This window comes from Mytilus trossulus, chromosome 1 (genome assembly GCF_036588685.1).
Source record: "Mytilus trossulus isolate FHL-02 chromosome 1, PNRI_Mtr1.1.1.hap1, whole genome shotgun sequence".
NCBI classification, from domain to species: domain Eukaryota; kingdom Metazoa; phylum Mollusca; class Bivalvia; order Mytilida; family Mytilidae; genus Mytilus; species Mytilus trossulus.
Genome location: NC_086373.1, coordinates 98,463,905 through 98,752,262, shown reverse-complemented (window position 1 = coordinate 98,752,262; position 288,358 = coordinate 98,463,905). Strand labels below are relative to the sequence as shown.

Sequence of the window (288,358 nt, the reverse complement as noted above, 5' to 3'; positions counted from 1 at the left end):
ATTAAACTATATACAGTTACAATTGTTTACTGCCTGAGCCTGACATAGTCTGAGACCAACAGATAATTATGTATTAGCACCAGCTGAGATCATAAGCATGCTCAGTTTCCTGTCTTGTTACTCCTGTTTCTTAGTCAGTCTATGTTGTTATGAAGTGTTTTGATCTCTACGTACTGTTAAATTCAACATGTAGGTACGAAATCAATACATCTTCATTTAAAAATATAATCCTTAACTCCTATTTAAGAAGTGAAGGAAAATACCAAGATAGAAGACATTTTACCAAATCCCTAGATTTCGTATTTAATGTCTTACGATAATTTACTTTCACTGCAAGACAAAAAATAGGTCTACTTGACTTTTAGCTTTGAATATAAAATTCAAAAAGTGGATATTGTAATATAACACTCCAAGTCATACAGCTCTTTTTGTATTGTGAAAGATTACTGAAACTTAAGTACTCAATCTAGAGAACAGCTGTACAGTAGTGAACATACACCAAGAACAAGCAAATATCGGAAACTTAAACATTAAATAGAGAGAACATCTTAACAGTAGTGAACAAATGTACCAAGGACAAGCACATATAATATGACACTCATTCTAGAGAACAGCTGTACAGTAAGGAACATACACCAAGGCCAAGCAAATATTTGAAACTTTACACTAGTTCTAGAGAACAGTTGTACAGTAGTGACCCAACTGACAAGCAAATATCTGAAACTTCACACTCAATCTAGAGTACAGCTGTACAGTATTGAAAACACACCTAGGCCAAGCAAATGTTTAAAACTTTACACTAGTTCTAGAGTACAGCTGTACAGTAGTGAAGACACACCAAGGCCAAGCAAATATTTGAAACTTTACACTAGTATAAGAGAACAACTGTACAGCCGCGAACACACACCAAGTGCTATGAATTTTTTCTGGAACTTAGTTCACATTTTGTCATAAAATTAGTTCCGGAACAAATATTTTCTGTGATATAAATTCCGGTGGAACATATTTTTCTGATTATCATTGTTCCATTATACAGTTACAAATAGATATAGGAAGATGTGATCTAAGTGCTAATGAGACAACTCTCCAACCAAGTCACAATTTGAAAAAGTAAACCATTATAGGTCAAAGTATGACCTTCACCACCAAACAGTAAGCTATAATTGGCCCCACAAATGACTAGTGCAAAACCATTCAAACAGGAAAACCAACACTATAATCCAGAATAAAAAAACCCAGATGCTTCGCAGGGCGCAGCTTTATACGACCGCAGAGGTTGAACCCTGAACGGTTGGGGCAACTATGGACACAACATTTAATTCTAAATTTTGATTGTGATTAAATAGTTGACACAGCATAGGTTTCTGACACAGAATGAATGAGGTCTAATGATCTTTAAATTTTTGGTTTTGCCTTTGAGCAATTCACTATGCTGTTGAATATTAATCCTTTCAAAAAAATGTTGGAAGAAATTTTCTTTTTATTTATGAAATCTGAAATGAGAAAAATTGACCCCCCCCCCTTTTCCTTTTTCCAAAACTGATCTCATTTCAAATGTCTGATGGAGTTTGCAACAATATGATGTATTTAAATGAGTAGTTCATTTAAATACATCATAAAATATTAAAATGTAGAAAAAGTGCTTGTTGTCACTGAATGGTAAAGATTGTTTTAATTTATCAGTTGGTAGTTAAAGTGAATATACATTGTATATTGTATAAAACAATGATTTAAGTGTTCAACTACTATTCTGGACAAAGAAAGATAACTCCAATTGAAAATAATTCTTGCTATTTATTGCACAATATTGTGCAATTAGATATTTCTTGCTATTGTGCAATACTGTACAAATGAAGATTTCTTGCTATTGTGCAATACTGTGCAATTAAGAATTTCTTGTTATTGCACAATACTGTGCAATTGAAGATTTCTTGCTATTGATGAATACTGTGCAATTGAAAATTTCTTGCTATTGCACAATACTTTATATAATAATTTTGGATCCTGATTTGGACCAACTTGAAAATTGGGCCCATAATAAAAAATCTAAGTACATGTTTAGATTCAGCATATTAAAGAAGCTCAAGAATTCAATTTTTGTTAAAATCAAACTTAGTTTAATTTTGGACCCTTTGGACTTTAATGTAGACCAATTTGAAAACGGGACCAACAATTAATAATCTACATACACAGTTAGATTTGGCATATCAAAGAACCCGAATTATTCAATTTTGATGAAATCAAACAAAGTTTAGTTTTGGACCATTTGGGCCCCTTTTTACTAAACCAAAACTCCCAAAATCAATCCCAACCTTCCTTTTATGGTCATAAACCTTGTGTTTAAATTTCATAGATTTCTATTTACTTATACTAAAGTTATGGTGCGAAAACCAAGAAAAATGCTTATTTGGGCCCCTAATTCCTAAACTGTTGGGAGCCTAACTCCCCAAATCAATCCCAACCTTCCTTTTGTGTTCATAAACCTTGTGTTTAAATTTCATTGATTTCTATTTACTTATACTAAATTTATTGTGCAAAAACCAAGAATAATGCTTATTTGGGCTCTTTTTTGGCCCTTATTCCTAAACTGTTGGAACCAAAACTCCAAAAATCAATTGCAACCTTTCTTTTGTGGTCATAAACCTTGTGTCAAAATTTCATAGATTTCTATCTACTTAAACTAAAGTTATAGTGCGAAAACCAAGAAAATGCTTATTTGGGCCCCTAATTCCTAAACTCTTGGGACCTCAACTTTCAAAAACAATCCCAAACTTTCTTTTGTGGTCACAAACCTTGTGTTAAAATTTCATAGATTTCTATTCACTTTTACTATTCGGACGACGACGCAACCAACGTGATACCAATATACGACCAAAAAATTCTCAATTTTTGCGGTCGTATGAAAAAAACAAGAAAAAACTAGTATCTCAATTGTTTGTAAAACAATTGAAAGGTCTTTCCTGTAAAAGTGATGTTTTCGTAATGCTCTTTGTACGACCTTTCGTTTGATATACGAAAAGCATACCTTCTGAAGCTTTTCGCTTTTTACACTTAATGACCTCATCCTCCTACATTTTTTAGATCGGAAGTATGATATATGTAACACAGGGTAGATAAGCTTTCAATTGATATGCGACAACGCAATGTTCTAAAAAGTTTGATTTTTGCACTAAATAACCCTATCCAACTAATTTTTGGAGGTCAGGAATTTGATATTTCAAATGTACACATCATGACCTTTTGTTTGATATACAACAACCCTATCTTAAAATAAAATTTATTTTTTGCACTCAATGACCCCATCCAACAAAGTTTTGGGAGACGTCAATTTGAAATTTGAAATGTACGCTTCATGTTCTTTCATTTGATATGCGACAACCTTACCATTTGAGATATTTGAATTTTTGCACTAAATGACCCCACCCGTCCCCCTGGGAGGAAAATGGGTTTAAAATTTTTATTTTTAAGTTGAGTTTATTAAGACCTTCAATTTGATATATCAGAAGACCCCATTTGGCAAAGTGCAAATAATGATGCAATATCGAACTTATGAAACTTACAAAGTCAATGCAAAACTTGAAAATTTCAAATTGAATTTTTGGTGTTTTTTTACATGGAATGTTTTTGGTATTTGGTCAAACATATAACTATGTGAACCTCTTCAATTTCTTAAACATTTTAAGTGGTAAGCTATTGTTGATTCAGAAATACCTGCCGCTGCTCGCAAAATTTCAAACTGCATTATCTCTCAAACAACAATAGATATCTCAAATCTGTTAAATGTTAAATGATCTACAGTTAAAGGACAACATTATGGAAAAAGAATTGGGACAATTTCAAAGTTCACTTAGGTCACAATTAATCATCAAATATATGATGCAATACCAAACTTGAGAACCAGAAGATGTGGAGACATGGGACAACCACCATTCAACTCAGGACCACTTGACCTTTCAAATATCACAAGGTCAAGGTCATAGTGTAATGTGAAGGTCAAGTTGAAATTTCATCATGACCTGACATTGACCTCAAATTGAAGGTCTTGAATCACTGATTATCTTTATAGTTTATAGTAGGTTGATATCTGTTACCTTTAAAAATATATACACCATATACTATACTTTTAAGAATCATCCCGTTGTAACTTTTGAACAGACGGTCGGACATTTTTGGGTTCATTATACAAAATGTAGAACTCGTCAAGGGGAACATTTTATACGCTGTATGTATGCAGCAAAGTCTTATTGTTTTCCTAATATGAAAGCTTGAAATTGCAGCGTAATTTTTGTGTGCACTCGGTGACCTTTGACCTTGGTGCATATCAAAGGTCACCTGAATTAAAGATTATTGGTGAAGGTCTCAAGTCTCTACGACTTCCAGTTCTTGAAATTAAAAAAAATCTAAAATTGATCACAATTTTTCAAGGGGAATAACTCCTTAATAACAAAATGATTCTATGTGTTCATTAACATTGCCATCTGTTCCTGTACATGTTGCCGTTTTCAAATCGATTCTATCTCGTATACTTTTTGAGGAAAATGCAAAGGAAAGAAATTGTTTCAAGGGGATATAACTCTCATAGGGGACGATGAAATTCTTTTCAGCCTGAAATGGTAATACATCATGATGAGATTTACATTTTGTCCAATTAAGGCCATGATATCTTCAAAACCAACGAGGGGGGGGGCCATGTTGAAAAAAATCAATAACAGGAGATAACTCCTAAAGGGGATGATGAAATCCTTAACAGGGTTATTTGTTAATACATCTTGGTGAGGTCTGGCGATGTTCCATATTTGGTCTTAATAACTCTAACAGAAACAAGAGGCGAGCATGTCAAAAAAATGTTGGAAGAAAAAAAGAAAAAAAAAAAAAAAAAGAAAAAAGAAAAAAAACCATTAGAAAAACAATAAGGTCTTTCCTCACGAAGGGGAAAGACCTTAATTAGTTGCCACATCAACAAATGAGAACCACTGAACAACAGGTTACTGATTTAAGACAGGTGCAAACAAATGCAGCTGGTTTAAACATATTTCATAAAATCTAAAACATTTCTGCATGGATTAAATTCAATTTCTTTCAGCTTCTTTTTAAACAAACTACAAATCTGATTTCTTAAACCAAATCATGTGTCAAGAATTGTTCCAATAGACCACTTTCGAGTTACTCCATCACCAGAAAAAGATCGTCAATAATGCGAGCCTTTGTGACGTCATTTACCAGATAGAGGGGATCGCCTGTATCCCTGCACTATTAACGTTCATCAAGCATCTTAGTGATTGTCCTTGTGCAGGATAAACTAGAAATAATATTTGTTTTGTTAGTATTTAATTACAATTCCCAAATGACAGCAGTGCTCATTGTCAATTATGAGAATTTAATTTTGCCCTATACTTTGTGCAATATAGCATTATAGTTTCTCAATCAACTTGCTCAACATTGGAATGGAAGTGACGATGGCCCTAAAAAAACAAATGTACACTGATACCAGAGTTTTTGACGGAAATGCATTGAACTCGAAAGTGTCCTATTGATTCATTGGTTCTTTAGAAGTTTTTCTTGGTACAGCACTTGGAAACTCCAAAAACTTAATATTATCTAATGAACCATGAAGTTTTGAACAAGGTCAGATGAGCCTGCCAGTTGGACATGTACACCTTACAATCATTCCACTCACCAAATATGGTTTATATTATGCTTTAAGTTTATCAAATATGGATGTGACAGCATAACTTTAACTTTGGTCACTGATCTATGAAATGAGGTAATAGTCAAGTGAACCCTTTTGGGCAAATATGAGACGTTTCAAGGAATACATATACTAAATATAGTTATCCTATAACTCAATAAGTGAGAATTTCATTTGACAAAAAAATGTAAATGAATTCAAGGACAATGGACATATGACGGACAGAAACTTTGTAACATAAACTATCTGCATACATGGTATCAGAGACATATAATACAATTGTATTATATGTCTCTGATGGTATGAAGCACCCAGGTCTTTGCCCTTCTGAAATATAAAGCTTTTAACAAACAGTTGGCGCTGTGAACACAGCTGCTGGATCGTAATCCCTATCTCAAGTTCTGCAACTATTTTTGCTGGAGAAATTCAAAATGACAAAACTTAAGACATACATACTTAAATGAATTGCTAAGATATAACCCATTTTTTTTACAGTTCATATGTGGTCTGGATATATACAGTAGACATGAATGAGAATGATTGGAAACCATATTGTAGATCAAACAGTTATTCTGGTGACTTCCTGTTTGGTTGGCCATTACTTTAGGGAAAAATTGGTACAATAGATCACATTGATTTAAATGGCATTGGCTAAAGATCATGGAAATAAAACAACTATCAGTAACTAAAATTTATTTGTGGACGGTTTAAGAATTAAAAAATCACAGATCTTTAAAAATAAATAAAATATCTGTATAATATATACAACAATATCACAATAGAAATTTGAATAACTTAACAACAAGGAATGTTTCACATAACAGAAAGATGGCAAATATTTTCATGTGTACCTCTCTGAGATGACAAAAAACACACTTAAAGCTAACCTCTACATTTTACTAAAAATTTAGGTCAAAAAGTGACCTGCATGTTATTTTGTTAATTTAATGAATATATTTGGATTGACTTGCTTGTTTGGGTTGGTGGATATGGATATTATCTGAAGCACCCACACTAGTTACAAATAATAATTTAACTCAAAGAGCATATATGTACAGAATAATCATTCCCATTTGCTTCACATGTTTTTGTTTAAGGTGGTACCCAACACTTTCACTAAAATTAATTTTGCTCATTTAATTTCCATAAAATTTTGTCAAAGTATTTACTTTGACACTTTAACAAAACTATCAAAATTTAAAAAATTTTGAACCAACCGTTTTGTCAGAAAAATTACACTGGTAATATAGCAATTTGACAAACACCAATTTTAATCATTGAAAAGCTTAATATTTCTTTTACAACACAACGTAATTAAAACGTTAAGCTGACTTTACAGAGTTATCTCCCTGTAGTGTTAGGTACCAACTTAAAATGCTTCACATAACTACTGATAAAAAATTATATAAAATTGTCAAATAAGAGAATAATTCTAGTAATTTTGTCACAATTTTAATGAAATTTTGTCCTTACATTTTTAAAGTGAATAAACTGGAGAGCAAATAATCAATTGCAAATCAGATTAAATACCTAACATTGTTTGTACCCGAAGTATTCTTCTTCCCAGAGATACATCTAAACGCCAATAAGTTTGATTCATCCTTCTACAATTTCACCAATATATGCATGACTTACATTTTCTAATTAACTTACCATACCTATCTTATGATTGAAACATAATTTTCTATTTTCAATCTGCTTAAATTAGGATTATCTAATCTTCCCTTATATCATTATTGTCTCCCTTAAATCAGGTTTAAATTCCAAGCGCAAATTTTGCACAAGAAAAAATCTCATCACATATGAATAATCAAAATTCCAGGAAATGTCCTGTAAACATACAACCATCCTTCATACATTAAGCAAAATACCTTTGTTAGTTCAAAAAATGAAATTAGAAGAAACTGATAGTAACAATGTTCCTTTGGAATGGCAAATATGAATAATAATCAGACATATTGTAAACTTCGGAACAATCAGTAGGTGACAAGTTTAACCTGACATATTCCCACTGAAAAGATTGTATCTCATGCAAATATCTTTTTTTATAAAGATTAAATTTTATATGGTTGACACGAGTCTTGGAAAGTAGAAATAATGGCCAATGATATAGACCATAAGCAAGCAATCATTTAACAAAAATTATAAATAAAATACTGTATTTTCTTTGTTATTCAACAATAATATACAATACTCAGATCACAGATTTGTTAAAAAAAACACACTATAATGACCATAATATCAAAAAGGTTCTCTCATTTCTTAAAATGATGTTCCATTTAGCATTCAAAGAAATCTGGTAAACTTATGTTTACTCAAATATAGAAAATAAGGTCCATGATCAATATCTGTATCATCAGTTAGTAACGAGAAGATAACTTGTACAAAATACTTAAAAAAAGAATATTAACTAGACAAAGATAATGCCCTCAAGTATGCATGAAAACAGTCCAACAAACATAGTTTATGAAACCAGTGATGTTGAAGTACAACTTGAAATGGTTGTTTCTGTACAGTAGGGATAAAGTTATGATTTATTCTGTAATGTAACACAATCAATTGTTGTAGTTGTTGCTCATTTTAACTTCATAACAAGTTTGAAAAGTTAACAGGAAGTAAAAAATGTAAATGTTAATAAAAACAAAAATGTACATGGTAATTGCCACACCCATAGGTTAATGTGGGACTGAAAAATTCATCAAATGCATTTTTATTCCAACTGAGTAATGACAAAAAAGTAAACAATTAGCTTAGGTTCAAAATCCTGTCTTTTATAAGAAATACAAATCCCCACAAAAAACTTATGATTAAAATTGATTGTAAGTTATCTGAAATATGTATGACTTACATGTATTTTTACTCTTTTTAAGTTTTTTTGTGAAAAGAGCTGCTGCATAGTAAAAACAAGAATGTGTCCATAGTACACGGATGCCCCACTCGCACTATCATTTTCTATGTTCAGTGGACCATGAAATTGGGAACAAAACTTTAATTTGGAATCAAAATTAGAAAAATCATATCATAGGGAACATGTGTACTAAGTTTCAAGTTGATGTAACTTTAACTTCATCTAAAACTACCTTGACCAAAAACTTTAACCTGAACGTCACACTATCTTTTTCTTTGTTCAGTGGACCATGAAATTGGGGTCAATACTTTAATTTGACATTAAAATTAGAAAGATCATATCATAGGGAACATGTGTACTAAGTTTCAAATTTATTGGACTTCAACTTCATCAAAAACTACCTCGACCAAAAACTTTAACCTGAAGCGGGACGAACGAACGGACGAACAGATGAACAGACGAATGAACATAGGCACAGACCAGAAAACATAATGCCCCTCTACTATCGTAGGTGGGGCATAAAAAAACTCATGACAATATGCACATAGATATTTTAAGTAATTTGGCAAACTGGTGAAAGGCAAGAGAAGAAGAGCCCTGTACAAATGATCAGTGAAAGTGAGTATTAGTTGTAAAGCTTGTTCAACACTAATATCAGTATCATTGGAAAGTACAGTACATTTTATAAAATAACAAACAATATGCAAGAAGTCATAGTTATAAAAACATTTTCCTTCTTAATTTGAAAAAGAAAAAATCATGCAAGTACAGAAAATTAGGCAATTGAAATGTTAATTTACATATGTACTGTGTCAGATAGAATTGACATTATGCAAGTGCAAGTATACAGGAACATGAATAAGATTTTGATTGATTGATTTTTTAGATATTCATTTAAGTTGATATCAATCTGGCCAAGCTCATATCTTAAGAACTTATCCAGCTAAAATTGGAAAAACTTAAAAATCATTTTCCATTTTTTATGAAGAAAATGCTGAATTTCTTATTTTCAATTTAAGGCCACACCAATTTGATTCCTTGTTCGACGGACCCGCCCGCACCTATTTTTTTCAAAACAGATTTTTTTTATTTTTATTATATTCCCGCTTCCCGCATCCGGAAATGAAATCATGTCCATTTCCCGCATCGTTATTTTGTAAATATAATGTAAAGATCTCAACATTTGTTTTTTAAAATCACAGTCTAGCCTTTATATAACGATTTTAAACCTATCAGCACCCCACAACACTGTAAATATCTGCGAGAATATTTGTTTCAGAATGGAGCCAATTTATTCCAAGCGAGAGTGCTCCGATATAAATAGAAATACCAGTACAGGACAGAACGTTGGTTTCTTTCCCCTAACTTATATTCCCTATAAAAAAAATGTTCGTTGTTAAAATAAAGTACAAAGAACTTCTGAAGGATTTGCCTTCAACTGCAATTATAATGTATGGTGACGGTCATACCCGCTGCAGTTTTGTGCACCTGTCCTGGTTGATTCAGAGACCTGTCGTTCAGCAGTTATCGTTTGTTGATGTGGTTCATTGGTAAATTTTTCCCGTTTGGAAATATAATTTAGATCGTTGGTTTTCCTGTTCGAATTGTGTACAATACTAAGTTGTGGTCCCTTATAGCTTGCTGGTTGGATTTGATCAAAGCACTGTGTAAAAGGCCGTACTTTGACCTATTATATGTTATTATCAGGTTGGGACTAACCCTCCCTCAGACAAGGGCCTTGAAGGGGTCATTTTACCATGTTTACTGTTCAGTCTGTTGTAGAAAAGAAAATAGAAATACTAAGGATTTTTACAGTGCTACTATACAAAACCTTTGACAACTTAGGATTTTTTACTCAAAAAGAGGAGAAAAACATTATATTTTAAACAACTTTTCTGAAAGAGGGATGGGTCCACTTATTTTGAATAATATTAAACTGTTAAAGTAAATGTGTTAACATGGTTAAACTCCAGGAATATAACAAAATTCTTGGACATGTTTTGACCATTTAATACCAAATATTATAGTTCTTTGGGAAAATATAAGCCCTTTTGTACTTAAAGTGTTATTACAAAAAAAATATATTATGACTTTAATATTCTGACCCATCATAAAAGGGATATTCATAACATTAAGGGGTTGTTTTGAACCTGATTATAACTTGGATGGAGAATTGTCTCATTGTCAGTCACACATACATAGACCAGATTTAATTATTCAATTATTTCTTGTCGAACAGGGAAAAACACTTCATAAATTAAAGAAATGTCAAGGAACAAGCGATAAATCAAGTTTTAATATAGTCAAAACCTACTATTTTATGTTTACAAAAAAAAATTATAATCGCTCGCCTTTACTTTTTAAGCTTCGCCTCAAAAATTTGCAAATTAAATATTTTTTTATTAAAATTTTCAAATCGCTCGCTCGCCCCAATTATTTGAGTCCAAAAATCCGTAGAACAAGAAATTAAATTGGTGTGGCCTAAGAACAGACTGATTTCTTAAAAACACCATTTATTATTATTTTTATGGAATTTCATTATCATTATCATCTAAAATATGTAATTAAATCAGTATCTTCTTTCCCTGTCTCTGAACTGTAAACGTATTGATGTGTCACCATAAGAACTTGTATTGTTGATATGGTAATCTAGTCTGTTGTTTCTAGGTCTTTCATCAAAACTGAAAAATACAATGCAAACTTCAGAAAATGAACATCTTACAAACTATACATTGTTAAATCTTGGTTTTTTTAAAATACATTTGTATATTCTGAATAATTTCCTTTTTTATCAGAGGTGATCACAAAGCCAAGGTGATGTTGTTGTTGTTTTTTTTATTTCATTAGAATCTTAAATTTTCTATGATTTATACTTTATTTATTGTGATAATTCAAAGAAGATTCAGTTATTTCCCTTTGATATAATTTTCAGTTTTGAAATAGTAAAATCTTTTTTTTTTAACTTAAATAAAGCAACTAAAAAATTGAATGCACCAATTGATCTATACACATTAACAGCATTTAAATTATCTAAAAAAAATATGAAATAAATAATAAAGACAATTATTTGCAATAAGGATTCTAGATAACTATGTGACTATCTGTGCAAGTAAGATTTCTGAAAACATGATGAAGACAGATTTGAAACATGCAGTGAACAAATTTAACCACAAAACATTGAGAGTGCTCTCATGCAATCTCTACAGTTTTCTGTAGACCTTGAAAGACCAATACGGTAAGTATACAATAGTTATAAATTAAACTATGAAAGGGAGATAACAATTTTTATAAAAAAATAATTAAAGCGTGAAGAGTTCTATTCAATCTGCCTTAATTTTATAATCATTTCTTTTAGAGTAAAAACATTAAAATTTTTGGTCATTAACCTTTTTAAAACTGAATTATCAAAAAATTCATTGAATGATGAAGCCAGTTCAAATTATGTAAAAAAATATTTAAAAATCAAACTTAGATTAATCCAGATGAATAGCAAATATAAAATTCTAATTCTAAAATTATAAAATAGTTTTTTTTTTACCCAACTGCAAACAATTTTTTTTGAATTCTTTTATTTTTCCCCCTAAATTTAAAACTAAGGCATTAATTGGTTGATTCCATTTATAGTTCTACAGAGGGAGGGAGAAGTGCTTTGAGTGACAGTCTTACCGATTCTTATTTCATCACCTGTACCTGAAGTAAATATAATTAAAATGAGGAAAACAGAAAAAAGGAATTATCTTGATACAAACTCAGGACTTTGCCACTTACACCAAAAAATGGCAAAAATGTGTTGTGTTCCTATTGTGAGAGCAAATATCAAATAAATGTGACAATTATTTACTTTAATATATGTATCATGTCTTGTTTTGTGTGGATTTCACATACTATGATATTTATTCAACATACATAAAAGTGGGTATAGGTTGATAAGACAGCAATCCAATGACAAAAATAACAAAAAACACAACTTAAGGGTAACTTAGTTTTTAACCAAATAAAATTGTATTTACTATGTAACATTTACAACATGTCAAACTGTAAGGGACACTACACAATAAAAGTGTGTATAAAAATTCAACAGAAACAATCAATGATCTACCATTACCACAACATTCTAAAAATTAACCAGAACTTGGATATTTCATTCTTGAAAGAGACCTAATTGCCTTTAAAGCAGTTATTTCTTTATTTAAAAATATTAATTTGTTAAATGGTAAGAGAAAGTATTCAAGGAAGAAAAAACAAAATGCTTAGATCTGAATAACAGTAAGCGCAGCAAGCTCTTACAAAACTGTGTGAAGAAAATCACGGAAAATAACTTAGAAAATGTTTAAAGTGAAATTTTTCAAAGATTTTTCCATTTCAGATAAAGGAGATACCAAAAGTGTAAGTAAAAAAAAGTAAAAAAACAATATTGACAATAGAAAAAGACACGTAATTACGAAAAAACAATCAGACTGAAAAACATAGTTCCCATAAGTGGGGCGTAAGAAGGTTGTTAAATGTTTAACTGAACTCTGCTTGAAATATATACCAGAAAAGTCACTATACTTTTCAATGGCAACAACATTTCTGAAAGGAGCACCATAGCAAGGACTATTGAAACATGCAAGCTTTTATACCTCATGGAAAATAGAGAAATAAAAAAGGTTAAAAACACCTCTGTTTGATGTCACCATTACCAAAACATACACCATAGGAGGATGTGGTTTTTCTTGGAGGTGAGAAAAATTCCCATTTTGAAAGATAGAAAAAGTCATATGGCTACCAATGCCACAGACAAGCAAGTAGATATGTAGATGAAAACCTTCACCCTGTATTTACCTCTTGATAGCTATATCTTAATGATGAAGACCTGTGACTGTTCACATAATGTTTACTATAGAAAATATAATATATGTATAATGTTGAGCCCAAATTGTTGACAAACAGTTATGTTAAACACCACACACCATTCAGTTATACTTTTTATTTAGATAAGTTAATTTAAATAAATGTAATTAATATTGAATATTTGTTTGGTCAGCCTGTTTCCCAGTTCATAAATTGGTACATTAAATAATTAACATATATAGATTATATATATATATTCTTTTATGACAATGTATATAAAATCAGCTGACTCACATCATCTGTCCTGTCGATAGTTAGGAAAAGAACATTTAGGCCTATCCTTATCATTACTACATGTTCATATTAGAATAAACCATGCCTTTTTGATAGAGTTAGAAAATCAAATACTTCTTGGGCTTTTCAAAATCTATTAAATCAAGCTTTGCTACAAGTATAAGCACACATTTTCAATCATCAAATTTTAGTGCTGAAGTTGTTAATTATTTTTTTTTTTTTTTACTACTTTGACAACATCTTCATTAAGAGAAAATTGTAAACGTCTTGCGTTTAAAATATTAGCCCCTTATCCTTATTAAAACAAACCACTTTGTGTGAAAGTTTGTAATATGTATTTATACATACTCTGATGGTGGATCTGTATTAGCTCTTTCTCTGTCTCTGATGTTATATCTTCCTGGTTTAGGTACTATACTACTACTAGGCTTAGCACTTATCAGTCCTGTCATTTTGTAATAATCTAAAAATGTCCTTGCTAAATTTCTACCTAATTTCATATCTAAGAGAAAACGTTAAAGAAAATATGACCAAAACTATTAAACATCTTTTGAATGAGTTAAACCATTTCAGTTGATATTTTATAGTGTGTCTTTCTACATTATGATGTTACACTATTGTTTCATGTGAGTTTTAAAGTTGGTACCTATTAAACGTTTAAACCTGTTGCATTTTTTTTGCACTTGTCTTAACTAAGTCAGTTTAAATATCGATTAGACTGTTGGTTTTACAATAGTATTTTTGGGGCTCTTTATAGCTTGCTGTTGGTGTGAGCTAAGGCTCCGTGTTTAAGACGTACTTTGACCTCTAATGGTTTCCTTTTACAAGTTGTGACTTCGATGGAGAATTGTCTCATTGGCACTCTTACTTCTACTCCGTAAAACATTTTTGTATCTGTAAACATCAGTTGAAGTTTTTATTGTTTTTATATCTTTCTTCAATTTCCAACTGCGAAATTCAAGGGCCTGTAATTCTGTGGTCGTTTGATGCTGTATATCATATTTGTAAATTATTAATTGGGAAAAGTCTTTTGAAAAATCTAAATCCAGTATTAACGTTAGTAGTAGATTGTTTTACACTTGCTGAAAAGACTAATTAAAGGGAATTAACTATCATGAGGACTTGTTATGTGTTAAACATTACTAGAACACACCCGCGAAATCGCGGGCATTTACAGCTTGTGAACTGTTGTAGGATGATTTTTTGTAAAAGATATTATGTATGGAGAATTACATAAAAGGTATCTCCCTTTTTCCAAAGTCCGATATTTGTTTCCTCTCTGTTAAATTCAATTATATTAGTGTTTCTGGCCTACGACCACAATTCTTCTTCTTTGCAACAATGCTTCTTTTGGTAAAAGTCAAATCAAATTAAAAATTTGCACCGTTTCAAACATGAAATAAATGTAACTGCTTATATATATACCCTTATTAGTCTAAAAAATATGCTTCTATGACAATCCATCAATACTTTTTTTTGGAGAGCCTTATTAACATGTCAACTGTAGGATTTGAATCATGTATAAATGACTAATACCGATTTAGGCTAAATTGAGGGGTTGTCGATCGGAGGGGTCCTGATCCCGAAATCCCGGGCTTAAAACCATGAAATCCCGAGATACAGAATTTAAAGAAAATTAATATCCCGAAATCGAAAAATATATTTCCGGATCTCGTAATGATCAATCCCCAAATCCCGAGCTAAAAAACACCTTTATAATCCCGACGCCTCGAAAAAGGTCCTGCCTCCCTCTAATCTCTACCTTACTTTTATTTTTGCCAAATCACTATTTTCCCTTTTAACAATAAATTGTTATGCCCCAATTATGGGCATTATGTTTTCTAGTCTGTGCATCCGTGCGTTCGTTTTCGTTTGTTCGGTCGTCTGTCCGTCTGTCTCGTCTGTCTGTCCCACTTCATGTAAAAGTGTTTGGTCGAGGTAGTTTTAGATGATTGAAGTTGAGCATGTTTTATTTATTTTAATATATACGCAAGTGGTATGACCCCTTAAATAGTAAACACTGATTTCAAAGAAAACAGTAAACAGATGATCAGGGACTTTCAATACTAACATATCTAAATTCCCTGACAGAATACAGAGAGTCTCTCTATATATGTAAATATTAAAGTAGTATAATCGTAGTTAACATGTAGATAAACGCGAAAAATATTTGTCCTCTCTAAGGAAGTATTTTTGCGACCTAAACACCATGATATGGAGAACGCTCTACAATTGGTTGTGACTTGTGTCACATGTTTTACTTTTTTTTAATATAAATGCAACTGGTATGACACATTAAATAGTAAACATTTAAAAAAAAAAGTAGACAGAAAACAGAGAGTCTCTATATATTAAAGTGGTATATTCGTAGTTTACATGAAGGTAAACACGAAAAATAATTGTCCTCTCTAAGGAGGTATAATAGTTGTGGTTCTTGCGATCTAAACACCATGATATGGAGAATGCTCTGATTGGCTTATCTATTTTTCATTTTTGTTATCTATCATACGATTGGTTGTATTTGTACATGTTTCAAACAGGAAGTCTTATCTATGACTAAAAGTCAGTCTGATGACGGATTCATATCCGGACTCCTTTTTTGTCGTTTTTCTCCCAAAATAACTCAATCTGAATAATCATAAGAATAGATGACATATGCGACTATGCATGTTACCTATAGGACACAGAGGCATGATGATTGATTTATTGTGGAAGGAAGAGAAGCGACACCAAAAATGAGGTCTTCTCGTTTAATAGTATAGAAAATGATCTTTCACTTGTTGTCATTAGAATATAACTGTCAAGTTTACTGTTTCTTGAAAGAATTAACAATTTTTAAACGATATAGATATAATTTTATCATAAAAGGATACATCCTTCTTCTGTATATGGCATTGCAGTACTTGATGAACTAGTTTGGTAACTAAAGAACGATACTTCTAACGTGTAACAATGGGAATTGTCATCTAGACAGCCTCCTAAAGTTCTGAAGAAAATAACATCAACAATAAACCATAACAAATATATCAATTAGATAGAAATACTTTTGTTTATATAAGATCAAAGTTTTTAAATAATCTGAAATCTATCCAATAAATGTTTGTTAATTAATGAGCATATCCTTAATTTTTTTTTACTTTGAATGCAACTGTGGGATACTAATCTTTATTCATTTATTTGTTTGGGAGAAAGCAAATTTAAATACAGTATGAAATACAAATTATTAGTTACTTTGAGAGAATTAAATGATGAATTCACCAAATTAAGCACCCTAGAAATGATGAAACTACAAAAACAGGTTGGAATATAAAATGCAGAAGTAGATGAGGAATGATACAAACCTTCTACCTGTACCAGCCTTTACAGCATCCCTATTGAAGTTTGTATTATTAAGTGAGAAATCCTCAGCATTAGCACATAATAACTTAGGGAAGACTGATTGTCTCTCATAGCGTTCCATATCTTCATATGTGTTACCATACATAAATCCGTTCATCAGCGTAGAATGTGCATGGAGATCAATGTAAAAGTCAAGGACATTTTTCTGAAAATATTTTAACCATTAAATTATGTATATTCAGGACAATTCATCAAATATGACATACAAGAAAATTCAAAAAAAAAAAGGTCATGCTTATTAAATTGAGTTGATATTCATCCTTTAAAAAAAAGCAAAAGATTGAGATAACTTATGAAAATGCTTTTTGTGATATAGAAAAAGCAGTAATAGAACAAGACTACTAAAGAATATCTAAATAATCAAGTTTCTTCAGGAAAGAATGACAAAGCTTCAAAAATATCAAATGTATTTAGTTGGCAAGAGGTCATATTTGTTATTACTATTTTTTAATTCATTCAAATGCATGAAATTATTTCAATGTGACAGTCTTTAAATAGAAAACTAAAAATTGAGTATATAATTACATCACTACGATCTAATTCCATCAGATTATTTTTTGTAGCATACAAAGTAGGATGTGCCCATGGTGATGGCTCTAACCAATGTCTGTTTAGATCAAAACCCATCAACGAACATCTGCAATTATAGAAATTAGAGTTAGTAAATCAAATATGCCATCACATTAATGTGACACACAAGACATTTGAATAAAATATATAATTCTAAAGACACAATATCTAGGTTACTTTTTTTTTTTTTTTTTTATACAAATGTTGAGATTTTTCAATGGCATATTATACTTCTTCTTAACCTTGAAACCATGTCAATGATACATTCATGTATGATATAAAAAACAAGAATGTGTCCAAAGTACACGGATGACCCACTGGCACTATCATTTTCCATGTTCCAAGCACCGTGAAATTGGGGTCAAAAGTCTAATTTGGCTTTAAAATTAAAAAAAACATATCATAAGCATCAAGTGTACTAAGTTTCAAGTTGATTGGACTTCAGCTTCATCAAAAACTACCTTGACCAAAAACTTTAACCTGAAAATCCCACTTACATTTTATATGTTCAGTTGACTGTGGAATTGGGGTCAAAAGTCTAATTTGGCTTTAAAATTAGAAAGATCATATCATAAGCAACAAGTGTACTAAGTTTCAAGTTGATTGGACTTCGTCTTCATCAAAAACTACCTTGACCAAAAACTTTAACCTGCGGACGAACGAACGAACAGAGCCACAGACCAGAAAACATAATGCCCCTCTACTATCGTAGGTGGGGCATAAAAAAAGAACTAGATCTACTGCTTTAGTCCAACTAGAACAAATGATGTCCCGGCCAGTAATACTTTTAGTACATTGTATATTAAAGTTAGCAAATTTGCTTAAATCTACTTGAACATCAGATATGGATTAATATTGTGTTATCTTTAGATGGTGTTTTACAACTGTGTAAAGTTTAATTAAAAAATGTCCATCCACCCATTAATGGGGAGTGTTGTTAACTAAAACAAAATTTGTAAGGGTTCCGCGGAACCCAGTGTCTCGCCTACTTTTGCTGAAATTCACAGGCTTAACAAAATGAGGAAAAAAATCAATAAAAATATCCCTCTTGATACTATCTTTTGATTGTAAGAAGCTTCTGTCCAAGTTTAGTAAAAATCCAGGATAGTTTATGAATCTAATAAATGTTTAAAAACTTTAACTGCAGACTGTATGTAATGTTAACTGGAAGAAAACTTAGTCCATTTATAAGTAAAATCTATACACAGGTACAAAATATTATCAAAATTTCCTTCTAAATACTAGCTTATGATCTTAAACAAGCCTGTGTCTAAGTTTAGTACAAATTAAAAGTAGCAAAAGAAAGTATTTTTTTTTTTTTTAAATTTAACCACAGAGTGAACATGTTATTTCCTGGCAGAAAAGTCCATTTAAAAGTAAAATACGGAAAAAATGGATTTACTTTTTTACAAAATTTCCTTATGCATATTATCTTTTGATCATAAACTAGTTTGGTACAAACCCAGGATAGTTTAAGAAAGTTATCAAAATTTTAAAAACTTGAACCACAGAGTGAATGTAATGTTTCCCCACAGAAAAACTAAGTCCATTTATAAGTAAAATACGGAAAAAATGGAATTTTATTTTTACGAAATTAACATTTGGATACTATCTTATGATGATAAACAAGCTTCTGTCCACGTTTGGAAGTAATCCAGTATAGTTTGAGAAAGTTATTAAAATTTCAAAAACTTTAACCACAGAGTGAATATAATGTTTCCCTGCAGAAAAACTAAGTCCAATTTTAAGTAAAATACAGAAAAAATGGAATTTTATTTTTACAAAATTTACTGCTGGATACTATCTTATGATCATAAACAAGCTTACGTCCATGGTTGGAAGTAATCCAGTATAGTTTAAGAAAGTTATTAAAATTTCAAAAACTTTAACCACAGAGTGAATATTTGTGGACGCCGCCAACGACGAAGCCTACGACGGAATGTAGGATCGCTTAGTCTCGCTTTTTCGACAAAAGTCGAAGGCTCGACAACAAGGTCAATAAGACAGATTGATGGGTTAACAGGCGATTCCTATATACCTTTAAATATATAAAATAAACTTCTTTGGAGGGGGTATAAAAGTTAAAAGCTCGGTTTTGACTATGGAAAATAATGCCTCTTTACTTCCTATGTACGGTACCATAATAATAAGTTATCATATGCTATACTGAGTTGAAGCTAGATATTGATATTTATAATATAAAGTATTGGAAAATAAAATTAGGTTTAATTGAACCATTAGATTCCATATGGAACATTTATTCAATTTGTAAATACATTACAATGGCTTTGCGAACATACTGTTTCTTACCTATAGTTTCCTAAATAAACACCATCTGGATTTAACATTGGGACTATTTTAAATACTATGTGTTCCCTGAGTACTTTTGCTATAGGATGATTGCTGATTAAAAAGTCTATCACTCCTGAAAAAATAAAATGAACATTTTCCTTAATATTATTTATATACTGCTAATATTAGTTTACAAATGTGAATACATGTATATAATTCTTATATCATTTGCATATCTATAAATACTTGAATTCGATTGGTCCAATCAGAATTTTTCTCTTGGTTTACACTTCGATAAACCATATTTCCGAAACTACTTTCTTAATCTATTCATGCGTGATACGCATTCTTGAATAATAATAATTAAAAATATGCAATAAAGCTTTGAAAATGTATAAAAATAAAATTTAAATAAAATTCCAGGAAATTTCACATATGATTTGGCGAATTTACGTCATGGCAAAACATGACGTTATACGATTGAAAACTTTCAGACGGAAGATTATTTCGTTACTTGTACACTTCAAATTCGGATAGTATCTAATTAAAACGAAGTTTTTGAGGTAGGTGCTATCTCATTTTAGATTCTGTTGCATTTATCGGACATTTAAGTTTTTAGAAAGATAAGATGGCGGCGTACTCCTTAGTTACGACATGCCATTGTGTTTCTGATGATACATATAGAAGCCATCAAAGTAATAATGTAAATTAATAATTGCGAATGTTTTGCTGAAGAATTATAAGGATTAAACACATTTTTTCTATAGGTTATTGATGTGTAAACTGGGTCTCTAATTCACAAACTTGACATAAAAGTCCTTCGGATTTTTATTCAGTTTGTGAGTTAATCGCCCTGGTTTACACATCAATAACCTCTAGAAAAAATGTGTTTAATCCTATAATAGACACAACTATATAAAAACATAGACTAAAACAAAACCTTCATTGACAACATATAAAATGCAGGACAGACAAATCCTTGATTCTGCAGTATTTCTACTGCAACAAAAAAAACTTTAAACATATCACATAAACTTTATTATACCATTAGCTAAAGTCTTGTGTTAAGTAATAAGGATAATATTTTTCATGTTTCAATGACTTATCTCTCACAAGTCTCATCCATAAAAACTATATCAAAATATAGTTTAGTAATGTTTATCCTTGCTATTGTTTTAACTGAACCAACAATACAGAATATGATAGTTTGTTAAATGTACATACCCTGACATACATAAGAAGCAGGCGTTTCTCCAGGGTGAACTCTGGCCGTTAAATACACAACTCTCTTTGTTTCTTCAGGATCTAAATTATCTGGATTTGTGATTGTGATCATATCTAATCTTCTCTGTTGCTGTAATACAAAATGATTAATCATCTTGTATTTAAAATCCCAAACCTTTGTGCTCTTTTTTCTATAAATTTGACTCTTTGGGAAACCTCAGAATTTCATATATGTGCATCTGACACTCATGAATATACTGTAATTGACCCCTGTTTACTTTTACTACTCAGTTAACGGATATTGTTGCTCCATTTTTTAGAAGTACCAGTAATAAATCTATTGACTGTCAACGTACGAGCCGAAAATTTGTATGTAAAACTACTGATAAGCCATGGTTCAATTGTGAGTGTAGAAGTCTTCGTCGTGTTTATTTAAGTGCGTTAAATATATTTAATAAGAACAAAATAGCAGAAAATCATCAGAGACTTATCTCTACGAAGAGACAATACAAAGTGTTCGAAAATAAGTTAAAACGGCAGTATAAACATCAAGAAGGTGACATGCTTGAGCATCTACATAAAAGCGACCCTAAAAAGTTTTATAGAATGTTCCAAAAGAAGCGCGCTAAGAATACAGAAGTGCCCCTTTCGTCATTTTTTGAACATTTTAAAGAGTTATCATCAAGTAACACTCCAATAGTCAATGACACTACATACGAAGAACTTGACCGTGTTATCACGCAGGACGAAATTTTGAAATGTATTTCCAAATTGAAACGTGGGAAAAGTCATGGAATTGACGGAATTCTGAACGAAATGTTAATTGAATATAAGGATGTGCTGATTCCGTTCTTAGAGGAAATGTTCAACAGGGTATTGTCTTCTGGTTACTTTCCGACAACATGGACAGTTGCGATACTTGTTCCAGTTTTTAAAAAAGGCGATCCGTCTGATCCTGTAAACTATCGCGGCATAAGTTTGGTTAGTAATTTGGCCAAATTGTTCACGTCCATTATGAATATGAGATTATTACTTTGGTCCGATACCTATGACATTACAACTGATGCACAGTTTGGATTTCGTCCGGGCAGCAGTACAGTTGATGCAATGTTTAGTTTAGTAACTGTCATTCAAAAAACACTCTCCAGTAAGAATCGTTTGTATTGCTGTTTTGTAGACTACAAACAGGCGTTTGATACAATATGTAGACTGAATTTATGGTTGAAATTGTCAAAAATTGGTATAACAGGGAAACTTTTATCATTACTAAAATCAATGTATTCAAATGTAAAATCATGTGTACGAATTGATGGTTTTTATTCAGAGCAGTTCACGAGTACAGTTGGCTTAATGCAAGGGGAAGTACTCTCTCCAATCCTTTTTTCATTGTACGTGAACGATTTTGAAATGGAATTTTTAAATAACGGTAATGTACCGTATGAAGTACAAGAATTGTCTCTATTTTTGCTTATGTATGCCGATGATATGATACTATTTTCTGATTCTGTAAAAGGTTTACAAGATATGTTGGACACACTTTTATTGTACACTCAAAAATGGGGTTTAACTGTGAACAATGGTAAAACAAAAATTATGGTATTTAGAAATGGTGGTAATGTGAGGGTTGAAGAAAAGTGGTATTTTGATGGTAGTGTTATTGACATTGTTGATGAATTTTGTTATTTAGGTATTCTGTTGAATTATAACGGAAAATTTTTGAAAACTCAAAAACAATTAGCTGAGCAAGGCAGGAAAGCTGTATTTGCCTTGAAATCAAAAGTGTCATCCTTATATTTGAATGTTTTCACGTACCTTAATTTGTTTGATACATATATAAGTAGTATTTTATGCTATGGCAGTGAGATATGGGGCTTTCATAAAGCTCCGAATATTGAAAAAGTTCAGTTAGATTTTTGCAAAAATATTTTAGGTGTCAAACAATGTACAACGAATGTAATGGTGTATTATGAACTTGGTAGATATCCTTTGATATATTATAGATTGTATAATATTATAAGATACTGGTTTAAACTTTTATCAACTAATAATTGTATTCTTGAAAATTGTTACAAAGAGCAGGTACGGAATCAATGTAATAACAGAAATAGTTGGATTTATCAACTGAAGTATTTATTGTTTAATTTGGGTCTGAATGACTTCTGGTATAACCAAGATAATTTAGTTGTAAATGACACTCTTAAGTATTTTGTCAAAACTAGAATATTTGATCAAGCTTATCAATATTTGAATCAATTGTTGGATGGCTCGCCAAAGTGTTTTTTATATAAATACTGTGTAAATAATGTTCGTTTACAATTTTACCTTACTAAACATGTGAATTTTAGAGTGTATCTAACTAGAATAAGATTGTCTTCACATAACTTATTTGTTGAAACAGGACGATATCACGGGGTTAATAGATCAGAAAGAAAATGCACTCTCTGTACTTTAAATACGATAGAAGACGAGTTTCATTTTATTTTACAGTGTGATTGTTATAATGAAATTAGGAGGCAGTATATTAAGCCATATTATTATAAGCGTCCATCTTCATTTAAACTTATACAGTTGTTGGGCACAGAAAATGTAAAAGACATATGTAACCTTTGTAAATATCTTTTCCATGCATTTAAACGTAGAACAGACATGTTATAAGTTACCAATACTAAATATAGATTATTACTCTTCTCGGATGTATTCATTTATCAGTTATGTATGTTTTGTGTATTTATTTATGATATATTGTATTTGCATATATATTATATTTGTACTGATGAGCATCATTTGCTCAAAGTAATAAAATAATTGAATTGAATTGAACATTGGCAAGTTTGAAATAGTTCTGGCAGCATGATTTATCAAAGTGTAAACCAAGGAAAGAAGGAGCACCCATAGTCAAGTATTTTACATAAGGATGATCATACTATATTTTTAAAATTTTAATGACATATTCCTTTCATGAATGCTTTCTATTTTAACTTTTATTTAAGAATTGAATAATTCTTTTTGTAAATTCATTGGTGTGTAAAAGCGTTGACCAAAGCTTATTTTGCTTCTGTGCATCATTCTTAAAATGTACATATGTCAAGGCTTTCACATCCCTATGAAATTACTAAAAGAAGCTTTCAATACTTAAAATTACATTTTTTCTCTATGATCATGAAAACACAATTACTATCAAGTTTTTCTTTTATTTACCTGTGCACTTTATTCTGGAAATGTGTCATCATGTATGTTACAATGAAGAATGACACAACACTACTTTTAGTCAATCAAAATAACGTATTATAATGAAACATACATCTTATGTAATTATTCCTTGATGTTAGTGTTATGAGGACTTGAAAATTTGGTGAATCTTTTGATTTGGTTCATCAGAAAAGAAGGTATTTTTTTGCTTGAGGCCTTCATTCATTTTACATGCATAAGCAAAGTATATCTGTTCATGTGAATAACCAGGTGCTCAGCAGAGTGCAGCTTTATAGGACTGCAATGGTCAAACAATATTCAAGCTTGATACTGTCTGAATTTGGATTTTCATCGAATTTTTGACATAATAAAGGTTTTTGTCACAAAATAAATGTGGTCAAAGATCTAACAAATCTATTGCACAATACTGTGCAATTGAAGATTTCTTCTTGAAACATTTCAAAATTCAAAATTTGAAAAATTTTGAAAAAAAGGAATCTCTTAAAAAAATTGATTTCGTGCACTCTTATCCTTATCCATACAAACAATGAAAATTATACAAACCACTGTTAGGCATAATAATTCTCTAGAGAAAAAATCCATATTCTTTTTTTCTAAATTGTCCAGATAATTTTGTAGTCGAGTATAAGAGTATGGATAGCAATAGGCAAACTGGTAAATATCATCTTCTTTGTCAAAACAAAATGAAAATGACATGACATAATTCTTTCTGTGGTCTGGACATCTGTAGTAATAGACATGCTTGGCAGGTATCCTCACCCTGAAAATAGACAACATATACATGTACAGCAAATCATTTGTAGTGTGCAGATTTTTTTCTTTTTCATATAATTTCTACCAACGCAAATAAAATAATCAAGAGAGAAACATATTAACATGTCTCTCGGCAGTACTCTACTGAGAGTGGTTCCTTCTCAATTAAAGTTTCAACAGTTAAAGATGAATCAACTCTTTTGAAGTTTGCAATATGGAGGGTTGTTTATAAAGTTTGAGTGACACATGATGCATTTTTCATTAAATGTCTCATTTCAAATTAAAAAAAAATCTTGTATAGAGATGATGTTTTTCTCATTCATTTTTCATATTGATGGACCAAGAAGAAGCTAATTTTTTACTAAAATATTAGTGTTCTAGCTACAAAGTTTGAACAAGGAGCAGCCCCTGCCTTTTTTATTGATGCAAGTGCCCTTTTAAGTGAGGTCTGTGCCATTTTAGTGATATTTCTTGGTCACCCTGTTGTTTTTATTACATATTTGCTCTTTTCAGCATTTTTCTTCCTTTGAAATAACGACAAATTCTCCATTCTTCCATGAACAGGAAGTTCAGCTAGCTGTGTAAATTGTCAAATTAAGTGACCCATTAAATGCATTGCTTCACTTGCCAGCTTTGGTGTCAAACACACTATTACCTTATCTCTAGGTCATAATTAATTTGTGTATTCTATAAAATGTTTGACAAAAAAATTGAGTTACTTCCCCTTTTTTATCACTTTTCCCAATGTACTCCTTTTAATTTATGTTCTTTTTTGTAAAATGATTAAATTTACATCAAATTTAAAACAAATGACTTTTTTTTAAAACCCTTTACAAACTGCTTGTGGTTAATATAGTGTATAAATATTCTCAGTTGATTCGTCTGTTCTTCCAAATTATGATAACTTTAGTGTTGTATTTACATAGTAGTCATTACTTTTTCTATGTTTTTATCTGAACTCACCATTTTGGTCTACTGGTAGACTTGACTAGAGGTGACATACCTTCTCTGTATAAAGATTTTGTTTTGCTGAAGTTAACAATATTAAATATTGCTCTCTGAAAATAAAAAAAACTTTTTTTAATTGGAATTGGGTTATCTCCCTTATCACAATTTTTATTTAATATTAGCTCTAATTCATCCTTTTTATTAAATTTTTGTTATGAAACTTTCATTTGAATTGACTCATTGATTCATGCTTTCTCTTCCTCAAAAATAAAATTTCATATTTACAAAAAATAATGATGTATATATGAAATATGTATCCAATGAATATCAATTATACACTAAATCCAATAACAAGACCATTAGTGGAGCATTAATGTCCCCTTTGTATCTTTTAACTCATTTTTTAAGTGTGTGTCAAACTGAAAAAGCATATTCATGATAAATGCATACAAAAGTCTTAAAGGGTTTAAAGTTTACCTGGTCTGCTTTGACATTCTCCACTGTGAAATTAAACCAGACTCTAAACCTTGGGTTACAAGTATCTGGTCTAATAAACAAATCATACTCATACTCAGTGATGTAATCTACTCTTCCTAAGTTACCTGCAAATTTAAAAGCAAGTTGAACTGTGAGTTAATTTTGTTTCCCTGCAAGGTTTTTTTATTTGGAAAACTAAATTTGATGAGCCATGAATATGAAAATGCACAACTCAGTATAACATGCCAAATTAAAGCTTGATACCAAATGTCCGAGAGGTGCACCTAAAATACGGCTTGAAAAAAAAAGTTATCAGAAAAGGTAATAAACATCCCCATGACAGATTGAGGTATTTTCATAGATTGAAGGTATGTGTTGTCATGATGTAGTGGCAGTTTTTGCATCTTTCCCACAAATACTTGCAGGAAAGGAACACTATTCAATATCTAGCAACTGTTAATTTCAGTAAAAAGGTGAAAAATTCAATTATGTGCAGCTCAAATTAAAATTATAATCAAAAACATATGAACAGTGGGGAGTATCTAAAAATAAATGACAGTTTATGTATATGCATGCTTCTAGTAAATTAACATATTTAAACTTGAAAAGCACAGCTGTTGAACATTGGTCAGCATTTAACCATTAACATTGTCATTGGCCATTAATATTACAGCTCATATATACATGTAGTGAAAGCATCAGATCACCAGTGAAGGTGATACAAAGCTGAAAAAAAAATTCTGTATATTTAATTGTTATCTAAACAACAGCCCAACATTGTTAGATCTGTAACTTTACAGAATCAAGTTTTTGTTCTTCTCTGGCTGGGATTTGAATATATATAATATACATTGTATATTGTTAAATGTATGCACTACTTAAACAAATTCAAGACATTATCTAACATTAATTATTCAGCAAACCACAAAACACCCTCTTCAGATCTGAACAGCAATCTTACCACATTCAAAACAGGCATCAAATATCATATGCCCTTTCTTTGGCCGACCATTATAACCAGGTGGGACAACGGCAAACTTGTTAACATTTCCAACTACTGGTTCTTCTGTACTGTCAGATTCACTTCCTGCAACAAAAAAGTTCTGATTGAAATAATCATCCCCTGTACTAAAAAAATTATTCATATCCGAGTTTAAAACTAAAATAACATATTGTTTTTTCTGTTTATGATTTCTTTTTATCTCCTTTAGTTTTTGACCAAAACACAAAAAGGTTAAAAAAAAATGTCATTAAGGGCAAACACTGCAATTCACAATATTTCATCAAATAAGTAGATCTTGAATTGCTGATCAAATTTGCTTTAAAAAGTATATCTTTCTTTCATAGTTTGCACGATAATGTAGAAATACATTATATGCCGAAAACTGGTAAGTATGCTTATTAAAGTTCACCATCTCCATTATCGAGGTTGACTGACGATTATGGCCATTTTGACTTATTTACATGTATGAATCCAGTCTTTCTGATCATCATCTAAAGTGTCTATTCTACTCTTCAAAAATAAGCAAAATCACTAAAACTTGGTAAAAATCATCATAAAAGAATAATAACTCCAAAATGACAATTTCTGCATTTCGATTACATGTAAATGATGCATCTTGTCTTGCTTTTAATTTTGGCTTTTCTAATGTCTCCATCTATCTTTGATAGTCATTAAGATATCAGACAAAAAAATTAAGATGGTAATGAATAATAAAACATCTTATCACTATTTAGTATAATCTGGAAAACAGTAATTCAGACTTCTTCCTGTAAAGTCAACATTTTAAAATTTTAAGATTATGATCCACTTTTTGGAAACACAAATTATTCATAAAAAAATGCTTTCTTAGAAGTCTTTACTAAACATTTAACATGACTCTTTAAAAGTTTTTGTGCACAATACATAGTCAAAAACAGATCCTACAATAGTCATGATAGTTGATAACATCAATGATTGTTAACAATTAGGTCCAGGTCAGATAAATCCTGATAACATTCTTTATATAGCACAATTAATTATTTTATGAGGAAAAATTATTATTTACAACTTGCTTTTGAACTAGTGTTCCGTTGTGTTGTTTTTCTTGTTGTAGTGATTGATTGATAGATTGGTGTTCTACCACTTAACAATATTGTACTGTTTCGTGGCGGCCAGTTTTTATTGTTGAAGGAAGCCAAATTGTCTGGAGAGAACCACCAACCTTTGGTAGGAAATTGACAATTCCAAACCATTGAGGTTGGTGTCGAGTGCTCCTGTCCTGAATTGATTCAAACTCACAACCTCAGAGTTGACAGGCTAGTGATACAATAGTTTGACTACTTATACCTCTCTGAGACAAGTCACCCTTGTTCTAGTGTCTGTTGAAATTAGTGCAACTGAATGTAATGTATTTAGTCTGTGTACTACTTGGCAAAACATTATAATTGTTGGCCATTGGAGATTGTTTAACGTCTTTAACATACAATATGTAGATGTTACTATCATGGGATATTTTGTGAATGAACAACTAGTTTTGGAGGAAATGGTGTATATATTCTATTGGCCTGTAGCAGTTCAGACATGGCCACTTTGCCCTAGATTTAAATTTTACAAACCAAATACTGATTTCCAAATCACTAATTTTTATAAAATAAAAAGACTTGTTTCTATGCTAGCTTCTTCATTTTAAAGTCACTTTGGACTTATGCAAAAACAGTGATTTAATTTCTCAAACTCAGTCAGCCACCCTATTAAATACAGCTAAAACCCTCCCCCTTTTCAACAATTTAACGGATTTATCTTATATCTGCAAGTTTTATTAAACGGTAATATGCAATGTCATGTGCAAACATGTCACTATCGCTTTATTGAATTGAAAATTGAAACATAGTATAAAAACTAAAAGTTTCAAATGAGTTAAAACTGCTTCTAAGCAACTGTAAACAAACCAGAATCGCACTTCTTGTCGGCCATACTTATTACCCACAGTTCACAGGTGCGCTACAGCGTGACGAGGTCAAAAGTCATTCGTCGTCATAAAAATTTTTTTGGCAATGCATGTTCCTCGAGAAATTGTGAGTGGATTTTGGTTTGTAAAAAGAATTCATCGACTAATCTTACAATTCACGAAGCAAAATGACGGAAAAGCTTCCCTAATAACCTTTTAATTAATATTTTGTAAACCTTCCCGCCACACATGTGTCTACAGTGGAGAATGTTTGCTCATTATCAATAATCTTACGCAAGTCAAAATAATCCATGAATCTCAGTAGTTTCACTTCTTTCCTCAATTATAAAAATCAATAGAATTGTTGAAATAGTTAATGTTAATTAATCCTACGGCTACACTTAAAGACTTATTGAATATGTTGATGGGGTTCTGACGTATTTCATACATTACTGATGCTGAGTGTATCCTTGCATTTGTTTTCATTCCGCTGATGGTTGAAGGTTAGGTTCCGTAGTGGTCTGCATTTTTCTTAGTTCATGGTTTAATTTGTTACATAAGTGGTCTCTTAAAATTGACTAGTAATTTTTATTAAGTGAATACACTAAATTAGTCCGATTTTCAAATATTCAGTTTACAAGCACCTCATTTGGATTTTATTTTGAACACTGAATTTATCTCTGTTCATTCGAATTCGTCTGCAGTTGAAAGTATTGAGCATTGGAATTAAGAAATAGTTTTATTTGACAGGTAAGCAAAGCAACAAAAATATGCTTCTCATTAAGTTACTTTATACTTGCTTTACTTAATATTGATAGTCGTGATGATGACTAAAATATACACATCATTGAATCTGCATTGCATGTCAAAATTTTATCAATTCCTTGGTTCCATGCACTCAGTTCGGCAATTTCGCAGGTGAGTACAGACAATACAAGTAGGCCTAGGTTCAAATATAGTCGGAGTGTTTGTCAGAAATGGTCATTCAAAGTTTTATTTAGAGTCGATATTCAGATAAACTAGCTAAAACACATGCAAGCTCGTGAGCATTTAAAATCGACTTGAAGTAAAGCAAACCGGCTCGTGTTGTGTTTGTTTTGGTTATATTGAATATATTCCCATATTCGCCGGGGACACAATTTCGCCGTTTTATGATTTTGAGGTGTAAAAACTTCAAAGGATGGCTGAAACGGAAGACTTATACCGGTAAATGATATTATATAACAAATATGATTATTTTTTAAAACTGAGACAAAATTACTGAAAAGGACCTAAAACGGACAACGATTTTCGGCCAATTTCCTGAAGAAAAAACACGAATTCAAAGAAGTATTTCTAAGTAATTCTTTGACTGAATGCCCTCAATTTCAGTTCTTAACACCTTTGAAATGTCAGCTATTCATCTATAATGAAATTGGTTTGGTCAATGTTGTTCAAAGCTGCGGTTATTTGGTTTTAAATAGATGTGTAAAAACGGCGAATATGTGTCCCCCATTGACAAAAAACAGGAAATTATAAACATCCTTTAATCAATCTTTTTAGATGATTATATTCAAACAAACACGTTTTCAAGCTTAAGAATATTTTGCATTTGAAGTTATCTTCATATAGAAATATCAGTATACACCAAAAACATTTAGATCTGAACATAAACTGTAGAAAACATGAAAAGATGTGGCGAAAATGAGAAACCCACTTAGCAGTGATATACAACCTTAAATTTTATTTATTTTAGTCCGATTGATAAATTATGACATTATGCAATTCCGTTTATCATGGCAAGTTGTATGTAGTAAGTTCTTGGTTGTGAGCAAAATTGGTATAATCTCCCAGATCCAGGTTCTTTCAAGCCAAAAAGGCCATATATCATCAGTATGCACGCACTCCTCAAAAGGATGCCTCAGTAAATATGTTCCCGAATATCACGGTCAGAAATGCAGTTCTATTTATAGTAATTTCATAAGTTGGGGTTGTATCCTATGTGCTTCTGGTCATATTATGAGTTACCCGAATATAATCAAGAAAACAGTCAGTTTGCCACTCCTATGACCGGCCTATCATAGGTCCATAATGAACGTAATAATCAGTTCTTGAATTTTGTGGATTTCGGGAGAAATATACATGTGGATTAGTTTCACATTCGTATATTTCCGATTTCAAATGCTTGTAGTAAAAGTTGGTTGTTCAAAAACGTCATTTACACCGATTCATTTATAGAGCTTTGTATAATGTTGTGTCGTTCTCTGAATATGGAGAAGACGTTCTAAGTTGCAAAACTTGTGTCTAATCCTATTGTCAATGTTTTTGGACTTAGTATCTGCATACCATGTCGACTAATATTAAAAAAAAACTTATTGTATTAAGTTACATATATATCATTGTATTATATAAAGTCTGGTCTTGAATAAGAGAATGGCTATTTTATTTTCATATTCTGTGATGTCACTAGTCAAACCGCGAAGTATATAAAAAAATAAAATTGCAAGTATTATTTTTCATTTTCCAAGGGATTTGCCTTCTGTAATTCCTGTAATTTTATGTAATTAAAGAAAAACCCGCTCATTAAACGTATTTTACACGTGTAGTTACGTATGTAAAGTTAGAATTTATATTTCCGAGCGCGCACCGCGTGTTTTCACAATCGCCGTCGATGCATTTCAGATATCTCGTTCCGTTAGCGCTTTTACAAAGAGCCGGAAACTAGAAATGTATCTATGGGACACTGTTACAGAAGCACAGGAACTCGAAGAAACTCGAGACACCGCAACCATTGACTTTTTAAAGGTAGAATATTCTTTCCGAAATGGAAACATCTGCACTTTAGAAACGTCCTGAGGATACGTCTTGCTGTTGTCTCAATCTCATTTTAAAAAACAATGTTGCGATACGCTATACTTCTTTGAGGGGGGTCGGAGGGGTCCTGATCCCGAAATCCCGGGCTTCATACATGAAACCCCGAGGTCCCGACTTTAAAGAATTAAAATCCCGACATTCGAAAAAAAGAATTCCCGGATCACGAAAGGGTCAATTTCAAAATCCAAAGCTTAAAAGCACCCGATCCCGACGTCCCGAAAAAGGTCCTGCCCACCCCGCCCCTCTTCTTAGACTTTGGAGTGGATAGTATCCGCGTAGCGAAAACTATAACAGCTGACTTTGATATTCGGGTATTAAGCTTTCTTGATATACGCGCATATAATATTTTAAAAAATCCTATGAATGATTTCTTATTGGTACGAATTGTTGAAATTATTTTTCACTACCATCCCGCGTTGGGGTATTCGTAGTAGCATTAACTGATATCAGTTACACTGGTGGCTATGCATGACCGACTTACCGATATATTTTATCATCCTGGTATTGTCACCCTAAAAGACACGACTCTTGTTTCGATCATTTAAAAAAAAGACATTCCAATCTACGTTTCAAAATGGGTCTGAACCTCGGTCGAGACAGACCAAGTTTTGAACATTACAACAAATACTTATATCAGTAAAAGCAAGGTTAATTCATACTTAGAACATTTTTTAGTCTGTAATGCAAATGTTTACAAAAGTAAAAATATACTGGACTGTCCAATCCATCATATAATGTGAGGTTTGATAACATTATTACGTGTATGATATATCCTGGTCATATTTATGATAGACATTTTGTGTCGTGAACTGACGACGTGGGACAATCAACTCTCTAGAAGTTGGCAGAATTTTACAAGTGGAGTAGTCGGAAATATATTCGAAACTAAATTCATTAGCGCTCAGTGGTTATCCGTTTGCCATACTTTTCGGTCGTGTGACTTCTTCTGGCATGCATGGTACCTCTTTTACTCGTTCTGTATATTTATTATCCGGGTTTTGGTTTTTATGACCAATGTCAATAATTATCAATTTAGATTTACGATTGGAATCCCCTTTTAAAATGACTATATATATCCGCCCGTGAGCACGCCTTTAATTCTCATCGGAGGTTAGTGGAATGTATGTCTTAATTTGCATTTCGCGGGCTTTTCAAAAATCAGCGCACTTGAACTTTTGAAATCGAAGATCTATAGTCCGTTAATTATTTTCAAAAACTTTCTCCTCTTAAACTACTGGACCAACTGGAACCAAATATGATCACAATTGTCATTGATATATCTTGTTTGAAATTCCGACATGGTAATTTTAATCAGATTGCGACATGACCGAGATGGATGAAAATAGAACATTGTGTAAAATGCAAGTTTTGTCTATTATCATGAATAATAAGGAGAACACTTAACCATCATGAAAATGCTGTCAAGGACAATTGGCAATATATGACAGACGGAAACGTCGTTACATACGGCATCTATTACGTATCCAAGGTATGGAGCATCCAGGTCTTCTTCCTTCTAATATCAATATTTATACAAAAAGGTTGCGCCGTTGCCGCCACCAGATTAGCATTCGGATGTCCCTGATTCTCGGGCTTTGCTCAATTTATGTATAAAATATTTAAATATAAAAAAAAAGCCAAAAAAGGTAAACTTTCAAAACGGTCAAATTCGTCCTTAGAGGGCAAAAACTCTAATTAGGAATCTTTTGTTAATTGTTTCATGATTCATCGGTCAATGTCAAGTTTTTGTTTATTAGTCTGTTTCTCAGATAGTGTATGCATTATGGCAACTGTACTTGGTTGACTTAAACGATTGGTAGGTGTAAATCTGCCTGGCATAAAGAACGATGTGTTCCTTAGTAAGGATTGTTTTTAGTTTTAAAAATGGGGGATAGATAAGTACAAATCTGTATAACATTTTGGTCACTACAACATGCCTATAGATATATATTAAGAAGATGGGGTAAGAGTGCCAATAAGAGACAACTCTTCATCTTCAAACGTCAAAATTTATAAAAATGAACCATTATCAGTCAAAGTACGGTCTTCAACACGGAGCATTGGCTCACACCGAACAGCAAGCTATACAGGGCCCCAAAAAAATACCATCGTAACACCATTTAAACGGCAAAACCAGCGGTCTAACGATCCTAATCTATAATATGACAAATGTTATAACATGATTAACAATTCAAACAAGAAAACTAACGACATAATTAATCATGGTACAAAAACGTGAACGAAAAACAAATATGTAACACAGCAACAAACAACGGCTACTGAATTACAGGCTCCTGACTTGGGACAGGAACGTTCATTCAAAATATGGCGGAGTTATACATGTAAGAGGCCCCCTAACCTGGGACAGTGGTGTTACAGTGATCTTTAAAAGTCAGTTGAAATAGGCCCATCTATTCTGACATGCAGATGGATACAAAAAAATGAAATACAACTCACGAAAACAAGAGTGGACGTAGCTGGGTATTTGTACATCCCAACATCAAAAGACACAGATCTGATACTCGTAGTTGTACTGGCAGCTAGTTCGAGTAAACTTCTGAAAAGATCAGAATTATTATACAAAACTGTCAAAAATATTTTAACTGCTCAGATATTTTTACATTATAAGAGTGCTAAATGATTTTATTTTATGAGAACTCTACCGGCCGGATATATCCGACTGCAATGTTGAGTTAAGTTCCCGTGTAATATTAACTTTCCACGGAAAATGTGAATTTGCATTGCCTTGAACACTTTCCAGACTGTGTTTGATTAAGAATTCGAAAATCAGGTCTTGTGAACAATTTCTTAGGAGAGTTAGAATTTCTTTGGGAATGTAAATGATATTGATGTGAACAAGTATGAACCGGTTCTGATCAAATTTCAATAAAACTTTTTTTAAACACGCTTTTGTCGTGTGCTGACATTAAATTATAAAGATGCAAATAATATAAAACCAGATTTGAATCCAGGTGTTTGAAGTTTTTTGTTGAAAGGGGTGCATGACTCAGCAAAAAGCCAACGTTAATGAGTTAAAAAATAATAACATATATGTACAGTATATATGTGCATAAGGGCAGCGGTTGCGTCTGCACATACACCGTTGTTTAGGTACATTCATGCATAATTCATAATTGTGACTTGACTATCATGTAATGCACGGTAGTCAGTTCTGAAAGTTTGCGTTTACCCAAAATTTTCAGCAAATGTTATAGGATAGACATGATACTGATTTTGGGTAGGTAAGGAGATTAATAACTTATATGTTTTCTTAACAAAATAACAATATCCGCTAGGAGTTAAAACCCGACATCAACCCAAGTCAACTTACTATCAAAATGTGAAACCTTATCATAGTAGCTTTTGCAAAAAGTAATGTTTTTCATTTCCATTTAGAAATCATAATAATGAAAACATTATATGAATCGTATGTACAAAAAATAAGAATTTGGTGCTGCAGAAAAAAAATCAAATTCGAAAAATAACGGGACGCTTAACTTTTAATAAAATTAAAGCGTTATAATTGTAATATGAGTAGACGAGATATTTAAATACATGTCAAGTTATAAATCATGTAAAACGTACACCTAAAATTAAAGTAAAAAATATCGCTCAAACCATCTATAATGAGAGGGGTGGTCTCATCGGTGTTCACTCATTTCCTGGAAAGTTATGTTATAGTACATTTACTATATTTTAAATCAGTTTGGATATCACCATACTTCAGTAAAGTATTGCCATAACACGCATCTTTGATAAAAAGGTTGAGAAACAGCCATTTGGGAAAGACCATTCCAATGGAAGTGTTAAAATATTGTTGAAACATGCCATTTGAAAATTTCGTGGTCTGTCTTTAATCTAGAAAAGTAGAATGTACTCCAAGTACAATTGGCATCTTTGAAATTGTGTACCAAAACAGACTCGCCAATCCGAATCGATTTTTTTTCTTTCAACCAAAAAAATCAAGGAACTCTGTCTCTGTTGCCGCAACGTATACATAACGCCAATGCTTAGTCCCACTTCTTCTTATAGACTCTTTCATAAATTAAATAGGGGGTCTAAAATAGGTCCCACATATCTCCATGTTTATTTGCAACATCGGAGTCAGTATCATACTCTAAAACCTGGCCAAACTGCCAGGAACCATACAGCTCCGCGCTATTAAAATTTAGCGACTGGTTTCCGTACAATGCTTCAAATGAAGCCAGTCATTTATGAATATAGTTTAAGAAGGACAAATTTTAAGATAAAGGGTAGTTTCTATTGTAATACCACAAAACTGTTCACGAAATACGACGATTTAACACCTCCATCACAGAGAACGTATATAAAATTTAATTGGTCACGAAAAATGCACTGATTACGAGTCACGGACAAGAAATCGAAGCTAAAACGAATTCCGGCAAGCAATAAACCTTGATCACGAAGAACGAAAATAACTCATTAGCCCCCTCTTTAATGTCCACTTTGTGTGAGGTTTTTGAAATCTCATATAAATGGTAAAACAGGGACTGAAGGAGAATAGACAAGCATGGCTATGACCAGTCCACTTGTCTCTTTGGCCGGATTAAGTTACACTTGAGTTTGCGTTAAATTAACGATTTCTTTTCGAGCAGCTGAAAATTAATAAAAACTACATGCCACTGCTAAATGATTGACAACGGAAGATACATTCGGGTCCGCCACCGCGGGTATCTACTTTGTTTAAGAATTGTATTTTATTGAATATTATATATTTTGTACAAACTTATTTAATTTTCTATAACTTGTCAAAATGATAGTTTATTAAGAATAAAGATGTATATCATGAAAATGAGAATTTTACCGACCACGAAAATTGAACTCAAAATATATTAATTATAATGCAATTTTGAAGAAGAAGAAAACATTTTGTTTGCCCATTACTTTTGGAACACGAAATTTATTTTCTCATTTTGCAAAATAAATGATTAAATAATTCTTTTAATGTGCACATCAAGTCTGAAAAAAGTACAACCAAAATCATATTGTATACATTCATATATACATGGATATTGTTATATTTTTTTATACGATCGATTAAGTCTGGTTCAGTGTACCTTAAGAGCTCAGAGCAAACAGAAAAATGATAGTTTAGGAACGTAGACATACATCAATTATGTGTCTCAGTAGGGCAACACTTAATATCGTAATCAAGGAACACAGAAAACTTGCAACTTTAAGACAACGAAATAAAGGGTATTTCTAAACTGTACAAACTCTAAACAGGTATCGTCATTTCTTCGGTGCATGATTGCATATTTATGCGGCATAAACCATTTCACTTGTGTCTACTAACTTCTCTCGTAGTTTCCAAATTAAATATTTCTTAACATCTGAAACTGAATCTGACAGCATATAATATTATTTAAGCCGGTATAATATATATGTCGACCAATAAGGACCACGGACATAACCAAATTGTGTCTAGGCCAGTGGGGTGAACTCATGAATTTCTTTACACTACGTGACGAGTCAGTTTCAAATGTATAAATGGCAATGGTTTCAAAGATTCTGTTTTGTGGTTATTGTAACTATTAAAGGATGCATCAAGGTCTTATAAATTCACAGGCAGCTTGGTCAGTTAAAATTGGATGAATCTAAAAACGAAAACGCGGACTAATATGTCATTTACACCACTGCTGACATGCCAACTACACGTAGTTAAAAATATGGGAACCCATCTGTCGGTTGTGTGGCTTCAAGTATAAGAATATTTTTTTATTTCCAATTAAAGGGCCCTATAAAGAGCTTTTATGACTTTACATACAAGTACATATGATTAGACATAAATTAGAGACATCTATCTATAATACTAAAATTACGAGGTCCAATTTGTCAGCCGTCATCACGTTAAAACGACGAATCAAAGAATTCAACTTTATAACTTATATAGTACAAAGGTGTAGATTAAAAATTACACCACTCCCGGCCCTTTTGTTTTCCACGTAATTAATATTGCCAATAATTAAGAAGTTCCGGATCGAGTCCGATACCGATACCAATAGTATATTCACCTGTTACCTATTATCTTATATGTACGTTCCGCATCTGACAGGCGCACCACCAAATGGTGTATTCATGATTAACATGCTATATACACGGGTCATAATCACAGGGTTGACACTACTAAATTGTCAAATTGTTACCTTATGTAGTATTTCAATCAGTAAGACTTTCTAAGATAACAATACAAATACTAAAAATCTGGACTAAAAATAAGGCGTATATGTACAGTTTTCATTTTTTTAGCGGGCATGACGTAAAACGATTCAAAGAATTCAACTTTGTCTAACTAATATACAATGTAGGACAATGCTGCATGTTGATTAGAAAATACTCCATTCCAGAACCTTTTGTTTTCCAAATAATTCATATTACCAATAATTGATAAGTATCAGCACCGACGGGTTCAAACAGAAAGATTTAAAAGCAGAGAAAACTGTGCATCTTATGTATAATCGGCAGATGACAATAATAATACTAAAATAAGGCTTGCGCATAGTTATATACTTGAATTCAGTCACGGGCCCGTGATATCACGGGTGTGTTCCAGTATAATATAAGAAAACAACATTGTTTAGTACTATTAAAAATGGTATAAAAAGCCAGGACAGAACCAGACAATACAATTTAGATCTTTAAAATAAAAGTATACTTCTGTAAGGAAATATCATAGGGGACCTAGTCTGCTTCCCCCTGTCCCTAGAATTCTTTTCATATATGTAGTTTTTCTAGCATATTGAAATATTGAAGCAAGTTATGCCAAATAGGCAGTTTCGATTCGAAAGCAAAAGTTATATAAGTTGCAATCGAAGCCTTTCTAAACCATGCATGAAACTTATGAAAATGTAATATTGCTATAAAAAAGTTTAACAGTTTGGGGGAGGGTTTGGGATCCCACTAACGTGTTAAACCCCGCCACATTATTTATGTATGTGCCTGTCCCAAGTCAGGAGCCTGTAATTCAGTGGTTGTCGTTTGTTTATGTGTTACATATTTGTTTTTCGTTCATTTTTTTACATAAATAAGGCCGTTAGTTTTCTCTTTTGAATTGTTTTACATTGTCTTATCGGGGCCTTTTATAGCTGACTATGCGGTATGGACTTTACTCATTGTTGAAGGCCGTACGGTGACCTATAGTTGTTAATGTTTGTGTCATTTTGGTCTTATGTGGATAGTTGTCTCATTGGCAATCATACCACATCTTCTTTTTTATATTTAATACTTTATTCGTTGTTAAATATTTTTATAGTTGATTTGTCCGTTACTTTAATTGCATCATCAAAACTAATTCCTTTTCTGTTTTTTGCAACTGTGTCAGCCCTAGGACTAAGACTTTTATCTATTAGTCCTAATTCGGCTCTTTGTCGGGATTTGGGTTAGTTTTGACTTCATTATTTGACTATTACCTGAGGTATTTACTAAGAATTGTGTGTAAATATACCAATAGACAAAAGAATAACATCTGTTCTTTTTTACAAAATCGAAAATTCTTTTGTGACTCGTGTCGATCTGTTATTAGGTAAACAAATTATACATTTCTCGCTCAATCCAGTAACGAACATATTTAATGTAAGAAATTGAATAAATATCGACAATTTAGCGACGAACATCGATTTTTCTACTCTTATGAGAATAAATAATGCAAGTTCTATTTTCTTTGGCTACTGAATGAACTGTAATGAAGCGGCACGTGCCATTGTAGTTACGATTGCTCTGATTGGTTGGAATATGACAGCTGGAGGTGGCGATAATTTGATGCAAATATTTACTCGGGGGTCACAATCTGTTGTTCTACCGTTACACGGAGCACAAACGTTGGAATATAACAGCTTTGTGTGTAGCGGTTTACGTTTTTCTTTTGTTTGTTTCAGTTTTCAGTTTATTTTTTACTTGTTTGTGACAGTTTTTATCTCAAATGCAGGTAAGCATCAAATGTTATTTATATTTATAGTGAGATATTTCTAGTAATTATTGATCGTATTTTTAGTTTTCTCAATTAAATTATTCGCATTGCATATTGATTTTTTCTTCCATTTTAAGATTCTGAAACTAGAAGAACCATCAACGACAAGAACAAAGACAACCAACATGATTTCCTTCAATATGATGACCCTGCAGCAGCAACAGAAAATTGTAAGTAATCTAATATACAGATATGTGTATTTTTATAAATTTACAATAAATGTACCCAATGCACTGATTTATTATCATAAGTTAATAATTATTAAATAGTTATGGAGGTTAGAGACGTATTCATATGTCCCTGGTGAGGTTACAAAATTTTAAGTTAATTAGAAGCTCACCTAGAAGGCAAGAGTTTCATATTATTTAATGTCAGATTGTTCATCAATGAGATGTATCAAATCAATTGATCCATTTAATAGAAGGACATTATTAAAGAATTTTGGTGGTCAATTATTAATATATTATTTAAATGATTTTTTATTAGCACCAATCCAGTTATTACATCTGGTCATTATTGTAAGCCAGTATAGACTAGGACACATATGTCCTATGTTAACCAGACTTAATTACTATTTTATGTGTGATCTACAAGAGAAATACATATGTTCCTACATTTTATGTCAGTTATAATTGTTAGTCTTCATCATCAACACATTGAGTAATTCAGTTTTTGTATTATGACGTTTATGACCAAGTTCATTTAGTGATGAAAATGGGGTAATTGGAATTTCTCAGTAATTAGTTCATGCATTTGGATAATTATGAGTCATGTTTGAATAATAATTTAGTTTTTGTTATGTACTAGATCATAAGAAATTAGACCCATATTAACTCTTGGGTCATGATGGTTTTTTAAGCTAAAAAAAATTAGCTTTTTTGTACTTTTTTAATCCACTCATTGGGCATCTTTTTTAAGCATGAGAATAACAAAAGTTCACTTTGAATGAATTTTCTATATTTGGATAAAATGAAGTTTATTCCTCATTGTAAGATATTTTTAAAATTGACATTGAAGTTAAGTACACGTGACATTTGTTTTTCTGCTGCTCCCTTTTTCACATGGTGATGCATATTTTTGTTATTCCTATTGGGATTAAAAATTCAGAGCTGTTTTTCTCATTAGGTTATTTAACTTTAAGGGAAAAAAAAACTTTAAACTAGTCAAAATAGGGATTAACATGGGTTAAATGTCCTTTTAATTCAGACATATGTCTGGTGTACCTTTCTGTTGTAATAGTGTCCTCTGTGTAAAAGAGGGACGAAAGATACCAAAGGGACAGTCAAACTCATAAATCTAAAACAAACTGACAACGCCATGGCTAAAAATGAAAAATACAAACAGACAAACAATAGTACACATGACACATGACACAACATAGAAAACCAAAGAATAAACAACACGAACCCCACCAAAAAATAGGGGTGATCTCAGGTGCTCCAGAAGGGTAAGCAGATGCTGCTCCACTCTGTCAAGTTGCAGTGTCCTCTGGTTTAAGTGTCTTTATATTACTTTGCTATCAAACATGAATGCACATTGTACAGAGGACACAGAATTATGTACAAATACTTTAAAACACAAGTGAAATGATTGGGAGAGGCAGGGAATAGTTACTATGAAGGTAGAAATAGATGTGTAAGTGCTTACTTTCTATACCTTCCATGGATGAGCCATCCATTACAATTTGTTTAATTGACAAAATTTTTAAAATGAATGTGATTGATGGTTATGTGCTTTAACGATATTTTACTGGTGATTTCACAATTCATGTTGAATAAAATTACATACTGATATTGCATTTATATTATAAGTTTTAAACAAGGGGCATAAGTATATATTAACGCATTGTCAGCATAGTGCACATTTATATGCATTCCTCGATAACAACGGTTATAAGTGTGAGATATTAGAAAATCAAGGGAAAGAATGTTTTTAAACATGAAATAAACATCTGCCAAATCATATCATGCTGATCGGATGCTAGAATTCTCTATCTCTATAGAAACATAATATCATTTCCACATTTCCTTGATTTTTAGGGAAGATATTTTTGAAAATAGATAGATATGAATTAATGTTATCTTGTATAAACTTAAAGGTTTTAGGTGGGGCTTTCCAATTACTGCTTTATTATATTGATCTACCAAGGTGCCAATAGATTTTTTGAAGATTTGAAAGATTAATTTTATACATCAATACAGACACATATTTGAAAACTTCAATGCAGACACATCATTTCTTCATCTCCAGAGAAAAGCCAATCGTATATTTACATATGAAATGAATTCCATCACTTGACCTTATTCACCAGTGGTGATGATAATGATATTAGACATTCTCATTCTTAAAGTCTCATTTTTTTGTAAAACAAAAAATAGCTTGAGAACATGGTAGAGCACAAGACTCATTCAAGTCACAAGTGATTTTTCCAATTCTCAACTGATAATCTGATCACTTTGGAGATATTTTGGAGAATCTATTGTTGGTTGGTCCAGTTCTTTTTTTGTTTGTTCGTATGGCTTAAGCTGTAAGGCTTTTGTTAAACTGCTTATATGTTGTACCTTAGAAGAGCCAAAGACAAGGGTTTCATATTTTTGTGCCTGTCCCAAGTCAGGAGCCTCTGGTCTTTGTTAGTTTTGTATTATTTTAATTTTAGTGTCCAATTTGGAAATGAGTATGGTGTTCATTATCACTGAACTAGTATATATTTGTTTAGGGGCCAGCTGAAGGACGCCTCCGGGTGTGGGAATTTCTCGTTTCATTGAAGACCTGTTGGTGACCTTCTGCTGTTGTTTTTTCTATGGTCGGGTTGTTGTCTCTTTGATACATTCCCCCTTTCTATTCTCAATTTAATCATTGATCTTTAATATTAGGGTTTAAGTTCCACTATTTTTATATATACTAAGTTTGTATAAAATAGGTTCAGAAATAAAACTGTTTTACCTCATACTAACTATTATTTTAAAGTAAATATAACCTTAAAAAGACACATATTTCCCCTGTTTAATTAAATGATTATTTTTGTTATTATGATGTTACATGCTAGTGCTACATTTATTTCCTAATACTCAATGGATAGAAAATCTTAGAGCATTATTATAACATCACCAGTATTTAGAATATAATCACTAAAACATGCTATATACATTCCTATTTACTCCATCGATAGTCTAACACCACCAGAATTTAGAAATATAATCACTTTTCAGTGGTTCTTTCATGTTTAACATTAACAATCTCAAGGGCAATGTCAGAACTATGTACAATGTAACAAAATGTACATGTATAAGGCCTAGGAACAAGGTGGAATAAGGTGATATAACTCATTCATTTAATATTTAGAAATAATTGGTTTGAATACTATTACTATTCCTTTATAAATCTTTTATAAATTAAGGCCTTTATCATTTAAGAAATGAAATATTTTAAATTCATTGAACACTGTTTTCCATGTGGAATCCGTCTGTCTTGGTTGTTATGAACCTAGTTTGCTCTGATAATTAGCTGTTCTAGATGCAGTAGCTTATTATATTTTTGCTCTGTGATTTGAAAAAGATACCGACATAATGAGATACACAGTTTTTGCCAAATACTGAAATAAGTATAGACAATCATTATAGACATGCCACAGATTGTTTGTAAGAACTGTTTTGACCCAATCAAACTCCTTATCTAAATATGATACTTATGTTTTGGTATAATCAGTCATCACTTGTTGACCATCTGTATATATATTTGTTACACAGTTGATAAGTGTTATCATTACTGTAGAATATAGCTGATAATCAGCTGATACCACACTGTCTGTGATAATGTACATTAATGATGAGGAGGCCTCAGTGCTGCTGGAATCTTCAATATAATTTCATCTTCCAAAAATTGACAAGAAATGTTGGTTAATTTGTAAAGCATGGTTGTGTAATTACAGAATAGTAGGGCATACTTTACTTTTTTTCCTTAGAAACATGGTATTCTGTACATTATATAAGATGTAAAAGGATAATTACGAACTGCCAGAATAATGCATTTAAATATTTACTCTCAGACACAACTTTAGGTTAATTAGTAATAGTGTAAAGAGGATTACAGGAATCTATAAAACTACAAGACATTTGAAGGTGTAAAAATAACTGTTGATTTATAGTGGAAAACTTTGGTACCATCTTATTTTTCCAAAGTTGTAATATTAAATCTCAGATTCTGTAATTACACTAATATTTCGTGTTTTAACAATAACTTAATTTAAAAGGATCTGAGGATCCAGAAATCTTCATTTTCAAGTAGGGGCCCATTGACTGCCTAGGTTTGTTTGCCCAAATGCTACCTACCCAGAAAAAAGCTGCCTACTCAAATTCTTTTATTGTCCTGATTTGAAGAAGTTTTTTTTTAATCAGATAGGCATGAAGACTAATAAACACCTGATACTTCAATTTCTTTAAAAAAAAAAAAAAAAAAAAATCCCTGCCTACCTACCCACTGTCTCAACCTTTGGGTAGGGTTTGGGCAAATTAAAATATTTTTAATTGTGGCCTTAGTTATTCCCTATATAAGCAACCAAATTTTTCCCAGAAAAAGGGGGGGGGATTCGGCCCCCTAGCCCCCCCTAAATCTGCCTCTGAGGTTGTTTATCTTGTATGATTTTTAAAAGAATTATAACTTCTTTTAAAAAAAATAACTTCAAATTATTTAAAGATGAGTTTTTGTGATACTGAAATAACCTGACAGTGCCAATGTGGCCACAGTGGTTACCTTTCAAAACTTTTTTTTTCACATCTTTGAAAGTGCATATATACACTGCATATAATTACACAAAGTCTCCTGAAGAATTGATTAATTGACTGATGGATAATTCGTATGTCTAACAGTCAGTAGTGATGTGAAGTAGCAATGAATGAATGGCAATGGCCGATGGGCATTACGGTTTTAGCACCTCTTATAATGGTGTGAAAGTGATAATGGTACAAACATGTCAGTTAAGTGCTTTATGGTGTTGTAGATAACAGGATTATCTTCCATCTTATTGCTCTCCAACAGACTTTATCTCCCATTATTTGAAGAATGCATGTATTATGTAATGACTTGTCTGTCTGTCAATACACATTCATGTTCATATAATACACAATCTGTAATTGCTATTATATCAGGTATCAAATAAATTTGCCAAAATTCTTCTAAACTTCAATTTGCTTGTTCACTTTAATATTGAAAAAAAAGCCAATGTTTACTTTTGTTTACCTTCAATAACGACAGTTTCAGAGTTAAGCATTTTAATAGTTAACATCTACAAATGCTTTAAAAAGGCAATGCATTTCAATGAATCATTGTGGGTTTCAGAGAATCTTTTAAACCTTATGGCATTGTATACCTGTCATAAATTTTATTCTAATGATATTTTGGAGTTTACAACAGCAACTTGGATTTTGACATCAACATGAAGGGGGTTAGGTTGTTATTTTCTTTGCTCTGTCTTTCTTTGCTCTTGGTATGGTACATATTGTCTGTATGATTGAATGTTTCCTTCCATTTTGTTAGAACCTAGTTCAAATCATCACATTTTTAAATCTATAAGAGTAGTGTAATAATGCAATATATTTTTCCAGATGGAACATGCTATTCCTCTAGTGCAGCCACCTCAGACTCAAAATGGCACGACATCACCAGCCTCTATTGAATCACAGGGTGATGAGAACTGTAGCAAGACCAACCTCATTGTCAATTACTTACCGCAAACCATGACTCAAGAGGAAATAAGGGCATTGTTCTCTAGTATAGGAGAGGTGGAGAGTTGTAAACTTATCCGTGACAAACCTACTGGTAAGTTAATTATAATTTATCTCTTTTATTACCTGCCGAATGTAAAGCATTTAACTTCTAACAGTCAATCAACACTATTTTTACTTCTGAGAAGCAGCTAAATTTATATTTGTTATTACACACAATTTAGTGTTTAAACTTTTCTTTCAAGTTTTCCCGACTTTTATGTTTTATTTTGAAAGCATTCTGTTTTTACTTTATTATCTGATTTGTTGTTGATAGATAATAAGTATTCATGTAAAACCTTTTTTATTTTTTAAACCACACTGGACAGCCCTAGGATTCATTGGAAAACTAAGAATTTAACAAATTGTGGCATATTTTTACAAATGTAGTTAATATTGTCATACTTTAACTTCTTCAACCTTTTTAGTAGTAATCAAAAGAACATTTACTGTCTTTAAACTGCAACATGTGTAATGAACTTTTGCTATTTTCAATTGCTAAAAAAAATTAAAATTATATTTGAATTATTATTTTTTACAGAAAGAAACCTTTTGGAATCTCCGAGTACATTTGCATGTAAGGAATGCCTTAAAACATCCTTTAAAATATCCATTTTGTTTATATGCACAATTTTGGTATACAGTACCTCCAAATTATATGTATTTTGGGATTAATTCTTCTTGAACTTCAATACCATATGTGACATGCATAATCATTAATAATTAGGAAAATGTTATTTAAGTACAAGTTTTATCATTATTTTCAAATTGAAAAAAAAAATTCAAAAACCGATTATAATGAATTCATTTTGGTTCAGATGATTCCTTACATTCCTATCAATTGTAGTCCCCATACATTTTATGTTTTACTGACTGGTCAAATTTTAAATCTTACTTTCATTTCTAAAATATTTTTTTTGTCTGCAATTGTATGCAGTATGGTGCAGCAGTTAATTTCAGCCCTTTTGACTTTATAATTTGATGTTATTTCCATAACAGTTTTAATGATTATATTAGGTTTAGGAAACTATTTGGGTACAAGGCAAATTTAAAAGGCATGCTTTAATATTAATTGATAGATTGTTTGCAACATCTATAAGTTATAACTGCACATGCTCTCTGTGACAATGTTACAACAGTGTTTAGTACTATTTAAATCAAAACAAACCAAAAAAATTATTAAATTGGTAAATTTTAGCTTTTGACATTACATTTTAATAGGTAATTTTAAAACTTTTCCCCCTGGTTTTACAGAGTGGTGATAGCATATTTCTGTACACACATGCTAAAGGTGCCTTGGTCAACACCATTAAAACTACAAAAAGAGTTTATTAGTTATAAGTCTTTAAATGCATCTAATGAAATAAGTTTAAAGAACAGTAAATGTTCATTATGAGCAACAAAAATAAAGTGACAAAAAACAAGTAATTACAAACTATGCCATAAAACAGATTGTTATTTTCTTTAATCCTTCTCCTCCTTGTTTTGTTTTACTTTTCTTATGTATACTGACTTTATTGTTCTACAATTTCAGGGGACGTTAAATCTTTGATTTCAGGTCAAAGTCTGGGATATGGATTTGTAAATTACAAGTTAGCTAGGGATGCAGAGAAGGCCATTCACACACTCAATGGTCTTAGACTTCAGAATAAAACCATTAAGGTAGGGGGACAATGGTTTCAATGATAACCTACTAACACCTTAAGCATACTCAGGTTTTTTCAAAGTTCTATCAAAGATTTACTTTTTATCTTTATTTCTTCATTTTATGCAGAGGTAGACTTAGTAAATCACTGCTTTAGATAACAGTTTTGAAAAGTTTTCATAGTACATAACTATCATTCTGTATTTGCCTGCCTTTAGAATTGGGGTTGTAGCCTGAACTCTTATAGCTTTTTGCATCTATAGTAAAACCTTGATTTGGTATTTGGAACTTCATTCAGAAACCTGACAGTAGAGAAACAAGATTGAGCAAAGCTTTATTTCATTGAATGGTGAACTTTTTTTTTTCCTTTTTTTTTTTTGAAATCCTGTAAAAACTTGATACAATTATGACTCAGAACACTTAACTCTCCTTGAATCATTGAATTGCATTATTTTGTGTTCAGTCACTAAGTTATATTACATCTCTCAATCGTTACTGAAATATGTTACAACAGTCGGAAAGCAAGCCCTTAGAAACGACCGTTGTTGCTACTTTCTTAAGACAACAATGGAACTGATATTAAAACCCGCCATTCTGAAATTGCGTTAATTTCGCGGATTTTTTTTTTGGCGCCAATTTGGAAGTTTATCCCTTTTTCAGTTTCCTACTAGCCATTAGGGTCTGTAATATATTTATTTCGATTTGTTAAGCATGGATTAAATTATCAACAGGAAAAAAATTCTCAAACATGTCAAATTGGCCGTCTTTTAACGATCCCGTAATGCCGTTGATCGTCGTTTCAAATTATTTTCTTCTTTTTTTTCTTCATAGATTTAATAACAAAGACTATATGTACTATACAAAATATTAATAACACGTATTTCAAAATAAAAAAAAAAGCATCAAGTATAACGTTCTATCACCCCTTGGGAAACCCCGTTTTAACTAAATTCCAAAATAAGGACATTTTTTGACATTGTAGTTTTTCGGTCTTACACATTGATGTCACCTTGCATCTAAACACAGTCAATGTACACATATTTAGTATGTTTGTTTGAAAAAGTAATGGCGAGATCAGCTGTGAATATTTGACTGGATTAATATATTCTCTTTAGACTAAGTCAGTGAAATGTATGACTTAACTAAAACAAGGTAAGGAAATCGTATACTGTCTTTGCACAACACTAACTGCTTTAGATGACCGACATAAAACACATTTTGTGATTTTAAGGAATCCTGCAAAAGTAAATGAAAAAGTATTGTCCTAAATTTGAACTTAGGCAGCCAACAAACCATTTGATTTTCTGGTGGGGGTAGGGTTTGGTGGCTATTGAGTATTGATTGTTGTTTTGAAGAAAAAAAGTTTTAAACCAATTTTTGGATAAAAAATAATTTGTTTTTTACCCTGAGAAAAAAAATGTTTCTTTTACCCTCAGCTGCCATTTAATGAAATGCTAAAATTGAAAAGAGAAGAATTGTTTTCAACTTGTTAGGGGAAAAAATCCATAGTTCCCCCTCCCTGAAAACAAATGGTTGCTGCCCAAACAATCTCTTTCAGAGTATCATTTTAATCAATCTTATTCAAAGCTTTATCATACTGACATGAAGTGTGACTTAATTTTGACTTGTGATCTAAAACATAACTGTCCACTTAGCCCCTAGAAACTGCTCTGAAATACTTTCATATAAATATAAAAATGCATAGTTTTTTTAATGTTATTAATTATTATTTTTTTCAAATAGAAAAAAAAAAATATTACTGAGTCTATTTTAATCTTATTCATTTTCAAGTTCATGATTAGCACCATTTATTTATTGGTTTAGTGTGTCATTTTATAATTTGAGCCCATTCATTAATTTAAAAACTATAACTTGCATGAAATCAATGAGATAACATTTATTGATATATTTAGATTGTTCATACAAAGATTGCAAATAATTTTCCTTTTATTTAAAACAATGAAGATTTTACATTCAGAATACTTTCATTATGATCTCTTTTAATTTTAAATGAAAAAAGGTAGGACCTACTTGCAAGTGTCAGAAATGAAAAGGAACTCCTGTTTTTTTTTCTTTCATTTTCATACTGTCTTGATCCATTATTCATGAATATTTAGACTACCCCTTGTATAAATTGAGTAGACATTTATTTCTGTGTTAAAATAATTTGGTTGCAGCAGTAAAAATACCTACCAAAACATGAATATTAAATTAACTCTTGGAATTTTAAATTAATATTAAATTATTAACCCTATTATGATTCTATTATGGCACATAGGGACACATCTAGGGCCTATTTCACTGGGACTGAGTTCTGAAAAGTGATAAAATGTGTTTCTCTATTTTTTGGCACATGTTTATAGTATCAAAATGTATAAAAGAGATTATTTTTAATAATATCCACTTGTAAATAACAGCATATGGTGTTTGATATAACAATAGTTTTGCATGATAGTGTCAAACAAAGGGACGTAACTCGTGAATTACCGTCGGCCCCGCTTCGTCAGAAATATCGACACTTCTAACTGGCACATTTGCGTATCTGTGCATATCAACTGGCACAAATTTGACATATTATAGTCAAAGTTATGTTACATAACATAATTTAAATTCAGCATAGCTTCCCGAGAAGTTAAGAAAGAAAATTACGATTTAATTTTTTTTTGACCACATTTTTTGGTCAACACCTACACTTTGAAGACATATTATGAAAGAAAAAAATGAGTTAAATCCATAATTGAGTTAATGAAAATATTCCTTATATACTCAAGAATGTTCACTTAAAAGCAAATTAGTTTTAATTCATTGTAACAGCAACAAATTCAAAAAAACGGGCTTCCCTTTTTTGGGTAAAAAAATGCCCATATATGGTAATCACATGACGTCCATTGTTGCTTTAAGAAATGGGGTCAAACCGGGGTCAGCTTTCCGACTGACAAGATATTTCATCACATTAATAAGAAAAATAACAAAGTAATGTATACCATATGTTACACAAGAAAGACAGCAAATCTATAGTCCTGAATTTCCCGTACATTTTTTTTTGTGTTGCAAGGGTGACAGATGTGTCAAAAACAATGGGACATAGGAGAAATCAATCACATGTTAGATTCACGATTACTTATTGTTAAATTTAATCAAATATAGCAAGTATCCATCTTTTGAATTAAACTTAACATTGAAGTTTATGTATTGATAAATATTTACAGTATGGAAAATTTTAACCCCTATGTAATTGATTAAATATATAACTTTCAGGGGAAATGGTTCTTTTATTAAAGATGTATGTTTGTCTTATACTAAAGAAAATAATGAGAATAATAAAAGAGAATGGAAAGTAATTTATATGCTATCTTTATGAGACTAAACGTAATCTTAAAGGCTATAAGAAAATGTAATCAAATAATGGAAATCTCCACCATTACAGTATCAATTGGAAGATATTATACTTAGCTCAGTCTTGTTTCTTGTTTCCATGGAGATGAATATTAATATTTTTTTGTCTGTCGTTTTGTACAATTCTCGAGAGGTTCTCTAAATTATTATTTGTGTAGCATATAGATTGATCTGTAACTAATGACAGATGTTGTTTAATATGTAATTAACTTGCTATTGTCTGACAGTTTTCCTCTACAATCAAACTTTGTCTAATATTGTCTTTACTTTTTATTGAAAAGAAATTTGGTGTGCTATTTTCTACATCTTATTACATGTATAGTTTTTATATCCAGAAATAGATTATATATGTTTTAAGATGAAAAAAAAACACCATATGGTTCCATATAACCCACAAGAAATCTTTGAACTGTCAGCAATTTTTATGAAATTTTCTATATCAAAGATCAAATATGTGAGATCAAACAAGGAGCAAAGTTATATTATTTAACTGCATGTTAATGATGTGACCGGTGTATGCATTAAATCAGTATTTACTAATGAACTACAGCCTGAATATCATATAGCTACCATTCTCTAATTAGAGGTATATAGACCAATTCCTGCATTAAATTGTGTGCAAATTGGCTTGATGCATAATGACTTGATAGCATGATGTAACATTATGGTAATATCATGGTGGAATAACAGAGTGCGCCCCATCAACAGACAAGACTCGCATCTTATTAATTTTGGTTCTGGCTTTATTTTCATTTACTATTAATTATATTTTATTTTGGTTTATGATTTTCAATTTTAGCTTATTTTATCATTGTGATATCTTATAAATGGTTTGGGCAGTTTTAAAACAGACATCCTTACATGTCTTAGAACAGCAATTATACAACAGAATTAATTTATAGAAACCTGATTTTCTCACTGATTTGCACCTTTTTTCTGTTTGTGGTACGATCTGTTGATCACATAAACCAAGACATTAATCGAAGTTATTATTTATACAAAATTTAAAAATATATAATTTGTTGTATAACATGGTGCTAGCAAGTTAATGCAAACGTGAATCTTTTCCAATAGTAAATTCTTTTATTTAAAGTGGATGATTAGTGATTAAATTCCATGACACATTTTTACCTAGAGTATCATTTCCGACTAGTGTGCGTAAAAACAAGTGCACCTTATGTACAGAATTTCTAAAATCTGAAACTGCTTACATAAAATAACTTCTCCCTCTTAATCAAGGCTTATGTAGCAGTACAGACAAAAAATTTGAATATATAAGAAGACAGCTGATTAATACGGGGAAAACATTCATTCTAGATAACTATATTTTCCTTTGGGAATATGTTCTCATCAAAATCTTTTGTATTCACAGGATTTTTATTGGAGTATCTGATGATATCTAGAAATACTAGTTTGAAAATGCAAATCATGTAAAATAACAAAATCTAAGAACTTACTTGAAAAACATGACAGAAAATGTTAAAAGTGATTTTTCATATCTAAAAAAGACACTAAGATAAAAAAATATCAGTCATTTGATTATTTCATTGGGCTGTTAAAGCTATAACTTTAGATCAACATTTTTGTTGAACAGCTGTGAGAAATATTGCTTTGTTTGCATAGAATTTAAATGTCTCAAAAGAGACTGATAGGTTCAGTTTTAAATCCTTGATAAAAATTCCATCTAACCAGCTGTCATATGGTCATTTGAAGTCAGACTGTTCTTTTGGCTTGAATATGTAACCTTTTCAGTGCAAAGCTACAAAGCTGAGGTCATTTGGAACTAAATACAATTAAAAAAATAGATTCATTGCTACCATTTGAAAGTGTTATAAATTATTAAAAAAAATGTAGGGGTGTACAGGAAAAAGGGTCCATAGAGTTTAGAGGGAGGGATGTCAATAATATTTTTTTAGGGGGCTGTCAGAGGGGGGAAAAAGAAGGCACAAGAGGTAAATAAATCTCTGTTATGTTTTACAATATATATGTTTCATAATTGACAGCGCTACTTGAATGATGCAGAAAGGTATAAAAGGCTGAAATCTTCTTCATGAATAGCACTTAATGGCTTGAAATTATGTTCTTTGTTCATACTACAATAAAGAGGGATTTTTATCTGTTTTTAAAGTTCAGATTCGATATGCAATAGCACTGGTTTTTTTTGTAACTTAAGAATGGTATATAACCTTATACTATGTAAGTTTATGAAGATACTTGTAAAATAAAACCAAGGAGACGAGTCGATGGCTTTTCCTTTAAATACTTGGAGCAAACTGTAATGATTTAACAGTAAAACTGTAAAGGATAATTGATTTTGGGTACAAGTTGAAGTCAGAATGACGTCATTGAATCATGACTTGCATTGAATAGCAATGTCTTTATTTCAATTAAAGCCTGCTAGATGAATTGCACCAATTAAACGCAATGGTTATCAGATTCAGACTGAAACAATGTCTTGAAATGTTATTAGTGGATGACGTGAAAACACTAAATGCAAAAGATTTGTGCAGAAGTTTTACAAATGACCTTTCATACCTCTTAAATCCATGACACAACCTTTTTGATTTGACCATACAGTAAGATTAAAATTCATGTTTTTTAGTGTACCTACTTTCATATTATGTTTGTTTTATTTGTTTGCTTATTTTTCTTTTTGTTTTTTGGGGAGAGGGGAGTCTAGATGCTGCAGATGTTAAGCTGTACATATTACTAATCCAGTTGCTGTCCTTTTCTGTGGACTTAAAAATTAAGGTTGTTGTTATGTGTCATATTAACAGATAACATCAAGTTTTACAAAGTGGAGATGCAAAGTTTAACTCTGGATAACAGCCCTGGGCATATAATTTTTTACAGGCATGGGCAGTCATGACAAATTGACACATTTAGCTATTACATGTATCATAAACCTTTTGAGTCATAGGCAGTACACTTTGATAGTACGTTTTTAGTGAATTCTTGTAGTTTTGTAATACAGTCTCTTGGTCTTAAGTTTGAATGGATAGGTTTTGTAAATCATTCACGAATAGGTTTTATAATTCAATCTAAAGCGTGGAAGATTTTGTAATAGCATTCCGGGGTAAAGAATATGCTGATATCGATTATACAGAAAAGGAAGAAAAAAGCAGATCTGATGATCTTAATTAACTGTGCTGTTGTCTTGGGAGACAGGATCTCATCTATTGATCCATCCTTGTCCAACAACTTAATGGAGGGCACCAGCTTCAATATTTATTGGATTTTGCCTTGTTTATCCTCTAATTGTATTTAGTTCTATGTTTGCCTTGTTTTACATCAGTATTTTCAATTCTTTTTTCTTTTTCAGTTGCTGTTTTTTCCACGTTCATGTTTTGTTTATTATTTTCAGGTTTCTGTAGCCCGACCCAGCTGTGAAAGTATTAAAGGGGCTAACCTGTATATATCAGGCCTACCCAAGTCCTTGACACAGTTGGACTTGGAGCAAATGTTCTCCGATTGTGGTGAAATCATTACATCAAGAATACTCTATGACCAAAATACAGGTACAGAAAAAATGAGGGATGCACAAAAAAAAGGGTCCCCCAAGAGTTTCGGAGGGAGGGAGATAGTCTACTAGGTTTAATTTGTATGATTTTAATTTGATTTTGATTTTTATTCATTCTTCGTCCTGTTTTTACTTAGGTTTCCCTCGCACGACCAAGTAGCGAGAGTATTAAGGGTGCTAACCTTTATATTTGCAACCTGCCAAAGAATATGACCCAGAATGAATTGGAACTGTATTTTTCCCAGTGTGGGAGAATCATAACTTCTCGAATTCTTTACGATAATACAACAGGTCAGACTCGTGTCACGTTTTGGCAATGTTGTTATTTGATGCTTGCATGTAAACGTTTATTGTGACAAATTGAGAGGGCTGTTTATTTTTCTTATTACTGTTTATTCAATTATTATGATTCTCTTTTAATGTTACTTTTAATTGTTGAATTTAAATTGTTATTTTATCTATATTTATGTTTTTTATTTCCCTTTCTTGAGAGTTTTAGTTGATTAACAATATTGTTTGGCTTACAAGTTTGCCTCATATCATCTCAACTTTTTATACTATATCCATTAGCATGCTACCGTTCCATCATATTTACATGTGATTCACTAATCAAAAATCTTTTCAGACATTTGCCACTTATAAGTTTTATTATTATCAGGTTTTGAGGATAAATGCAATTGAAATTGTTTGATGTGTATTTGAACATAAAATAATTCTGGTCAATGTTCAATCTGTTTCTTTAAATTTTTCATTATAAAGAGAAACCAAACAGTTTGAGCATTTAACAGAATATTTTTATGCTTCTGTTTTATGATGTAAAATTTAAAGAAAGAAAGAAAATTTAATTAAGAACAAAGTATAAAATCCAACTTTGAAACAGTTCTTTGCAAAATCATTCACAAACAGAAAAATCATAAAAGACAGATGAATGAATAGTCAATACATGACTGAAATGAAATATTTCTATTTGCTTCCATATGTGAATTCCTCGAAAAATTCCAATTTCCAATATTTGCTTTCTCCATCCCATTTTATCTGTCTTGTCTTGATATATGTTTTTATTCAAACACTTTGTCTTTTAGAGCATGCAATAAAATCAATGCTTTTATATTTACAACAAAGAAAGAGATTAACGGACATACGTTCAGTGCAGTTTTAATGATTTAATCATTGAAATACAGACAAGCTAAAACCACAAAAGTTTTTTTTCTCATAATTTTGTTCATATCTAAAGCAAGCTGAAAGGCCATAAAATTTATCAATATCATCATGAACCATGCACAAATTTCTTAGCTGTAACCCAGGTTTTGAATCAATACTCCCAACCCACTATAGCCGCCACACAAATCAATTTTTCATTGATTTTTGTCTTTGAGTAACTAATGATATTATTTGCTTTAAATGTAATGCACGGCAGCCTGATCAAGTTATTCAAATTCTCTTCTCTTCATTATAAACTATTGATAAGACCAAACAAGCTTTTATCTTTGTATTTCATTAAATAGATTTTCATTTAAAATTGATATTCCCTAGTAATGACGTTTGTTTTGTAATTTGCAAATAAGCTATCAATAGTTGTGTTGGATGGTTGAATACATTGAATACATCTATGTAATAGGATATCATTATCAAATTGAGATTAAATTTGTTTCACCAGTGTCATCCCATTGAAACCATCTAACTTAAAATAATACCGTAATGTAGCAGTAAATGAAAATTAATGAAAAATATGATATATTCAGTTCATAGAAATGTTATTGTGTTTGTATCAAGGTTCTGAAATGTTGATATATATATATGTTCTTGGTTAATTAAATATATCTCATGAGTAGATCAAATAAATTACAAGTAAAAATATTTTAGTTATAATTCAACCTAAGTCTTACATGTAAAGCATCTAATTATTTTCAACATTGAAGGTAAATATGTGATCACTTTTTATATAGATAGAACTAAGGTGTAGAAATACAGGTTCACATCAATCTGATTGAAATAAAGGTCCTGTGTCCATGCTTCTCTTACAAGGATCTGACAACGATATGTTCTACTTTGAATTTGAAAGACCAATCAGGATTTTCTGGTTTTTCATTCGCCCATTTACAGGACTTATTAAGGTTTACGTTGTCTGCCAACAGGAACACTTAAACCAATTCTCATGAAATTTAGTGAATTGTTTACTGTAAACCAACTTATTTTTATGCATGATTTATTTTTTGGAGTAGAAAAAAAGCACCAATACTAATCGTTGCAAATATATAAAACTTAGATTGTTCCTAATGCAACTATTTCAAGAAAATTTTAAAATCCCAAAATTAAATTACAGCAAAAAGTGATAGAAAGGGCTTCACGTGAAATAAAGCACGGTATTCCCAAAATTAGTTGGTTTACAGTTTATCAATTGAAGACAGCTCTCTTGCTTTTTTTTTTTATAAATTATAGATTCTAGTTTCCAAGTTGTTGGATTTTCCAGTTTTGGACAATAACTCAAAAATGCTTCAAGCAGTTTCCAGTAAATTTAAGTGACTGGTTTATATCTATTGAGATAAGCTCCCTTTAGTTTTTCTAAATTTTCTCATTTTGCTCTATGGCACAGCTCTGTTTCGTAAAGATACACAATTTCAAAAACTAAATTGGAAGGCTGAAATTTCATAGGTTGATGTAATGATTTTCACAACAAAAAGTAAACAGGATTGTTGTCAGATCTACATGAATGCACAATCGGTATTTTAATTACATTGTGTTGAAATTTTCTAAATGTAAAAATAAGAAAAATGTTTTATTCCCATACTTCAAAAAACAAGACAAGATTATTGTGGCTTTAGTGAAACACGTTTTAATATATGGTAAAAAGATTGCTGTTTTAAAACACATATTTGCACAAGCATGATAGTTGAATCTAATAGAAGCAATTACCTTTTCATGGCTTAATAAATAATTTGAATCGTGCATTAATGAATATTTAACATTCCAGAGTAAGCTAAAAATCTCTTTAACTTTATCTAACAAATGTATTTTATTAACAGGTTTGTCAAAAGGAGTAGGATTTATACGATTTGACCAGAGGATAGAGGCAGAGAGAGCTATCCAGAAATTAAATGGAACCATTCCTGAAGCAGCAACAGAACCCATTACTGTCAAGTTTGCCAATTCCCCAAGCTCCAATAAGAATGCTGTTTTAGCTCCACTAACATTAGCTCCATACCTTCCTCAGACTAGAAGACTTCTTGGTCCCATACACCATCCATCAAGCAGGTTTAGGTAAGGAATTATTGCATATCTACAACAAAAGACATTACGTTTAGATTTAGACAATGATTGAAGAGACGGGGATTAGGAAGGTTACTGTAGCCAATGGTCCTTACTTTTAGGCTTCAAAGCAAACTTAAAAATATTGACAATATGGAGGCCAATTTCGACATTGACTGTTTTCACATTCTCATTTCAGTTGATATGGTCCTTGATTGATTAGAAAAATGGCCTTTTTAAAAGTTTGATATCGACAATTTTCACTATTTCTGTTTATGAATTATAGCCCTTCCTTGCTCAAACAATGACACTGATAAATGTATGCTGTCATTTTGATAGCTTCCTGTTTTTTTAGAATAGCTACTGGTATCTGTTTTCTGTGTGCTTCAGCCTTAAATGAAACATTTTGTACTGCTTGACAGATGCAGCAAAAATCTCAAATAATTGTTTATGACTTATCAATTGGTTGAAACATATTTATGTCCTATAGAAACTTTTATTCCATAAAGCTCAAACTATATTATATTATTGATATAAGTAAATTTTAATAGAATTGTTCATTAAAGAAATCCGATTATCACTACTTGTTTATTTCAGGTTTTCCCCTATGGACACAGGATCTATTTTAGGAGCCAATACAATCATTCCCACTGCAGCCACAGCCACGACTGGTAACACTATAAATGGAGCAGGATGGTGTTTGTTTGTATACAACTTGGCACCAGAAACTGAAGACAGCACATTATGGCAGTTGTTTGGTCCTTTTGGAGCAGTACAGAATGTTAAAGTGATTCGCGACTTCCAAACACAGAAATGTAAAGGATTTGGATTTGTTACCATGACAAACTATGATGAAGCATTAGTAGCTATCCAGAGTTTAAATGGCTTTGCTTTGGGAAATCGTGTTCTTCAGGTGTCGTTCAAAACCAACAAATGTAAAATGTAAGGATGATGGAACAAAATAGTGCTATACTCAGTCATTCCGGACAGGATTAGATTGAGGAGTTTGATCTAGTCATATTTATATTCTCCACAAAATAGTGCATAAATATTATTAACAATCATGAGAAATTTTCAAGTTCACTTCTGAAGTTGCCAAACAATTTTTTTTGCTCCTGGTATTAAGACTAGGACTAAGTGTTGCCATTACTTTGAATCAATCGTTCCATGATATTCCTTTTTTAGTAATTTAATTATGATTTGAATGAATTAAATTCACAGTTGGAATGAAATCTAAAGAATTTTCTTTATTAGGAAATTATGATGTTAGCCAGTAATTGGTGAGTGATAGTGTAACAACTAGATCACATAGCCCTTGTATTAAAAATACTTTTTATTTTTATTTTTGACTTTTATTGATTTGAATCTCGTGAGAAGTATACTCATTTAATATTTTAATTTTACATGGATCAGTGAAATCCAGCATTGAACATTTTTATCCTGATTTTATGTTTTACCTTCAGTAAGAAGGCTTTAATTTGGAGTAGCATAGATATTTTTACTGGGAAAAACTAACAATTAAATGTGTAAATTTTTAATTCTTGAAACAAATTTTAAATTATGATATTATTGTAATGAATAGTGTTTTCTTTTTTTTAATCCAATACTATTAAGTACTGTTCTATTTTTAGTTATGTATGATCCATTCTTTAGATTTTGAAAATTAGCTAGATTTTTATTATTGAAAATTGTGAAAATAATGATACTAAAGGCAACTGTTAGTGTGATTTTATATCTTCAAAGATAATGCTACTTTTAAAACCAATTTTCAACCATTTTAGATGATTTGTTTATACATTATTCATAAGGATTTTTATCCAGGTATATTTAACTCAATGAATCTCAGAATGTTATTATTTTTCAAATGCACATGGAGAGCTCAGAGAACAAATGAATGCCTCGAGACATGATATAATCCAAGTATATTATTATTTATTTATTGACAAAACCATGGATGTTGATATTATTTAATACTTATTAAGTTATATAATTGATTATTAAGATTTCATTTTTGTTGTTATCCCATAAATTGGTGTTCTGTGGTGAAGTAATTTTTTCAGATATTATTTATTGTTTGTCCGTTGTTTTACTTTCATTAGGTATAGAATTGGGCCCTAGGTCCATTGTTTATTACAGTAATTTAGAATTATACGAATAGAAATATAAGATGAAAACTTTTATATTACATTCATAGAAACTGTTTTCAGCCATTGATGGAATGTGAAAATCAATTTAGTCAGTTATGAAAGATATAAAACAATATGTGTGTTCATTATTTTTATTTATTTATGGTACAAAAGATTAAACTAATTTTTTAAATCAAGATTATAAGAGGAGAAAACAGTTTCTATATGTAAAATGAATATATCTGTGTCAAGCCTGAAATAATTGGTGAATTTGTCTGTTGCATGAATATTTGCTTTAGTTTTCTCAATTATTGTTTTGCTCTTTGTTATAAACACTGCTGCACACGAATGCTGTCTTTAAATTTTCCACAAAAAAAGCATTTGGTTTAGTATATATGTATTTTGATTTATTTTTATTTTTCACCAAACACACATTGGTTGGAATCAGAATTAAATAAAAATCATTGTTTTTAATTGAAAATTAGTTTTGATAGATAGATTAAAGAAGAATGTTAACTTTCAATGATGTGTATTTGGTGAATGGTTTTTGTTATTTAATTCAAGCAGTCATGACTTTTGATTTTGCATTTATTTATTTTGGGAGTGATGTTTTATCATTTCAATGAATATGTTTGCCAGAATTTTCAGTTCACTAGCACCTTAAACTGGGACTCGTCTCAGAATATGTTGGCACAATATTTTTCTTTTTCTTCGTCTTAGTTCTTTTTTTCTTCATTTCTGTGAACCCTTTATTTCCAATTTACCAAAGTTTCAGGATGAGACATTGTTAGAAATCATTCAAAATCTGCTGACTTTTTTTCCATGGTTGAAATAGAGATTTGATAAAACCATGTATTGCATCAGATGCCAAATTGATCTTCCAGTGTTGAAAAGGTATAAATTTTTTGAACATTTTTAAATGTTGTGTTTAGGGTTCCATGTTTTACAATATCTGTATATGTTTGAAAGTTTTTAAAACAAGAAATACCTGACATTTTTACATGTTTGATTTCTTTAATAAAAAGATTAACTTTTTATACAATCCATCTTATTTGATGTCTTTAGGGGCACTCATTTTAAATGCTCATATTTTTGCAAATCATTAAAACATTCCTCAGGAAATCTTTCACAAAAAGTGTGTTTTTATTGTTATAACTCTTTGTGAAAGGTTCCTTTATATTGCCCCTTTTGATGTAAATATTCCTGTCACAGTCGGGGCACTTTTCACAAAGCATTTTTAATATTTATGGTATAAATTTTGAATGGATTTATGGGAACAATTTACATCTCATCAATGTTTTAATCAAACATTACAGACATTGCCTAATTTAAGCATGACAGGGACCCTGTGAGGGTTTTCCATGTTCTATGAAATATTTCAGTTTTGATTGAAGTATATTTTTGCCATTCTGGTAATTTTAGAGACTTCCACTCCTTAATTTATTCTTCATCAAGCAAAGATGAAATAAATATTTTATACTTAAGATATATATGCAATTTTTACCCATACAGTTCTGTATTTGTGAAAACTTATATGGCAATTTTACATTTTTATGTGATGTCGAATTCATATGAACTTGTTAAGAATCGCTTATTGTTAATGATAATTGTTAATGATAAAAGCAATATTTACATTTTTTACATATTCATTGACCAATGATTTTTTTAGAACGATAACTATGGGATGTTAGGTCAGAAATTGTGTGCCAAGCACTAGCGTTAATGAGTTATTTGTGGTCAGTAAGATCATCGTGGTTGGGTAAACGTTTTAAATTTGTGCCTACTGCCAAATAAATGTCTACACAGAGTGAAGAATCAATTGACAAAAGTTATGATTGTTTGAAAGCAATTAACAAAACCCACCTATTATGTATTACACATGATGTGTGCACACAACAGTAGAAAATATTCAGTTTCATTACATATTTCTTTTCAGATTGTTATTACCAATCTAATGTTAGAGTTTTTCAAACTTTTGTGAAAATTTTGATCTTTTTTTGACTTTTTTCATTACTTGTTCCATTGTTTGTTGTTTTGTTTCATGTTGTAGCTGCTCTTTTGAAGGGCTTAAACTTTTTTTTTTTGAAGTACAAATTTGCAAGGTAAGATGTTTTTCCCTTTTGATGCAGGTATTATTTCAATCTATTTTTTCTGAAAATGAGATATAATCTGATAGTTCTAACACATACATATATTTTACATACAAACAGTCACGACCAATCAGAAATAGTATAAAACAAAGCTAATTTCAAATTAATGAGTCCTAAAAGAAAAAATCAGTAAACTATATCCTGAATTCAAGTATTAGCTGTTAAAGAATCTTGCAGTGGTTATTATTTAGTATAATTTGAAAGTGATTCACATATGCCTTCAAAAGAGCACCTTCATTTTTCTTCATTTTTTCATATATCTTTAATTAGTGTTGTACATTGTGATGTGTTGTCAGGTTGTTTCTAGTCCAGACATTAATATCTTTATCCTACCTCATACCCCGTTTTATACACACCTGTCCTCTATTGGGATTATTGCAAAATAGTTGACCAGCTAAAATCAGCAAGTTATTACAATCTTTTCCATTTGAATACTGGTTACTTAAGCAGTCTTTCAGTAAATTTGTTGAAGAATATTTTGCTTGACCGTCTTTTCATTCGTCAGTGTATACCAGTCTATTTTCTAACAGTTGTAAGGAAGAGATCTATAATCAGTGATCACTTTGAAGAAAGTGTACACAATAAAAGTATCAAAGCCTGAAAAGGTTTTCCCATTTTGTACTTTTACTGGTCATGTGTATCGAAGCTGAACATACAATACAATGATACAAACTTGTCTTAAAATTGGAAGACAACTACTGCTCTATTCTCAATTTGAGGAAAAGGGGGTTCTTATACAACATATACCGGTATTCTCAGAAAATACATATCTGTGAATTATCTTCATAAATACTTATACACAATATACTCCAGATAACCATTTTACAAAACCTGAGTGTCTTTTATCTGTGATAACATGTTCCCTACCAAACCATATTTATATTTACCAAAACCAGCAAGTCCCATGACAGTTTTATTGATCTCATTTATGTCCATGCTCAAAACCATGTCTCTTTGTGTAGTGAGTTTTGGCTTTTAGAGAGATTTCAGAAGGAAGAAGTAGTGAAGTTGCAATATGAAAGAAGCATTGAGAATTTGGAGAGAGAGGGAGAAAAAACGTTGATAAATTTAATGAATTCTTTTCCTTGTAGAAAAGCCAAAACTCACTACTCCCTTTGTAAAGAATTTATGTATATGTTCAAATAAGGAATTCCTCATTACAAGGATATTTTGTCTCAATGAATACTACTCAATATGTTTCTCTAGTCAGGTTAATTTAAAGTGCAATAATATATACATTTTTATCATGATACAGACTTTGATGTTATAACAATCACTATTGTAATTTGGTTTTCTATGGTTTAAAATCGGGGGGATAGTGTGATGACTGCCTACCTTAACCCATGACATGTGACTGACAACACATACATGTATGTACAGTTTAATTTCTGTTGATTGGCTTTTTGTGTGCTTTTGACATTGCTTTGCATTCGTTTAGTCCCTGTGTTCAATTTGGAATAAACATAGTCAAAGATCAGGTGTTTATCTATAACATTTTATATATAGATAGCCTGATCAATAATGTTGGTTGCCCAGCGTCATGGCTATATTGCAGGCGCTGGCTTGTTGGTTGTAAACGTTATTATGTAGTTGGTTGTAATGCAATATTTGTACTTTTATTACATGTGATGATTATAAATAAAATTTTAAATAAATTTGTTTGATGTAACTGTTGGACTTTTTTATGTGTATTCTAAGAAATGATCCTCTGCAGATGCTGATGGAACAAAAAATCTCCAGTTTATAGTAGGTTACAAATCCCCATCAGTTTCACCTACATTATTAGATTGGTAAATTATCTGTCTGTCAGAAACAAATGATATCGGGATGGTAATTTGAGTTTATCTTGATTAATTGGAAATGAACTTTAACAGATAGAAGATATAGAGAATTGGGACCAAGCCCATTGATTTTTGGTTCAATAGGTCAAAGTTAAAGATCACTTAGTAAACTTAAATTGAAAAATGCTATAAATGCTTCTCAGATGACTGGATTTTCCTTGCTTATAGGTTGCATTTCTTTAAATACAGACAATGAATGAAATTTCCCTTAGGAACTCCCTCTACGGAGAAAACTGTGACACTTTTACAATTAAGTTTTGTACAAAATTATATCCTAGAATAGAAAGTTGATATGCACTACTTTTTTATTCAAAGGTCGATATAGGGCTGTGCCCCATATTTTCAACTTTTATATGCCACAAACTTGTTAAGAGTTTAAACTTTTTGCCTACTTCAGAATTTATTTTTCGTCACAATAGTATGTTTTTATACTGGTAACAGTCCCAAAAGAGGCATGGTTTGAGAAACAGCTGTACAAATAAAGTGCAACCTAAAGGAGGTCCCTTTCCATGAAGTCAATGATTTTAGGTCTACACTCTGTCAGTCCAGCAAATCAGTTTTTATACCATCGCAAACAAATTTCAGGATCATATAATGGTATTATGTCGTCCTCTACATCGTAACCCGAGTCACATTGGAGTCCAGACAATAACTTTAGTTTAAGTGAATGGATCTCTATGAATTTTTTTAACAAAGTTCAATACCTGAAAAGAAAGATTAGGATTGATTTAAATGATTATGGTCCAAACCGTTTAGGAATATGGGGCCCAAAACAAGCATGTTTCTAGTTTCAGGATAATAACTTGTATCTGCTTTGGCCATTCTTTTTTATAAAGCAAAGCAATACCAACTCTTTCAATTTGTCTTTTAGTTTTGAATGTTTCTTTAAGCTAGAAGATATTGATTTAATATATATTTGATATAGTTTAATCATGACAAGTAATAGATCAAGTTTGAATTATTTTCAAGCATTATGAGCTTGTCCAGAGTTATGGTCCTTGGACAGAAAAAAAATCGCTCAAATATTCAGTGTTTTATGCAGTTTTTTTGGTCATGCATGAAGATGGTGATTTAATAATTGGAATTAAATTTTATCTTGACAAGTTACAGATCTAGTTTGAATTTTGTTCTGGTTATAGTCCTTGGATTAAGAAATTCAATCAATTAAACTCCACACCCCCTCTTTTTGGTCGTGCATGAAGATATCGATTTAATCATTTAATAATTGGTATAAAGGTTTATGACAAGTAACAGATTTAGTTTGGAATTTTGTTCTTGTCAGTTGATTTTGTGCAGAGTTATGGACCTTGTTTTAAAAAAATCACTCAAATAATAATTTTTATGTAAAATTGAGAATGGAAATGGGTTATGTGACTACTTGAAATCAAAGTTTAAGTCCATATCTCAGATACAATATAAGCAATAGGTCTCCATACCTGCCAAATGTCACTATTTGCGGGGGGATTTACCCCATGAAGGCTCCCAAATGGCAATTTTGAAAAGCAATTTTGTCCACAATTTAAACAAAACAATAAATTTTACAATGACTATAGGATTGTTCTAGTATGGAGAAGCCAAAAAACAAGACTCAAATCTATTTGAAGGCCCCTTTGATGGTTTTGTAGAACTATAGGATCCATCTTGCATGTAAAAAACCCATGGGCATTTTGAAAAGTTGGCAGGTATGGGTCTCCTAAGTCCATATCTCAACAGATACTATAAGCAAGAGGTCTCCTTTATTTGGTGTATGGAATGATTGTAAGGGTTCATTCCCTCTATTCCCACTTTTTATAAATCTTGTAAGAAAAGTTAAAATTTCATGTGGGAATAGGAGGAAAACTTGTGCAAACAAAGGATTATACTGTACAAACATTTTTTAATCAACTGTTAATTGACCAGTTTTATTTATTTAATAGAACAAGTAATAATTTTGCATCTGTATGAATTCTGGTGGTTTTTTTTAAACAAAATAAATATGAAAGAAATTCAAACAAATTTTAGTAAATTAATTTTATAACACAAATTCAACTGTAGATTCCAGCAAGCATAATATAACACAGATTATACAACAGCACTAAATCAAATCACACACTGTAGCACAAACATTATACAATCACTCCATCACTCAGGGGACTCAACATGACTTAGGAACCGAAGTGAGGGGTTCCAAACCCATCAAAGACTACGAAAGTGTCTGAAATGACAACGAAGTTGTGAATGACGGTCGACAAATAGAGACATAAAGGACACACCCAGCATGAAATAATTATGTTGGAAATTTTCGTTTTTAATAGCAAAAACGTGGACAAGACTATTGTTTTCAATCCAGATACGGCCAGAATTTTTATTTAAGGCAAGAATCAGAGTCATTTTTTTTTCTTTCAGATATCTCAGACTGCCTCCTCAAAACAAATGGTTCGTACATGAGACTTGAAATATTTCTGGGGCTTATACTGACTGAGGATCATTATTCAACTTTGTTATCTATAAAATAGGCATTTGGGGTTAAACATGTTTTCGTAGGTAAATAATGATGTGTAACTTTTTTTTCATGAGAGTGTACTAGTCTATAGAGTATTTACTATTACTTTCTGTTTGGTGGAATAGTGAAACAGAAGTCAATACTTTCTTGCTCAATCCTGTGTCGCTTTGAAGGTTGGCCTTGGTCCTTGTATGTTGTTACATAGTCTGTAAAGGCTGTGTAGTTGATGTTGGTATTAATCTGATCTATGTCTGTAAGGGCACTAAATCACGCATCTTCAACCTCAGCAAAGGGTATAAGTGGAAGTACAGTGGCACGGCGTACTAGTAAGGATTCTTGTACATACTACTACACTTTTGGCTTTGAAGTAAAGCTAACAGTTTTCACCCATTATTTTGATTATTTGTCCAAGTATTTATATTTTTTAGATTATACTTTTATTCCATATCTTAAGATTATACTTAGATATAATATTATTTATATCATGATTTATTAGTATAGCCAAGGATTTGTATAGTTAGAATCCTTGGTATAGCAGACAATTTTTTAAGGTTACAAATTCAAAAATTTGAAAATAAATCTGACTCCATTCTATTTATCATAATTTTTCTTTATTTTCAAGTACAGTTTCAAAAATTTATAACAATAAAACTAACTCCAATCTAATTATCATAATTTTTCTGAATTTTAAAGTATTTCTTTGATGAAAAAGGACCATATTTCAAATAAACAAGGTATTATACCTAAATAGTGTACCAAATATATTATGCTTTAAAAAGAAAATACAGGTAAATCTTAGGTGAAATTCAAATTAACCTTGATTGTTATAAAAACAAGTTATTTATCAAAACATATATTGTTATTTGCAAGTGGGAATAGAAGGAATAGAATTTTTAAAAAGTGGGAATAGGAGGAAGACACCATTGTAAGGTGTACATGTCCAACTGGCAGGTGTCATCTTACCTTGACCTCGTGTTTATGGTTCAGTGGTTAAAGTTAAGTTTTTGTGTTTTGGTCTGTTTTTCTTATACTGTTTGCTATAGGTCTATATTCGATTTATGGAGTGGTTGTAAGGTGTATATGTCTGGCAGATATCATTTGACCTTGACCTAATTCTCATGGTTCATTAGTTATAGTTAAGTTTTTTCATGTTTTGGTCTGTTGTTTTAATACTGTATGCAATAGGTCAACTATATCTAATGTATAAAAATATTTTACAATCTACATGTCAGTTTTGTATGTTTCATTTGACTGTGATCTCAATTTTGTGGTTCATTGCCTAATGTTATTTTAGCTGACCTGGCCCGAAGGACCAAGTGAGCTTTTCTCATCACTTGGCGTCCATCGTCTGTCTTCGTTAAGTTTTACAAAAATCGTCTCCTCTGAAACTACTGGCCCAAATTTAACCAAACTTGACCACAATCATCACTAGAATGTCTAGTTTTAAAAATGTGTGCAATGACCCCGTCTTCCAACCAAGATGGCCGACATGGCTAAAAAGGGAACAAAGGGGGTAAAATGCAGTTTTTTGGCATATATCTCTGAACCTAAAACATTCAAAGCAAATCTGACTATGGATAAACCTGTCACGTTAACAGGTAGATATATATCTGCCCTGAAATTTTCAGACTAATCAGACAACCACTTGTGTAATTCTAAGGAAATGTTCATCAGATTAAGATATATCTGTCCTGAAATTTTTAGACAAATCAGACAAGCCGTTGTTGGGTTGCTGCCCCTGAATTAGCAATTTTAAGGAAATTTTGCAGTTTTTGGTTACTTTCTTGAGTATTACTATAGATAGAGATAAACTGTTTACAGCGAAAATGTTCAACAAAGTAAGATCTACAGATAATGTAACATTACCAAAATTGTCAATTGACCCCATAAGGATTAATTGCCCTTAAAAGTCAAATTTAACGGTTTGTTTTTTTGTAATCTTTTACAAAAGTCTTTTCCTGAAACAACCGATACAAACTTAACCAAACCTGGCCACAATCAGCACGAGGATATTTAGTTTGAAATATGTGTCCGATGACCCTGCCTGCTAACCAACATGGCAGACATGGCTAAAAATAGAACTTAGGAGGAAAAGCAGTTTTTTACTTGTATTTCTGAAACTTAAGCAAAAGTATAACGGTTGCATTATTTCATGCATCAAATTAACAATGTAAATAAAACTAGCAGGTGAGCGACACAGGCTCTATCCCGGGGAATAGTTTTTTCTTCTTCCACCAGTTATAATACATTATCATCAGATGCCGTGACTATTTCGAGATTTTAGTGATACCAACATACATTTTGAATTTCGAGAATACGTACAAAACAAGCTAATCGGTTTAATTCAAACTGTGCAATTCAGACAAATTCTAATCATCCCTTCAGTTCTTTTATTTTCGTACAAAAGTAACCAGTTTATTTAAGGAAAATCTTATGCCAGTGTTAGGGGCAATTGTTGCCTTTTCTTGAACGGGGAACACTAACTTAGATCCACATTTTATCGTCTGTTTATAAGAGAAATTTATATCCAATCGCAAAAAAAAACAGAAACAGACACAAGCAAGCTGCATTTCATATGATAAGTTGTATTATATGTATCTGGCTGTATTATTAAATAACTAAATGTTAGTAAAATAAAAATGTGAAATTACTTATATTAATTATCCGAGTTGGGAGTTGTCTTTGTACACAAGTACATACATCTGTATTCTCAACTGTTAATGTCCTTTAATGACGCTGAACGTTCGCCAAATTACAAAGTTCTGTGATGTAACCATGTCGAATCCATCTTCATACTTTCCCCCTTAAATTGACAAAACACACAAACAAAACACATTCAGAGATGTATTTTGTATCAATAAACAAACGTCATCATTTCTAGAAGAATTAGTAGGGTTGCTTCTTACAACTATAATGGCTTTCCCATTTGAAACAATTTTCATTTCCAGTATTCGTGCCAAAAACTCATAAAGCTGAGAACGTTTTCTTTGGATGAGATAAAAGCAAACGAGATGCATCCACTTAAAAGACGTCAAGTTTCCACAACCTTATATAACGATCTGCAATTAAATATAGTAGGCTTTTAACAGCTGCATATATAATTAAACTCTTGTGTGGTTTATATTCTGCTTGATTTTGTGTTATTAAAAATGATTTGTCTAATAAATAATAAGTATTTTTAAGGGGTCGGTCTATAGCCTCAATCTTGACAAAACATCAGCAGAGTTTAAAACATTCTCTAAATTGAACTTACATAGTGGACTGGACAGATTGGTATGCATCAACTAAGTATTGAAACAAAAGGGCTGGCTCTCAATCGAAAAGAACACACCAAATACAATGCATGTTTAGAATATTTGAATTTTGATAAATTAACATATTTTCTACTTAAAGCATGTGGTGACATTATGATGTGGTGACATTATGAGATGTCAATTCACTTGAATACGTTACTGACTGCATCATATCTATCCTATGTTACTTGGGCTTATGAAGGATATATTATACCTGTTCAATTTGCATTGAAGTCATGCGAATGAATGATATTTATAGTTTCTAGTCAAAACAGCTCTTTCGTTGATTGAATAGTAACACTTCTTTGTAAAGTTGGCTGCTTACAAAACGTTTTAAAAATTGATATTCAGAGTTTAAATGTCTGTCAGTGTTATAGAGTGTTGTTAGTTTTATATAGACAATATGTCAAGATTATGCAATAAATTGGTTTACTATTCGAAACAAATGCTTTTATTTCACTTCATATTTAATCTGTTGATGAACGGTGACAAAATTAGAACCTATAGATTCCATAGCTCCAAACCCCCTTTCTTGATCAAAGTAGACATGGATAATTATTTCAAAGTTTTATAACATTTATTACGGACTATTTTACAATTCAATATCAAAATTGATATTAAAATGTTTAATTTCGATTTAAGTGGTAGGAAATTGCAGTTGTAATTATTTTAAGCTTCCGTTGAGTCTAATGAAACCCAACAGAAATATGACCAGAAAAAAGATCTGCTCCCATGATACTTTATTAATTCCTATGTTGTACCACGCACTAATGCTTTTCGTAAAAAGCTTGCATTCTAAAGTCGATAAAATGGCGACAAAGTTAAGAAAATTGCACCAGATGAACGGACAGTGACGTTTTCAACTTCACGGTGCGAAATTTACATAATAGGAATTCAGATCTTGGGAAATAATGAATTTTATTTGCCGATCCCTATGTATATGATTGATGAATATAGATTTCTATACTGAAAAGTCATAAGTCCTGAATGTCCTTAATCATGGCTGGTGCTATACATAATTGTATTTTATTCAATAACTGTCAGATGCTGCATATTGTTCCCCCCCTTTTTTTTTTTTAACTATGTTCAAAAATAGATTTTGATTATTGGAAATCCACCAGATTCCGCCAACATGTCAGAATAAAGCGCTGAACGATTACCTATTGACACGACGCTTATCTTGACAGTTATGGACTGAAACGAAACAAATGTATATATATTGAAGAATTGCTTCTTATATACAAAAAAATTGTGTGGGGGTTGCAAAAGCGTTGTCCCAAAGCACATGTTGTATGACTCACGAATTTAAATTCCGAACCGAATATTTGTATCTATGAGGGACATTAAAAGAGACTTTCAGTTTTTTTCGCAATATGTAGTAGCGAAATCGCTGATGTAAAATTACTATGTCCTAATAGACATCGACTACTCACGGTAATTTCCTTACACATTTGTCTGATAGATAGAATCTTTCTTATTGTCAATTTTACTTTCCTTGGCTGTAATATTCCAATCCCCTCTCGTATTCATTGTAGAATGTCGGTATAACTTCTTTTACTTAATCTTATCCCAAATGTTACGTTAGAGTATTATCATTTGGAATCATATGTAAAATAAAAATTTGCTTCCTTTTTAAGGTATTTTAAATCTTAATCTTTCAAGCCTAAGAATCGTCCTTCTAATCTTTTTATCTGGATTTAAAGGTAGGCTGCGTCAGGAATATTTGGAATTCATTGATTCAAGGTTTGAAGCAACACTTAAATGTTTCTATTGGTGTTTATTTTCTACATTAAACATTTGGTTGCACAAGATCCTGTATTTTATCGTTGCCAAGTTTTTAATAATGTATCGCATCCGATATAAGAGTTATCTCTCTTCCTTTATGGGTCTGTCCTCTGCTCAGTTTTTTTTTCAGTTTTGTTTTCGATCACGACTTTACGGACGTTATGTCATTAAAAAAACCTGCAAATACAATCCGTTAAAACAATCATCATATATTTCATGATATTGATATTATAAAAACATATTAGCTGCCCGAAGATAAACGTAGCCTTAAATTGTTCGCTGCGCTCACTCGACAAAAGCCACATATTGTCGGATATTCAACTGCATATTTGACAGCATCGGTATGCGATAAACCTGATAAACAGTATACATATCAGCAAGTTAAGTACTTTATGTTAATTTCTTTCTGTAACTCTGATACTGTAGCATTATTGTTTATTATTTTTTGTTCTTCTTGTGCTTTTATTATCTAATATAATCATATTTCGAGTACTTTTCCTGTACCGACTTTTAACATGTTCGTAAATGATATAAAAAATAGGACAATTATATAATACCCATGGAGTAAACTCATGTGTGTACCTGTATATAGAAAGCCATATTTCAAATGGGATAATTTTTTTTCAAACGGTATATCATATCCTAAATATATAGTGTTTGGACATATAAAACACTTATTCCAGGAGACACGGTAGTATTTCCTGGCCCATAATGATACAAATTAACACGAAATTGTATCACAGAGTTGAAACTGATACTTTTATACAATTTTTCGAAATGGATGTGAAAGATTAATGTCATTAAATCTATCTTGAGAGTATATGGAAAGAGTTGCTTAAAAGCTTTTATAAAAACAAGACATTTTCTCTACATTTACTGCAGACAAATGCCATGTTTATTCATTGCATCGTAATGGTAAAAGTTCGGAATAAAATAAGACTGTAGTGGAAATCTATTAAATATTTGCATAAAATAATTTATTTGATGGTTTACTGTCGGTTATGACATGCTAACACAGGACTATGAAGACAGATTGGTGCCATTTGCAGCCGTTTTCCGAACAATTCCATCCATATAATTGAAAGCAATTTAATTTCTGCCGAGTTTGATGTATCGTGCTATCAAGACTTCTATGGCATTTCTGTAAAGAACTACGAATTATCTTGAAAAGCTTTGATCAACCAATATCAGTCATTAGAACAGTTTAAGGAAATATTCTCAAAAGATCTTTAAGTTAATAACGAATGATTCTTTTTGGCTTAAAAAAGTACGCCCCTGTTGTCTGTTATAAATGAGACGTATAATTGTTACATTAACACACACAAATATTTTCAACCGAATTCCACACTCGACTCTTTTTTTAATTTAATTAAAATTGATTAAGATCACAACCCTTTTACGAAATGCGGCAAAATATAAAACAAACCTCCCACTCTTGCAAGAAAAAAGCGAAAACAGCAAAAACAAAACAACAAAAAACAAAAAAAAGCTTATGAAATCGTTTTCAAGTTGAAATTAGAACACAATTTAAAGCTCAGTATCTTCACATTTAAAATTTCGATTCCATTCATCACTCTACAAAAAAGTAATAAATAAACATAAACAAAATGGTTGTTTGATCTTTTCAATCTTAAGTTAGAACGAGGTTAGGACGGATATCGTAAAATAACATATATCAAATACTGCTATTGAAACATTAGGCAACCTTAAGATTGTATTGAATTTACTTTTTGAACACGAAAACTGTTTTAACGTCGTCAAGATAAACATTTCTGGGATCAATTCTTTTAACAGGTCTTTTTTTCAAAAATTACAATGCTCCTTTTGGGAAAGCTGATTGTAGTGGTTTAAATGCGACGAACAATCAAATATCATTTTTTGCCATTCTTTTAAATGTTAAACTTTTGTAGATATTGGTTTATCTTTTTAGGAATAAATATTGGAGTCTTTCAGGACTAAACGTTCATACGTGTATCCTCTACTGAACCCTTAAACAATATTATTCGTTAATGATTTTTCTTAATTAAGCATTTTAAATAAGGCTATTCTTCTCAGAGGAATGGAGTCCTTTTATATTTAACAACTTTGAAAATTAGCCTTCTTTTATGTTCATGCATAATCAATATAATAAATCAATGTAGCAAAAATTTATTAAATCTCAGAGTAGCTTGATCGATTATAAAAAAAACAAAGATTGGGTTTGAGTTTCATCATTTGACTTCCGGACGGATATGACATGCAGAAAATATCAATAAAACTCAGAATATTGCCGCCTTAGTTAAAAAAAAAATGTCATAGAAATGAACAATCGTTACGGATACATCTCTATAGTATAAGATAATTGTGAAAAGTTACATGTACCATTAAAATGTTTAAAAATGTTAAGTCATTTTGGATTCTTTCTAAACACATACCAGTCTGACATTTATTTTTAATATTGTTAGTTTTAGTTCACAATTGGTCAATTTCGATTTCTTATATACAGGATACTCATCCCCCTCATTTTTTTTGTCCACATTTGCTGGCTTGGTCTAATTTCTTTTATCATGTTTATAGACGTGCTAACACATTTAGTAGCACATATTAATACAAACATTTGTTGCAGTATAGGAATGTACTACTAATTGTTGGATTCTTAATGTAAAACAATAATATGATCATTTGTACACCAATCACAATGTTATCGATTAAAGCCGTCGATGTTTGTCTTCGGACAATGATAAATCATCGATAAATCATCGATATCAGACATAGACTTTCATCTCTGTAAGTAAAAGACGTGAAAAAGAACGATTTCTATAATGTCAAAATTGACAAAGCCACCATTTCTAATCTGAACGTTTTAATAAGTTTTGCATTTTTGCAAGTACATTGGATTGACTCTGACATAAAAATCTACAGAATAGTTATATATACGTCACATGAAATCAAATTTATACCGATTATAAATGTCTCGGCATCGATGAAAATGATTGTTTTCATTACGCCTGGGTAACTACAATTTAGTAAATTCGTCGAGATTTTTTAATCGATAGGGAAGTGTCAGAATATGAGAAATGTTCTATCTTATTAATTCAGTACCATTCTTTGTTATATTTTAGGTTGAAATTTGTGATATTGATTTGAGGCAGTCTGCCAGAAATATTGCTGATGTAGCGTCAAAATGATGAAAAGCCAAAACGTTTGATGAGAAATTGGCATGTTGATCCGTCTTCGGAGTAGTAAAAACAAAATTCTACCACTTTCTGAAAAAAAAATATGACGGTTAATTTGCTAGAAAGCTTTGTTTTCTCTACATATTTTAAACTGTAAAGAAGTTGATACGTAGACACTTCTTTGAGCTTTAAATGGTTAATTTTGTATGCATAATTAATTATATTATTTTTTATAGATAAAAAACTACAACTAAGGCGGAAAAAAAATGGAAAAAAACTTTAATCAACAGAGTTTCAACACATATAGCATGCAAAGAAAATAACGGTTTCTTTACTTTGCATAATTTATACGTTTAATTTTAAGATGAATCATCTGAATTCAAAATAAAACAATAATGTGAGTCACATTCCTTTAGATGAAAGAGAATTAATGCAATCGATTGCATGTCAAGCACACGTCAATGAAATCTCATAATGACAAGATGAGTCACGGCTCGGCTTCACACGAAATCTTGATTCAAATGATTAGAGAACTGGATCGGAAATCATAGAAAACCAGAATGATACCACAAACATACAATGTCGACCAATAATAGGTTTTTATTCATAAAAATCTGGTGAAAGAAAATGTTTTAAAAATTAGTGGATTCATTTTATTTTATGGAAATGAGGAAATGTGTTCTGCTTGCTCAAATCCACAAACTTTTATTTTTAATAGTTTGTCAAAAAGACCAGCACTTCCAATAAAAAGTACAAAATCATGATATACGGGAAGACAAACATATGAAGTTAAGCCGCCAAACCTACTGAAATATGCAATTTGGCAACACATTTACCTTACAATGTTTTTATGTCAATACCTTCGTATGCAAATGCTATATTTCATTTGTGCATTATATCTCTAAAACATCAACAGTATTTGTCTATAATGTGAAGCTTGCGTAGATTTAAAATGATTCCAACACAAATTAATTTCGACGGAATTCTGTTATCTTTTCTTCTGTTTGAAAACAAGTAAGATGAAAAAACTCCAGATGTTTTACAACTTTGTAAACGCTTTTGTGCCTAATAGTCTTTAATGAGAAGCGCGTGCAATGATCTCGTCTGCCGAAGATGAATATCGTCTGCCTCTATCAATTCTGTACTTTGAGAGGGCATATAGCTTATAAAGTATAACATATCTGTATCGTATCGTGCTATTACAAGTTTCATGTAGATTTTGTGTTTTTAAATAAAGCATAGAATAATGTCAAACGACTACCACCCTCGACAACAAATAAGTCTCGCACACACACTTTGAAAAAATATCCTGGTGAATTTGCTTGGCCACTGACTGTGAAATTTTTCTAAGATTACATCCTTTTCTTGACATATTACTGTATATATGAAAAACAGCACGTCACATAGGTACAGAGAACATTAAACACAACGGCATATATGAGAAAGAGGACATCTTTTACAGGGTACAAGAACAGATTTAATTCAATTCATTTCAATTCAAAGTTTTATTGCCATGTAGTGCTACTATTCAATTACAGTAGGATTGGAGGAAACATTATTTCATATTGAGTTAGGTTTTTCTTCTTCTACATATGTGCTCCAATAAGTGAAAAACGAAACCGTGTGCTACAAAAAAGTTACTTATCATCAAAATAAAATACGTTTTCATACCCAGGGTAGTAGAAACAATTTTTTTTTTTAAAGTATTTAATTTTGGAATACATATAAAACAGAAATGTCTTAAATTCTTTATGACCAGTGCATACTGCACATATCAGATCTGTACTACCGGATGAATATCATAGCGCTTTGACTTATATTAAATGCATCTGTAAATTCAGTGGTGGGAAAGAAATTTTCCCTCGTTTAAATAAATCAAGTACGGATGACAATGTCGATTAATAGTATAAAAAATTACAAGATGACTTTCATTTCCTCGCAATTTCGTTACTTTTCATAATGTATTCATTCATTTCAACTGAAAGCCATCATTAATACTCGAAGCTTCAACCATATCGACCAAATCTACAACTTGATCTTTGATTAACCTTACTAGAGCCTCGTAGAATTTTTGACATTTACCCAATAAAGTCGTATTGATTCATGTTTCCATATAACGGTATTTTGTCGAATTCTTGCAGTGTTTTATTGAACCCACCCTGGACGACTGTATAGCAAATGGGACAGACTATAAATGTTAATTGGATTATTGATTACATAGTAAAATAAGGCTCATCTTCCGATGATAAAACCGATTTCCTTTGAGACTCACTTGTCTGAATATCAATTTAACGTTGTTCCTATGCACACAGAATCAACATTACGTTATATATTGTCCCAATAAAACAAATTAATGGACATTTTCCTATGCGTATTTTATATACATTTTACATTTTCTCATGTAAAAGTTGAATCGTATATAATCGTATATATATTTTTCTTGTCATCCCAAATGCATACAACCATCCAGAACCTAAGATCTTTGGTAACAGTTTCACTTATGATTTATGTAAGTTAATGTAGATGCATGGTATACACAAATGAGACGATAGCCCTAAAACAATAACAATAAAACAACACATCTGGAGGACAAAGTGTTATCATCTTATGAAAGGGAATGTCACAATGTACTCCGAGATTATTGACAGCTGTCCCAAAAATAAAGCGGAAGCATCTGACCCCCAAACTGCATATTTATCTTTAGCAAATAGACAAGTACAGTTTATAAAATGCATTATTTTCCTTTTTATCTTTTTTTGTTGATTTTTTTTTTCTGAGGTTATACATTTTTGTGTGGTTTTAAATTAGTAATTATTATGTTTAAGATGATTGTAAAATTTAAATAGAAAGAAAGATAACTCAATTCGTTTTCTAGCTGTTAGTCATTGGCTATTCAAACAATTTTCTAAAATGAAACTAGCTGTTATGCAAGAAGACACAAATAAAACATGCTTTGTACATTTTGTGACTTAAAACGAAGACAGAAGGTTGTGAAGCTATAATTCAAAGGAGATTGAAACACACCTGTTGGTTGTGAAGTTGTTTGTCAAATGTGATTAAAACATACCTGTTGGTTGTGTAGCTGTTTGTCAAAGGAACTCTAAACAAATCTGTTGTTTGTGTAGCTGTTTGTCAAAGGAGATTGAAACAAACCAGTTGTGTAGCTGTATGTCACAGGAGATCTAAAAAACCTGTTGGTTCTGCGCCTGTTTGTCATAGGAGAGCAAAACAAATCTGTTAATTGTGTAGCTGTTTGTCAAAGAAGATTGAAACAAACCAGTTGTGTAGCTGTATGCAAAAGGAGATCAAGATGTTGGTTCTGTAGCTGTTTATCAAAGGAGCGCCAAACAGATCTGTTGGTTGTGTAGCTGTTTGTCAAAGGAGACCCAAACAAATCTGTTAGTTGTGTAGCTATAGGTCAAAGGAGGTTGAAACAAACCAGTTGGTTGTGTAGCTAAAATTCAAAGGAGATTGAAACACACCTTTTGGTTGTGAAGTTGTTTGTCAAGGGAGATTAAGAGAACCTGTTGGTTCTGTGGCTGTTTGTCAAAGGAGAACCAAAAAAGTCTGTTGGTTGTGAAGTTGTTTGTTTTAAAAAGGAGATTGAAACACACCTGTTGGTTATGTAGCTGTTTGTCAAAGGAGATGCAAACTAATCTGTTGGTTATGAAGCTGTTTGTCAAAGGAGACCCAAACACATCTGTTAGTTGTGTAGCTATAAGTCAAAGGAGGTTGAAACAAACCCGTTAGGTGTGTGGCTGTTTGTCAACGGAGACACAAACACACCAGTTGGTTGTGTAGCTATAATTCAAAGGAGATTGATAGTTATCAAAGGTACCAGGATTATAATTTAGTACGCCAGACGCGCGTTTCGTTTACATAAGACTCATCAGTGACGCTCATATCAAAATATTTATAAAGCAAAACAAGTACAAAATTGAAGAGCATTGAAACACACCTGTTGGTTGTGAAGTTGTTTGTCAAATGTGATTAAAACAAACCCGTTGATTGTGTGGCTGTTTGTCAAAGGAGATCCAAACAAACCAGTTGGTTGTGTAGCTATAATTCAAAGGAGATTGAAACACACCTGTTGGTTGTGAATTTGTTTGTCAAATCTGTTGGTTGTGTAGCTGTTTGTCAAAAGAAATCCAAACAAACCTGTTGGTTGTGTAGCTGTTTGTCAAAGGAGATTGAAACACACCGGTTGGTTGTGTAGCTAGATGTCAAAGGTTATTAAGAGAACCTGTTGGTTCTGTGTCTGTTTGTCAAAGGAGATCCAAACATATCTTTTGGTTGTGTAGCTGTATGTCAAAGGAGATCAAAAGAACCTGTTGGTTCTGTGGCTATTTGTCAAAAGAGAGCCAAACAAATCTATTGGTTGTGTAGCTGTTTGTTAAAGGAGGATGAAACAAACCTGTTGGTTGTGTTGCTGTTTGTCAAAGGAGATCCAAACAAATATGTTGGTTGTGTAGCTGTTTGTCAAAGAAGACCCAAACAAATCTGTTAGTTGTGTAGCTATTAGTCAAAGGAGATTGAAACAAACCCGTTGGTTGTGTAGCTGTTTGTCAAAAGAGATTGAAACAAACCATTTGCTTGTGTAGTTTTATGTCAAAGGTGATTAAGAGAACCTTTTTGTTCTCTGTCTAATTGTCAAAAGATATCCAAACAAATCTGTTGCATGCATGTGTAGCTGTATGTCAAAGGAGATCAAAAGAACCTGTTGAACCTGTGGCTGTTAGTCAAAGAAGTTGGAAACAAATCTGTTGGTTGTGTAGCTATTAGTCAAAGGAGATTGAAACAAAACTGTTGTTTGTGTGCCTGTTAGTCAAAGGAGTTTCAAACAAACCTGTTGTTTGTGTAGCTGTTAGTCAAAGGAGATCCACACAAATCTGTTGATTGTGTAGTTGTTATCAAAGGAGTTTGAAACAAACCTGTTGGTTGCGTAGCTATTAGATAAGGGAGATTGAAACAAACCAGTTGGTTCTGTGGCTGTTTGTCAAAGGAGATCCAAATAAACCTGTTGGTTGTGTAGCTGTTAGTCAAAGGAGATTCAAACACACCTGTTGATTGTGTAGCTGTTAGTCAAAGGTAATTCAAACAAACCTGTTTGCTCCACAATTTATCTATAAATAAAGGATTCAATATAGACAGTTTTATCCGTCTCATACCATGACTTGACATTCATCCAGAAATTGACAATGAAGGAAGGTTGCACAATTTTTTTTCGACAAAAAGAGATGCCTTATTAAGCTTCCCAATTGTTAACTTTCATGCCATGCTACTCTATGCTCATTTAATCTGGGATTTGTGTTTGCCATAATGTTTTCAATTCGCCCTTATGGGATTATGCATGTCTTCTTGTTACGCTTGCTATACAAACCTTACCATAATAAAGACAGATAGTTGTCTTGCTGCTAGTCTAAAGAGGTTCCAATACACCAGATTTTTGCCTTTGTCTGTTAGTCAAAGAAGGTTAAAAAAAATCAAATGTTTTGTAGCTCTAACTCAAGGGAGGTTCAAACAAACCAAATATTTGCTCTTTTGAACAAACGTGATCCAAACAAACAAGATGGTTGTCTTTAGCTGTAATAGTAAAAATGTATTCAAATTTCCAGATGTTTGACTAGCCTATGGACAAGGGAGATTCGAAAAAACTAGATGGTTGTCTAAAACTGTAATAGTCAGATACTATTCAAATAAATCAGAGGTGTGTTTAGCTTATAGATAAGGGAGATTCGAACACACTAAATGGATGCCTATATCTGTTATAATAAAAAAAAATGAATAATAAGATGCTCGACTAGCTTATAGACAATTGAGATTCGAACAAACTAGATGGTTGTCTAAAGCTGTTATACTTTCTTATGTTGTACTGTTTTACCACTGTCCCAGGTTAGGGGGAGGATTGGGATCCCGTTAACATGTTTAACCCCGCCACATCATTTATGTATGTGCCTGTTCCAAGTCAGTCGTTCATTTTTTATATAAATAAGGCCGTTAGTTTTCTCGTTTGAATTGTTTTACATTGTCTTATCGGGGCCTTTTATAGCTTACTATGCGGTATGGGCTTTGCTCATTGTTGAAGGCCATACGGTGACATATAGTTATTAATGTTTGTGTCATTTTGGTCTTTTGTGGATAGTTGTCTCATTGGCAATCATACCGCATCTTCTTTTTTTTTATATGGTCAAGAATATTCAAAATAATCAGATTTTTGATATAGCTTATAGACAAGGGAGATTCGAACAAACAAAGTGTTGTATATAGCTGTTAGTCAAATGATATTCCAACAAACATGCCTATTATAAAACTTATTAATACGAGTTCAGATGGTTGCCTAGCTGATACTCAGTGGATAATAAATTACCATTTGGCTGAGCTATTGACCAAAGCAGTTCTATCAAACCAGATAAATGTCTACCTGTTAGTTATGAGAGATTCAAACAAACATGCTTGCTACAAACTTTATGTATACGAAAACTGATTGTTGTCTAGCTGATACTCAGTTGATATTGAATTACCAGTTGACAGAGCTATGCCAAAGCAGTTCTATCAAACCAAATAATTGTCTACCTGTTAGTTATGAGAGATTCCAACAAACATGTTTGCTACAAACTCTATTAATACGAGAACTGATAGTTGTCTAGTTGATAGTGGATATTAAAAATTACCAGATAGCCAAGCTATTGAACAAAGCAGTTATATCAAACCAGATTGATATAAACTTTACCTAAACTAGGACAGTTCTAAAATTAAGACAAGTTGAAAAATGCAAGGGAATCGACATGAAATATAAATGGTTGGCTGAGGGTGTTCCTGGTAAGTATCAATCTATACAAGCATTTCGTGTGTAGCCTTTGCAACTGCCATACAAGTGAGAGGTATAGCTAGATATAAAACCAAGTTTAAACTAACATTTTATACACAAGAAAATGACTGTACCAAATCAACAATATGACAGTTGTTATTTATTCGTTTGATGCGTATGAGCTTTGGATATTGCAATTTGATAAGGGAATTTCCATTTTGAATTTTCCACAGAGTTCGGTATCTTTGTTATTTTATTCTTTGCCGGATTTGATAACATTTACCTTTTATTATTTCACTTCTTTAAAGTTAAGAATCGAAACGGGGAATGCGTCAAAGAGATAATAAACCGATCAAAGAGCACAAAAACAAAACCAAGGTCACCACGGGATCTTCAACACAGCTAGAAAATTCCGCATCACCAGGAGGCGGGATTCAATTGGCCCCTGAACAATATTGATACTAGTTCAGCAAAAATTTTATTAATATTATTATCATTACACGATTTATCGTGTTAAATAATTTTATCTTATTGAAAATATCATTGTTATTGTTTACATATACTTTTCATCTGCTTGAGAGATAAAGAAAACACATATTTTATTAATACCTTGAGAAATGAGTCTTACTTTGCATGTTTATGATAAGATTGTGGTTGTAACAATTAAAAATTAAAGCATGACATTTATTTCGAGGCAATAAGGAAATAACCGGTTGTTTATTTAACCTTTATATCAGTCAGCGTCTTTTACATTTCTAAGTAATGATTTATTCCAAAACATCCAATATCGTAAGTGTTGCCTTCTTACATGCTTTTTTTCTATTTTAGTTTTCGTTTTCTATGTATCTCTTTGACATTCTTTACTCCAACTCATATACTGAATGCCAAAGCAAGCATTTGCATTTTGATGTGATTTTTTTGATTTAACGAATCTCTATTCATGTCAATGTCTTCTGTCCTTTAGTGGAATTTAGTCTCTTTGACATACTACTCATTTACATTTCACATTTTACTATTAAGTTTCGACCTTTGAGTCTGAATGTCCCTTCTATTGACTCAAATTCAAAATTTAATGTTTTTGAAAAAAAAATAATGTTCATGTAATCTGAGACTACTATAAAACATGTGTTATAGTAGTCTCAGATGTACTTCATTGTGAGAGAGGGATTCATTTAGGATGCTATGTAAATATTTTATTTGTTTAAATGTGTTAGTTTTATGGTGCATTTTATTCTAGTATGGGTAATACATTTCCTTTTTTTAAGAAGCAAATGATCAGATGGTAAGTTATTGGATCAATCATCATTAGATTGTCATCTGTATTTCCTAGAGTAGCTATGACCAAAACTTTATTGGCGTCATCGACTGGACAGAGATTATTTCTTTACCACATATTTATGGTCAACTACGGATGTAGTGATGAAATCAAAGGACATTAAAACCCTTTAAGAGATATGGGAATGTCAGGAAAGTCTAATACAAGCGAAATGTGTGTCATCCAAATAATAAGAATCGACAAAATCATTTGTATTCACAACATTTTATAGCGTCTAAATGCAAACTATGTTATCAATAGCATTTTATGTACTTTTAGTATACTTTGTCAAAAGAGCTTTTAATGTAATTTTTACAATGAATTATCTGTAAACTAAGTTTAACAAGTAATATTTTTAGAATTAACGATTGTTGATTCGAAATAACTTTCACTGTTGTAAAAAAGTTCGAATTAGTATCTTCATATCTTTGCTAAAGAAGGGTTATCTTTTCTATTGTTCTCGCGTCATCAGTTTACAAACTGTTTCGACTAAATTTCAGGTCATAAATAAGGCAACAGTAGTATACTGGTGTTCAAAAGCCATAAATCGATTGAGAGGAAACAAATCCATCCGAGGGAAACACATCAATTATGAGAGAATAACAAAGGAACAAAAGGATAAATGATCTATATGATCTTTAAGTTGATGTAAACATTACACTTAACTTGCGTTTATAGTTGCTACCATATAAAGTTTTATTCTACAATATACCTTTGTTTCATTCTTATAGAAAATAGCAAAAATCAAACATCAAGTAAGCTAAGACTAAAATGTATAAATATTTATTAACACAAAAACAAATTGCCAACGAGACGAAACATTATAATAGTAATAAAAATAAAAGTAATATAAATGATAATAAAAGTTATAAAAATAACAATAAACGACAAATACATATGCAAACCTTCTACATAAAATAAAATGCAATTCATGTAGTCTAAGAAAGTCTCAGCCGTTGAATATAAAGTGGTGCACCACATTTTTTGCCATCAGGTGTTGGTGATGTCGAAGACATGTTTGCTGAAGTTGCAACAAGGAGGTTTTTAATCGTTTCTTGTATTAAAACTGTCTGTTCAGTCAAACTTAAGATATTTTCGTCTTGTTTTCTCAATATGTCTTCAAGTAATCCTCTAACTTGGTGGATTCCCATCTCGATATCAACTAACTTTGTTTCCTTTGTGATACTCATTGTATGCTTTTTATGTATATACAATGACTGAAATAAAACCAAACAAATTTATTTAGGTATTTAAGAATCACAAACGTATATTTGAATTTAAAAATATTAAAATTTATATTTTATATATATTTCATGTCATTCATATTATATTTACACATTCTTGACAATATGGCTTTTTCCGATAATGCTAAAATACATATATTATTCGAGTAAAATATTGAAACATACCATAGAATAGTGTTTTATCTTGATCAAATTCAATCCATTCGCAATGTCATTTATTTTGTTAATTTAAAATAGAATTTAAAACTATTAAAGGATATTGTCTTTTCTTGAGCAGCGTTCTGCAACATTATTTTCAATCTCAATGTATAATCTTAAGTTCAAAATGATTTACTTATATTCAATTAGTTTTCAAAATTACTCTTCCGGCTAGCTAGAATATTTTTTTTTTATTGTTCTTGCAAAATGAACCTTTTGTAAAAAAACAATTATATCTTTGGACATTGTTTTAATAGAATATTCGCTTTATTTGCAAATCCAATACAAAAATAAATTCATGTATTTCCAGTGATCATTATTATTTTCCCACATGTTTTGAATACATTGTAATTGAAAAATATGATTTTTTTTAAAATACTTAGGCTTTTCTACCTCAGGCATAGATACTGTTGCTTTATTTACCTTAGCTGTATTTGGCAAAACTTTTAGGAATTTTGGTTCTCAATGCTCTTCAACGTCGTACCTTATTTGGCATTTTAAACGTTTTTGGATTCGAGCGTCACTGATGAGTCTTTTGTAGACGAAACACGCGTCTGGTGTATATACTAAATTTAGTCCTGGTATCTATGATGAGTTTATTATGGTTTGGTTGTATCAAAGGGTAATAAGAAAAAAAGTAAAATTATGAAAAAAAAAATTTCATTTTGTTTTTTTTTGTTTGTTAACCTTTTATAGATTTGTATTTATAGACTGTTCACTACATAAGAACAATACTTATGTTAAATATTTGAAGAAAGAAAAATAGTTCTTAATCTTTCAATGTATAAAGCTCATATTTAATATATTTTATTCAGTACATCAGGTTTCCTTTTATCTTATATATTCTATTCACGAATTGTAAAGTGAAAAGTAAAATCACAAAAGTAATGAACTCCGAGGGAAATTCAAAACAGAAAGTCCCTATTCAAATGGCAAAATCAAATGATAAAACATATCAAAGGAATAGACAACAAATGTCATATTCCAAGTGATAGATTGTTTTGAACATATTTTCTTCATTGCATTTTAATGGACGCCATCACGAGTTGGTTGACCGTTATGGAACAACCTTTTCACAAATGATATCGGATATGTTCCTTACTTCGTAATTACAATCCCCATCCCTTTCATGAATATGACCTACCGAATTAGACTATTTCCCGGATTTGTTATCACATAAGCAACACGACGGGTGCCACATGTGGAACAGGATCTGCTCACCCTTCCGGTTCCGGAGCACTACCTAGTTTTTTGGTGGGGTTTGTGTTGCTTATTCTATGTTTTTTCATGTGTACTATGGTTTGTCTGTTTGTCGATTTCATTTTAAGCTATTGCGTTTTCAGTTTATTTTCGATGTATGAGTTTGACTGTCCCTCTGGTTTCTTTCGTCCCTCTTTTAATGCAGTTTTGTGACATTTTAAGTTTTATTCAAATAATGACTATTTGCTGTCATTATCAAGTATATGCGTTAATAATTGTGCAAGATAATAAGAGAATGTTAAAAATGTGTCTAAACTAACAAGCGTATTTTTGCGGTCTAAAACGGTTTGCAAGTTTACCGATTGTCCTATTCCCGATTGTGACATTTTGAGTGTCAATCTGGATGCATACATAGCAGCAGATACCTCTTTAATGCAGCCGTTTTTGATTTGATGTTCTTGTGATTCCCTCAGTTTCTGTTTGTAACCTTGGTCTCTTCTTAATCAATTTAAAAAAAAATAAAACATCAGTAAACTACTAATGCCTTAATTTGACTTAAAATACAAACATGTTTTTATTCAATTTTTTTTGCTGATTTTTTTTTCATGATCGTAGCTTAAATCTGACTAGAAACGTATGGCATTGATAAAATCTAATCAGAACCATTGAAATATTCTCTAAAAAGAAAGACAATGAGCGTAATCGTTTGTTTGAACAGTTTATTCATCCATTCGAAGGAAACATTTAACTATTATATAAGACTTGTCTGTGGATATAAAAAGCAGCAAATAAAAATTACGTAATGTTCATCAGCCAAGTCTTGTTGTTTTTACTTCACTTTCATATCTCAAAATGGTATCGGCTTTTAATCATATCAGAGTTACGACAAATATGCGAAACATCCATGATTTCGATGTTAGAAATTTTTATTCAACTGTTTAAGGGGAACAGTTTGTGTCAAAAATGCAGATATAAGAGTTGAAGAGGATTTAACTTGCCAATATCCAGACATGAGATCGAGTTTCCTGAAAATTGTTTAACCATTATCGATGGAATGAATCATGATCTAGTTTCATTAGATGAAGAGTTTGGTCAAGACATGTTTTGATCGTGTATTTACTGGTCATTATATACATTAATATCAGCAATAAAGAAAACTATGACTGTAAATCTGAGAAACCAAGTTAAAATCCATTAAGGTCTTACTGTTTTTTGAATCATTTTACAAGTTTATAATAAAACTAAAACGAAGTGGTCTTGATTGGGGTGCATATGGTCAGACGCCTTGTTTCTACGGCCAAAAAATCACACTTAAAAAAGATTTATGTAATATATAACTGTAGAAGAAACTTTGCATTGCTTATTGCTGTCTTATTGCAATACTTAACAATAAATTTGGAAATTGTATTGTTATACACTGTCAATACTAGGGACTTAATAAAAGACGATAACTGTGTCCTCGGAACAACTAAATGTTATTCTGAAGCTACTTGAAAGATTGGTATGACTACCTGTCGTCGGAAAGTGAACAGTATTCTCACTTGGTTACAACGGTGTATATGGTTTTCTTGACCTCATCTTTATGCGTTTTATTCATTGCAGACAATCTCTATGAATAAAGCAGTTGATTCTCATACAATATTTGCGTTTAGATCTTTGTAGCATTGTATAACATTTCTTTAATACTTGTTTCGTTGGTTTTTTTTAGAAGATACGCGCGTCTGGCGTACAAAATTATAAGCCTAGCATTTTTATAAGTTAATTCAAAACTACTGGGTTGATGCCACTGCTGGTGAATGTTTCAGCCCAGTAGTCAGCACTTATGTGTTGCCATCAGAGATGGGTCCGATTACTTTCAATGTAATTGATTAAATTACAATTACTTTGTCATTTATACGATTAAATTAAATCAATGATTACATCATTTCTGAAATTGTCTGATTAAATTAATGATTACATTGGCAAAGTAATCATGATTACATCTGATTACAATGAATTAAAAAAAAAACATTTTGCATGATGTGAATGAATAAACGTTTAATACATTACTATAGCATTTTTTAGAAAGTATTGTGTTTGCTATATTATAAAATGATAACTTCAAACTTTATCTATTTAATAAACCTCAAAAGTTCACTTCATACATACATGAACATTGTATCACTGGTTACTACCCATTGCACTTTATCATCATTAATCTCTGAATTATTTTGACTTCAATAGAATATAGCTTTATAAAAAGCATTTGCTGTTTGTCTTCTAGATTTTAATTTATATTTGTTTCAAGGTACTGTTTATGGGAGTTAAAATATGGATGAAATTGTACCAGTTTAATCAAATTGTAAACAAAATACAAGTGCTAAAAATCATTGCATTCTACATGTCCAGTCCAAATACATACAAAAATTTGCTTATTTTAAACAAGATATTTGTCCAACTTTTAATTAATTTTGTGCTAATTGGATAAACTATCACTTGTCTGATTTATCTTTTACCATATATATTGTCCTACAGCTATACTCAGTTGGTAATTGCAATACAAACAAACCTTAATTGGTTTCCTACCTGTCAATTCAAAGATGACAAAAATCACAACATTAACAAAAGATTAAAATTAAGGGTTAAAGAAAAGTATTACTTGAATATAACAGTTATTATCAAATATATATATGTACATCTTTAAATTGTGAATATATGTACAATATCTTTTACTCAGGCCAGAAACATATAATTGTATTATACACATGTATGTCTCTTCTTAGGCTATTGATGACTTTTCAATACTGTAACAGTTTATTTTTTTACTGAAGTATACAAACTAATTGTCATGTTTTATAAAAAATAAAGTAAAACAAACTATCTTATAGATATATAAATTGAATAAGAATAACAAAAAGTTTCCTTTATTGACCATAAACAGTTTAAGATTTTTTTCATTGTAATCAGAACGTAATCACAAAGTAATCAGGATTACAGGGTATTTTGAAAAGTAATTGATTAAATTGCTGATTAATGATTACAATGATTACTTGAAGAATTGTAATCAATTACAGCTGATTAACGATTACAATTACAATTACCCCAACTCTGGTTGCCATGAATTAACATTCATATATTTTCATATTAAAAAATTCAATGTTTATAACACTTTGAATTGTTCGAGCTACTAAGGAATTCCTTCCCAAGAAATATATTGCCTAAGCTGTATTCGTCAAAACCTTCCAGAATTTTTTATATTTTTCTTTTTTTTGGCATTCTTTTCTTTCTTCATTCCATCATATCTAGTGAGTACAAAATTATAAGCCTGGTATTGATGAGTTTGTTCATTTACCGTTCTAGTGCATACTAATGTAATCTGAAGTAGCTAAACAAGTGACACTCATCCATATCTATAAATCGACATAAACATCAATAACTAATACTAGTACACAACATATCAATATGTAGTGGACGAAACGCTTTTCTGCCGCAAATAAAAAAAAGTCAGTCCTGATATCTGTTATGAGTTTATTTACAACCACTTGGTCAATGTCACTTCTGGTGGAGTTTTTATTCCCCGTTGGTATCACCAGCCCGGTAGTCAGCACTTCTGTGTTGACAATAAATATCATTGATATGGTCATAGATATCAATTAATTGTTTATAAAACTTTGAATTTTGAAATACAAAGGCTTTTCTACCTAAGGTATAGATTACCTTAGTTATATTTGGCAAAATATTTTTTAGTTCTCGATCAATGCTCTTCAGCGTTGTACTTTATTTAGTCTTATGAACTTTTTTTAATTTGATCGTCACTGATGAGTCTTTTGTAGAAGAAACGCGCGTTTGGCGCAAATATAAAATTACAATCCTGGTACTGATATCTATGATGAGTTTATTTATCAATATGTAGAGGAGTACGACCAAGTTCCTCTTGAACACGGTATTAGTATGCACATGATATTACAGACTGGTATTTAGGTTTTTTTATAGGCAAATATGTTTTATCAGTCATTCAGAATTACGTTGGAAAATTTGCCGAAAAAGCTAATTTAATTGCTGCAAATTGTTTTCACCAAAGATGAACAAATCAGTCCCATGTAATCCAACTTTGCAATTGTAAATGTATCATCAATTGCATGGTTCTTATTATGTCCGGTAAATAACCGTATACGTATAAAATGCTGTCCCTGTATAATTGGGATTTGCGTTTATAATGACACAGAGACTTGAAACTTATCACATATTGGGCAAGTCCTGTACAAAGTCAGGATTATGGCAGCTGTTATCAAATAGTCCGTTTATATGTATGTTGGCGTTTGTTTTTTGTAATAGTTTAGTAGTTTTGTAGTGTTTCCCTCGGTCAAACGGCGTACTAAATTATAATCCTGGTACTTTTGATAACTATTTGTGGTTGTGACCCTGAATTTTTTTTAGTTAAATCAAATATTGATGATCAAACAGCGGTAAACTACTGTTGCCTTTATTTATTAGCCCTAGGTTCGCTGTGTTAAGTTATGTTTTTTAAGATGTTGGTCAGTTTGAATTGAATCCGTCAGGGTTCATTGTCTGCCATCTCCATAAATCTTCACCTAAAATATCGAACATATACTGTTAAAAAGATAGATAGTTAAGAATTTCAACTTTAAATGTATAGTTTATGCAATCGTTTCAAAATTACTCTTGTCAAATGGTTTAGAATTGTATATTTAAAAAAATAAATGTTTAAAAAGTTATACCAATCTTTCAAATCTTCTAAATTCAAGTTGAACTTAACATGTGATTATACTCAACCGTTTGACTTTCAAGATTTATAAATGTCTACTAACACATTTCACTCAAACCTCTGGTGGCTTTCCACCCCAACTCTTTAGCAGCCAAATCTGGTTTGCTGTAAGTTGAAGCTACATCACCAGCACGTCTTCCTGTTATTTTATATTGAACCTGAAAGGATGTGTTGAAATTTGTTGGTTCGTTTGTCTAGTTTGTATGTTACTATTTCATGAATTATATTCAATTTTAAATATAAAATTTAGAATAATGTTATTTAAGTGAGCGGAAAATTAAGGAGTGATTTTCCTGAGATTCTTAAATATGACAAAATTCCACATACATTCTTCTGTTTTCTTTTTTTTTGAAACATACATTCTTCTGTTTTCATTATTTTCACCAGATGCTATTAAAAAGGATATCAATTCTGTTTGAGAGTTCTTGGCCTTCATATACACCAATATAACAAAACTGGTCATAAAATTTCAACTAATAGGTAAAACCATCTTTTCCTTGAATAATTTTATTACTAAGTTCATTTCCAATGGACTAGAATTTAAAAAAATAATTACAAGCAGTATGTTAAAACATGACATCGTGCAATGCTAAAACAAGTATCTCAACAGTTTGTAGGACTTTAAGTGTTTATAACTGAATTTAGATATATGCCTAAATAAGTATTAAACTTGGTCTGTAACATCTTTGGTGCAGCTGATTCAATATTGTGAGACATATATTGCCTGCTGATTCCATAGTTCCATGGTTGAGTTGATAACTTTTCAGTATTTTTTTATACCAGTCTGGTATATTTTCTCATATTTAACCCAAGAGTATTCATCCAACACTTAAGTGTTTCTTTTGTCTTTTTTGGCCATGGCGTTGTCAGTTATTTTCGACTTATGAGTTCGACTGTTCCTCTGGTATGTTTCACCCCTCTTCTTAAAATATGTTATAATATACTTCATTTCTGCAGTTCTGTTTATAAATAGACAAAAAAGATGACTTGGAACTTGCGTTGCAAACATATGGTCTCATTTAGTTTTTGTAACTAATTCGTTTTCTATGCTCGATGTTATTATTTTTTCTAAAGTGTATATTATCGAGTAAAGAGTGATCTTTGAGCTGCAGAATAGGTTGCTGAACTGTAGACGAAACGCGCGTCTAGCGTCAATACAAAATGTAATCCACTTGGGGCTACAGCTGCTTCGCATCTTTTGGACTTTTCGATAAAATTGTATACTTTTATCATCAAATTTTATCTTATCTCCCAAGTTTTCTGTATATATTAATGTTCGTTTATATATGTTAAAAGGGGGATAACTCTTAATGTTTTTTTTATGTGTATGCAGATGCTAGTCCCCAGTTTTTCCAATGTTATTTCTTTTTTAATATTATATATTATAATAGTTTTATCAGCACTGGATCTTTATTTAGTCTGTGGATAATTATATTTCACATTGAAAAACAGCACATAGATACCTAGTTACTTATCACAATACTGGATATCAAAGGAGATGCAAGGTATACATCAGTGAGATAGTTCTGTCTTGAAAACTTAGGACTTTATAAAGGTCAAATAAAGTCTTCAACAATAAAGTTATTTCAATCTCTGTCTACTTTAAGGATGAATATAAACCTGGTATATATGATGATATAAAAAAGAAGATGTGGTATGATTGCCAATGAGACAACTATCCACAAAAACCCAAAATGACACATACTTTAACAACTATAGGTCACCGTATGGCCTTCAACAATGAGCAAAGCCCATACCGCATAGTCAGCAAAGCCCATACCGCATAGTGAGTTTATTTTAAATCAATGAATCTAGGAAAACTCAGGTATTTTATTATTTTCCCATACTTTACATATTCATACTTACTGGTTTGCCTGCAGCTTCACTGAATGCTTTAATCATTTCCATCACAGAATATCCTTGTCCTGTTCCTAAGTTGTATATCTACAATGTATATCAGGAATAATAGTATATTTTACAAACATCTCTACAGAATCGAGGCATGAGGGTAAAACATTAGGTAGAAGAATACACATTTTTATTTCTTATCTGTTTTATTCAAAACCCAAAATGTACCGATAATCTTATCATATCATAGTCATATATAATAGCCACAAAACGAAAACATTAAATTTCTCATGAAATTGAAAAAGATGACGGTAATCAAAAAGTTGTATATGTCAATCGTTATTAAAACAATATCCAAGGGTGTTATCTGTAAGTAATGGAGCTTCACGTTGCAATAGTTAATTCTTATCGTCTAGTTTGGATTGGGAAGTATGGAAATGTGGTACTAAATTTCAATCTCAACCGGTAGATTCACATAATTACTGAAATTATCCATGTTTCATATAGATATTTAATTATTTACTTAAAGTTAAAATTCTGAAGGAAGACATTAAGCTTAACTATCGTTTGGTATTATCCATTTTACAAAAACAGGAAAACATTTGAGACAAATATTTTGTTCAAGTAGATATGGTATCTAGCTTAGAAACGTCTTATTATAAATTTATATAAAGCATTCGTTTTCGTGGATTTTTAAGTACTGCAATGCAATACAGTTGTTATCCATTCGTTTGATGTGTTTGAGCTTTTGATTTTGTTATTTGATTAAGGACTTTCCGTTTAAAATTTTCTTCGGAGTTTTTTTGTGATTTTACTTTTAACATGGATTTTATGAGTACCATTTAAAACCTATGCTTTTATACCTTCAAACCACATTTTTCCTCTACTTTTTTCTGTGCTGCTACATGTCCTGTCGCCACATCAGATACATGAATGTAGTCTCTCACTCCTACTTATTTGGAGTAAACAAAAATTTATGTCAAACTATTATCGAATACTGGTATATTTCATTCCCACGTTTTTTTAACATTATAAATATTCATATAGAATTGATACACATGTACATTTTGAGGGTTTTGTCTTTTAAAAATAACTGTTATATTATATAAAGAATTAACTTAAATGAGATAGTAACCCAAACAATACAAAACAAATAAAGAATATCAAATTATTGCATAGTCGTTCTGAATAAGTATATAATACTTTCTACTGGGCTTTAAACGATCACAATTGAAATTGAAGAAAAATAGTTAACAAGTTTGCTAGCATCATGAGCAAACAGTGATAGAATTACGCAACAGAAGAGTTAAAATACAATACAAGTACTGAGATTTTGAATCTGACCCCGAGGAGAACATTTCTTAACGCAGTGGTGCCTTCGAAATGCTTAAACTATTATTGTGTGGTATAAACATTTTGTTAACACACACACAGTTTGTTCCTGGAATATTCCTCATCATGCAAGCTTAAGACGGAAAGTTTGAACATCAATACGCAGGAACATCGATAAGGCATTAGGGTATATAAAAGGTCACTGTCAGGTGAGTCTTTCGTAGACAAAAAGCGCGTCTAGTTTCACATTTTTATTCTGGTATATATGATGAACTTCTCCAGAAACAAAACCAAAACGACAGAAACGCAAGTTGTCAACAGTCAAACGAAGTTTCAAAACAATTAAATAATTTGAAACAGAAAAAAATAAATGTATCATTTAAATCAAACCAATATCCAAAATCTAACTACTGTGCTTTTGTTACTAACCTGTAACGACAGTTCACCTGCAGATGTTGAAGTACTGTAAAGTGATGTCGTATAGAAAAATAAAATGACAAATATAAAAAAAGAAGATGTGGTATTATTGCCAATGAGACAACTATCCACAAAAGACCAAAATGACATTAACAATTATAGATAACCGTACGGCCTTCAACAATTAGCAAAGCCCATACCGCATAGTCAGCTATAAAAGGCCCCGATAAGACAATGTAAACAATTCAAACGAGAAAACTAACGGCCTTATTTATGTAAAAAAAAAGAACGAAATACAAATGTGTAACACATAAACAAACGACAACCACTGAATTACAGGCTCCTGACTTGGGACAGGCACATACATTAATAATGTGACGGGATTAGACATGTTAGCGGGATCTCAACCCTCCCCTAACCTGGGACAGTGGTATAACAGTACAACATAAGAACGAACCATGTAAACAAAACAGCTATGACAATTCATATACTAGTAACAAAAATGATACTAACAAACCATATAAAACAAAACAACAATAACAAACAATATAAACAAAACGGCAATGACAAACCATATAAACAAAACGGCAATAACAACCCATATAAAAAAACGTTATTGACAAACCATATACAACAAAAAAACCAATTACAAACCATGTAATATTAACGGCAATGACTAACCATATACTAGTTATCAAAAAAAAGAAACTTGGAAATGACAGTCTAAGTTGTATACTCTTTTCAATATTTCTGACCTGTTCCATCTGGCGTGTCATAATCATTCCCATAAACGTTCAGCTCTTTTCTCTTTCCTACTAGTATCTGGGCACAATACGGCATTAAATTCGGAATACATTTAGGGTCTTCTCCAATTTTTCCTGATTTGTGAGCACCAACTGGATTGAAGTAACGTAAAACGACAATGTTCCAATCCTGAAAAGATTTAAATCCATTTTTTCCTTTCTAACTTATAGTCTTTTTAGCTATCATTCGTGTGTTTCTCTGTCCTATGTATTATCCCATTTATTTGATTTGTAGTCCTGTCATGTAATGTTGTCGTTTTAATGTTATATTTAACATTGCCATAAAAGCGGGAGGTTTGGCATGCCAAAATACCAGGTTAAACCCACCATTTTTTTCTTTAAATTTCCTGTACCAAGTCTTGTTTTATTATAGTTCGTTTCTGTGTGCGTTACATTTTAATGTTGTGCTTCTTTTTTGTCGTAGTTCTCCACTTATATTTGATGTGTTTCCCTCAGTTAGTTTGTAACTCGGATTTGTTTTCTTCTCAATCGATTTATGAATTTAGAACAGCGGTATACTACTGTTGCCTAATTTCAAGAGTATACAGTCGATAAATTGTACTAGTTAAAACCCTTTTTACATTTCATACTGCATATTACTTACTGGGTCTGCTATACAAAGATCTTTTAATATTTCCTCTATGAAGAACTTGGTTCTTCCATATGGATTAGTACATCCACCTGTCGGATGGTTCTCGTCTACAGGTAAATATTTAGGGTCGCCATAAACCGTACAGGAACTTGAGAAAATTAAATTTTTGACGTTATTTTCTTTCATGACCTGAAATGTAAATTGTAAATCATCAAAATATTCGAAAAAATAAAACAGATAACGGATATATTCATGGAGTAATTCTCAACTTCGAGTTTCTATCAGCTAAATTAATAACATTTACAGTGTAATTTTTCATTAAACTGAAAACAAACTTTGCAATTGTGGCGTGGTAAAAAACTGATTCCTGGCGAGAATTATTTCTTTTTCCGACCTTGTGTGTGTATGTACGTGTGCAAAGGTTTCGACATTCTTTTAAAACGAAAGCATGTTTTAGCCGTGAATGGTCTTAACTATTTTCTTAATGTATTTTACATTTATTTTTAAGGTCAACTAGTAAAGCGTAATTTTTCGGCAATTGAAATGTAAAACTCATCAAGCAATTTATCAATTTTCAACAAATCGTTGTCTGTAAATTCGACTCAGTGATTTTGTATGTGTTCATACATACTTTATCTGAAATGTCCAATATTGAGAAGCAAAATTTGATCAGTATACGGGTTTTTGGTTTCTGGGATCTTTGATCCTATTGCACTTTTGCTTTATATCTTTTAATGAGCAAAAACATCAACAACAAACATACAATATGAGTAAATGAAATAAATAGTTCCATGTATTCGTCTGCATGTGTTTTTGTTAGCTTCAAATAAATTATCAGAAGAGATATATAGTTTTGATAATTGTACCTTTGATAACAAAACTTTCTTTTTCGTTTTGTCAGCTACTCGACGTTTGTAATTAGATTCGTATTTTTACATGTTTTGACCATTAGCTTCGCAGAAGGGACTTCAATTGTTGAAATGCGTATCTTGTACATCCAGTAAAATTGGTACCGTTTATGTTATTGCCAATGGTAAGTTATTTGCTGTCATCTTACCTCTAATAGGTTTATGGCTCCTCCTACATTAACATTATAATATAATAATGGCACTTCACAGGACTCTCCTACGTTTTTCAGTCCAGCAAAATGTATCACACTGGTAAATTCATGCTGAATATAAAAAAAAATCCGTATATTTAGTTTGGTATATTCCTTGAAGGCGGAAAAACGATTTATTTAGTTTTCATTTACATTATTTTTGGGATGTTTTGTTACTCTTCAAATACAATTTAATAGCTATGTCTTATATTGTACAGCTATGAAGTACTCAAGGTGATTACAAAGATAGTATTCATATAATTTCAAATCGTTACTTTTTGTTTGTGTGTACACTAACCACTCCAACACATATTGTGATGTACGACTTCACTTCGAGCAACCCGATTGGGTGTAGATATGAATATTATTTACCTTTTTAAACACATCTTCTAAATCAGATTTATTTGTTAAATCTAAATTGTATATAGGTATACTTGTTCCACATATCTCTTCAACTCGTTTAACACTTTCTACAATAAAGGAGATATAGCATATCAAAATTCATATAGGAGAAGAGTGTTGAAGAAATAGTTTTGTCTTTCTTCATATTGCCATGTTTATAGTGTTTGTTAAAATTACATCTGGTGGTTTATTGTACTTTTTTAAATTACTTTTCAAAAAAGGGGCATATCTTTAATATATCTAAATCAGTAATATTTATAGATATCATTTGAATACGACCAGTAAGATGTTCTAAGTTGAAAACTAGCACTTATTTTACCATTATTAGCATTAACAAAGTTGTCTACAACAACAACAGAATATCCTGCATTGATAAGTTCTATAACAGAATGGCTGCCAACAAAACCGGCTCCTCCTGTTACCAAAATACACCCTCTTGACATTTCTGTAAAACGTAAGAAGAGTATGGTTTTAATGGACCAAGTCAAACACTGATTCATCATTCATCAAACTAAATAAACTAAACAGTTCTGATAAATAAAACAAAACGTTCGAAGAACTGATATAGATAAAAGCTGTTCATCTCGACATCAAAGTGCTGAAAACAATTGGACATTAAATTTTCTTTCAGATATAAAATTAAAAAAGTCAGATAAATAAAGGCAACAATAGTATACCGTTATTTTAAAGTTATAAATCGATTGAGAGAAAAGTTTGAACAGGGAGTATACATATAAGTCAAATATAATTAGATGTATGAAGCAATGAACGTGGTTGTTAAATTTGATATATGCTTTTTTGTGCTTCTATGTTAATTATTTGTTTGTTTTTGTTCTGAATGAGATTGTGACACGGGGATAACTGATGTACCCCTGTTTTGACAGTTTTGCCTACTGTGTTTGTTTTGATCACACATCGTTGTCGATATTTGAATTTAATAGAACTGTCATACAAGTGAGAGGTTTAGCGCTATAAACCAGGTTCACACCACCAGTTTCTACATAAGAAAATGCCTGTACCAAGCCAGGAATATGACAATTGTTTCCATTCGTTTGGTGTGTTTAATCTTTTGATTTTGCCATTTGATAAGGGACTTTCCGTTTTGAATTTTCCTCGGAGTTCAGTATTTTTGTGATTTTACTTTTTATGCATTTGTTTATTTCTAATGACCTTGAATGCACAAATATTTCAAAATTTATAATATAAATGATATCAATACAACTCTATATTGGCCATTAGTTATATTTATATGTATGTATACCTTCTATTACTAAATAAGTTAAAACAAAGTTTAAATCAAACTGTAAATAGCGCTTTGAAGAAATAAAATCAAAGGCCGTAGAATCGAAAAAAAAACCGAGGAATTTAAATCAAAACTTCTGTTTTTGAAATATATCTTTCGTCAAAGGCCATCTGCTACTATAAGATTGATAATGTTCTTCAGTAAATACATTTCATCAATTAATTGATTCAGTTGTTGTAAATACTGACATATTATATTTTTCCTTCTGTATGTCCTATCGTCTGACGCACTCGGATTTTACTCAGCAACAAAAAGTTATAGCTTTTTGGTCTATTGCAATGGGCTTAATCTACTTTTCACATTGTGCTTTGGCATGTTTTATTTATTTTTGAAGATCATATTTCTTCTTGCCAAAATCTTCAATTTAAGTTTATAAATATCCCTGCTAATCTGGCCTATCCTTGATAACCAACTCTACACAATAAATAATATTCCACTATGTATATGTTGGAGTTTTAGAATTGATCGTTTTTGAAAATTTTGCTTGCTTTAAAATGACAGATTTCAAACTCAACCCATTAGATTATTTAAGTAAACGTGTCATTAGTGAATGAATGGAAACAAAATGCCACTAGACAGTTTTTGAAACAAACAGACTTTTAAGTAACCTGAAATATTTTCAATAAAGTATGGATAGTAAAATTTGGTATTTTCTCTGGGTCGTTCAAATCACTCGAAACTAGGTGAGACATGCACAGCAGTGATAGATATATGTATTATAGATATAGAAAATTGAATATTTTAATAAAAAAATAAGAATCTGTATCATAGACCTAATTAAGCGCCTGTGGATAATTGCTATGAACGCTCATGGTACATTCTATTGTGCTGCCAATCAGTGACTTTCTATAATAAATGTATACAGTCTAGAAATTCCCTGTACCAATAAATAAATATATACAACTGGTGAGGCCGTTTACATAAAATCTGTTGTACCTGTAGTTTTTATATTGTGTGAACTTCTGACCGCATACAATTTTTAGTCTACTTATGATTGTTGATAACAAATGCAACTTATAAGAACACCCTTTCACTGAAAATTGTTTAAACTTCGACGTAAAATGGAAAATAAAGGTTGTTAAGGAAATCGAAAACCCGAAATTGAAAATCAGTATTTCGTATACAATAAGAAAATTGACGATTATTCCGAAATGCTGTCATGAAACTTTTTTTTATATTTCCTAAAAGACGCTAATGGAGAATATATCTATCAACCACTTATAATTTCACAGAGTTGTATGAAATACAGAGACTTACCCTCTATTCTCCTTAAAACAAATTCGACTTGTAGTTTCTTTAATTTATAATATACTGTCTTGTCGATGAACAGATTGCATCTGTCAAGTTTTAAACCTGTTAATAATTGATTTCTTTTCAAACCTTCTGTTTCCTCATTTACACCAAGATATCACTGTAATGTGCATGTATAGTGAACATAATAATATATATTTAATAAGGGTAGGGAACCCCTTTAAAAAAAAGACAGTAACCCTAATTCAATACAGAAGGATGCTTTAGTGTTACCCTTGCTTCAGCTGTTGGGAAAAGCTGTGGCAGGTAGGTTTTTTTTCTATACGACTCTTACTTCAACATTCCTTCTACAAAGATTAAAAAAGTTTTTTGGGGGGGTTTGACGTTACCATTTATAAGTTAACATTATAAGGTAAAACCATATTTTGGGTATTAATCTAGTTTTTTTTCAATTATAACTCAATTTTATTTTTCAACGGTTTACAAAACTTTGATTTTTTCTAAAAACCAAGGATTTTCTTACCTCAGGCAAAGATAACCTTAGCCGTATTTGGCACAACTTTTTGAATTTTGGATCTTCATTGCACTTCAACGTTGCTTGATAATTATTTTGATATAAGCGTCACTAATGAGTCTTATGTAGACGAAATGCGCGTCTGGCGTACTAAATCATAATCCTGGTACCTTTGATTACTATTTACACCACTGGGTCGAAGCCACTGCTGGTGGACGATTCGTCCCTGAGAGTATCACAAGCCCAGTAGTCAACACTTGGGTGTTGAATATCAATAAGTTGGTCCTTTTTAAAAATTTCCTGTTTACAAAACTTTGAACTTTTCGAAAAACTAAGGATTTTTCTTAATTGACAACATATTTGTTACGTTTGAAGGACGTGTTTTTCAACATACTGTCTGCATTCCAATGGGAACCAATTGTGCCCCTCTTCTTGCCGACTTGTTTCTTTATTATTATCTGACTTCATATAGGAACTTCTAAAAATGTAAATAAGTAGTAAGCAATCTCCTTTAATTTTACTTTCCGCTATATAGATGATGTTCTCTCACTAAATTATTCAAAATGTGTGACAGTGTTGGACGCATCTATCTCATCAAACTAGAGATAAAGGATAAAAAGATACAGTAAAAACTGCTTCATATCTTGACTTACATCTAGAAATTGAAACCACTCCGAATTAAGAAACTGAATTGGTCTATCAATACCCTACGTCAATTTTTAAAAGACCCAAATGTTGCAAAATACTTGTCCATCCTCCATGACAAATATGTTGTTGTCCCCGAAGATAAAGTCCCAATCAACATCGTGTGTATGTGTAAATATCATTTACATAAACTGCTTGATAAATGAAATAGGTATTGACAATTCACTTGGAAACTCAACATATACCCTCACGACCCTTGCCAAAGAGGAAATCCTGGATAAGCATAGGTCTGTTCTATGTTCCTTTGGAATTTTCAACCAAAGATTAACTGGATCTTCCATCACTGTATTGAATACCTAAATTACATAAGTGTCCTTACAAACAACCGCATATTGCTGGGTCTTCCAAATGCTCCACGAAACCTTTCTCTAAATTATTAACATCTGTTTTATCAGCAATCAAAGCCCGACTCCAAAGTTATTGCGAAACTGCCTATTCTATAGGAGGAGTGAATCAAATGTAGATACTTAAAAAATCCAAAGATATTTTGGAGTACATACAATCTAAGACTCTCTCATCTTGCAATAGAATTAAAACATTTGACTTTTTTACACTTTACACATGTATTCACCATTCCAACTAAAAGAAAAATTGAAAAAGTTGGTATTACTTTGTTTCATTTAAAAAGATGGCAAACGTAGATACTTGTCTTGAGGAGGGATAAATCCTACTTTGTAAAGAATCACTCTGATTCAAACAAAATATTCTCGGAAAATGACCTTATCAAAATACTTGATTTCTTGATTGACAACATATTTATTACGTTTGTAGGACGTGTTTTTCAACAGACTGTCGGAATTCCAATGGGAACCAATTGTGTCCCTCTTCTTGCCGATTGGTTTCTAAATTATCATGAAGTTAGCAATAGTATTTAACTTTACGATCCACTACACATATTATGTTCTATCAATAAGTTATACAAATTTGGTGACTATGTTGAACGCATCTATCCCATCGAACTAGAGATAACGGATACTACAGATACAGTTAAATCTGCTTCATATCTTGATTTACATCTGGAAATTGACACTGAGGGTCGGTTGAAAACAAAACTTTACAACAAAAGAGATGAGTTAATCTTCCCAATTGTGACTTTCCAATTTCTATGTAGCAACATTCCAGCAGCGTCTGCATACGGAGTATATATCTCCTAATTGAAACAATATATCGGGGCTTGTATTTCCTATAATGATTTCCTTGACAGACGATTGCTGCTCACAAGGAATCTATTAAACCAAGAGTTCCAAATGGCGAAGTTGCAACCATCCCTTCGTACATTTTATGGACGCCATCACGAATTGGTTGACCGTTATGGAATAAACGTTTCACAGATGTTATCGGATATGTTCATAACTACAATACCCTTCCCTTTTCATGAATTTTACCTACCGAATTAGACTATTTTCCGGATTTGTAATAATATAAGCAACACGATGGGTGCCACATGTGGAGCAGGATCTGCTACCCTTCCGGAGCACCTGAGATCACATTCAGTTTTTAGTGGGGTTCGTTTTGCTTATTATTTAGTTTTCCATGTTGTGTCTTCTGTATTATTATTTATATATTTTTCTTTTAATTTTTAATCAGTTTATTTTCAATCTATAAGTTTGAATGTTCCTCTGGTATCTTTCGTCCCTCTTTTGTTTCTTCAAATATAGCAATTTTTTTGGGGGAACATTTTCATTAAAGGCCAATAACTTCCATTAGGAGTTGAATAACTGACGATTTCAATAATGTTGATTTATTTGTTCTCTCATTGCTTGATTTTTTAGCGTCATGTTTGCAGATCTTGTCTTGATAATCCTTCCATTCGACTTTAAAAGAGTTGGTTCCAGGAATATTTGAAAATTTGTATTTGGGATTATGCTATGAATATTAATTTGATGAAAATGTATGTTAAACTGTTCGAATGTTGTAGTCAAAAAAGATATTTTTATCTATTGTTACATTAAGTGATGTATTGTGAAGTCATTAATGTAAATGAACATTGCAAATGACCAATTTGCCAAAATAAATGACAGTTTTCTGAAAAGTTAACCCAATATTAGCAATATAACAGACCTTGAAAGAATTGCCTTTCAAGTGGGAGGTTTAGCTATCTATAAAACCAAGCTTAATCCATATATTCGTCTTCAGAAAAGGCCTATACGAAATCGGGAATACAACATATGTTCAACACACGTTTGGTTGGTTAATAATGTTTGATTTTGTCAGTTTTAATGGGTTCTCTTTTATTTTAGCCCACCTGGCCAAAAGACCAAGTGAGCTTTTCTGATCTCTTCGTTCTTATCTTCCGTACACTTTTCCAAAAATATTCTGTGGAAACTACTGGAGTCGGCAAATTTACACAAAAATGGCTGCAATCAATTTTGGGGTATCTACTTTACAAAACGTATCTGATGACCTTGTCTGTCAACCAAAATTGCTGGCATTGCTAAAATAGAACATCGGGATAAAATGTAAGTTTTGTCTATTACCATGAAAACTACTTTGTAAGAGAAAATCTGAAGTGAACAGATATGTTAAGAATGTTGAGATCTAACAACTATCCATGTATACCAACACACTGTTAGACTACTTCATATGGCAGTTATTGGCCTTAAATGTCCAGTTTTATCAATTATTTTCAGTTTTGTCTATTATTGTGAAAACTTTAATGAGGGGGGATAGGAGGGGTCCTGATCCCGAAATCCCGAGCTTAAAAACATAAAATCCCGAAATCCCGGACTTAAAAACACGAAATCCCGAGGTCCCGAAATTCGAATAAAGAATTCCCGGATCCCGAAAGGGTCAATCCCGAAATCCCGAGCTTAAAAACACCCAATCCCGGAGTCCCGATAAAGGTCCTATCCCCCCTCTTTAATAGATATATAGAAAGGAGAAGCGCCCTGAAAAGGTGTTTATTTAAAACCCTTAATTGTTTGAGTAAATCGTATGAAAAATTGAAAATGTATATGGGGAATGTCAAAGAGACAACAACCTGACAAAAGAGCAGAAAAAAATTGAAGGCCACCAATAGTCTTCAACACAGCAGGCTTCAGCTGGCCTCTAAACAAAAATGAAAATGGACGTCAAACTTAACTCAAAAACTAATAAATAAACTAAAAAATTAAAATTTTTACAAGACTTGCAAAGGTCAGAGGCTCCTGACTTGGAACATGTGCAAACCAGATGATCCGCAGGGCGCAGCTTTATACGACCGCAGAGGTTGAACCCTGAACGGTTGGGGCAAGTATGGACAAAACAGTCAAGCTGGATTCAGCTCTAAATTTGGATTGTGATTAAATAGTTGACACAGCATATGTTTCTGACACAGAATGAATGTGGTCTAATGAACTTAAAATTTTTTGTTTGTCTTTGAGCAATTCACTTTGCTGTTGAATATTAATCCTCTCAAAAATTGTTGAAGAAATAACACAACGACGATGCAGACGACGACGCCAACGTGATACCAATATACGACCAAAAAATTAAATTGTTTGCGGTCGTATAAAAAGCAGCAGGGTTTAATGTGTTTTGTAAGATCTCAACCAGCCCCCTTTACCTCTATTATCTATGTATTCCTAAATGTAGTAGTTTTAAATTTTAAGAGCATTTATTCATATTCTTCATTTTATAAATATATTACTAGTATATATAACAATAAGAATATGTCATATGGTATTCACCTGAAACATGTTTACATTGGATTTGATTTTTTTTCTACAAATTCATCACAGTTTCAACAGTTTTGAGGTATAAGGACAAATGGTAGAGCGAATTTTTTTGAATATTTTTTGGTCCTTTCTATATTTTCTCAAGAAGGTTTAAGTAAAAAAAAAAACCTTGCATTTTACAATTATGTTCTATTATTAGCCATGTCTGCCATGTTGTTTTGTAGGCTGGGTCATCAGACTTCACTTGAAAACTATATACCCTAATGATGATTGTGGTTAAAATTGTTTAAGAAGTTTCAGATGAGAATTTTTTTTCTAAGATAACAATACTTGAAAAAATTGATAAAAAATTACTATAAAGATCAATTACTCCTCAAGGGGTCAATTGACCATTTTTTTCATGTCGACTTTTGTAGATCTTACTTTGCTGAACATTATTGCTGTTTTAGGTTTATCTCTGTCTATAATAATATTCAAGATACCCGTAATAATCAAAAACTGCATAATTTTCTTAAAGTTACCAAATCAGGGGCATCAACCCAATTAGAGTCTGAACATTTCAGGGCAGATAGATTTTAACCTGATACACATGTTTACCTATTGTCAGATTTGCTATATATATGCTTTAGTTTCAGGGATACTTATATAAGCCAAAATCTGCCATGTTGGTTGGAAGGCAGGGGCATCTAACACATATTTTAAACAAGATACCCCAATGATGATTGTGTCCAAGTTTGTTTGAATTTATCTCAGTAGTTTCAGAGGGCCAGTTAAGCTAAAAAACATAACCCGATTCAACAATTTGTGAAAGTATTGTCTCTCGAATCTTTGTAGGCTTATAATATTTTGATAGTTCTAAATATCAAGGTTCAGTATAATGAAGGAAAAACACAGTGCTCAAACTAATGATTTGTTGCAGTCCAAGCTATCTATACTACTAAAAGAACAAGGTCAAATTCTTTAGCTGGCATGCTGTATAGGACAATGGTGTAGATTAAATATTACAACTTTTCAGGCCCTTTTATTTTCCACATAATTAACATTTCCAATAATGAACAAGTTATGTGTTGAATCTGATACCAATACCAACAGTATATGTCACATTCTAGTTTTAATTTATCTTCTTTTTTTTCTTCCCTCTGCTATCTTGAGTATCATACATCTACCTATATTGAAGGGAGAAAACCGGGACGGTTTCAAACAGACAGATTTTGAAAGCAAGAAAAACTGTGCACCTTATAATCAGCATGACTTGATCAAATGACAATATGAATAGTAAAAATTCCAGGAAATAAATAAGACGCAAGTACATTAGTTCAATCACAGACCTGAATGTTAAGGGTGTGTTCCAGTTTACATTTCAATAAACAAGAAACTAATTTATCAATGACTTTTATTAGAATCTGTAACTAAAATAATCTTTCATTGTAAGGCAGAATTTCTCTTGAACAAGCATTTTCTAGTAGAATTATTTAAGGATGTCTGCTGGTCATGTTTTTGAATTCTTGTCATATTTTCGATTTTCTCAGGTTTTATCCATCCAAATGTATTAAATTTTTTTACACGACACCCCACTTTTGTCTTCATAAATCTGTTCAATAGATCATTTAAGATTTAGGGATCCGGCGGCATGAAATCCTTGTTATTTTTTCTTGGTTTAAAGGGTAAAAAACAATTCCAATGTTAACAAATAGTAAAGTCTGAAGAAAACCCTTTTCCCGCCATTTTCTAAATGTCTCGTATTTTGAAAACTACACACGAGACTAATGATTTTATCACTTTATTTTGTTTAAATATCAAAGTTGTTTTCATTTTAAGCAACCACATGAAATCCTTGTTATTTTAAATTAGAGCAGCAGACATCCTTAAATAGTTATCTTTATAGCAATATGTAGGGTGTTTGCTGCTCAAATAAAAAAATATATTACATTTTATTAGATGATTTTAAAAAAAATATATAATAACTAGCAGTAAATGAAATGGAAAATTTATGTATGCCTTTGTAACTTTTTGTGTGTCATATAATCATTCAAATTCAAACTCCTGACAAACAAATTTTATCTTTATCTAACGGATGAAATGAACATTAAACTACATGAATTTTTGTTGATGAAATAAATCAATTTTCAAATATTTGACCAGACATGTTTTTGATAAAGAAGATTCAAAGAAATATAAAAAATTACAGGTGTTACAGAATGAAGCATTACAATATTTATCCTAGGAAAACACAAGAGGAGCTACATAAGATACAGAGTGAAGCATTACAATATTTATCCTAGGAAAACACAAGCCAGGCTCCACAATATAGAAGAAAAAAAAAAAACCTGAATAGCAAACACCCTGAATAACATGATTATGATTATTTATTATATATCATTGATTATAAACAGTAAACCATAATACATCCAATCTATGACAGGAATATAAAAAACTTCCTTTTTGAGATTACCATGAAAAATAATATTGAATAAAACTTGGTAAGTTTCCGGGTTAATGCCAAATTACAAATATTTTAATCTATATTACAGAACATTTTTGCTTATGCACCTGAAACACTAATGTCCAACAGAAAACAAAAATATAGTATCCCTTTACTATATAATAACACAATGTCTCCATATACTATAATAACATAATGTATCCCAATATAATATACTAGAATAATGTATCCCATACTATAATAACAAAATATCCATATAATTGCATAACTTGGTGGTCGTTCAAAACAAAACTGGCAAATCAATAAACGCATTTCATAACAAAACATTTATTGCGAAACTGCCTATTCTATAGGAGGAGTGAATCAAATGTAGATACTTAAAAAATCCAAAGATATTTTGGAGTACATACAATCTAAGACTCTCTCATCTTGCAATAGAATTAAAACATTTGACTTTTTTACACTTTACACATGTATTCACCATTCCAACTAAAAGAAAAATTGAAAAAGTTGGTATTACTTTGTTTCATTTAAAAAGATGGCAAACGTAGATACTTGTCTTGAGGAGGGATAAATCCTACTTTGTAAAGAATCACTCTGATTCAAACAAAATATTCTCGGAAAATGACCTTATCAAAATACTTGATTTCTTGATTGACAACATATTTATTACGTTTGTAGGACGTGTTTTTCAACAGACTGTCGGAATTCCAATGGGAACCAATTGTGTCCCTCTTCTTGCCGATTGGTTTCTAAATTATCATGAAGTTAGCAATAGTATTTAACTTTACGATCCACTACACATATTATGTTCTATCAATAAGTTATACAAATTTGGTGACTATGTTGAACGCATCTATCCCATCGAACTAGAGATAACGGATACTACAGATACAGTTAAATCTGCTTCATATCTTGATTTACATCTGGAAATTGACACTGAGGGTCGGTTGAAAACAAAACTTTACAACAAAAGAGATGAGTTAATCTTCCCAATTGTGACTTTCCAATTTCTATGTAGCAACATTCCAGCAGCGTCTGCATACGGAGTATATATCTCCTAATTGAAACAATATATCGGGGCTTGTATTTCCTATAATGATTTCCTTGACAGACGATTGCTGCTCACAAGGAATCTATTAAACCAAGAGTTCCAAATGGCGAAGTTGCAACCATCCCTTCGTACATTTTATGGACGCCATCACGAATTGGTTGACCGTTATGGAATAAACGTTTCACAGATGTTATCGGATATGTTCATAACTACAATACCCTTCCCTTTTCATGAATTTTACCTACCGAATTAGACTATTTTCCGGATTTGTAATAATATAAGCAACACGATGGGTGCCACATGTGGAGCAGGATCTGCTACCCTTCCGGAGCACCTGAGATCACATTCAGTTTTTAGTGGGGTTCGTTTTGCTTATTATTTAGTTTTCCATGTTGTGTCTTCTGTATTATTATTTATATATTTTTCTTTTAATTTTTAATCAGTTTATTTTCAATCTATAAGTTTGAATGTTCCTCTGGTATCTTTCGTCCCTCTTTTGTTTCTTCAAATATAGCAATTTTTTTGGGGGAACATTTTCATTAAAGGCCAATAACTTCCATTAGGAGTTGAATAACTGACGATTTCAATAATGTTGATTTATTTGTTCTCTCATTGCTTGATTTTTTAGCGTCATGTTTGCAGATCTTGTCTTGATAATCCTTCCATTCGACTTTAAAAGAGTTGGTTCCAGGAATATTTGAAAATTTGTATTTGGGATTATGCTATGAATATTAATTTGATGAAAATGTATGTTAAACTGTTCGAATGTTGTAGTCAAAAAAGATATTTTTATCTATTGTTACATTAAGTGATGTATTGTGAAGTCATTAATGTAAATGAACATTGCAAATGACCAATTTGCCAAAATAAATGACAGTTTTCTGAAAAGTTAACCCAATATTAGCAATATAACAGACCTTGAAAGAATTGCCTTTCAAGTGGGAGGTTTAGCTATCTATAAAACCAAGCTTAATCCATATATTCGTCTTCAGAAAAGGCCTATACGAAATCGGGAATACAACATATGTTCAACACACGTTTGGTTGGTTAATAATGTTTGATTTTGTCAGTTTTAATGGGTTCTCTTTTATTTTAGCCCACCTGGCCAAAAGACCAAGTGAGCTTTTCTGATCTCTTCGTTCTTATCTTCCGTACACTTTTCCAAAAATATTCTGTGGAAACTACTGGAGTCGGCAAATTTACACAAAAATGGCTGCAATCAATTTTGGGGTATCTACTTTACAAAACGTATCTGATGACCTTGTCTGTCAACCAAAATTGCTGGCATTGCTAAAATAGAACATCGGGATAAAATGTAAGTTTTGTCTATTACCATGAAAACTACTTTGTAAGAGAAAATCTGAAGTGAACAGATACGTTAAGAATGTTGAGATCTAACAACTATCCATGTATACCAACACACTGTTAGACTACTTCATATGGCAGTTATTGGCCTTAAATGTCCAGTTTTATCAATTATTTTCAGTTTTGTCTATTATTGTGAAAACTTTAATGAGGGGGGATAGGAGGGGTCCTGATCCCGAAATCCCGAGCTTAAAAACATAAAATCCCGAAATCCCGGACTTAAAAACACGAAATCCCGAGGTCCCGAAATTCGAATAAAGAATTCCCGGATCCCGAAAGGGTCAATCCCGAAATCCCGAGCTTAAAAACACCCAATCCCGGAGTCCCGATAAAGGTCCTATCCCCCCTCTTTAATAGATATATAGAAAGGAGAAGCGCCCTGAAAAGGTGTTTATTTAAAACCCTTAATTGTTTGAGTAAATCGTATGAAAAATTGAAAATGTATATGGGGAATGTCAAAGAGACAACAACCTGACAAAAGAGCAGAAAAAAATTGAAGGCCACCAATAGTCTTCAACACAGCAGGCTTCAGCTGGCCTCTAAACAAAAATGAAAATGGACGTCAAACTTAACTCAAAAACTAATAAATAAACTAAAAAATTAAAATTTTTACAAGACTTGCAAAGGTCAGAGGCTCCTGACTTGGAACATGTGCAAACCAGATGATCCGCAGGGCGCAGCTTTATACGACCGCAGAGGTTGAACCCTGAACGGTTGGGGCAAGTATGGACAAAACAGTCAAGCTGGATTCAGCTCTAAATTTGGATTGTGATTAAATAGTTGACACAGCATATGTTTCTGACACAGAATGAATGTGGTCTAATGAACTTAAAATTTTTTGTTTGTCTTTGAGCAATTCACTTTGCTGTTGAATATTAATCCTCTCAAAAATTGTTGAAGAAATAACACAACGACGATGCAGACGACGACGCCAACGTGATACCAATATACGACCAAAAAATTAAATTGTTTGCGGTCGTATAAAAAGCAGCAGGGTTTAATGTGTTTTGTAAGATCTCAACCAGCCCCCTTTACCTCTATTATCTATGTATTCCTAAATGTAGTAGTTTTAAATTTTAAGAGCATTTATTCATATTCTTCATTTTATAAATATATTACTAGTATATATAACAATAAGAATATGTCATATGGTATTCACCTGAAACATGTTTACATTGGATTTGATTTTTTTTCTACAAATTCATCACAGTTTCAACAGTTTTGAGGTATAAGGACAAATGGTAGAGCGAATTTTTTTGAATATTTTTTGGTCCTTTCTATATTTTCTCAAGAAGGTTTAAGTAAAAAAAAAAACCTTGCATTTTACAATTATGTTCTATTATTAGCCATGTCTGCCATGTTGTTTTGTAGGCTGGGTCATCAGACTTCACTTGAAAACTATATACCCTAATGATGATTGTGGTTAAAATTGTTTAAGAAGTTTCAGATGAGAATTTTTTTTCTAAGATAACAATACTTGAAAAAATTGATAAAAAATTACTATAAAGATCAATTACTCCTCAAGGGGTCAATTGACCATTTTTTTCATGTCGACTTTTGTAGATCTTACTTTGCTGAACATTATTGCTGTTTTAGGTTTATCTCTGTCTATAATAATATTCAAGATACCCGTAATAATCAAAAACTGCATAATTTTCTTAAAGTTACCAAATCAGGGGCATCAACCCAATTAGAGTCTGAACATTTCAGGGCAGATAGATTTTAACCTGATACACATGTTTACCTATTGTCAGATTTGCTATATATATGCTTTAGTTTCAGGGATACTTATATAAGCCAAAATCTGCCATGTTGGTTGGAAGGCAGGGGCATCTAACACATATTTTAAACAAGATACCCCAATGATGATTGTGTCCAAGTTTGTTTGAATTTATCTCAGTAGTTTCAGAGGGCCAGTTAAGCTAAAAAACATAACCCGATTCAACAATTTGTGAAAGTATTGTCTCTCGAATCTTTGTAGGCTTATAATATTTTGATAGTTCTAAATATCAAGGTTCAGTATAATGAAGGAAAAACACAGTGCTCAAACTAATGATTTGTTGCAGTCCAAGCTATCTATACTACTAAAAGAACAAGGTCAAATTCTTTAGCTGGCATGCTGTATAGGACAATGGTGTAGATTAAATATTACAACTTTTCAGGCCCTTTTATTTTCCACATAATTAACATTTCCAATAATGAACAAGTTATGTGTTGAATCTGATACCAATACCAACAGTATATGTCACATTCTAGTTTTAATTTATCTTCTTTTTTTTCTTCCCTCTGCTATCTTGAGTATCATACATCTACCTATATTGAAGGGAGAAAACCGGGACGGTTTCAAACAGACAGATTTTGAAAGCAAGAAAAACTGTGCACCTTATAATCAGCATGACTTGATCAAATGACAATATGAATAGTAAAAATTCCAGGAAATAAATAAGACGCAAGTACATTAGTTCAATCACAGACCTGAATGTTAAGGGTGTGTTCCAGTTTACATTTCAATAAACAAGAAACTAATTTATCAATGACTTTTATTAGAATCTGTAACTAAAATAATCTTTCATTGTAAGGCAGAATTTCTCTTGAACAAGCATTTTCTAGTAGAATTATTTAAGGATGTCTGCTGGTCATGTTTTTGAATTCTTGTCATATTTTCGATTTTCTCAGGTTTTATCCATCCAAATGTATTAAATTTTTTTACACGACACCCCACTTTTGTCTTCATAAATCTGTTCAATAGATCATTTAAGATTTAGGGATCCGGCGGCATGAAATCCTTGTTATTTTTTCTTGGTTTAAAGGGTAAAAAACAATTCCAATGTTAACAAATAGTAAAGTCTGAAGAAAACCCTTTTCCCGCCATTTTCTAAATGTCTCGTATTTTGAAAACTACACACGAGACTAATGATTTTATCACTTTATTTTGTTTAAATATCAAAGTTGTTTTCATTTTAAGCAACCACATGAAATCCTTGTTATTTTAAATTAGAGCAGCAGACATCCTTAAATAGTTATCTTTATAGCAATATGTAGGGTGTTTGCTGCTCAAATAAAAAAATATATTACATTTTATTAGATGATTTTAAAAAAAATATATAATAACTAGCAGTAAATGAAATGGAAAATTTATGTATGCCTTTGTAACTTTTTGTGTGTCATATAATCATTCAAATTCAAACTCCTGACAAACAAATTTTATCTTTATCTAACGGATGAAATGAACATTAAACTACATGAATTTTTGTTGATGAAATAAATCAATTTTCAAATATTTGACCAGACATGTTTTTGATAAAGAAGATTCAAAGAAATATAAAAAATTACAGGTGTTACAGAATGAAGCATTACAATATTTATCCTAGGAAAACACAAGAGGAGCTACATAAGATACAGAGTGAAGCATTACAATATTTATCCTAGGAAAACACAAGCCAGGCTCCACAATATAGAAGAAAAAAAAAAAACCTGAATAGCAAACACCCTGAATAACATGATTATGATTATTTATTATATATCATTGATTATAAACAGTAAACCATAATACATCCAATCTATGACAGGAATATAAAAAACTTCCTTTTTGAGATTACCATGAAAAATAATATTGAATAAAACTTGGTAAGTTTCCGGGTTAATGCCAAATTACAAATATTTTAATCTATATTACAGAACATTTTTGCTTATGCACCTGAAACACTAATGTCCAACAGAAAACAAAAATATAGTATCCCTTTACTATATAATAACACAATGTCTCCATATACTATAATAACATAATGTATCCCAATATAATATACTAGAATAATGTATCCCATACTATAATAACAAAATATCCATATAATTGCATAACTTGGTGGTCGTTCAAAACAAAACTGGCAAATCAATAAACGCATTTCATAACAAAACATTTAGTATAATTCATAACTGGTGTAATAGAGCTGGTGTATTAAAGCTATATCTGACATATAAAAAGGAAGTATTAAAAAGAAAATGAATGTGTATTAAATGTTATCATTAAATATGTAAAGTTTGCCCCCAAAAAATGTTTGAGTACTGTGGATTCAGTATTATTCGTAGGATACCAATTTTAGTGGATTTCGTGGGTAAAGGTGAATCACGAAACTAAATGTTCAACGAATAAAAAAAATGTCTATAGGATTGTATGCAGATTTTTGCAAAACCACGAAATTAAATAACCACGAACATGTAAAATTTCTATATTAAATCCACAGAAAACTGGTACCCACGAAAATAAATGAATCCACAGTATTGTACATTTATCAGTAAGTATAATTACTATCAAAATATGGAAAAGTTTTGATTAAAATAGACAAACCAAGCTACAGTAAAACATTTGTCTCTCAAATGCACAAAACTAAGAAAAAAACAACCAAGAATATGTGTCCATAGGACACAAAACTCAAGTCACACTATCTTGTATCATTATTCAGTGAACTCTGAAATCTTTGTCACAACCCTAATTTTGCATATACATGTCATATATATTTGAAATTTCACTTTATAATGAACATGTGTACAAAGTTTTAAGTTAATGACAGCAAATACTCCTCTTGCACCCTTTTGTGTGAGCCACAAAATCCAATAATTAATACTGAAGCAAACAAAACTATTCATATTCATTGGGTATCAATTTTAATGTAAAGAATTTGATCAGGATGTGTTCCTCATAAATAAAAAAATTGTTAAAATCCAAACTTCATGTATTTTTGCAGCCAAATGGAGAGCAACCTACAATTTTGAACACAAGGAATTAATTTGGAATATCATATCAAATCCAAGCAAAAAACATAGGTGTCTCAAAATTTTAACATACCGAAAAAACAAAAGTGTTTAACAATAATTTTGACCTCAGGCAAAAAAATCAAATTGAAATGCAAGTTATACTGATGTGAATTTTCCTTGAAATCCGTCTCAATAATTAACTTTTCAACCTATTTTGACACTGAAAATCATTGTTATAATTTTTTTCTTGAGCCTAAGATCATTTCTCAATTTGTGATTTTTTTTAACAGGAAATTAGTTAATTACAGAATTTTTTAATATTTTTGGTACCTGCATATCATTTTCAAATAGCTTATTAAAATTATTGCTGTATACCAATTTTAGTTGAAATCCAAGAACAAAAAGATCTGTCTCAAAATTGATCTTATAACAAATGACTAAGTTTTGACCAAATTCCACCTTTTACAGGGTTTCATATTGTGTATAAAAATGAAGGACATCATTGAAGCAATCTTGACTTCACTATGATGTGAAAATGCAGACAAACAGACAGAGCGATTATCATAGGGCACTATTTACTAGTAGACATGTCACTTATAATAAAAATTTCTAAATGAAAAAATATAAATAAAACAATGAGAAGTTTTTAGTCATAATTTTATGTTAATCAGCAATAATGATTTTTCCTTGTGACATGTTGTTGTCTGCTACAAATAATTCTAACAGATTGTAAACAATAGTGGTTAAAATATTAAGTTTGTTAGTTGTCAGATATTCATATTATTTATTTGTATATCAATTTTGTGAACCTTTAACAACAATACTATCGTTGAGAATTAGCGTAGATTTAACAAACCTTCAATTATTTAAAAAAAAAAAAAAAAAACATATTTCCAGTTAGACAGTTGGTAATAATCAATAGTTACAGAGCGTACCAGCAAGAAAACAAATCTTAAATTTTTGATAACATTGCATAAAAAAGTTGCATCAAATTTGGGTAAGTATGATAGTTGCAGGAAATGTCATAATGCTTGTCCAATCTTAAAGAAACATAAAAAGACAGACTTTAAGAGTTTCAAAAAATTAGATCTGTAATAAAGGTCTTCATATCGGAACAAATTTCAGAGGGACGGAAAAAATAAAGAAATATACATTCAATAAAACAGAAATTTTGGAACAAAAAAATGTAAAGAGGGACTGAAATATCCCAAAACCAAGGATAAGACACATAAACCCCCAAATTAATAAAATAGGGACTTCATGAAGTGATAACATACATAAACTGATTGTCAACAAACATGACACTAAGCTAGATTGGTTAGGACTTGTATTCATATACATTTACATAGGAACAAAATATAATATCACATAATATATTTCTGTTAAATTAAAACCAGTTTACAAAACAATGTTAGTATATATATATGCATACCTCAATACTGAAATCATGGTTAATAACTGTGATTGAAATATAATAATTGGTTGCAAATGGAATATAACAAGTTAAGGAAGCCCTCAATTAATACATAAATGTTTTATAAAAAAAAAGTAACTATCATCCATTTGTGTCAACTTGTCACATGTCTTAAAGTGGGGAATAATAGTAATACTTTCATAATTATTAAACATAAAAGCCCATACAATTTTGTTAGCAAATTATTTAAGTTAAGAGATCCCAAATTAAAGATTATTTTTGTCCCTAACTATGACTACAAGAAGTTTCCCAGGTTACATATGACTATAGTTACAGCTATTCTACATTTTCTCCCATGAAGATACACTGAAACATTTGTACTTCCAATGAACACTAACCATTAAATTAATACCAAATTAAACCTAGACTACATGAGAAATCATTCCCCTTATGATCACAGATAATTGTCCTAGCTTCTAGCACCTAGGGTTTGCTAACAAATTTATGTGTTAACTTTTAGGTCCGTTTGAATTGAAACCATCAGGATTCATGGTCTGCCATCTCCATAAGTCTTCACCTGAAAAATCAATTACAATAGAGTTATTTATAAATGAAAATGCTGTATTTACTATACTAAAATAGAATTCAATTTCCAGATGAACTATATTGAAAACTCATCACACTATTCTCTCTCACTCTCTTTCTCTTTCTATCTCTCTCTCTTTCTCTCCGGTGTTCAAACTGCTTAACTCTATATCTTATATTTGTATTTAAAAAAATAAAGAATTGCTTCCTTATAGACAGTTGTATTGATAAGATAATATCTATAGAATTATATATTATATATTGCTATTATATTTGTGTATATGATGTTGTAAATTGGAAGGTATAAATAATAAAAATTAAAAAAAAAAATTAAAATTTAAAAAAAAATTACAATAGAGTTACTGTAAACCAACTAAATTCCACGAGCTATTTATTTTTGCGACTTTCACGAGTAGAAAAATAACGCGAAATTAAAAATTGCCGTGAAAAGGTATAACATGGGGTTCCCTATCAACTACATTAAGTTGATAAGAAAATCGCAAAATTAAATCATTGTGAAGTTGACTAGCTGGGTATAAACGCGAAATAAAGTATCCGTGAATATAATTGGTTTACAGTAAATATAAGTCTTTACCTGAAAGGAAAAATCAATCAAAAATTTGGTATTAATTATTATCTAGGGAGAAGAAACACATTAATGTTTTTATTTTAACCATGAATATTAAAAATAAATGAAACCATAACTAATTAATGTCAGCATATGTATATAAAATTTTGTGTATATTTTATCTAATGTGTTATCTTTTGTGTAATGTTGTCTATTAGTGTATATTCCATCTATACATGTACATATTATCTGTACATGTATGTAATATCTATATATATATGGGGAATGTGTCCATGGGACACAAATGATGCTCCTCCATGCATATCATATAAAATTATAAAAGACATAACTAAAGAAAGGTTTTGGTTGAGGCAAAATTAAGTCAGAGAATGGAAAGAAACAATTCAGCAATTTTTCCATTTGAAAAGGGGCATAACTCTAGAACAGTATAAGTGACACCCTCAAAATTCAACCTTGATCTGCAATTTGTGGTAATAAGCATTGTGTATAAGTTGCATAACATTTGGTATATCTACTTACACATTTCATCCAAACCTCGTGTTGCCTTCCATCCAAGTTCTTTAGTAGCCAAGTCTGTTTTACTATAACATGATGCTATATCACCCGTTCTTCTCTCTGCTATTTTGTAGGGTACCTAAAATTGAATGTTGAAATAAATATTTAAACTTTTTGATGTGCTTGGACAATTAACACTTTAATATTTACTCCTACTTATGATCTATTTGTGGAAGAATTCCGAAGAACATAGACTCTGTAAATCCTATCAATTATTATGTAGGGATGTGTCTTGTATATTTCACTTACTAGATGAGAACTGAGTGGAAAAATAGACTTTCAAGACCTAGCTGAGATGGAAGTGAAAATAATATTTGGTCTGAATTTTTTTTGAAACTTAATTTTCAATACCTGTATACATAAAGAGACTGAACATGGTGCAGGCCATGTTGCCACAATGCACAGAAGAAATGTTTCAAATCCCACTGAAGGAAGAATAAAGATTTAACATTGATGGGCTAAATTTGAGAAGAATTATATATGTTTTATGATGTTAGCCCTGTATTACATTGTATTAACCAATTAAGAATGTCTGTACTAAGGTAGTCAGATGTTTAGATGTTTATGTAAGTCTGAAAATCACATGGATCTCCATGGATGAAAATTGGAGGAACTTTCATCATCATAAACTGTATCTATGCTGTTCAGTGTAGCGCAAACAAAATTATTTCATCCCTTCACATAAGGATAGGTGAACATGCTAATTCATTGCTTATTTAAATTATATTTATTTGAATTTTAATTATCAATACTTTATAGAAGTATATATATTTTCAATAGTTGCTGTTTGTAACCCTTCAAAGGCCAAGCCCTCATGCCCCCTACCTTTCCCTTAGTCGAGAATGACCAAGAGCTATCACAAAGGTCCCCTTGTAGTTTTCTTGATATTTTTAATAATTGTTATGGGTGTTGAAATCATGTCGAGCTTATTTTTCACGGCCATTGTCAAATTCAGAAGTCATGAACCCCTTACTGGTATTGCTGGTTTGCAGCAACGACAAAGGAGTCGTACGGGTTATCTAACTGGTTAAAAAGATTATTAAAGCAAACGTTGACAAATGAAAAGGTTTTTAATGACTTTGTCTAGCAAATCGATGCTATGCAACATGCATCTTTCGAGACTGAATAGAAACCGGAAACGCGGATGTATCAATTTGATTGTAAATTAGGAAATGAATTTGGAATTACGATACGATATTTCTTTACAGGAAATATAAAAAGTTTTTACTTTTTAACTTTTAAAGTTAATCTTTATTATCGTTACAATACAGCAGTATTCGAGTTATTTGCGATGAAATAATAATTACTGTATTACGTCTTATTGTGTACTTCTTAAAAGGGGAATGCTGATTGTGTAAGTCAAAATAAAAGCACGTGTTCTACTTGTTTAATTTTGTAACTGGATTATTAATTTATTTATTCAATCTGAATTATCATCAGCATTTTCGGAAACTTAGTTAAATAATTCGACAAATGAATTGTCTATCTTCATGTAATGTTCTCCTGTCTGGTTTGTAAATCTACCTGTACAAGCACAGGTACTAGTGAATAGCGATCTTAATCCGGATATCCCTCAGGCGTTAGAACTGTATTGGAATATACTATAAAAAAAAAGCCTGAGGGTTATGCTATAACATGCATTTGATTATAATTGCTAAAAAAATGGCATCAGGCTATAAAAGACGATGGCGCAAGACATTTGAACGATGGTGGGGCGCCATCGTTAAAAAGGCCATGGAGATCCCTGATCAGTGTTGGAATACTTTATTGCACTAAAGGGTTTGTAACTTGCTGTGTTGGAATGCTTTCATCATACTTACTGGTTTTCCTGCAGCTTTACTTAATGCTTTAATCATATCCAACACAGAATATCCTTGTCCTGTTCCTAAGTTGTATATCTACAATGTATATACATATATTGTTATATAGAGTGAGGGACACGATAATAATAATACTAATAGGATTATACAGACATTGATTTGCTGTTTTATACACATTCCTTCATTATTATTATGATCAGCTACATCTAAATTAGCCTAGCAGCCAATATAATGTTGGTATATTGAAACTTTATGTTCAACAGTGTCCTCACAAATCACAATGTCAATGCTATTACATAACACTGTCTGTCAAGTTCATTATCAAATGTGCGTAATATCTAATTTCTGTGGAGAAAGCTTGAAGCAATGGTAAAATATAGAAATACTACAACCTGTTCCAGTGTGTACCCAAATAACCTCAAAATTATTTTTTTGAGATAAAAACGATGTAAAGTGTCGACTATGAAGTAAATAAATTGTGTTAACATCACTTTAAGGAAACTTCAGTTTCAACACTTATAAAAATTCACAATGCTGCAATGATATAATAAAGTAAAAGTAGTAGTAATCCAGAAAAATAAGCTGAAAGAACATATAGAGGTCAACATACATAGCAAATCTAGCTTTAAAATAAATCAATATATACTGTGACGAGATTATTGTTCGATGAGTTTATTTTCATTACCTTAAGACCACAACATTCTTCTATTTTCTTCTGTGCTGCAACATGTCCAATTGCTAAATCTTCAACATGTATATAGTCTCTAACTCCTGCAATGTAAATACAAACAATAAAACATGTATTACATTGGTTACAAAGATTTCACATGTAAAATACTCTTTGCGTATTCCGCATTTCCATTCTCAATTTTAGGATCAATGATATAAAACTAAAAACTAAATTGAGAATTCAAATATTGTGACCTCAAAACACTGATAATTAACTCAAGCATTATGCACATCAGTGATTTCAAATGTTATTTTCTAATTAGACATAATGAAAAAACAAGGCAAATAGGAAGCAATCTGAAAAACAATCACATATATATCATATATCTATAACAGATCTACAATGTATCTATATAAAATAAAATTATCACAGTATGTTATAAAATCACCTACATGAAGCCAATAATCAACTAGTTTGGTAAGAACATCATTTTAAATCAATGTGTAAAAATAGATCTTTTCTTACCAGTGCCATCTGGTGTGTCATAATCATTGCCGTAAACATTTATCTCCTTCCTCTTTCCAACAGCTACCTGAGCACAATATGGCATCAAGTTATTTGGAACACCTTTAGGGTCTTCTCCAATCTTCCCTGATTTGTGAGCACCTACTGGATTGAAGTAACGCAAAATAACAATGTTCCATTCCTAAAATAGACATATTTACATATATAACTGCTTAGAAATCAATACCTATGGTTACACAGTTTGGTTCTATACTTCTACTTTCTTTTTGGCTAGTTATTATATGTTTAATTGGTCCAACTTATTGTGTACTACACATATATGGATATCTATTTTACATTTTTCTTTTTAGGCTGCTTGTTTGTTATCTATATTAAATTACCATTAATGTTAGTCTATACACCATGTATGTTTGACAATATCAGAAACTAAATAAATATTCTTTTTTTTTGTTTCAATTTAAAACCTAATCCTTTTAGTCATCACAAAATAGCAAAAGCAGAGAATTCCCTAAACAAAAGTATTATTCATTTTGACATACCACAAGTCTATTCAAAGAATTAGTTAAAACATATTTATTTATAGTGGATAAGGAAAGAAGTTATTGCAACTTATATTAATCCCTTTCCACTTTGCAGGTGTGAGTGCTGCCTTCACAAAATTATTAATTAATAAAACTGAAATTTTAAATCATGACTTCTTTATTTCTCATTAATATCCAACAAAAAACAACCCTTTGTTTTCATTGCCAGGAAAATTATTGAGAATTGTGAATACAACTTACAGGGTCTGATTTACACAGATCTTTCATTATTTCTTCTATAAAGTATTTAGTTTTGCCGTATGGGTTTGTACATCCCCCTGTTGGATGGTTCTCATCTAAGGGTAAATATTCTGGTGTACCATATACTGTAGCTGAACTTGAAAATATCAGGTTCTTAACGTTGTTTTCTTTCATAACCTAAAATATCACAAGTATTGTATTTCACAATGTTTAAATAATACATGTATAGCTATCATAATCATAGAGATATCAGTATTTTATCTCATTATCCAATCAAAGCTACAGAATTTCAAATATGTGTTTTATTGTGTACAAAAAGTGTTAATACATGTAGCTATCTTCGTCATGTTTGTAGTCAGTTTTGACTGAATAATTTCCAATAGCAAGTTACTTTTACCTCTATTTAATTTGTTGTCCATCCTCCTCTGTTGACTTTGTATTATAATAGTGTTAATTTCAAAAGTTACTTTAATCAGTTTACCTCTAGTAAATTTGTTGTTCCTCCTATATTGACTTTGTAGTAAAGTAGTGGTAATTCACACGATTCTCCCACAGCTTTCAAACCAGCAAAATGTATGACGCTGGTAAACTTGTGCTGTAATCATACAAACATACATGACATTTACATATTCAATTTGATTTAAACAAATATTTATTATCTGCTTTCAACTTTTCTTTTTCTTTTAGCTTGATATAGATTTAAATATCAACTGCACTTTTTTTAATTCTCTAAAGGAAGGGTTTGAGTTGATACTTGCTGTACATACAATCAGAGTAGAACACCTTCAAGTGATATACTTATACTGTTCACATCAACACTAGTTATTAAACACACAACAATCAATCAGTTACACACTACTTTTATAAATTTAGAGAGAATGAGCAATTTGATCGTTTTGTTTGAAAATTGTCCTCTGCAATAGAAGATAAAATTGCAACAGATTTTTTTACAGCCCCATGTCTCATAAAGAAAACAATATTCTGAGCTCATATGTTAAAATTTGAGACATTTTATCTCCTTCATTTAAACATATTTGCGCTACAACCATGCTATAAAACTGTATTGACTGTTTATTTTTATTGACATTGCATATATAACATAGCTCCATAGAGCCTTCTCTCAAGTACAAAATCTTAAGTGTTCAATAGCATGATTTCATATTTATCAAATGGCTCAGGACTTTGGACTTACGTTTAGTAGCTGCTTGCATTTTTAAAGTGGAATTCTTTTAGTTTGTACCTTTGTTGTTTTTATTAATTCTACCCATATTACAAAAAAAAAAACATTTAAAAAAGCTTTAACTTTATCGATGTTTTATTTTTTTCCACTTTTCTTTTTCCACTTATCAAAATTAAAAAGAGAAAGGTTCCCCAAACCACATTAAATGTACATGTGTGTTTGTCTCAAATTTTATTTGTTTAAGCACATAATAAGACAAAAATTCTCAATGAGCCTCAATTGTTTGCCTATTTTCAAGGATTTTATTTGTTATATCTACATGTATACCATGAATCCTTGTTTGAACCAATAAAACTTTATTTACCTTTTTAAACAAATCTGCTAAAGCTTGTTTGTCAGTTAAATCTACGGAGAAGATTGGGATTTTTGTACCACATATTTCTTCAACTCTTTTCAAACTTTCTGTAACAAAATAATTAACATTAATCAGATTGACAGACACTCAAATTCTACAGAAAATATTAGGCCATGGAAAAATAATTCATGGTTTCCCCTAACCTGACCGAGTCACTGTTTTACCGCCAGGTCATTAAATTTTTTTTTTTTTTTTTTTTTTTTTTGCAGAGACAACTTAAAGTGTCGGAAATATGCAAGATTAAAGTTCCGCTGTAGAAACAATACATATACATTTGTAGAGATAAAATTATGCATGGTTACAAAAAAAAAAAAAAAAAAAAGCCTGCCTGCCGGGTCTTTAAAATTTTTCCATGTATGGGGAAAACAACAATTAATTTTCCATGGCCTTATCATCTTCATGATTAGCACAACAAGGTTAAGTCCAGTAAATAATTTATCATTACTGGACTAAATGAGATAAAATATTAAAAAATTTCTTATTTACAATTATGTTGGCTCACCAAATGGGATAAATCATTAAAAAAAGTCACCCTTCAGATGCAGTAATCATATTTTTTTCTGTCAACCAAACAGTAAAAATAAGCCTCATCATCTTTTTAGTCCCCAAGATTGCCTAGCTTAAACCTTATTCTGTCAGTAACATTTTAGTATTATCTTTTTAGTCCCCAAGATTGCCTAGCTTAAACCTTATTCTGTCAGTAACATTTTAGTACATGTACTACCTTTTTAGTCCTTCTTTCATACTCCATCTTTGTTGACATTAACAATCTATTTCATTGTCATGTTTAAATTTGTAATTCAAAAAGTGTCCTCTAATCAAAATGCACCCAACAGATAACTGAAGCTTAAAAATTATAAGTTTTCAATTGTATTTCTATTCAATTAACAATATCTTTTAGGTTAAATGAAGAATACTTTCAATGTTTGCAATTTTACAATAATGTACAATGTAACGTCTCAATTTCCATGCATGATGGCCGTGGCTATCCATACATAATCAAACAAAATGTGTATTACAATTAGATATACATGTACAGATTACTTAAAACATACCATGACTAGCATTAACAAAGTTGTCGACAACAACAACAGAATATCCTGCATTAATTAATTCTATTACAGAATGGGTGCCAACAAAACCGGCTCCTCCTGTCACCAAAACACATCCATTTGACATTTTCTGTAAATAAAAAATACACAATCTATAATACAATGTAAGGGATTTTTTTTTATAATTTGCATCTTGCACTCATTTCTGTACAATACAAGTTACTAGTTGGTAAAATCTGTCAGACATGAGTGACAAATTCTCAAAGGTAAGGGTGCAAGTAGTTGCAATAGTGTAGCCAAGTTGAAACTTGGAACTTGATGGCCAATGTTATCTTGAAATATAGCCAAAACCTTCAAGTTAAAGTTGTAATGTTCTGAAATAACCAATAACATGAATCATGTACATATTTATTGTTAAACACAGGTGAAATTAATAAATAAACTACTGCTTTTGAAGAATATGTTAATTTTGTTTCTGTCTCCCAAGGAAGACATCAGAGATAAAAATAAGATAGCCTTTCAAGGCATCCTAGTTTTAATATTTGTACAAGTATATGAGACAAACCAGTCTGGCTCCATTGCCAACTGTTAGCTTGATATTTCAATTGATAGAGTTGAAAACCAGAAAATTATGTCAGTTCAAATTCAATGATAGTTTGTGTTACTAGTATCCATTCCATGTTATTCTAGTTCAATGAATTCAGACGTCTTGAAATGCTATTTTATTTTTATTCTGTGACTCCCAGGTTAGTATCTTAATTTCTACTTGCTATCTTGCCTTTTCTTTTAGTCGATCTGTCCTATATATGGACCACCTCCAGTAAACAGAGAAGAATATAATTCACAATTCTTCTATTTAATTGTATTTTGTTTAGGAACATTACTTTACAGAGGGGAGGCTGCCCTTAATAATGTAAATCCCTTTCTATCGCTACTAGGCAAAGCTATTAGAAAATATTTCTGTTTACTTGCAAAGAAAAACACAATTTACGGCTAAGGTGTTCTAGCAGGTTTAGCTTGTGAGTATGGATACATTTACAACCACAGAATACAGCACTCGATAATGTATCTATCTATCTATCTATCTTCCCGTCAAGGAGTGGACTCATTTTTGAGTGTATATACTCCAATACGAGCGAACAGCTAAAAACAGTCATGTATGTACAATTAGCTGTTCCTAGCAATCCTGTGTTCAAGTGGTTCCCAACCTAGTTGCTGAGTCATTTTAGTTACGCAACCAGTATCTACTGACTAGCATGACTAGTACTGTTGTATACACCTTATTGTTATTCCTGGCTAACCCGGCGGCTTGAACTTTTGTAAGTTTTGACGTCACACAACAATCACTTTTCCATTGTGGCTGCAGATACTTTGTTTCATGACGTCAAAATTTTACAGGAACCTGTGTGAAATCCAGCAATGTCGTACAAATAGCCATAAGCTGTATTGTCCTTGGGATTGGTAATGGTGGGCCACTTAGTACACACACATTTTAAGAGGATAATGATACTCAAGCATATAAGTGATAAATCATTACATCTTGTGTGAAGTGCTCTAGTCATTCTTAATAATTTCGTTGCATGTAGGATCTACTATCGTTTTCACTCATTTTTACTTCCTAAAGGCTTAACGTTTCAATTGTTTTAGCAAAAGAGGAAGAAAACAGGACATTATAAAAAGAATAAATGTTAAATGTAAGATTCATAAATGCAAGATTTAAAGCTGAACAGTGTTTTATTATCATTCAGATAACGTTATGAAGTACCTACTTTTTTTTAACAAAACTAAGGCACAAGCACCTGTCTCGTCCGCTGTCGTGTCAACTTTTACAGTGTACATACGAAAATAAAAACAGGCCATACATGACTAAAATTAAGGACCCGTAAAGATCATTGGGGCATCAGTGAAATTATAAAAAAAATGTATTTTTATTCAATTGTTTAATATATGGATAATATTTGATTACCGAAATTCATCCGAAACTAAAAAGGAAATCTGACTGACCTCCCTTTTCGCTGCTTATTTGTGGATTATTTGTGGCCTATTTTGTCATCATATTATATATTCAAGAAACATGGGATGCGATGGAGGAACCATTCCTAGAAGAGACGAGCTTGTTAGAGTAAAGAAAAAACCGGAACAGGTACGTATGACAAAAATTCAGAAAATGTCGATGTTACAAAAATTTGTCATATTCCTGACAGATTCCTGTTTGTTTACATTTGGGTTTTTGATTATGTGATTACTTTTTATTTTATTTGTTAACCAGACCAAATAATTCATAATCATTTTAAATAATTTAGGATTGGTTTGGGTTATTTCATTGTTTATCAGCTTATATTGTTTAAAAAATAATTAATGATTATGTGATTACACATTGATAAAAAAAATGTGATTTTGTGATTACTTAGACACCCCCATGAGGGACCTCAAGAGTTGAACAATGTCCTATTGATTTTATATCATGATGACTGTGAGGACATGCGGTCGGATGTATTGTTCAGTTGTTCATTTTGTGTTGTCGCCTCAGTGATTTTTGTCGAGCCTGCGACTTTTGTCGCAGGAAACTCGACATAGGGATAGTGCAGTCTTCACGCCGAGTGGCAGCCCAGGCAGCCTAGGCTGGTAAAATTGCTCTCGGGCCTGTAAAAATCAGACCTACAGGCCAACAGAATCTAACTAAAAAATTTCAAAAATTGAGCTGCGGGCCTGTAGAATCCGGGTCCGTCCGCCCTAGTTACTGTTCGCCCTAGTTCCATTTCGCCCTGAGACCGTTCGCCCTGATACCTGTTCGCCCTGGGTACCTTCGCCCTGATTTTTATTTTTTATTACAGTGTTGTGTTGTGTGTATTTCATTGAATATGTTGAAGTCAGTCTACAATTTCGCCGAATATTTACGATGTATTGTGTTGTCTACAGCTAGCTGCTGCTAGGTTATATATTCCTGTAAATTTCAGGACTACAAGATATTTTGACTTCAAGGTATTGAGAACTAAGTTAGTATCTGTATGTAAATACGTTACTAGGAAATTAGTTTTTGTGAATTTCAGCACTACATTGTATTTTTAAATGTAAAACAACTGAAGACTCAACTATTTGTATGTAATTGCATATTTTGAAGTCTGTTTAAATTCACTGAATATTTACTTATGATGTATTACGTGTTGCTGCTTCTGGGAAATAAGTGTCTCGAAAATTCAGCACTACATTGTATTTTTTTAATGTAAAACAACTGAAGACTTAACTATTAATTTGTATGTAAAGTTATTATGTTGTCTTTCTGCTACCAGGATAAGGTTCTGTGGATTCAAAGTATTTGGCATGGTTGTCGGACGGCTTGTACAGTTTGGCAATCACTTTCAAAAAGTGTGTTGTTGTGATGACATTGCCCATGTACTGGTCCCATGCCGTCTGGATCTTCTCTTCCAGGATGGTGTACTTCTTATGGATATAACTGTAGGTCATTGCCATGTCTGGCGTCTTTGTAAGCTTGAAAAGTTATACTGAAAATTGAAATTTGATATTATAAATATTATCACATGTGAACAATATAATTTAAAACATCAATATAAAACAAATAACTAAGAAGGAGTGACCATTACCGTGATTGATAATAATTTTATATATAAATCTACTTGTACTAGAACATAATACTAAATATGAGAAAACATTCATACTAACGTAGTTATATATATATATTGTCTTATTTTATCCTAATATATTTATTTAAGTTCATTAATTATATATATGGATATATACTGAAGACCGTACATTGACCTATAATGGTTTACTTTTATAAATTGCTATTTGGATTGAATTTGTCTCATTGGCACTCACACCACATCTTCCTATAGATCCTGATGATAGTTGCACAAAATTTTATATATTTATCAATTGAAACACTTACCAGTGCCACACAATCTATGCTGCCATCTCTCACATACGTCACATGATACTGCATGTTGAATAGGTCGGACCTCTCTGTCACACGAAATACACATGTACACTTCCATAGTTTATGGAATAATGCACCGGTTCCATAATCCAATTCCATATATACCAAATTTGTCAAAACACACTGAGATCAAAGAAGCCAAGCTGCGAAAATAATTTCCCTTTCATGTCTAACAATTTGTACATCAGTGTTTTTACCCATCCAAGCTGACTATTTTATTTGAGAAAATTTTTATTTTCATTATTAATCCCTCAAAGACAATTCATATAACAATCAGTGATATCAAAGAATTTCAAATTATACCTAATCAGCAATCAAAATTCAATCAACAGTAATTAAAAGTAATTATAAAATAAAGTGTATCAATGTAGCAGCCAACCCGAATTTTATTTAATTAATATTCTGTATTCAGCTTTTAATAGATAAACATAAATTTTAATGTAAATATGCATTTCTTTCATTAATGTAACATATACATATCATTAATGAGAATAGGGCGAACGAACTCAGGGCGAACGGAACACCAGGGCGAACAAACTCAGTGCGAACGAACCTAGGGCGAACATGTAATTAGGGCGAACAATCCCGATACCGGGCCTGTAGATCTGGAAGTTCAGCGTGAAGACTGATAGTGATGCGGCTAAGGCGGCAGCGGTGTTAGCTTTAAAAGCTTTATATTTTAGAAGATGGGAGATCTGAATGCTTCATACTTTGTATATGGATGCCTCATGTTACGAAGTTTCCGTCAGTCACAGGTCCAATGTCCTTGACCTCATTTTCATGGTTCAGTGACTACTTGAAAAAAAAGTTAAGATTTTTTGTAATGTTAAATTCTCTCTTATTATAAGTAATAGGATAACTATATTTGGTATGTGCGTACCTTGCAAGGTCCTCTTGCCCGTCAGACAGTTTTCACTTGACCTCGACCTCATTTCATGGATCAGTGAACAATGTTAAGTTTTGGTGGTCAAGTCCATATCTGAGATACTATAAGCAATAGGTCTAGTACAGGTCTGTGTATGGAAGCACTGTAAGGTGTACATGTCCAACTGTGTAATCTGACCTTGACCTCATTTTCATGGTTCAGTGGTTATAGTTAAGTTTTTGTGTTTTGGTCTGTTTTTCTTATACTTTATGCAATAGGTCTTCTATATTTTGTGTATGGAATGGTTGTAAGGTGTACAGGTCTACCTGGCAGGTGTCATATGACCTTGACCTCATTTTCATGGTTCAGTGGTCAAAGTTAAATTTTGAGTTTTGGCCTTTTTTTCTAATACTATATGCAATAGATCAACTATATTTGGTGTATAGAAATATTTCATGATCTACATGTCACTCAGTCACGCAGGTTTTATTTGACCTTGACCTCATTTTTAACGGTTCATTGCTCAGTGTTAAGCTTTTGTGTTTTGGTCTGTTTTTCTTTAAGTATAAGCAATAAGTCAATTTTATTTGCTGTATGGAAGAATTGTTTGCTGTATTTGCCTACCTGGCATGGTTCATCTGACCTTGACCTCATTTTCATGGTTCAAAGGTCAATGTTTAGTTTTTCTTGGTTTATGTTAAGTTTATGTGACAGTTGTAATAAAGCTTTATTATTAGGACTATCAACATAATATCAATGATTAGTAAAGAAGGCAAGACATTTCAGTGTGTGCACTCTTGTTCTTGTTTAACTGGTATTCAATCTATAAATAGGTGGACATTATCAAGTGCAAAATAACATTCCTTATCGCTTGTTATAAATTCATCTCTTCAATGAATACTCATAGAATTATTTTTTTAGAACTTACATTTGAAAATTAATATTTTTTGTGGTTAAAAATATATATATTTATAAGTAAAAAAATCATTGATATAAATATCTATACTAAAGTACAGAAAAAAAGTGTTATTTAAAGCATACAGGAGAATATCTCAAGAATGTTTTGCTGGAAATATGAATGCTTACTCAAATCCAATCTATTAGAAAATCAAATTATTTCAGAAGGTTGTCCACCATACACATTGCACTATAATTATTGACTAGTTGAATAGAGTGATATAATACATAACAACAAACCAGTGTATACTGATTTGTATCACTACAATATGATAGACTGTGAGGTTGTCAAGAACTAACTTGTGGTCATTGTATTTTCAGTACTTCAGTACTTTGATTAGGTTTTTATTTGTTTAATATAAACACTTAAAATGTTGATTTTTGACAAAATTTTCAACATTTTTTTTACAGGAATAATATAAAAACCTTTAAGTGACTAATAGTTTACATGTTTCATGATAATTATAAAATTTACCACTAAAAGTTTATGTTAAACGGATTGAAAATATATTTATATTCAGGTGAATTATGACACAACCTGTTGTTATTCATATTGTTTACTTTTTAATATAAAAACTGTATCTTTTTACAGAAACATCCAAATACTCTAATAAAGCTGATAATTTATCTTATTAGAGATAGTAGTCTATTCATTTTCTCAACCCATCCCACTAATATTTATCCATGTAATTGTCTGATACTAAAACAACAGAAAAATCAAAAGTGAGACAGAATTAATTCTCATGAAACCTGTAAAACCTAGCCAATACTATTTTCAATTCAAAGTGCATAAACACTCTATTAATAATCTCTCTTGAATATTTTATTCTATGGAGTACTACCTTGAACTTGTTTCACAATTTCACAAATACTGAAAAGCTCTTTTTCTCCTGTAGTGATAAACATGATACAGGGGTTATGTTATTTGACCAATTTATTGACTAATTTATTATGTTGTTAACTATATTATGTTTCTCTTGTTGCTCACAATGTGTGCATGAGTGTATTAGTAATAAACTTTTTAATCTTGTTTTACATTACAGAAAAATAAAGTAGCAGATTTAGCTGCGAAATGGAAACTATGTGCTATAACACAGGAACCCCTTAGAACACCAATTATGGGATGTGAACTTGGAAGGTACATATAAAATACAGAAGGGATCATCAACTGAATAGTTTTAAACAAAATGGTTTAAATGGAATCAACTGTAAACAAATGAGCAGACCACTAAAATATGTTGATACATTGTTTAACCAATGACTTCATAATATTTTGAAATTAATTGATGGTTAAGGACTTTCACATATTTAATCATCATGATTATAGTAAAAACTATCTAGTAGTACTAGTATTGCTACTTTCAATCATTATTATTAGTATTAAACTTTTGTCTACCTTTATGAAACAAAGTCTGCACAAAATTAGTGTTTTTTAAAATTTAAGTTGTTGATTAGAAATAAAACATTTATTGAGTTTACCTACAAATTTATTTCAACAAAGTTTAAAAGATCCTTATTACAATACCTGTTCTTTTTTGCTTCATTTCTTTCAATGTTTATTTCTAGGCTTTATAATAAAGAGTCCATCCTAGAGTTTCTGATTGACAAGAGCAAGTTCGAAAATGCATCTGGTTTTGCCCATATTAGAGGACTAAAGGTAGGTACTTCATGTGTTAAGAAGTGTTTATTCTGTTTTTGTCGAGCCTTCGACTTAAGTCGAAAAAGGGAGACTAAGCGATCCTACATTCCGTTGGTGTCGGCGGCGGCAGCGTTCACAAATATTCAATCTGTGGTTAAAGTTTTTGAAATTTTAATTACTTTCTTAACCTATACTGGATTTCTACCAAACTTGGACAGAAGCTTGTTTATGATCATATGATAGTATCCAGAGGTAAATTTTGTAAAAATAAAATTCCATTTTTTCAGTATTTTACTTATGAATAGACTTAGTTTTTTCTGCGGGAAAACATAACATTCACTCTGTGGTTAAATTTTTTAGAATTTTAATAACTTTCTTAAACTATCCTTGGTTTGTACCAAACTTGGACATAAGCTTTTTTATGATCATAAGATAGTATCCAGAAGTAAATTTTGTAAAAAATAAATCCATTTTTTCAGTATTTTACTTTTAAATGGACTTACATACAGTCTGCAGTTAAAATTTTCAAAACATTTATTAGATTCCTTAACTATCCTAGATTTTTACAAAACTTGGACAGAAGCTTCTTACAATTATAAGATAGTATCAAGAGGAATATTTTTATTGATTTTTACCTCATTTTTGTTGCGCCTGCGATTTACAGCAAAAGTAGGCGAGACACTGGGTTCCGCGGAACCCTTACAAATTTTTAAAATCATGGTGAACATTGGCCTAGTTTGCACTTTGTTTATTAATGCGTTACTGAATTGAATGAACCAGCTACAAAGGATACAGTATCTGCCATCACATCAAGTCACATCCATCAACTGTTTCACAAATCTTTTCCTCTGAAACCACTGGGCAGTTTGCAATTAAAGTGGATCCTATCATTTGACCAACAAATTTGAAAATCATGTAAAGAGTTATGGTATTCTTTAAGAATTATGGTTGTTGAGCCTAAATACAATGTACCATCACAAATGGTTGCCATCATTAACGCAGTCTAGATAAAATATCATTAAACAATTATTAATTATTTTAGGGTTATTCAATCAAAAAATTTATAACCCCCATTAGAAATTGTGTTTTATCATTTCAACTGCCAGGTAAAACTATGTTTAACAAAACATGGTATTTAGTAGGTAAATGTATGTCTAACAAAACATGGTATTTAGTAAGTAAAACTATGTTTAGCAAAACATGGTATTTAGTAAGTAAAACTATGTTAAACAAAACATGGTGTTTAGTAGGTAAAAGTATGTCTAACAAAATATGGTATTTAGTAGGTAAAACTATGTTTAACAAAACATGGTATTTAGTAGGTAAAACTATGTTTAACAAAACATGGTATTTAGTAGGTAAAACTATGTCCAACAAAACATGGTATTTAGTAGGTAAAAGTATGTCTAACAAAACATTGAATTAAGTAGGTAAAACTATGTTTAGCAAAACATGGTATTTAGTAAGTAAAACTATGTTTAGCAAAACATGGTATTTAGTAAGTAAAACTATGTTAAACAAAACATGGTATTTAGTAGGTAAAAGTATGTCTGACAAAATATGGTATTTAGTAGGTAAAAGTATGTTTAACAAAACATGGTATTTAGTAGGTAAAACTATGTGTAACAAAACATGGTATTCAGTGTTGTCAATTGCTCATGAAACATTTAATGAGATAACTGTTGCCATCCAACATGACCTTTTACCACATGAGAACATACCATAAAGAAGGGGTATGTACACTAATCAATCTACTGGGACAAATTAATATATAGGACTAACTAGTGGTAAATAGTTGTGTTGATGCTGTTTCAGGTTGGGAAACAGGAAAACATTTATTTTTTTAAAGAACTTAACATAAGCATAAGTAGGAATTAAAAGACATAAAAGTTTGGTTCATACTGCAGGGGAAGAAAATGTTATACCATAGTACAGTAATTTATTTAAATGTGTTTTGTCTTAACTTGTATCAGTATGATCACATTTTATTTGTAGGATGTTAAAGAATTGAAACTCACAGACAATCCAGCCTACCAAAAAGAAACAGCAAAGAAAGGTGATTCATATATAGACACACAAACCTCACCTTATATATGTCCAGTAGTTGGACTGGAGATGAACGGAACATATAAGTAAGTTTACCAAAACATGGTATTCAGTAGGTAAAACTATGTTTAACAAAACATGGTATTTTTAGGTAAAACTATGTCCAACAAAACATGGTATTTAGTAGGTAAAAGTATGTCTAACAAAACATCATATTTAGTAGGTAAAACTATGTTTAGCAAAACATGGTATTTAGTAAGTAAAACTATGTTTAGCAAAACATGGTATTTAGTAAGTAAAACTATGTTAAACAAAACATGGTATTTAGTAGGTAAAAGTATGTCTAACAAAATATGGTATTTAGTAGGTAAAACTATGTTTAACAAAACATAATATTTAGTAGGTAAAAGTATGTCTAACAAAACATGGTATTTGGAAGGTAAAAGTAAGTTTAACAAAACATAGTATTTAGTAGGTAAAAGTATTCTAACAAAACATGGTATTTAGTAGGTAAAAGTATGTTTAACAAAACATGGTATTTAGTAGATAAAAGTATGTCTTACAAAACATGGTATTTAGTAGGTTAAAGTAAGTTTAACAAAACATGTTATTTAGTAGGTTAAACTATGTCTAACAAAACATGGTATTTAGTAGGTAAAACTATGTCTAACAAAACATGGTATTTGGAAGGTAAAAGTAAGTTTAACAAAACATAGTATTTAGTAGGTAAAAGTATTCTAACAAAACATGGTATTTAGTAGATAAAAGTATGTCTTACAAAACATGGTATTTAGTAGGTTAAAGTAAGTTTAACAAAACATGTTATTTAGTAGGTTAAACTATGTCTAACAAAACATGGTATTTAGTAGGTAAAACTATGTTTAACAAAACATGGTATTTAGTAGGTAAACGTATGTCTAACAAAACATGGTATTTAGTAAGTAAAAGTAAGTTTAACAAAACATAGTATTTAGTAGGTAAAACTATGTTTAACAAAACATGTTATTTAGTAGGTTAAACTATGTCTGACAAAACATGGTATTAAGTAGGTAAAACTATGTTTAACAAAACATGGTATTTAGTAGGTAAAACTATGTTTAACAAAACATGGTATTTAGTAGGTAAACGTATGTCTAACAAAACATGGTATTTAGTAAGTAAAAGTAAGTTTAACAAAACATAGTATTTAGTAGGTAAAACTATGTTTAACAAAACATGGTTTTTAGTAGGTAAAACTATGTTTAACAAAACATGGTATTTAGCAGGTAAACGTATGTCTAACAAAACATGGTATTTAGTAAGTAAAAGTAAGTTTAACCAAATATAGTATTTAGTAGGTAAAACTATGTGTAACAAAACATGGTATTCAGTTTTGTCAATTGCTCATGAAACATTTAATGAGATAACTGTTGTAACAGTGTTTCAAGATTTGGTTACTGTTTTGATATGGAAAAAGCTTTTATTTGAAAGACATAACATTCCACTTAGTAAATTTTTTAAAATTGTCACTTCCTGAATTGTGTAATTTGTACTCTTTAAATCCAATTGAATTCCTTGAATTGCATTTTTTTCGTTTTTCCAGATTTTGTTTTGTATGGAGTTGCGGATGTGTAATGTCTGAACGAGCTCTAAAAGAAATCAAATCTGAAATATGTCACAAGGTATGAATTGTAATTCTTTCCATTCTTGTTAGCTCTTAAATCCTTTCTTTTTTTCATAAGAACTAATTTCCAGGTCATACCTCTCACTGCAATCAAATTCTGTTATTCCAAATTTGTTTGTCTGTTTAAATTTGCTTCTTCTTTCAAAAGGAACTCTCTAGCACCTGTTTTAAAATGAATTATTCCATGGGACTTTGGCATCAGTATTATGAAAACACTTCTTACATGAAATAATTATATTTGCATTGTAGTGTGGTAAACCCTATTCCACAGATGATATGGTTGTTCTGAATGGTACATAATTTTAAAAATGATATATATATTTTCTTTGTAGTGCGGTAAACCCTATTCTACAGATGATATGGTTGTTCTAAATGGTACAGAAACAGATGTTGATGAGTTAAGGTCAAACATGGAGAAAAGACGAGAACAAGCCAAGCTTGCTAAGGTATTTGATATTTCCTGGCCACCTTGAAGCTCTCATGAAACAAGATTCCAATTATCTGGCAAACAAAAATTTGATTAATATTTTGAGAAAATATATGTATCAGATACAACAGTTGATAATAATATCTTTTTATGATAAAGTTTGAAACTGGATGATACATATATAATCAGGAAACAAAATTAGGGTAGATAAGGGTCTAAATTTTTTTACAAATAGCTGCTGATGATGGTTGTAGATTTTTTTACTGTTATCTGAAATTAGCAAATTTGATGCGTAAATTTGAATTCAATTGTTTTACTTACCATTTCAATGAGAAAAAATTATGAATTATTTTATGTAACATCTTTTTGAGATAAAAAAAATAATGGAAGCCATTGAAGACATGATGCACTGTCATGTATGTACCTAGTGATGTTTAGGAATTCACTGTTTCAGATTCTAATTCATTCTGGGTAATATATCCAAAAACGTACACCAAATGTTGTGATTGGTTTAAAGTATGATAAACAATAGAAATTCAACCAATGACATAACATTATTTTCATTTTGGTGTACTGACAATGAGATTACCAATAGGCCTTAAATTCTGAAAAGGCGTATTTTGGTCAGATGTTTGAACTCCATTTTTCCCCTATGTTACATTGAAAAATATTTTGCCTGATTACACCCATTTTTAGCTCACCTGGCCCAAAGGGCCAAGTGAGCTTTTCTCATCACTTGGCGTCCGTCGTCGTCGTCGTCCTGCGTTAACTTTTACAAAAATCTTCTCCTCTGAAACTACTAGGCCAAATTAAACCAAACTTGGCCACAATCATCATTGGGGTATCTAGTTTAAAAATTGTGTCCGGTGACCCCGCCAACTAACCAAGATGGCCGCCATGGCTATAAATAGAACATAGGGGTAAAATGCAGTTTTTGGCTTATAACTCAAAACAAAAACCAAAGCATTTAAGGCAAATCTGACATGGGGTAATATTGTTAATCAGGTTAAGATCTATCTGCCCTGAAATTTTCAGATGAATCTGACATTCCGTTGTTAGGTTGCTGCCCCTGAATTGGTAATTTTAAGGAAATTTTGTTGTTTTTGGTTATTATCTTGAATATTATTTTAGATAGAGATAAACTGTAAAAAGCAATAATGTTCAGCAAAGTAAGATCTACAAAAAAGTCAACATGACCAAAATGATCAGTTGACCACTTTAGGAGTTATTGCCCTTTATAGTCAATTTTTAACCATTTTTCGTAAATCTTAGTAATCTTTTAGAAAAATCTTCTCCCCTGAAACTGCTGGGCCAAATTATTTGAAACTTGGCCACAATCATCATTGGGGTATCTAGTTTAAAAATTGTGTCCGGTGACCTGGCCATCAAACCAAGATGGCCGCCACGGCTAAAAATAGAACATAGGGGTAAAATGCAGTTTTTGGCTTATAACTCAAAAACCAAATAATTTAGAGAAAATCTGACATGAAGTAAAATTGTTAATCAGGTCAAGATCTATCTGCCCTGAAATTTTCAGAAGAATTGGACAACCTGTTTTTGGGTTGCGGCCCCTGAATTGGTAATTTTAAGGAAATTTTGCTGTTTTTGGTTATTATATTGAATATTATTATAGATATAGGTAAACTGTAAACAGCAATAATGTTCAGCAAAGTAAGATCTACAAATAAGTCAACATGAATGAAATGGTCAATTGACCCCTGTAGGAGTTATTGACCTTTGTAGTCAATTTTCAATCTGCTTCCTTTGTTTAATATTCACATAGACCAAGGTGAGCGACACAGGCTCTTTAGAGCCTCTAGTTATTTTCATACAAGCAGGGGTTAAAAAATCCACTAGCCCGACGCCCGGGACTAGACATTTACGTCTCGGGCAACCAAAACTTATAACCCAGTATGCCCGACGGACTAGTAACAAAAAATTCTTGGCTTGTCTAAAATAGAAAGTGGAAAATCCCTTCATCACTTTTCTGTCTTAGCCAATCAGATTCAATTACGTCATCCGGGATTCCAAGAATTTGAACTGGTTTGTACAGGTCCTCACCTCATGCACAGTAACATGTTTAAAAAATAGAACAAATAACTCCGGGTGGCCCAGTATCATGTATTGATCGCAGTTATTGTACTTTCAATATCAATTTCTCGTTATATGTTATAACGGGGATATTTTTCATTGGTTCTGTCGAGTTTTTCAATTAACGGTACCGGGGGGTATAATGTATTGATAGGTATTGATCCATCTAGACTCTGGTCGGACAACTGTTTAAGCAGGGAGCACAAAACTTTCAATGCAACAAAATATATCAACATATTTTACTACGGCAAGCGCAGAAACTTCATCAACTTCAAGTTCAAAGCGAAAATCGGCAAATGAAGGGGATTCTAATGAGGCTGATACATCTAAAAAAAAAATAGAAAGTACGATCGGGACAAGCGAAAAAGAACGTTCATAGCGACATGGAATGAAAGATTCCCGTGGGCAAGGTCGATTGTTGAGGATGAAAAGCCCGAGACTGTCTACAAATGCCCTTTCAAAACATGACACACATTCCCTTTCAAAACATGACACACATTCCCAGCGTCTTATGCAGCACACCCTGAGTGATTTGTAAGTTATACTTGGGCTAGCAGGTTGGTTTTGATGGGCTAGCAGTTCTTGAAACAGGGCTAGTAAAATCCTCCTGCCAAAAAGTCCTGGGCTAGTTAGCTGTAACAAATTTTTTTAACCCCTGACAAGTCTTCAATAAATTATAAAACTTCATTTACAGAAGGCTAAAGGAAAATATTGCAGATAAAAACTAAAGGCAACAGTGGTACCGCTGTTCAGAACTCATAAATTGATAAGAAAAAACAAATCCAGGTTTCAACCTAGCACTGAGAGAAACACATGAAATATAAGTGGAGAACAATGACACAATGAAATGTAACACAAACAGAAACAAACTAAACATTAGACAAAATCCAATGAGAATGACAAATATAGCATCAAAACTAAAACATGAATTTGGGATAGAAACATTTATTTTAGCATTTTAAATGTCTTAGGGTTAAGTATTGTAATCACATGTTACTAAAGTTAATCTTACTTACTTGTAGAAATCAAAGAAAGCACAGAAACACAAAGTTACTGATGAAACACAAGCAACAGGTAAAATAATATTTAACTCATATTTTTATATTGCATATTATTGCTAAAAAATATAAGTAAAAGTCAACTGTCATATTTGGCGGGAACAACATTTTTGGCAAAATATAGCTTTCAAAGAATAATTAAGCCTTCATAACAAGCTGTCACTTTTAAAAGTCATATTTTATTTTGGTAATTTTGCTTTATTTCAGAAATAAATGGTGAATCTTCAAGTAAACAACCCAAAGTGGAGACAGCATCTTCAAGTGCATCATCCAGTGGAATACCAAGTACAAATGGAAAATTGAACAATGGAATTTCAGATAAGAAAATTAGATTGCCCAATAAAACGTCAGATTCCAAATTGAAGATGACCAATGGAAAACAAGGAGACAAAGCTGAAAGTATTCAGAAAGACACCACTACAACAGATGTATACAAATCTCTATTTACAACATCAAAAAAGGCAAAGAATCAACAGTCTGCTCACTGGGTTACATTTAACCCGTTTTATAATTAAAGGCCAATTGTTTGTTCTTTATGATGAAAGTCCTGTGTGGTTATGGTATGATATGGTTAGGGAGTATAACTATGATTTTCAATGATGCTTACATTTATTGTAATGCTTTTGTTTTTCTTACAAAACTCTTGAATTTGATTTTATAAACTTATTGTTAGCAGTGTAGAAGGTAAAATTCACTGTTGTTTAAATTGTATGTTTATATATTAGCTTGATATTCCATTATCAGATTAGTTTCAGTATAATTAATAATTTACTTGACTCAGAGTAGTTTCTTTTTAGCTCACCTGGCCCGAAGGGCCAAGTGAGCTTTTCCCATCACTTTGCGTCCGGCGTCCGGCGTCCGTCGTCTGTCGTCCGTCGTCCGTCGTCGTTAACTTTTACAAAAATCTTCTCCTCTGAAACTACTGGGCCAAATCAAACCAAACTTGGCCACAATCATCATTGGGGTATCTAGTTTAAAAAATGTGTGGCGTGACCCGGTCAACCAACCAAGATGGCCGCCAGGGCTAAAAATAGAACATAGGGGTAAAATGCAGTTTTTGGCTTATAACTCAAAAACCAAAGCATTTAGAGCAAATCTGACATGGGGTAAATATGTTAATCAGGTCAAGATCTATCTGCCCTGAAATTTTCAGATGAATCGGTCAATCGGTTGTTGGGTTGCTGCCCCTGAATTGGTAATTTTAAGTAAAATTTTGCTGTTTTTGGTTTTTATCTTGAATATTATTATAGATAGAGATAAACTGTAAACAGCAATAATGTTCAGCAAAGTAAGATCTACAAATAAGTCAACATGACCAAAATGGTCAGTTGACCCGTTTAGGAGTTATTGCCCTTTATAGTAAATTTTTAACCATTTTTCGTAAATTAAAGTAATCTTTTACAAAAATCTTCTCCTCTGAAACTACTGGGCCAAGTTAATCCAAACTTGGCCACAATCATTTTTGGGGTATATAGTTTAAAAAATGTGTGGCGTGACCTGGTCAACCAACCAAGATGGCCGCCACGGCTAAAAATAGAACATAGGGGTAAAATGCAGTTTTTGGCATATAACTCAAAAACCAAAACCTTTTGAGGAAATTTGACATGAGATAAAAATGTTTATCAGGTCAAGATCTATCTGCCCTGAAATTTTCAGATGAATCAGTCAATTGGTTGTTGGGTTGCTGCTCCTGAATTGGTAATTTTAAGGAAATTTTGCTGTTTTTGGTTTTTATCTTGAATATTATTATAGATAGAGATAAACTGTAAACAGCAATAATGTTCAACAAAGTATTATCTACAAACAAGTCAACATGACCGAAATGGTCAGTTGACCTGTTTAGGAGTTATTGCCCTTTATAGTCAATTTTTAACCATTTTTTCGTAAATCTTAGTTATCTTTACAAAAATCTTCTTCTCTGAAACTACTGGGCCAAATTAATCCAAACTTGGCAACAATCATCTTTGGGGTATCTAGTTTAAAAAATGTGTGGCGTGACCAGGTCAACCAACCAAGATGGCCACAAAGGCTAAAAATAGAACATAGGGGTAAAATGCAGTTTTTGGCTTATAACTCAAAACCAAAGCATTTAGAGCAATCTGACTTGGGGTGAATTTGTTTATCAGATCAATATCTATCTGCCCTGTAATTGGAAGATGAATCTGACAACCTGTTGTTGGGTTGCTGCCCGTGAATCGGTAATTTTAAGGAAATTTTGCTGTTTTTGGTTATTATCTTGAATATTATTATAGATAAAGATAAACTGTAAACAGCAATAATGTTCAGCAAAGTAGGATCTATAAATAAGTCAACATGACCAAAATGGTCAATTGACCCCCTAAGGAGTTATTGTCCTTTATAGTCAATTTTTAACAATTTTCATAAAATTTTAAATTTTTAATTAACATTTCCACTGATACTACTGGGCCAATTTCAATATAGATAGAGATAATTGTAAGCAGCAAGACTGTTTAGTAAAGTAAGATTTAAAAACACATTACCATCAACAAAACACAATTTTGTCATGAATTCATCTGCTTCCTTTGTTTAATATTCACATATACCAAGGTGAGCGACACAGGCTCTTTAGAGCCTCTAGTTTTCTTTTTATAAAGGTGACAATTGTTGATCTAAAATTTCCCACAAATACAAAAAAGTGTTTTAATATTAATAGTGACAATAATAGTTTAATATTTAGATAACACTGTAATCCTTTTATTGAATAATGTGATTTTTAGCTCACCTGGCCCGAAGGGCCAAGTGAGCTTTTCCCATCACTTGGCGTCCGTCGTCGTCGTCCGTCGTCGTCGTCCGTCGTCGTTAGCTTTTAGAAAAATCTTCTCCTCTGAAACTACTGGGCCAAATCAAACCAAACTTGGCCACAATCATCATTGGGGTATCTAGTTTAAAAAATGTGTGGCGTGACCCGGTCAACCAACCAAGATGGCCGCCACGGCTAAAAATAGAACATAGGGGTAAAATGCAGTTTTTGGCTTATAACTAAAAAACCAAAGCATTTAGAGCAAATCTGACATGGGGGTATAAATGTTTATCAGGTCAAGATCTATCTGCCCTGAAATTTTCAGATGAATCGGTCTATCGGTTGTTGGGTTGCTGCCCCTGAATTGGTAATTTTGAAGAAATTTTGCTGTTTTTGGTTATTATCTTGAATATTATTAAAGTTAGAGATAAACTGTAAACAGCAATAATGTTCAGCAAAGTAAGATCTACAAATAAGTCAACATGACCAAAATGGTCAGTTGACCCGTTTAGGAGTTGTTGCCCTTTAAAGTCAATTTTTAACCATTTTTCGTTAATTAAAGTAATCTTTTACAAAAATCTTCTCCTCTGAAACTACTTGGCCAAATTAATCCAAACTTGGCCACAATCATCTTTGGGGTATCTAGTTTAAAAAATGTGTGGCGTGACCTGGTCAACCAACTAAGATGGCCGCCACGGCTAAAAATAGAACAGAGTGGTAAAATGCAGTTTTTGGCTTATAACTCAAAAACCAAAGCATTTTGAGGAAATCTGACATGATATAAAAATGTTTATCAGGTCAAGATTTATCTGCCCTGAAATTTTCAGATGAATCGGTCAATCGGTTGTTGGGTTGCTGCCCCTGAATTGGTAATTTTGAGGAAATTTTGCTGTTTTTGGTTATTATCTTGAATATTATTATAGATAAAGATAAATTGTAAACAGCAATAATGTTCAGCAAAGTAAGATCTACAAATAAGTCAATATGACCAAAATGGTCAGTTGACCCCTTTAGGAGTTATTGCCCTTTATAGTCAATCTTTAACCATTTTTCATAAATCTAAGTAATCTTTTACAAAATCTCCACTGAAACTACTAGGCCACAATCATCTTTGGGGTATCTAGTTTGAAAAATGTGTCCGATGACCTGGCCATTCAACCAAGATGGCCGCCACGGCTAAAAATAGAACATAGGGGTAAAATGCAGTTTTTTGCTTATAACTATGAAACCAAAGCATCTAGAGCAAATCTGACAAGAAGTTAAATTGTTAATCAAGTCAATATCTATCTGCCCTGAATTTTTCAGATGAATTGGACAACTGGTTGTTGGGTTGCTGCCCTCCAATTGGTAATTTTTAAAGAAATTTTGCCGTTTTTGGTTATCTTGAATACTATTATAGATAGCGATAGACTGTAAACAGCAATAATGTTCAGCAAAGTAAGATCTACAAATAAGTCAACATGACCTAAATGGTCAATTGACCCCTTAAGGAGTTATTGCCCTTTATAGTCAATTTTTAACAATTTTCATTAATTTGGTAAATTTATGTAAATTTTTACCAAATATAGTTCTCTGTTGGTCAAAGTTCATGATAGATATAATTGTAAGAAGCAAAATCGTTCAGTAAAAAGTAAGAACTTCAAACACATCACCATCACCAAAATACAATTTTGTCATGAATCCATTTGTGTCCTTTGTTTAATATGCACATAGACCAAGGTGAGCGACACAGGCTCTTTAGAGCCTCTAGTTTTTAATGTGAATACCATCCAAATTAAACCAAAAAAGACATAGATATTCTTACACACACAAGCCTATTTTATGTTTTAGGTTCACTTTTAATCAATTGTTATGCTAAAATAAATTTAATGTTAAATTGAATTGACTTCCTATGTGAAATTAAGTTTACTTTTATTTAAGCCCATATTTATTTTATTTGATGAATAAAGACTAAAGTGTATTAAAATTTAGGCTTAAGATCAAATTTGTTTGATAAGAGTGGCAAGAAATTAAAAAGCAGTAAATTCAGTCTTTTGTATAATGGCAGGACATGTTAACATTATTTATAATTTTAAACAGTCACCATTTTATATCGTGTTACCTAGTAGAGACTTTTTTACTGCATCAGCCATGTATAATTTATTAAAATATGTATAAGATGCAAGGTAGAGATTTTTTTAATGTGGACATAACATAATATGGATATATTTCATGCATCAAGTTTCATTTTATTACCAAAAAGGAAAATCTTCTGTCGGTATAATATTAAAAAATTGTCACAGAATAAATTAAATTATAAGCCTGGTCTTTCACAGTTATGTACACTATGTATAACTGCTATAGTTCAATACATTGAATATTTTAATGCTATTTGTAATGTAACATTTAACAGATTATTTCTTGTACTTATTTTTAAATGAAAATAAAGTCAGTTCTGTATTAATTGTGACTAACTCTCAATTTTTTATCTGAATGTATCAATTAATTGATGAAGAAACATGTGTTCTGGTGTCTTTTATCAATTGATGCTTATATTATCCCTGTTTGAATCAAAATTAGGTCAGATGTTTAAAAGATTTTTATGTAAAGCCAAGTTCTAATATTGTGCAATAGGTATATTAGGGATGGCTTTTTTTGCACTCATCTTGTTCGTCTGGTAGTCCTATCTATCTATTTTTACAACAAACACCCTTTCACCAAGTACTACTGTACTAAATAACTTTGTATTTAATCAGCAAGTTTACATCACTCCTAAGGTGCAAACACTTTCTGATATGTCAGAGTCCTACTTCCTGTTTACAGATACTTTTAATTTTCCAATACTAAAGTTGAATGGGCTTAATTTTTTTTTCAAAGACTACTGAACTGAATGATTTTATTTTGGTCAGTGAAGTAACAGTGATAAGTTTTTACACTTATTACACTTAATTGGCCTGTCAGACACTTACTTTCTAATGCCAAATTCTAAGTGGTGGTATACTGAGCAACAATTTACAAGGCATGGACTAATTATCATGGATCAGCATGTCATGTGTATTTTAGACTGGAATCTATCTTTAATTAAGTTAATTAACCATAGAGGCGACTTCCAAAGAATGCTGATGCTCATATGACCTTTTGTAAACATAAATATAAATAAAACAAAAAAGGTGCCTGCATTTGTATAACATGGAACTTTCTTATTTTTTTTGTTGGTTTCATTGATTAAGAAATATGTAAATCATCGTTTTACCTGAATAAGAATGATTTTTTATGCGCAGATTAAGTCAAGGAAATGTATCTTTCCTGTTGATTGCTAGTTCACTTTCTTATGTTGACATTTTTTCCATTTGATAGCTGATTATACTATACACATGCATATTCCATCTCCAACTTAAGGTGAATACATATTCAAGTGAGTTGAATTATTGACTTGCAAGCCTTAATACCTGTACATCTTGATGTGTTTATGTGACCTAAAAAATTATGTGTACTGTTATTTTTAAGTATATGTTGTCATTTGAAGACATTTGTTTTCTGGAGACATTTTGGATTGAAGACTAACTTGAGTATAAGTGTGTGTCTTTATGAAATTATAGCACAAAGTTCAATACTATTAAAGGGGGGGGGGGGGTATTTATTTTTGGGGTTATTGTACTTCAATAAAGGGCATAAAAACAGACAATGTCTAAAGACTTTAGGTTTCCATGCAATAACTTGACTATTTAAATGGTAGTACAAGAATCCATACCATAAAAGGAAGGTTGGGATTGATTTAGGAGGTAATTGTCCCAACTAATTACAATTTTTTGGAAAGATTGAAATCTTTCCTAATGCATCATCTCAAAAAAAAGATTTAGCCAAGTTTGCTAATGTAACTACATATACTGAAATCTGGTTTCTGATACTTCCCTTAACTACATGTTTATCTGAAAATATGTCATCAAGTTTTCTGAAAATTAAAGTTATATATAAGTTGTTCTTTGTTATAAAGTAAGGGTACTGATGAATTGGCATATGTCAGCATGAATGAACAAACAAACAATTAAAGACAAACGTGGAGTTTTGACTTGAAAATCCGCTATCTTACTAAGACTGTATTGATCAATTATTGGATGTTAAAAGTCACTTTCAGCTCTATCAGCTATTTTAAGGAGGTAAGTTTTTATTGGTGGAGGAAGCCAGACTGGAAGTAGTGCAACGAATCTATGGTAAGAAAACTGGCAATACTAGTCAATCAAAATGGAGATAAATGAACCTGGGTGTGGTGAGCTCAAACTCACAACCTCAGTGTTGACAGTCTAGTGATATAGTAGATGAATTATTTTAACCTCTCTGCAACCTAAGCCCCAACTAACTACTACCAAATGTTATAATATAGTGTAACAACAACTAGTATAACTATTTAGAAATGATAAAATTAAATGCTGTAATATGCTGTGCTGTTATAGTACTGTCCAAATTAAGAAAAGGGATGAGCTCTCCCAATCCTGTTTAAACCTTCCAGCAAGTAAAGTGTTCCCGTCAAATTTTTTACCTTTATTTATACCAGGGACTTTCTATACTAACAAGTCCCTGTTAATACTTAATTAAAAATAACTGAAACATATTTAAGGTGGATTATGGGCATATAGTCCCTCCGATTTAATTTTCCTATACCTTTATGAAATGTAGACTTTAAACATATTAATGAAGTATGGGTCATTAGCTATTTTTGTCGAGCCTTCGACTTTAGTCGAAAAAGCGAGACATAGCGATCCTACATTCCGTCGGCGGCGTCAACAAATATTCACTCTGTGGTTAAAGTTTTTGAAATTTTAATAACTTTCTTAAACTAAACTGGATTTCTACCAAACTTGGACAGAAGCTTGTTTATGTTCATAAGATAGTATGCAGAAGTAAATTTTGTAAAAATAAAATTCCATTTTTCCGTATTTTACTTATAAATAGACTTAGTTTTTCTGCCATAACATAATATTTACTCTGTGGTTAAAGTTTTTGAAATTTTAATAACTTTCTTAAACTATCCTGTATTTGTACCAAACTTATACAGAAGCTTGTTTATGATCATAAGATAGTATCCAGAAGGAAATTTTGGAAAAATAAAATTCCATTTTTCCATATTTTACTTAAAAATGGACTTAGTTTTTCTGCCAGGAAACATTACATTCACTCTGTGGTTAAAGTTTTTGAAAGCTAATAACTTTCTTAAACTATCCTGGGTTTGTAGCAAATTTGGGCAGAAGCTTGTTTATGATCATAACAAAGTATCCAGAAGTAAATTTTGTTAACAAATAAATCCATTTTTTGTGCATTTTACTTTTAAATGGACTTAGATTTTCTGCCAGGAAACAACCATTCACTCTGTGGTTAAAGTTTTTAAAATTTTAATAACTTTCTTATACTATTTTGGACCTGTACCAAACTTGGACAGAAGCTTGTTTATGATCAAAAGCTAGTATCTGTATTTTACTTATAAATGGAATTGTTAAAAAAGTTTTTAAAACATACTGTATTTTTACCAAACTTGGACAGAAGCTTCTTAGAATCATAAGACAGTATCAAGAGGAATATTTTTATTGATTGTATTCCTCTTTTGTTGAGCCTGCAATTAACACCATAAGTAGGCGAGACACTGGGTTCCGAGGAACCCTTAAGAATTTTTCAATCTACAAGTCCGCTTTTTTTTTAAAACAAAATATGATAATATAGAATTAAAATATGTTTAACGAAAATACAAATACATCACTGTCACCGATCTTGTTTTCTTGCTTCAAGAAAAAAAATGAAAATTTCTTTTAAGTTCCTTTTATTGTTAAACAAATACTATTAGAGTTATCTCCCCTTTAATGGCTAAGTTGAAAATTGTTTCGAAACAAATATTTGATGTTTGTTGAAACCGTCTTAATATTATAATGTAATAAATCACTTAATTTTCTTTATTCGAGTAAACAGTCTTGCACATTAATTGACAATCTGTCTGAAAATTTGCAGATTCAAGCAAAGAACTAGACCGATTGTGCATTGCATACTATTTTACAATCCAAGATAACGGTTTTCAATTCATTATTCACCGACCGTGCAAGGGCTGTATAGCCAGTCAAGGTCGTTAAAAACTTCCATTTGTTGATAATTATTCTTAAATAAAGCATGATATGATTGATAAGTGATGCACATGTGTCACAGATCTTTCCTTCATTCTTTGGTGATTGGTTCACGTCCAGTGGCAAATCTTTAATAATAGTTTCTGTTCAAAATTAAAAAAGAAAACAAAATGAGACTCGGATTTAGTCAAATTTATTGTATTTAAAAAGCCCTTGAAATTTTTCAGTTTCTGATTCGAATAAGACAACCAATAAACCCATGTACTGAGGTCCTCATTAATAAATATTTATGGTCCTCCATGATTCGAGTTAAGGGAACCAATTAACCCATGTATTGGGTCCTCGTGAATAAATATGCCAGGTCCTCCATGATTCGAATTAAGGTAACCAATAAATCCATGTACTGAGGGTCCTCGTGAATAAACATCCCAGGTCCTACTTGATTTGATTTAAGGTTACCAATACACCCATGTACTGAGGTCCTCATGAATAAATATTTCTGGTTCTCCCTGATTCGAATTAAGATAACAAAAACCCCTGGTATTGGGGTCCTCGTGCGGCAATACATATTTCAGGACCTCCATGATTCAAGTTACGGTAACCAATAAACCCATGTATTGAGGTCCTCATGAATAAATATGGCATGCCCTTTATTGTTCGATTTCTGGAATCTTAATAATTTCATGACCTCCATAATTCGAATACAGGATATCTTAAAATACTTCAGGACTTCAATAGGCACTGAATACTTCAGGGTATCCAGAAACTGATTTGTGGACCTCCATACACGTTTAAGGAGGCCTGAAGTAAAATTGTAGCAGTCCTGAAATCCCATTGAGAAAAAAACTGAGTATTTTATGACCTTAAATTTTGACAGATTCTAAGAGAACCCGAAATATGCCCATGTCCTCGATGATTTAAATTCTATCATAGAGATCCTGAAATATTTCAGAAGCTCATTAAGGACCCCTAAATTATATACAACTTCTACTGAAACCACGCTTCGATCAGTGCAAAACTGCATCACAACCCACAACCACAATGTGTAGAAAAAAAGAGAAAAACTTAAATGTGTCAGAATATATTTTTTTATGGAATGATATTCTAAAATGATTTACCTTTGAAGTGTGAGGTTTTTGATTTTTTTCTTTAATAATTTTATGACAAAACATGTCAAATTAACGTGGAAAAAAATGAAGTGGCGTTGTGATTGCTATAGAAACAATTATCCACCAGAGACCAGATCACGTAGATCACCCTTCAATTTGTCAACTTCTGTATGTTCGACTCAAACTTTAATTATCATTATACAGAAATGTTTCGCAAGACTGATTCTGATAGGTAAAAATAAATCAATGTTTTAAAAATAAAATGACCAAGCAAAATTAGCATGTGAGATTTGTATATCCGGGATGAACAAAACTGAATAATTTCAAAGGTAAGAACCCATGTTTTGCTTTCGACTCGTAGTAATTAATCCACAATTATTATTTTCACACAGTACAACTGCACATCGACATGGAATTATACCTCCATAGGGTGTTTCTGAAGGAAATCATGAATTGCGTTTGAACAGCAACAGTACAACGTGACATGTTTATTTTGAAAGTGCCTACATAGTATACAATTTGAAGAATGTAAGAAGGTTAATTATAGCTAAAATGCCCTAAGGATGAAAATGAGAAAACAAGTTCTGATACCATAAGAGATCAATATGATCAATAAACTACCCGACGTTTGTAGATTTACGTTATTTTTGTCTGAAACAGGTCAAACAGAACGGATAAATGTCATAATAAAGAAAGATCTATAAAGGAACTAAAAATAAAATTATCGAATACAAGAATGACGAAATATGGTATGATTAAAGGGCATAGGTTGATTAAGTAAACCCGAAAAGCACCGTTACTTACGAATCACTTGCGTTATTTGAAAACTGTGTGATGTTTTGCAAAACAGTTGACTAGCTGAAACATATGCTCCTTCTAGATAAGCCTATTGACCATTGCCAAAAATCAACCAACGGTACAAAAAGAGAAATGCCACTTGACCTAAGGAATCAGTGTATGAGGGTTATATAGATATACTGTTCCCAGGATATAGGTAGGTTATTACTAACTTTTTTAATGTATAAAATTTCTTAAAGCATGGTATGGTAATAATCAAGACTTTAAGTAGAGTTGACATGGCAAAAGGATGACATGGGATATACGACATACCCCAATGAGACAAAAAAAACGAATAAAACCAAAATATATCAGCTAGGATGCCAACACACGGTCATAAACAATATACATTTTTGTCGAGCCTTCGACTTTAGTCGAAAAAGCGAGACTAAGCGATCCTACATTCCGTCGACGTCGGTGTCGTCGGCGGCGTCAACAAATATTCACTCTGTGGTTAAAGTTTTTGAAATTTTAATAACTTTCTTAAACTATACTGTATTTCTACCAAACTTTGACAGAAGCTTGTTTATGATCATAAGATAGTATCCAGAAGTAAATTTTGTAAAAATAAAATTCCATTTTTTCCGTATTTTACTATAAATGGACTTAGTTTTTTCTGCGGGGAAACAAAACATTCACTCTGTGGTTAAAGTTTTTAAAATTTTAATAACTTTCTTAAACTATCCTGGGTTTGTACCAAACTTGGACAGAAGCTTATGTATGACCATAAGATTGTATCCAGAAGTAAATTTTGTAAAAAGATTACTCTGTTTTTTCTGTAATTTACTTTTAAATGGACTTAGATTTTCTTACAATCATAAAATAGTAACAAGTGGAATATTTTGATTTTTTTCCTCAATGTTGTTGAGCCTGCGATTTACAGCAAAAATAGGCGAGACACTGGGTTCCGCGGAACCCTTACAAATTTTTCTACACATATGTCATACTCTAAATCGTCATAATCGTCATGTCTGCCACAAAAGCCTGGTTTGTACACAGCTTTTACATGGCACATTTTTATTATTTTTTACAGAAATGTCAAGTGGGTGTATTTTGGTGACAGGAGGAGCCGGTTTTGTTGGCAGCCATTCTGTTATAGAACTAATCAACGCAGGATATTCTGTTGTTGTTGTAGACAACTTTGTTAATGCTAGTCATGGTGAGTACTATCTCTTGGCGACAAGACATGTTTTTTTTTTATATATGAAAACAATAACACTATAATTTAACAAGTTGACAATGATGCAGTTTTTTCGTGGACACATACGAAAGATAATTTATGGACTTGGAATTACAGTAGAAGTTTTCTTTCCTTTTTTTTCAGAAACTATGATGAGAATAGAAGAAATATGTGGAACAACAATAATAAATTACAGCATAGATTTAACTGATAAATCTGCTCTACAGAACTTATTTAGTAAGGTAAAATAATATGTTTGTGTGCTTGGTATAAAGTTTTTGATAGAAGTATGCTTGGAAAATTTTATGAAATTATAAATCATGTCAACTTGAGGTGTATTATTCTTGAATTCTGTTCTATACAAGATTTAATAACTGTGTAACTTTCGAAACTGTATTTCTTTTTTGGATGCGTACAGGGAGTATATCTTTATAAAAGCTGTACATACGTATGTATTACTCCATTGCAGCATAAATTCACCAGTGTGGTACATACGGCCGGACTGAAGGTTATAGGAGAATCTTGTGATGTACCATTGCTGTACTACAGAGTAAATGTTTGTGGAACTATTAACTTGATAGAGGTATGTATATATATAGTAGAAACAGAGACATATATGTATTGTATGTCGCTGGTAGAAATAAACAAGGTACAAGGAAATGTCATAGTCTCAATAAGACCAATTCGTTTTAATAAAATTATGTTGTTATGTGTTTGATTTGACAAATATACCAAAGAATCCAGATCATGATGAAATGTAATATAAAATATTGAGTTAACTTAACCACATATACATATATACTGTTCTTCCTTTCGTCTTTTCATGACATGATGTGATATTTCTACATTTTAAATTTTGAGGGGTCATTATATTGCGATTGTCCTTTTGGTGTATGATTGATGAACGAATTTTAACATCACAAAAATATATTCCATTTGTTTTCCAGGTAATGAAAGAGTACAATGTTAAAAACCTAATATTTTCAAGTTCAGCATCTGTCTATGGTTCTCCCGAATATTTACCTTTGGATGAAAAACACCGCACTGGACGAGGTATTAAACCGTACGGCAAAACAAAGCAATGTATGGAAGAACTATTCAAAGATTTGTGCAAAGCAGAACAAGTAAGTCATTTGAGTAACCAATATAATCACCAGTCTACAAATATTATAGTATAATACACATTTATATATCTGTATATTTTCTGATTAAAAAACTAACTATTTTGTCATTACAAAACAAATTCAATTAGAAGCTAACTTGCAACTGGTTTTTTCTTTCTTCTTATTCGTGTCTATTTACTCCTGTTCAAGTGAGTTTATGGTGTGATGTACTATATATAGTATGTAATATCCTTGCCATGATTGTACAGTTGTTTCAAACAACTGCTATGTACACTATTAATAGTTTGTCATTATATATTTTGTATAGGGCTGGAACATAATCATTCTACGTTACTTTAATGTAGCGGGTGCACATCAGTCTGGTAAGATTGGTGACAGTACACAAGGTCCACCTGCATACTTAATAGCCTACTGTGCTCAGGTAGCCGCTGATAAAAGATCGGAAGTTGTCATATATGGAAATGATTTTGATACCCATGATGGCACAGGTATATATGAATTTATATTTCTGAAATATTTCGTTGATAAAAGATATTGTATGGATAAATGGGAATTAATTTTATCTTGTTTTAACCATGGAAGTATTATATTGACAATATAATATATTGACAATATAATACTTCCATGTTTTAACTAACTGTAGACTCGGTATGCCGGGGGATTATTACTTATTTTATGCTTGATGTTCAGTGGCAAATATTAGATGCAAAAGTAAGTCCTTACGATTAGCACTAGTTTTAATGTGCATTTCATTGTTATTTTTGTCAGCTTTATTGTGTAGTTAACAATTTTTGCTTTATTAGGTGTCAGAGATTACGTTCACGTGGTGGATCTTGCCTATGCACACGTATTAGCACAAAAGAAGTTGGAGAAGGAATGTGGATTACGGGTGAGATTTTAAACAGAAAAAAAAGAGTGTACATAAAAAAGATGTGATATGATTGCCAATGAGGCAACTTTCACAAGTGACAACCTATATGACACAGAAATTAACAACGTTAGTTCACTGTACGGCCTTCAACAATGAACAAAGCCAGTACCACATAGTCAGCAGAAAATAATATATATTATGGTGCATTCGCTACTTTTAAATTATTAAAGTTCTCAGCATATACTATCCATTGATTGGAACCGTCTTTTTTTCTAGCACTGAATGCACGAGTTCAGTAAGCTTGATCTTAGTTCAAAATGTAAATAAAATATTTATTGCATATAGTTACATTCAATTTTCATATTTACTGAGGCACCAATTGATGTCATGGAACATTGCTTGTTATTTTACAGATATACAACATGGGATCAGGCCAATGTCATTCTGTACTGGATATGATAAATGCTATGAGTAAATCATCGGGTAAAGAAGTAAGTCTGACCTTTTCATCTTTTCTGCTTAAAAGTGGTCTTTTTTTTCGTACCTCCAATATGTCTTTATTTTCCTTCTATGATTTGTTTGTCTATTAATTCAAGAGCGGGAAACCAATGTGACACATCAAAATCCAAAAACTTGTTATTTGCTATTCACAAATATGTTATTTTGAAATATATAAATTGTAAATTATTGAACCAGTTATCGAAAAAATTATCAAGACGATATCGAATAAGTTATCGAAGAAGATATCGAATAAGTTATTGATTTTATAAAGAGCGTACTAGAGGACAGACAGAAAGATGTATTTTTTTTATCGTTCATGGAAATTTTGATATTAAATACAATCTCTAGAATATGCATGGCTATACATATACAATACGTCATTCTCTGGTGTTACTGAAATAATGCTGAACAGTCAATATATATAACTGAACATTAATTAAAGAATGTTTTCGTAAAACGAAACTTAGACTTATATTTACCATAGCATGCCTTATGAAATGTTTTCTATTAGACGAGGATTTCTTATCTTTATAAGGTGAAGTACAGAATAGCAGACCGTAGACCAGGGGACATAGGATCGTTTTATTGTAAACCAGATTTAGCATTTGAAGAGTTAGGTTGGAAATCAACAAAAGGATTAAAGGAAATGTGTAAGATATAAGCTCAACCTTTACATATCTGCATATTCATGTAGCAAAATATTTATGACAATCTTTCGTTCTAAACTGACATGTTGATGGAGATCGAGGATTGTTAAATATGAAACTATTTAAAAGAACATCTTTCTATGCATTTGAAATATGATAAAACAGCTCTCTAATTTATAAAATTTGTTCCCGAAACAGTCGGTTCTTCACATTAGCTACACAATAAAGTTTCCCACATAGCTAATGGGCTCTCTTGGTTGCAAAATCCAATGAAATATTAAAAGAACATGAAAATAGACAGAATCTTCAGATTGACGGGATGTGCTGAAGGTGTAATTGTTAAACAATGGAGACGGCTCTATACTGAACATTCAAATATTAAAAAAAATAGTTTGCAGTAGTTCCAAAATTATAAAAAGGAATGAAAAACCTCAAACATTCTCCACAAAACGGAATGAAAGTTTCAGGGATCTGGGTTGAAAACTGTAGGAGGAGTTGACTACACAAAAATCTTTCATTAATTTTGCTGAAAAAAATACTAATTTCCCCAGTCACTTCAATATACTAGTATGTACAATCTTATTGTAAAGTTTCAGGGAGTCTGAGTTGGGGTAGGTTATTTGATTACACAAAACAAAAAGCCCTTTTTCATAAGATTTAATCCCTAGTCTGGAAAAATCTTGCCTCAATTATACCTATAATAGCAGTTGCATAACTTCAACATATGTGCAATACCCCTATTATATTTTCGGGATCTGGGTTGGAAGTTGTGGAAGTAGTTGTATGATTCCACAAACCGACGATCCAGTCGCCCGACCTCACCATTATTTAAGTCGGTTTTTGGGATTTCGCCCATCCCGGCCAAAAACGACAAGCTAGGTGATTAGAGCCTGACATTACGAAATGACACTTTTCTATTACGAAATCGTTAAAACTTGGAGGGTATACCCTGCCTAAAAGTAGAGGGGCATTATGGTTTCCGATCGGTGCATATGTCCGTACCGTTTCAAGTTTTGACTGTAGGTAGTAAGTTCACACCAACTTCGTACTTTGAACACCTATATTATGAATGGAACTGTTGAAATATATGAAAAATTGAGGTTTTAACCAAGATTTCACAGGGTCAATAAAAATGTAAATAATAAAGTGCGTTCTGGACGATGTGTCCTTTTGACACATTTGAAAGATTTGTGTTGTTTTCCGGCCAATATGAATGTCTGATTGAAACATATACTCAATATGTGCTTTCACTCATACAAGATAAGTTCTTATAGTGATAGGATTTTATTTTCACAATGAAATATTGCACATGTTATGTAATTAATTTTATATCGTGATATCTTAGGCGCAGCATATATGTCTTTTTTTTAAGCATAGCCTACGTTCTATGTTTTCCATTTTTAAGGTGAGGACTTATGGCGATGGCAATCAAGGAACACTGATTCTTCCCCAATCAGATGATCAAAGTGTTGTTTATATGCACACATCAAGGGGCATGCTTACACAGCTTAGATGAGGATGTGGTCACATATCAATACATATGTGACTGCTGATAGAAAGACTACAAAGAGTGCAACCGCTAACCGCCGTCCAAGATACTGATGTCTTTCGTTTCTAAATGGAAAATTTTATAATCTTGTTACTTATAACAGACAATAAATATAGATATGTATCCTATGTTATCTACTTTTTCAATAGAATATTTTATTGTTCAATATAACATGGTAGTAGACATTACAATAAGTAGTACATGCATAAATACTAAGACAGTAAACAAAAGATATGACCATATTTGAAATGTTCCTTCCTTGATACACAAAATTTTTCCATTAATTCAAGTTGCTTGTCAATTTAATTCCATCAACCACGGCAGTCGTTTCAATACAGCTATAAAAGACTATTTCACGAGGAAAAACAAACTTCCTGTATAACAAAACAAAAAACGAGACACAAACACAATAAACGACAAGCACTGAATTACAGCTTCTGACTTTGGACAGGCACATACCGAATGTAGAGGGGCAATTTAAAACATGTTTGTGGGCGCCAGATCCTTTCATACAACTTGGTCTTTGGAGTAACAGCACACAATAAATTATAAATACTAATAAAAATGCCTAGGCTCATCAGATTATTACATGTTACAATGAATTGCTTCACTGAGCGCAGATTACGAGTGCAGAGTTCCAACAGTTGGGATAAAAATGGACACAGTATCAATATAAGCACTTGATACAGGTCTAAATTTGGATTGTAATTTTTAAAAATATTTGACACAAACTAGTTATAGGTTTCCGAAACAGAATAAAAGTAATCAATGAACTTATAATTGGTTATATGATTTGAAATTATATTCAATATTTTGCTTTTGTGTAATACCCTATGCTGTTGCGAATTGACACCCTCTTTTTTTCGCAAAAAAAAGTATTTGATGAATTTTTCTTTTCAATTACTGAAATGAGAAAAAATTGTTCCCTCCAACATTTTCTAATTCACCAACCTTCCCAATTATTTTTTTGGGGTCCCCCCTTTCCCCTTATTCCACAAATAAATGCTTTCTCTCAAGATATGGTCATTATCTCAATTCAAATTTCTATTGGAGTCTGCAACCATAATTACTCATTTAAATACATTGTTCTTTAAATGTGAGTGGATTACCTCCCTTACACTACTTTAAAATTGTCTTAATCGTCCATTAACCAGAAAACCCTTGTTTCTCCCCCTTTTTGTCCCTAATTCCTAAATGGTTTGAGCAATAACCCCCTAATCCTTACCATCCCTTTGAGGTATGATAACTTGTGGTATAATTTCAGAGAGATTCATATACTTAAACACATTTTATTGTCTGGAAACTACTAAAATGCTTATTTGGGCCCCTTTTTTTGCCCCTAATCCTAAACTGTATGGACCATATAATCCTTAAAATCAAGTCCGACCTTCCTTTTGAGGTTATAAACAATGTCTATAAATTTTCATAGATTTCTATTCACTTATACTAAAGTTATTGTTTGGAAACCAATTGTCTTGGGACGACACGGTCGACGTGATACCAATACGATCACAAAAAAAAATTGCGGTCGTATAAAATTAACAAACAAACTGTTTTAAAAGGCAAAGTATCGATCTTAGAGTACTCGCAGTTTGTGAAATCTAGTTTATAGGTCATAACAACTACTGGAAATAAACAAAAGTGCATACAATGAAATATTAAGCCTGCTTTTTAAATCATGATTGAAAAAATAGTCATGACGCAACGTCAGATATTGCTACCATTGAGTGTAACAGAACAATAACGTTAAATGAGAAACGCGCACAATTAAGTTTTTCCTCCTTTCCTTGTTGGGTGAATGCAAAATATGACACACAAGTAGAAATGCTGAGAGACTCCAATCCAGTATGATTTTATAATTTACATAGGATATTAAATTTTACTACTAGTAATTATGTTGACCTATTGCATAATGTACTTGATAAACTGACAAAACCATAAAACTTTTTTTACCAAAGAACCATTACTGAAAATTATGTCAAGGTCCGATGAACCATGCCATATACCAAATATAGGTGACTTATTTCTTATAGAATTAGTAATGATGACTAAGTAGCTGACAAAACCATGAAAACTTCATGTTGACCAACGAACCATGAAAATGGGTTCAAGGTCACTGAACACCTGCAAGACAGACACCGTACAATCATTCCATACACCACGTATATCTGACCTATTGCCTACAGTGCCTGAGACATAAACTTATCCCCAAAAATAGACATTGTTCAAATGAATACACTATAAAAATGTTCAAGGTCGGATGAAACCGACCAGTCGGATGATGTACACCTTACGACTTGACCACCAAACTTAAACCTTTATCACTATTAGAAGTAATTGTGATATACGGTCGAGGTCAGGTGAACCCTGTCTTAAGGACATGTAGAAGTTGGAAGGAACCCATATACGTGTACAAAATATAGTTATCATGTTACTCATGATAACTTACAAATTCACAAGACATTTTTTTTTCTCAAGCAGTTGTTGGACCATGAAAACGAGGTCAAGGACAATGGATGTGTAACAGACGTTAACTTCGTTAAATTGGTTTGGGTTAGTTTAGTCTTCTACTCTCTGAAAGCATAAAAGCTTTTATACGAATAGTTTATACCATTGCTATTTTCAACCTCATCATAATCTTAAAGTTCCGCAATCTACGACTTTCCAGTAGCGGATCTAGAACTTTTCATAAGGGCAACTGACTGACCTAAGGAGAGACCCGCCCCAGTGATTCCCTATATAACCAACTTATTTTTTCCAACATAACGGGGGTCAGGGCCCAAGCTCTTTGGATCCGCCTATGCTTTCGTTACAGGCCAGACAAAAAAAAATGTACTTTAGATAGAATATTAATCTGTATATAGCCAACGGACAGGCAGCAACCATTTGATTTTCTACGTAAAGTGGCAGCTGAGGGTGAAACAAACATTTTTTTCTCAGGTCAAAAAGTCAAAAACCACTATTTTTTTTCTCTTCAAAAACTGGAAACAAACTTTTTCTCTCCAGAAACATCAACATTTCAAGGTCAATAGGCTTCCCCCTCTTTACCTATATCTTAAATCTATGTAAGTGCTATTCCAAACAACCAATGCAAATTAAAATAACCATCCTTAAACCATTTTTCTATTTTCAGCAACCTTGACCCTTGACAACATCGAATGACTTTTTCCTCCTTCGTATATATGTTTAATCTGTATAATTTCCATTCCAATCAAGCAAGAAAAAACTCTTAAGTTATAAACCAAAACCATTTTTCCAATGCTTTTAATTTCAGTTTGGGACCTTGAACCTTAAGAAATTATCTGGAAACAACACTGTTCCAAAATATATTTTGATAATAAGTGACCTTGACCTTTGATCTATTGAGGATCTCAAAATCAACAGGCCTCTTCACTCTTCCTATATCGACCATTAAGTAAACTCAAAGTTACCAACCAAAATCAGTGAGCTATACCTTATTGACCCCAAAATCTCAAGGCTTCTTCCCCTTCCATTAATACTTGGTTTTTTTTAATCAATCAAGGAACTGAAGTTATAATCAGGGCGACCTCTTTATTCGTTTGTTTGTCTGTTCATCCATTCGTTCCGCTTCAGGTTAAAGTTTTTGGTCGAGGTAGTTTTTGATGAAGTTGAAGACCAATCAACTTGAAATCAGTAAACATGTTCCTTATGATATGATCTTTCTAATTTAATGCCAAATTAGAGGTTTTACCCCATTTTCATGGTCCACTGAACATAGAAAATGATAATGTGGATGGGGCATCCATGCACTTGGGACATATTCTTGTTTCTTTGATTTTTTACTGACATACCATAGTTATTCAATTGATAACTGGGTTAAGGTGAAGTTCTTACAAAGCAGTTTCTATCTGAAGTCAAGTATTTCATTTGTGATTGGAGCTTTATGGCTACCAGTATTCTTTTTTTCATCATGAATGAATTGAATCCAACGGTCAGATATTTAGTGGTCTATGTTGAGGATGTCTACTGTGTCACTATATGAGTAAATGCAAATTGTGTAAGACTAGGTGATGACCTCTAGTTGTCGCATTTGTTTTTGGGGTTGCTGTCTTACTGATGCTGGCACATTATCTTCTTTCATTCAAGCTAAGTTAAGAATTATTTTAAAGGCTAAGTGTAGATGAGGTTTCCTCTTTTTTTTTTATTATTTGATACTGCTATGGTACAGTAGCTGACACATAAAATATCTGGGGAAAAGCATTTGGTAATAGTTCTGGCTGCATCATTTCATAAGTTGTGATTATCAAAATCTATTTATAATGTAAACCAGTGCACAAGCTGAAATGGTTCGCCTACCTTACTGATTATTGTTTTCAATGACAGTGAGGTCAAGGACAATAGACAGATGACTGACAGAAACTTTTTAACATAAAGTATCTTCATATATGATATGAATCATCCAGATCTTTTACCTATTGTCAAAGGCGAGAAAATAATGAAGATACAACTTCCCTTAAAAGCATTCAGATAACTTATGTCTTGTTTTTACTAGACCTGTACTTATGGACTAAAATATGAAAAAGACCTTTGCATGACACAAATAGCACAAATGGCACTAGTATGCTTCGCAGTTTGGAATAGAAGGTTTAACCTCATGCATAATATTAAAGTCATTTAGGTAAAACCAACTTTATTTCAATAAAGAATTCCAAAAACAATATTTGTAGTGTTTCAACATCAAAGTAATATATATAAGGAATGAGTTAAAAGTCTCTATACCATGTTGAAGAAACTCTTTTTTATAAATCTATCACATGTCTAATTGCACAATGTTCATATGAACATATCTCAAATTGAAAGACAAATTGAAAGGGGCCTTTTTTGGAAAACAGCTGATATGGAAAGTATTCAGTTAAACTATAGATGTTTATCACTTCACAAGTTCATAGGGTCACAAGATATGTTACTTTTAAATACTGTGACCTAACATGTCAAATTATGATGAAGATAGTTAATATTTTTAAATATGCAAGTTATACAGTATTTCTGAAATCCATACCCTAGTTGTAAAATTTACATCTAAAGGTATTTCATTAATTTTTCAATTATACAGAAAAACTGCAGATAACTTGATAATGAGTATAAATGAATCTTTCTACACATCCTAAACACATGACATAATAATAAAATACATTTACTAACATAAGTCAGTATAGTTCATAATACATGATTCTATCACCTGTATCCTCCAGAAAAATGGCAAAAATTACGATCCAATAAAGCTTTAAAAATAAAAAAAAGTTACATCCTATTAAATTAAGCATTACGAAAATAAAATAGCTCTCCTACAGTCCAATGAAAACTGATATTTTTGTTGTCTTCATTCAATTGCCTTCCACTAAATCATTACGATCAATGTACAAGAGAGCTGTAACCTAATTTTTCTATGATGCATAAGGTGGTGGAGCTTGGTCCATGGGAACTTTGACAGCATCTTCATACTTTGGAGGAAGTAACATCTGTAAGTACAATAGTTATTGGCTCATCAAATAAAACTTTAAATTTCCCAGACAAAAAACTATATTGTGTGCATATTTTAGTAGGTGATATTGTATGTTTGTGTATTTCTATTTAAAATGATATTCTAAATCAAAACTAAAAATTATCCTGAAATTAATTATATTACAAATTATACTAAATACTCTTTTCCCCCCTGAACTTCCATCAATGCATTTTTTTGTAACAAAAACATGTAAATTTGTATATGATTATAATCAGTGGCCACTCAGGCACTCTATTCCTTTTTTGAATTAATACCCTGGTAATTTTTTTTTAAATGTACCATAAAACAACATCCATTTAAAGAAATCATTTTTATCTTTAATGTTATCAAATTTATTTGCAATGATTTAAGATGTAGTACAAAGAATGTTGTTTGATATCAGTAAATATCTGACTTTATAACAGCTATATATTTACCTCGGAATCAGGATCAACAGTATATTCTCTAACCACATCTCTGTTCACTAGGCTCATCTGTAAGTACTTGTAACAAGCCCAGATCACTCCAATCAGATAAGCCTATATAATATAAAACATGAAAGTATTCAGTATTCATCATTACAAATTATAAAGTTTTTATTATTTATTTGTTTCAACTGGAATGTATATTATGACAATGTTTTTAACAAAATTTCCAGTGGAATTTTTGTTAGGCGGAACAGATATATGTTGACAAGCCCCTCCTTGTTATTGATATCAAAATTCTAATTTGGCATTAATATTAGAAAGTTCATATCATATTTTTAGAACATGTGTACTTAGTTTCAAGTTGATTGGACATCAACTTTATTTAAAACTACCTTGACCAAAAACTTTAACCTGAAGCAGGACAGATGGAGAAAAAGAAGTGTAGACTGAAAAATATAATTCACATAAATGGGGCATTTATGGGTCATAAAAAACAAACAATCCTACTTAAATGCATTGACTTCAAATCAAAGTAAAAACAAGTTTATGCATATCTCTGCAACTTACCTTAAATGACAGCCATAAAATGAAACAGATGAGACAAAGAATCATCAGTATATCACGATCCATTGCTAACAGTCTGTCCATCAAGGGGAGACAAGCCTACAAAAAATATTTCATTTCAATCACAGCCTAGGTATACATTATATTTTCAAAGATCAAAACAGAATGTGAAATTTTCAAAATCTAGCTCACTGATTCTTAATGTTTCAATGCCTGTTAAATTTCTGGTCTTATGTGTACCTTTGATTGTTTCATAAGTTTCTTTGCCACTTGGTGCATAGTTACAACTATCTCTATTATTATGAATTTCAAACATAATACAAACAGTATATTTCATAGTCAATAGGCTGACACAATGAGCATTATTAAGGCTAAGATTAAACAAACTTTGTTCTTTGCTTGACGTAAAGTTATCATTGTCAAGCTGCTGACCAAATATGAAATCATTCTGTTTAGTAGTATGTTGGAAAATTGAGACGAAAGTATTTAGTTAGTGCTTGACATCTGAAAAATTCCTTTAGTCTGAAACTCTGGAATAATAGGATAGGAACAGTTTCATGATTGAAAAGGAGCTTAATATCAACAGTTCAAACAAAACTTGTCAGAAAATTGTAGAACTTGAACGGTAGCTTAAATTTAATGTTAACTTCATACCAATCCTTCTTGACACAGCCACAACTTCATATCTGGAGCATAGGAGAAATATCCAACTACAGTCAGACAGGATATACAAAAGTCAAACATCTGAACACAGAAGAATGGCATCATGTAGCCTGGTCTATGCTGTAAAATATAAAAACAAGTCAGACAAGATATACTAAATTCCAACACCTGAACACAGAAAATGGTTTCATGTAGATGTAGCTTGATCACTACTTGCAAGTGAATAATTCATCAGCAATGTTTTCCCCTTATTTTGGAAAATTTTGAAAGAATCTGGCTGTCAAAAGCCATTTGTTTGTGAATATATCTGATTTTGATGTGATTTTTTTGACATTTTGTCTAAAAAAAAATTCTAATGTATCAAGATACAATGTCTTAAGGTCAATTAAAGCATCGAATTTTGAAAAAAAAACAAATTGTCTATCAAAGGGACATGGCAACATGAGTGGTATGCACTTTGACCTGGATAAAGTTCACTTATGATTGTATAAGTTATCATCAATATACCATGCGATAGGAAATCACAAAAATACTGCACTCCAATTATTGTTATAACCTACCTTCATTATACCATAGATTAGGAATCCTGTTATTGTTATCATACACATCACAATAGCAAAGGCAACACAAAGGTTATCTGTAAAGTAAATTATAAGTTAGTTAATTCTAAATAAATGCTTGGTATATATATCTTAAAGCCCCTTTACAATAAATTAATCTAAGATCTGCATTACATGTATCAAGTGTACAAATGTAGTGACACTGTCAGATGGCTCAAACGATTGCAAATACATGATTAAACTTCATCTACTAGAACCATTCAAATAAAACACTTTGCTATAACCTTCAGATATCTTTTTTGGTGTATTTTTGTGCAATTCATTTGATTCTTAAAATTGTTTGTTCTTTTCTAAAACTAATTATATGATTTGCAATATTTGCATTTAATCAATGCAGAAGTATTCAAACTGTATAATATTGTATATATATAAGTTTGTCAGTCTTTTTGGCCACCAGAGCAATCCCTGGATTTCCTTTAACAGTTGAACTTGTCTCATTGGCAATTATACAACATTTTCTTATTTGCTTACTTAATGTGAAAACAAAATGTAACCCTTTAAAATGAACATGAATCATTGGTTTTCCTGTTTGAATGGTTTTACACTGGTCATATTAAGGGGCTCTTTATAGCTTGCTGTTTGGTGAGAGCCAAGGCTCTGTGTTGAAGACTGTACTTTTGCCTTTAATGGTTTACTTTTACAAATAATGATTTGCTTAATGTTGCTTGATGTACATGTACCTTTTGTAAACTTCTTCTGTACAAACATGACATCACCACAAGTCTCCAGTTTGACTTGGTCTCCTTTGACATTAACATCAATAACAATATCCTGGTTCTTGGTGTTGTCCCCTACTGGACATGTTTGCATGGATTTCTCAAGGACCTCTGGATGAATTGAGGCGAAGATTAAAGTGCAAGCCATAAACATGAACCCTAGCTGTAAAAAAAACCAACTGAAATGTCATAATCAGAGTACAAATTTGATAAATTAAACCTTTTAAGTGCTGCATTCTTATCACAAGTCATCTTATGGAATTTTCTCTTTATCGTAGTATGTAGCCATACTTTCTCTTTTCCCTACCTTCAATTTATATTAAAGCACTTATTCAAATTTTTTTTAAACATTTGAACAGCAATCATTAATTTGTCTTTACTTAAAAATTATTTTTTCTTCAAAGAGAATCATAACAATACAATAATGAAGATGATGACCGTGAAGATGAATGATAAAATCTTAAATAAGTTTTCAGACACTAGAAACAGTTGGCGGGCTAATGTACATCATTCTTTTGTTTTTTCTACATGTAGACAATATAAATGTACATTATGACTATTTTAGATGTGAAAATTTTTAGTTGGTATCGCATGGAACTTATAGAATCAGATGCATGTCAATTTCACAGCTTGGGGTACAAAATAAGGCAAGGCTCCTCTTTTTGCAATTAATTATGAAATTTGGTTCTGGTAAGTATTTCAATTGTCAATATTTCATATAAAATTTTGTTCGGGTAAGTATTTCAATTGTCAATATTTCAAATAAAATTTTGTTCTGGTAAATATTTCAATTGTCAATATTTCATTTAAAATTTTGTTTGGACAAAGAACAATGTTTTGAAGGAATATTGACCTATCTTACATAAAAAAAAAATAATTATTGTATTGATATTGTACAACTTTGTTTTTATTTCAGATGTTAATAGAAAGAAAAGAGACAGCTTATAAGAGACTTAAGATAAGTGGAAGCTATACCCAAGATCCCAATTTGTGCCTTTTGAATGAACTGTCTAATTTTACTTGGTGATTATTTTGGAATAAAATAGTTGTACAATACAACCCCCCAACAAATAACCGCTGTTAAAGTGGACGTTCTGTTTGAATTGTAACCACTAAAGTTAAGTATAGCCTAACCCCAATGGAGCCTGTAAAGACAAGTGACTTATCTCTTCACAATTTAGCTTATCGCTATTCCAGGCTGACCCAAGAATCTGTCCCCCTTGAACTATTGACGTCATACAAAAATCATTTTCTATTGTGGCGTCAGATATTTTGAATTATGATGTCAAAATTTTACAGGAACCTGGGTGATGTCCAGTAGTGGTGGACAAACAGCGATAAGGTCAGGGAAACAATATGCCTTAGATGGTATTTCAAAATTTCATATTCACTAGGATGCTTTATGATCCTTAATGAAATGTCTGGATAGTCACTTCAATAGAAGTCCAAGATGAGGGGTGGGGGTTAGAGGGGTCGTGATCTTGAAATCCTGGGCTTAAAAACATGAAATCGCGAAATACGGAATTTAAATCCTGACATCCTGAAATTTGACAAAAGAATTCCCGGATCGTGAAAAAGGGTCAATCCCAAAATCCCAAGCTTAAATTCACGAGATACCAGAGTCCGATAAAGGTCCTATCCCTTTAGTGTGGGTCTCATTGGGGTCTAAGTGTGAGGCGGGATTGCCTATTTTTTGTAAGTGTGACACGTGAAAATCAAATTATTGTGTTGTAAAAACGGGAAATGAGGCTAGTGGGACCCAGGAAATGACAAAAAATGAAAATTGCATAAGTACATAATGTAACAGGAATACAGGAATCTGACAAAACAGTTAGCGGGAATCTGGATAGGAACCCCCAATTGAGATACCCTATAGTCCTCCCAGATGAAGTTTTGAACATGGACAGGGGTATTTATAATGTCTTATGATCGGGGAGAAAAAACAAATATTAGTGATGACATCTCTCGGAATGTTATCAATAACAACTGGAAGATAGTTAATGAAATGTGTGTTCAGTCACATAGTTATTTCATAACAAACTTGTATGTATAATATATCGTGTGTTTTATAAACGGAAATGGATCGATAAATAATAATCATACCAAATTTATGATACCGATGAAAATGGCACCTGTTCTAACATGAAAACAACAACAGCAACGAAAGGCCTTATTATTGGCCGTGCCCATTTTGAGATTCATCTCAAGTGACAACTGAAACTGTAAAATAAATGTGTTTTGTTTTTGTTTGTCTACGTCCTCTTCCGATAAAAGTAGTTCAATTGATATTCATCCGCATACATTTTTACACTTTTTTATTTTGTTGAATTTATCAATCAATACCGAAAAATGAGTAGACCTTTGTACCCCCAAAATAATAGAAAACTTTTCTTTTTACAATGAAATGCCAGTATGGACATTTTTTTTTTAAGAAATAAAGATATATATTCCGGACTATATTGTGAAATGGGGGCTACTTTCATTTTAGACTTGTGACTGACGTAATGTGTATGCGATGCAATCCCACATGTATAGAAAAAGAATTCGTATATAGTTCAAGATTGATTGAAAATAAGAATATAAATGAAAATATTTTATTTTCGAATTGAATTGCCCTGTAGAGATCTTTTATGTCTAATGTACATATAAGACCAAATATACAATTCCTTGCTATTACTCATATACAAATCCGGCTTGCGGGACTGATAATTAGACATAAATTGAAAAACATAAAAGAAAACACCAACGTTTACAATAACTGTAATATAAGTCATACAAGGGCAGGCCAGAATGAGACAATAAACATTGATTGATTGATTGATTTTTGGTAGTTTAACGTCCGGTGGCAAATATTTCATGCCGTGTTCAAGACGAGAACAAGTTGAATAAAAACAATGGGTAGGTCTTGTAATAGAAACTATCCGGTGTGATGGTCGGCGAAATTTGGACTGCCACTAGAAAACTGATGGTATATTGGGTAGGGACAGAAATTTTGCCTTGCAACAGGCCATCATGGCTACAGACCCGCCGTCCGGGCACAGCCAAATAACCGTCCCCACTTTGACAAGTGTCCAATGACTGCCGGTCGAGAAAAAAAACAAACTTGAAGTGGCCATATTTTGTTTCCCTAGTCAACCCGGGGGAGACAATACAGATAACATCTATAACTGAAATAAACCACTCAAAAGAAGTAAACTTTAGTGTTGGGTAATTTCCATGTATCGCCTTTTAGTTTTTCCATATGATTATACTTAAGATTAACACAAGATGTTTAGATTTTTTTTTAAAATTTGGCACCTGAGTAGCTTTTGATTCGCTATTGTTAGTTTGTACGTTAGTACCACTAAACTTATGTTTCTAATATTGCCAATATGCCAAACTTGGTCGTTACCCATTTCAGTCTCAGATAGGCCCTATGTGTTATTTTGCAGTCTCTTAAATACTGCCTCTTTATATACGACAGAGTGAATGTAATGGTTATTGGCAGAAAAACTAAGTCCATCCAGTAAAATACGGGAAATATTGATGTGGGTGTTTTGTCTACTGTGTTGTTGTCTCTTTTTTGTTATAAATTTTATCTACGTTTTCATGTACTTCATCGATGATCCTTTTGTACTGGATTTTATACTGAATAAAAATTAGTTAGCATTATATGTCTCTGGTTTCTTTATACGGCAAACATAGGTATACAAATTAAAACTAAGCTAAATTTATTTTCGTTGTTTAGAGTGAAACATGGAAAAATGATGGATGTTCTGAAACTTATTTGTTTCTGGGCTTATTCATCGCGTCTAGTTTTTTTTTAATTAAATTACCGGGGATTTTGACGCAAATATTTTCGTACAGAATAAACTGGACCCCTGCTGTTGTTACAATCTTATCTACACAAGGTATCGAAGTATCAATCAGCGTGTGGCCAGTTAACGTACACAAGTATATATACAACTGTGCTTAAAACAACTCCATATTCGTATATTTGATACTTGTGAAATTACCTCCACCCCGATGATAGAATGACTGATAACCCATTCAAATGGATATATGTTGTATTTTATGATATGCATATGTGTCATAGTTTAGTACCGCATTCAATCTGTGATATCTCAATCAGATAAAAAGGATTATCAGTTAAACCATGTTACACCATCAATAAAAGTTTAAGTAGATTTGGGTTCATCCATATATCGTAGATATAAGTAGTTATGTTGTAAGACACATATTGTTTTAGGCTCTGATCCTGTCCATAACGTTATAACTAGCTTATGGTATTAGGTTTCTGTTTTGCTTTTTTTCAATCATATACTGTGCTTAACATTGTAGTAAAATAATGTCCTTTATGGGTTCTTGATTAGATCATGGAAGTATTATATTGTCAATATAATACTTCCATGGTTAGATTAATAAAATTATTATCTTAAAATTCTTATCTTATAAGGAGAGATGCACACCATCTAACCAAAGATGGAAAGTGTAATGACCCATTGACAGATCAATCATTATATCATTACCATATGATAATCTGGCCGATTTTGCACCCCATTGATATATTTGACATCTAAAAAGTAGAAAAAGGGCCCCGTGGGATTACTTATAATTCTATAAATTAAAATTTGTTAAACTACTGAAAGGTTACTCTTCTTTTTTTTTTCCTCAACAAAATTACTTTGGTATATTCGGGATTGCTGATGTTGTTGTATATCCCCGAAATCGCCACTTTCTTAATAAAAACCCACACAGTATTCACATTTCAAATTGCATGAATGCACGATAATACTGAGAAAAAAATGATCTCGTCTGTTAAAAAAATATCCGAAATAATTTATATCCGGAAAAAAATCTCCATAGGTATGGTTTGTTTGAAGCAGTAAAAATGTATAAGATCAATACTTTAACGTTTATAACAAATAGAATGTAGAATGTATACCAGATCCACTATACCATAATCTTATTAATATATCGTTATGAGCTAGAAAATATATCACAAAGCTACTTCAATCATCAAGTCTAGCCAAAAATAAACTTCCTGTACACAGCAAACATGGAAAACACCGGTCCGTAGCATACTCATTATACTGATGTCTATTGTGTTTTCATTTTATGAATTCATTTATACTGTCCCACGACCTGTTCTATTCTGTATTACAGCCAAATTAAACAGTAATGCAAGAAATCACCATATAAATGCAATCATTAAAACCCGTTATCCTAATTTTAACCAGCTTGACTCAAACGAGGACTCAAAGTTTTAACTTAAAACTATTCTAGATCCCAATAAAGATATTTTGTTTAGTGTTGTAGACTATATAAAGCGATCTATGGAATTGAAAAATAAGGTTCACACTGGTCAATTATATAATTCTAATATATATTATTAATAGCAACTTCACTTGTTTAAAACATTTACCATGTATTGTGTTTTTTGACACTTGTGTATAGTTATGTTTGCATAACTCGCCAGTGTTTCACATATTTGAAATAAAGTTTTTATAACTTGTTGATGCTATAGTTCACTTGTTTGTGTAAAGCAAAAAACTCAAAGCCATGCACTGGTCTCTGAAACTAAAACCCTTTATACTTTTTATATCAAAGTATACATAGCCTACATGATACAGATATTTCCCCAAAGACTGTGATTATAAGTACTCCTTCACGTGTAAATGTTTATTATGGATTCATCTATATATATTTGTATCGTTCCTGTAATATTCGATATTCTTACTATTACAGTTTGATATACCAAGATGAATTCAATAAAATCTATTTCCTCATAATTATGAATGCATTTTTACAATAAATCACATATTTTATTATCATATTATATTTAGAAATTATGAATGAAAAGTCATAATGTGTATACGAAACTGATTAAAAAGTTCGAGTTTTATATTCTATCTATATTCCTTCTAAAAATCGATTGATTTGAACATGTGAAGCGTCTATATTTGGAGGAAGAGAACGCATAATCTTTCAGTTCTTTGAATCAGCACCTGTCTCCTTATATGGAAAACGCACAGCGTGTGAATCGTAGTCGATTCTTGGAAGCTGATTGTCTATCATGATAAAACGAACGCGTGAGTAAGACAATTCGCCAGTCAGTTGTAGAAATCAGGGTGAGATACATCTCTCGTTTATAACTATTCACAACAAATCAACATGTGTGACGACGAAGTAGCCGCTTTGGTTGTAGACAATGGATCTGGTATGTGTAAAGCTGGATTTGCTGGAGATGATGCTCCAAGAGCCGTTTTCCCTTCCATTGTTGGAAGACCAAGACATCAGGTCAGTTTCTAAATTTTTTCGTAACCTTTTCATTGTGTAATATGATATATCATCAAGAAAAAATGAATAGCAATCGGAAATTACATGTATTTTGTTCGAATGAACATGATGAAGTTTAATTTCTTGCTGGTTTTTTTTAACACATTTTGTATTTGTTAATTAAGTCCTAACATTCGAGCCTTTCTATAAATTCGATACCATTTTTTCATTTCCCTCCTCCATCGCTATTCATAGAAGAACAAAAGATGCATATACCTAACAAACTCCATATTATTAAGGAAATCGGAATTTCTGAGACATATTCGAGTAGTTGCATGGCTTTTTATTGTACATATATTATTTTACATATGGGGTCACGCAAGTTGAAATTTGTAGCACTTTTAAGAGGCGATTGTTTAGTTCAGGAAATTAATTTGGTGATATAATAAATTTGCTGATAATGTTTCCGATGTTATTTTTATGTTAGACATAGCAATTTTTCTAATTGTTTTATTTTATGAAGCGTGTACTTTCAAATTATATTCGCGATATCTTTGTAATCTTAAGATGTAATGTTATGACTAATCACAATTACATAATTGATTAAGCTGTAGTGCGTGCATCAATCATTAGACTCCCCGCCAATTTACATAGTAGAATTCCTCTGTACAGATGTTCTTCTAGACGGTTTGTCCAAATATGGAATTCTAGTACTTCCGTTCATTCATCCTGTTATCAGTCAATGATATTATACACATTGATGCCCTTGTATACCAGTTAATTGGGTGCACATGAAATAATATAAATTTGAAAGAAAAATATTCTGTCAACCTGAAATAAAATAAATAATGACAAATATAATAAGTATGTGATTATATCAGATAAACAAAAGTGTGAACATTAAATTTGTATTTTAGAGCATATTTTTGCTAGGTGTGCATTTACCCAGTTCTTTAAATTTAATTAGATTAAAAAAAAAAAATCTTCAAAATTCATGTGTACGCCCGGCCGTTTGACGAAAACGTAGCTATACGCACCTGCTATGATCAAAACAATACTTGTTATGATTAAAACTACTTTGTTATAAAAAAATATACACAAATGATGTTTTATGGGGACACTTTCAATTTATCTCAGTAGCATGTTTAAAGTATATTATACTCCCCCTAAGATAGACCCCATCGATTTAACACTTCAGCACTTATAGCAACCCATTCATTGCCATATTGAAAAGTTGCCATATATGATGAAAAGGTTACTCATGCTCAGTCTGAAATGATTGACAGGAAATCGAAATCCAGAGGCGGATTTAGAAGGGGCATGGTGCTCGGGCACCCTTTTTGGGAAAAATATGGTTAATGATTTAGGGGATCAATGAAGCATGAGTAGAGCGACCCCTTCTTAGGATGACAGTGGCACCCTCCCCCTTTATATGAAAATTTCTCGCTCCGCCACTGATTCCGTTCCCGGGCAATAACGTAAAGAAAGGCATTATAGCAAACCCTTAAGGTTATTATATTACTTTGATTTTATTAAAATGCCCAATTCATCAGCACATCTATAATGACACATTTTTATTTGTTATTTTACAGGGAGTTATGGTTGGTATGGGCCAGAAAGATTCCTATGTAGGAGATGAAGCCCAGAGCAAGAGAGGTATCCTCACCCTGAAGTACCCAATTGAACACGGTATCGTCACAAACTGGGACGATATGGAGAAGATCTGGCATCACACCTTCTACAACGAACTCCGTGTTGCCCCAGAAGAGCACCCAGTCCTCCTGACTGAAGCTCCACTCAATCCAAAAGCCAACAGAGAAAAAATGACCCAGATCATGTTCGAGACCTTCAATGCACCAGCCATGTACGTCGCCATCCAGGCTGTACTCTCACTGTACGCTTCTGGTCGTACCACTGGTATCGTCCTCGACTCTGGAGATGGTGTCACACACACCGTACCAATCTACGAAGGTTACGCTCTTCCCCACGCCATCCTCCGTCTCGACTTGGCCGGTAGAGATCTTACTGATTACTTGATGAAGATCCTCACCGAGAGAGGTTACTCATTCACAACCACCGCCGAGAGAGAAATCGTAAGAGACATTAAGGAAAAATTATGCTATGTTGCTCTAGATTTCGAGCAAGAAATGTCAACAGCAGCCTCATCTTCATCCCTAGAAAAGAGCTACGAGTTGCCCGATGGACAGGTAATCACCATCGGAAACGAGAGATTCAGGTGTCCAGAATCACTATTCCAGCCATCCTTCTTGGGTATGGAATCTGCTGGTATCCATGAAACCACATACAACAGTATCATGAAGTGCGATGTCGACATCCGTAAAGACTTGTACGCCAACACCGTCTTGTCTGGTGGTACCACCATGTTCCCAGGTATTGCCGACAGAATGCAGAAAGAAATCACAGCACTTGCTCCAAGCACAATGAAGATCAAAATCATTGCTCCACCAGAAAGGAAATACTCCGTCTGGATCGGTGGTTCCATCTTGGCTTCACTCTCAACCTTCCAACAGATGTGGATCAGCAAACAGGAATACGATGAATCTGGTCCATCCATTGTCCACAGAAAATGCTTCTAAATTATTCTATGTAATAGAACTAACTTTCGTATATTTCAATTTTCAAATTCTGTGATGACACATTCCGCATGTTTAATGGTGACATTAAAATTAATTTATCATTTTCCGTGTTGTGATACTTGGACACTCTTCTGGAGAACCAATAGGAGTTAATAAAATGAGACATGACTGTATTTGAAAAACAAACTGTTCCTTTGGAACGACCCTTCTGTATATAAATATTACTTATAATAAACGATAGTCACAGAAGTGACCATTATTTTTCCAACGAATAGTATGTTTTTTTCTCTTGTAACACTGTCATGGTAAAGGTTTTCGTCTTGATTCAAGTTTGGTCAACCAACTGCTATTGTTAGTTTTTGTTAGATTTTGGTATTTTTACTTTATTCCAATAAGGTCTAAAATATATGTAACAATTGTGCACACTTTCGACAAATAAAAAAGTGTATTCCCCAATTGCATATCTCACATTTCTACCCCCAAGTCAAAGGATCTTGCTAAAAAAAAACACCACGGAAAATAAATTAAATGAGATGCGGTATAAATGTTAATGAAACAGCTTTAAAGACAAAGTTAAAATACCGGAACAAGTATTGAGGTCAAAGCAATATATTTATGGAACCCCTTTATACTCTGTCGTCTGAAAGGTTAAATGTTTGGATGGAAGTGTTCACTGAGGAAAGGCAATTTTAGATCGGTTTTAATAGAAAGTGAGTCATTAAGGATCCAATTTGGCAACATTTTTTTTTACAACTTGAAACCATATTTTAGGCAAAAGTTTGCATTATAGGATAAGATTTTTGATTGAAGAGTTGGTCTTGTGATTGTTTATGTCCCGAGTTGCAAAATAAAAAAAATAAGGGATCTCGGGGTTAGGGCGTCCTTGTAAACATATCAGGATATATATCGAAGAACCAATATCTGAATATATAAAAAAGAAGATGTGATATGATTGCCAATGACACAACTCTCAACAAAAGAGACCAAATGACACAGAAGTCAGAACTATAGGTCACTATACGGCCTTCAACAATTAGCAAAGCCCATATCGCATAGTCATCTATAAAAGTCTCCGAAATGACAAATGTAATACAGTTCAAACTAGAAAACTAACGGCCTAATTTATGTACATAAAATTAACAAAAAACAGAAATGTTACACATCAACAACTGACAACCACCAAATTACAGACTCCTGACTTGGGACAAGCACATATACATACTTAAGCATGTAAGCGGGTTATTGGGATATGTCAAAGAGACCATTTCTGGATATTTTAAAGCTCTAAGTCAGACTGTTATCTAATATATGAAATGGTCAACGAACTCGGTAACCAGCAACACTGTCGTACAGGACCATTAACAAAACGACAGAGATATATATAACAGTGAGAAATAAAATGTAAACGTTGACACAGGATAAAATTAATAACATATATTTCCAAAGATATTAAAGACCTTGACATTACGATTTCAAGAGCAACACAGATATATGAGTTCTATTTTATACCACTATTCCTCAAGCCTGTGTCTAAACAAAAACAAGGACCAGGGATCTTAAAAAGGGGAATAAAAGGTGAGGGTTCCAATATCCCAATTTAAAATTTGCGTTATGCATTGAGCGTTATAAAAAGGTGGGAGAGGGGAGCGGGGCTTCAACCCGACCCCCCTTCCACCTTTGGATCCGCCACTGGGGTGAATGAGAACTACGTATCAGGGTGTAGTGAAGCACCAGAAAAGATCCAACTAGTACATGTGTTTTAAAATCAAGTCCACGGCTTCTCAGGTTTCCTACAACGCCGACAATTCAAACACTATGAATAAGTAAACAGTGTACCTTAGCTGACGCCTGTCAAAGCACTAATGGTCACTAATGAATCAGACAAAAAACGGGGACGAGCCATCATTTCATAAAATAGAGGGATACTTGTAAAAATTCTATGCATTAATCATAAAAACTTCATTTGATAAAATAATGGGATGAAGTTTCAATTATAAATATTATGCAAGCAGTACTAGTGTTTTGGACCCTTATAATCGAACTATGATGAATGTTAAGTGATTGGGGCAATAACAAACCTTAATATATAAGCCACATTTACCTTTATGTAGAAAGCTGTAACTTACAATAAAATTGAGAATGGAAATGGGGATTGTGTCAAAGAGACAACCAGACCAAAGGGCAGAAATCAGCCGAGAGCCACAAACAGTATTAATGCCCTTGACTGTATGATACTGTTGAAGTAGAAAAAAATGTTCTCATGGCATTAAGATATTAGTTTGTTTACATCGTCATACATAGTCCATTAGATCATCAATATACCACAAACAAATGGAAGTTTTTAACGACCTTGACTGGCTATACAGCCCTTGCACGATCGGCTATTCAATATACCACATTTCATTTATGATAAATTTATGGTATACCGCCATCTAGGATTGTACAATCACTGTATTTGCCTAAATCTGCAAATATGGAGACAGATTTGCAATTCAATGGTTAGAATGTTTTTTTCAATTTAAAGAAAATTTGTTAATTAACATTATTCAAAATATTCTAACAAACATAATTTATTTTGTTTATAAAATCATTTTTTTCAAATGAGCCATTTAAGGGGAAATAACTCTTTTAGTACAAAATTTATACTGGGCTAATAGGGAAATATTTTATTTTTACTTGTAGCAAGAAAACAAGTTCTGTGACACCATGTTTTCTTTTTATTTTCTTAAAACATATTATGAAACCTATCTCATAGAATTTTTTTTATGCAAAAACTAACCAAATTTTGGCATTTTTTCAACGCCTCATAGCTGGAAAAATAGAATGGTGACCAATACTTTTTATTTAATTTTTGAAAAGAGCATAGTAAAATCTTCATTTTGGCATATTATAAAAAAATTCTGTCTCAAAAAATATATTTATTTGTGATCTACCTTATCTTAAATAGTTTCCATTACACTTAGTTATGGTTATTTGGAAGCCAACTTAAACTTTTTTCTTAAAATTATCCTGGGATCCTGGCCCAATCTTTTCTTTACTTCAGGTAGTGAGAGGTCCCAGGCTACGTATATGATATGATCTATGGAACATGCATATTAAATGTCACTTAAATGGAAACAAATTGAAAAGGTGGATTAGTAAACTAGTTTATTTGAAAGTATGCCTCTTTATATCTGTGACTGCTTTCAAAAGTAAAACTTGGTTAATAAAGCATTAAATGAAAGTCATTTTGTTTTTTAAAGGGTAAGCAAATATAAACCTTAAGATACATCCATACATTTGCACAGAGTAATAAGATTAAAGGCCTATTCATTGCATTCTTATCATGTCTTTGCTGTAAAAATCAGCACACACATCTGCAGCTTTATGCATAGGCTCAGGGTACTCCAAAAAGTCCCTTCCAGCTTTATTGAACTTATTTAAGATAGAGAGATCAACTTCATCACTAAGAGCAGTAAATTCTATGAACATTTTATTGACTTGAGAACTTGGATGGGACAAAGAACATTCCGTCACTTTGCTTCCATACCATTAAAAAATATATTAAACTGTCGACACAGATATTTGTCTTGCATGTAGGCATAAAATTGAGAAAATGACAGGCTTATAGACAGCAACATGCTTATTAATTCAATCACTGAAGCATGATCTAGTGGACAGTGTCTGAAATGGTTGACAAACTGAGATGTTTAGTAATATAACTTTATAGAAGATATTGTTGTTCATTACAAGAAATTCCTATCAATATAACTTAAGAATAACTTAAAAATTGCTGATTAAATAAGTCACTGGACCATGTCCTAGGGGCAGGGCCTCAAAATAGTCCTCAAACTGATATGTACTGATAGTAATGCAACTTTGTATTAATCATTAATGATCTATCAGAAATAGTTCCTATAAAACTAACTTGAGCAGAAAACCTAAGTTAAAAATTGTTGACAATGGAGACAGAGCTGTCATTTTTGCCAGAAAAGCAATCCCTATGTCATACTTTCAACAAATTGCATCGTAGACAAAAAAAATAAATAACAAACATCAATGCATGATATAATGATAATTTATTCCTGTCCAAAATATATGTAATATATCATCAAACAAAACCAACCAGTGGCATCTATAATTATCGTCACCTTTCTATTTATAGAAACTTTACAGAACACAGGGTACACAACAATAATGGTAACAACAACAGACCTAGTAACAAAACAACATACCTGTTACCTGTGTATCAATAACAAGAAGTTAGATACTATTCACATACATTTATTGGATTCAGATGGGATATCACTATACTGTGTTTTCTTCAGAGATTTCATCCAATATTAAACCAGCATATCTTATTTTCAGTTTCAGGGTATAAGAGTTATAAAATATTTATAATTTTTCTTTAAAGAATTATATTTTGTGAAGCACTTATCCACGGCAATAAAAGCCTGGCTAATTTAGCAGTAAGTCAGCAATATCTAAAATTTATATAATTCTCATTCATATATTTGAAACTGATATCAACAATTATAAAGCAAAATAATTAAGTATTTGTCAAATCTATATAGCATTACAGTGGCGTTTTGTGCTCCACCTCATAATGACTCAATGCAGTGCCATATTGAATCTGCACATTGTTTATGCCTTATGGTCTATCTAAATGTTAATTTTTGTAAAAGTTGCATTATTGGGTTGCCTACCATAATTTTTGCTAGTTTTCTTTTGTCCAACCAAAATAAAGAAGTTGTGTAAATTGTGTGAATTTTTCAAGTTCAAGGACCATTATTCTGCACAAAATCATCCAACAGGAACAAAATTTAAAAATTATTTTTCACTGGTCATGATTTTGTACCAACTATCATATCAATATTTTCAAACATGACGAAAAAAAGTGCTGAAAACTGATGTGCTGGTCTAATGGATGGACACACAGACAGACAGAGTGAAAACCTAAACTTCTCTTTGCCTTCGTCAGAATTGGACTAATAACAAAATTAAAGCATGTGCTACAAGCAACTCTGGTAAGAGATCTAAAATAGGCATTATACAAAATTAATTTAGGAAGGAATTTGTGCATGTTAACATCCGACATGACAGTAAAGGGAAATAACTGTAGCAAATGTTGTAAATCAAAAACTATTTGTTGCTTTTATAAAAATATAAAGCCATACTCATCCTATGTGAAAGTTTTTAAAGAGGTGAAAAATCAAAATAAACTCTTTACCAAATAACCCATTCTACCACTAGCAATTGATTTTTTTCCTCTAATGAAGAGAAAAAAGGATCAGTTCAAATCACTTCTTTAGCTATGTATTTATTTTATTCTTCTTATAACCCAATATACTATAAATAGTTTTAAAATGCTTCATATACAGGTAGATTTAAATATTGCCTTGTTTATCAGTGTTTTAATCAATTTTTTAATCGTCAGATTGAAAATTGCATAATTTTGGTCTCTTTTGCATAACAAATTTTAATACTTTAAACTATATTTTTCATGTCAATCTAATGTATTTTCAAGCAATCTTTACTATTTTATCAACATCTACTATGTTTATTCAATATTAATTCTTTTAGCAGGGAAACATACAATATGTGCTACCTAACAATTTTCAGTCATACAGGTCATCACACAACAGGAATATCAATTCTATCTAAATTTTGGAAATTAATAAACTTTAAGAAAATATTTTGAAAAGAAAGGAGTAATGTTCGGTAAGGGTCGATTTTGGCCTCAATTTTCAAGTTCATCTAACGAAATATTTTAGACACTTTTTAAATACTTAAGTGTCTATTTAAATTGATTCACTTAGTTTATGTGTTCAATATTAACTGATTAAGTCATTAAAAACGCTCCTATATGAGCTTAAATATGAAAAATCTATCAAATATACCAAAAATCGTCATTTTTCAGTTGGTTTTTGTCAAAAACGAAAGTGGCCACATCTGTGTTCATCCTCAACCATTATATATATCATGTATTATCATCAAATACAACTTACATTTCAATATTATAAATGAACACGAATGAGGCCACTTTCATTTAAGACAGAAACCATCTAAAATTTAACTAAAATGCTAAAATTGCGAAGATTTCAGTAATTTAGCCTGACTTAATGGTGCTAGTACCGGGTATGTGTGCATTGTATTTTCAAAAAACAGCCCATATTTATGTAGCAGCATCATTCTACTTTCCAACAAATAGCTTAACGATTACATTTTCACAATTTTGTGAAACTGATATATTTTGGGGCCAAAAAGGGGTCTTACTGAACCTACTCCTTTAATTTCTATGGATGTTTAGTTTTAAGGTGGTACCTAAAACTACAGGGAGATAACTCTGTAAAATCAGCAGAACGTTTAAATGACGTTGTATTGTTAAGGAAATGTTAAGCTTCTCAATGATCAAAATTAGTGTTTGTCAAACTGCTATATAACCAGTGTAATTTTTCTGATAAAACGGTTGGTATTTTTGTCAAAGGGTCAAAGTAAATACTTTGTAAAAAAAATTGGAAAATTAAACGAGCCAAATTTATTTTAGTGAAAGTGTTGGGTACCACCTTAAGAAGGTAAAAAAATATTAATACAGTTCTTATCATGTGAATCATGATTCGTATTAACAATAAACTATTTTTAAAAACTGAAGTTCTAACATATATTTTATAGAAAAATAATTGGAAAAATATACTGAAAAATATCTGGAAAGAATTCTTATAAATGTTTCATATCTATTTTCAATATTTTTGAATGATTATAATAATATGTTCAGGAAATCTTGACCAAAAACATATTGACTAGAATTAAACATGAATATTTGAAATACACTTATACATAAAACATACATAACCAAGCAAGGCAAAGCAAGATACACATTTTCTCTTTACACAATCATATAAGAAATGCTTTAAACTATTATGTGAAATACTAAGAAGTTACTAAACTGTTTACAAAACTCTCAGGAAATATTGTAAAAACAGCATAGAAACTAGATAGCAAAGATTCAAGACTAAACTCTCAACAGATATATACATTTAAAACACAAATCACCTTCATGTGGCCTTTAACAGAATTCTCAAACATTTAATGTAAACAAAATACATCATTTTTACTTCTGTCGGGGGGTTTCATGTTGTAGATAAAGATTAATCAAACATTAATAAATATACAAAATAACTTTATACACAAATAAATATATTCTATAAATCAATAATTAAATTAAACTTAACAAACTTATTGAAATCTGTTCAGAGAAAGTTGTATACAAATAAGCTCACTGAAATACTAATACATATATATTTTCATTGTGACATTATTATCTGTGGGATTTATTTCAACAGTTTTTAAGATATGTATTTTATCAAATGATTTATTTTCTTTTTCTCTAGTGGAAAATTTATAATGCTTTCGTAAAAATAAATGAGAGATTTATGAAAATGAGTAAGAATTAAAGAGACTTTTACAGACTACTTACTAGAAAATACATTGAATTCTATGAAAAGTAAATATTCTACTTAATCAGTGCTTACTTTCCTATACAACTTTGACGTGAACAGACCTTGTTAAAATTTATACTGTACAATAACTTAACCAGTTTATACCGAAAGTGATTTCTAAGTTTAGTTAACAGTAAGAAAATAAACAGTAATAGAAATGAAAAGATCCAACAACTCTTCGTGGAGAAAACCCAGCCAATTTGAATAAGTTTCTAGAAATTACCAAAAGAAATGATTTTTTCAGATATATATTTTCGCACATTTAGCATAATCAAATATACAAAGCTTGCTGTTTACAAGGTCTCTGATTATATTGTATATGCACAAATATTATTAAACTGTCAAATAAATACATTTGTCATCTTTTCCTAAGTTATGCTTTTAAATATGATGTGATAAGAAATTTGATTTTATAATAAAAATATCAATAATAACTTAATCTTAAAGTAAAATTTCTGTCAACATGATATCAAATCCCAACAAGTATTTCTTAAAAGGAACATGAAAAAATTGAGAACTAAAAACTGAACAGAGAAGATCATTTTAATGGGAAATTCCCAATGAAATCTTTAATTAACTTAATAAAAATAATCTGAAACACATATACATGTGTTGTGACAGATCCTTTGTGTAGTCACATCAATAGTAACCATAGGACGTTTTTGATGAAATGGTTTTCAACTGAAACTATAATAATGCAATGATATTTGTACATTTTTGTGTATACATAGATTTCTAATTAAGTTGATACTGAATATGATTAATGGTTTTAATCTAGTATATGAAATATGAGTTCCAATATAATGGCTCCACCTCTGTTCTGCGAGGCAGCACTATGTATCACAGGTATAAGTTCATTATCTAGGTCATTCATGTACAAATCAGGTAATCTCTCACCATTAGCTCCAATCTCATATCCAACCTACAAATGATGAAAATAAAACATGCTGTAATAATTATTCAAATTTCTATAGGTTACAAGAAAATATACAAAGAAGGATGGAAGCAAAGAGCAGTTTTTTTCACTGGTTGAAAGTTTTATGCATTGTAGTCCCTGAAGTAGTTTGAATGTTGTTTTAACTCAATCTGAGTTTTGTGGTTGAGGCAAACTTAAAATTAGAACAGACACTAAAGATTTTGCAATTTTTCCATTTATAAAGGGGCATAACTCTAGAACAGTTAAAGTGACCCTCACCAAAACTCAAACTTGATCTGTCTTTTGTGGTAATAAGAATTGTGTAAGTTTCATAACATTTGGTTGAGGCAAACTCAAGTTAAAGAACGGAAACCAATTTTGGGACGTACATACATACGTTTAGACGGACAAGGGTAAAACTTAATGCCCCTCCCCTACAGCAGGGGCAAAAAAAAATCTGTTGCAAATATAGTATTATGCTTCTGTAAGCTGTTGTCACAGTCACCTTTAAAATTTACAAGTAATTGAAATTAAACATTTTTGTAAAATTTATTACCTTCTCAATTTCAATATTAACTCTCAATGCTACTTTAGTCAAATCTGCCTCTTTTAATTTATCTAGGTGAGGGGTAAGAGCTATACATGTGGCATTAGACAAAGTTTCTGCTAGTCGACTCAGATCTACTGGTTCCCATTTGGCTGACCCAGAATCTTTATTCTGAATAAAGAACACATCAGTCCATCTTACTATCTGTTTTTCTCCAACATAATCTGTGGCGTTAGGTATGTGTATGCTCTCTATACCATCCATTGACATATCATCTATTGGACTTTTTACACTGAAAATATATAGATAAAGAAATTAAGACCTGTAGTTTATTGTACTAAAGGGAAATAACTCAAGTTAGGTATGTGTATGCTCTCTATACTGTCCATTGACATATCATCTATTGGACTCTTTATGCTGAAAATATATAGATCGAAACTAAAACCAGTACTGAAGGGAAATAACTCATGTTAGGTATCATGTGTATGCTATCTATACCATCCATTGACATACGATTACTAGTGTAATTATATAGATCAAAATTAAGACCTGCAGTTTCTTGTACTGAAGGGAAATAACTCATGTTAGGTATCATGTGTATGCTATCTATACTGTCCATTGACAAATGATTACTACTGTAATTATATAGATCAAAATTAAGACCTGCAGTCATATTGACTAAAGTGAAATAACTGATGCTTGTAAGTGAATAATCAGTAAATCTTATCAAATATCATTATTTTCTTCTTCTATTCAGGCTAATACTATAGATAATAACTGTAGAGAGCACTTACACAACATTGCTATTTTAGTGGATATCTCCCTATTTTAGTGTAGATATCCATTATGAAAGTACAAATACCTAATACTTTATGGACTCTACCGTACTACAGATTCAGCAGGCGTTGGTTCACTTTCGTTTGTAAATACCTAAAATGTATTCCCACCTATAGATTTAGAAGTTATTTTTACTGTTCTCTTACCCAATATTTATATTCTTATCATCTTCTCCCCACTGTATTGTAACAACTTCATCAGGACTAGCAGCTGTAACACTGCCACATTCTATGGTGTAACTTTTCATGTCTTTTAAAGCTTGTTTGAGAGCCACCATGGAATCTGGTGTTATCTGGACCATCAGTCCATCTTCCACAATACTTGATTTAGCCTTCAGTCCAGAACTTGTCTTCAAAGCACCATTAAATACAACAAAACTGGCACCAGTGACTGAAATAAAGAAATTTAACACATTTAATCTGAATTACTGATTAATACTGGGTTTTAAGTATGCTGATAGTTTTTAAGACAAGAATTCTACTGCTGGAATCAAAATAACTTAATATTGGTTAATGAACAACAACTATGTGGTCAAGGTCAAGTAAATGTTATGTTAATAGTTTGCGTTCACTATTGACCATTATGTTTATAGTCCGAGGTTGCTATTTACCTTTCCTGGGTTTGTTCTGTATATTTATAGCCTGTGTTTGATATTTACCTTTCCTGGGTTTGTTCTGTATATTTATAGCCTGTGTTTGTTATTTACTGTTCCTGGGTTTGTTCTGTATATTTATAGCCTGTGTTTGATATTTACCTTTCCTGGGTTTGTTCTGTATATTTATAGCCTGTGTTTGATATTTACCTTTCCTGGGTTTGTTCTGTATATTTATAGCCTGTGTTTGATATTTACCTTTCCTGGGTTTGTTCTGTATATTTATAGCCTGTGTTTGATATTTACCTTTCCTGGGTTTGTTCTGTATATTTATAGCCTATGTTAGTTATTTACCTTTCCTGGGCTTGTTCTGTATATTTATAGCCTGTGTTTGTTCTGTATATTTATAGCCTATGTTAGTTATTTACCTTTCCTGGGCTTGTTCTGTATATTTATAGCCTGTGTTTGATATTTACCTTTCCTGGGTTTGTTCTGTATATTTATAGCCTGTGTTTGTTATTTACCTTTCCTGGGTTTGTTCTGTATATTTATAGCCTGTGTTTGATAGTTGCCATCATCGTTCTGTATACAGACCAGATGTGAGTCAGCCTGGAGACTAAAACTGGCACCTAATGCCATCACATGTTCATTACTATTACTGACAACTTTCATTATCTGTGAAAAACAAAAACAAGGATATACAAATTCATCATGTTTTATTTTACATCTTTATCATTAAGATATGTGATAAGAAACATAATACATGTTTCCAGCTAAACACCATGATAATTCTTATTCACTTAATTCAATTTGTTTAAAGTGTACAAAACAAAAGCATGCTGATTGACGTGTAAACTTTTAATAAGCAATGTATGTTTTTTTTTTTTTAAATTGTATAATTTTTAACAGTCATATCTTAAGAAAAATCATTTTAATCAGATATACTAAAGATTAATCAAAACATATAAATCTCCAATACATAAATAGAGTACATGTCTATTGTTAGAATTCTTACATCTTCATATCTGTTTCTAGGGAAAGTTATGGTTGTTTTCTTGTCTTCCATGTGTATAGAAACACCCTTTATCTGAGGTAACATATACTGGAAGTTCCTGAAGTCGGCCAGTAAGTTCATTATGGTGTGACCAATCTCAAAGAATACAGGTTTACGGTTCCTTACACTTATCAAAGGACAAGGATAGTCTGTAATAAATGTGTTTAATCTAATGAAATATTTTATAAACATGCTGCAATACAATCATTCTTTCCCCTTCATTAGTTTGATATTGATTTACGTGCTAATAATAATGTTATATTTAAATACATTGATTCAAGTTTTGTGTAGAAGGGAAACAAGATTGACCAAATGACCTTGGATTTCACTAACTGACTTATCACACCAGTTTGGAAAAGTTGAATGTCACTTTGTTAAGTACTTCTCTTCTTGCTGATTTGTTCTTTTATTTGTATGAATCAGACTTGAACAGGGGCTCTACTTAGAATTAAAGGAAACAAGCAGTATCATGTTGAAACAAATGATACTACAAATACAGCTATATTCATAACTTATACCAAAAAACTCAAAACAACGAGGAACCATTGGAATTCAATTTGATTCAATTTGAGGAACCGTTGAGAATGTTGCTTTTATAATCCATAGAGATAACTTCAATTTTTGCATTATAAGATTTTCTGATTGATGTAGCAACATTCTTGTAGCACCTTGTAACTAAACAATTGGTGACTCTATTTAAGAAGGTAATGATTACCCTTCTTGAACTCTCATCAAAGGAACTGATTACCCTTTCAGTGCAACTGATTTCACTCTTTTTTTTTAGCTTGAGGTGGTACTGCTAAATCTTGACTTTCTATCAAGAGTTTTATAAACTCACTGGTTTAGTATTGTCATCTTATTATCTACAATGCCAAAGGCAAAAGCAGGTCTGGCTACCATATGACTCAGTACTTACTTTGAGTTGAGCCTTGCTAAACAGCTATCTTTCTAAATTATTAAAACTTTGCACAATGATTGCACACATATTTAACATGGTTTACTTTTTTTAAATTGTTATTTGGATGGAGTTGTCACATTGGCACTCACACCACATCTTCCTATATCTATGTGCACTGGACAGTATTGAATTATTTTCCCCCAGGTTTGCAATGTGTAACCCACTTCCATTGTGTTTAATAAATACTATAGAAGTTACATACTTTGTGCCAGGTGTAAAACCAATAGTTTTCCATCATCTGTGTTTTGTAGATCACCTAAAAGTAATTTATTACTGACAAATACCTGACACACCAGACGAATCTTGTTATAATTAGTTATATCTGGTGTTAGTGCTATAAAGCTAAAACCATTCCATTATTGACAATTGTCTGAACCACCAAGGGGAACTTACATAATAATGTATATAGATTGGTTGCTATTAAGTCAGTTGACAAAAATCTGTCTTGACTATTTTTGGCATTGAAGGCTTTTTTTCAAATAAAGTACAATGTGGTGCAGGCCCCCTCACAAGTATTGGTCTTATTTCTATGTTAATGGTGATGGCTACCCCTTCAAAAAATGATTTTAGCTGTCCCCTTGGTATCTTTTTTCTTTTTTTTTTTTTTTTTTACGTCAGTCCTTTTCTGTTCTGCATTAAACAATAACAGACACTACATATGTATCTTATTCAAAGTTTATGCAATAAGAAACAATTTCATATATAATGGTTTATATGTCACAAATCAAATTCATGTATACTTACATCTATATTCTGCTCCTAGTCTGAGGAGCAGTCTAAGAGGGAACACTTTAGCCCATGGGGTTTCCCACTTCTGAAGTAAGATACCAAACACATACGGTGGGGATGGCAGTAAGAGTTTATGTAAACACTGGAATGTAGGTCTGATGTATAGGATTCCTCCATGATCACGGCTATCAAGGAACGGCTGATTGAATATTGTATGGCCCATGTGGGTCACTGTATTACCTGAAAAAAAAATTGAAGATGTGTTTAATTTCTGTACTTTAATAAGAAAATACAAGACCATTTGATAAGCCTTTGAAAGCTCAAAAAGTTCATGTGTAGCCTCATTCTCATCACAAGTTATACCCATTAAATGGTTACTGATAAAGGATGTTCCTTACTCCTTATTTTTCATCTTGCAAAATTGAGAATTCCCCAAAAAATAACTTTTTTTTTGTTTCATGCACAATTTAATAGGAATTAATACTACCTAAATCATTTCTACCTAAATTACTGATTATGCTATCTTTTCTCTTTCTTGTCAGTTCCAACAGTTTTGAATAAATAAATGTTTAAAAAGTACATCATTATCTCTTGCATGTACTTGATCAAATATGTTATGATTTTATTTCCATTGTTTTCAATCAGACAAGATATAGGAAGAATCAAATATCTTTGTGTTACTTTTTTAAACTGTATTCAAGTAAACAATTAACAAAATTCCCATAATCAAGCATAAAGGGGGTAATGAGGCATGTCAAATGGAAATAAATACATTGTTGATTTTTTTTTCAAAAATGCTGTCTTATCCCTGCATTTGTTCCTAGAATAGTCCTAACGAAGGACAAACTTGAAGCAATCAGGACAAATTTTATACATTCTTTGCATTTAAGTCCATGCAAAGCAAACTGTAATGAAAGATTTCAATTTTAAAAAATTGTAAGAAAAAAGTTTCATGATCTTGTTCATTCAAGCGCATTCAAAATAAGAATAAGAAAAAAGACAGTATGAGATTTTTCTCTTCTCTGATATTTTAAATTGTATGTTAAACACACAAAGTTAAAGGCAGTATGAAGATGTCAAACAATTTTTTCATTTGTAAAGGGACATAACTCTAGAAAAGTAAAAGAGAGACCACCAAAATTGAAACTTGATCTGTGTTTAGTGGTAATCAGCATTGCACATATGTTTCATAACATTTGAGGCAGACTAAAGTTAGAGAATGGAAACACAAAATTCAGCAATTTTTCCATTTGTAAAGGGGCATAACTCTAGAATTGTAAGTGAGACGCAGCCGAAGTTCAAACTTTGAAAAAAAAATGTTTTCATGTGTTTTTGTGAGAGAATAATGCAAGAAATGTGCAAAACTACAAACTTACAATACATTATTTTTGTAAAACATTTTAATATTTTAAAATAGATACTGAGCAAAATTTTCAATTAAGTTGTTAATTTTGGAAAAACAGCCATGCACTGTTGAACATTACACAATAGTAGTTAAAAATAATTTTCTTACCAAACTTTATTTTTCTCCTTCTTTTTCTACGTCTACGAGCTTAGATTAAAATTCAAAATCTTGAAACGTTCATTTCATGCACATTTGTTTTTTAAAATTGTTCATGTCTGTAACAAATCGTTGCAGCTATTCAGTGTCTTTACTTTTTTACTGACCCTGGAACCTCACATATTCAGCAACACTAGAATTTTCCTGTGTGATCCCACCTTTATGTTTATTTAATATTAATTACTTTGTGAAATTCAAAAAAATAATCAATTACTAGAAATTATCCTTTAACTTATAAAGAACCTAATCTGCGGCCATGTTTTCCAGATTTTGTCACTAATATTAAGTTTATAAATACCTTTGCCAGCCTCTTCATAGATAGTGTAAAAGTGACGTAATATGTCTAGCGGTATCGTTTCTTCATCTGGTATAACTTCTAAAACAAACACAATTTCATCTTGTCCGACGTTGCACATTCCTTTTGATGTAAAACACCAACAGGTACGATTAACACAACAATCCACTGTAAAATATAAATATATATATATCTCATATTGAAACTAGGACTCTTTATATGAAAAAATATTATCCTGGTAAACTTGTCAATCCTTGTCGAACCTTTAAATATACTTATTCTTAAAGGTTACATATTCAATCCTGTAATAAGATCTTTGAAGATTGTTTTTATTGGAAGACTTGGAACATCATAAATCGTCTTTTTTAGTTGTTGAAGAAAGTATTAACACAGTAAAATCTTATTTAAAGTCAATACATCTACAACTTACTTGTGAGCATCTACTACAAAGAATTAGTTAATCAATTCCAAATGTAGATAATTTTACTTACAGTTGATAATTTTTACTAGTACAAATAAATTGGCATTCAAGGCAAATATCACAGGGTCTGCTTCTTCATCTATAAATAGAACAAAAATATTAATAAACATTAAGCTGACCGTAAAGGTACTGGTATTTGTTTTAGATATATGTCTGTTTACTTTATGAATGAAACTGAATTTAACGTTTTGGCTAATAAACCACTCAAAAGTTGTCCCTCAGTCTTTAATGTATAACTGTCCAAGCATACCACATCCACTTTTTTTATATTAACATAATGTCATGTTTGGCAATAAGAACATATGTAAGGCCATAACATCCAAATGAAGATATAAGTTTTTACTGTAAATAAGCAATAAGAATAGAATCATGTGATTTGATAATAGACTGTGGTTTCATAGATATTATAACAATACCTTTGATTTGAGGCATTATCTTTTCTATTTCTGGATTCTCTTCTGTTGAATAACCTGAAAATATTAAAGTGAAGTCAGTAATACCTATGGGAGAAAGCTTACTCATCAAATATAACTTAAATGCAAAATTACAGACACATTGATTTAGAAGAGGGACGAAAGATACCAGAGAAACAGTCAAATTCAAAGATTGAAAATAAACCAACAACGCCATGGCTACAAACAAAAAGAAAAACAATTGTACACAAGACACAACATAGAAAACTAAAGACTAAGCAACACAAACCTCACCAAAACCTGGGGGTGATCTCAGGTGCTCCAAAAGGGTAGGCAGATCCTACTCCACATGTGACACCCGTCATGTTGCTATGTTATTACAAATCCTGTAAATAGTCTTCTTCGATAGGACACATTTGTGAAAAGGGAAGGTATTGTAGTTACAACATAGTGAACATATCTGATATCATCTGTGAAACGTTTATTTATTAACAGTCAACCAACTCGTGATGGCATCCGTAAAAATTGCAAAGCCAAAGGGATGATTTCAACTTCACTATTTGGAACTCTTGGTTTAATAGCTTCCTTGTTTAGTTGAATTGGTTGAACCTATAACCTGTTGACAGTATGCACTGTTATTCACTCTGCTCCAGACTAGTATTTGTAAAACTTTGTTTAGACAGATAATTCTAATGCAACAATGTTTGTTACATTCATTTTGATTGGATAATGTTACTTTCTTACATGGCATCAATTGACAATTGATGTTATGGGACGTACGTGCAAGCGCAGATGGCATTTGACAGATTTTAAATACAAGTTTTAACGTTGTTTTCTGTCATTTTCAGTAGAATGGAGATAACAATATTGTATTTTAAGCTCTGACAGCATCAATTTGGGATTTGATGGTCGCAAATACCCGTTTACTGTCTCCACTAACGCGCCGCCAGTAAACATAATTTGCGACTATCAAATCCCCAATTGATGCCGTCAGAGCATAAAATACAATACAGTTATCTCCTAAGTAAAGTGTTGGAATATTGGTTTTTCCCACTAATAGTTGGAAAATGATTTGGTTCAGACTGAGTAGGGGAGGTTGATTAATTTCCCTGCTAGATTGTAGATCTATAAACTGGTTTTGCACTTTTAGCAACTAAGCCAAAAGCCTATATGTCTTTGAAAAATTTAGACAGACCACAAATATTCTCATTTTATTTTATGAACATTTTTTATCAGATGTATTTCTATGTTATAGTTATTGACTTTTATGTGTTTATCTCACTGTAGTTACCTCCCTTTTCACCCGTAGATATGATGACAGGAGGAAGACCAGTCTCAGGAATTAAACACAAATGTCTCCTAGCTTCTCCAGCTCGTAACTTTCTCGCCACCTGACGATGAGCTGCATCTGAAATAAATGATTTTTTTATAAATAGGGTCTTAGAGAATACAACTACAAATCTAAAGATATTATTCAACCATTTTGAAAAATAATTAAAAATATGATTTAGTTTACATATATCTAATACCAGAATCCAGTGATTTGTATAAAGGAACTTTAGATCCTCATACATTTATTAACCCTTTTGTGGAACTTTCAGAAATATTTTCTTAAAGACTTCAATTTTTGTTTGTTTATAAATTCAATCAATTTTCTCAGTATTTTTTTTTATTCAATACTAAAGTCTTTTTCATTCAAATTCTCCACTGTTTGTCAAAGTGTTACTATTAAAAAAGCCAGCTTTGCTCAATTACATTGTAAAAGAAAAAACTTATGTCATTGATTAAAGATAAAAAACATCAAATTTTAACAAACGTTCAACTACATTTACTTATAATGTTTGACAATTTTACGATAAATTAATTAGAGAAATATTTCTGTTATTTACAAATTGGTAGAACTCGTATGCAATAATACTGATATCATTTGATATAATTTTATTATTTTTTCTCTAGTTCAGAGTCTGTATTTATACCTGGGGATCCTTTCTCTACTTTTTTCTGATTCCTCCCAGATCGTCTCATTGGTAGTCTATTAGCTGTATCAGATCCATCAAGTTCTGTCAGATCACCTCCTGGGCGTATCCCATCAGAGAACATCACATGTCTATCATTTGTCTGCCTTGTACTTCCTATTATTAATTACAATAATAGAAATAAGACATAGAAGATATCAAAGAAAGGAAATTAAAAACGCAATTGTCTAAATATCAAATGAAAAGGTACGAGAACAAATCAAGATCTTCAGCAGGAATTGGAAAACTGTTCATGGAACATCTCATTTTACAACCTTAAAACGTCACCACCAGAAACAGCATTACAAAGTCTCTCCTTTACAACTTTGTTGAGGTGAAACAATAACCAAATTTAGTTATTATATTGAAATGCAAAGCAAAATTATTTTTGTAATTATTCAAAATTTTATATTCAAGGATATTAGAGATTAAGATTGAAAAGGTATCTGAAGAGCATCCATATGTGTTAAAGGTTATAATTAAGATAATTATCTTGTTTACAATTCTTGGAATAGTTTATGATACTTTGAATGTGTGAAGACTGATTATGGTCATGATACTTTGAATATGTGATGAATGATCATGTTTATTATACTTTGAATAAGTGACAACTGATTATGGTTATGATACTTTGAATATGTGATGACTGATTATGGTTATGATACTTTGAATATGTGATGACTGATCATGTTAATGATACTTGGAATATATGACGACTAATAATGTTTATGATACTTGAAATATGCGAAGACTGATCATGTTTATGATACTCGGAATATAAGAAGACTGGACATGCTTATGATTCTGTAAATATATGACTACTGATCATGTTAATGATACATTTAGTACTTAGAATATGAAACTACACTTGTGTTTCTTTATGATACCTCTAAAGTGTACACATACTAAATCATGTTATCAAACTTGGAATGTACAATAATGTTTTTGATAATTAGCATGTATGTAACCAGACTTAGAATTATGTGTATGACTCATTATACATGTATTTTACCTATGTAATTAAACTTGGAATATAAAGAATTATTTATCTGATATTGTGAAATTTTTGACAATTAAAATATTTTTTTAAAAAGGATGAAAACGTTCATATATATGTTACAGTACAAATCAGAATACAGTAAAATTCAGAACCCTCCAAGTACAAATAAGAATTCTGATTTCTTATAGTAAATATTAGAAACCCAATTTATACCACAGATGTATAAAGCCATACATCTTATGTCAGTACAAATCTACAAACTTATCTCTGTCAAAATGTTTTGGTCACTTTCATGTACTAATTTTTAAGCCTTGTGTCTGAATGCCGTTAAAGGATAAATTGTAACAAGAAATTTTCCTTCTTTTTTATAATTTTATTTCATTCTAAAAATATTAGAATTCTGTTTTGTGCTAGATTTTCATTATCATAAATCTGGATTTTAATTAGTACTAGGGAGATTGTGGTTTATATTAAATTTCAATTTGTACTGAAACATATATTTTGCAGAAAAAAAATAAAAAGCCATCCACTATGAAAAAGGAAATTATAAAAGAAACTCACCTTCTCGTTTTAATACACTGGCAGGCACAAGAACTGAAGGAGGCTGTGAACGTGCACTAGCTTGCTGCGAGGGAGGAATAACCGAGCAATATTCACTGGGATTGTTAGGATTAGGAGTACCACTGCTCGACAGTTCAGCTAAGAATAACCAAGCAGAAAAAGCATTGTCAAAAAAGCATGTTGCCAACATCAAAGCTATTAACATTAAACAAAATGAAAAACCGCCCATGTATTTACATGTAGATTTCTCTATTCAGATTACTGGCCACTGAAGTTAAGGGCACATAATTACTAGCATTTAGTGAAATTGAAAATTCTCACTACCAATGTAAATTCAGTAATATTTGTAAGGATTCTACATGTTTTAAGGATGTACTTAGTCAGGTTTTAAAATGTAAGCTGTTTGGACTCCTTAGGTTTTTTCCTACGATACAAGGTATTTTGACCCATATCACCCAATTTTATTTTCATATGGAAGTTCATCAAACGCTTTAAAAGGTCATTCATCAAAATTTAGTCAGATTCTGGATTTCTTTTCTTATGATTTGAGACCTTTTCCCACCATTTAAAAAAATTCAAATATCACAAAAAGGAGCTCCATAACCTATTGATATTTCTAGCTTGTTTTGTTCACTTCTGGTTTAAAGTATCTACAGTACACACAGAGAGGATGTAATCTCATACTCCCTACACTGTGTAAAAACTTGGTGTCACATCAGGAAACTCCAGCAACATTCTCCAAATCTTGGGAGGAAATTGGGAGAAACTTGGAGTAATTCCTCCCTAAAACTCCTTAATTGTTTATTACCTTGGTTTGGTTTCTCCCAATTTGAGACCTTTTCCCACCATTTAAAAGAATTCAAATATCACAAAAAGGAGCTCCATAACCTATTGATATTTCTAGCTTATTTTGTTCACTTCTAGTATCTACATGTATGTTAAATTCTAGATTTTTAATTTCGCCTAAGTACATCCTTAAAAGAATGAGGTTGAATTGAACTTCTTACTTTTGAAAAAGAGTCCTGGTAACAATCTGAATTGATTTGACTACTTGTAGGAAATTATGAGTAGTTTTGACAATAAATAAAATAGTTGACCGGTAAGTGATCAGTTTGATTAGCCTAGTCAGAATTATGTTCCAGCAGCCCAGTAAGACATTTGTTATGTATGTACAAAAGGTAAAGACATTTTGCAGATATGTGTATTTTGTAGTCGTCTTTATCAGAAAAATATCTTTGTGCTTCCAAGTCTTAAATAAATAATCATTTAAAATTGATTGGTTATGGTATAACTGGACAAACTTGAGATGAAGACTTCGAGTGTGTCAGTTTATTAGCTTTCATATCAACTGTATAAATTGCATCTAAGAGGACAAAGATAAGATTGTTTTCTATATATAACATTCCACATCTGTGTACAGTTTCATACACAGGAAAAACATGTGTTTATATGTAAATGTTTGTTTACAAGTGTTAATTGCCAAGTTATTTGTTTCTTTTTTTAAGGTAGGATCTTTGTCTTGATGATAAAACTTGTCATTAGAGAAAATACATGCATTACAAAATAATATATAACTTTTTTCTAGCAAAGCTGCAAGTAAAAGTTTTATGAATAAATAAAAAATAAGCAAAGCAATTTACCAGTCCAAAGTAATATTATTAAGTCATTCAATACATTCTAATAAGATTCAATTTTAAACAAAAAATCTCTTTAAAAAGGATAGCAGAAAAAAATGAATATTTGACTATGGGCATAACATTATGCATAAAACATTCCACCTGCAGCATTCCAACGCTTTACAAGAAATCTCTGAAATAACTAATAAATATTTAGACATTTTCACAAAATTTTAATTTGCTTTGATAAACAAGTTTTTAAATTAGAAGTAAATATAATTCATGGGTAATTTTGTTATCTAGCACTTAAATCAGAAAATGGTGTTAATAAAACTTGTATTGAATATAACCTACAAGCTATATCAACTATGTACCAGTTGCTGAATTTGAAAGCAAGAATTTGTTTACTGATATTTGCATCAACAATACTATTTGATTTATTAGTTTCTTCAAAGAATTCTTGAAAAGCTTTTCCTAAACTTGATCAGAAATTTCCATAGATAACTGTGATAACAAACCTATTGAAATCTGTCGATTACATTCTACACAAACTCTGGCTTCTTTGTTTTCCATGTATGGTAAACGACTCTTCAAGCTACAACATGCTGAACAGAAAACCTGAAACAACCAGCAATATTGCACTATCATCTTCTCTGATTACACCCCTCAAAAGACCGCATTCAACTAAAAACCTTTTTCATAATTTTGTGTGAAATTAACATTAGGTCTATGAGTAATATGTAAATAATAGCCTGATTAATTATCTTACAGAAACAGTAAGTCTATGGGAAACAGTTCTGTACACAAATTTACAAGATTTTAAAGACATTGGTTATAGGATGATCACAAATTTTGGCACACAGCTTTAAAGTACAAAAGAGAGCATTTTCTTTCAAATTTGGCCATCACCATTCTAAATTCAACATCACTTAGGTGGGAAACTGCAAACAGAGAGTAACTATGTCCAGTCACATGTATCTTTATCAATTGAGGTTTGATTGCAGATAGATATTTTTTACTACAAATAATTGAAACATATTTCTCAACTTTTGAATTATGATTATATTTACTTTAAAAATGAACTTCATCCTACAAATTTTACCTTTCCACAAGCTCGACAATGATGTCTTCGTTTAGTGAAGGTAAATTTGACTTCACAACCCATACACACTGGAGCAACACTGTCAGGAATCCACATAGGTGCACTCTTCCCTAAACTTGCTTCTACCACTTGTGATTCAGGACTTGATGGGTCAGGTGAAGGGGTGTGGCCTGATGCTCCATTAGCGCCATCTATTGGCTCTCCTCCTACAGCTGTAAAATATATAGCAATTGGTAATTTGTTTATGCAGTTACTTCACTTAATGACAAGGATGCTACTTTCAAACCTTTGACTGTAAATTCAGAAATTATTGTGTGCATTTATTATTGCAATGCACAATGTACAAAAACGTATTACGTTCCAATATAATAAAGTTAGTGATATAAAATACTTTCTTTTTAAAGGTACCCATTGTTTTTCCATTTTTCGTGATAACACTATATATTTTTTTTGTGTGTTGTTGTTGTTGAAACAACATGGTACAATGTAAGATGGATGAAATAATTATATCGTCAATTTATCAATTGGATTTTCTCATCTACTTATTCATTATTAAAATAGTTAAAAAAATAATGCATTATGATCAATTATGAATACCACTACCTTGAACTTGCTCATTCTGTATGAGATCTTCCTGAATTTCTGGTGACAGGTTTTCTGTATCCTCTGCCTCCTCTGTTTCATCAGTATCTTCTGGTGGGTATGGGAATGTGTAAGGTGCCTGAGTTCTCTCCCCTGCCATGGTCAATTCTCCACGTTGGGGAATATTCAGACTATTTGGACGCTTGTGGTGAGGAAAAGGGACTGTATCAGAGCCTGATGGTCCCCATGAATGTGGCCGTGATAAATCAGATGGATTACTGGGCTGAATATTACGCCTCATCACAGGAGTTTCATCATTATCCTCATCTCCAGTTTGATCACTTACAAAATCAGATTTTTCAAGTTCTGAAACTTCTACCACTAGTATATCATTATCTGTCTCTGGGATTAATTCACCGGATAAAGTAAGCCCATTTTCATTCAAATTTTGTGCATCATGTGCATGCTTCTGTTCTTTGTCTTGAACTTCTGAAATTTCTGAAGAAATTGTTGATATACTGTGAATATCATTATGTCGATTAATTTCTTTAGGTCTTGCCCCACCCATTTCAACAGATGGCAGTTGCATATTTTGAATATCCAACCCATCAGTTTGATTTCTGGCGGATTTCAATTCTTCTAACTGAACACTTTGTCTACAGATAGGAATATTATTGCCAACAGAGATTCGTTCTTGTTCTTTCTGTGTTTCGGACAAGCCTATTTTAGGTGGTAAAACAACTGTTTTGGAATGATCCTGCAGTCCATTTTGATCGCTTCTGTGAAGATCTTCATTTGACGTTTCCTTTCCTAGATTAGGAAGTTCATCAATAATAGAATATCTAGGTGGAACAGAATCGGCATCACTATTTAATGTCAGTGAGTTGGAAATCACAGAATTTTCATCTTGTACATCTTTTAGATAATCGTCCATATCCTCCTCATCAACATTAACCTCTTGACCAAAACCAATGACTTCGGACTCATCTGATTTCACTGAAGTTTCCTTTGGTACTTGATTCCCCTGTATTCCTGTCATATTGGGAGATAAATCTAACTTACCATTATCCAACGCCTTGACAGTAGTCTGTTCAAGAGAATCTATAGAGGGTTCCTTATTTGGGACACCACTGACACTATCATTTATTGATGCATTATTGTCAAAAATAACATCAGATAAGTCTAAAGTTGGTGTTGCTTCCTTTTTCACAACCAGAACACTATTAGCATCATCTCTCCCTAGACAGTCATAAGAATCATATCCTTCATCTGCCTTCTTATTATCATTATTTCCTCCAACATTTGATTGTATTTGATCTGTACTTTTCCTGGTTAATTCAGAGTTTAAATTTTCAGATTTTTCTGACTGTAACTCAGTTTTTGTATTGTCTGACACAGGTGAGGACGAAAGTTCAGTTTTAACTGATTGTAACTCAGTTATTCTATTGTCTGTCTTTGATGATGTTGAAAGCTCAGTTTTTACTGGCTGTAAGTCAGTTTTTGTATTGTCTGAAGTAAGTGAGGATGATAGCTCAGTGTTAACTGACTTTATCTCATTGACTCTTTTTTCTGATGTATGAGAAGATAATGACTGAGTTTTGGCATGCAAATTGTTATGAATCATTTCCATAGGTTTGTTCTTGGTTAAATCTTCGTTCCTCACTGATGGAACTTTTGAAATATTGATATCATGAGATATTGCACTATTCACTGGTACACTTTCATTTAAATTTACATGAATATTTTCTTCCACATTATCCTTCCCATTACTTTGATAAAAGTTATTTGGTATGGCATTCTGTTGATATGTTGTAGATGAAGGTATTTGAGGTACATCCTCAGATACAGGTGTGAATATATCCACTACCTGAATAGGAAATTTATTATAAGTGTCGTCAAAGTTCACACTTCGATCTACATTTCCGAATTCATTTTCTGTTAAATCAGAAGTTTCACAACCGTGTAAATCAATCATCTGACTATTGTTTTCATTATGCATATGCATTGGTGTAGATTTATTGTCATGGTAACCATTCATTGTGAGTGCTAACTCACCAGGTTTAGTGGTATGTAATAATCTATCAGGATTTTTGTGACTGAAGTCAATATTTCCATTTTCCACCGTTTCAACATGTCCATTAGTTATGACATTGCTGAATTTGGATGAAACGGTCTCTGTTTTTGTTTTCAATGATGGTGCAAAGTCTGCCTCAGACAAATCAAAATTACTTGCTGGTTCATAAGGTTCGCCATAATCAATAAAGGACAGATATTCATCTTTGCTGTTTCTCTTCCAATTAGGAGCAGAACCTGCCGGTGCTCGACTTACTTCTTCCCAAGAATGATCCTCATTTTTGGAGAGATAAGTTGCATATTCAGATGACACATTTCCAGTAGGTTTTCTACTTGTGGACTCTGAAAATTGACATAAATTTACTAACAAATTTACTTACATGAGTTTGTATCTGTATAAAAACATTTTTGTAATAAAAGATTAAAATAGGCCTCAAGTCTGACTAATGTGTATCTTACTTCCCTTTATATAGTTTGTGTTGCATTTTAGCTGGCTCTTCAGGTTAGGGATTAATAGATAGACCAACAACAAACCAAAAAGTTTACAAAAATGACTTTTCTGATGGAAAATTTGTGCCCTATGCTAAACATGGCACTTTAATACAGAAGTTACAAGTTGTTAGAAAGTTCCATACTAGCAATTTTATTCATCATCAATTTAACTTGAAAAAAACTAAGCAATTTTATTGATTCATGATCAAGAATAAATACTATCAAAATGAATGAGTAATATATATTTTAATAAACAAGGAAAATCTTGTTCATAAATTCGGAAACCAGAAAATCCTAATTGTTTTTCTCCCTTTATGCCCGTCCCTTATTCCTTAACATCTACAACAATAACCCCTTGGAACATTGTAATACAATTTCATAGAGATTTCGTCATTTTGTTTTTTACTTCTGTGACATCATTTTCATGGGAGTTTACTCAAGTACAAATCAACAAACTCAAAAGGTTATTCACCGGTGAATAATAGGGTTATTCACCGCTGGTGTAAATTTTTAGGGTTATTCGTCCTTCCTTGTAATTGAATGAAAATTAACTGAGTTATTCCATGTTATGTGATAACGTTTCACCCAATAGAATTGTTTGAAATATATGTAGGGTATAATAAAAGTTATTATCTGGAACCAAATGTTTTAAAACAACTATGATGCTGATAGTGTGATAACATTATTCAACTGCAAAGATTTTGCAGTCATATAAAAACTGGTCATTTGCTTAAATTTTAAATCAGTTATAATTAATCTAATCACATAAACTAGTTCCATGATGTAAAACTGTTAATATTACGGTTTTACCTTCTGCTTCAAAGTCATCCAGCACCTTGTCAAGGTCAACTATCAAACTATCCATTGTATTGCATATGTCAGAAAAGGATATTCATCCTAAAATCATAAGATGTATAATTAATTTTTACAAGAGTCAGCAACTAAACACGTAAAAAGGCTTTTTATTAACCCAGTTTTTTTTAAGTATGCCCAGCACACATTGTAGACATTGCAATGCTTACTGTGTCTTGTCATTATTTATTGTGTTTACATTTTTTTATTATCTATAACTTGTGTTTACATTGTTTACATAGTAGACATTGCTATGATGACTATAGTGAGTCAAGATCCTGCTTATAATGTTTAAGTAACAAGTCTATAACTTTGTGTCTACATTGTTCCAATCATAGACATTGCAATTTTCATAGTAGCAAGTCAACATTGTGTTCATATTTTTTACTGAGTCTATACCATTTTTTTTTACTTCATACATAAAGCGATGTTGACAAATATGTGTCAACATTATTTTTATATGGGATACCAAGTCTGTACCTTTGTGTTTACATCATTATATCATGATGTTGAAAATAGGGAGTCTTTACATCTGCAATGAAGAATCACTCATTAACACTCATACCACATCTTCATTTATCTAGGAATTGATTACCTAATTCTTGGTTTAATTAACCTACCTTCATGTATTTGTCTACCATTAGTTACAAAGGATCTCATAAAATTTTAATGTCAAAATCAAAATATCTGATGCCACATCTGAAAAGGGACTGTTGTATATGATGTCGATGGTCCATAGCCAATGGATCAAGTGGCACGATTTTCAGTCTGTCACAAATATCCCAAAAAAGTATATATATGCACCAGGAGGGAGAAGTTTTTAGCATAATACAATCAGTTGAAGGCTTCACAAGGATGCACCAAAGTTTAAGGTTGAATTCAGATTAGTTACTTTATTCACCAATACCCTGTTGGCTCAGTGTTGCAACATATAAAATTCACCTTATCGCTATTTGTCCTCCATAATTTACTGAACATCACAACACTGAACAGTTCCAGTAAAATGTTGACGTCATAAAAAAATCTTTGATGCCAAAATGGAAAAGTGATTGTTGTATGATGTCAATAATTCAAGCGTGAACAGAATCTTATGTCAAGGCAAACAGATTTCGAAATAGCAATAAGGTAAAAAAAAGTTGTCAAACCCTAAAAAAAAATTCTTAAAAGTACAACCAATCTTGAGTATACAATCAGCATTTGTCCCCTTAATAAATAGCCTTGTAATTTCTGTCCATACGCTTAAATATATTGCAAATGGTGGAATATTATGGTAAAATTCCTTCATCATCTGTCATTTTGTATCATTTTCAGACATTTGTGAGCTGATCTCAGATTCCTGCGCTTATGTTGGGTTAAGTGGACAAATATTATATTTTGAAAGTTATTATCACAGTTATGATAACCTTCTGACAAACTCAGGAGAAAATATCTGAAATATTTACCAGATATGCCATTCAGAATCATTTGTATTGAATGATCTCATCTTTATTGATGTTCAGCATGATCAAGGTCAAGGAAAACTATCAATCACATGACCAAACCGGAAGTCGTAATTGTGAAACCGAAACCAAAAGTAGAAGTTGTCATGTGTATTTACAAAACATCATGCAATCTCTTAAAACCGATAGTACAACGAATTTTCAGACAAAATATTGCAATATCAACTAATTGTATAAACATGGCAGCAGTTTCTGATACAAATTTACCGGGCACAAATAATTTACAGCCACAACCTTTCAAATATTTTCTGGTTTTGGATTTTGAAGCAACATGTGAGAATGGGAGAACAATTGTGCCACAGGTACTTTTCATATCATTAACTTGTATAAAGAAAGATGGGCATGTGTTTCACTTAGTATCAGTAGGATGATCATATGATGGGTGTCAGTTGCAGATATCATACAGGGGTAGTGTTGGGTGACATAGACGTATTTACATGTACACTTGTATGCAAATTTGTCCGCCATTACATAACATCACACAGGTTCCCGTAAACTTTGACTTCATATTTCAAAATATTTGACGTCACAACTAAAAAGTGATTGTTGCTTGACGTCAAAAGGTTATTCGGAGGTGATATAAGGTCATTCGGAGGCAAAATACAGCTAAATACCAAAAGTGTAAATACGTTTATTGGTGTCCACCCTAAACACAGTTGTTTTTTTAGAATTGCTGGGTGTACTAGTCCTATAACATATGAACTCGGGGGCACTATTCACTATATCTATTTGCTGTTCTGATATATTTTTTTTTACTATCAATGTGCCACCTCTTTTGGGATGCAAGTAGAAGTCTTCTATTGTTTGAAGGATTTAAAGAGTACAAACAAGACCAAGGTGATGGTATTGTGATTTGCATATGCTCATCCAAATTAGGGCTGCATAAATGGTTCAACCACTTATAGTAAAGCAAAAGAGTTTAAAATAATTTGTTGCTTTTAATGATAATAGGAAAGGGTATTTTGCTCAGCCAGAATAATGTATCTGAATGAGGTGACAGGCATTTTAAAGGAACATTTAAATACCTTGGGGTCTACATGCATAGCAATATATTTTACCATCTTGCTCAGCATGTTGTTTTAGTACAAAGCAAGATATATTGACCTTGCCCTGTATTTTTGTCCTGAATATGGATGAAAAATTGTAACTGTATGTCGAACAGCTAATGGACAATCATTGCCAAATATAAATGGAACCAGTTCTATCAAATATCTTTTCGGGGCATTTGTTACATACATGTACATATTTTGATTTCTTTCCACATGAGTCATTTAAAATGTACCTCAAAAGAATAATTCCTCTTGTAGAACCTTTATATCTCTTTTTTATTAAACCTTCACTCTCATAGAGTGCTCTCATAAACAAAACTGATTTTTATGAAAAAAATTCTCTCTTTCTTCCCATTTATTTTTAAAGCAATTGTCTTTATAAGAGCTAGACATCAAATAAGTTTTGCTTTATATAGTTTAAATGGAAGGAAAACTACACATTTTGTAAACTAACATTATAATTTTTCATCTTTCATGCTCATAAAGTTCACATATATATGATTTTTATATATATAGCAAATTGATAAACCAGGGTGCATAGGACAATGAGGGTCCCTTGACACTATTCTTGAATTATTCCCATAGATATGCCACATAAATAAGAGAGCCTTTAATTGATTTCAAGTTCAGGTTAAATGCTACATGTATGTTGTGTAAAGTTGTGGTAATACATGTACAAGGTTTCATTTAAATTTTCAAAAATGTACTTTTTAGGAAATTATAGAGTTTCCAGTATTGAAAATAAATGCTGTGACTCTTCAAACAGAATCAGTCTTCCACCAATATGTTCAGCCAAAAGTTAATCAACAGTTGACACCATTTTGTACTGAGGTAAATTTTGGATATTTTATTGAATATGATAACCATGCCAGCTTTTATTTGATCTTTTTTTCAATTATAGACAATTAGACAATATTTATTTGCACACACACACTTACATTAAATGGTTATGGCATACAGTATTGAGACAATAAACTGACAATAATTAAATTGGCTATAATTATATTATATGAATAGTATTTTAACTTGATTATCTGATCTTTTTTAAATAACATTGAGAATGGAAATTGGGAATGTGTCAAAGCGACAACAACCCGACCATATAACAGACAACAGCAGAAGGTCACCAACAGGTTTTCTATTCAGCGAGAAATTCCTGCACCTGGAGTTGCATTCATCTGGCCCCTAAACAAATATATACATGTATACTAGTTCAGTGATAATGAACGCCATACTAAACTCCAAATTGTACACAAGAAACTGAAATTAAAAATATTACAAGACTTAACAAAGGCCAGAGGCTCCTGACTTGGGACTGGCGCAAAAATACGACTGGGTTAAACATGTTTATGAGATCTCAACCCTCCCCTAAACTCTATTTAATTATTATACATTTTATTTGTACTTACCTAAAATTTTACCTTCACAAATTTTTCTTGCTGTATGCAAAAATTTTAAAATTGAATGGAGAGAGGACAGAATTTTTTTTTAAGGATTTCAGGAGAATGATTTTTTTTTAACTTTTTTAAAATTTTATTTCTTTTTTATGACAAACATATATCATAAAATTCATAAGAAAAAATTATACAAGGATAATTTTTAAAATATAATGTTGTAATTACATGTTAGAACAATTGTTATTACTCGTCATTTGTTGTGGCAAGAAATATCCAATAATTTTATTATTTGCATGTTTTCTTAGACCTGTAATATCTTGCGGTCTCTTCTCACAATGGCTGTGTCTATTACACTCTACAAAGCCTGCATTTAAGTTTTATGGTTTTGTACTTTGCTATCACTTTTTACAGTAACTATTTTTCAAACTTCCACATACGATCATGTACATTAAAAAATACAATAAGATAATGTTCCCATGGTTATTGTCTTAGGGTTAGACAATTCCAAATAAAAAATGCACTTGTATGATGTTTGATAACCAGATATGAATTTTAACATGAATGTTGTTATACATAAGGTGTAACTAGTGGAGCAGGAAATGCTGAACCTTCAAAATACATGAATGCCCCACCTGTTTTGTTTATGTTATTCAATATACTGTGGATTCATTTATTTTCATGGGTACCAATTTTCGTGGATAGAGGAAAAATTACATGTTCATTGATATTTAATTTTGTGGTTTTGGCAAAGTCTGCATACAAACCTTTAGAAAATATGTTATAGGATGAACATTTAATTTCGTAGTTCACCTGTACCCACGAAATCCACGAAAATCGGTATCCAATTTGCTCCCTTGACTGTTATTGTTGATAAGCCTTTGGACTACATTGAGTTTAATTGGCCTCTTGATATCTTCTAAATTACTTTTTAAATGATGAAACAAAGTTCTTTCAGACATACTACATGACTTAATGTCATTTTTGCTTTATTGTGTTGTTTTGTTGCTGTCTCATTAACTTTTAGCACGCATTTATTTTATTTTTTGATTCAAACACGCTTACCTTTATGTGAGTCCAGTAGCTCTAGTGCTATTAATTATATACCAGTGAATTATTAATACCAGTTAATTCATTTAAGGTTTATATGTAGATTTTTCTACAAGTCATGTTGTATCAGTTGTTATAGTGATGATATAAAATGTTCCATGATAATGGTGCCATTAAGGAAGTTAAAACGTTAAGTTAATTTCAGGAAGGAAGTTATTGAAACTAGTAAAGAATATGTAAAACATGAGGATTTATACAGATATTATAAAAAATTACATGGATTATTTATTAGAACTATAACACTTTTCTAACAAATAATTAAAACAAGCTATAGAAAAAAAATCTATTAAGACAGCAACATTTTTTTGAAGATCTGGTCAAATACTAACAAGAAATCAATAAAATGACTTATTAAGTAAGTAAAGATATATAAATGCTTTTATTTTAAGATTTCCTGTGTTAATGCATTATTATGTAATGTAAAAAAGCTTAATAAAAATCGTTCTCAATATATAGCTGATAGGAAGTTTGAAGGTCATGAAAGTATGGGTTGATAACAGGAAATTACAATAGAAAATTGATAGCCAGTGACATAGCTTTCATTGACACAAAATAGGTACATTCAATGAAATGTAAAAATAAAAAAGATAATCAATGCTTATTATGTTATAAAAATCAAAATCAGATACCTTTTTTATCATCCTGACTGAATCTTCTAAATTTGACTTTGTCCTGTAGGCATTCTAGCTATTCAATCTATATATCTTTATTCTCATAAAGCCAATGCATTACATCGGTACAGAGATAACAAATACAACAATAAATATTTACAATATGTACAAAACAAGCGAGAGAGGTTACAAAAGTTACAAGCCAGGAGTACAAACATTAATATTTATATTTTTTATAAAAGAACAAAGCTTCTTCAGAACTGGTTTTCTTGTACATGTACTTGACATAAGTTCAGAGAATTTAACTGTATTTTGCCGTTTTGTAAAATATGCAGTTAAAAACTCTTTTCGTTTTTGATGGAAAAAATTGCATTCAAATATAAAATGATATTCGTCACCTATTTGTCGATTGTTACATAGACTGCAATTGCGGTTTTCTCTGATCACGTTTGGCCATCTTCCTGTTTCAATCCGCAACTTAGTATTAGTCGTTCTAAATCGACAAAAAACAATAGCGTCTTTGAAGTCCAAAATATTAAAATATTCTTTGAATTCCAAGTTTTTCTTAAAAATTTTGTAGTTTATACCTTTTGGCGAATTTTGAATGATGGAATTCCAGTTCTGAATATATTGATCTAGCAATCTCTGCTTTATAACAGTTTTTAACCATTCTTTATTAACAAAATTTTGTGACTCCCATATGTATGAGAAACCACAATCTTGAAATATTTTTTGTATAAACAAGATCCATTTTATCTGGTTATTATGGTGATCGTTCATAAGACGAGAAAGTCGATATAATATGAAGGAAAACTTTGCTTGTTTACCGCATATCAAATTTGCCCAGAATAGTACTGTTCGAACTTTAATATCTATTTCGATCGGATGACGACCTAGTTCCCTGTAAACCATATAATTTGGCGTTGAGGATTTCAAGTTTAAAAGAATTTTACAAAATTTTAAATGAATCTTTTCCAGGATATCATTATTACCAAAGCCCTATACTTCGCACCCATACAATAGAATGGGCTTGATCATTTTGTCAAAAAGATCAAGCTGACATTTAACAGAAAGCTGATACATCCTTCCTATTTTCAGGACTTCGTACATGGCTTTTAAGGCCTTCTCGGATAAATATTTTTTAGTCATATTAAAGTCTCCTGTTTTAGTAAAAACAATACCCAAATAGTTAAACTGCTTTACTAACTCAATGTTTATGCCATTATAAGTAAATTGGAGATTTTTTGGCAAACGTCCCAAATCAAACACTAGGGTTTTAGTTTTGTTAACGTTTTCTTTCAGTTTCCAAACCTTACAATAGTCATGAAAGGCATTGAGTTGCGTCTGCAGGTCCTGTGCTGGTTTCTGCCAACAGCACCGTGTCATCTGCATATAATATGATAAAAAGCTTTAGATGTTTGAAAGTTGTGTCCATACTTGCCGGTTCAAGGTTTAACCTTAGTGGTAGTAGCAAGCTTACCACTTTATTATCTAATATTTTCAGCTTACCGGCATAATACAAGATATGGTTGATGGCCAGCCTTACATTGAAGAAGTGTTAGAGGTAAATCTTTGTATAAAATATATATGCTTACAGTTAAAAGTTTTTGGCAGCCTGATAAAGCATGTACTGGAGAAAGAAAAATAATCAACAAACACTGTGAAATTGAAACAGCTATAAAAATAAGTTGTTCCATGTTTTTCAATTTATCCTTTCACTGTTTTTTATGCCTCTTGCCGTAGCCGATGGGGCACTAAGTTTTACCCTTGTCCATCTGTATGTACATCTGACTGTACGTACCAAAGTTGGTTTCTGTTCTCTAACTTTAGTTTGCCTCATCAAAATGATATGAAACTTATACACAATGCTCATTACCATAAAACACAGATTGAGTTAGAATTTTGGTGGCATCACTTTTACTGTTCAAGTTTTAAGCCCCCTTACAAATGGAAAAATTGGTGATTTTTACTTTTCTGTTCTCTTACTTTAGTTTGCTTCAGCAAAATGTTATGAAACTTTTTCACAATGCTTTAATATAACAACAAAATAAAGATTTAGTATGAACTTTGGTGGCATAATTATTATATGACTACACATTTTTTTGGGGGTTTGTAAATGCTATGATGTCGTCGTTGTATGCATCCTCGTAAGAAGGCACATTTCATTTCAGGACAATGACTTAATGAATCTCTATAGAAATTTTATAAGACTTCAAAATATTTTGCTGTCTGATATTGGTATCACATTGTCATCTTCATTATTGAAATTTGGTTTCCAGACAATAACTTCAGTAAAAGCAGTGTACCAATAAGTTTTTTCCCCCGAAACCAACATGGTTTGAATTACCTCCCTTATACTGCTTATAGATTATGTATAAAGAAATGTTGTATTGTCTTGAGGTGATTAGCAATCAATTTATTTTTAGAAGTTACTATTTTAAAAAAAGTTGTGTTTTGCACAAAAGCAAAAAATTAAAAAAAAATTAATTCTTAGTTCTTTGACTACAGTTATTCTGTTTCAGAAACATATTGTGTGTCAAATATATCATTGCAATCCAAATTCAGACCTGTGAATATTGTTTCCATTTTTGCCGTAACTGTTCAGGGTTTGACTTTTGCAGTTGTATCAAGCAGCACTTGGCAAAGTAATTGATCACCTTTCTAGGGTAATGTCCCTTTACAAATGGAAAAATTGCTGAATTTTTCATTTCCATTCTCTAACTTAAGTTTGTTTCAACTAAATTTTATGAAATATATATAAATCTTACTACCACAAAACTCAGATTAAGTTCAAGTTTTGGTAGCATCACTTTAATAGTTAGAGTTTTTTCCCTTTATAATGTTATATATGCTAGCAGGGCATCATCTTTGTCCAAATGGACACATTCCTTATTTATTTAAAATAATTCCAAGCTTACTAATTAACTTTACAGGAATGTTTCAATTCATATTTAACTGCTAGTTATTAAAACAATCATGGAGTTCAAACACTGATTAATGATACCTGTTTGATTAAACATGCATATTTTGAAATTAGGGTGAACAAACTCATCTTTTATAGTAATGAATAACCCATATTTATTTCACTATTGATGGCAGCTAGAAACACTGAAAACAAATATTTACAGGATATAGTTTCTAAATGAGTCATACTGACCATCATGAATTATGTTTTTTCCATTTCAGAAATTTCATACATGGTTGGAAGAAAATGATTTGTTGAACCCAGAAAACAAATTTATTTTTGTAACATGTGGGGACTGGGACTTAAAAACGATGTAAGTTTAAAAGAAACCTTTATTTGAAAGGTTAACATTTTTGAAATTATCAAATAATCTATTGCATTTGTAAGTTATATACTAGTAGTATAATACACCTTGCAACAAGAGGGATTTGAACACTCATCCCATATGTTGGCTTGATATTAGACTGTAGACAATCTACTAAGACCACTCTACAGCCGATTGAAAGTTTGAAAGGTAACATGTAAATAACAGATATTTTTTAAAGTGATAAATGAGAGTGGATTCAAGTCTGACCTACGTATTGTTTCAAAATCTGTAAATTTGTCATAAAACTTGATTTAGTCCTCTTTGACATACAATATTTTGAGATTTGGGAGGTAACATTGTTAAGGTTAAGTGATATAGACTTGTTACATAGAAAATTTTAATCTGCTTTTGAAAATAAACAACAATATTTGAAACATCAAATAAATTTACAAAAGTTCCCAATCATTAGTCTACTTTTCCACTGAAACAAACGATTGAGACTGAATGGCCATATATTGTGTGAAAATATATTTTCTTTTTCTTTAACAGGTTAACTTCACAACTTAGATATTTTGGTATAAACAGAGCGCCATATTTTAACAAATGGATAAATATTAAAAAGGTAAATCTTTTTAACACAAACTTTCTTTATTATTTAAAATCTTGATAATTAGACTTGTACATGCTTAGAAATGATAAAGAGTAAAACTGATTTTTAAAAACAGTATGCATATTTTGTGTTTATCCTTTCACTGGCAAAAAATTATTTTGGATCATACTTGTACTTTTTGCATTGCTAGGGGATATAGAAACACCAGGCATCCATCTGTCCATCCATCCTGTCTATAGCTCTCACCTGTACAATTCAAATATAAAACTTTCATCACAGGTATATATGTCTTAGACAATTTCCAAAATCAGTGTTGACCATTTATTTTGTTAAGAGTTATGCCTCGTAGAAACAAAAGTTATTTGGAAAATTGCATTGCTAGCACTCTCAGGTGTAAAATCTTGCCAGATTTTTATATCATAGCTTTATATTAGAAATGTCTTAAACAAGTCCCAAATTCAGTGTTGATCAAGTATTTTTTTAAAGAGTTATGCCCCTTGGAAGCATTAAACATGTGGAAATTGCATCATGTCAATTTTTGCCAGATTTTTATGAATCTTTTATTATAGGTTAATATCAGCAATGTCTTTGAAGAGTTCCAAAACCATTGTTGAACAATTATTTTTAAATAGTCATGTCCCTTGGAAAAATTGAATATGTTTGTACAATGTATATGAAAAATTTAATTGTTCGAAAATCAGTGATGATTTAATAATTTCATAGAGAGTTATTTGGACTATATTAATACGGCCTGATGAGCTCTCAGATGTGTACCATTCTTGCCAAATATTTAATTTATTTATTTTATAGGTTAACATCATCAATGACTTGACAAGTTCCAAAATCAGTGCTATAAATCTGTTACTTTCTCAAAAGTTGCTAAGACGGGGATATGAATCAATCAAATTCAGGTCATCACTCAAGCCATTTTACGGTCGCCATCATGTGCTGATTGGCCATTATGACAAAAGTGTGACAGTAATCATATCTGATATTCTTCCTCAGTCATAATAACCTTCCATCATTACCCAACTGTACAAGGAAATAACACGATGTGTGCCGTATACGGTGCAGGAAATACTTACCCTTCCAGAGCACCTGATTTCACTCCCAGTGTTTAGTGCAGTTTTTGTTGTTTCTTATTTATTATTTATAACTTGATATAAATGTCCTGTGGTTCTGCAAGTCTTTGTTTACTCCTTGGTTTTGATTGTAATTGTTGTCTTTCAAGAGTTATGCCCCTTGAAAATATTGATTATATGGAGAATTGCATTGTGTACAATTATTGCAAGAATTTATGCAACATGTATCATATGTTTATATCAGCAATGTCTTTGACTCTTTGGAAAATAAGTGCTGATCAAATATTTTTGAATGAGTTGTGCCCCTTGGAAATGTTAATTATAATGGAAATCATATTGCATTTGCTCTAAAACCTTAGTAATAAAAAGTTTTAAAGAACAAAATAAAGTGCTTTTTTGAGTTATTGCCCTTTTACCTTTGATAAATAAAATATGTGCAACATGACATTGGACCACTATTCTTTTGTTTAGCTTAAATTGAATAAATCTTGCTAATGACATGATTTACATCACAGTCATATGTATGTTCGTAAGTAAAAAGTAATCTTGTATTATACCTATTATTCACTGTTGTGTATGGATAATTTATTTCTATAGTAATGTTCAGTGAAGGGTTTGTTCTTAAGCATTAACTTTAAATAAATACACTAAATTTGTAAATAAGTGTATTTTTTTCTTTTTAAACAGCCATGTTCACACCATACAAATGAATATCCTAAAGGAATGATGGCAATGTTAAAGAAATTAGATCTAACTCATGAAGGCAGACATCACAGTGGAATAGGTGAGTATATAAGAATCAATAAGATGAACTTAATGAAGGACAAGGCCATGGTGTAATTGTAGTGTATTACCCTTGGATATTTTGTAAAAAAAAGTGTATTGAAATGGGAATTATTTCACAAATTATCATTGAAAAATATTCCTAAATATCATTCTTTTAAAAAGAAAATTATCATTAAAGATAAGAAAGAAAACCAGAAATAATTTCAAAGATTGTAATTGTGAAATAATATCTAAGTGAAATACATGTAAAAGTGAGTTGTTTTCAGATCTCAGTACAAATCTAAATTAAAACGTAAAGGTAGAAATATAGTTGCATAACTACTGTTAACAGTAATGGAAGAATTTGATAATGATAATATTTTTAACTATATAAATAGTCTGGGGACAAAGATGTTGTTGTTGATTATATGGAAATCGGATAAATTATAGGATAACAATATATTGAAACAGAAGTAATTTTATCAGCTGGATAGTATTTACCTGTGAAATGTTATCTGTCTTATTAAAAATTCATCTTGTTATATAAATGAATATCTAAAAAATAAGATTCAAGGAAAAATTTCACTATGAAATAGATTCAGAAATATATTATATTAATATCTTTAAAATATAAATTGCTCATAGTTACCTCCCTTTGATAAATTATGCAAATTTGTTCTACCTTTGTGAAACATTTTAAAATTAAAGTCAGGTATATATTGATTGCAAGTAACTTACATACTAGTTAATTAGTCCTATAATATAAGACTCTGGAGGTTCATATCATTTACATTCAACCTTTTTTATCGGATATTTTTTTTTACTATCAATGTTGAACCCCAGTGGATTATTAATTTAAATTTTTGCTACGAGAAAAAATTACAAATTTTATAAGACTCTGGGGTTCAACATTGATAGTAAAAAAAAATATCCGATAAAAAACGTTGAATGTAAATGATATGAACCTCCAGAGTCTTATATTATAGGACTAACTAGTTAATGGGACTATATTTCACAAGGTTCTGTGAAATATGATACGGTGAATATATACCGGTACATACTATCCGCATAACACAGATAAATTATCACTCCTCTGGAAAAATTCTACCTGTGAAATACCATGCCTGGAAAAAAATTACCGTGACAAATTGTCCTCAGAATAAAATATCACAGAGGAAGAAATAAACCGTTACAGTTATAATAGTACAATTGAGAGATATAGGACAGTGAGCAATTCTTGTTTAGTATGAGAACCATAAGGATGATTATCCAGTGGTATATACCATTGGTAAAAAGCTTTATATTTCAAAAGGTAGATGACCTTGATGCTTCATCCTTTACGGATACCATATGTTATGTATAAAAGGTTTAATATGCAACTGATTTAAAAAAACTATTTTTTTTCATGTGAATTTCTTGCATTATAATGATGAAACTATGATAACTATATTTAATATATGGGATCCTTGCAAAGTCTACATGTCTGTCACAGGGCTCACGCTACCAGGCGACTTGGGCCAAGAAGTCCGTTTCCGACCATCACTTCGCTTTCCACGACCCCCAAAAGCGAAAACAAGTTGCCCTGTTGTTAACGATACTCGCTTTCAGTCGCTTCCGTCATCTGACATTTTCAATTTTTACCAAGATGAAACATCAACTTTGTATTGATAATTAAAGAAATTCAGATATAAACGATTCATTATCTTAGGAAAAGACGTTGAAGCATTGTTTTTATACGACCGCAAAATTTGAAAAAAATTTCGTCGTATATTGCTATCACGTTGGCGTCGTCGTCTGCGTTGTCCGAATACTTTTAGTTTTCGCACTCTAACTTTAGTAAAAGTGAATAGAAATCTATGAAATTTTAACACAAGGTTTATGACCACAAAAGGAAGGTTGTATTGATTTTTGGGAGTTTTGGTCCCAACATTTTAGGAATTAGGGGCCAAAAAGGGTCCAAATAAGCATTTTCTTGGTTTTCGCACTATAACTTTAGTTTAAGTTAATAGAAATCTATGAAATTTTGACACAAGGTTTATGACCACAAAAGAAAGGTTGGGATTGATTTTAGGAGTTTTGGTTTCAACAGTTTAGGAATTAGGGGCCAAAAAAGGGCCCAAATAAGCATTATTCTTGGTTTTCGCACAATAACTTGAGTTTAAGTAAATAGAAATCAATGAAATATAAACACAATGTTTAAGACCACAAAAGGAAGGTTTGTATTGATTTTGGGAGTTAAGGTCCCAACAGTTTAGGAATTAGGGTCCAAAAAGGGACCCAAATAAGCATTTGTCTTGGTTTTCGCACCATAACGTTAATATAAGTAAATAGAAATCTATGAAATTTAAACACAAGGTTTATGACCATAAAAGGAAGGTTGGTATTGATTTTGGGAGTTTTGGTCCCAACAGTTTAGGAATAAGGGGCCCAAAGGGTCCAAAATTAAACTTTGTTTGATTTCATCAAAATTGAATAATTGGGGTTCTTTGATATGCTGAATCTAATCTGTGTATGTAGATTCTTAACTTATGGGACCGTTTTCAAATTAGTCTACATTAAGGTCCAAAGGGTCCAAAATTAAAATTAGTTTGATTTTGACAAAAAGAGAATCGGTTGGGTTCTTTGATATGCTGAATATAAAAATGTACTTAGATTCTTGATTATTGGCCCAGTTTTCAAGTTGGTCCAAATCGGGGTCCAAAATTAAACTTTGTTTGATTTCATCAAAAATTGAATAAATGGGGTTCTTTGATATGCCAAATCTAACTGTGTATGTAGATTCTTCATTTTTGGTCCTGTTTTCAAATTGGTCTACATTAAAGTCCAAAGGGTCCAAAATTAAACTTAGTTTGATTTTAACAAAAATTGAAATCTTGGGGTTCTTTGATATGCTGAATACAAACATGTACTTAGTTTTTTGATTATGGGCCCGATTTTCAAGTTGGTCCAAATCAGGATCTAAAATTATTATTATATTAAGTATTGTGCAATAGCAAGTCTTTTCAATTGCACAGTATTGTGCAATGGCAAGAAATATCTAATTGCACAATATTGTGAAATAGCATTTTTTTTTTAATTAGAGTTATCTTTCTTTGTCCAGAATAGTAAGCAAGAAATATCTAATTGCACAATATTGTGCAATTGCAAGATTTTTTTATACGACCGCAAATTTTTAAAAAATTTTCGTCGTATATTGCTATCACGTTGGCGTCGTCATCTTCGTCGTCGTCGTCGTCCGAATACTTTTAGTTTTCGCACTCTAACTTTAGTAAAAGTGAATAGAAATCTATGAAATTTTAACACAAGGTTTATGACCATAAAAGGAAGGCTGGTATTGATTTTGGGAGTTTTGGTCCCAACACTTTAGGAATTAGGGGCCAAAAAGGGCCCAAATAAGCATTTTCTTGGTTTTCGCACTATAACTTTAGTTTAAGTTAATAGAAATCTATGAAATTTTGACACAAGGTTTATGACCACAAAAGAAAGGTTGGGATTGATTTTGGGAGTTTTGGTTTCAACAGTTTAGGAGTTAAGGGCCAAAAAAGGGCCCAAATAAGCATTATTCTTGGTTTTCGCACAATAACTTTAGTTAAGGTGAATAGAAATCAATCAAATTTAAACACAATGTTTATGACCACAAAAGGAAGGTTGGTATTGATTTTGGGAGTTTCTGTCCCAAAAGTTTAGGAATTAGGGGCCAAAAAGGGACCCAAATAAGCATTTTTCTTGGTTTTCGCACCATAGCGTTAGTATAAGTAAATAGAAATCTATGAAATTTAAACATAAGGTTTATGACTATAAAAGGAAGGTTGGTATTGATTTTGGGAGTTTTGGTCCCAACAGTTAAGGAAAAAGGGGCCCAAAGGGTCCAAAATTAAACTTTGTTTGATTTCATCAAAATTGAATAATTGGGGTTCTTTAATATGCCGAATCTAACTGTGTATGTAGATTCTTAATTTTTTGGTCCCGTTTTCAAATTGGTCTACATTAAGGTCCAAAGGGTCCAAAATTAAACTTAGTTTGATTTTAACAAAAATTGAAACCTTGGGGTTCTTTGATATGCTGAATCTAAAAATGTACTTAGATTTTTTATTATTGGCCCAGTTTTCAAGTTGGCCCAAATCGAGGTCCAAAATTAAACATTGTTTGATTTCATCAAAAATTGAATAATTGGGGTTCTTTGATATGCCAAATCTAACTGTGTATGTAGATTCGTAATTTTTGGCCCAGTTTTAAAATTGGTCTAAATTAAAGTGCAAAGGGTCCAAAATTAAACTAAGTTTGATTTTAACAAAAATTAAATTCTTGGGCCTCTTTGATATGCTGAATCTAAACATGTACTTAGATTTTTGATTATGGGCCCAGTTTTCAAGTTGGTCCAAATCAGGATCTAAAATTATTATATTAAGTATTGTGTTATAGCAAGTCTTTTCAATTGCACAGTATTGTGCAATGGCAAGAAATATCAAATTTCACAATATTGTGAAATAGCAAAATTTTTTTTAATTAAGAGTTATCTTTCTTTGTCCAGTATAGTAAGCAAGAAATATCTGCAAGAATTTTTTTTAATTGGAGTTATCTTTCTTTGTCCAGAATCAACTTAAATCTTTGTTATATACAATATACAAGCCGTGGTGTAGTGGTTAGTGCATCGGACTACTAACACAAAGGTTCCTGGTTCGATTCCCGTTTGGGATGAAAATTTCAGGATCTCAATTTTCGGCTCTCCCTTGACACCATTTGCGAGTATGGTCTTGAGATATCGATGATAGTCCGTCGGACGGGGACGATAAATGGCTGACCCGTGTTAAGAGAGAGCCATATCTCTTGCACGTTAAAGACACCCTTGTAGATTTCGAAAAAGAGTAGGCTAATGCCGCTACAAGGCAGCACTCGCACCCGCAAAGTGGAAAGGGATTAATATAAGTTGCAAAACTTGTTTCCCAATCCACTATAAATAAATATGTTTAAACTAAGCAGTTTTTTTACATCTTAATATTTTATGATGTATTTAAATGAGTAGTAATTGTTGCAAACTCCAGTAGAATATTTTAATTGAAATTAGTTTTGGAATAAGGGAAAGGGGGATGTGATTAAAAAAATTGGGTTCAATTTTCTCATTTGAAATTTCATAAATAAAAAGAAAATTTCTTCAAACATTTTTTTGAGAGGATTAATATTCAACAGCATAGTGAATTGCTCTAAGAGAAAACAAAAATTTTAAGTTCATTTGAATACATTCATTCTGTGTCAGAAACCTATGCTGTGTCAACTATTTAATCACAATCCAAATTTAGAGTGGAATCCAGCTTGAATGTTGTGTCCATACTTGCCCCAACCGTTCAGGGTTCAACCTCTGCGGTCGTATAAAGCTACGCCCTGCGGAGCATCTGGTTTTAATAGGAGTTATCTTTCTTTGTCAAGAATTAACTTAAATCTTTGTTATATACAATATACAATGTATATTCACTTTTTACTACCAACTGATAAATTAAAATAATCTTTACCATTCAGTGATAACAAGCAGTTTTTTTTACATCTTAATATTTTATGATGTATTTAAATGAGTAGTTATTGTTGCAAACTCCATTAGAAATTTTAATTGAGATTAGTTTTGGAATAAGGGAAAGGGGGATGTGATTAAAAAAATTGGGTTCAATTTTCTCATATGAAATTTCATAAATAAAAAGAAAATTTCTTCAAACATTTTTTTGAGAGGATTAATATTCAACAGCATAGTGAATTGCTCTAAGAGAAAACAAAAATTTTAAGTTCATTAGAACACATTCATTCTGTGTCAGAAACCAATACTGTGTCAACTATTTAATATCAATCCAAATTTAGAACTGAATCCAGCTTGAATGTTGTGTCCATACTTGCCCCAACCGTCCTCCGGCCTCACCCCCTATGAATTTTACTAACCCTCTATGGATCCGTAGGGGGTCAGTAGCGAACCATATAACTTATAGTATGGGTACATGTCTGTCTGACGATTCATCTCTTTTCATTATTCATTTATTAATGATAAATTTTCCTAGTTATGTCCGTTTCTCATATACTATAAGCAATGAGAAAGATTGTTTGTGTGTAAAGAATGGTTTTGTGATGTACATGTCTGTCTTTTGGAGTTAATCTGACCTTATTCTCCTTTACTTTGATTGTTTATAATTTTAATAAATATAAGAAGATGTGGTATGAGTGGCAATGAGACAACTCTCAATCCAAGTCACAATTTGTAAAAGTAAACCATTATACAGGTCAAAGTATGGTCTTCAACATGCAGCCTTACTTCACTCAGAATAGCAAGCTATAAAAGGCCCAAAAAATGACTACCATAGTGTAAAACCATTCAAATAGGTAAAACCTTTACATCAAAGAATTTCAACATAAATTCAATCCCAACCAGTAAAGCAGACAAGACATTTTAGTAAGTTCACTCTTGTTCAACAATATGCAGGATGTGAGCTATCTACAAGTTCAGCAAACAAAATAGAGGAATTTAAACAAATAATATTTTTATTAACTGCAATGTTGGACATAAATCTAGATGAGCCACATATGCTCTTTAGAGTCTTTAGCCAGCATTATACTACATTTTATATCGACAGACTTAAATAAAGAATGTTTAGAAATTTTTAATAAGGTAAATTGTAAATTTCATGTTAAACTATATATTTGAAATTTATCACTTTATTCTTTCAGATGACTGTAAAAATATAGGCAGAATATTAACTGAGCTTCTCAGAAGGGGTGTGGTATTCAAACCAACAGGAAAACTGTGATAAACTAGTCTTAAACAATGTTATGAATCTGTTATGATGTTGTATTTGCTTAATAAGATAAATACCTAATCATCATAAATCATGTTAATTATGAAGGTCAAATGATTATTTTTATACTGTACAAAAGGACTCTTTTAAGCAGAATTGTACAGAAATTATTAAATAATTGTCATCAAATTACTATTTTATACCGAGTAAATATATAGAGAAATATCTGTATGTAGTTTAATTTATATGAGAATCTAGGCCATACTTTTGATTTACCATGATACATTGTATTAACTTACCTAAAGATAGAAGCACATTTTTGTCGAGCCTTCGACTTTAGTCGAAAAAGCGAGACTAAGCGATCCTACTTTCCGTCGGCGTCGTCGTCAACCGCGTCCACAAATATTCACTCTGTGGTTAAAGTTTTTGAAATTTTAATAACTTTCTTAAACTATACTGGATTTCTACCAAACTTGGTCAGAAGCTTGTTTATGATCATAAGATAGTATCCAGAAGTAAATTTTGTAAAAATAAAATTCTATTTTTTCTGTATTTTACTTATAAATGGACTTAGTTTTTTTCTGCGGGGAAACATTACATTCACTCTGAGGTTAAAGATTTTTAGAATTTAATAACTTTCTTAAACTATCCTTGGTTTGTTCCAAACTTGGACAGAAACTTGTTTATGATCATAAGATAGTATCCAGAAGTAAATTTTGTAAACAAATATATCCATTTTTTCTGTATTTTACTTTTAAATGGACTTAGTTTTTCTGCGGGAAACATAACATTCACTCTGTGGTAAAAGTTTTTAAAATTTTAATAACTTTCTTAAACTATCCTGGGTTTGTACTAAACTTGGACAAAAGCTTATTTATGATCATTAGATAGTATCCAGAAGTAAATTCTTTAAAAAGACAACTCCATTTTTTCTGTATTTTACTTTTAAATGGACTTAGATTTTCTTCCAGTGAACATTACATACAGTCTGCAGTTAAAGTTTTCAAAACATTTATTAGATTCATTAATTATTCTAGATTTTTACCAAACTTGGACAGAAGCTTCTTACAATCATAAGATAGTATCAAGAGGAATATTTTTATTGATTTTTTTCCTCATTTTTGTTTAGCCTGTGATTTACAGCAAAAGTAGGCGAGACACTGGGTTCCGCGGAACCCTTACAAATTTTTGTACACATTATTTGGGGGTACAGATTGCATTCATGCAATCAAAACCCTTATGTGGCTGGCTTGATAGTTAATAATCAATTTTCCAGATTGTATCTCTACTTTTAAGATACACAAAACATAATGCATTGAGCACAAAATTCTATAATATTATGTATAAATCCTACCTATGAGCATTTCAAGAAATTATTCAATGTTAGACTCAGATTGACAATTGGTCTTTAATCAACATCAGTCCCTCAAGACAACATCAAATGTACAGTTACGTTCTAAAATTTAATTTAAAATTTAAAATCTTGTATGTTTTTAAAAACAACTGTATTAGTTATCACTTATGTTGAAACTGTGCACCTTCTACTTTGAAAAGTGTTTGAGAAATTCTGTCTCATTTTACAGACTTGGGAACTGTATAGCCACTTTTCAAATATTTAAATGTGACAGACAATGGACACCAATTGATGACAAGAGCTCATATTGGCCCTTTTTGCCAGGTGAACTAATAAAGAGATGAGAGAGCAAAAGAAATACACAAATAACCAAGAGAAATCTGAATGTCAGCATAAATTGATGAAAAAAAAATGGAAATTCTATAACGAATCAGATGATGATAGTGTATGGATTGATTGTTTGTAGATCTTCTCTAGCTGATCATTTTTGCTGTTTTAAAGTTCTCACTTAGCTATATAGTCACTAAATAGCTATCTATTGACATTTTCATGATTATGCCAAAAACAATAAAAAATAGATAAAAATTGTCATTTCAGTGCAATCTGCCCTTTGAATCAGGAGTCTACTTACTCCACTTACAACTTTAGCCATGTTTATTTATTTGTAGTACAATATTGCAATATAAAGTTTACTTTAATATATTATAGGTTTGAAAATAATTGCAAAATAACAATAAATGGTAATCAGTGGTGTGAGAAGACTTTCGAAATTGACAACATGTGATAGCAATAGCTTGTGTAACATGGACAACAATAGTCAATAGGCTTATTCTATTCCTCTCTTAATATTGCCCTATTACTTATTGTATATACAAAACACTCATGAAAACAAAATACTTAACATTGACCAATAAAGCATGAAATTGAGATCAAGGTCAGACAAAACCAGTCAGACATTTTGGAAGATGACCATTTATAACAGCTGATAAACAGAACAAATCACAAAAAATATAATGATTACTAATGAGTCATAAAAAAAAATCAAGGTTAGATGAGCCTAATCACACTGATATATAAAATGATGTACACCTTACAATCATAATAAACAAATAACTGTTGCCCTATTGCATTCAGAGTCTAATAAACATACATAATCACTCAAACTTAACCGTAATAACTGAACCATAAAATTGATGACATGGTCAGAAGAATATGTATATGTACACCTTTCACTTTATATTAAGAAACAAACTTGATCACTAAACCATGAAAATGAGGTCAAGGACATTGAAGGTATGTCAGGCAGAAACCTCAGACCATAAGTCAACTGTATATCACTTTTACTGTTCTAGAGTTGTGCCCCTTTACAAATGGCAAAAATGCTGATTTTTTTGTTATCTTTCTCTTAATAAGTTTGCCTCAACTAAATGTTAAATAACTTATACACAGTAATATGGACAATAAAACTCAGTCTGACAGATCAAGAACAAATTTGGGTAGCCTCACTTTAACCGTTCTTCAGTTATGTCCCTTTATAACATTTTATGGATATGCAAGCAGGAGCATCATCTGTGACAGTGTCCCATGGACACATTCACCCTTTATCTACCTTAAACTTTAAATTCATTGTGTCCTGGCATGAAATTTTTGTCTCAAGGATCAAAGCAAGCAACAACCATCAATTGAATCAGCTACCGTGTATAAGTATAAACTTTTTAAGTCAAAAGTCTTAATGCTACCAAAATCTTACAATACTGTGAAAGTACTTTAATTCGTGGGTATCAATTTTCGTGGTTTGAGCAATATTTACATGATGGGGGGTTTTTAAATTCGTGGATTTTAGATTTCTCATTTAAAGCCTTTAGAAACGTAGGTTACAAACAGTCTGAATTGATGGAAATTGTAAGGTAAACATTGAACCTTGTAAATCGTAGTGATAACACTAATTAACCCATGTTAAAGTGATCAACAGATTAAAGACCACCAAAAATGTTAATTAGGCCATAAACATGTCACCTTAAGAAAACAGTAACATAAACTTATGCTATAAATTTATCTTGAATTGTCAAATAATTCTTATCAAAATCAAGCCCACCAGTAAATTATTATTTCCCATGTGTACGAGAACTAGGAGGATATAAAATGAACACTTTATCATACTAGCATATCAAGTCCGCGGAAATCTGACTTTCATCGATCAAAAATATTTGGTATGAGAATTTAAAGATCCAAAGTTGTACAGTTTAGGTTATTAAAGATTAAATGGGTATATTCCTGCATGTGATTGAAGTTCTGTGACTGCTATTAAAGTATTCTGAGATTTGGCGTTATTCAATATATTCTCTAGATCATATTGATAGTAGTCAAACCTACCGATGGGGATCTTTCCATGTCTTCATTTGGACAATGGTTGTTTTATTTTGTTGGACACTTAAATTCGTGGATAAAGTCATCCACGAAAACCACGAAAATTGGTACCCCACTAATAAAAGTACTTTCACAGTATATATATATATAAATATTTCTGTTGTTTTTAGGAAGTGTAAATAATAAAAATATCTTTAATGCTGCAATTTTCTTAATACAAATATTTTAATCTCTATTTGACAGTGATTATATTATTAACAAATGATTGTAAAGATTGTTCAGACAAGTTACATAACTCTATATCAATAATGTCTTCTGTCAGCTGATTTTTTGTCTGTGATTTTGTATAAGTTGGGTCGTAATGATGTTTTAATAAACATTCCACAAATGCTTCCCAATCCTGCTTGTCGACCAACATTTTCCATTTTTCTACATTTTTAGTTCCACAGTGTCTTTTCAAGAATTCTAGAATATTATGCAGAGTTTCTACATCTTCTATCATGTATGGATAATCTCTGATGATATGTTTTACTCTCTCTTCCATTGGTAAATGTACACAGATTCTTGGTGCATGACACAGTTTACTGAAAAGCACTTCAGGTATGGAACATTTACCTATACGTCTACTTTCTGATTCCATATATACAGTTTTTGAAGGATCAAAAGACATCAATTTTTCCACTAATAAGGATGTAAAATATTTTTGTGATGGTTGCTCTTCATTTGGATACCGACCTAACATTGATCCTTTATGTTTGGCCAGTCCCTCCAAGTCTAATACTTGTTGACCATTCTCAGCTAACTTGCATAGTATGTGAGTTTTTCCTGATCCAGTAAGACCTGAAATGTAAAACATGATGAATATAATATGGGTCAGTCTGAACTGTTTCCCCATAATTATTTTTCAATCATGAGAAAGAAAGCCATTGTAGTGATGATTCACTGTCAATTTCCCATTTTAAAACTGACAATTTGTTTAGTCTAAGATGCATGATTTTTTTAATTAGTTGCTTTTATCTTTGAACTAGCTGTTAGGTTATTGCAAGAACTCTTTGATCTTATAGGTATTGGCATTGGCTCATTGTTGAAGGTGGTACTGTGACCTACAGTTGTTTGTCTCTGCATCATTCTGACACTTATTGACAATCATACCACATCTTCTTTTTTAAATTTATTCACATGGCATCATTTGGATCTTTCATGGAAGTGGTATGTTAAAAGACAAATATATATGCTACATGTATGTATTAAGCACATTTTATTGTATGATTGGTTGTCAAGGAGAATTTTTTAAAGTTCAATATACATGTCACACTAAAATTTTGTAGAAGGCCAGACTTGAACATGTAGAAACTTTCAGGGGTTCCAGACTTACTATCCTATTCCTACTTAGATAACACGCATACATAAAATGCTTTTATGCTTTGTGTGGTGTAACCTGCAAAAATATAAATCAAAACGCATTTGCCAGATAAGCATTCCCCAATTCCATTCTCAATTCTACATGTACTTAAATGATTTTGTACATTTATAGAAATATGTCTATACCTGTTATAACTTTGAAAGTAAATTTATCCGGAAGTATTTTCAATTCCTCTTTCACTCTGCTCCTATATGTCTTATAGCCTCCTTCAAGTAAAAACACATCAAAGCCTATCTCTGACAAAATAGTGGCAAGTGACCTTGACCTCTGTCCTCCACGCCAACAATAAACTAAGGGTTTGTAATCTTTGTCTTTATCTGGAACATGTGCATCTAAAATGTCACATATATTGGAAACTACTAATTTAGCTCCAACTTTTCTGGCTGTAAACTGATCAGTTGAATAAAGTTTTCCAACTTCATCTCTTTGTGAATTGTTCAACACTGGGAGATTGATAGCATTTGGTATATGATCTAGTTTAAATTCATCTGGAGTTCTAACATCAATAACATCTGTTGCCTCTGGGTGGTAGGGATCTGTTGTTACTGTTACTTTGCTGGCCCTTTTTACAGTTGTCAGGGTCTGTAGATGTCTATTGCTGAATACTCTGTTGTTACATGTACCAATCAATCTTCTGAAGCTCATTTTTCTTCATTCATAACAAGGAATTACCTGCTGGAAAAAAATGAGAGATAAAAATTCATGTAATAACAGAAGGCTTTCAAGAGCGTGTTTCACTTAACTGTATACATTTGCTTTGGTTTAAGAAATCATGTTAAACAAGGTTAATATCACAGTAAATAGTATTAAATACCCTCATAATGATTGAGGTCAAGTTTGGTTTAATTTGGCCCAGTAGTTAAATTAAAAACAGGTCATCCCATTGTGGTCTTACAATAGTTACTGAAGACTGTTTCTCATTATTTAAATTAGTTTTCAAGTTGTGGCCATTTGAAATTGTCTTTTTTCACAATTTTCCCATAGACTTCTATACATGTAGTCTGCCCATATCCTGTATGTTCTATTTTTTAGCCAAGGGTGTGCAAGATCATCACTCTTCGGATATATTTCAATCAATATACACAAAAAATGTACTCCATTGAAAATTGTTGCTTAGTTTAATTCTATTTGGCCCAGTACATAAGTGGAAAAGATTTTTTGTAAAACTTAGATTACAAAAATATAAGAAAAATTGTTTAAAATTGACTTTACTCTCAGATCTGTACAAATAAGTGTCTTTTTGTTGTTGGGATAAACAAGGACCCAGCCACAACCACTCTGTGTAGTATTTCTATTTGTATCCATCTGATGAGTTAAGCCTTTTTTAACTGATTTTTATAGTTCATTCTTATGTTGTACTGTTACACCACTGTCCATGGTAAGGGCAGGATTAGGATCCCTCTAACATGTTTAACCCCACCACATTCTGTATGTATGTGCCTGTCCCACGTCAGGAGCCTATAATGCAGTGGTTGCTGTTTGTTGATGAATTAAATATTTGTTTTTCTTTCATTTTTTGTACATAAATTAGGCCATTAGTTTTCTCCTTTGAATTGTTTTACATTTTTCATTTCAGGGCCCTCTATAGCTGACTATGCAGTATGGGCTTTGCTCATTGTTGAAGGCTGAAAAGTGACCTATACTTGAACTAAAGGTCACTACTTTACAGCCTTCACTAATGAACTATAGGTAATTTTAAAGCCTTCAACAATGAGCAAATAAAATTGAGAATGGAAATGGGGAATGTGTCAAAGAGACAACAACCTGACCAATTAAAAAAAAAAAACAGAAGGTCACCAACAGGTCTTCAATGTAGCGAGAAATTCCCGCACCCGGAGGCGTCCTTCAGCTGGCCCCTAAACAAATATATACTAGTTCAGTGATAATGAACGCCATACTAATTTCCAAATTGTACACAAAAGCATTTTTTTAGTTGTTAATTTCTGTGTCATTTGGTCTCTTGTGGAGAGTTGTCTCTTGGGCAATCATACCACATCTTCAATTTTATATATAAAGAGCAATAACTCCTAAAAGGGTCAATAAATAAATATGCCATCAGAATTGCCAATCCCTCACGCCATACTGCAAATGCGGTGAAGAAGTAAGCAAAGAATACTTCCTACTTAATTGTATGAGATACCATTGGGAAAGAGAAGAAATGATTTAGCTGGAGATAAAAACATACAAATAGATCATTAGACCCTACTAACACCAGCAAAGAAAGAGGCATAAGAGAGAACAGCGGATATAAAAGAATATTTAAACTGTTAAAGAGTTAAATCATTGTTAATAGCGATTTCAATATACAATTAGCCCTGAAGAAGCCTAATCCTGTGATTATACAAATTAACCTAAGTACAGTGTGACATTACTCCTTATGGGAGTAAAATTAAATAAAATTCCGCCCATTAAAAATGCACCATCATCCGCATTAGCACCAACAGTAAATAAAAAAAAATGACATACATTAAATTACTATGGTCACACTCTCAAACTGTACCAACCAGGAAATATCTAGGAGTAAATTTCACTTATGACCTAAAATAGCTATCATGTTGACGTCACTGCCACAAAAGCATCCAAATCCATCAGATTCCTTAGGCGTAACCTTCGAGAATGTACCAAGAATGTACGGAATGCAGCCTTTATCTCTCTGGTCAGACCAACACTATGCAAGTTCTACATGGGACCCTCATACCACTGAGGACATAAACCGCTCAGAACAAGTGCAAAGGAGGGCAGCAAGGTTGTAACAAACAACTACACTTATAAAACACCTGGATGTGTAAACTACATGAACTATGGTTAAGACACTAGGATGACACTAGCTAACAGACGAAGTAACCATGAACTCGTCATGCTCTACAAGATCAAGCATGAGCTAGTGGACATTGATGCCAGTTCCATCTCATGTCCAAATGATCAGAGCACTAGAGGCAAACAGCACCTACATGTATGTGAACCGGTCGCAAACCAAAGAGTATATAAGTACTTGTACTTTCCAAGGACTACACAACTTGACAAGAGAGGAACTACCTTTCAACAGCTACAACTGAAGCTCTGACAATAGAGGGGTTCCAGAGTGCACTATCCAAGAATAGTGCACCTCAGAAATCAACACCATAGACAGCAGTCAAGCGTACCTAGTTTTAAATTGTATATATTCAGAACGTTTTATTTGTTAATAATAGTAACAGAAGAATTGCTGTCTCATTCTCCGTCTTGTGAACTTATAACATTCTTTAAAAGAATCCAGTTCTTAGCACGGAAGAAGGAGAAAACTATAGTACCAAGATGGTGCATTAACAAGCAAACACAAAGTCAAAGAGACTAGTTAGTTGTAACTGGTGTCATAACAAATATTGACCTTAGGATCAGGTGTCGTAGACCTGCTGAAATATCAAACGAAAATGGAAGTTTTTTGGAGTGTAAATATATAGTCACATGCAATAAAACACCTAAAACTATTGATGTTTCATCGTACATGTACATAAAATTCGAAGTGTGTTGCATAAGGGACCGTGTGGTAGGGGAAGAGTAATGATCACAAAGTTTTTGGAAACATGTGGGTCTCACTAATTAGCGACAACAAGCGTCAAGAAGCGACAACAAGCGTCAACAAGCGACATGTGTTTCCAGACCCCACGACGCTTAAATAATAAAGATGGCAAAGCGTGGCTGAGAGTTCTACAAATAAAGCATCGAATTGACATAACAAGAGTACACTTAGAGCATAGTTTTAAGCAAATGAATCAAAATATTATATTCCATTATGCCCACTCCATATATATTTCCATTCGTTTATTCATACTTTGACTTTGATGAAAACAGATACATACATTATCTTATACATATTCTTCATATTTAAAAATTAAAAAAAGGCCTCAATCTCTTTCTTCTTCACAAATGTTTAATTTCTTCATCTACCAAAATGTTTTCTTGTCGCTAAATAGTCTTCTTGTCGCTTGTTGTCGCTAAAATAATTCTTGTTGTCGCTTCTTGTCGCTTGTTGACGCTTGTTGTCGCTACTTGACGCTTGTTGTCGCTAATTAGTGAGACCGAAACATGTAATTGTTATCCAATTTCGGTGAGTGCGTGTAGAAATTCCGCGCAAATATTTTTGTCCAAACATTGGTATCACCAGAGTCTCTGGAGTGGCCTAATCAACAAAACTGAGCTGATTCGTTTAACTGTGACGAATTGACAAAAGAAATAGTAATAATTTGATATTTATAGTCTTTATAATGTTAAAAATTATACTATTCTGCATTTTACAATACTAGTAGATTGTGGCAATTGCTTACCCCACTTCTTCTTCTTCTTCTTCTTCTTCTTCTTCTTCTTCTTCTTCTTCTTCTCCTTCTTCTTCTTCTTCTTCTTCTTCTTCTTCTTCTTCTTCTTCTTCTTCTTCTTCTTCTTCTTCTTCTTCTTCTTGGATAGTGCACTCTGGAACCCCTCTATTGTCAGAGCTTCAGTTGTAGCTGTTGAAAGGTAGTTCCTCTCTTGTCAAGTTGTGTAGTCCTTGGAAAGTACAAGTACTTATATACTCTTTGGTTTGCGACCGGTTCACATACATGTAGGTGCTGTTTGCCTCTAGTGCTCTGATCATTTGGACATGAGATGGAACTGGCATCAATGTCTTCTTCTTCTTCTTCTTCTTCTTCTTCTTCTTCTTCTTCTTCTTCTTCTTCTTCTTCTTCTTCTTCTTCTTCTTCTTCTTCTCCTTCTTCTTCTTCTTCTTCTTCTTCTTCTTCTTCTTCTTCTTCTTCTTCTTCTTCTTCTTCTTCTTCTTCTTCTTGGATAGTGCACTCTGGAACCCCTCTATTGTCAGAGCTTCAGTTGTAGCTGTTGAAAGGTAGTTCCTCTCTTGTCAAGTTGTGTAGTCCTTGGAAAGTACAAGTACTTATATACTCTTTGGTTTGCGACCGGTTCACATACATGTAGGTGCTGTTTGCCTCTAGTGCTCTGATCATTTGGACATGAGATGGAACTGGCATCAATGTCTTCTTCTTCTTCTTCTTCTTCTTCTTCTTCTTCTTCTTCTTCTTCTTCTTCTTCTTCTTCTTCTTCTTCTTCTTCTTCTTCTTCTTCTTCTTCTTCTTCTTCTTCTTCCATTTATAGTGAGATTAGATACATCAAGGATTCGTATATTTGGATTTTTTTCACTATACAAATCCTTGAATACATATATGAGTCCAAGCTTCAACACGTATACATAATATGATAAACATACAAGAGCAAGAAAAATAAACCAGTACTCTAGACCATAAAGAGAAATGGCAATTACAAAAAAAAAAGTTGCATACTAGAAATTGACCGATGAGGGTCAGTTGAAAACAAAACTTAATGACAAAAGAAATGATTTCAGCCTCCCAATTGTGCAGACTGGTACAGGATTGGGGAAATGTTCGTAAATGTCGCCAACGTCGCCAACATTCTGAACAGTACCCGCTTCGCCAACGTCGCCAACGTCGCCAACATTTTGAACAGTACCCCTGTTCGCCAACCTCGCCAACATTCTAACCTGTACCCCTGTTCGCCAACGTCGCCAACATTCTAACCAGTACCCCTGTTCGCCAACGTCGCCAACGTCGCCAACATTCTAACCAGTACCCCTGTTCGCCAACGTCGCCAACGTCGCCAACATTCTAACCAGTACCCCTGTTCGCCAACGTCGCCAACGTCGCCAACATTCTAAACAGTACCCCTGTTCGCCAACGTCGCCAACGTCGCCAACATTCTAACCAGTACCCCTGTTCGCCAACGTCGCCAACGTCTCCAACATTCTGAACAGTACCCCTGTTCGCCAACGTCGCCAACGTCGCCAACATTCTGAACAGTACCCCTGTTCGCCAACGTCGCCAACGTCGCCAACATTCTGAACAGTACCCCTGTTCACCAACGTCGCCAACTTCGCCAACATTCTGAACAGTACCCCTGTTCGCCAACGTCGCCAACTTCGCCAACATTCTAAACAGTACCCCTGTTCGCCAACGTCGCCAACGTCGCCAACATTCTAACCAGTACCCCTGTTCGCCAACGTCACCAACTTCGCCAACATTCTGAACAGTACCCCTGTTCGCCAACGTCGCCAACATTCTTAACAGTACCCCTGTTCGCCAACGTCGCCAAATCTAAACATAAAAAAGGTTCGCCAACTTAAATTATATTTGATGTTATTTAAATATAACATCTTCTTAGTTTCGCTTGTGTTTGTTACAATGCATTTAATTTAAATTAAAAAAATCTCACACCAGGGTTTTCATTATCACTGACTAGTTATTACATTAACTAAATTTCATCATTGATACAAAGACATAATTCATAAATAAATCAACATGCAGACATCTTATATGTCATGTTCAGGACAATTAGGTATTTCATAACCAACCTTTTATGGTAATATACTATACAAAACACAAAAATGTTGTCATTCCTCAAAGCTAACAAAACCTAGTTATTCAGAAGGGATATCGATATATAGATATAATCCCATAATCCTGTTCGCCAAATTCCACAATTTCCAAATGATTTTAACAAGTACATCTGTTCTACAGTTTAAGAGTCTTTCAAACAAGTACCACCTGTTTGCCTTAAAATTGCCAACATTCAAATCATTAAAAAAAACATATACCGTAAAAATAAGAATAAATAAAAAACTCATAATGACAAAATCAATACTTAGGAATATAAGGGATATATACTTGACCATCTTTTGTGAGAAAAAAAAATCATGCAAATCTAATACCATCTCTAAAAATTAATAGTTTAATCAAGTTGAACAATTGCAACCTATCCAGAAACTAAATAGTGCTACATTTTTTATAATTCAATAGCTATAGCCCATAAATAGTTTCCAAAAAGGAATACAAAAATCTTCAAAAAAAACTTACCAGCCTACTAACAGCCATTTAAACATCATTATAAAATGTAACAAGTGCCTTTAAAATAAAAAGCAGTAACTCAACAGTGAAAATCAGGTCAATGACATGTACATATGACAGACATTTATAACTTCGTAACATTATATATCTGCATAAAAAAAAATGTAAAAAGCATTCAATTCTTTAACTTTAAAATAACTATAGGCTCTAAAGAGCCTGTGTTGTTGACCTTAGTCTAAGTGCATATTCTACAGAGGACACATACTCTCCAACATTGCTCTTGTCAGATTATCTCAATTCATTACAGTTAATAACTAAATAATAGACAAAATTGCATTTTACACTGTGTTATTTTTTTTACCATGTCTGCCATCTTCATTGGCAGGCGGACAGGGTCAGAGTACATATTTTACAAAAAAAATACATACTCCAATTATTATTGTAGCCATGTCTGGTAAAATTTTACCTACAAGTTTCAGATTATATTTTTGTTAAAGTAAACCATGTAAATAGACAATTTTAAATGAACATTGTATAAATTCAATTTATATTCAACTAAAGATTTCTTGCTGTTGTGCAATACACTGTGCTGTTGCGCAATACTAAGTATGCTGTTGGGCAATACTTAGTATGCTGTTGGGCAATACTTAGTAAATCTTTTGTCAGTTTGACACATTCCCCATTTCCTTTCTCAATTTTATTCAATAACTTCTCAATGTTTCATCAAAAATTTATAAAAAAAACTAAAGGGAGGTTATCTTAATAAATAAAAATAAGTCATCAATTCTTAATAAAAACTGCTTTAAGCACTTTAAGGATATTGTCCAAACTCGGAAGCGTAAAATCTTCAATTTATAAAAACCAAAAGAAAGCTTACAACAATATAGATATAAACAATTTAAATTGACATCTTTAAGTTACTGTCCGAAAACTGGAAAATCCCCCTTTTTTTATAGAATTAAACCCCATAAATCAAAAAAGGTATACATGTAGTATAAAATTTATAAAAATCAAAAGGAAGCTCATGTAAATAGAATTAAACAATTCACCACAGTTTCTTGCAAGTTGGTGAAATTATTTTTAAGGTTATTGTCTGTAAACTGGAGAATCTCCCCTTTTTTAATAAATAAAAGTAGGAAACGGTAAATCCAGTATATCATTATAAAAAGAAAAGCAACTCACGTCAATAGATATAAACAATTTACCAAAGTTTTATGCATATTAGTTAAAGCGTTTTTCAGTTAATGTCCAACATGTTAAAAACGAACGAACACACAGACGGACAAACTTTCAATGATAAACCATAATACGTCAGTCAGGAGTAATACTTGTACAAGTTATTTTTAATTACTTGCAGAAGTAATATTAATTTAAATATATTTTAAAAATAATATTGGCTGAGTTATGTCCTCTAAACATTCAGATTTTTTAACTTTTGAAAGTAAAAAAGTCATCCTATCTTCTTTTATTAAATTTTTATAATTTCTTTGCTGTAATAGAATTTTAAATTATCTGCCCTTTGCAGGTGTCTTTACTAATCATTTAAGTGTAATTTAATAGACAATGAAAATCTCATTTGTCTGTTATCTTCAGAACACTGCTCATTTACAAGCTTCCAAGGAGCAATTTTTGAAGGCCTTGCGCAATTACTAAGATCTTTGCGCAATCAGTTTCTTTGTTGAATTAATGAGATGAAACATTGAACTCTAATAAATAAAAAATCAGCAAACCAGGGAAAAATCATGAAAGGCATAAATTTACATCTCAAAACTTAATGACTTTTGTGGGATTGTAAGAAAAATTTACTTAAACAAGTAAATTTTAAAGAAAATTAAGGGGAGATTACTCAAAAATTATTTATTTACTTATTTTTTTTACTTCTTCAAGTAAAAAAAAATAAATTGTACAAGTAGTACCCCTGACTGTAAACGGGCGTACAACAAGCATTCTGTGAGTATTGCATGGCAATGCAAAATCCCCTGCAAATTAAAAAATTCATTGTATTGGAACAAAATTGTAACTTGATTTATAACTTGTCATTGTAAACATTAAAACAAATATCAAATCAATGTATTTAAGCATGACAAAAAAAGTGTTTAAAACTGATTATTTCAGATAATTTTCTAATCCCAACAACCATTACTCTGCACAAAATTATCAGACCAAATAAAAAATTTAAACTTGAACTGTTACTTGTTATGATAAATTTATATACTAATTATCAAATCCATATATTCAAGAATGACAAAAAAGGTGAGGAAAACTGATTATTTTAGTGAATTTTCAAAAGTAAAAGGACCATAACTCTGCCCAAAATCATTACACTGCAACAAAATTCAAACTTCTTTGTAACTTGCAATGATAAAATAAAAAACCAAACATCAAATTAATATCTTCAAAAAAATGCTTATTTGGACCCCTTTTTAGGACCTTAATTCCTAAACTGTTTGGAACATAACCCCCAAAATCAATCCCAACTTTACTTTTCAAGTTTTCATCCTTGAGTTTAAATTTCATACAGATCAATTCACTTAAACTAAAGTTATGTACGGAAATTAACTATTCCTACTCATAATTTTTCTTTATTAAAGTTTTTATCTATGTACATGTTGTACATTTCTGACAAATGTTAAGGTACATTGTAATACATTAAAAGGTAACAAGAATTAAGTTGTAAAATTTAATTAACATCAAATTGGGTTTCGCGTTTTCAGGCATTTATAACCATCAACATTCTATGCCTACTTTCATATTTATAAAGTACCATAATTCTTAAACAGAAAAATAAATATATTACAAATATTTAAATTGATCACTATTTTGTAATGCAGTAACAATGGTTAAAGCATATCAATAAACATAATAAAAGCATTGGCTTATAAGTTCATTAGTAAATTGCATAAAAACAACATAAAGTGCAAATTTCCAATCTATAAAGAACTATAAGTCAAAAATAAAAATTGTCAAAATTTCAATGCATATATTTAACTTTACCATGTTTACTATTGTATTATTACTAGAATTAATACCACCATTGTTTTCCTATATATTTATGATATCAGTCTTTGTTAATTTTGTTTTTTTTTAAAGTGTGCATAATTTATTTGTGTCAACATATTCAAATAAAAAAATACTTGATATGAATAAAGTTTTATTCTGTCCAGTAAATCAGCAAAATTTCACATAAGATTTCATTGTATTTAAAAAAAAAATCACCATCACTGCACAAAGCTGGAAGAGTGGAGGTAAACAAATTTTCTCCTGTTTACAAGCTTTTAAAATTAATTTAACCATGTATCCTCAAATTTCAAAAACATTTTATAATTTTATAAAAAAACTAAATAAAAATAAAATAGTGCTATAAAACTCCCAAGATATAAGTTAAAAAAAAATTCTTAAATGAAAAGCAGGTTTATCTTGACATCATATATAGATATAGGAAGATGTGGTGTGAGTGCCAATGAGACAACTCTCCATACAAATAACAATTTAAAAAGTAAACCATTATAGGTTAAAGTACGGCCTTCAACACGGAGCCTTAGCTCACACCGAACAACAAGCTATAAAGGGCCCCAAAATTACTAGTGTAAAACCATTCAAACGGGAAAACCAATGCATATATAACTGTCAAATTCAAGAAAACATATATTTCTATCCTTTTTTTAACTTTATATCAAACAGGATGTCATAGACATGATTGATAGAAGAAGATGTGGTATCAGTTACAATGACACAACTTTCCATCCAAGTCACAATTCATAAAAGTAAACCATTATAGGTAAAAGTACGGTTGTCAACACAGAGCCTTGGCTCACACTAAACAGCAAGCTATAAAGGGCCCCAAAAATTACTAGTGAAAAAAACAATCAAACAGGAAAACTAATGGTCTAATCTACATAAAAAATTAATAGATATAAAAAGGGGGAAAACTCGCGCCAAATGTCTATGTTCCAGACCGTATGAGTATTTGGACTGATATTAGGAAGTTGGTCAAGTGTATTAGATACAAATGCATATAGCAGATCAACATAACTTAATAACGCTCAAATTAATATAAAAAAGTTCAATGGTAATTGAAATAAAAACTTTATATTTTAACTATTTCAAAAATTCACGCTAATTAAATCTGTTAATCTCTTGTATTTAGCATGTCGATCAGTAATACATTTAGTTCTGATCACTGAAATCGAAGATATCGTAAGTAAACATAATGTGGAAGGACAATTGTTTTAGAATATTTAGCAACTTTACAAAAAAATGCAAATGCAAAGGAACATGCATGAACTGCAAACATGTAAACGAAAAACAATATTACGTTACTTGTGGTAGCAAGTGCCACCTTGGGCGAGAGTACCAAAACAGGATTCAGATATACAATTAAACAAATATTTAATTTCAATTGTTCGTTTGTTCATTTTATCTATCTACTAGTAATTGTAATAATAGCAATTTGTAAAACTAAAAATAAAGATTGTGATAAATGTTTGTTTAAATTTAAACCATATGATCCAATAACATGTATGGTCAGCTCGTACTGGACCATACGCGTATACTCATACGGTCCGACCGTACGCGTATAGTCGGACCTAACGAGTATACGTATATGGTCCGGACCGTACGCGTACGGTCCAAATACTCATATGGTCTGGAACATCTACGTACCCTTTCGACTAAGATTTATGTGTTACGACATGTCGTAACTAACAATTTTGTGAAAATATTTTGTCGATATCTCATATGATTTCTGAAAATAAGAGATAACAAGCCAAAATCAAAATTTTAATCATGACCTTGACCTTTGACCTTTACCTCATTTTCTTTTTTTGGGACCAAGGACCTCAAATCAAAAGACCCTAGGCCTCTAACACTTATGGTTTTCCAGTTAAAAACGCATATCACTAATATCAAATATAAAAGGGGAAATAACTCTCATATGGAGTCTCCGGATAGCTTCGGTCAAAATTAATCAAATCATCCTGAGGATATAACGAGCAATTTGGTAAAATAAATACGGTTGCGAATATTAAGCGATAACAAGAAAAACAGTGTTTGGGGAGATAACTCTTATATGAGAAAGTGTTCGGTTAAGCAGCGTCAGTTTCAAAAGCGTATAAACTGTTCGATATGATATTCCAAAAATCTAAGCGACATCTTGCGAAACAAAAAAACAGCGAAGGAAAAAAATTAGCCGGAAAAAAATAATAATCAGAAGAAGAAAACCAATAGGTCTTTCCACGGAAAAGTGAAAAGACCTAATAAATGTGTTTAAAATTATAAACACCATTTATGTTTCTATATATGCCTTCATTTTAACTTATAAGTTCTCTAAGTTTCTATCCTTCAAAACTATAACTTTTACTCTATAAATCATGCTAAAAAATATAAGTTTTAGTGTAAATGTAACGGTTTATTTCTTCCTCTGTGATATTTTATCCTGAGGATAATTTGTCCGGGTAATTTTTTTTCAGGCATAGTATTTCACAGGTTGATTTTTTCCAGAGGAGTGAAAATCTATCTGTGTTATGCGGATAGTATGTACTGGTATATATTTGCCGTACTATATTTCACAGAACCGTGTAAAATAGAGTTCCATTAACTACTATGTAAGTTATTCACAATCAATATATACCCGACTATAATTATAAAATGTTTCACAAAGGTAGACCAAATTTGCATAATTTATCAAAGGGAGGTAATTGTGAGCTATTTAAATTTTAAAGATATTAATATAATATATTTCTAAATCTATTTTATAGTGAAATTTTTCATTGAATCTTATTTTTTATATATTCATTTATATTAAAAGATAACTTACAACTTGATTTAATAAGACAGATAACATTTCACAGGTAAAAACTATCCAGCTGTTGAACATGCTTTTGTTCCAATATATTGTTCTGCTATGATTTATCTGATTTCCATATAATCAACAACTACATCTCTATCCCCAGACAAAACTATTTATATAGTTAAAAACATCATCATAAGCAAATTCTTCTATTACTGTTTACAGTAGTAATGCAACTATATTTCTACCTTACTTTTAAATTTATATTTGTACTAAGACTGGAGCGGGCCCCCCTTAGGTCATCCAACGGGCCCCCCTTAGGAAAAGTTCTGGATCCGCCACTGAAGATTAAAGATTAAACCTTATGTTTCAAGGCTAGTTTAAAAGCCAAAAAATACTAGCAAAATAAGAAAAGAAATAAATAATAATTTTAAAACAAAAACATTAATTTATTTTATATTAACCAGTTTACTGTCGTCAAGGGGGGTGGGGGTTTTAAATTGACAAACTATGCATTAAAATGGGAACATTTAGTTGGACCCTCCCCCTTTTATCCTAGGTTGGCAACCCCAGTCTTCAAGCTTAACCACAAGTCCTACGGCATTGGTTGTAAAATTGCTCTCGGGCTTGTAAAATTCTCTCTACAAGCCAACAGAATCCAACTAAAATTTTCAAAAAATTGAGTGTCTGGCTTGTGGACTCAAAAGTTAAGTGTGAACAGGTGAAGGCTGGAACCCCCCTTTTAAAAATGTCTCATTTCGTCCCTGAGTGGTCTGATAGTATGATAGTAATAGTAGTAAAAAGGAATATTCTTATAAGTTAAAACATGCTAAAAACTCTAACTTCATGTTTTTGACCATACAGTTAAATCAGTCTTATTGTATGGCAGTGAAATATGGGGTGACATTAACTTTCACAAACTAAACACTCAAGGGGATAACTATTTCAAAAAAACTATGTGGAGACCTGGCAGTAGAGAACGCTCATTTAAGCTTTTGTAAATTTATACTTGGAGTAAGTAAAAAAGCAACAAATATTGCAGTTATGGGTGAACTGGGCAGATATATACTCTATTTTTGAAGGTTTTATTAAGTTAAAAAAACTATTTATGCAAAAAGATGCAATCAAAATATGATTCAATATGGCAAACTGAGCTTAATAATGATTTCAGAGGCAATAAATTATATGGTAACAAGCTTAGAACTTATAGACTTTTTAAAAGCAGATTTTGCTTAGAAAATTACCTTTTGCAGGAAAATTTTAGATATAGACATTATTTAACGAAATTCCGTATCAGTGCTCACGATTTAGAAATTGAGAGGGGAAGGTACAAAAATCTAACAGTGTCAGAACGTATCTGTAAATTGTGTGGTACTGAGGTTGAGGATGAAATTCATTTTCTTCTTCAGTGTCAAAAACATTCAAATATTAGTTTCAACTTTTTAAATAAAATAAAACTACGGTTTAAAAATTTTATTGGTTTGGATATTAAATCACAATTTATTTGGCTAATGTCCTCTGAAGATATTTTCATACTCCAGAAACTCAGAGAATTATTGGAAAATTTATCCTCATATAGGAAAGTTTCCTTAAATGATATATATATATATATAGTAATGTCCAGTGACCCCCCTTTTTTAACCTAGTTATATTATTAAACACTGTGCTTGTTGTATTCTTCTACTTGTCTTAATAATTTTTTTTTTTTTTTTTTTTTTATAACATTAATTTTGTGTCTTAATCATATTGAATCACTTGTAATCATTTGTATGTAATTAATGTTGATTGTTCTGCTCCTTGTGGGCGCTTTGATTAGCAATAAAATATATTTGAATTTAAATTTGCTGGTCATGGATATTCGCAAATAATTTAAATTAAAAATACAGTATGTGTCAATGTGATCACCTTTGGCTTTGTACTCAAATTTAATTCAATTTTTTAGTAGGTATTTAATGTTTGAAACTTACAAAAATAACTTAAGGGACATACTGTTTACCATTTCACAGCATTATAATGTTCTATAGCATCAACATGACCAAGTAAGACTCAATAAAAAGTTAGCGGTCAATTTCCAGAAAAAGTTAGAGAAAACGGATGTTGACAACTTGTGTATTTCCAGAGACAAGGACGGATACATAAGGCCAAAATCCGAATTTAATTTTTCACCATAAAGTTATAATAATATATTTATATCTAAATTTAATGTTTTCAAACATGCTAAACAAAACATAAAAAATATTTTTTGCAAACTGTGCAAACAGTAAATAAAAAATAATGTTGGTGAATATAAAAAGATACAAAAATAAATGTTGGCGAACTTGGCTAAGTTGGCAAACTTCAGTAAGTTGGCCAACATTAAATTTAAAACAATGTTGGCGAACTTGGTAAACAATAATTATTATGATATGTTAAGGTTGGCGAACAATGAAGTTGACGCACACTTGGCGAACAGTAAATTTATGTTAGTGAACAGTACAGGTTTCGTAAAGGTTGGCAATGATAGCGACACTGGTGAACAGTAATGTTTTCCTGAATGTTGGCGACATTGGCGAACAGTCATTAGTAATGATTTCGTAAATGTTAACAACGTTTGCGACATTAACGAATAGTAATGAGTTTGTAAATGTTGGCGACGTTGGCGATGTTGGCGAACAGTATAGATTTCATAAATGCTGGTAACGTTGGCGACGTTGGCGACATTGGCGAACAGTAATGAGTTTGTAAATGTTGGCGACATTGGCGACGTTGGCGAACAGTATTGATTTCATAAATGTTGGCGACGTTGGAGACGTTGGCGAACAGTAATGAGTTCGTAAATGTTGGTGACAACGGCGAACAGTGAATGAGTTTGTAAATGTTGGCGACGTTGGCGAACAGTAATGAGTTTGTAAATGTTGGCGACGTTGGCGAACAGTATTGATTTCATAAATGTTGGCGACGTTGGCGAACAGTAATGAGTTTGTAAATGTTGGCGACGTTGGCGAACAGTATTGATTTCATAAATGTTGGCGACGTTGGCGACGTTGGCGAACAGTAATGAGTTTGTAAATGTTGGCGACGTTGGCAAACAGTATTGATTTCATAAATGTTGGCGACGTTGGCGACGTTGGCGAACAGTATTGATTTCATAAATGTTGGCGACGTTGGCGACGTTGGCGACGTTGGCGAACAGTAATGATTTCGTAAATGTTGGCGACGTTGGCGACGTTAGCGAACATTTACACAATCCTGTACCAGAATGCAATTGTGAACTATCGTCTATGTAGCAATATTCCAGCAGCTCCTGTATACCGTGCATGTATATCACTTGATACGATATCCCCAGGCTTGTATTTCCTATCATGATATTTTTGATAGAATAGTGCTGCTGACGTTATGTATATGTACTTTATGTTGTTCCCTCACCATTTTCAAATGAATAGAACTCGGGAACTAGATCGGTTACCGTCCAACTTAAATTTTTTCGATTTTTCATTATCTTTTTAAAAATTCTAGGTGCATACAATTTCTTTTAAAAATCGCCGGACAAGCCATTTACACACCTGTTACCTTAACGGACGCCATCACGAGTTGGTTGACTGTTATCGAATAACGCTTTCATAGATGATATCAAATATGTTCCTTTATTTAATTATGTCGTATAACAATAATCCCCTTCCCTTTTCACGAATATAACCTACATAATATAAGACTCTTTACCGCGGGTTTGTAGCAACATGAGCAACACAACGGGTTCCACATGTGGAGCAGGATCTGCTTACCCATCCGGAGCACCTGTTTTTGGTGGGGTTCGTCTTGCTCAGTCTTTAGTTTTCTATAAAATTGAGAATGGAAATGGGGAATGTCTATTATGCATGTCGAGTCTTGTATACTATATTTTTTTTCAGTTTTAGCCCTGGCGTTGCCAGTTTATTTTTTATCTATGAGTTTCATTCTCGGGTATCTTTCGGTCCCTCTTTTATTTAAGCCTCACAAAAGACGAACTGCATTACGCAAAATATAAAGGTAAATTAAAACAGTCAAAGAAAAGCATATCATAGCACTTGTGAGACCAAAGCCGCTTGTCTGAATACAGCAGCTGCGTCTGGGACCCAAATACCAAATAAAAAAAAACATAGACTTGCGGTGGTCAAGAGCAGAACAGCTTTGTACACATGCAAAGATACCACAATCGTAACCAGATCAGTCACTGAAATGCTGCAAACTGACTAGATTTGACAACTCTTGAGAAAAAGCGAATCGAAGATCGAATATATCATCTTCAACAAAATGATACCGTCTTGTAGCCATACACCGGACAGATCAACTTACACAATCCGATACAGGAACACAACAACGATCAACAACATTCACACATTTATTCTTTCAGACTTAGCACAGACAGAGACATATAATACATTGTATTATGTCTCTGGCACAGACCACACAAGAGAAGATATACCGTGAAATCAACTTTTACGTCCACTTGTATTTTTGTCCATCTGATGAGTTATATATAAGCCTTTTTCAACTGATTTTTATAGTTCGTTCTTATGTTGTACTGTACGTTATACCACTGTCCCAGGTTAGGGGGATGGTTGGGATACCGCTAACATGTTTAACCCCGCCACATTATTTATGTATGTGCCTGTCCCAAGTCAAGAGCCTGTAAATTCAGTGGTTGTCGTTTATTTATGTGTTACATATTTGTTTTTCCTTCATTTATTTTACATAAATAAGGCTGTTAGTTTTCTCGTTTGAATTGTTTTACATTGTCTTATAGACGGGCCTTTTATAGCTGACTATATATGCGGTATGGGTTTTGTTCATTGTTGAAGGCCGCACGGTGACCTTTAGTTGTTAATATCTGTGTCATTTTGCTTCTTTGTAGATAGTTAACTTTTCTCATTGACAATCATGATCATACTGACCACATCTTCTTTTTTTTATATAGCAATCTCTCTCTCATTTTACCAAATAACAATACTCCTTCTACCTGTCGCTGTACTACCATGACTGTTTACGAAAACAGTCCAATATATGTTGTCAAAAAATATCTAAACATTTAATTTTAAACAAATTCTACACTGTACATGTATATATATAGTTTTAGCGGTAACCAAACTGTATACTACGGTACAGAAAAAAGAAATTACGTTGGAATTTTTATTTTGAATTGTGTATATATATAATTCACTGTCAATAGAAACAGAGACATGTCTCTGATAGAAATTAGATCCCACGCACGAGCAGCATAGTAAAATCAGTGACCGGCACGTAATCGTCAGTATGTTGATCAGATGGAGTGAATTAGATGAACCAGAGACATAAAATACTTGTATTATATGTCTCTGGATGAACTATATAAAGAAAAAGTATTTAATTCAATTTTGGCGCGTTTTTTATTCGATTATCTCCCATTCATGCCACGAATTCAGCATCCGGGCGATTCGTGTACCGGAAATTCATATATTTTGACAGCATCTGCATCAGACAACAGATCGATTTTACTATTCCAAACAGGCTGAGAAAACTAAGAAAATTTACGATGTAAGATACCAATAGAGTAATAATTTTTGGTTTGATTTAGAATTATAGAAAGATACGATCTTTTATTGCCAACACATCCATAATTTTCTAAGGCACCTATACAAATCCGTGCCATTCGATCAGACACTTGTTTCTATCCACGAGAAGGTCGACTATCCATATAAATAGAAGAACTTCTCGGCCACTTGTTTCTATCCACGAGAAGGTCGACTATCCATATAAATAGAAGAACTTCTCGGCCACTTGTTTCTATCCACGAGAAGGTCGACTATCCATATAAATTATAGAAGAACTTCTTGGCCACTTCTATCAGAGACATATATACACAGAGATTGGCAACTGTAACAGTGGTCAACGAAATCTAATCCACGTAACGCATCTCACGAGACTTTAACGAGATCGCCATATTGATTCTATCACGACAAGTACACCACCACGCTTCGATTTTTATTTCACATCAAGCATTTCAAAACAGCATAATGTAAGTATATATTTCCAATTTCTACTATGAATTACCCTGTTTTATTCAGTTTGCAGTAGTTATTATTTAAAATATTGAGACGATTAACGTTTTATTGCAGTATTTAATAATGGTAAAAACTGGGCCGAGATGCATGTTATGGAAATTTTTAGCACGGTCGTAATTTTTATCAAAACATTTTCATTTGAAAAGGAATAAAACAAATTGCGCGATGAATTACTTTCCCCAGACATATTGAATTTGCATGTAGAGGTTGTTTTTATCATATTTTCACCCACTTTGATGCAATTTACAATTAAAAATCAGTATTATAGATGACGGCCATGTTTATTTTCTTTAATATCAAGACAGACCCCTGTCCATGACTACAGTTTAAAACTTTTCCATCTTCAGAGAATAATTGTTCCCAGCACATTATTTTTTTTCCTATGACATACTGAATTTGCATATGGAGGTTGTTTTTATCATATTTTCACCCACTTTGATGTAATTTACAATTAAAAATCAGTATTATAGCTGACTGCCATGTTAACTTTCTTTAATATCAAGACAGACCCCTGTCCATGGCTACAGTTTAAAACTTTTCCATCTTCAGAGAATAATTGTTCCTAGCTCATTATTTTTTGTCCTATGACATACTGAATTTGCATATGGAGGTTGTTTTTATCATATTTTCACCCACTTTGATGTAATTTACAATTAAAAATCAGTATTATAGCTGACGGCCATGTTAATTTTCTTTAATATCAAGACATACCCCTGTCCATGGCTACAGTTTAAAACTTTTCCATCTTCAGAGAATAATTGTTCTTAGCTCATTATTTTTTGTCCTATGACATACTGAATTTGCATAAAGAGGTTGTTTTTAACATATTTTCACCCACTTTGATGCAATTTACAATTAAAAATCAGTATTATAGCTGACGGCCATGGTGGTTTCAATATCAAGACAGACCCCTGTCCGTATACACTTGATACTGTAAATTCAGAAATTATTGCATGCATTTATTATTGATTTTCTCATTTTAAACTGAAATGCGATTTTAATTTTTACAACTTCTGTTAAGAATCCTGTTAAATTCATTCAAAATTTTTCAAAAAGTGAGTTTTAAACTCTTTCGCATTTTTCGCAATAATAAAAACCTTGCATTAATTTCTGAATTTACAGTAGACTTTTCCATCTTCAGAGAATTATTGTACCCAGCACATGCATTACTTTCCTATCATGACAAACTGGATTTGTGTATAGAGGGTTTTTCATTATTTCCACCACTTTGATGACATTTACAATTTTATATATTTTTACAATCAGTATCTGACAGCTTTCTCTTTTTTAACAGGGTCCTGCTTGCTATAAAAGGACAAAGATGTTGATCAAATTTACCTGTCAGTGCAGCATACAAGAGATATAATATCATACATGGGCTGAATGTAGGACTCCCAAGTCTTTCTGATTGAAAATAAGACTTCCTGGCAAACAGGAACAACTAGTGATGACTTTTTCCAAAAAGTGACGGCACAGTCATGTTGTGGACTGATTACTACTATCAATGTGATACTTAAAACTAACAATGGTTATGTAAGAGAGAAAAGTACATGTGCTTATCCTGACTGTAAAATGGATATAAAAGCAAATAAATATCTTGTGTTCAACTTCATTAGTCTTACTAGAACACACCCGTGATATCACGGGTCCTGAATTAAAGTAGATAACTATGCGCAAGCCTTATTTTAGTATTAGTATTGTCATCTGATAAAGTCATGCTGATTATAAAATACACAGTTTTCTCTGCTTTCAAAATTTCTGTTTGAACCCGTCGAACTGGAACTTATCAATAATAATTATTTGGAAAACAAAAGGTCCGGGAATGGAGTATTTTTTAATCAACAGCATTTTCCTATATTAGTTATAAATAAAGTTGAATTCTTTGATTCACTGTTTTCCGTCATTCCTGCTAACAAATTGAAAACTGTACCTATACGCCTTATTTTTAGTCCAGATTTTTAGTATTCGTATTGTTATCTTAGAAAGTCTTACTGATTAAATGATTAGTAGTGTCAACCCTGTGATTATGACCCGTGTATATAGCATATTAATCCTAAATACACTGTTTGGTGGTGCGCCTGTCAGATGCGGAACGTACAGATAAGGTAATAGGTAACAGGTGAATTTACTATTGGTATCGGTATCGGACTCGACCCGGAACTTCTTAATTATTGGCAATATTGATTACGCGGAAAACAAAAGGGCCTGGAGTGGTGTAATTTTCAATCTACACCTTTGTACTATATAAGTTATATATAAAGTTGAATTCTTTGATTCGTCGTTTTTACGTGATGACGGCTGACAAATTGGACCTCGTAATTTTAGTATTATAGATTTATGTTAACAAAATTTACATAGTTTTTACAGGAAACAATACATGTAGATGTATAACAATATGATGTAGTATGATTGCTAATGAGACAAGGATTTACATGTATGACTATCATTAGAAGGCCACTCTATTCACAAATTCCTTCCTCTTCATGGAAAGTAACATATGTAATTGTTTACATAAAATGACAAAATGTGTAGGAAAAGAAGCAAGAAATGTTCACTCTACTTCTGTACACTAGTCGCTTACATTGGTCACCATCTATGTTTGTTTCAGTCCTTTAAAAAAATGTCAATGGTGCTTATTTATATTTATCTGTTGTGCTGTGTTGTTTCAGTTTTACATGTCCTCATTCTGTGATCACTATTTCACCTCTCCTGTTTTGAAAAAAATGTTTATGCTAATATTTTCTGCAATAAGTTGAAAGGCACAGATGCTATGACTAAACAGAAATGTGAGGTATAGATGGTGAAACATAGAATGAGACAACAACCCAACGACAACAATATTCTTTGCACATTTATGAATGTTTAAAAATTCTTGTGAAGGTCAAAAGCACATAACGTGTACTTATATTATATCCATGGTACATGTATGTACCTATTGATGCATTCCGTCCTAACTGACATAAGTTGTGGGAAGAGACCAAGCAGTTGATATGCTTATAAAAATCTGATATTAAAATGAATTCCTGTATAACAAATTCCGGGAATGAGACTTTTATTTAAAACAGATGAGATATTTGTGGTTAAGGTTTAAACAGAAGCAGCAGATGTCAAGGGGCAAATCAAAAAGTACAAGGTCCTGTAACACAGAGGAAAAAAAATATCAAATGAAATGAAAATAACTGCACAGAAAATTACCTTGAACAACATAAACCCACAAAAGATCAGATAAAACTTGTGCACAATTTTAAATCTTTCTAATTTCAAACTCAAGATTCACTGTGTATATTTGTCTCTGGAAAGAGTAAAGATAAGAATGTTGAAATACTCCAGTGGTTTATGAAACAAAACATTGAAATTCTACAGTTGAGCAGGAACATATATAATAACGTAAGATATATATACTGTTCCCAGAGTTGAGCAGAGCATTTTACTGTACTTATGAAACATATTGTTTTTAATCAAAGTCTGTGATATTAACTTGAAGTCTTTAAAAAAATACAAATAATGACGGATTCATATTCAATATTTCATGGCAGCAAAAAATAGTGATTTCGACAACACTATAATGTACGTTCATTGAGGAAATTTACGCAAATGTTCCATAAATAATTTTATTTTAGGTCAATCGACAATTAAACATTATAATTAAATTAAAACAGATATAAATTCAGTTTCTCACGAGACAAAATTCGGCCACAAAATTCTACTGGCTACATATTTTTATATATATGACCAGAGACATATAATGTCTCTGATATGACAAAGTTGCCTCATTTTTTTTTTTTGACATGTTAAAGGGAAAATTCACGATTTTTTACTTATGGTTTAAATATGTTCATTATGACATAATATATATATTCACAAAGTTTTATCGCTATATGTGCAGTAATAAAGGAGAAATTCAATAATTAATGAAAAAATATCAACTACTTCCTGTAGGTCGTGACGTTTTCTCCTGATTTTTGCATGCCGGGATTTAAAATACAATCATTAAAAGTCTTGGTTTTTAATCATATTTTAACGTAATCGTAAGCGCGCCGATGACTTATGCTTTATCTAATAACCATCCGATAATAAGAAGATAAAACGCACAGACGTTCAATTGTACTCATTCGTGAGATAAATTATCTATGTTAATCGTATATATTCGAATTATTTTTGTAGACAACACAAAAAGTTATAAATTTATTTTTAATAAATGCATTTTCGGACTGATAAGGTGAACAAATTAAAGTACAATAATCTGTAAAGACAATATGTTGGTGTACTCTTATTGCCCTTTTACTATATCTGCTATGACTAGGTTTATACGATGTGTGTATTCACGGTTTTGTGGCAATACTCGTAGATGGCTTGTTGAAAGGTAAATTGTTATTTGCACTTCGGTATTTAACCACGCCTCTAGGGCACACCTTGCCAGGTGTGACTGTCTATTCGGATCAGTGGGAGCATTTAATACACACATTAAAAATACATATTCAAGTTGGTGACAAATAAAAATTGGTCGCCGTGGAATTATTTAATTATATTTGGTGCTATTATTTATTTGAATTCAAATAAGTTAATTTACTTAGAAATACACAATTTTCGGTTAAAGACGGGAAACTTTATTCATATGTCAGAATGAAATGATATACAAGTCTTGTCCTTGATTTATGTCTCATAAAAAAGGGGGACTTAGAAATTAGAAATAGCTTTACTAAATCAGTTTTATTTGTCTTTATTAGGCGAAAAAATCATGTACGAGAACACTTACATTTAGACTTTTGAAAGCCATGTATTAATTGATATCTGAAACTATCTGAAGATAACTCTACCGAAGCGGAATATAAAATGTACGAATAAAGAAAAATTACTTTTGTACTTAAGAGGTTCAAAAAGTTGACAGGAAATTTAAGGATCTTCATGGAATGGAATCGAAAAACTACGAATAGATATTCTTTTCAAGTGTGAAAAACGTCAACCAAATTTATTCATAATCGGGAACGTCCTTATTAAAATCTGAGACTACTATAATGTGAAAAACGTCAACCAAATTTATTCATAATAGGGAACGTCCTTATTAAAATCTGAGACTACTATATTAATCGTCGTCTCCCAACGTATATATATACTTAAATAATTATTTGACCAACGATGTTTAAAATTAAAAGACAACGAATTTAATGTTATCTTTTCCTATTTCTGAATGTTATTATAAGTCTGTTCAACTTGCAAGAATACCCCTAAAGCGGACAAATATCCGACAAGCAGTTTATTCTTTAAATTGCTGTCATTGAATATCAAGAAAGAAAATAAATCCCGAAATTGATACTCAATAGTTTTCCTAGAAAATATTCACATCCCTTGGGTATTATTAGTGTACGTCCAGTTGCATATATTTTACATGAATGTTGGAACAATTGTGATGATGACGAATTTCGTCCTTTATTCGAGAACAATCTAATTGATATATAAATCTGTGAGTTTACTATGTTCTTAACTTCGATGAACCAAAGCAAGTTATAAATTGACCTGTATTTAAATCAAATTGTTTCTTTTTTTTCTTCTTCTTCTTTTGGTATACAATAGTCTATCGAATTCGTTGATTACATACTGTTGGCATACGTGGACTAGTCTATTTACAAAACTTTTACCACAATTTACACAAAATGTATGTTTCTTTCTTATGTTCAATGTATACATATTTTAAATTGCGCTACTGACTATAGTTCCGTAACTTTCTACCCAGGCGTGTGTATACACGAATCGTCGACAAGTGCGCACATTTTTTTAAATCAATAATTCTGGTATGTTCCAATCTGTCCTAAACTATTGACAACGAGTATATATTTCATTTTCCCAAATTAATCCTTGAAAAAATATGTAAATAGATTTGTATTTCTTCAAAAAAATAAATTTGTATTATTTTTTTTTTATAAATAATATTCTTTACACCAGAAATGTTATTTATAAACTAGCGTATGAGTTCAGCAATGACTAGTATATTATATCACTTTCGGACACGCAAGACAAAACTGTGTATTATACATGCACCTCATAGCTTAAAATGGCAAGTTATAAGTTACGGTCGTGTACACTGATCACTACCTACAGAAGTGAAACGATGCATGAACTTGCAAGCCCGCCGGACAGGAAATCGATTGAATACCTGCACGTGTCACCTTACACCCCTTCCAATACCTTTGGGAGTAATACCTTTAGCCATGTTTGTGATCAGATGAAGGAAGATCCGAATTTATTTAAATAAAGTTTATTACTTTAAAGAATTATGAACGAATTAGATTTTCGAAAACAATTTCCACGGAACACTTATTTATGATTTGAACTTTGACTTTTTAACTAATTACAATATTTTCAGTTTAAAAATAACAGACTATATGGTTATTTAAAAAAATAAGACCATTTTCCGTATCAAGTTAGTCAGTCAGATAAAACAACCGTACGATTGACAAGATATCGACACGCAATTACGACTACATCGTTAACTGTAGTTTTGTTCCTTTGCGGTTTATAGACATATCGGGATTTTTCATCGGAGAAGGTGACAAGATGGCGGAGCTCAGAGAACTGATAATAAAAATTTTAAATCGATGGTGATCTCTTATTTAGCGGAATTAAACATTAATATCTATAAATTTGAGCATTTTTATACAGAATGGACATAATATCAATTTTTGATTTTTTTGCGAAGTTTCCCTTTAAAAGACTCTTTTTGTTTTCCTGATTGAATATACACTATAGTATTGCCGAGTGCTTCTGTTAAAATAAAGTTCTGGTCATGGTTAAAATAGTATGTCAGAATTTGTTAATCTTTAAAAAACAATTGCCAAGTAATAATCCATTTAGAATTCACCTCCGGTAATATTCAGGTGATCGAAGGACAATAAATTGCGTAATCGCACACCTGTGAATCAACAATCACAACTCTATTAAGGACCTAATTACTGGAAAATCGGACACACACAATTTCACTGTGTAATTAAACAAACTATTGCAAATTTAAGATATATGCCGTACCGAAAATTTTCTTGTAATAACAATTGAGCATTACCAGATTTGAAATTTTAATTATGAAATGCATATCATATAACAATATTTTTCTCAATAAATGCTGAAAGATAAATATAACATTCAAGTATTTTTTATTAGAAAAGAAATTATAATATGATCTGATATAATTTTCCCATTGCTTTTCTTGATTATCTATCGAGGTTATTCATCCCCGACTTGATTGCATGTTCTAAATTTTATCGACGAGAATCTCATTCTGGGCCGCGATCTTTAACGGGATTTCACGGAGTTGCCAATCTCTATGTATATATGTCTCTGCTTCTATTAACATGGATAGTCCACCTCCCCAAGGATAGAATTTAGAAACAAGTGACTGTGCATTCAGCATTCGCAAGACAATTATTGAATTACAGTAATAAATTATTAATTAAATTGTATCTTTTTATTAGAAGATTAATATTTTCTATTTTAAGAAATGACTTTAGCGTTTCGCATTGCTGCAAATCATGACTGAAGGAAAAAAATAAATAAACCTTTCAAGATGTCATAAAAATTATCCTTGTCTCATGGGTATTCGACAATTTCGTGCTATTCAGAATGCATTGTGACGTCTCAATTTCCATGAAAACACATGCATTACATGATGCAAGAAAACGTATGATCAGATGATATTTTGGACTAATTGCCACCCTGTTCCATACCAGAAATCAAACAATGTCATTACACCAGCTGCAATACACGTTGTCGCTATTTGTCCAACACTGTTACACAGGCACTTGTTTCTATCCACTTGACTGGACATCTGAAAAGGTCATTTAAAATTTCGACTTCACAATGTTCAGTAAATATCTGACGCCACAATGGAAAAGTGATTGTTGTTTGACATCAATAGTTCAAGAGACATAGGTAAATTCTCACGTCATTTGCAGGTCAACCAGTTCATATTTCCAAATAGTGATAAGGTGTCCAAGCAGTAAAAGCTGTATTATATAGTGTATAGAATATTTGGATCTCAGAATATTGCAGGACTAAGAAAAACAGTGCTTTCAGCTTTGTATTTTTTTTTACAATTGCTATCAACTATGTGTATACATGTTGCTATTTGGTGTTTTTAGCCTTGAATCATTTGACGCAAAAAAGCAATATAAAACCCAGTGCATTATGAAACAATGTTGTATGACTCGTTTTTTAACCGGATTTTTGTGACAAAAATGTCGGTTATTAAATTGGGGATGCTCTATGGGCGGGCGGGCGGTCGGTCGGGCGGGCGGCAATCAAATGTTGTCCGTGCATTAACTCATGAAGCGTTCAACCAAGGATTTTAAAATTTTAATATGTTGTTACTGACAACTAAATGAAGGTGAATGTCAATAATGGCCATTTTGACTTTTACCGTTCAGGAGTTATGGTTCTTGAAAGATTGAAAAATGGCGTTTCCAGTCGTGTCCGTGCATTTACGCATGAACAGTTCTACCAAAGCTTCCCAAATTTTAATATGTTGTTACTGGTGACAAAATGGAGGTCAAGTTCAATAACTACGATTTTGACTTTTACCGTTCAGGAGTTATGGTTCTTGAAAGATTGAAAAATGGTGTTTCCAGTCGTGTCCGTGCATTTACGCATGAACTGTTCTACCAAAGCTTCCCAAATTTAAATATGTTGTTACTGGTGACAAAATGGAGGTCAAGTTCAATTATGACGATTTTGACTTTTACCGTTCAGGAGTTATGGTTCTTGAAAGATTGAAAAATGGTGTTTCCAGTCGTGTCCGTGCATTTTCTCATGAACCATTCAATTAAAGCTTTTCAAATTTTAATATGTTGTTACTGATGACAAAATAGAGGTCAAGTTCAATAATGACGATTTTGACTTTTACCGTTCAGGAGTTATGGTTCTTGAAAGATCCTAAAATGGTGTTTCCATTCACGTTGTTGCATTTACTCACAAACCATTCCATCTAAGCTTTTCAAATTTTAATATGTTGATACTGATGACAAAATAGAGGTCAAATTTGATATTGACGATTTTCACTTTCACCAATCATCAGTAATGGTTCTTGTGATATTGCCAGGACACAAATAAATGCTAATAAATCCGGTTTGCTGTCGTTGTGACAGCCTCTTGTTTCTAAATAACCCCAGGATAACAGAGGCATTCCATTCAATGATTTGTGAAATTAAAATTATGTTTTTGGACTGTTAGATAAAAACAAAATATTAACAAGTTTTTCTTTTACCTACTATATTCTAATCATAGATTTTTCTTACAATGAAAATGTTGTTTTTTTTATCATTCATTAGGTTGGGGACAACCCACCAAATAGGGAACTATTCCCAAAATGAGTAAAAATCCCTCATTTGAGTAATCACTTTGTAGTGTTCATTTTTTTTCTTTCTTTAAATGTGTATTTTTACTTTAAATGACACAAGCATATGAAAAATTGACAATTATTAAGCCTATTAACTTTTGAAAAACACATATTACAGTTCTTTGGAAGAAGTTGTTTCATTTTCTTTAGATTTGTAAAAAGACCCATTTAAAGAAATCTTTGTTTTTAGCACTACAAAATGATTACTCAAATGAGGGATTGTTACTCATTTGGGGAATATATAGTTCCCCATTTAACTGGTATTCCCCAACCTTTTTATGGCATGTTTCATTTAGTTCAAATGTACACAATGTACACGACTTATTTGCAACAATATCAAAGAGAAAATTGCACCTGCCTTATAGATTTGAAATATCTTTCTTGAATATTTCTGGTTTAAATTCTTAAAAAAATAGAAATAATAGATATCATTTCCCGGCTCCATGTTGAAGGCTGTATTTTTACCTATAATAAATGGTTTAATTTTTACTTATTGTGACTTGGATGGAGAGTTGTATCATTTGCACTCATACCACATCGTCTTATATCTTTTAACCATTTCACTGATATCTGCCTTTACAGAAGTTTTTCTAAGACGAAGGCTCACCTTGCTATTGTGAAACAAATGAGAGAACTTTATTTTAGATATCAATAAAAATGTATCTGTAGTTACATTATTATTTGTGTTTATTTTCTTCATGTGGGAACAGTCTTGTTTATCATATGTTTTAATATTTTTTGTCTACAAAAATTAAATCAGATAATTTTTGGCATTGAAATTATAAATTCACACAATTCATCTTTAGAACCCAAAATTTGTTACCCCAAAGTTTGAACATTTAAACAAGGTTGAATGGTTCTACAAATTCCTTACACTGTATGATGTCCATTACATGTGCTTCAGTACATAAAACTGCATTTTGTGTCAAAATAGTTTACTGGTCTTTAATTCTTCAAAAAAAAGGTTCATTTATTTCAATGTTCACTATGCTTTTCAGTGAGAAATATCAAAGAGGTATATATTCTGATCCCGTCAAAGTGGGACTGCTTGTCAACTGTCAATCAAAATTTACATACATTGTACTTAAGCATAATTTCTATTCTGACATTAGTGTCAATGTTTTGATAATTTTGGAAATGAAGATTAAAAGTGAATGAGTTTGCAAATGGTGATTGTTTGATCTGTGGAATTCCTTAATAAACAAAAAAATGGTTTAAACAGGTACATTAGATTTTAGAGATCTTAACTGTTCTCGAGCTACAATAATATGTATATCTATTTATAATGTTACATTCAAGCTGGGGCATGATGCTGTATTATCTGTGTTCAATGGTCTTTGGACACATTCCTTACAGTGTAAATTAGTAATTACCCTTATATGACAAGTTTTTCCATCCTTACCATTTTGGCTATTTTCTTTATAAGTATAATTTACATAGAGAGATAGTTTTATAATCACCAGGAGATCTTCAAACAATTCATTGAATTCAACTTAGCTTAATAACAGATTATCAGATGCTTCTTGAATCTTCATGACATTTTTTTTATCCAGGCCAAAACAAATGTGTTTCTTCACATTTTTGTAGCTATTTGATCAAATTTTTTACTGAGGCTAAATGAAATGATTTGTGTGGCTTTTTGTTCTTTTCATTTTTCCATTTTTTTTTTATTAAGTCTATGGTCATGATAGAAAAGTCATTCTGACTGAAACAGTGCTTATTAAAAATTATAAAAAATGTTCTGGCTAGGCTATTTAAATTACTAAAGATAGAGTAGGTAGAGAAATCCAAAATCATACATACATGTAGTTTTAATCAACCACAAAAGAAATTTTGGGGTCATACAATGGTATGATGTCCTCGTCATCCAAGACACATTGGTTTTCCAGACAACTAGTTTAGTTTAAGTGAATAGATCTCTATGAATTTTTATATGACCCCAAAAAAATTTGGGATGGTATGATGTTGACGTCGTTGTCCGAAGACACCCAAAAGGGGCAGCAAATAAGTATTTTTCTAGTTTCAGGATTATATAAACTTGTGTAGAAGTATTTCAATTGCTCTGAAATTTTACCGCAATGTTTAAAACCACAAGTAGAAGGTTTGGATTCATTTTAGGGGTTATGGGGCCAAAGTTTAGGAATTAAGGGCCAAAAAGGGGTCAAAACAAGCATTTTTCTAGTTTCAAGACCATAACTTGTGTGGAATTGCATGGATTTCTCTGAAATTGAACCACAATGTACCATTTAACAAAGGGGAGGCTGGGATTAAGTTTTGGGTTAATTGCCCAAAATATGTAGGAATTAGGGGCCAAAAAGGGCAAAAAAGAAGCATGTTTCTAGTTTCTAAACAATCATGACAATAACTTGTGTTTAAGTGTATGGATCTCTCTGAAATTGTACTACAAGGTTCAAGACTACAAAGAAAAGCATGGGATTGAGTTTAAGGGTTATTGTTCCAAGTGGGTTTCAAAAAGTTGGTAGGGGGGATTTTTTGTTTACTGTAGTATTTTTTGAAGGGCTTCTTTTTTGTCGAGCCTTCTACTTTAGTAAAAAAAGCGAGACATAGCGATCCTACATTCTGTAGGTGGTGGCGTCCACAAATATTCACTGTGTGGTTAAAGTTTTTGAAATTTTAAAATAACTTTCTTGAAATATCCTGGAATGTATTCCAAACTTGGACAGAAGCTTGTTTATGTTCATAAGATAGTATCCAGGAGTAAATTTTGTAAAAATAAAATTCCATTTTTTCCGTATTTTACTTTTAAATAGACTTAGTTTTTCTGCCAGGAACCATTACATTCACTCTGTGGTTAAAGTTTTTAAAATTTTTAAACTATCCTGAAATTGTACGAAACTAAGCCGGAAGCTTGTTTATGATCAGAAAATAGTATCCAGAAGTAAATTTTTAAAAATGAAATTCTAATTTTCCGCATTTTCTTATAAATGGACTTGTTTTTCTTCCAGTTAACATTACATACAGTCTGCAGTTAAAGTTTTTAAAACATTTTTAAGATTCTTTAACTAGCCTGGATTCTTACCAAGCTTGGACAGAAGCTTCTGACAATCCACAAATAGTATCAAGAGGAATAATTTTATTGATTTTTTTCATCATTTTTGTTGAGTGTGTGATTAACAGCAAAAGTAGGCGAGACACTTGGTTCCGCGGAACCCTTACAATTTTTTTTTCAAAAATTTTCAAATTACGAATTTTAAAAAGTTTCAAGAAGAAATCTTCAATTGCTCAGTATTGTGCAATAGATTTGTGAGATCTTTGACCACATTAATTTTTGTGACAAAACCTATATTATGTCGAAAATTTGATCACAATCCAAATTCAGACAGAATCAAGCTTGAATATTTTGACCAAATTTGCCCCAACTGTTCATGATCAGGGTTCAACCACTGGGGTCATACAAACCTGCGCCCTGCGGAGCACCTGGTTTTCAGAAGGTTCCACAATGTTTAATACCACAAGTAGAAGGTTGGGATTCATTTTCTAGGGGTTATGGGACCAACAGTTTATGTATTAAGAGCTTAAAACGGGCCAAAAACAGGAATTTTTCTAGTTTCCAGACAACTTGTGTGTATGTGTTTCTATTTTTTTTTCAATTTTTTTCGAATTTCAAGCCGAAATCTTCAATTGCACACTGACAGTGTTGCGCAATAGATTTGTAAGATCTTTGACCACATTTATTTTGTGTCAGAAACTTATATTATCTCAAAATTTGATCACAATCCAAATTCAGAAAAGTGTCATTATATCCCAGTTTTCAGGTGTGATACTGTAAATTTACACAGTGTTTAAAGCATGGAAGCCAATAAAGTTGATAGTTGACTGATAAAAAAGAAAAACTTGTTCGTTTGAAATTTGATGCAATAATGCAAGTATTTTTGCTTTTAGTTACACCTGTAGATCATAAATTTTTTACTAAATAGGTTAAATTTTCAGACTTGAATACATTAACAAAGATTTTTTTTCCTTACATGACTGCACATCTAAAAACTGAATAAGTTAGTACTACAATTAGGATTTTTTTCAGACAGTCATATTGATTTTGAAGTGTTTAAATTTTAATAGATCATTAAAAGAAAAATTGTGACAATTGTGTGCATAGTTTGGGAGCACAATAATTGATTGTCTCATTTAAATTCAATATTTCTGCAAGAATCATGTGATAAAAGAGAATAGTGAATCAATTATTGGTTGCTGATAGAAACAGGCTGTCTTAAATCTCTTGTGTTTATTTACAGTATTTGTGATAAATTTACATATATAGATTTATTGTTGAGAGTTTGTTAATGAGTTGACACTAATTAGCAGTTATTGTTATGTACATGTATTGGAGCATAGTAAACATGTGATAGACATCCAATATTTTTTATACTGATGTGAATTAAACCAGAATATTGAACTTGCAATTGGGTTGACGTTGGATGTTTGATTGATTGGATTTGGTATCAAATGAGGGAAGAAGGGCTCTTACAGGTACACTTTGTAATAATGATTATTAGACATAAATCAATGAACCACACAATTTAACAAGACACATGTACCATGAACTCTGTAGCAATATTCTACAGGTTTAATGATGTTACAGTTTTATAATTCATATTATTAAGATAGACAAAATGAGGAAATTATACTAAATGTATTTTTAGAGTATCAGAGAATAGCATTGGTGGATCCAGGGGGGGGTCCGACGGTTGGACCCCCTTTTTATGACAGATCAATGCATTTGAATGGAGACATATATCTGGAACACCCCCTTTATCCCGGGTTTAGTTGGGAGCGCTCCTTTTTAAAATGGCTGGATCCGCCCCTGAAAAGGTATTTCAAGTCTCTAGAATACCTCTCTTTTATGAGGGTGGGGTATATTGAGATGTTGGAAAGCATGCTGAAACCAAAGCTTTTATAATAAAACTGTTGTTTTGTCATGGTGTTGCCCGTTTAATTTGGACTTGTGAGTTTAAATGTTTCTTTTGGTATCTTTTGCTCTCTTCAACTTATCCTTTACAGCTACATGCAAATTAAAAATATGATAAATGAGACATTTTCATAACTCAGATTTGTTTATCATCATTATTTATGTCTGTATTATTTTGTGAGAAATATTGCATTTGAGATTATTCTTTAAGATTTTGAATTTAAATTATTTAAAAAAACCTTTATATATTAAATTTGAAACCTGTATATCAAATAATTTTTACATTTAAAATGCTTATTGGTGAATTTTTATTATAGATATGTGCTTCAATGTGAATCTCCTCTATGTTACATTTTTTTTGTAAGATTTGATATTGTGTAAAATTTATAATTTTTGTAAAAAAAAATCTTTGGTTTATACATTGTAGTTTATGTCAAGTTATATATTATTTCAAATAAAATAGGTACAGAAATTGTCAAATCTGACATAATGAGGACAGCAGCTACATTGAATAGAGATGTGTTCTTAATGTGATAAAATGATGATACAAAATTACATAGTATTGCAAATATAACAGAATAAAAGTCTGTAAATGAAGGCATTTGTGACATCCCTGCCTTTTAGTTCTGACCTTGTCCCTCTGTCTGCCGGTCAACAATTTTAGTAATTAGCAAAAACCTCAAAAGTGTCAGTAGGAGACCAATGGAACTTTGTACAGTTGTTGTGCTTATTATGTAGATGTGCATTGTATAATTTGGTGGAATTCTCCGTATTGTTTATGGTTAGGAACAACAATAACTAAATCTAGTGTTCTGATGTTTATTACCAGTAATTGAATAAATTCATCCGTGGAGGAAAGTTTTGAGTATTCCACATTCAAAGCATGGAAACTATGCATATATGTTCATTTGTGTTACTACGTCTTTTGATTGAGTTAATCATTTCAATTGATATTTTATAGTGTGTCTTCTATGTTGTGATGTTACACTTTTGTTTCAGATAAGGGAGAAGGTTTAGTACCATTAAAACGTTTAATCCGGCTGCAATTGTTTGCACCTGTCCTAACTCCTAAGTCAGGAATCTGATGTTCGGTAGTTGTTGTTTGTTGATGTGGTTCATAAATGTTTCTCGTTTCTTGTTTTTGATATATAGATTAGACTGTTGGTTTTCTTGTTTGAATGGTTTTAAACTAGTGATTTTTAGTGGCTCTTTATAGCTTGCTGTTTGATGTGAGCCAAGGCTCTGAGTTAAAGACTGTACCTTGACCTCTAAATAATGGTTTATTTTTATACGACCGCAAATTTTGAAAAAATTTTCGTCGTATATTGCTATCACGTTGGCGTCGTCGTCGTCGTCGTCGTCGTCGTCGTCGTCGTCGTCGTCGTCGTCGTCGTCGTCGTCCGAATACTTTTAGTTTTCGCACTCTAACTTTAGTAAAAGTGAATAGAAATCTATGAAATTTTAACACAAGGTTTATGACCATAAAAGGAAGGCTGGTATTGATTTTGGGAGTTTTGGTCCCAACATTTTAGGAATTAGGGGCCAAAAAGGGCCCAAATAAGCAATTTCTTGGTTTTCGCACTATAACTTTAGTTTAAGTTAATAGAAATCTATGAAATTTTGACACAAGGTTTATGACCACAAAAGAAAGGTTGGGATTGATTTTGGGAGTTTTGGTTTCAACAGTTTAGGAATTAGGGGCCAAAAAAGGGCCCAAATAAGCATTATTCTTGGTTTTCGCACAATAACTTTAGTTAAAGTAAATAGAAATCAATGAAATTTAAACACAATGTTTATGGCCACAAAAGGAAGGTTGGTATTGATTTTGGGAGTTTTGGTCCCAACAGTTAAGGAAAAAGGGGCCCAAAGGGTCCAAAATTAAACTTTGTTTGATTTCATCAAAATTGAATAATTGGGGTTCTTTAATATGCCGAATCTAACTGTGTATGTAGGTTCTGAATTTTTGGTCCCGTTTTCAAATTGGTCTACATTAAGGTCCAAAGGGTCCAAAATTAAACTTAGTTTGATTTTAACAAAAATTGAAACCTTGGGGTTCTTTGATATGCTGAATCTAAAAATGTACTTAGATTTTTGATTATTGGCCCAGTTTTCAAGTTGGCCCAAATCGAGGTCCAAAATTAAACATTGTTTGATTTCATCAAAAATTGAATAATTGGGGTTCTTTGATATGCCAAATCTAACTGTGTATGTAGATTCTTAATTTTTGGTCCAGTTTTAAAATTGGTCTAAATTAAAGTGCAAAGGGTCCAAAATTAAACTAAGTTTGATTTTAACAAAAATTAAATTCTTGGGCCTCTTTGATATGCTGAATCTAAACATGTACTTATATTTTTGATTATGGGCCCAGTTTTCAAGTTGGTCCAAATCAGGATCTAAAATTATTATATTAAGTATTGTGCAATAGCAAGTCTTTTCAATTGCACAGTATTGTGCAATGGCAAGAAATATCTAATTTCACAATATTGTGAAATTGCAAATTTTTTTTTAATTAAGAGTTATCTTTCTTTGTCCAGTATAGTAAGCAAGAAATATCTGCAAAAATGTTTTTTAATTGGAGTTATCTTTCTTTGTCCAGAATCAACTTAAATCTTTGTTATATACAATATACAATGTATATTCACTTTTTACTACCAACTGATAAATTTAAATAATCTTTACCATTCAGTGATAACAAGCAGTTTTTTTACATCTTAATATTTTATGATGTATTTAAATGAGTAGTAATTGTTGCAAACTCCATTAGAATATTTTAATTGAAATTAGTTTTGAAATAAGGGAAAGGGGGATGTGATTAAAAAATTGGGTTCAATTTTTCTCATTTGAAATTTCATAAATAAAAGAAAATTTCTTCAAACATTTTTTTGAGAGGATTAATATTCAACAGCATAGTGAATTGCTCTAAGAGAAAACAAAAAGTTTAAGTTCATTTGAATACATTCATTCTGTGTCAGAAACCTATGCTGTGTCAACTATTTAATCACAATCCAAATTTAGAGCGGAATCCAGCTTGAATGTTGTGTCCATACTTGCCCCAACCGTTCAGGGTTCAACCTCTGCGGTCGTATAAAGCTACGCCCTGCGGAGCATCTGGTTACAAATTGTTACTTGGATGCAGAGTTACGTCATTGTCACTGGTTTTCATATATCTATATATGATTAGAATATAGCTCAGTATCTAGAGCATCTCACTTGTCATAATGATTTCCAACATTATAGAAAGATTCTATTACCATGTTACATAGTGTAAAAGGGGATCAATTTGTTTTTTTGGGGCTGAAATCCATTTGTAGGTGTGAATTGTTTATCCTGTTTAGGCTGTTAGACATAATTCACCTTCACATGTTTAAGAAATTAATATCCCATGAAAACTCTTTGTTATACAAAGGTGATTGGAAATTTCATAATTTATTGATAGCATGTTTAGTTAATCAACATTTCATTTATAAAAGTGTAATAACTTTCTGACCTGTATGACAGATGGTTGCAACAGGTGTTAATTAGTTTCTGATGTGACAGGTGATCCAATATAGGTAAATAAAGGTGTGATTTGGACCAGAGAAATATTTCAGATAAAAAAGATTTCTACATTTAAATGGACATATAATAGAAAGGTATGAAGTTCGAATTATATTCATTTTAGATGAACATTTATACATTGACTGTATGTGATAAATGCAGGTAGATAGCATGTTTAACATGAGACTTCTATAGTGTTCAAGTAATCTCAGTTCTAACACAGACAGTTACAGTATTACTGTTACATTTTGTAATGACTATATGATACCTTATATGATATTTATAGTGTAAATGTTAAAATTACAGCTTCACAAATAGAGTGTGTTAAAAAAAAGTTTATTATTTTATCTAAAAAGAGAGATATTTAAGTAGGCCAATTTTTTGGTCCCATGAATTCAGAAATCAAAAGGTATAATACTTCTAACAATTCCTTTAGCTGTTAACAAGACTGGTAGTCATCAGTGTAATGTCTAATATACTAGCTGTAGGACTTTAAACTTCTTGCATTTAAAGCAAAACTGTAAAAACTTCTTTATTCATATTTGAATATGAGTATAGGTCTTATTCAAAACTGATTGTACTACAAGATGCTCATGTTAGTAACTACCAAGTTATAAGTCTAATTCAGAAGGTCAAAATTGGGGAAAAGGGGATGTTGGAAGTAATCAGGACTCTAAATGGCTATAAAATTGGCTCCAAGTCTTCAAAACTGGTGACAGAATAAAGCAGCTTGCAATTTTTCTGACTCCAACTTTTCTGGAGCCAGAGCAGCCCCATAGAGACCCTATTTCCTTTATGTATACCCAGGAAACAATGGTCAGGATCTTCAGACAAATGTACTTTATCATTTGGACCTAATTTATCTAAGGTTACAGGCAATCAGACAAGTTATTACCAAGTTCTGAGCATGCAATATAAATCTATAAAATGTATCTATTTGAACAGTAAATTTTATTTGTTTCTTGTCCAAACTTAGTGCTGCATTACATTATTAACATTGTATGTGACTTTTATCTCAATTCAGTACATTGTTTATTTCAACTTTATAAAGCAGTATAATGTTTGAACAATGTGCTGTTATTTCATTATAATTATATACAGTATACAATATATGGGCAATAGACATACTTTCTTCAGTAAACTTTTATTGATACATTTATTGATTTACTTAATGACATGTTGACATAAATTGATTGATAAATTCTATTATTGTATTTTTGATATAGTGGTTAAGATGCTTCAATGACCAAAGTCCCATGCGAGTCTATGACATTAAATTCTCTTGTTTCCAGAATAATATTAACGTCACAGCATCATGACGTGTGTTGAATAGGAATGTCTTTCACTTAGTTTCACTCCATTTTTTACGGTCCTGACACTAAGATGTAAGTACATAAGCTATCAGATTAGCTATTATATTGAACTTGTTTTGTTGAGTTTTACATATTCAGTTTCTGTTGGATTTGGCTGTGAAATCCCAGTTGGGTAAGAATATCTAATGGATTGGGGAATTTTTTGTTATTGATCTGTATTGGAAGCGCTGTCAAATGAAATTATATTCATCCCACTTGTGTGAATTCTATTGTATTGTTTATAGTGGATGCTGACGTCACATACAGATTGATGGTTCTCAACATGCTATTTTCATTCATTTTAAGGACGGTTACAATCTTTATGATATTTTTAACACCATTTACATACATAATAGTTCATATTAATATGATGACTAGAGGTTTTAACCTCTGTCCATGTAGCTATAGATCAAAGACCAAATTTTTTCCCCCCTTAACCTTTGCTCTTAAAAAGGATATATAACGGTTTGTGCCTGTCCATGTTTCCGTGTGTTACATTTTGGTTTTATTTTTTCTCAGCTTCTGCAAACCAGAGCTTTTGGCGATTCGTATTTGGTATCCTGTATGCATTCTATCAACTTTTTTTTACCTAATACTTTTAAACTATACATGTGTTTATATTCTAACCTGACATTTTGCCGCATTTTTTTCTATAACCACAAATCTAGGCATTCTGAAATTTTGAATCATACTTTAAATTGCTCTATTCATTGACGTATCCAGAAATGTTCATGGCCCAACGACTGCCATAAGAGCGGGCCGATTCAGTCATGCTTCTGTGATTCCAAAATACTCAAAATTTTTTCCCCAAATGGGAGGGTTGGTTAAAACAACGGAATCATAACTTAAGTGAACCATATTACTCACAGTTCAACCCCTTGTCATTGCAAGTACTTAAAATGAATCCTACACAATGTACTGAAAGATTCACATGTGTATCCTGTCGGTTTTGTCAACAATGAACTGGGAAAATTCATACTGAGTAAATTATTTGTCTGCTATATATAGTGTATGTCAGATAGTAAGGTCTACACTATAATTGACTAATTTATAGCTGTTTAATATGACTTAACAGATCATTTCTCTCTCTACCATACTACACTGTAAATGCCAATATTTCTCATTGATTCTTGTGTGCTTCTATACATGTTATTGAACATAGATTTGTTTTCTCCTCCGACTGGCCTAATAGAAGATATTGGATTTTCAGTAACCACTCTACTAGTACGAACATTGATTTTTCTCATCCACCAGCTTTCTGCTGTATCTCTACAAATCTCAATTCTGCCTGGAACTGAATTTCTATTCCGAGTTTCCTTGGGAGAAATTAATTTTTGATAGTGGTGGAGTTTTATTATTTAAGAATTAATCTATAGCTATTTTGGATCTACATGTTAGAGCTGTGAGGAAGGATTTTTTTTACTGTCCATTGATTTACATTACTGGGAACTACTGCTAAATGTCTGTAAGTCTTAACTGTTATATATCTTTATTATTACACAATAATTTAATAATATTTTGATGGTGTTTAATTCCTAAAATATGAATAATTGTTTGTTTTAGTACATTTGCCATAAATTTATAATACTGTATAAATATTTTTCTAAACCTGAGCCCATTGATAAAATTATTTATTAGAATTATCATTGCTACTGGATTATTTTATACAGTTTATTTTTTCCTAGTCCTGCAATAAGCACCAAACCGAAAATATATTTAGTTATTACTCTAAATGAACTGACTTTACCTCTCAGTATTTTGTTTTTTTGTATTTTGTTTGTGTTTCTTTGTTTTGGTCTCATCAATGATTTGTTTTGTTGATACTCCAATTCTTTTTGTTTGTTTTGTAAATCATATTGAGTATTCTACTTGATGTGGTACCTAACAGTTTCTGCACCTTCCTATCTTGTAGTGTATTCATGTGATACAACTTGTATGAAAGTGTGGTTGTTTCTTTGATAAATTTTCACTAACATCATATCTTTATGTAAATCAGTAATCATTACAAAAATGTATTTAGTTTTCTACACTGTGTGATAAAAAATCAACAATAATTTACATACATGTTTATTCATAAATTCAAATACATTTCTGGATTGAACTGATAAAAAAAACATACCGGGTAACCCTATATTATAATAAATTTCTCATTTATAATATTTTCTATCTCTTTGATTTCAAAAACTTGATATAATATTGATATTTGTCACTCTTCAGCTCACTAGAAAATATGGTACATGTATCAGCATTTTACAAGGAAATTCACAATATATATATATCAAAATTGGTTAAAAAAAAGCAGAATATTCAGTTCCAGACCATAGTACCTTCTAAGTTTAATCCCGTCCTGAATGATCAATATCAAAAGTCAAAGTAACCATATTTGAACATCTTCTCATTTTTGTATGACTGGAGTGTCTGTCTCTTATTTGTATTATAACAAAACCATTTTTTTGTGGACTTTTGATCAGTTTAGGGGTATATTGAAATTAATCAATATAGGGGTACATTGAAAAGTCGTAAGTGTTGACAATGTGCTGACAGATGGTAGAAAGTATTATTATATAAGTACATGTAACAGCCTGGTAGAATGATTATTGTTAATATGGTTACTCATGCTCTGAATCAGACTTCAGTGGCCTTGCCTTTTCACCAAGAAGGTTAACTTCCTCTACATTATTAATGATTGTGGCTGGTCAGTGTACACATATACATTTGTACATGTACTTTCGAAATTAAATATTTAGTTATGAAGAGAATGTTTTTTGACTTATTTGAATGAACCTAATTTCTATTTGTGTAATTTTTGGTACTGTTCGGAACCTCTGTATGTTATACAGTCTGATGAAAATTCTCTCTAATTCTGATCAATTGAAATATCTCTAAACAAAATTGTGTTATTTTGAATTGAATTCCATCATGTCCATTGTAACTTAACAAATCAGTATTAAAACAATTGTTAGCTTGGCAAGTCAATAAAAATCAGTTAGAGATGAAAAATCTTTAATAGCGTTTATTTTGTGTAGAAAATGTTCAATACGGAATTGATTTGACTTGTGGGATGGTCACTTTAATGGAGAATGATTGTAGCTATTGATTCTTATATTAGACAAACTAACTGAAGTAATGGCAATAACCTTCCCAGGAATCACAGTTTTTCTTGGGATTGAATGAAGAGTTGATCTTATTATAGAAAGTAGTGTACGACATTAGTGCCACCCTCTAATTTAACTAGCAAGTACATTCTGAACATTTTGTAAGTTCAGAGTAATAGTGTCAAGAAGTGATGTACAATGTTGAATGTATTCAATCTTTACTCATTGTCATTCAAATAATTGTTTAATATCCATTTGTCCAATTATATCATGAATACCCAATGTGAAGACAAATTTACAAGAACTGTTAAATGGATGGACAAGAAATTTGGAGATTAATACCAACTTTTTATAGGTAACAGGGCATTGATGGAAACTGAAAATAGTTCCATTGGTTATTTATTTATAAATTGTAGTTCTTTCTCTACAACTTATAAGACATTTGCTTTGAAATTCTCAGTCTGACTGGACATAGCTGTGTTTATACAAAGCTCTGACACTGCCAAAACAGACAGTGTATATCAACACCAATGTTATGTCAAAGCCATTTATATTCTTCTGACCCATTGTAATAATGGTTCATTAAAGTTATACAAAATTTGATTCTACCAAGTTTTGATTAAGTTTAAATTCAAATCACCTATAATATTAATGAAGGCCATTTGACTTCTGAGCTTGCTCTTTCCAGACGTTTGATTAGTTTTTTATTTTTATGTTTTTCAGATGGCTTCAGCAAGTGACTCCAAATGGCAGAAAGATGCAGCCGACCAGAATTTTGATTATATGTTCAAACTGTTAATTATAGGCAATAGCAGTGTAGGAAAGACCTCTTTTCTCTTCCGTTATGCTGATGACTCTTTTACCTCAGCATTTGTTAGCACAGTAGGAATAGATTTTAAAGTTAAAACAGTATTTAGACAAGATAAAAGAGTGAAATTACAAATATGGGTAAGTCAATTTTCAGTTGATCGAGAGAAAAAATCCTTTACTGATAATTTAGAAATTAAGAGAACATTCATAAGATTAGAATGGAACAGTTTTAGAAAAAATGTTTTCTATACTAAAATTCTCATTTCTAGCAAATAGTTGGGTATAGTGAAGAAAATTATGAAAGAACAGTACACTGAATAAGACATGAAGCAGAACAATCTTAAACGAGAGATGCAACACTAAACATCAGTAAAACCTTAAAACCCAACATTCAACACTAAACATCAGTAAAACTTAAAACATAACATGCAACAAATTGAAGATAGGATTTTGAAAACTGTGGACTTCATGAGAGAAAAAAACTTGCATACTGCATTATATATAGAAATAATGAAAAGAATTGAACATTTAAATGATTTTAGAGTCAAAAACAATTATTTTATAGACTGGGGACAATAAGGTAAAAGGTTTTGCGTTTAGGAAGTGGCTACATACAAACTGAACTTACTGTTCTTGTTTTTATATATAGATTTTTTTTGGCCCTTTATAACTTTCTGTTTGGTGTGAGCAAAGTACCTTCAACTATGATGGTTTCATTTTATAAATTGTTACTTGGATGCATTATGGAGAGTTGTCTCATTGGCACTCATACCACATCTTCCTATATCTATTATAATATACTGATATTAGAGGGTTGAACTAGGAAATAGCACTTTTTATTAGTATATTGATTTCACCCCATTTTAATTGAATTACTTTTGATATTATAAAAGTTGCATTGGAATTTTGTTACCAGTATCACAAAAAAAATTAAATGAACAACTAGTTTACTTGGTGACCTTCTGCTGTTGTTTTTTCTATGGTCAGGTTGTTGTCTCTTTGACACATTCCCCATTTCCATTTTCCATTTTATTATTTTCAACTTCAGTCTTAAGATTTTTCATGAAACTGATCACTGAATACAGTAATTTCAAAAATTATTAGGTTTTTATTAATGTGAATAATGTGACTGGGTGAATATCTCAATAATAAAAACTCACATTCTGAAAACTGATATATAATATATATCTGTATGCAGATTTTTCAAAATTGCAATGATAAATGCACACAATAATTTCTAAGTTTTCAATATTTGAATTGAAAAATATATCTATTTATGTTTTTTATTTACAAACTCGTTATGTTTAAAAAGTGATTGTTAAAACTGATAATATGTCCATATTGTTGCCCCTAGCCTGACTATTAAACTCGCCTGTCCTCCATTTAAAAAGAGATCTAATTATGTAAAACGCTATCTTCCTTTGATGAATTATTGAATTGTTTACAGAAGCAGTTTATGAACCATTATTGAATATTGATTAGTCAGCATACATTTTATACTCTTGTCTGTCTCAAAACCAGTTAGTTTTTTAGATTTCTCTATTGTACCAGTTGCATGTTTGGACAAGTTGAATTTAGGAAAAAAATATGTCCTTTTTGATGTCAGAATTTGTGAAGGACTTGTTATATTTTCAGTTATTGTTTAAATGACTGAAAATAGAATTGACAGATCTTTAAAATGCTAGTGGGAGCAATCATTATTTTTAATCTTTGAAGTGAAAGAAATTGATGAGTTTATCGTGAACATGGGTTACATTGAGTATAAAGTGTATGTTTCTATTGATTTGTATGTCTCTCAATCTCTCAGAAGCTTTTCAACAAGGATTTAAGAAGGTGTTTGAATATTTTTGATTTAATCTGTAGTTTTATTGTCTTTAGTTTCTCTGTGATGTGATTTTATATCTTCCTCTTCTAAATACCATATTCCAAGAAAACATTGTGTATTATTCCAAAACCAGAAGACACCATATAATAATATCCTGACCTTCTTTCCTTATAATATTTTTTAGATGACACACTTTTTGGGGTCTTAAAAGTTGCCATATCTGTATTTACTGTCAGTTTACAATGGTTTAACTTAAATAAAGGGATTTTTATAGAATGAAAGTACATTATAGCATAAGCATATGATGCTGCAAAGTAAAGCAATTTTGAAATGAATTCAATAAAAAAAGAATCAAAGATTTAGTTTTATTTTAATGAATTCTGGCTTTCCCACTCTACTTTTTTAACTTTTACATTTCCAGGATTATAAACTACATAAATGTAAAAAAACAACCTTTTTATAGCCCGCTTAAGAAAAGTGGGGTATACTGTTTTACCTCTGTCTGTCCATCTGTCAGTCCTTCTGTCCCATGAATGTTTTTGTCTCATTTTTCTCGTCAATACAATGATTTCTGAAATTTGGTTTCAGGGTTTATATTAGTCCAAATAATTATGACATCTTGAAAGGCTATTATATTTTTTTTCTTTGACCCCTTACATTGACAGGCAGGCGTCAAAGCAAACATTTAAAATAGCCTTCTAAGACGTCATAATTATTTGGACTAGGTCAGCTATACAGTGTGAAGGGCTTTCAGAATCATCACTCAACAACTTCCTGTTTAAAGAAATATTTCTGCAGGGATATATAATCAGTGAGCAGTAGCTGGAAGTTTTACTTGTTTTATCATTGTCTTTAAATACCAAGCCCATTAATTTCAGAAGGATAAATTCAACCAATTTGTTATTCCACATTTTATTCCTGTATATGCCTAGAAGGGAAGGCTGATATTTAACAAGATTACCATTTAGGAAATGTGTAGGTTTTATCAAGTTGTTGTATGGTTTCAGTTGTCTGTTTAAAGATTGTTTCCTTTTCTGTGGTATAGATTTTTATTGATGTTTGTCCTCTGAAGTACATAGTAAAATGAAGGTTTTAATTAACACAAGATATTTTTTATGTTCTGATCTGTTTGAATGTGTAGTAACAAAGCCATATTTGATTGCCTTCCTTTATCTGAGCTGAAAAATCAATGATAATGTATTTCTAGGATTTAGGTTCGTCTAATTATTGGGTAATGAATGGATTGATATGGCTTTCTGTGAATTAACAGCATAAACTTACTCAGTTTAGCTCTTGGATAGATCAGTCAAACTAACACTTTAGAATTAATTTGAATGTCCATATCTTATGCTTAGAATATCAGGCTTAGTTTACCAGAATAGGACATCTTACAGGAAACAGGTATAGGACTAATTAATTTCCATGGCCACACATACAGGCCTGGACATGAACATTTGGCTGTCACATGACATAAGGAGGAGTGGGTTTAGTTAGTAAACTGATAGTAATGTTTGTCCTAATTTGATCAATAAAACATAACCGGATGTCTCATTATTATAGATTAATGTTGTAATTATTAAGACTTCATATATCTAGCTGTTTCTATTCATACTTATTATCCTGGTTATTATTTGCTGAAAAAATAACATGCAGTGTTTCTGAATAATGTACAACATAGCTCAATCTGACAACACATCAGTGAAACTGGATTATAGTCTTCAGATAAATTGTAAAGTGTAATAGAATCTTTTTTAATTGTATAACCTGTACATAGTATAATATAAGATACAAGAAGAATTCTGTTAAACTGTACACACTTTTTCTTACAATCAAAACTCTTCCTTTTAATTTTTGTGGCTGGATTCAAAGATGTCAAGATGGTAAAAAAGTAAATTGTAATTTTAGAAATCCCTTTATGCTAAGGGAAAACCCAATCAGAAGATAGCAGAAAGTATATGGCTTCATTCTCCTCAAATACACTGTCAAATTATTAACTGAACTTAATTTCAATGTACTATGTAGATATAATGATAGGGACTTAGAATAAAGTAAAATGACAAGTAGCACTCCTTTTCATTTCTATGAAATCTGGATTTGTGAATATCAGTTTACTGTTTTAGGGTTATGGTTTTACATATAAGGACAGATTATTGTTAGTAACTAAGGAAAGGTCATTGGTTTATTCATTATCAGGGATATATTTGATGGATAATCGATAAAGTTGAGATGTGAGCAAAAAAATTAATTAACTTAGGCTGTTATAGGTCACTTTATATTCTTCAGATTAATCAGTTTGGTTTAGAAGAAGAAGGAATGTCCAAACCAAAAATTAATTGTCGTCCATTTTGCCCAGTTCCAAACCCTCCTACAAGAATATACTTGGATCATATTTTATCAATGAATATGAATAAAGCTAATCTATTATGTGAAAAACAAGTAGGAGAAAAAGATTATTGAATTATTTTGTCATCTACAAACTAGATCTGTCAGAAACATATGGCTACAGACATACATCAATAGGACAAAAGGGAATATTGATTATTGTGTGTAATGACCTTACAAGAATGTAAAGTATGTTAGGAATGACAAACCTTCTAAGCTTTCAGAGACAGATACCTCTCTTCATAGCCATGTAAAGTATGTTAGGTATTAATGTAGGAAGTGGTAGGACAAACTTTCTAAGCTTTCTAGTTAACAAAGCCAGTTATCGGTAAATGTTTTAAGGGAACCTTCAAAGCTTTCATAGATGATGGTTATAACCATCTCTCTACATTGCCAGTTTTATGTTTTAAGTAAAAAAAGCAGATAATAAGAAAAAGGGACACAAAAAATCCTTTTCACTTTTTAGCTCACCTGTCCATTGTTCGTTGTTGTCGAGCGTTGTTAACTTTCACAAAAATCTTCTCCTCTGAAACTACTTGGCCAAATTTAATCACACTTGACCAGAATCATCATTAGGGTTCCTAGTTTAAAACCGTGTTTGGTGACCCGGCCAACCAACCAAGATGGCCACCATGGCTAAAAATAGAGCATAGGGGTAAAATGTAGATTTTAGCTTATAACTCTGAAACCATTTAGAGCAAATCTGACAAGGGGAAAATTGATAATAAGTGAAGATCTATCTGCTCTGAAATTTTCAGATGAATCGGACAACTGGTTGTTGGGTTGCTGCCCCTGAATTGGTAATTTTGAAAGAAATTTTGTTGTTTTTAGCTCATCTGGGCCAAAAATTTAACCAAACTTGGCCATAATCATCATTGGGGTATCTAGTTAAAAATGTGTCCGATGACCCGGTCAGCCAACCAAGATGGCTGCCATTGCTAAAAATAGAACATACTTGGGTAAAATGTACAGTTTGGCTTATAACTCCGAAACCAAAGCATTTAGAGCAAATCTTACATGGGGGTAATATTGTTTATCAAGTCGAGATCTATCTGCCCTGAAATTTTCTGATGAATAATACAACCGGTTAACAGGTTGCTGCCCCTGAATTGGTAACTTTAAGGAAATTTTGCTGTTTGGTTATTATCTTGAATATTATTATGGATAGAGATAAACTGTAAGCAGTTATAATGTTCAGCAAAGTAAGATCTACGAATAACTTTTTTTTAGTATAGGTGGCTTTTTTCGAGTATAGATAGTTTTTGTCAAGTATAGCTTTTGTCAATAAACGATTCACCATATTCATTGTTTTCCAAATGATTTATCAATAAAGAACATGCAATGTATGTATGTTTTAGACTACATGCACTCATAATGCATGAAGAGAGTTAATGAATCAACTTATTTCTCCAATGTAATCATTAAACTGATTGACATCAATAAATTCTAAGTGGCAGAAGATTTTATAGTCCTTCAGGGAATAATTTAGTTACCATGACAGTTTGTTCAGCAAAATTCTGGAAATTAATTGAATGAAAATGAATAATTTACTTACAGTCATGCATCATGACAGCGTAAGTTGTGATACAATTATGTGTACTTGTTCATTTAATTACGGTAATTTAATACTGCTGTCAAATTAAACTTATTTATGATATTGATATCCGGTTTTTAAAGTGCAGAAATAGAAGAAAACTGCTGTACTGGGGTAAACCTGTATAATATAAACAAGATCAGTGGTTTATTTGAACTAATAGAACTTATTGAGGTTTTCTGACAGTGATACCTTACAGTGCATGAATCCAGCTTAATGACTAATATGATATAATTTTGATTTTACAAAAATAGTTGTTTTCTCTTGTCCCTTTATTGTTGAGAACTTACCAGTTTGGACAAAAAATCCTTTGGTCAACCAGGTAGACTAGATATTGTATCATTATGGTGAACATAATAAAGGTATTTCGATAAATTGTTCTTACTTCAGCACTTCATAAGAAGTTCAAACATTTTTCTTAATTTGACCATTGATATTTCAGGATACAGCTGGTCAAGAACGTTATAGAACTATAACAACTGCATATTATCGTGGTGCTATGGGCTTTATACTTATGTATGATGTTACAAATGAAGAATCTTTTAATGCTGTACAAGATTGGTTAGTATTTCCTTCACTGCATACAATTTTATCTTATAAAAAAGTTCACAGTCTAATAAAACAAACAAGCTAGCATACAAGTAAAACACAAGGGAAAATAGTACTCTAGGTCTTAGAAAATTTGTTTTATACACAGGATGCACAACTCAAGGTATTTCTAATACCCTGAAATTTATTTATCAAAACCTTTTTCAAATAAAAAAAGAGTTTTAATCTTAAGATGCATGGCGGGTATTCAGCACTTTTCTTACTATTTAAGAATATCAGCGTTGAGAAAAACAAACACATCCCTGTCTTCAAATGTAAACTCTTGAGCAGGATAATAGATTCCCTCAGGATAGGAACACAAATAGTTCCTGATAGTGCCATTGGCTGTAAGAAAGATTATATGTGAAATACAGCACAACACACATGTCAGGTTTGATGAGCTACTTTTCTCTGTATAACTTCATTTGAAGTGTACATTACATAAGGTTACATCACTCAGTAAATAAGGACACTAAACTATATGTTGAATTCAACACATATTCTGGAGAAATTGATGTCAACTATCATGCATTGTTCAAATCAATCATGAGAAACATTTAAAATCCCTGTGGTAATCGATTTCTAAAAATGAGCATGTAAATTAAGCTGAGCCTTGAAGTCTTAGGGACAAATGAGCTGCAATTGACAACTGAAAAAAAGAATCAATGGCGTAGAAAGAAATATAATGCCCTAATTGTCACATTATTTTACTATCCAGACATTTCATTCTCTATTTTGTGTTTGTCAATTTTTATTTCCAATATAGAACTGAAGTTTTGTCTTTTATGTTTAGAATTATTCCAGGAAAATGTTTATAATGCCATCACATGATTGTTGTGAGACTAACTTTAGTTTTGTAACCTCCCACAAGTAGTTGATAACACTGATCTTTATTTTATGTTAGGATTTATGCAAATGAGAATAACCTTTAGAACTATATTTTATGTTATGTTGATGTGTATTAATTTTAACAATGGAGTATATTTCTTAGATAATAAATGATCACATTTTGGTCCTCACATTTAAGTCAGATTTTACTTTAGTAACAGTTTTAATTTAATCATACAAGCCAGTTTTGGGAAGAGACTAACATTATTATCTTAGACAAACCTTAGATTTATTTCTATGTCTGATTTAACAACCCATTATTACATGTAAATGTTGTAAATTGTATTAATTCTGCACTGCTTTTTTATTTGCAATTTCTCCTGCACATATAACTAATTTATATCCATCTGTCAGTATATGGTGAACATCAGGACATGACTTCAGGCTTCATGATTTGTGCATTGATCAAAATGAAATAGCAAATGATACAAATTATAAGAAATTAAACCAATCCTTAGACATTATTGCAGAAACTGATTTTAAGGCTGTTACAATTTTAGCTGTCAAACATCACACTATATTTACCACCTCCAAACTTTTTCAACATCTGGAAGGAAATAGGTTGATTTTTAATAAGCGATAGATTATTCAATTTTGTCCTGGCAGTTCAAATTTAAAAAAGCTTTTGGATCAGAATATAGAAATAGTTTGGTTATGACCAAATTCACATTTTATCATGTTAATACTGAAAAGTTTTTCAGATATGCATTCTTTGGTAACACAACTTTTCCAATTCAATCAATTACAACTGGGACTATCATACTAGCAGTAAACTAACAGTATAGTAGTCCCAGATAACAATAATGATTTACTTTGCTCTTTCTTTAAAAGTAATTGATTTCAGTTTTTTTGGCTTCCATGTGAAAAGGAATGAAATTGTTGGGGGCGTTTTTTGAAACAGACTTTCCTGAACAATTATTAGTAAACATATTTATAGTCGACCTACCTACCAGCATCTTTTTGGTTTATGTTAATTTAACCTGTTGTTGATAAGTTCTGATGTTTACTATGTTACTGATAGTTAATTGTTGTGATGGTGTATTTTTTTGGCTACTCTCTGCTTGTGTATTAGGTGTACTCAGATAAAGACACATGCATGGAGTAATTCCTCTGTGACACTAGTGGGTAACAAATGTGATTTAGAAGAAGCCCGTGTCGTTTCTACTAAAGACGGGGAAGAATTAGCACAGAATTTAGGTAATACTAACATTACTAGCGGTCTAGCATGTCTCTTGCTTCACTTGTTCTATTTCCATAAAGTGCATGAAGATTGTCAGTTCTGTATTTGATCTGAGAACATGAAGAAAATGTGACTTTTCTTGGTTTTGAATTGAATTAAAATCAGTCTAGAAAGTCCAGTAATTTGATGACTCTAAATTAGACGTTTTGTTACTCGTAATACCTTTTAGCTTGAAATTAACATTACTTTGAGGAATTTTAGAGAAACATTTTGTGTAACACCTTTTCTTTCCAAACTGACTATTTTCACACTTTAAATAAACAATTTCTTTGAAAAGTGTTATACATGATATTCAAATATCATATTTGACACACAGGGAAATGGATATACATGTATACAAATAATAAAAATATATGGTGGAGGAAAAAATACATTCAAAAGAGATCATACAAGATTTTACTATGAATATACTGGAATATGAACTTTTGATTCTGTGGGAATGATATATTCATTAATTCCTTTGTGTTGATTCTGTATAAAGGTAAACAAAAAATGCTGTTGCATGCATTTAGCCTATAAATTTTATGATTGACAACAAAATTAAATCTTTTATATAAAACTGACTGAAATAATCTATATTTAGCCCTGTATAACGTGTTGGTTCCATGGCTTCTGTTGTTGTGATGTTATGTAATAAAGGATTGCATCATATCAATTTTAACTTTCTAATGAATATTTATGACCCTAAATCAAAATTAATAAAGTTTAAACCTTATTTAGGTGGTTTTTAAAGCAGAATTAATTATTAATAACTCGTTCATAACTAGCTAATTACATTTTGCTACTGGTAATTATCTTTGTCTCTTAAAATACTTTATCAATGGGAACCAGACTTTGCATTAATATTGTATAGAATTGCTCAAAGGTTTGGTTAGTTCTTCTTGTATATGCTTGGTTTTAATAATCTGAGTTGACATGTTCTTGAGGAAAGGGGAGGGGGGGGTCTTTTTAGGTCTGTATTTGTTTATCCACTATTTTTCCAGACAACTCTGATCTTTTGATGTCTATGTTTGGTTTATTTACTACTTTTACAGACAACTCTGATCTTTTGCAGTCTGTATTTGGTTTATTCACTATTTTTTCAGATGACTCGAGTGATTTTGAGCTTGCTTGACATATTATAAATACACACTTTAATAATAATACTTTATTTTCCATAAGCAAAAACAGTTTATTGCACTAATTGATTATCTGTTTTTGAAGACAATTTGTTGACCTCCAGATTTATTTTATATTTGAAGGATTGCTGTCTGTATTGGCATATAACCCTTGGGGGCACATCTCCTTCTATTTCTATGTCTTATCCATGTTGCCTACACTTGTCTCTGGTTTTCTGACCAAGTGACGTAAGCAATTATAAATCATTTCATAAGGTCTAAAAGGTGGGAGTAAACTTGGATACTTATCCCAGAATTTACAACCAACAGCAAAATAAAGGTATGCAGATTAGGAACAGAAAAGGATTATAAATCCTACTGTCTATGTAAATATGACAGATGTCTCCAAACTATCTCACCATTAATGGTTGTGTTGAGGGATAGAGGGATTCTCTATCTATAGTTTATTTGTAATATTTCTGAAATTATCTATAAAGCTTCAAGAATGAAGCATTGGACTCAGCAAATGCAGAACTTCAAGTACTTATAAATGTTCCCATTCTTAATGGAAGATGACAGTATTTATTGTACCTTCATTGATGATCCATGAAAGACACTAGAGGGAGAAGGAATATGTTACTTTTCTTCTAAATCCAAACAAAATTTTAGCTAAGGATATTATCTGTCAGTTTTATATAAACAAATTAAGGAAATCAGACCAAACTTGAGGAGTCATTCAAAAGTCTCTCGGAAACAACACAATAGATTTCTTGAATAATTGAGTTAGGTGATCTCTTTTGAATGTATGAAACAACAAACCATAATAAAATGGACATGGAAGTAGATCTTTCAAAGCATATTGTTTGTTCTCATGCAATTTTGGTGATGGCATTTTTCCACATTGCATGTCTTATATCATTGTTTAACTTTTATGAGCAAACACTATGTTTTTTCCAATGGCCTTTAATGTTATTTTAATGCAGCACATTCTATATATGTCTATATATTTCTCAGAAGGAATTTTTATTGTTGTGAATAATATGAATCCCCAAGGACACTGCAACATCAGTCTGTTATTTGTACAGAAAAACTCATTTTATTATTTTGACAAAAGAAAAATCCTGTATAATAAAGTATCTACATTTCTTGATATCATATGATTATACCATTTAATAGGTTCTTGAAGTAGAATATCACCAGGAAGGGTTAAACCTCATAAAAAATACATTATCAGATCCCTGAAAAAACCTGCAAGACTGTTGTTATGGAATTTTTCTGAATTTTCCTGTCTTTGAAATTTATCAATTTTTCAGCAAAAGTTATGGAAGCAGATTTTTGTACTCTACACCTACAGTTATCCTAGAAAATTCACAGGAAGATTGCACATGTGGGGCAGTTGTGCATTTGCTATTGTAGAAATTGTATGAAGAATATTTTGATTTTTTTTGTTTATTTGGGAATAAATTAATTTTAAATTTAAAACCTTCATTTAATTGCAACTACATTGCAAACATTCTATATTCTTAGTCATAAATATTATAACCCAGCGTTTGAGACTTTAACCTATCTGTGGGGTTTATTTGGTAATATCTTCATCATAATGTTAGATGAAGATTTTTCAGAATCTTCATCAAATAATGCCTGTGTGCACCACCTGTTTTTTTTTTATATCCTAGTTATTTTGCTCATGCATATCATTGAATTAACCATTACTTTTACTTTTGTTAGTGACCAGTTAACTTTTTGTCAGTCCTGAGCATCTGCATTACATGAACTAAATCAGGCATTTGTTCGATTACAAATGTTAGTTATTTATTCATCCTCAAGGATAATGGCCACGGATATTAGATACATGTTATGCAAAATACCCATTAGTGGGGTGGGTGATTAACAGAACCTTGCTTGATGTATACAATGTAAAGACAGTAATTTTCAGTGTCCTTATATTTACAGTATTTTATGTAATGATAGTAGTCTTCTGATTCCTTCTGAGATACATGTATTCATATAAGTGTTGGTATATTACTTCCTTCAGTTATCTTTTGCATGATTTAAAAGCTTTCAGCATGGCTTGTTTAGTTCTTGCTTATACTATTTTTATAGGACTTTCTAGAAACTCAATTCTGGCCTGAATCTCATTTATAATTTAAATTGAATACAAGCTATTTCACTTGTTTGGAAGTATACTGGCATTAATATGGGTTAGCCGCAGCAGAGAGCAATTTAACAAACATTTCCAGCTTTTCAAGTATAACTTCATTGGAATGGAGCAGTTCTACTGGCAAAAGACCTGTAGACTTTAAATTATAAATTACGGGGTAAACTTAATGATTTGTGAAATGAGTTTCTGGAAAAGGCTATATGCAGCCTGTTTAATCATGCTTTTTAGACTAGACTGATTTCAGCAACAGTTTACAGGTATATATACATGTAAGTAGGCTGTTCACAGATAGTTGTGCTGTGGTAACAAGAGGTATAGCCCCAAATTAAATGTTTAACACCTTTCAGATATCGGTACTTTACATATTAGAGGTAGGTGTTAGCTGTATTGAATCAGCCACAACTTTATTGACAGATATAAATGTTAATTACAGGTGCACACAAATCAAGACATATTCTTGGGATAATGCCCAAGTCGTATTAGTTGGAAACAAATGTGATCTGGAAGATGAACGTGTAGTATCAATGGAACGAGGAAAACAATTGGCTGATCAACTAGGTACCAAATCCATGTTGTAATCTCCACCCATTCATTCATTTTACAAGTTTCACAATTCTCCTTCTGGTGGTTCTTTGTCTCACCTGTGATGAATGCAAGTTATTAATTATTTAGGCCAATCATTGTTCCCATGGACACAAACTTATAGTAGGAACAATTGATCATTTCCTTCAGCAGGTGTTTGTAAATCTTAATGTTTACTTATTACCAACAAGATCCCATATAACATAAGAAAGTGTGCTGCTGGTAGCCATCTTGACTGACAGATCAGCACACAGAAGACAAAAAAAATCTTTAATTCTAAGTGTTTCACAAAATGTCATGTTTGTGTGATTTTTAAAGTTCAAGATATTCGCCTTGATAAATTGGAAACTTGAAGAGGGAACATATTCTATGATATATGGAGTACCGATTATAGGAATAATGAGGAACTGTTATAGACCAGTCATCATAATTTTGCAGATTACATGCTAGATGTTTATAAGTTTTCTTGTTGTGACAATTTTTATCTTAAATGGGTGCATTGCATTTGCATCAATTTTGACAAAATCCAATCTTTCATTTGCGCCACAAGGTCATATTTCATTTGAGCCAAAAAATAAAAACTAAATTTGCGCCATTTTACAGGTAACATATCGGAAAAGTTAAAAATATTCATTGCTACATAGTGAATAAGACGATATTTTCAAGTAATCCCCCTGGGTACCAGTAACTAATTTCAAAAAGTTCATACCTATTGTTTATTCTAATGTGAAGTCCTTATTACCCTTTGTAAACAAAGCTGTGTTCTTATTAGCACAAAATATGTTTGACACATGCGCACAAACTTACTGTGAATATTAATGTTATTTCCATATTTATCCTTTGAAATATATACATTTAAGCAGCTAGCATAAACTTTTATTATATATTTTTATAAAACAACATATATTTACAGTGCTCGTAGTTTTCAAACTTATCAAATATGAGATGTAATGCACAGACTCCTCGGGGAGGAAACGGGAAAAGCCAAACATTTGTACTGTATTTTCGTACTCTTCGACCAATAAAAAGACTGTATTTGTCCTATTAGAATCGAAATAATTCCTTCGTATCATGCTCTATGCTCATTATACAACCGCAAAATTTGAAAAAAAAATTGTCGTATATTGCTATCACATTGGCTGCGTCGTGGTCGTCGTCGTCGTCCGAATACTTTTAGTTTTCGCACTCTAACTTTAGTAAAAGTGAATAGAAATCTATGAAATTTTAACACAAGGTTTATGACCACAAAAGGAAGGTTGGGATTGATTTTGGGAGTTTTGGTTCCATTATTTTAGGAATTAGGGGCCAAAAAGGGCCCAAATAAGCATTTTCTTGGTTTTAGCACAGTAACTTTAGTTTAAGTAAATAGAAATCTATGAAATTTTTACACAAGGTTTATGACCACAAACGGAAGGTTGTGATTGATTTTGGGAGTTTTGGTTCCATCAGTTTAGGAATTAGGGGTAAAAAAAGGGCACAAATAAGCATTATTCTTGGTTTTTGCACAATACCTTTAGTTTAAGTTTATAGAAATAAATGAAATTTATACACAAGGTTAATGAACACAAAAGGAAGGTTGGGATTGATTTTTGGGAGTTGAGATCCCAACAGTTTAGGAATTAGGGGCCAAAAAGGGGCCCAAATAAGCATTTTTCTTGGTTTTCACACCATAACTTTAGTATAAGTGAATAGAAATCTATGAAATTTAAACACAAGGTTTATGACCATAAAAGGAAGGTTTGGATTGATTTTGGGAGTTTTGGTCCCAACAGTTTGGGAATAAGGGGCCCAAAGGGTCCAAAACTACACTTTGTTTGATTTCTTCAAAAATTGAATAATTGGGGTTCCTTGATATGCTGAATCTAACTGTGAATGTAGATTCTTAATTTTTGGTTCTGTTTTCAAATTGGTCTACATTAAGGTCCAAAGGGTCAAAAATTAAACTTAGTCTGATTTTAACAAAAATTAAATCCTTGGGGTTCTTTGATATGCTGAATATAAAAATGTACTTAGATTTTTGATTATGGACCAAGTTTTCAAGTTGGTCCAAATCGGGGTCCAAAATTAAACTTTGTTTGATTTCATAAAAAATTGAATAATTAGGATTCTTTGATGTGCCAAATCTAACTGTGTATGTAGATTCTTAATTTTTAGTCCCATTTTCAAATTGGTGTACAGTAAGGTCCAAAGGGTCCAAAATTAAACTTAGTTTGATTTTAACAAAAATTAAATTCTTGGGCTTCTTTGATATGCTGAATCTAAACATGTACTAGATTTTTGATTATGGGCCCAGTTTTCAAGTTGGTTCAAATCAGGATTCAAAATTATTATATTAAGTATTGTGCAATAACAAGAAATTTTCAATTGCACAGTATTCAGCAATAGCAAGAAATCTTCAATTGTACAGTATTGTGCAATAGCAAGAAATTTTCAATTGCACAGTATTGTTCAATAGCAAGAAATCTTCAATTGCACAGTATTGTGCAATAGCAAGTATTTTCAATTGCACAGTATTGTGCAATAGCAAGAAATATCTAATTGCACAATATTGTGCAATAGCAAGAAATTTTCATTCAATTGGAGTTATCTTTCTTTGTCCAGAATAATAGTTGAATCAACTTTAATCATTGTTTTATACAATATACAATGTATTTTCACTTTTATTACCAACTGATAAATTAAAACAATCTTTACCATTCAGTGATAACAAGCACTTTATATTTTATGATGTATTTAAATGAGCAGTTATTGTTGCAAACTCCATTAGAAAGTTTTGGAATATAAAAGGTAAGGGGAATGTGAAAAAAAAATTGGGGGGGGGGGGGAAATTTTTCTCATTTCAGATTTCATTAATAAAAAGAAAATTTCTTCAAACATTTTTTTGAGAGGATTAATATTCAACAGCATAGTGAATTGCTCAAAGGCAAAAAAAAAATTTAAGTTCATTAGACCACATTCATTCTGTGTCAGAAACCTATGCTGTGTCAACTATTTAATCACAATCCAAATTTAGAGCTGAATCCAGCTTGAATGTTGTGTCCATACTTGCCCCAATCTTTCAGGGTTCAACCTCTGCGGTCGTATAAAGCTGCGCCCTGCGGAGCATCTAGTTTTAACATGGGAAGGCATTATATTTGACCACATTTTACACCTCGTTAACGCTCAGTGTGAAATATCAACAAATATAATGCCTAACCATGTTAAAATGAGCATAGAGCATGACATGAAGGAATTATTTCTTAAATATAGAACTGAGTGGCAAATATGGTGGGCTGTTATCTGCTCCATGGTCTGGTTGTTGTCTCTTTGACACATTCCCCATATCCATTCTCAATTTTATTTGTAGCTATATGAAATGCAAAAGTAAATTACCATGTTTAACATGCACTACTTGTGTGATATATGACCATGCAGTTTGTTACAGAACTTGGTCATTGTTAACTCAGATATATTGGTTATTCCCTTAGGGTAGGAATGAATTAATCTTGTTTTTCTTTAGTATTGTAAGATTAGATTTTCCTTCAATAGCAAATTGTTCCTATACAACGTGATTTAAATCAATTTAATAAGAAATTGTTACACATCTAAATCTGTAACGTAATTTGCTTAAGGTTGATGTAGGTGGATTACACAATTTTCTACAGGAAATTTGTAGACCAATCTAATTTGATATTTCAGATGTAATCAGCCAGTGGCATTAAATTTTTATAACAGTGATGATGGTGACCTTTTATAAGTTAATTATTTAACGATTTTTAAAATTCTGCAGAGATAACCAAATTAAGATGAAAGTGAAAAACCCATCATATCTTTTAATGGTACTGGGACTTCAAAGAAAATGGTTTAATCTCATTAGTTATCGCCAAACAAATATCAAGGAACCACTTTATGGATGAAGTCTTAAACTATTGATATTACATATATGTATTTTACTTGAGACAAGAATCAGTTGTTTTCCAGAGGATTATTTATCATCTTTCATGTATTGTTACAGTGAATTCTCTGCAGATGTACATTACATTTGTATTATTTTAACAATATTTCTTTTTAACTGTCTGATAAGATTTTTACTACAATCAATGGTTCTGACAGTTTATGTTTCACTAAGTAACTATTTTTATCAAGATTCTGAAGGGGGTGTATCGCTATAAAGGGAGTCAGTTTATTTGTTTCTATGTTTGCCTGTCCTTCCATCCCACATTGTTATTCTCAACCTCCTGATTCCCACATTATGTTTTCCTATAATGAAATATTTTTAACATCAATCACGCCTAAAAATTTTAGTACAGTATGAACCAAAGTCATCCAACATGTCTGAAAACTGATTTTTCATTCTCATGTAGATATAGAATTCAGGAATAAATTCAGATAAGCTTCAGCTATTTTTGTCTAGTTTTCTTTATAAATGTAAATCTGTATTTTGTGTCAGCTACAGATTTGAAAATAATATTACACAAATCACTTTTGATACATATTAAAAAGAGTATGATTATAGGATATTAGCATCTGTCATTAAAATATTGATAGAGAATTTTTTTAAAGTTTTTGTTAATGACATGTTCAAATTTCAAATTAGAGTCAAGATTCAAATGATTAGTAAGCTATTTTTCCACCTGTGACTTGGAAGAAAATAACTTTTTCAGAATTATATAGAAATGCCTTAGGAAATATGATTTTGTGTTAGTTTGAAATGAATATAAGTATGTCTAACTAATGAAGTCCACAAGGGATTTGATTTATTTTGAATTATAATCTGTAAGTGCCACTTGTTTTAGTGATGCTCACAATTGTAAAAACTCATTCTGAATATTAATATATCTGTTTTACTGTATTATATAAATCCTTGATTTATTTTTGTAGGATTAGAATTTTTTGAAACATCTGCAAAAGAAAACATCAATGTGAAAGCCGTGTTTGAGAGATTGGTGGACATCATCTGTGACAAGATGTCTGAAAGTCTTGACTCAGACCCATCCCTCGTTAACAGCCAGGCTAAAGGAACACGTCTCACAGAAAACCCTAACCCACAAAACAGTGGTTGTCAATGCTGAGAACTGACTGTGGACGAGTAAAAAGGACAATTTGATCTGAGGAAGATTGTGTTTTAAAACATTGGATTATATGAATATCAAAATGCTGAGATATATATCATAAAAAATGATATTCATTATACAAATATTCCATGACCAAGCATTTAATAGTCTTAGCATAATAACATTCCTTCTATTAGAACATACTTTTTATATTGAATTACAAGAAGAATAGTGTCAAAGTTTGTAATATCTTTTCCTCAATGAATCTTTTTCAAGTTATAACCATCAGCTTCCAGATTGTAAAAAACTTTATAGTCTTGAAATATGATAGGAAACGTTAAAAGGGTTGTAATATATATTTTAATTTTGTTTTTATGTAAACAGGGATCATTTTCTACTATTGATTTCAAAAGGTCTTTTAGAAATGAAAAAATGTGGTAACATATAAGGGGTATTTTGAAATTAAAGTCACTATAATATGGTGATCAATTGACCTTGGTGAACCTGATCCCTGTATAATGGAGGCTGTGTATGGTTATTGATCTGTAGTATATATGTAGATAATTTGTATATTCTGTATTTATTGTGCCCCAGTGTGTTTTCTTCTATATATATCATCCTAATGGATTTGACGTCTACTTAGGCACAAGCTGTAAATATAATGGCCAAATATTCTCATTCATTTTGGGTATGAATCTAAGAATGACATTCATATGAAAAAACATGCTCCTAAATGACAATTTTACTTTGTAGAATGATTGAAATATTTCAGTAAAATTTGATGTCAGAAACTTGAAGAAAGTCGACTGTCATTTGTTAGTTGCCAAAATTGATCATATTCCTCATATCATTATCAACTGATACATATATCAGCCTTGTTCAGTTATTTACCAAATGACTATCCATGCAACATGCTGAAAGTTACTAAATGTGTTTGTATTCATTGGTCAGGTTCAGTTTAAGTAAGTTCAGATACACACTTATTAAATTTAAGGCCATTCAAAATGTGAATCTTGTCTAAAATGAAATTGTTAAATGACTATGTTAAACAGTATGGTAAAGTTAAAGTAAAGTCTGGATGCTTTTCTCTTAAAATTAATGTTAGAACTACTCAAGTGATTATTATATATCAATCAACATTAATGAACTTTTCAATGATTTGAATTTTGTTTGTTAATTTTTGATTATGGTTGTATTATTAATAGTGTAATTTCTTTACACTTTTACTTAAAGACATATGATGTGAAACAAAACAGAACTACTTATATGTGAAAATCGGTGAAAATTTTGACTCATTTTTTGTTGTTGGTTTTTCCATTAGTTCAATTATACCCTCATGTAAATTGTATTTGGACAAAAGTGGTACTTGACAGATTTATTCTTCTTTATTCCTGGATCTATTTCAAAATTTTAAATGATTACTGTTTTTGCTTCGTTTTGTTGTTCATAGACGGATACTACAGTGTAATACATTTGACTTCTTGGTTTCCATATACAAGAAATTGTGGTTGTGTATTAAGAATTCCAATATTAATATAACATTCCATGAAATCCAACTTGTTGTTGATTTACAAATATTTTGTTGTTTTTCTTTTTTTTTTTTCTATTTTCTTGAATTATATTTATATATTTGTTGACTTTGTTTATAAACAAAATGTAGTTGTTAATTTGTGGCATTGCAATTTATATATTGAATTTTTAACAATCTCAGAAATCTATTTAATATATCTTGTGAAATCCGTTTCTAACTGTTTGGTTGTGGTATGTTTATATTTTCCATGTATATTTTGTACTCTGCCAGATTTATTTTATTATTTTGTTAGTTTGGCTTCACGATATAGTGTGTTTTACAACTCATATGTTTACGACCTATGTTTTACCATTATTTACATGTCAGCAAAACTTTATTTTTTTGTTTATTATTTACTCATTTATATAATTAATACTAATCTATTCATTGCATCCTCTTAATGGCTAACTTATTATACTATTCTTATGATTTTCATTATGGCAGATATTAGCAATTATATCAAGTAAAGGGTAAATTTCAATGTTCACTCTGATGTGCAATTTTACTTTGTTTATTATGGTTAACCAATGGAGCTAGTAACTTCATTTGTATTTCGAGCACAAAGTTCAGTGATATTATTGTTCATCTTAACTGGCAGAGTAGGACTCAGATTTTGATTGGTTAACAATTGTTTTATAATTTGTGCAATCAAAATTATTTTGTTTCTGTTATTAGTTTTTTCATGATACCTATAACATCAATATAATTGTCATACAATAAAGTTTACAGTTTAACCTGGTAATATGTACTATGTAAGGCTATAAAAACTCATATTTTGATTGTCTTGTCATGCTGGATAAGCCATCAAATTCACAAACTCTAGCAAATATTCGTTTTATTCTAAAGATTAAGATGAAAGGTGACGTCTTTTTGTCTTGCCCTTATAGGTTTTGACGAGAATCTTAATATTATTTTTTAATGTCTTAACTGAGAAATGTGTAACATGATATTAATATCAATAACACTATCATGCAGCTTCAGTCCATGTACAGTAGTGTTTTGTGAACCTATTGGTACAAGTCTTTAATATTTCAAGAAAGTAGGGTGTGGCATCTACTGATTAAATGTCAAAAATACAAACTGCATCTCAAATTTAAAACTGTTGAATTTTAGAAATTATACAAGATTCACCTTTTTTCTAGTCACTACTAAATATATTCAGATTGTTGATGGATTGATGATTAACTGTTAACTATGTAACTTAAAATCATTCTGACCTAAATCTGTAAAATAATATTTACAGAAGATGGTGTTGTATTGATTTTTAACAGCTAATAAATCCTAAAACAGTCTGAATAGATTTAATCAGTTGTAAGAAAATTGATATTTTTATGAGTAGATCTTTGCAATACAAAGTACAATTTTATTGGAAAATAAATATCTCTTGATGAACAGAACCAAACATATAAAAGATTGCATTTGATTATTTTTTTTAATATTTTTTCCATTTTACCGATTCTTTATATTTTATTTGTTAAATAATTAGTAAATTCTAGAAAAGATCAGTTAATTAGGCTTTGAAGTCTTTGATAAGAAGAAAATTACATACAATGAAAATTTCACAAATTGCAAAAATATGAATGAAACATTAATTTCACCAAGTAGTTGTTTTTTTGTACCAGTTTCTTCACTCCTTGTGTATTTGGTGTTGTAAACAATAACTAGACTGTATCTAGGATTGAAGCTCATCTGATGTGATAAGCACGATAGGGTCATATTACGGCACAATGTTATTAGAACTGTCTGTAGTGGGGACAGCCTTATAATAAAACTGTTAATTGCATCTTGTATTTGTTTGATTCTTTATTATGTCATAGGCACTTTTGGAAATTTATATTTTTGTAAATATATTAAGAGTACACAATACTGGAATCCCTTCTTCCTGATAAATTGAGAGATGAGTGTTGTACAAATAACCAAGAAAAACCATTTCCAATATTACAATCCACTGATTTTCTAAATTTATACATTAACAGATAGCATTTATAGATAATTGTATTAAAGTAAGAATTTTTAAAGAGATTTCATTCAGTTTCAAGAAAAATCTTTGACACAGCTGTCATTCTTTGCTGTACCACACTAAAAACCATCAAAGAAGTTTGTTAACATATCTCTGTGGAGGCTTTTTTGTCTGATAGCTGTCATTTGTAACATTATTTGGTCATCAGTCTGATTATATTTGTTAGAATTTTGGCTTTTATCACATAACTTATGATAAGTGTTAAGCAGGTTATTGTCAGGGTACTCACAAAATAAAGGCACCAGTTGTTTCCCCAAGATTCAAAGCTTGTAAATTGATAATGTAAGATTCAAACCAAGGAAACAAACAAAAACTGAGGGAAACACATGAACTCAAAATAGGAGTGAGACTGGATGTGTCAACTAGGAAAGCATATCATGCTCTGCATATAGACAAAATCAGTTAAAACAGACAATATTGTATAAAACTCACCTTTACTCATCACTTTGCATCCATTGTGAGCTAACATTTACAAAAATCTCTGAATCAAGGTAACAAACAGTAACTGAGGGAATCGCATGAACTTGATAGAAGGAGAGTGACTACATCTGTCAACGGGGAAAGCATATCCTGCTCTGCATACAGAATAAATCAGTTAAAACAGACAATGCATAAAACTCACTTTTTCTCATCACTTTGCATCCATTGTCTGGGAACATTTACAAAAAAATCTCTGAACAACTGAGCCTAAATAAACCAAATGTCACAATCATTTGTTATCTGGATTAAAGAAGTGACTAATGATCTCGCCTGCTAATCAACATGGGTGACATGGCTAAAAATAGAAACTAGGGTTAAAGAGCAATATTTGTCTATTTTGGAAACTGCTACAGCTACAGATGGAGAAAATCTAACATGAACAGAATTGTAATGACTGTCTGATTAAATCAGCCTGTATTGGGGTAATTGGCCTAAGTATCGGCATGTATAGAGGTAATTGCACTTAAATGAGAAATTTAAACATTTGCTTTTCATTTTATGCCCCTGCTGTAGCGGGGGAAGCATTAAGTGTTACCTATATCCTTCTGTCAGTCTCTTCTGTCCCAAACGTCATGAAAAATTGGTTTCCATTCTCTAACTTGTTGAATTTTCCCCTAATAAAATACTGTTACAACAGATTTTAATGCATTTTCTCTGAAACCACAACAGTATTTCATTAATCTTTTTGCTTAGAACATAGTAAGCAGTTGTCTATATCAGCAGGAAATCGTGTTTCAATGTTGTTTTTAGCTCACCTGGCCCGAAGGGCCAAGTGAGCTTTTCTCATCACTTGGCGTCCTACGTCCGTCGTCGTTAACTTTTACAAAAATCTTCTCCTCTGAAACTAATGGGCCAAATCAAACCAAACTTGGCCACAATCATCATTGGGGTATCTAGTTTAAAAAATGTGTGGCGTGACCCGGTCAACCAACCAAGATGGCCGCCACGGCTAAAAATAGAACATAGGGGTAAAATGCAGTTTTTGGCTTATAACTCAAAAACCAAAGCATTTAGAGCAAATCTGACATGGGTTAAAAATGTTTATCAGGTCAAGATCTATCTGCCCTGAAATTTTCAGATGAATCGGTCAATCGGTTGTTGGGTTGCTGCCCCTGAATTGGTAATTTTGAGGAAATTTTGCTGTTTTTGGTTATTATCTTGAATATTATTATAGATAGAGATAAATTGTAAACAGCAATAATGTTCAGCAAAGTAAGATCTACAAATAAGTCAACATGACCAAAATGGTCAGTTGACCCCTTTAGGAGTTATTGCCCTTTATAGTCAATCTTTAACCATTTTTCATAAATCTAAGTAATCTTTTACAAAATCTCCACTGAAACTACTAGGCCACAATCATCTTTGGGGTATCTAGTTTGAAAAATGTGTCCGATGACCTGGCCATTCAACCAAGATGGCCGCCACGGCTAAAAATAGAACATAGGGGTAAAATGCAGTTTTTTGCTTATAACTATGAAACCAAAGCATCTAGAGCAAATCTGACAAGAAGTTAAATTGTTAATCAAGTCAATATCTATCTGCCCTGAATTTTTCAGATGAATTGGACAACTGGTTGTTGGGTTGCTGCCCTCCAATTGGTAATTTTTAAAGAAATTTTGCCGTTTTTGGTTATCTTGAATACTATTATAGATAGCGATAAACTGTAAACAGCAATAATGTTCAGCAAAGTAAGATCTACAAATAAGTCAACATGACCTAAATGGTCAATTGACCCCTTAAGGAGTTATTGCCCTTTATAGTCAATTTTTAACAATTTTCATTAATTTGGTAAATTTATGTAAATTTTTACCAAATATAGTTCTCTGTTACTAATGGGCAAAGTTCATGATAGATATAATTGTAAGAAGCAAAATCGTTCAGTAAAGTAGGAACTTCAAACACATCACCATCACCAAAATACAATTTTGTCATGAATCCATTTGTGTCCTTTGTTTAATATGCACATAGACCAAGGTGAGCGACACAGGCTCTTTAGAGCCTCTAGTTTTTAGAAGTTATGCCCCTTTGAACTTAGAATGTGACATAAATATACTGCAACTGTTTGTCATCACATTGTAGATAATTAGGACATAGTATGTAAATGTGCATATCCTCGAGAAATTTTCATCAGTTGGGAGTTTTTGGACCTAGGAACCTGTTGAGATTTGTTTGTCCAATGACAATGTAGTAGCTTTGGGTATGTGTGTTTGCATTAAATTTTGTTAGGAAAACTGTTCAGTAATACAAGATTGTATATTGGATATATTGGTCTTTATGAATTTAATTATTTCGAAACATACTATTGACATTATCTTGTTTAGTGAGTGTTGCATTATATTAGTCTTTAACAAGTACAAGGGCAGAAATCAAAAACTTCATTAAAAAATATTGTTCAATAGTGTGACCCTTTCAAATTCATTTAATAACTCTGCTTGACAATGATGAGTACCTACTTTGTACAAACAGTTTACCCTGTAAAACACAATGTATCAAAAAGTCTGCCATCCTAAAAAAAAAAGGACCAATTTAGTCCCCAAATAATCTAAATATGTATAAACCAGTGATTTGTACACCTACCCATACCTACTAACTATAAAATCAAGGATTGTAGGTTCCTTCTGGGAAAAAAATCCTGATTAAATGACTGATTAAATGAATGCAATATGACTTTTTTGGATACGCCTATGTCTATTGAAATAAAATTATGGTAAATAAAATTAGAAAAACACAAAAACAAATAATGAGGGCAGAAATTGAGAAATTACTACAATGACTCCAGCAGAGAAAAATTCTTAATGGTGTTTTTGTCTTGATTAGATTACCTATGTTTAGTAAAGTAGATCAGAACTTATATCTGTCCGATGCCAATGTTAAATGCAGTAATGGCTGACAGCATGTCTTACAAGAAAGTGTTAAAATTCCATTAAGATCCTCTAGATGTCTTTAGTTGATAATCTATGTGGAGCCATTTTAAAAGTTTTAAATGTCTAGACACAAAAATCTCATGTGTTAAAGTAGTACATTACTTACATGAAAACAGATATCCTTGAACCTCTAAGGCGTCTAGAATGTTATTTTTCATCCTCTTAAATGATCAAAACAATTCAAAAGTAAAAAAATAAGCAGTACTTGATTTATGTATTACAAAGGAAATTGTTTTGTTTTAATGTTACAATGGACATGTAAGTGCTTTGTATAGAATATTATTATAAAAAATTTGTTGTGAAATTCCTGTTCGTATAAGATGTCTGCACATTGATTCATATTTACCAATGATATCCTTGTACTGATGATATAATTTAGTAATTGTTTTGACAAGTAATGGTATCTTTGTAAATTACATACCATAATCACCAAAAATCAATATTGATCTTTGAACCTTGAATAATTAAATAAGGTCAAGGTCCAGTGAGACTTGTCTGACTGACAAATATACATGTATTAAATGATGATTCTATATACCAAATATTGTTGACCAGATAATTAATGGAAATAGCTTAAACAAGAGTGCACATGCATGTGTCAATTGTTTTAACA

General features: G+C 31.6%; 13 protein-coding genes and 1 long non-coding RNA gene across 47 annotated transcripts; 6 read left to right on the top strand and 8 right to left on the bottom strand.

Annotated features, from left to right (window-relative positions):
• Window positions 1-6,365: 6,365 nt before the first annotated feature.
• On the bottom strand, window positions 6,366-29,802 carry LOC134692901 (cytosolic carboxypeptidase 6-like). Of its 5 annotated transcripts, XM_063553543.1 has the most exons (14): window positions 29,469-29,615; window positions 27,499-27,624; window positions 26,538-26,662; window positions 26,076-26,170; window positions 24,903-25,119; window positions 21,150-21,279; window positions 19,944-20,058; window positions 17,589-17,700; window positions 17,006-17,208; window positions 16,538-16,650; window positions 14,013-14,166; window positions 13,362-13,416; window positions 12,204-12,227; window positions 11,020-11,218 (listed from the first exon to the last, which is right to left on the bottom strand). In XM_063553543.1, exons 1-13 carry the CDS (start codon window positions 29,491-29,493, stop codon window positions 12,210-12,212), a joined length of 1,488 nt encoding a protein of 495 aa, XP_063409613.1. In that variant the 5' UTR covers window positions 29,494-29,615; the 3' UTR covers window positions 11,020-11,218; window positions 12,204-12,209. The 5 variants fall into 5 exon arrangements, with proteins under 5 accessions (XP_063409636.1, XP_063409604.1, XP_063409613.1 ...); XM_063553566.1 differs by lacking the exons at window positions 12,204-12,227; window positions 13,362-13,416; window positions 29,469-29,615 and adding exons at window positions 6,366-9,556; window positions 29,681-29,802 and having other exon boundaries at window positions 11,024-11,218; XM_063553534.1 differs by lacking the exons at window positions 12,204-12,227; window positions 13,362-13,416 and adding an exon at window positions 6,366-9,556 and having other exon boundaries at window positions 11,024-11,218.
• On the top strand, window positions 29,515-63,818 carry LOC134692933 (ELAV-like protein 1). 8 transcript variants are annotated; one of them, XM_063553584.1, is made up of 8 exons: window positions 29,515-29,594; window positions 40,385-40,477; window positions 45,908-46,121; window positions 46,608-46,643; window positions 47,601-47,728; window positions 54,765-54,918; window positions 57,651-57,885; window positions 58,471-63,818. In XM_063553584.1, the coding sequence occupies exons 1-8, from the start codon at window positions 29,574-29,576 to the stop codon at window positions 58,817-58,819; spliced, it is 1,230 nt and encodes a 409-aa protein (XP_063409654.1). In that variant the 5' UTR covers window positions 29,515-29,573; the 3' UTR covers window positions 58,820-63,818. The 8 variants fall into 8 exon arrangements, with proteins under 8 accessions (XP_063409654.1, XP_063409646.1, XP_063409699.1 ...); XM_063553576.1 differs by lacking the exon at window positions 54,765-54,918 and adding an exon at window positions 54,472-54,625; XM_063553635.1 differs by lacking the exons at window positions 29,515-29,594; window positions 54,765-54,918 and adding exons at window positions 29,937-30,217; window positions 54,472-54,625.
• A 19,777-nt stretch (window positions 63,819-83,595) lies between these two features.
• Window positions 83,596-84,351, bottom strand: LOC134711366 (uncharacterized). Its single transcript, XR_010106180.1, has 2 exons — window positions 84,238-84,351; window positions 83,596-84,045 (listed from the first exon to the last, which is right to left on the bottom strand). It is a non-coding gene; the product is annotated as an uncharacterized LOC134711366 (long non-coding RNA).
• A 5,571-nt stretch (window positions 84,352-89,922) lies between these two features.
• LOC134711357 (UDP-glucose 4-epimerase-like) lies at window positions 89,923-97,171 on the bottom strand. The gene is made up of 9 exons (XM_063571913.1): window positions 97,048-97,171; window positions 96,699-96,796; window positions 96,285-96,398; window positions 95,240-95,416; window positions 94,588-94,765; window positions 92,947-93,032; window positions 92,102-92,179; window positions 90,279-90,393; window positions 89,923-90,041 (listed from the first exon to the last, which is right to left on the bottom strand). Exons 1-9 carry the CDS (start codon window positions 97,169-97,171, stop codon window positions 89,986-89,988), a joined length of 1,026 nt encoding a protein of 341 aa, XP_063427983.1. The 3' UTR covers window positions 89,923-89,985.
• Window positions 97,172-112,117: 14,946 nt separating this feature from the next.
• Window positions 112,118-125,177, bottom strand: LOC134692887 (UDP-glucose 4-epimerase-like). Its single transcript, XM_063553510.1, has 10 exons — window positions 125,129-125,177; window positions 123,362-123,488; window positions 122,256-122,353; window positions 121,193-121,306; window positions 120,712-120,888; window positions 119,930-120,110; window positions 119,420-119,505; window positions 118,735-118,812; window positions 116,879-116,993; window positions 112,118-115,762 (listed from the first exon to the last, which is right to left on the bottom strand). Exons 2-10 carry the CDS (start codon window positions 123,483-123,485, stop codon window positions 115,695-115,697), a joined length of 1,041 nt encoding a protein of 346 aa, XP_063409580.1. The 5' UTR covers window positions 123,486-123,488; window positions 125,129-125,177; the 3' UTR covers window positions 112,118-115,694.
• Window positions 125,178-125,225: 48 nt separating this feature from the next.
• On the top strand, window positions 125,226-138,686 carry LOC134692893 (replication termination factor 2-like). The gene is made up of 8 exons (XM_063553522.1): window positions 125,226-125,501; window positions 130,179-130,273; window positions 130,702-130,792; window positions 132,770-132,906; window positions 134,403-134,481; window positions 134,816-134,929; window positions 138,024-138,075; window positions 138,267-138,686. The coding sequence occupies exons 1-8, from the start codon at window positions 125,433-125,435 to the stop codon at window positions 138,572-138,574; spliced, it is 945 nt and encodes a 314-aa protein (XP_063409592.1). The 5' UTR covers window positions 125,226-125,432; the 3' UTR covers window positions 138,575-138,686.
• On the bottom strand, window positions 126,626-127,900 carry LOC134698568 (uncharacterized). Its single transcript, XM_063560502.1, has 3 exons — window positions 127,266-127,900; window positions 126,994-126,998; window positions 126,626-126,847 (listed from the first exon to the last, which is right to left on the bottom strand). The coding sequence occupies exons 1-3, from the start codon at window positions 127,369-127,371 to the stop codon at window positions 126,626-126,628; spliced, it is 333 nt and encodes a 110-aa protein (XP_063416572.1). The 5' UTR covers window positions 127,372-127,900.
• Window positions 138,687-148,206: 9,520 nt separating the features above from the next.
• On the top strand, window positions 148,207-154,842 carry LOC134692868 (UDP-glucose 4-epimerase-like). Of its 3 annotated transcripts, none has more exons than XM_063553482.1 (10): window positions 148,207-148,341; window positions 149,883-150,008; window positions 150,174-150,271; window positions 150,499-150,612; window positions 150,977-151,153; window positions 151,461-151,641; window positions 151,957-152,042; window positions 152,438-152,515; window positions 153,061-153,175; window positions 154,578-154,842. In XM_063553482.1, the coding sequence occupies exons 2-10, from the start codon at window positions 149,885-149,887 to the stop codon at window positions 154,631-154,633; spliced, it is 1,029 nt and encodes a 342-aa protein (XP_063409552.1). In that variant the 5' UTR covers window positions 148,207-148,341; window positions 149,883-149,884; the 3' UTR covers window positions 154,634-154,842. The 3 variants fall into 3 exon arrangements, with proteins under 3 accessions (XP_063409552.1, XP_063409568.1, XP_063409561.1); XM_063553491.1 differs by lacking the exon at window positions 148,207-148,341 and adding an exon at window positions 148,720-149,006; XM_063553498.1 differs by lacking the exon at window positions 149,883-150,008 and having other exon boundaries at window positions 148,252-148,341.
• Window positions 154,843-159,355: 4,513 nt separating this feature from the next.
• On the bottom strand, window positions 159,356-165,551 carry LOC134692860 (lysosomal-associated transmembrane protein 4A-like). Its single transcript, XM_063553472.1, has 7 exons — window positions 165,319-165,551; window positions 163,180-163,378; window positions 162,440-162,516; window positions 161,871-161,999; window positions 161,220-161,315; window positions 160,662-160,763; window positions 159,356-160,201 (listed from the first exon to the last, which is right to left on the bottom strand). Exons 1-7 carry the CDS (start codon window positions 165,415-165,417, stop codon window positions 160,127-160,129), a joined length of 777 nt encoding a protein of 258 aa, XP_063409542.1. The 5' UTR covers window positions 165,418-165,551; the 3' UTR covers window positions 159,356-160,126.
• Window positions 165,552-169,260: 3,709 nt separating this feature from the next.
• Window positions 169,261-172,338, top strand: LOC134692851 (actin, adductor muscle). Its single transcript, XM_063553461.1, has 2 exons — window positions 169,261-169,494; window positions 171,066-172,338. The coding sequence occupies exons 1-2, from the start codon at window positions 169,369-169,371 to the stop codon at window positions 172,068-172,070; spliced, it is 1,131 nt and encodes a 376-aa protein (XP_063409531.1). The 5' UTR covers window positions 169,261-169,368; the 3' UTR covers window positions 172,071-172,338.
• Window positions 172,339-176,111: 3,773 nt separating this feature from the next.
• Window positions 176,112-203,347, bottom strand: LOC134692743 (uncharacterized). Of its 6 annotated transcripts, none has more exons than XM_063553261.1 (19): window positions 203,232-203,347; window positions 198,183-198,269; window positions 194,829-197,222; window positions 194,226-194,437; window positions 193,642-193,741; window positions 191,508-191,645; window positions 189,908-190,063; window positions 189,223-189,339; window positions 187,935-187,988; window positions 187,529-187,597; window positions 187,041-187,205; window positions 186,695-186,733; window positions 185,197-185,421; window positions 184,655-184,708; window positions 183,456-183,643; window positions 182,965-183,115; window positions 181,995-182,238; window positions 181,021-181,303; window positions 176,112-180,470 (listed from the first exon to the last, which is right to left on the bottom strand). In XM_063553261.1, the coding sequence occupies exons 2-19, from the start codon at window positions 198,235-198,237 to the stop codon at window positions 180,318-180,320; spliced, it is 4,797 nt and encodes a 1,598-aa protein (XP_063409331.1). In that variant the 5' UTR covers window positions 198,238-198,269; window positions 203,232-203,347; the 3' UTR covers window positions 176,112-180,317. The 6 variants fall into 6 exon arrangements, with proteins under 6 accessions (XP_063409331.1, XP_063409325.1, XP_063409348.1 ...); XM_063553255.1 differs by lacking the exon at window positions 203,232-203,347 and adding an exon at window positions 199,667-199,745; XM_063553278.1 differs by lacking the exons at window positions 184,655-184,708; window positions 203,232-203,347 and adding an exon at window positions 199,667-199,745.
• On the top strand, window positions 199,756-216,578 carry LOC134705165 (ERI1 exoribonuclease 3-like). Its single transcript, XM_063563921.1, has 7 exons — window positions 199,756-200,025; window positions 201,487-201,603; window positions 205,392-205,451; window positions 207,074-207,165; window positions 207,709-207,781; window positions 209,539-209,635; window positions 216,319-216,578. Exons 1-7 carry the CDS (start codon window positions 199,756-199,758, stop codon window positions 216,396-216,398), a joined length of 789 nt encoding a protein of 262 aa, XP_063419991.1. The 3' UTR covers window positions 216,399-216,578.
• A 3,739-nt stretch (window positions 216,579-220,317) lies between these two features.
• Window positions 220,318-247,824, bottom strand: LOC134692776 (tRNA 2-selenouridine synthase-like). 11 transcript variants are annotated; one of them, XM_063553395.1, is made up of 3 exons: window positions 247,806-247,824; window positions 221,656-222,205; window positions 220,318-220,947 (listed from the first exon to the last, which is right to left on the bottom strand). In XM_063553395.1, the coding sequence occupies exons 2-3, from the start codon at window positions 222,173-222,175 to the stop codon at window positions 220,340-220,342; spliced, it is 1,128 nt and encodes a 375-aa protein (XP_063409465.1). In that variant the 5' UTR covers window positions 222,176-222,205; window positions 247,806-247,824; the 3' UTR covers window positions 220,318-220,339. The 11 variants fall into 11 exon arrangements, with proteins under 11 accessions (XP_063409465.1, XP_063409419.1, XP_063409428.1 ...); XM_063553349.1 differs by lacking the exon at window positions 247,806-247,824 and adding an exon at window positions 225,835-225,877; XM_063553358.1 differs by lacking the exon at window positions 247,806-247,824 and adding an exon at window positions 225,835-225,877 and having other exon boundaries at window positions 221,656-222,202.
• LOC134692823 (ras-related protein Rab-3) lies at window positions 239,613-284,109 on the top strand. 6 transcript variants are annotated; one of them, XM_063553432.1, is made up of 5 exons: window positions 239,613-239,731; window positions 263,275-263,499; window positions 269,605-269,723; window positions 275,570-275,694; window positions 280,579-284,109. In XM_063553432.1, exons 2-5 carry the CDS (start codon window positions 263,275-263,277, stop codon window positions 280,767-280,769), a joined length of 660 nt encoding a protein of 219 aa, XP_063409502.1. In that variant the 5' UTR covers window positions 239,613-239,731; the 3' UTR covers window positions 280,770-284,109. The 6 variants fall into 6 exon arrangements, with proteins under 6 accessions (XP_063409502.1, XP_063409485.1, XP_063409475.1 ...); XM_063553415.1 differs by lacking the exons at window positions 239,613-239,731; window positions 275,570-275,694 and adding exons at window positions 253,926-254,128; window positions 271,711-271,835; XM_063553405.1 differs by lacking the exon at window positions 239,613-239,731 and adding an exon at window positions 253,928-254,128.
• The last annotated feature ends 4,249 nt before the right edge of the window (window positions 284,110-288,358 follow it).

Bases quoted from the DNA above. Each gene is read 5' to 3' on its own strand.
- LOC134692851 (XM_063553461.1), top strand. From the start codon at position 169,369: ATGTGTGACGACGAAGTAGCCGCTTTGGTTGTAGACAATGGATCTGGT. The intron at 169,495-171,065 runs GTCAGTTTCTAA...GTTATTTTACAG, and splicing joins TTGGAAGACCAAGACATCAG to GGAGTTATGGTTGGTATGGG.
- LOC134692743 (XM_063553261.1), bottom strand. From the start codon at position 198,237: ATGGATAGTTTGATAGTTGACCTTGACAAGGTGCTGGATGACTTTGAA. The intron at 187,989-189,222 runs GTAACTACAGTG...TAATATTTTCAG, and splicing joins ATCTACGGGTGAAAAGGGAG to GTTATTCAACAGAAGAGAAT. The intron at 180,471-181,020 runs GTAATAAATTTT...CATCATTTGTAG, and splicing joins TTAATATTGAAATTGAGAAG to GTTGGATATGAGATTGGAGC.
- LOC134705165 (XM_063563921.1), top strand. From the start codon at position 199,756: ATGACCAAACCGGAAGTCGTAATTGTGAAACCGAAACCAAAAGTAGAA. The intron at 205,452-207,073 runs GTAAATCTTTGT...TTTCCATTTCAG, and splicing joins ACATTGAAGAAGTGTTAGAG to AAATTTCATACATGGTTGGA. The intron at 207,166-207,708 runs GTAAGTTTAAAA...TTTCTTTAACAG, and splicing joins GACTGGGACTTAAAAACGAT to GTTAACTTCACAACTTAGAT.
- LOC134692933 (XM_063553584.1), top strand. From the start codon at position 29,574: ATGCATGTTCCTCGAGAAATT. The intron at 29,595-40,384 runs GTGAGTGGATTT...TTCCATTTTAAG, and splicing joins TGCATGTTCCTCGAGAAATT to ATTCTGAAACTAGAAGAACC. The intron at 40,478-45,907 runs GTAAGTAATCTA...ATATTTTTCCAG, and splicing joins TGCAGCAGCAACAGAAAATT to ATGGAACATGCTATTCCTCT.
- LOC134692860 (XM_063553472.1), bottom strand. From the start codon at position 165,417: ATGAATCTCAAAATGGGCACGGCCAATAATAAGGCCTTTCGTTGCTGT. The intron at 163,379-165,318 runs GTATGATTATTA...TTTTTTTTACAG, and splicing joins TCATCGGTATCATAAATTTG to CTAGGGTTCATGTTTATGGC. The intron at 161,316-161,870 runs GTATGAAGTTAA...TATTTTTTGTAG, and splicing joins GGCTGTGTCAAGAAGGATTG to GCTTGTCTCCCCTTGATGGA.
- LOC134692776 (XM_063553395.1), bottom strand. From the start codon at position 222,175: ATGAGCTTCAGAAGATTGATTGGTACATGTAACAACAGAGTATTCAGC. The intron at 220,948-221,655 runs GTATAGACATAT...TTTACATTTCAG, and splicing joins TACTTTCAAAGTTATAACAG to GTCTTACTGGATCAGGAAAA.
- LOC134692893 (XM_063553522.1), top strand. From the start codon at position 125,433: ATGGGATGCGATGGAGGAACCATTCCTAGAAGAGACGAGCTTGTTAGA. The intron at 130,274-130,701 runs GTACATATAAAA...GTTTATTTCTAG, and splicing joins ATGGGATGTGAACTTGGAAG to GCTTTATAATAAAGAGTCCA. The intron at 130,793-132,769 runs GTAGGTACTTCA...TTTTATTTGTAG, and splicing joins CCCATATTAGAGGACTAAAG to GATGTTAAAGAATTGAAACT.
- LOC134692868 (XM_063553482.1), top strand. From the start codon at position 149,885: ATGTCAAGTGGGTGTATTTTGGTGACAGGAGGAGCCGGTTTTGTTGGC. The intron at 150,272-150,498 runs GTAAAATAATAT...ACTCCATTGCAG, and splicing joins TACAGAACTTATTTAGTAAG to CATAAATTCACCAGTGTGGT. The intron at 150,613-150,976 runs GTATGTATATAT...TTTGTTTTCCAG, and splicing joins GAACTATTAACTTGATAGAG to GTAATGAAAGAGTACAATGT.
- LOC134711357 (XM_063571913.1), bottom strand. From the start codon at position 97,171: ATGTCAAGAGGGTGTATTTTGGTAACAGGAGGAGCCGGTTTTGTTGGC. The intron at 96,797-97,047 runs GTAAAATAAGTG...CCTTTATTGTAG, and splicing joins CTTTGTTAATGCTAATAATG to AAAGTGTTAAACGAGTTGAA. The intron at 95,417-96,284 runs GTAAGATGACAG...TTTACATTTCAG, and splicing joins GAGCCATAAACCTATTAGAG to GTCATGAAAGAAAATAACGT.
- LOC134692901 (XM_063553534.1), bottom strand. From the start codon at position 29,493: ATGGCCGACAAGAAGTGCGATTCTG. The intron at 14,167-16,537 runs GTATCCTTTTAT...GTTTTCTCTTAG, and splicing joins GCCATATACAGAAGAAGGAT to ATATGAAATTAGGTAGAAAT. The intron at 11,219-14,012 runs GTATGTATAAAT...TGTATTTTTCAG, and splicing joins AATACAGATCCACCATCAGA to TTTTGATGAAAGACCTAGAA.
- LOC134698568 (XM_063560502.1), bottom strand. From the start codon at position 127,371: ATGGAAGTGTACATGTGTATTTCGTGTGACAGAGAGGTCCGACCTATT.
- LOC134692823 (XM_063553415.1), top strand. From the start codon at position 254,105: ATGAGGGAAGAAGGGCTCTTACAG. The intron at 254,129-263,274 runs GTACACTTTGTA...TATGTTTTTCAG, and splicing joins GGGAAGAAGGGCTCTTACAG to ATGGCTTCAGCAAGTGACTC. The intron at 271,836-280,578 runs GTAATACTAACA...TTATTTTTGTAG, and splicing joins AGAATTAGCACAGAATTTAG to GATTAGAATTTTTTGAAACA.
- LOC134692887 (XM_063553510.1), bottom strand. From the start codon at position 123,485: ATGTCAAATGGATGTGTTTTGGTGACAGGAGGAGCCGGTTTTGTTGGC. The intron at 121,307-122,255 runs GTAAATAAAGTT...GTATGATTACAG, and splicing joins TAGCAGATTTGTTTAAAAAG to CACAAGTTTACCAGCGTCAT. The intron at 120,889-121,192 runs GTAAACTGATTA...GTGATATTTTAG, and splicing joins GAACAACAAATTTACTAGAG to GTTATGAAAGAAAACAACGT.